The sequence below is a fragment of the Dermacentor andersoni genome, chromosome 8 (assembly GCF_023375885.2).
Source record: "Dermacentor andersoni chromosome 8, qqDerAnde1_hic_scaffold, whole genome shotgun sequence".
Classification (NCBI taxonomy): Eukaryota; Metazoa; Arthropoda; class Arachnida; order Ixodida; family Ixodidae; genus Dermacentor; species Dermacentor andersoni.
The window spans coordinates 139,692,604-139,978,739 of NC_092821.1; the positions used below are offsets into that span (position 1 = coordinate 139,692,604).

At 47.0% G+C, this 286,136-nt stretch overlaps 11 protein-coding genes and 1 long non-coding RNA gene across 16 annotated transcripts in view; 8 read left to right on the top strand and 4 right to left on the bottom strand.

The window, feature by feature from the left end:
* The first annotated feature begins 1,100 nt into the window (after positions 1-1,100).
* Positions 1,101-15,584, top strand: Nubp1 (NUBP iron-sulfur cluster assembly factor 1). The gene is made up of 11 exons (XM_050173964.3): positions 1,101-1,291; positions 1,400-1,504; positions 1,799-1,935; positions 3,735-3,803; positions 4,222-4,254; positions 5,206-5,293; positions 6,759-6,913; positions 8,952-9,062; positions 11,985-12,087; positions 13,286-13,369; positions 14,902-15,584. Exons 1-11 carry the CDS (start codon positions 1,261-1,263, stop codon positions 14,925-14,927), a joined length of 942 nt encoding a protein of 313 aa, XP_050029921.1. The 5' UTR covers positions 1,101-1,260; the 3' UTR covers positions 14,928-15,584.
* A 1,760-nt stretch (positions 15,585-17,344) lies between these two features.
* Positions 17,345-26,010, bottom strand: LOC126525963 (uncharacterized). Of its 2 annotated transcripts, XM_050173966.3 has the most exons (9): positions 25,904-26,010; positions 25,642-25,687; positions 25,371-25,487; positions 24,658-24,795; positions 24,384-24,416; positions 22,774-23,069; positions 21,821-21,974; positions 20,534-20,563; positions 17,345-17,983 (listed from the first exon to the last, which is right to left on the bottom strand). In XM_050173966.3, coding segments are annotated over exons 2-9 (888 nt in total). In that variant the 5' UTR covers positions 25,644-25,687; positions 25,904-26,010; the 3' UTR covers positions 17,345-17,865. The 2 variants fall into 2 exon arrangements, with proteins under 2 accessions (XP_050029923.1, XP_050029925.1); XM_050173968.3 differs by lacking the exon at positions 24,384-24,416.
* Positions 26,011-26,116: 106 nt separating this feature from the next.
* Positions 26,117-39,650, top strand: LOC126525961 (uncharacterized). Of its 2 annotated transcripts, XM_055067847.2 has the most exons (11): positions 26,117-26,206; positions 26,344-26,411; positions 26,477-26,572; positions 26,664-26,728; positions 26,888-26,967; positions 27,337-27,432; positions 27,980-28,161; positions 35,539-35,674; positions 36,896-36,935; positions 38,230-38,392; positions 39,415-39,650. In XM_055067847.2, exons 2-11 carry the CDS (start codon positions 26,365-26,367, stop codon positions 39,500-39,502), a joined length of 993 nt encoding a protein of 330 aa, XP_054923822.2. In that variant the 5' UTR covers positions 26,117-26,206; positions 26,344-26,364; the 3' UTR covers positions 39,503-39,650. The 2 variants fall into 2 exon arrangements, with proteins under 2 accessions (XP_054923822.2, XP_050029920.2); XM_050173963.3 differs by having other exon boundaries at positions 26,144-26,411.
* Positions 39,651-40,822: 1,172 nt separating this feature from the next.
* Smurf (SMAD specific E3 ubiquitin protein ligase) lies at positions 40,823-151,318 on the top strand. Its single transcript, XM_050173916.3, has 19 exons — positions 40,823-42,228; positions 84,105-84,143; positions 125,112-125,220; positions 125,576-125,709; positions 128,338-128,509; positions 129,962-130,045; positions 131,488-131,674; positions 132,502-132,661; positions 133,008-133,254; positions 133,384-133,806; positions 136,385-136,619; positions 137,709-137,812; positions 138,454-138,568; positions 141,034-141,212; positions 141,956-142,093; positions 142,320-142,440; positions 142,913-143,114; positions 144,384-144,468; positions 145,074-151,318. Exons 1-19 carry the CDS (start codon positions 42,177-42,179, stop codon positions 145,171-145,173), a joined length of 2,886 nt encoding a protein of 961 aa, XP_050029873.2. The 5' UTR covers positions 40,823-42,176; the 3' UTR covers positions 145,174-151,318.
* A 5,105-nt stretch (positions 151,319-156,423) lies between these two features.
* RNaseZ (ribonuclease Z) lies at positions 156,424-185,187 on the top strand. The gene is made up of 22 exons (XM_050173923.3): positions 156,424-156,789; positions 157,177-157,227; positions 157,303-157,373; positions 157,552-157,616; positions 158,734-158,788; positions 159,048-159,158; positions 161,656-161,723; positions 162,371-162,429; positions 162,942-163,002; positions 163,550-163,601; positions 164,942-165,107; positions 166,138-166,267; positions 166,380-166,477; positions 168,810-168,931; positions 170,981-171,074; positions 171,941-172,082; positions 174,316-174,464; positions 176,975-177,062; positions 178,767-178,887; positions 180,445-180,523; positions 182,420-182,564; positions 184,814-185,187. The coding sequence occupies exons 1-22, from the start codon at positions 156,503-156,505 to the stop codon at positions 184,985-184,987; spliced, it is 2,388 nt and encodes a 795-aa protein (XP_050029880.2). The 5' UTR covers positions 156,424-156,502; the 3' UTR covers positions 184,988-185,187.
* Positions 185,188-186,214: 1,027 nt separating this feature from the next.
* Positions 186,215-227,787, top strand: unk (RING finger protein unk). 2 transcript variants are annotated; one of them, XR_011896143.1, is made up of 15 exons: positions 186,215-186,367; positions 186,462-186,674; positions 197,923-198,224; positions 198,743-198,878; positions 199,073-199,379; positions 200,008-200,100; positions 203,117-203,287; positions 203,679-203,859; positions 205,171-205,290; positions 205,492-205,640; positions 205,826-206,044; positions 206,817-206,891; positions 214,675-214,839; positions 218,732-222,288; positions 222,343-227,787. XR_011896143.1 is itself a non-coding variant. In XM_050173924.3 (14 exons), exons 1-14 carry the CDS (start codon positions 186,234-186,236, stop codon positions 218,906-218,908), a joined length of 2,442 nt encoding a protein of 813 aa, XP_050029881.3. In that variant the 5' UTR covers positions 186,215-186,233; the 3' UTR covers positions 218,909-227,787. The 2 variants fall into 2 exon arrangements, 1 of the variants encoding a protein (XP_050029881.3); XM_050173924.3 differs by having other exon boundaries at positions 218,732-227,787.
* LOC140219886 (uncharacterized) lies at positions 188,416-192,734 on the top strand. The gene is made up of 2 exons (XR_011896144.1): positions 188,416-189,078; positions 189,140-192,734. It is a non-coding gene; the product is annotated as an uncharacterized lncRNA (long non-coding RNA).
* On the bottom strand, positions 192,459-196,070 carry LOC140219885 (putative nuclease HARBI1). The gene is made up of 3 exons (XM_072289972.1): positions 195,218-196,070; positions 194,233-194,371; positions 192,459-193,241 (listed from the first exon to the last, which is right to left on the bottom strand). Exons 1-3 carry the CDS (start codon positions 195,563-195,565, stop codon positions 192,724-192,726), a joined length of 1,005 nt encoding a protein of 334 aa, XP_072146073.1. The 5' UTR covers positions 195,566-196,070; the 3' UTR covers positions 192,459-192,723.
* Positions 227,788-229,903: 2,116 nt separating the features above from the next.
* Positions 229,904-236,118, bottom strand: LOC126525809 (ribosomal L1 domain-containing protein 1-like). Its single transcript, XM_050173739.3, has 8 exons — positions 236,021-236,118; positions 235,719-235,882; positions 235,409-235,559; positions 233,681-233,829; positions 232,865-232,966; positions 232,585-232,751; positions 231,401-231,620; positions 229,904-230,107 (listed from the first exon to the last, which is right to left on the bottom strand). The coding sequence occupies exons 1-8, from the start codon at positions 236,114-236,116 to the stop codon at positions 229,936-229,938; spliced, it is 1,221 nt and encodes a 406-aa protein (XP_050029696.2). The 5' UTR covers positions 236,117-236,118; the 3' UTR covers positions 229,904-229,935.
* A 233-nt stretch (positions 236,119-236,351) lies between these two features.
* Positions 236,352-253,537, top strand: Dus1 (Dihydrouridine synthase 1). 2 transcript variants are annotated; one of them, XM_050173738.3, is made up of 11 exons: positions 236,352-236,735; positions 238,210-238,369; positions 239,845-239,957; positions 240,434-240,516; positions 241,800-241,903; positions 242,484-242,628; positions 244,231-244,333; positions 246,012-246,097; positions 249,694-249,898; positions 251,670-251,745; positions 253,305-253,537. In XM_050173738.3, the coding sequence occupies exons 1-11, from the start codon at positions 236,502-236,504 to the stop codon at positions 253,451-253,453; spliced, it is 1,458 nt and encodes a 485-aa protein (XP_050029695.2). In that variant the 5' UTR covers positions 236,352-236,501; the 3' UTR covers positions 253,454-253,537. The 2 variants fall into 2 exon arrangements, with proteins under 2 accessions (XP_050029695.2, XP_072146074.1); XM_072289973.1 differs by lacking the exon at positions 236,352-236,735 and adding an exon at positions 236,994-237,059.
* Positions 253,538-255,123: 1,586 nt separating this feature from the next.
* LOC126525811 (tether containing UBX domain for GLUT4) overlaps positions 255,124-286,136 on the top strand; it is a 52,104-nt gene continuing 21,091 nt past the window's right edge. Inside the window, exons 1-6 of the mRNA XM_050173741.3 lie at positions 255,124-255,245; positions 268,135-268,190; positions 276,662-276,886; positions 281,731-281,788; positions 283,425-283,498; positions 284,130-284,343. Coding sequence (XP_050029698.2) covers positions 255,159-255,245; positions 268,135-268,190; positions 276,662-276,886; positions 281,731-281,788; positions 283,425-283,498; positions 284,130-284,343 — 714 coding nt within the window. The 5' untranslated portion in view covers positions 255,124-255,158. The remainder of the gene's footprint in view (positions 255,246-268,134; positions 268,191-276,661; positions 276,887-281,730; positions 281,789-283,424; positions 283,499-284,129; positions 284,344-286,136) is intronic.
* Positions 256,836-260,337, bottom strand: LOC126525810 (lysosomal cholesterol signaling protein-like). The gene has a single exon (XM_050173740.3). It carries the CDS (start codon positions 260,167-260,169, stop codon positions 257,401-257,403), a length of 2,769 nt encoding a protein of 922 aa, XP_050029697.2. The 5' UTR covers positions 260,170-260,337; the 3' UTR covers positions 256,836-257,400.

Genomic DNA, 286,136 nt, shown 5'->3' on the forward strand with positions numbered 1-286,136 from the left:
GCACATCGCGTCCTGCGATGTGCACTCACACGTCCACTATTGTTTTACCCGCATGGCTCTCGCGTCTCTTGCAATTCGGCTTCCTCGCGTAGCTATACGCTCCGCCGATGGTCGGTAGTTGCAGAATCGTACGAGATGGCGGGTGTTACGCTAATCTGCGTATGCTATCAAAGTGGTAGCATGTACAGTAGCTGCTAATATGGGGCTTTTGCTGCTAACGCCACCTAACATCGGGGTTAACAGGGCGCAAAAGGGAGTAGCCTGTTGAGCAGCCTTTGACTTGGGCTTGCCTGGGTGCGCGAACGTTTCACACGTCTTCCTGCCCTCTTCGCGGGACACCGAGTTGGACGAACACGATAGTTCGAACGTGCCACCGTTCGCCGGTGGCATTGATTGCCACCATGAAATCTTGTCGCGGTCAGTCGGACTTCGTCGATTCGTTAGCGTGCATCGATCGGCATGGGCTGGCATTGATGTGTGAAAGGTGCAACAAATGCCCTTGTGATTGTTTGCACTTCTGCGTTGTCGTTCCTTTGTCCCAAGAACACGTTTGAGACCCCGCAGATATTTTTAGGGGCGGACGGGATAAAATATGCGAGGAAAGGTTAGAATCTCCAGCCCCGAGCACAGCATTTTGAGATGCGATGCTGCTCAACCGACAGAGCTCCATTATCTCGGCGCAAAGCGGTAATACGGGCATTCGCATGTCGTCACTTGAATCTGCATACGTTAGCTTGCATAGTGAAGTAATGCGAGAAAAACGAAGACAAGGGAGAAAAACACGAACGCGAGGTTCTGGCAGTAATGGCTCCAACTGCCACGTCGTTACGCGAATTCTCGGCTCTTTTCATCAGGGCTGGCGGGGAACCCTTGCCACGGTGCAGTTTCGTTAACAAACTCAATGAAAAATGGCAGACATGAATTCGCGTAAGCACAGTGATCGCGTATAAATGTTCCTTACTTAATTTTATTATATACCACATAAATATATGTGCTTTATGCGTTGTCTTTTCACGCCGATTATCCAAGAACCACCAGCTCGGCCCAGCCAAGTCATCACTACTAGAGAGAGAAAAAGCCATGAGGTCGCGATGACAAGACCATAGTATAAAGAACCAACAAGACTTCACCAAGATATCGCACAAGGCAAGCGTGTACTACAACTCACGACACTAAATTTGTCGAGAACGCAAAACATGTTACAACGTGAGCAAGACACCCGGCCAGGGATAGCCAATTCGATCCAGCAAATAAACAAGCATGGCCGACGTTCCCGCAGACGCGCCGGCAAGTGAGTATTTTTTACCAAGTTCTTCGTCCTAGTGTTTGCTAACAATAGGAAGTCTCGTCGGCTTTCTGCGCTCGCATGCAACGGAATGCATGCGGATCGTTCTTGTAGGCTGCCCAGGCACGGGAAGTAACTTGGCCGGCAAGGCAGCATCGTGCGCAGGATGCCCCAATCAACGCATCTGCGCGTCAGGCGAAACTAGGGGACCTGACCCAGGCAAGTATTCGTGTCCTGTATTGCCTGTAACAACTGTTTAAAACTGGATGATACAGTGTTCTGTTTAAACTGGCAGGCGGGTGCGCCGCTTGGTACAGTGTTGCGCTTTGTTGACCACTCTCCTTCCGTCGCGGAGTTTACTCCGGCTTCTATCGTGAGAACAGAAATGAAAATCTAGGTTGGAGGAACTTATTTCTTGCACTACATCAAGACTGTGCGAAGAAGCTGGTAGGGTTGTGAACAAGGAATAATAATAATAAAAAAAAACGTTTCGTTCTTTTGGGGGGGTTTCAGACGTTGCCGTGATTGCTCAACGCCTCTCAACGGTAAAGCACATAGTTCTCGTGCTTTCGGGCAAAGGGGGCGTCGGAAAGAGCAGCGTCACTTCCCTTCTGGCCAGTGGACTGGCTCTCTCGGAAAAGGAACCTAATGTAAGTAGTGGCTACAGTTCTCCTTAATGGCATATGGTCTGCATTTATCGTCGAATGTAAACTCGCGGGAAATGCCCGTTGCTTCGTGCCAAAGAAAGTCTCGATAGGACTGAGCACCAATCTCTTGAACGTACAGTGATAATCGCTAAGTGTTGGCATAGAGAATGAGATGCTTGGCTGTAGCTGTCATGGGAGATATACTAACTAGTTCCACTGGCTATCCTTAATGTTAGAATGAAAGTTGTAGGAGATTGTAGGACCTCTCTTGTTTTTTCAGCAACTTGCCGTTCGCTGGAAAGGAAATGGTCGAACAGTGCCAAAGTGTGCCGTTTGGTGAATGCTTGGAATCGGAAAGAACTGAGCAAAATATGGGACAAAATACAGGACGAGAAATTGGTGGTGTCCTAGATTTCGTTCCTTAGTTTGTGCTCGAGACTAGGTAATGGCATAGTATTAAACAAGGCCAGCATTGCATTCTAAAGGAACCAAAGACTCAATGTGAGCTTTTCAAACACCTTTGGACCAAAAGGGCACAAACAAGCGTAAGTACTTGGAAATTTGTGAAGTAGCAACATGCCGGCTCATTGGTTCAGGTCAAAATTTAAGAAAGCAAGAATTTGCCTTTAATTTTCTCAGCTGTAGCCAGTATTTTCCTGCCAAATAAGTGTGAGTGGAGTCATGAAAGAAATACTAAACCCAGCTAAGCTAAGCTAGTATTGCTTCTTAGTTTACTTTGAAGAGAACATAATGCTATGCAAACTTATATATTTGTGTAGCCTATCATGCAAGCTGAATGCACCATTAAGAAGCAAGCTCTTAATTCCTTGCCAAGATTAAACATCTTGCTGAGCAAACTTATACCCCTGTCACATGGGAAGATTTAATGTCATTCGAATTGAATGGCATTCGTTGCATCGAATGCCATTCGGTCTCTTGTGGTGCTACACAGTAAAATATAATGGCATTCACAAATGAGAGGAATGACGATCTAGAACAAAATTTGTGAAATTCAAAGAAATTTTGTGCCTATTAAACGTGTTTTAAGAACTTTTGCGAGTACTTTTAAAATGGACGAAAACATTTTGACGCCAATTATTCACAACTAAAGGCACTTTGATCTACACATCCAGTATGGCTGACCGCCACAACAGACTCCTGATGCAAAGAGTAATAGCACTTGAGCACAGCCCAGGGTGAAAATATCATCGCGGCAAAAATAATTATTCCTTTTTATAAGTCTGAAAAAATATCTTGTGACTTTGCTGATGCACGCATTATTTTCTCGCATTACATGTTGCTGTTCTCTATCTGGGGTCAAGAGTATACATTCGGTTCGAATGCGAATGAGTTACCTTAACTCATTCGATGGCAAATGTCATTCCATTCGAATGACATTAAATTTTCCCGTGTAAATCCCAATTAGTGGGATTATATGCGAATGCCATTCGATTCGAATGACACTAAATCTTCCGGTGTGACAGGGGTATTACATTATGTGAGGCACCTTCAGTAGCTGACAGGAAGACATCTCTTGCTAGGATTGCTCACACTACTTCCAGCTTGGTGCACGAATGTAAAAGCTGTGGTACGTTCATATAGAAACCTGCTTGAGAGATGTTGCCTTTGACAGGACATGGCAGACGTAGGCTGAATGCTAGCGTGGCTCACCAACTTTTGTTGCCATCTGCATCGTTATGTGTACCCTATTGTCGATTAAAACAAGCTGACATTGATTGGCCTTTGAGCTGTTTTGATTTGGTCTGTTGTTTCTGCTATGAAGTTATGTTTCTGCATTTAAGGTCGCAGTCTTGGATGTCGACATCTGCGGCCCATCGCAGCCGAGAATATTGGGCCTTGAAGGCGAACAGGTCAGCGTCTTTGTCTATTCCTTTCATTAGACGTTGCCAATGATATTAAGTTTTATAAATAGCGTCCACAATTGACCTTGCGAACCTAGAAACACAAATTTCTTTGTATGTCAGTTGCACTGTTTCCTTTTTAAATTCTCCCTGCGTTCTTTTGTACACTTGACTGATAGCATCCTTCACCTTTGGGTCCTCTAATTCTAAAGCTTCCTGATATTGTTCATTCACTGTGCTAACAAAATAGCTGCATCGTCCTGCTTCACAGTGTGCATTGTAGTTCTGTCACATTCCTTACACTTTGCGGAGAATGTTAGAGAACATGTTGCCCATGTGGTGAGCATTTTCACATGCCTTTTCAATGCTAGCAAACTTCTGGAGCATGCCTGTGTGTACCTAAGATGTCCTTCCTTGTTCGCTTTAGGTCCACCAGAGTGCTTCTGGCTGGTCTCCAGTGGTAAGTTTCAAAGTGGTATTATGCATGTTTTCGAACCATGTGGATCGGTTTGCCTGGCTCAGCGTACTTGGACTTCAGACACTAGCTTCTGGGGAGATGCATTGGGCTTCGTACCATTGCAGACCGTTATGCTGTTTTCGGCTTGGCAATTCAGCAAACTGCAGTCATGTGGTTACCCTCTCTGAAATGCAAAAGAGCAGCCATGGTTCGAGAAGCCATAGTTCTTTTTTTTTTTCCTACAAACAAGCATCAACTGGAATCACCTTCCCATCTCCATCGCTGCTACCCATTATTCTGCCACCTTCAAAAGGCTTTAAATGGTATTTTGACAAGCGCTTCTCTCTGTCATGCTCTCACGCCCTGAGAGCATGCAAGTATAAATCAATGATAGGCCACTGAACCTCTAAAGTGAGAAAGGGTCAGGTCAGTGGCAGGCTCCTCCCCTTTACCGTCCCCCACCAAAGCATGGCATATCTGGGAAAGTGAGTTCACAGTTACCGATGGCTCCCACTTCCAGAAAGTTCTTATGATCGAACAAATCCCTTTGGTACCATTCACTTTGCTGTTAACAAAGGTTTAACTGCATGTAGTGTATGCTGCAGGAAAGGGATATGCAGTCTGCACTGTACTTTGTAAGGATCCTTTTCCTCGAATGTATTCATTTATTACCTATTGGGAGGAGTGGTAGCCTGTACTGGTGATGGCGGGAACATGACCTACGAGCCTGTGACCGAGGGCATAAAGAATAAAAAATGATGACTATTGTCACAAAATACAGCTCTTAGAGTGACAAGTGATCTTCTTATGTGGACTTCTTTGTTCACAACATTGCTTGTGCCACGCATGTCCTGTTTTGACCCTTTGCCCTACTGTTGTGGTTAGGCAGTGCAATTATTGTTGCAACCAATGTTCTAACTTACAAGTTTTTTTTTTTTATTTCTTCACTTCCAGTACATGGAGGACAACCTATCACTCATATCTGTCGGCTTCCTCACTGCTCCCGAGGATGCAGTCATCTGGAGAGGACCTCGCAAGAATGGTATTGCAGTGGTGTCATTTTGCCATGAGGCTTGGCAGTTCTGTTTTGACGCAGTAGAGAGCCAAACCACCATTGGTATTTTCGGTTCTTTCGTGATCACGTCTTTGTTGTTGCCCATGCGAGGGCTGCTCCATCTATGCTGCTATCTCATCCCTTGGTGTGTGAATGCTAGCTGCGGAGTAATCAGATTCATGTCACATGTCCATGACCGATTCGTTAGCGATCACGTCTGTCATGTGAATCCAGCTTAATGCATATCGGGGGCACCTGAAACGTTTCATTAGGAGATTTCGGTTGACAAATTACTGTTGTGGCTGCAGAGACTTTAGTAAATGGTCCTATACACCACGACGATTTGGCAACTTGGGCTTGCACTTTGGCTCAGCATGAGGCCCTGGGTTCGATTCCTTCCCACAACAGCTGCATATTGGTAAGGCGCTGTGTTTCGGATGCATGTTGCAGGAACCCAGGTGGCCGAAGTTGACCCAGAGGCCCCTGTTAGGGCCTTTCTCATTGTCCATGTGTTGCTTTAGGATGTTCAACCCTGTAATGCAATTCCAAACTGTCCTGCAGATGCTCAGGCAAACACAAAGAGCAGATGAGGGAAGTTGTCGAACACAAGTTGCCAAGCAGTAGTGAGCGCAGTGTAGTATGTTTGGCTCCTTTAGAGGCAAAGTGCAACGAAATTGTGGACCGCATAAAAAGCCTTGCTTTATATAGTGTGAATACTGCACAGCGTTCCTGCAAAATTTTATGGTTGAATTACAAGTGGGCGAATAACTATTAGCTACTGAAACTGAAAGAGATCCGTACCGAAATTGAAAGAAAACATGGTAATAATAAATCTAATAAAAGGGATGTGATGCAGAGCTCACAATGTTGAGAACCAGCATCGGTTCTTTGGCATAACCTCCAAGATTAGGCGGCACTTGCAATGCACTGAAAAACTTGGAGGCCAGGGTCTGGCGTTTGCAAGTTATGGTCTAATTACCAAGAACACACATTGTATGATTAGGTGCCATTTAATTGCTATTAATAAGAAAGTTTTGATGATTATTGCCAAGATTGCTTTGAGATAGTGGCCAGGGGGACTTTTTCTTCATCTGCACCCAATTTTTAAAGTTGCAGAAATATATATCATGGTGACATTACCGTTACGAGTTGTTTCCCCAGATTGTCAAGCCAATCTGCACATTTATGTGCTCAATTAGCAAAGTTGCTTTCATTGATATTTTCATTATTGATCTTGGACGGGTAAAAAAATTGATAGCCTCAGTAAAAAAATAAATCTGCTTTTACAGTCAGAAATTTTTAACCAGCTTTTTCTTTTTTAACTCTAATGAACCTCATCAAATTCAGTGCAATGCATGATGAGCGAAGCAGTTTCTCAGTTTCTACGTATTTAGATGGGGGCACCCAGTCTAAAGCTCTCTCTTAAGCATAGTTGATCTCTACGTGACTTTAGGAATGATAAAGCAGTTCCTTCGAGATGTGGACTGGGGTGACCTTGACTACCTGCTAGTGGACACACCGCCGGGAACCTCCGACGAGCACCTCAGCTTGGCACAGTATCTCAAGGACTGCAACCTTGACGGCGTCGTACTGGTCACAACACCACAGGTTGGAGCTTTGAAACTTTCAAGGGAACTTCCTCAATGAGGCAGAAACTTTGGCCGCCGCGTGTAGCATGGCCGAGAAATTTGTAGGACCGGCGTTTGGGCAGAGCACTAGAAACAAGACTCGCACAACTGCACTGAGTAGCACGTGTACGAGTTTATTGTTTCTTGCCTTGCAACTTGTACAGGCTCAAAAACAACAACAAAAGTTAGATTAATGTTTTTTTATTTGGCATAGCGTTGACATGTTATGAGAGAGCAGATGATCTCATTGAAGGGCTTGCTAGGCAGAAATCTCACCATCCACTGTAGCAAGTGCAAGTGTCAGCCAAGTTTTGGTAGGTGCCAGGTTGTGCAGAACTATTGAGAACAGAGCTCCTTGTAATTTTAGCAGCCTATTTACGAAAAGAGAGAGAGAGAGACATGTCGGTACATGGGCACACCAGCCCTGTTACTGCGTGAAAAAAAGATATTGTATCTGTCGGAATAGTTCTTCCTTGCGTTTTGAAGCCCTATTTCTTTTTCCCGTTTGTGCCTGTATAATATTGCTAGCCAAGGGACAATCCACTAATTAAGATTCCAGCCAGTGCAGTGTCTCTCATTCCGTGTGGTTCATCTAAGCACTTGTTCTAAAAATTATGAGCTATGGCAAAGGAAACTCAGTGCTGCTGCGGCTGCTTAGTATAGAGCAGTACAATGAATAACATACTGTAACATAAGGTTCTTTTTAGCCTAGATTCTTGCTTTGAGGTAAGCATCTGCTTAGGGGGAAAGAAAAAAAAAAGCAGCCTTGTTGAAAGTATGAGAGACAATGTCCAAGATATGCTGCCGATATGCCCTGCGCAAACTATCATTAGTAAACAGTTTTAGTTTCAGCTGCACTATGTGTGCCACACTCCTGGAACAATTACGTTGTGGTGTCATCTTTGTTTCAAAATTTACGTTGTAGTGTCATCTATAAGAAATGCAAAGCTCAAACAAACATTTGTAATGTATGGCTTTTAATATCTGGCAGCAGCTGTGGCTTGCACTACAAGCTGTTCAATCTTGAAGGCCACATACAACTAGTGCAGTCCCTTTTGTTTTGCCTAAACGCCTGAAAAATCGAGAATGTATCTGGAAAATGGCAGCCATTAGTCATGAGTACTCCTCTGTCAAAGCATTGCGACACAAATGTAAAGCAAGTACACATGTTAGTTTAGAACCAAGAGGCCAAAGAGCGCATTTAAACTACTTGATAAATCCCCAGCAGTTGGCACTCACTAAGCTCGCACTGCCATTCTGTCGCAAGAGCTGCATGTGGAACCGTCCATGTTCGTAGCACATGCTACGCAAGCTCATAGATTGAGCTCGCGAATAGTTCTGTACGTTCTGCGTATGCGCTCACACAAAATGCTCCTATGCACGTGAAACTGTCCGGCGAACTAGGTTGGCTATGCAGATCATATTGGAGTTAAATAGCAGCGCATGGGCACTTTCTTGTCAGTTCTTTAAAGTTTTGTTCTGGGAAGAAATAAAAAAGTCAAGGCTCACTCCACCCTGTGAAGGTGGTTGGACAGCGAATCTGGGGGGGTACCACCACCTACGATACGGCGACGATATGGCAGTTTTCAACATGTTGTTCTCTATGACGCATTTTTTGCTTTCTTAGCGGTGTGTGAGCCATTGCTGATGATGATGGTTTTTGCTAGCAGTTTTGTGTCCGCAGAAATGGTGATGACGATGAAGCAACATCTACTGGGCCCGAAATAAATCGGTGGTGCACGCAGGCACCATTGTGTCGTTAAGGGGTAGTGGTGTGAGCCATTGCTGATGATGACAGTTTTTGCTCATACTTTTCTGTCCGTGGACTCAATTGTGCCATTGGGGATACTGTAAAAGAAATGGCCCTTGCCTATAGCTGAGGGATGGTGCGTGAAAGGAAAGTTCGGACACAAAGGCTGTTGGCAGTGTGAGGGTTTGCTGCAATGTGTCAAATAGGCTTGACAGTTTATAATGCCTGAAGTTTCTAGTGGGTGATGAGTGACTTCTCTATCCTTCAGGAGATATCACTACAGGATGTCCGCAAGCAGGCAGGCTTCTGCCGCAAGATGGGCCTGAGAATCTTGGGCGTTCTTGAAAACATGCGCGGCTTTGTCTGCCCCAAATGCCAGGTGAGTTGGTTGAATGACCAGTCACATGGGTGGGTTCAGTCATCATGTGCTTTAAGCTAACCCTGCTTACAAGTAAGTGCACATGACATTGTGGGGTTCTGTTTTTCAGACTTGTAGATGTTCTGTGATATTTATTGGTTGATGTCAGGACAGCAAAATATAAACCAGCGTTGGGTCAGCGGGCAGGAGTGCGTTGGTCGAGGCAGCAACCAAACTCTGCGATCTGGCATGGACAGCAGATACCAGTGCAGGCACATACCAAATACAAGGCCGCAATGCAGCCTAGTACTTTTTCTATCCGTACCTGTTCATAACTTGGTACACCCGAGAGCAAAAGTACCGTTTGTTTAAGCAAACACTGTCAAATTTTACAGCGGAGCTGTACCTATATGTCTACCCTACCATAGATTTTTCAATGTCCGTGCCTCAAAACTCCTGCGCCCTCTATGAGGAGGCAAAGCAAACTAGTAAGACATGTGATGACACCTGGCGTAGCTAGAGGAAAGCTAGGAAACCACCCAGTACCATAGTGTTTCATAGAATAATTACTAGAGGGAACTCTGGTGCTAGTGTCTACAGCAGCTGCAACGGGGCGGTTCAGCCAGCATGGCAGGCATTATGGTAAGTACATGGATTTGCCTGAAAGCTTTGTCCTTTTCGCTTCAACCGGCTTCATGACTTTGTAAACTCGTCACTTTCAAGAAGGTACCCTGTAATGAATATAATTAAAAAACTGGCTCTCCCGTAATCGAGAGCAGATGTAAGCATGAAATGGTAACTGGCAAAGCAGATTGGTTGGAGATGATACTAGCCACAATGTGTAGTGCACGTGCACAACAGCACACACCACCGCACCACGCCACACTGTGCACTGGTTTATTCGTAACCTGAGTTTATTCGTAACTCAGATGCGCAAGCTGAAATTGACGTTTGCACTGCAAAGTTTGAAATGGCAAGTTTGAACCGCGGTCCTCAGTTTCAGGTTCCATACATAGGCGGAGAAGAAAATAGACCTTATTGCGGAATCCCTGGACTGTATAGTCGACTCCCGTTAATTCGATCCCGACGGGACCGACGAAGCTGGTCGAACTAAACAAAAGGCAGAAAAATCGCTGAACCACGCCTTTAATTCACTTGGCAGGGTTTGCCTTTATTGTTGGCTTCGCGTTAGTACATCCGCGTTATGCGGTGAAGCATATTAAGCGAGTGGTGAGGGGAAGAATTCCACTGTTACGGGACATAGCACATGTTGCTTAATTTGCAAACGCGAGCACCGAGACACCTAATAAGTTTACTGGCAGGCATTCAGAGATTTAGGTAGACCCCCCGCTCTTTTGTTGGCTTTAAACGTCCCCTCGACTTTCTGAACTTTTTTTTTCTTTTTCATTTTACCGCCTTCCCTTTCGCTCCCTTTCCCAAAACACAGATAGTTTTTCTGCGCATCTCGGCGCATGGATCGTGCGTATAATTAAAGAACGTGTACTAGGCCCCGTTAACGGACTCATATGCGAGACATGCATGGCGGCGAAACGACTGCTGGGATCGCCACAGCAACATCAGAAACAGCTTATTAACGGGCTGCCAGAATGCTTATTAGGTGTCTAGGGGCTCGTACTGTGACCGCGTGCGCGCCTGCATAATTAGGAAATGCGTACTGTGTACCGCAACAGTGGCCTATTTCCACTCTTGGTACGCTTCATCGCGATAAATTGCATATGCTTCACCGCATAGTACCGCTGTATTGCGGCTAAACTGACTGGTCAAGTTCGAATGATCTGGCGAAGACCAATTTTTAAATTCAAATGACGGAATTTTGGACCCAGCGATATGTATGGGTGCTGGCCGGAACCTTGGGTCGGGGTCGAATTAACGGAATTCTACTGCATGTACTTTCGCTAAGGAGAGTTACTCTTTGTACATAAAGCACGTACCAAAGCAAGCAGGTACTAGAAATCGCCCAACCTTCATTGCTGGTCACAAACGGCTTCATGAAGTTGTCAAATAGTTAGTGTAGGGATAGGGTTGAGAAGGCTTGTGTTAGCTTCAACCATGGCTTCAATCATGGGTTTGGTGGTATGTCCTCACCATAATTATGTGTGTATAACCCGCTTGTGCATATGACCTGCACCCCCAACTACAACCTCAAGTAAAGGAGAAACAAAAAGGTTAAGCCAGTATCCACAATTTTCATGGCTTGCAAACGCAACCCAACGCGTTTGTCTGCACAAAGCAAGCCTCCGGAAACATGTGTGTTCGATCATCACCACTTTCGCAACTGCTCACTGTTCAAACGTGGCACATCAGCACACAGATTCACTTGCACTGCGGTGAAGCAACCCCTCAAAGCAAGGTTCATACTTTCATTATCCTACTCTCTCACCAACACTCTGTTTTTAGATTTCTTGAAATTTTATTTACACAAGGATTATATGCATGGAAGTATAGTGTACATCCCCAGAGTTTATTAGGCTGTCAGTTCAGTGACTCATGCACAATTTTTTAGAAAGTGTCTCAGTAATACCAGCAGTAGATGTATGCTCCATCCCACCTACTCCATCAAGTGCAGTGAAGGCCAGGGCTCGTGTCAGCAGACTTGTAACAACAGGCGGCTGCATGTTTCGGAGAAGGGACAACAGCTTGTGTCGCTGATCCTTTTATTATGCTTCCATTCAGTCGCCATTGCTCAAAAAGAGATCAGAAGCAGACAGTGGAAGAGACCCCTCTCTCGTTCTCTTTCTTCGTTGGTTGATGCAACACACATACTATTTGGCTACGCAGCTCGAAGCTGGCGAGCTACAAGTGCCATGGAGTTTGTTGTGAATGAGCAACTTGACACTGTGGCAGGTGTGAAGGTTGTGTAAGTGGTTTTTGAAGTCTGTGTTAAGGCAATGCAATAACTTTCTGTTGTTGTCATTATTACAGGTGCGCAGCGAAATCTTCCCTCCCAGCACCGGAGGTGCAGCTGCCCTGTGTGAAGAATTAGACTTGCCTTTTCTCGGGTCACTGCCTCTTGACCCACAAATTGGTGAGGAGAAATGATGTTTTGGGATCAGTCATTTTGCACAGTCGGTCATAAAAGTAGACTGAAACAATGAGAATTTCTATTCATTAGCTCAGACTTTGCTTTGGCCTCTTCTAGACAAACTATGCAATAGTGGGCCTCTCTTTAGGTGTCAGTAAAAGAACCGCAGAGGTGTATGTGTGTTTGTGTCTTTTTTTTATATATTTGCCTAATTCTTGGCCACGAAAGCTTTAAAGCAGGCTGCTGTAGGAAATAGAGGGGAGACTTTGATTACTTCTAAACATGGGCATAATTGACGCGTTGAATCAAACTCAAACTGAACACCAGTCCATGTGCATAGAGTGTTCTTGAGCCACAATGCTTTTATGGTGTACGGTTTAACCAGTGTGCTTGGGCTTAAAGCAATGTTGAGCGGAGCTTAAAGGTCAGTTACAATACGATTATCGATAGTAATCTGTTTTTGTAGTATATTTAATAGAACTGTAAGGGAATGCGTCTGAAAATTTAGTTCTCTGTGTTGCAGCGAATGAACCTAAATTTAAAAAAAAAATGAACAGCTTCGAGTGTATCGGTTGACAAATTACTGTGTGCTTATCAAAGCTTATCAATGGTTTTGGGAACATCATCTCACTTCTGCATCTGTGCTCACCACAGAACAGAAGGCAAACAACAAATGCTTGGGTTTGTCGTCTGCTTGGTGTACTTTTGTAGGCGCTTCATTGTTTATTATCCCAATGTGTGCCAACTAACCCATGGAAGACAGAGTTAAAAGGACACAGGATAAGCACTAACAAATGAAATTTATTGAACAAAACGCTTAAAAAAAGAAAAAAAAAACTTACTTGTGAATGCTTGTCCTGTGTCCTCCTAACTCTGTCTCTTCTGTTGTTCTTGCGCTGATTAATGAGTATGCAACCAGCCCAGTTTAGCATTGTTGTAGTCTACTGTTATCTTGCCCCGTACTTTGACCGGAACTGATCTTGAAGCGCTCCTGATCACAAGACCAAGGCTGTACTGGGAGCATTGGTGTTCCAGTCTCATTTCTTTTGCCTATGCTCACCTGACAAAAGACCACTGTTTTCCACACTTTATGTCATTTTTGTTTCTCGTGTGTCGGGGCGTGACAGCTGCCTCTCCTGACTGCTTTGTTGAAATCGAAAGCAAAACACCTGTTGCCAGTTTACTACTATTGTTTCTGCAGCCAAGGCCTGCGATGAAGGAAAATTGTTCCTGCGAGAGCATCCTGATTCTCCAGCTGCAGTTGCATGCACGGAGATAGTTCAGAGTAAGGCAGCCAACATTTTCTTTTCTTAAGTGATTTCATACCTCAGAGAAGTGCATCATCAACAGAACATGCAGTCACTTCCTGGGTATGGTTCTGTTGCGGGCATTGTAGTCCGAGCCTGTCTATTACGGTGTTCTCGGCACATTTTCCTGTTTCATTTGATTGCATTCTCGGGTTATGTAAACGTGATATGTTTGTTATCAAGCACTTCAGGCAAAATTCCTTGCTCACTCGAACTGCAGGTGGTATACCATTTAAGATGTAATTACAGCTTTAATTAGTAGTGTACATAAAAATTCTGTTAGGATAGTTTCATAATTTTACTGGCATCGTTGTACTGTCTGCATAAATCCAAACGCCAACAATTTGGAAACTATACTCCAATGTGAGGTTCTGTTTCCAGGTTCTCCTGCATTCGTAAGAGTAGCTTAATTCAGACTCCAAAACGTACATTCGGGACTGCTCCATGCTTATAAACTACTGGTCACAGAGTGATTACATGTCACACTTCCATGTAATCAAGCCTAACAAGTATTCTGGTTGGTTATTTCCTGTTTGCGTTTCAGATTATGGTAATGATGTCTTATGTTGTGCTACAGCTTGAAATGCCCAGAAATGGAAAGAAGCTAGTGTTAGTAAAACATCACTTTTGGTGCTTGTTGTATCCACTGTATGTTCCGGTGCAGCGACCCCACTCACCTATTCCATAAAGGCATTGTTTGAAGAGCATTCAGATTCACTAAGGTGACGACACAATCTCCGACATGTGGAGCCCCACAATACAAAGCGATATGCTCCGATATTGTGTTTATATCGCTTCCTTGCCTTTTTTGCGGAAGGTCACATGTTATGGATTATGCACGCAAGCTAGCCCTACGAGCACGATACTAGGCTGTTTGAACTTCAGAGGAAGCTTTAGCTCGGGCCAATTCCTATGCCACCTATTCAAATCCACCTATTCATAGAAGTGCTTTTATGAGGCAGCCTCTGGACAGATTTTAATTAAATTTGTTGCATTTGAGAGATAAATTTAATTTCTAGCGACTGTTGCAAACAGAATTTTGATTTAGGGTGTGTAGTTTTTTTACAAAATTTGCATATCAACAGTGTGTCTTAGAGTGATGTGTAATACATAAATTTTGTCAGCATTACATGTTCTATTAGGTGCAATTTATAAATTGTGATATCATATTTCATTGTCAAGTTAGAGAGTTGTAAACATCATAGTTTCATTTCCTTAAAATTTTCAACAATCCCTATAAAAAATCCAAGGCCTAAATAAATACTTCACTTCCTACAGTGACTAGATCTTAATGTTTTCTTTTAAATCCAGCAAGCCTCATCAAATTTGGTGCAGTGGTTGCCCAGAAAAATTATTTCTCTGTTCCAATGTATATAGATAGTAGCTTTTGCAGTAAAGCTTCCTCTTAACACATTTTCTTCCTTTAGGGCTTTGGAAGGTGTCCCATCACAAGTGCTTCACTTGTTTTCCTAAAGTGACGCTGACATGTTGCTTGTATTTTTTTTTACAGAGCTTTCCACTGTCCTGACAAGCTGACTCAGCCAAGCTTCAGTAGCAACTACCTGACCGTGATATCAGAAGCTGTACTGTACGGCAGTTGTGTGCCTACAGCGCAGATATTCTTTTTTCTGATGTTCACAAAGACCTGCAGAATGATAAGATAAGCATTCGGAATTTCGTAGGCAATGGTGACAAACATTTAGGATGAACTTTCTAGACCATTGTAAGTTTTTGACAAATCAAGTTTACCATTTGATGCGTCTTACCATTCTTATGGTACGAATTGATTGTCAATACAGTGCAGCTCAGTTTTGATAGAAAGTAACGGAATTTTATTGTTATAGCTTCACATTGTTATTTTATGTAGGCCAATTTTATTCACCTTCAGTATACTACTTGGAAAACAATCCCCATTGTTATACTCGGTAAATGTCATAGGTGGCATTACTGTAAGTGGACTGCTCTGTATAGTTGCAAAGTGTCAAAGACCGTTTGATATCTTGAATACAGCATGACTTAGCACATGCCTGGAAAGTTGAGCTGCAGCACTTCGTAGTGTACGGCAGGCCAGCCCCCCAAAGGAAACACGTAGGCGCATTTTGTGAAAACATGTAAATTTGTAGAATACGTTTCACAACATATTTTGTTTCAGTACATCGCTGATACACAATTAAAGTGCTGAATTCACACCCACCTACTGCCTGTTTTAATTCTCGCGTCACATAAGTACACGATGGCCCCCCACCCACCCCGGGTTGCATTTGAACGCCTAGCTGAGTGAAAGATGAGCGCCGAAAGATCGAAGATTGCGCGATTTGTGTCTACCAGAGGTCTATCAGATCATTGTTTTCGCAATGTCCTACAAAGTACACAGGGCTGCATCCGCGTTTAGCTGCGTACCGCGAAGCGTATGCGCAGTACGCAATCTTGAGTAAAGCACGTGCTCTTCTAACAGCAGCTTTTCGTTCCGGGTACGAGTCACTTGTTGTGCTTCAACATATGTTCTAGCTCGGTTTTGACGAACTGACGTACGTTCGGGTCGGGTATGTTGGCGACCGCTTCCGCGGCGCGCTCCCCGCCGTCCTTGTAGAATTCCACCAAGTCTTCGGCGTACTCCAACCACACGCAGTTCGAGCAGCCGCTTCCGCAGCACTGGTTCTTTTCCGGAGGTAACGGTGGCTCCGCTGCCGAACCGTTCGCGGACCCTTCGCCACGCGATTTGCGTTCGCTCGCGGCGACGGCAGAGGTCGTACTTCTGTTCGCCGCCGCCGTCGTCGGGTCATCGTCGTCGTTGCGACAGTCGCTGTAGAGGTGCCGAGATCTCGCACGGCTGGCAAGGGGACGCGGTCGCATCCCCGCGGTCGACAGTGTCGTGCGATGCGAGGAACTCGCTACCGTTTCTACGAGTACGCCGGTGGCAAGCTTCAACATCGCCGTCAGCTGGAGCCGAGCGAAGCAGACATCGTCGTCTGCACAAACCGTTGGTTTGCACTTCCGCACGACACCGCAGACCTCCAAGCGTAGAGGAGGATCTGTTTCCACTTGTCTGCTTCTAACGTCACTTCCACATCCTTGCCGACGTGAAAATAAGCGAGTGATAGTTGCGACGGTAGACGTGAAAATAAGTTCACGCCGTGTGCCCAATATTGAGCCCGAATGGAAATTCCCGTAGTCCACTCCTTTGCTTTCATTTAAACGGTGATGTAAACTAACCAGAAACGTCAAGGTACTTTAATTAAATCACGAACTAGAGCTTGTAGAAAGCAAGAACGTCAACCCGAGATGTCGGGCAACTTGCGGGCATGGAGCTTGCGGATGTTTCAGGTGTCGGACCCCAGGCCAGAAACAGAAGGCAGCACAGCCTGAATTGTCCTTAGAATTCCTTCACTCCCAAAAACATTACAAGGAAGGGTGCAGACATGCAGAGGGATTAAGGAGCGTGTCTCGATGAAAAAGCGACTTCGGGGTTAAAAGCATAAAGCGCGATTCGAAAGGTGAAGCAGATTCGATCTCTAGTGTGAAAACGATTTGCATTTGTGTGCTACACCGTTGCACTGGTTCCGACAGTGACCTTGCAGCCATTGTACATTATGAAATGGCAGAACCGGTGACGACACGCAATTAACCACCAGATTATAAAACGGTAACATGCGAGCATGTTCCAAGCATAAAGCCGTAATTCATTTCCAAGGTGTATAATTTACATTTGATGGAAATTCTTATCCCAAAGGTGGCTGAAGGCAAAGTGCTTAACATACCAGTTATAGATTTAATTACAAACACAATTGCGAAAAAGGAAGAAGTTATTTTGAAATTGTTTTGCATTTTACCAACTTACAACCCTGCCCTTGCATTAGTGCTGCAATCCGAGCACAGGCAGATCCTGGGATCCAACGAGAATCCTCTAGCTGGTGTTCTATTCTAATAAACCAGATACGCAAGTCGCAGCAAAATGGGTGGTGAAAGGATGTTTTTAATGACTTTCAAGCATGTTGCAATTGAATTTCACATGTCTTTACATGGCATTTTACTAACACGTTTATCTCAACTCCCCCAGCAGACAATCAATCAATCATTCAGTCTTTGAAGCAACAAACTTCTGAAACTGTGCAGGCATGAATGCTACATGAACACAACATCAAGAACCTTATTTACAGGCATCACTGCAAATCTACCCAATATTTCCAATGCCAACTTGTGTGAGAGGCCGATGAAACAGAAACAGAAAAACCTCTTCAAGGGGCTGCACCCATAAGGTACAAGAACAATTGACAGCTTACAACACATGATCAGGGAACGAAGTACTCAAATGACCTCAACAAGATGCACAGCAGACCAAATTAACAGTGCCATGAAGTAATTCATTATATACTTTACAGGCAAGGAAATGCCCAGCATATAGAGAAATGACAGCAGGTGGTAGTCGTGGTTACAATGAATGCCAAAGCAGCGAGGCCTTCGATGAAAGTGGCGGTCAACGTGAAGAGCTGGAGCTCGAGCGTGCGTGGCGTCGGGGTCCTCCGCCCGTGCCGGCTGGAGACCGCGATCTTCGCGACGGTCTTGGTGAACGATGTCGACCTGATGGAGGACTCCTGAAATGTGGCAACGACAGTCCATTATTTGAGCGGGGTGAATGAAAACTCGAGTCACTGCAAATGGCGTGGACCTAAACTGGCAGCTGCAGGTCATACAGACAGGGCACTTTCACCTTGCTGCTTTCAACGATTATCCTTAATTACTTATCCTCAGCAGGCCCCATCAGAAATTATAAACCCCCGACTGTGGTGAATTTTACCGTAAGAATTCTTCAAATTAGTTCATTATTAGAGAGAGATATAAGAAACGGAAGTGACACATTTCCATGCTGCCAGATTCAAGGTCAACATAGACACCTTTCCCCCTTTGCCTTAACTAGCATCCGTAAGCAACGTGTCTGTCCTGCCGCCTTCTCTCGCACTGGAGCAGAATACATCAGGAGCCCCGCATTCCCCTTTTCTTCACTCTCTCTGCATTTGCTCTGCATGAAGCACTTTCAGTGGTGGTTTTGCGTGACTTTCTGAAGCGGCTGAAATTTCATGTGAAATTTAAGCCATTTTCACACTATGTAATGGTTTGGTACTGTTGCCTTTGCTCGTAGGCACAGGTCCGGTTATATGGTAACTGCACTAGATGGCCACATGGGCATGGCAACTCGCACAGGTGAGCACAAAGCTACCATGAATGTCTGTCAAGCTCTGTACCATATCATTTTCTGGCTAAAACTCTGCACTTTCCGAAGAGTCCTGGGTGCGCAAACAAGCTGCTTATTTGTTCCTTTGACCACAGGGGCACAGTTTCCGCAAGAAAATTTCACCCTCATCGGGTTAACGACACTCGCATGTAACAATGAGCAGATGCTGCACTGTGAACTTTTGCATATGTTCTATAGTGAAATAAAACGCTTATTACTACAGTAAAACCTCGTTAAACCATAGTTAGCCGGAGCTCGGAAAAAGTGTGTACTAAACGGTAGTACTGCTTAACCGAAATAGCGCGAGATCGCCCACTTACCTGTCAAAAACGGAACTACGAGAGCGTCCGATGAAACGGCAGAAAACATGCAGTATTTATTCACTTCGCACAACAGCAGCCATGGGCTCACTTAAGCTACGAGCCAGCTTTTCTGCCAGCCCCCATCTTTACGGCGAACACCCGCATGAGGCTTACATAACGTACAGCATCTACCACTGTCGGGCTTGAATCGCCCATACTTTTGTTTTCCGTGTCGTCCTCATCACTGTCGTTAGGCGATACTACGGCAATAACAGAGGCAACGATGGCAAAAAGCTGAACCTCATAGCCGACACATTTCCGTGGTCGCAGCAGCACTGCTGAGCAACTTCTTCACGTTCCAAATGCCACATACTGTAGTTAACGGCAGATCCCTCTCGCATGCCAGCACAGACTTCTTCGCCTTTTGAAAGGGTGGCTGTTGATTAAATTGGGCCATTTTCACCAAAGTCAGACTGTGGGAACCGATACATTCTTACGTTAATCGATTTTGCAACTCGTTATCCAGATGCTGTGGCACTCCCCGCAATCGACGCAGTTCATGTTGCAAAAGCGCTGATCGAGATCTTTTCTCGCGTCGACTTGCCAAAAGAAATAGTCACTGACCAAGGAGCTAGCTTTACTTCAGTGTAAAGAACTGATGAAAAAGGTTAGTCAACTACTCTCAGTGAAGCTACTCAAGACGACACCCTACCATGCGATGGCGAATGGTCTCGTCGATGTTCGATAGCATGACCGATGTCCAATTTTGCTTCTATGCTGAGCACCCGGTTTCTGTCCTAGCTTGCACGACGCCACAACACGGGCGACAACATTTTAAGACTCTGGCACGGCACCGAAATGATCTTGATGCGGCTTCACCCTTCCAAGCGCCCTCTGCGTTTGCGCTTGGAGTCGGGGATTTGACTTTACTACTTTTAAAGCGAAACTACTGTTTCAGCGGGTACGGTTAAAAGAGGTTTTACTATACACTGTTCCCATCCCCCATAATTGGCTATAACATTTAAACCTGGCTACTCGGAGTCTGCACCACAAAGGAATGTGCGAAATCTAGGAACGTTCAACCACTGTTTGTGAGAGGGTGGAAGAGACAAAAGGGGCACATGAGGCTGGCGATGGGATGCGACGAAGGCGTGCCGGGCCGGGTGAGCAGCACAAAGGCGGGTGTGACAAAACAGCTGCTCCACCCCCACTCCTTCCCTCCCTCTCTCGACCATTCAACATTTTTTCCCCCTTTTGGCACACAACCAGTAGCCAGATTGAATTGTTATAACCGATAATGCGGTATGGGAGCTTGTAGTGAGCAGTTTATTTTACTGTAGAACACATACAAACGTTGACGGTGCATAGGCTGCTCATAAGATCCAATTTATCATTAAAAGCGGTATCGTTACAAGTGGCTTCAACTGCACTAGGATGTGACCATAGCTCTATATTTTGTGAAAATGGCTTTTCATTATTCAACAAATATTCGAGAAATATTCTACGAGTGACTCAATTCTGGCGCCATTCAATACCGTCTCAAAGATTACTGTACTCGCACATGTTCGTCAGCAGGAAGTTAGCACTGCTTTGTGAAAGCATGGACTCACCGGCCTGAACGTCCCCTTGGTGGAGGTGACCTGCGTGCAACAAAATATATTCAATGCGTGGCCCACTTCTGAAAGTTGTAATTCAACAGTTGAGTGCCATTAACCGTAAGGTTTATTTCTCGCAAAGATTCTGCTGAGCCCGTTATACGCAAGGTATCTTTTTCTGTATGGGCTGAAAGTTGACGATGCTTTTATAGTAAATGCACTTACAACATATATTTATTCTGCATTGCTCTTACACTGACACTTTGCAAGCAGGAGCCAATGTTTCGACAACTGGACTTGTCTTTTTCAAAGCGGCATATGCTTTTGTTGGTTCTTCTAAAGGGGAAAGGGGCAAGGCGGGTGGATGAGGCAACGACCGAGAGTGTAGAGTTTAAAAGAAAGGTGTGCTTTTCAATGTCGGTGGAGGAATGTGAGGTAGCGCCGTGTGTCAGCCGGTTTACATGTCACTGTAGACCCCAATCGTCAACTGGTTGACACATGGCGCTACTTCACATTTCTCCACCGATGTTGAATAGCACACTTTCTTTTCAAATCTACACGCTCGCTGCTAACCAGGCGGCTAGCAGATGGTAGGGCGAAGTCGAAATTTGTGAACTCGAAGCAAAGGCAAGAGTCTGACGTAATAGTTTCTGCGGAAACCCACAAGGTGGAGAGAAGTAATTAATAAAGGGAAAATCAGACATCCACCCGTTCGTGGCAACTTCGCCCTACCATCTGTTAGCTGCCTGGTTAGCTCAGATGGCAGATCGGCTGCCCCGGAAAGGCAGTGGTCCCAGGTTCGAGTCCCGGACCAGGACGAATTTTTCTTGAACTGCGAGGCTTTCTTTTTCGAGGAACCCATATGGGTTTCCTTTGTAGCAATAGCTACGAACGGGTGGATGTCTGATTTTCCTTTTATTAATTACTTGTCTCCACCTTGCGGTTTCCGCAGAACTATTACGTCAAGATGGACTCATATTTGAAGGCACACTAAAAGGTACAAGAATTGTGATCCATTTCTGGTGCTTCAATTCTTTTTGAAGCTTGCTGATTTTTGGCATTATTTGAGCCCCCAAACCAAGATTACTTTATAATTAATAATAATTTTTCAATGGTTTTCCCGTAGCATTTAATGCTGCCATGTTTGTGACGTATGATTGTCAGGTTATATTTTTCACGATGCACCAGTTTAATTCAAACACATAAAACAAAAAAATGTCAGAGGTGGTCTAGGGCCTTTTAAAGACTATTTTTCACTTCATCAACACAATCCCATTCGGCCAAGACAAAAACATGACAGACCTTCGTGGACGTGACCTCGGTGGGGATGATCTTCTCCAGTGCGGAGGCGGCGCAGGGGGTCGTCTTGGAGGCATGGGGGGGCTGGGCCGCCTCGGAGGCACGGGTCGTGGCAGCAAGACTGATGCTGCTGTCACCTCCTGACCATCAATCTGACCTATAATGCAGAGAGCGGGAGACAAAAAAGGGCAAATGTCACTGTGAAGAACTCAAAGTGGCATCGCTATGTTTATGCTCGATCTTCATCTCAGCAGCCAAATGCATTGTGCCGTCTCTGGAGAACTTTAAACCCTCTGGGCGCAGCCCACACATACGGGATCAATACTGGGAACAGCACCATGGCGACGCCAACATGCCTCGAGTGTCTGCATAATTGCCATCACAAAAAGAGAGAGAGAGAGGAAGGCAGGCTGAAACCTAAACAATTTTATCATGGCCTCGGAGTGACATCATGGGCTGCTAATATGGGCAAACCAATAGTACAGCACTGCAAATTATCATTTCTGCTTTGAATCCATGAAAATTATTGCACAGATGCATTCGGCGTTCCACCAGGAGCACTATCTTGATGCTGCTGCACACAAAATTGAGAAGAGCGATGGTGGTGCATGTTAACCGAAAATAAAATCTATCCCCAAGGAGGCGATTGCAAATCAAGAAGCCTGCAACGCCCAACGTATCATATATACAAGCGTCAAAATTCTGATGAGAGTGGAAAGCTCAGTGCATGGCCTACGGTAGAGTTTCTAATATTCTGGAGAGAGCCTTTAGTTGTGGACAGTCCAGCAGAACAATTACACTACACTAATTTCATAACTTGAATAGCTTTTCACTGTTCTTTTCTTGCAAGTGCACTCTTGATGGCCAAAAATAAAGCAACAAGTTCTTCCAGTTTTCCTTGATCTGGAACCATGTTTGGCCATCACAGATTAAGACCACAGGAAATGCGCGCTCACCCCCGTCCATGTGGCGCATGGCCCGCTCGGCATCTGCAGGGTTTTCAAACTCTATGTAGGCGAACCCTCGCGACAGGTGGCTGTGGGTCCGATCCGGAGGTAGCTCGACACTCTTCACTGCGCCGTAGCAGCCAAAGATCTCGAGCAGGTGGTCACGGGTCACGTTGCGAGTCAGTCGACCCACGTGAATCTTGCAAGGGCGGGGCGGCGATGGCGTCCGCTTGCGCCTGCTGCTGCTTGAAGTGGTTGCGTTGGTGGTGCCGCCTCCTCCGCCGCCACGAGCTCCACTTGCCGACCTGCACATTCCACGACAAGAGCAGACATGACGAGGCAATAATGCAATAAGAAAAAACATTTGTCGAGCGAGCGATGCGACCAAGCTTGTGCAACAATGTGGCTCGAGTACTGTTGTTTTTATGCGCTATATTTTAGGGCAATGAAGACAGCACGAACAGGACAGAAAGAACAATGACCAGACAACACATGGACATCACAAGAGGTCCCTTGCAATGCAATCTTTGAACAATGGAAGAGTGCTAGCCAGGCATGTTTGTATTTGGATCCATATCAAAAGAAGATGATGCAGCTACGTGCCAAGCAAAATAAGAATGCTATTCGGTTTCAAGACTCCATTAGACATGCAATTTGCACTTACGCAAGATAGGTTTCTTTCTTTATGCAGCAGCATTTCTAGCAATCAATTATTCAGCAGCAATTACTAATCCTGGCAGGGTGCGCAGTAGCACTAGAATGTTTCTATTCTTCCATGCAAGCGCCTTATACTTTGTAACAGACACTAAGCTGGTTCATCTACTACTAACAAAACCACGTACACTTTGCACTCTCTCTACCAAGAGATGAAATTGAAACAAACCACAATTCTTCGGAACATTCCTTGTTGGAGTGTTGAGAAGGTTCACAAGACAGTCAGCATCAATACATTAATACTCATCCGCAGTAGTTGTGATAACCTCCTGGTATTAGTGTGGCTTCGCACAAACAGGCTACACTAGGCCTTTTCAATATTTCGCACCTGACTGCCTGAAGCGCTGCTGTCAGCCAATGGACGTGGGTGTGTGCAGCTTTTCAGACAGTCGCGAACAACAAACATAAGAGATCCACATTTACAGTGTTCTGGCTCTTCTCTTGTACTACGTAGGCGCATGATGACAGCAGATGACATCCGCACAACAGCATTCTCTCAACTTGCAAAATAAATGTTCGGCAACACCAGTGGTACACCACTCTCAGAGAAATTTTTGAGACAGCTCCACCTATGGCTGACCTTTTTATATAAAAATAAATTATATAAGACTTTATGCTTTTAACAAAGTACTTTCCCGTTTGAAGTACAGCATTCAAGCAGACCACTGTGATGTAGGCTGTTTACACCTATTGTAGGAATGCTGCAACAAAGCCACAAATAAGGCATGAATTCCAGATAGCTTCATGTGCTGACTGTCCAACAGTCATTCAAAGAAATTCTTAATGAATCTCGGATAAACTGAAATTGAAACTGATAAACTGAAAATAGCTAAACACGTAAGGGCGCGCACACATCACACAAAAGCATTCGCTCTTTAGCAATGAGGCATGAACGTGTACTTTACGTGGGTGCAGGAGTAGGGGCTGGCTTCGCAGGCCTGCAGCGGTCAAAGAAGCAGCGGCACGACGGTCATTAGGCAGGAAAGCACCAAAGCCCACACAGGCACATGCACGCAATGCAACAGAAACCAACGCCACACACGATGAAACATGACGCCAATGCAAAAGAGACAGTAGGCAGCTTGGCCACCACGCAACACGACAACATGCAGGGCATGTTTGGGCTGGCATCAGGTTACTTAACCTAGCCCAGAGTAAGTTACGTGTACCGTCACTTGCCTGGACACACGGTTCCGGCGCCTTCGTGGCGACACAGAAGTTGAGCGAGACGATGATGAAGATGATGACGACGAAGAGCGGGACGATTCACTGGAGGCACTTCCGCTCGAACTGCTGTCGCTGGAGCTGCTGCCGCTGCTGTGAGTGAAGATAACGTGAAAGAACAGTCAGTACGGAGGAACTACCAGGGGGGGCTGAGAGCACTTGAAGCTGCACCTAATGCAGCTTCTAACTAGACCTTGTCTACTTCTGCCCACTGGTGGCACATAAACGAACAAGCGTTTCTCCATGTTCGACTGCTTGCTTCTTCTGTAGTATCACCACCACGACAACTGATAGGGAAATATCCAGAGTTTCCACGAAATTTTACTGGCGGAAACTCTAGCGCTGCGATCGCTTAGCTACCATGGAAACGATGGTTAGTACATGGCTTTGCCTTATCGTCGTGCTTGCCTTGCCATACATCAACATAGTTCACAACATGCACACGTCGCAAATTTTCAATTTCTCTCTCTCTCTTTTTTTTTCTCTCTCCATCATGATATGACGTGCGCTAAACGAAACACGTTCCAAACTTTAGTGACAAAGCCTAGATTTTTCTAGCACTGTGTGCCACTGTGGGAAGTTTCCTGGCGTAACATTCTGCGACTGTGCGGAGGACAAACCAAAGAGTTAGAAGGTGTGAGAGGAAAAACGCGCGACAGGTTGGTTACCTGGCAGCACTGCTTGAACGCGAGCTGCTAGTGGATGCCGTCCTGCTCTTCTTCGTTCGTTCCCGGCTTCGCTCTTTCTTGGTGTCCGCCGATCGGACGCGCTTCGGGCTAGCGGCCCTGAAAAATACAGCAGTGTGTAGGGGTGAATTCACAAAAGCACCGAACGCGCCATCAAAGAAAGCGCCGATCGAAGTAGTACTTCGGACAGAAATCTGGCACACACTGTCATTTAGCCAAAAATGGACGTGTCACTAACACCGGCAGTACTCACATGATTGCTGCGGACTGGGGTGTCGAAAATCAGTTGCGCGCTCTGTCTGAAAAGATAGAGCATAAAAAAAATTTGCAACCGAGTTGCGACTTCGCAGCACAACTCAAAAAAACCTAGGCTTAGCAGAGCGTGTCGGAAGACGCCGGCTCTCCAGACAACCGTTAACTTCGCTATACGTGACATTTACGTCATGTGTTTGGGCATGCAGTTGAGATATGCAGCGCTATTGTTACTTTGAGGGGACGATTGTAAGTAGACTCACCAGCAATGTAGTTACTACGCATGAAAGAACGATAAAAAGAACACTACTCGACCGGCGCCATGGCGTCAGCTCATGGTTACTTGATCACACTTGATGACGTGTTGATGTCGCTAAAGATATAAATTTGTTATTAAAAGAGAGAAGCTGTACTACACATTTGTAACCATAACGTAATCTACATTGACGCAGTAAGTAACCAGCTTGCGGTGTATAAAAGAGAACAAGTTCTTGCGACGTCTTGTAAAATTTTCCTGCTAAACAGTCAAAACCGAAACCGTTGAATGGCGGCACGTAATATGAGAGGTATGAGAGCCTGTATGAGAGAGATTCTTGCGGCGTCTCTCGTGGCTCAAAGAGATGTTGACGAGCCCCGTTTCCTGTTATAGCAGTTATGGTCTGAATTCACGAGCCTAAAACTTTATGATTTTCGCGTTGTTCAGAGACGGCGCTTCCCGGATGAAATGAACGCTGACCCAGAAACTTCGAAGTGGAAACCGGCGCACTCTCGGTAAGCCAGGCATTCAGTTTCGTCAGGTCGTGCATTATTTGCGAACAGATTCGTTTTTATTTCAGACTGATGGCTATCCTGAACAACATTCAAGCGCAGGTCGATGCAGAGCGGCGGTTGGTGGACACCATGAACGAGTTTTACCGACAGTTCATCTCTGTGTACGATGTCTTACCATCTATTGTTTTTTAACAGATCATTTCTCTCTCTTTCAACTTATTCTATTCATGTCATCCGCCCTTCATGTTTCAGACCTACTGCCGCAGAAGAAACAAAAGAAAACCAAGCCACCACTCCTCAAATGGACATAACGCAAGGTTCGAACTCGTCGATGTCAGCTGCCACGTTTACGAAAGTTCCAATTTTTAACATACTCCGAAATGCGCAGAACTGACCGACATATATTCTGTGTGCTACGTACTGGCCTTATCCTCCCCCTTTTCCATATTCACCGTGTTTTTCTCTTTCTTGCACAGCTAAGCAAAAACTTGGAGACTTCTTGGAGAAAGCTAACACTGTGCTAGCCAAAGCAAAACAGCTGAGGCATGGAGACAGTGTACGTATTGGTCATCGATATTCACACCGGCACAAAAGCGATAAACACCGGTAAAATGGTGGCAGAGCGATTATTACTCCTGATATGATACATATCATACACATATTCAACATTGAATGAGCAAGAGACTGTGCAAGTCGCAGTCAAGTCATCATATATTGCACAAAATTAAAGCTTGGCTTAACTGCATCATCTAAGTTCAATCTTGAAGACATTTGTTTCATGTTGTGTGGCTGCACCCAGATGCATACATCATTGCCCTTTTCTTGTTCTTAGGGAGACTGACTCCCCCGTGCAGGGTAGCCAACCGGGACTACCACTGGTTAACCTCCCTGCCTTTCTGTACAACCTTTTTCTCTCTCTCTCTAGGGAGACTGCACCAGTAAAAATGAAAGACATCCGACGAAAATCAAAAATGCCTCCACCATGGCATCAAAGAAAATTAATGACCGCCAGCATGATAAGGTTTGTCTAGAGTGCCTGATGTTTATTGTCAGTGAACATTTCAAAACAATTGAACCCGCATGTGGCCTTTTGGAGAGCCCACAGGCTTTTCCAAGTTTACTGTGGCATGCAGTGCTTAGCATAGGCGTGTTTTCATGGCCTGACTTGTTTATGTGTTGCTCAGTATGTTAGTAATTTATACATGTATGAACATATGCTATAGTTCACCTTGCATTGGAGACATTCACAGCTTTTCATGTTACGGTCATTTCGCAGAGTTCCCTACCACTTTTTCATACATGAAGTCGAACATGAAATGCGGCAAGGCAGCTGAAGGTCAATTTTTTAAATTTTCTTTGATTTGTGAGTGTGAACGCCCAAGTGGTTAAAATGAATCCACAGTCCTCCGCTGCGGTGTCACTCGTAAATTATTGTGCAGCTTCGGCACATTAAATCCTAAATTTCAAAATTCAGTCTTTTGATTTATCTTTTTTCTCTGTCAAAAGTAGTTACATTAGTACCGCTCAACATGCAGTTAATGAAGCAGGCTTCTGCTTTGTTTCTGCAGCCCCAAGTTGCAGCAAAGACGGCTGCACCAAAGCAGACGCCGCGTTCGCGGAGTCGTTCAGTGGTCACAGTGAGGAAGGTGAGCATCATCAGAGAGCAGCCGCGCTCGACATCCCAGTCACGATGCCAGAGACAGCGACGAGCAGTCAGTCCTTCGAAGAAAAGTGACACGGTCGCATACAGGTATGCTTACTTTCTTTCTGAACGTGTCTCAGTGGCAGTCATTAAGTGGAGCATATTGCCACACACGTCTACATGAGCGTAGCTCTGGGCAGAGTGTAATTTTTTCCCCGTGAAAATTCAAATGATGCACATTATTTTGCCAAAATCTCAATCTCGAAAAGATCAACACAATTGAAATTACCTTAGCTAATGTTGAAGATCAGCAACGACAAAATCACGAAGTTTTGACAAGCATGGTTAAAAAAATGGATGACTTGGAAAATCGTGGGAGGCGCAATAATTTGCTTTTTTATGGCTTGGCGGATTCTAATGCCAATGAGATGGCAGCCCACTCTGAGGAACTCGTCATAAGTCTGTGCACTGCAAAGTTTGAACTGCCTTCGTTATCTGTTGAATGCGCACACAGCCTGGGTAAACTCTGCTAAGGAAAAAAATCAGCCCATCATTATGCGCTTTAATTCATTTAAAGCCCGCCAAGCCGTGCCTGCAAAAGCATTCAAGGTCAAGGGATTGAGCGTTGCTATATCTGAAGACTTTTCCCATACTGTCCGTGATAAGCAAAATAAATTACGGGCTTATGTCAAACAAAACAGCGAAGAAGTCTTGAAACCAGTTCTGTAGTTTGATACACTTCACTTGGTGAGCAGGCTATTTCAATGGGACAGGGAATCCATTGTTGCACGGGAGCAATGACAGATTGCTATCAATGGTGCGCTGTGCCCGGTCAGGGTTTTGTTAATCAATTGCCATACTATAAAAAATAAAGTTGAGCATTTTCGCTTTTTTCTTTGTACCATCCAACCGACCATCGTTTTGGGGAATCGAATCTTGACTTGACCTGACTGTCTCAAGCACTGAGATATTTCCTGGCATGTATGAGTTTTTTCGTCGAGCCCACTGTGCACGGGGTGGAGGGCTGTTTATTCTTGTCCATAATAGTATTCCAAGCATCCAGATAGAATTTACTGATAGTGAAACTGAATCAATTTTTTTGTCAAGTAAGGCTGCCAAATGGGAAATCAATAGTTGGGTCATTTTATAGGCCTCCTGGTGCCTCTGTAGAACCACTAGTTAATTTATCCCATTTGCTTGAAACTATTAACAATGAATGCCTTGTCCTAGGGAGGGACATTAACATTCCCGATATTGACTGGTCAGCTGGGGAAGCAAGGGATACTGCTCGCGGGAGTCTATACTCAACTTTTTTTTTATATTGTAGACCAGAACACCTTCTACCAGCATGTGCGCGAGCCATCGCGCACTGATCTAACAGGTCATATACTCGACGTCTTGCTCTGTAACGTACTTGATGTTGTGTACAATGTACAGGTGTTGCCAGGTTTGAGCGACCACAATGTTGTTCTAGCAGATTTATCAGTTCTTTATGTGAAGTTTGCAAAAACACCTTGCCGAAAGACTTACGTCTACAGCAGGGCCAACTACAAGGTGATTAGTGCTGCTTTCGAGTCATTCTTTCCAACTTTTGATGCACTCGTGGATAACCTAAATATGAAAAAACTGTGGAATACTTTTAAACAGGAAATGTTTGAACTATGTGAAGCTTTTGTGCTATCACGAGTTATATCAAGTAGGAGAGCTCAAGACAAACCCTGGTTTAACACAGAGTTACGTGCCCTAATTAGAAGACAGCGGCAAAATTATCAAAGATACAAGGCGTATAATTCGCCAGAGCGTTTGGCCTTGCTGAAAGCGATAAAAATTTTATTTAGACAGAAGTCCAACATCGCTAAGGGCTTGTATTTCTTGAATCTGGGACAAAGAATTGTCACGGATACCAAAGAATTTTGGAGGTATGTGAAGCGTGATGGCAAGAACAACCAATGGATACCTGCTTTGAAATATGATGTAACAATTTTTGATGCTAATGAGTCTAAAGTTGAAATATTTAGACATTATTTTTCATCTGTGTTTCTGCTGTCTAGCTCACGAACTGTCTGTTTTGCATTACCTGTTGAAATAGACTGCATGCCACAAGTCGCCTGTTGTGTCGATGGTATCCATAAATTATTAAAGGACGTGTACAAGGCTAAGGCACGTGGCCCTGATGAGATTTCTGCCGCTTTCATAAGGAATTGTGAAGACGCATTATGCTTTTATTTCACCCGGTTGTTCCAGAAGTCTCTCAATGAAATTGACATGCCTGATGATTGGAAGTTAGCGCGAATCATTCTCATACATAAGAGTGGTGTGCGAAACTCCATTTAAAACTGCAGATCCGTGTCCTTAACAAGTATAAGCTGTAAAATTATGGAGCATGTAATATATGATTGTGTTATGGCTCATTTAACCAACATAATTTCCTAAGCCCCAGCCAACATGGTTTCAGGTGTGGTTTATCTCGCAATACACAGTTGGTACAGTTTATTCACGATTTAGCTTCAGCAATTGATAAGCAACAAGTTGTGGACTGCGTTTTCTCAGATTTCCGTAAAGCATTTGATGTAGAGCATACAGTCTCCTACTCTCCAAATTAAATGCTTATAACTTGGATGGTAAAATAGATTGGATTGCCGAATATTTGTCAATGCGGAAAGAGGCTGTTATCCTGTACGGTACATCTTCACAATATGCACCAGTTACATCAGGAGTTCCCCAAGGCTCAGTGTTGGGACCACCATTGCTTTTGCTGTATATTAATGATATTTCAATTGGTCTACAGTCTTCATTCAGGATGTTTGCCGACGATTGTGTTGTTTACAGACCTATGGTGGGAGGGGAACCCACAACCTTTAATGTTAATTAGGGTGAATTAGGCCATCAATTTCTTCATAAGAAAGCGTGAAGCCAAGGCAAAGAAGTGTCAGCACGACCTGTGGTGTTAATTAAGGCACTCGAACCCATGACCTTTGGTGGGAGGCGAAACCACTTGGAGATATGGGTCAACCAGCTATATCTGCAGTTAGATTCCAATTATCATGAGGGTCGACAGTTGAACCCACTACATTTGGTGTTAAGGCGAAATTAATTAAGGCACAGTTTATTAAGGTAGAGTTAATTAAGGTACTCGGACCCACAATCTTTGGTGGGAGTCGAACCCACGACCTTTGATGTTAATTAAGGTGAAGTTAATTAAGGCATTCGAACTCACGGCCCAACATGGGGATATGGGTGAACCGGCCATATCTCCAAGTTGGATTCCAATTGACATCGTGAAAGTCGAGAGTTGAACCCTCTACCTTTGGTGTCGATTAAGGCAAACTTAATTAAAGCATAGTTAATTAAGATAGAGTATATTAATGCACATGAACTTGTAACCTATGGTGGGAGAAAACAAGTAATAGGAAGTAACACTGCATTCAAATGAAAATGTAAAGTAATGTAATGACTGTCTCATGAGCACGCAAGCTTTTGCCTTCATCCTTTTTAACGTATACTAAATTGACTGTCAGCTTATTTTATTACGTATCCATGGTAAGTATCATGCTGTTTGCACTAACCGACACGTCGCAATGTGCGGTTTATAAAAAATGTGTCTTCTACTCTTTATGTGCTTTTCCTTTTCTCATGTATTCATAACTTTAGTTGTCATTGGTTTGCAGTTTTGTTTGCACAAGTTACCATGTCGCATACTCCCAGGCCCAGCTGTTGGTTCATCTGGAAGGAATGTTTGCCAGAAGTTAACTTGCAGTCTTCATCATTGTCTGCTTCTCTGATACCGAGCCTTACTATTTGCTAGGAGGAGGCATCAACCTTGCAGCCTTCTTGCTGAGTTTAAGTTTAGTATAAAATGTACGGTCATGGACAAGCTCACCTGAAACTACTGAGCAACAACTGAAAACTACCGGTGGCTCTGTGCGGCCACGAGGACCTGAGCCAGCAATGAGATAAACACCGACCTGAGAGTGTAGACAGGTGCGCCTGCGTCTGCATAATTAGTGAGCGAAGGGCTGTGCCTTTCCTGTGCCTTGTGTCATCCTTATGATTCGTCAGTGAGCATTATTGCAAGACATTATTATGCAAAATATTACCGCCACTGTTGTGGCGGTGTTTATCTTGTTGGTTGATGTTCTCGTGGCAGCATGGTGCTGCTGATAGCGTTCAGTCACAGCTTCATTGTTTCCAGTTAGCACGTCCATGACTTCACGTGCCAGTGACGTTGTACAGTGGGTCGTCTTTAGCTTCGGTGCCTGTGGTTTGTCATCTACAGAAGCCGATGTTTTTTGCCAGTGTGAACATGCAAAAATGTTTTCTTGCAGATGTTATGGTGCGCTTTAAGGGACCGTGGAAACTGAGCGATGGTTATCTCAACTGCCTCCACTATATTGGTATGGGAACAAGAGAAATGGGCACAGCTAGAAGCACCTAATCTGTGATTGGCACTGCACTACAACATTGCGATATATATATAGCTGTATATAGTTTGTTAGCTTCTGCTGCTTGTGCATGTTGGGCTAAACGGTTGCAAACACTTTGTTTAAACCTGCCTCTTCCTAGCCGCCCGTCATCTAATTTTTTTCGCAAGTTGTACCTGCAATTTTCTTTTATAGTGTAATTAGGCAGCACCCGCCGTGGTAGTTCAATGAGTATAGCATCTTGCTGTGGTGCTCAAGACTGTGTATTTGATTCCTCACTATGGCAGCTGCGTTACGATCAGGGCAGATTGAAAGAAAAAAAATGCTCATTTACGGCATCTTGGGTGTGCATAAAGAAACCCCAGGTGGTCAAAATTAATCCGAATCCGAATCCTGTGCCATTTCAGGTTAACCCACTGTGCCAGTTTAGAAACGTCAAACCTGATGATTTAATTTTTATTTTGTGATACGCAGCTTTAGCATAGTGTTTTAATGCAGGTGAAACAACAGTTATTGCAACACCAATAGGTTGCAGCTTGCCACCTGCATCTTCTCAGTGAGGCTTCTAGATCTGCGTCACCATTGAAGCTATGGTGCCGCCGTGTAAAAAGAAATTGAAGCATAAAATCACCAAAGTAGGAAAACTTCTTCAGTATTTATTGAAGACAACTGTCGATGCACACAAATGTTTCTAGTGTAAATGCCAAAAAGTGACATAGTAGGATTACTGGTAATAAGGCAACCGCCAATGACCACAACAATCATCTTTGATACTGCTGTTGGCTTATGTTCTTCAGTATCGTGGTTTTACGCTGTTTCTGTTTTGTTTGTTCTGGTAAGTTCATTATTACTCTCCTGCACACACTTCTGCTGTAGGGCGGCAGTATTTCGACACTAAATAAAATAAATAATAAATAAGTGACATATCACAAACTGAACATTGAATTGTTCTGACACAGTTTCCATAGTACTGGGAACATTCTTTGCTAGGTGCAGCAGAGGACATCGTAGAGCACATATCTAAATAAAAGATAGTGAGAAATTATTGCTGATGCTTTGTCACTGGAGAGAGATGCAAGACAAAGCTAAGGTGCATTGTACCATTTGCTTTAGGTTGTGAATAATGCAAGGGCTACAATGTGTTTAGTGCAAAGCAAGAAACTCTCACTGTGTATGTTTTGTTGCCATGCCATATTCACATAAGCCACACAAAGGCTGAAGCACAATATGCAAGAAACAATGTGTTTGCAAGCCACATAGCTCGCTATTGCATTGAGTGCCTGCATGCTGCAGCCCGATGGTTTGCGGGCACTAATCCGGGGTCGTCGTAAATGTCATACCTGCTTTTGTTGCACCATGGCGAAAGCAAGCTTACTGGGACAGCTACTGTACAGTTGGGGAAAAAGTATTGTGGAACACGGTTGTTTAAAAGAAAAAACAAATTCTTGAAGGGTCAAGCATCAAAAATATAAATTTTATAAGTGCACAACGACGTTTTCATGTGAAATTTTGCGGTGTACTTGCCGAGATGACGGGCAAGATATTTTCACAGGGCTTGTGTTCCACAGACCTTTGCCCTGGAGTGTACATTTGCCTGCGCTGCCTCTGCCCATAACATTGCGCAACCTGCTTCAATGATACCAAGCCAATCACTTCATTTCTTTTTCATAGATCACTCTAAGCCATGATTCTCAGATAGTTGTTCAAGTACACTCATCACTTCATACCAAGACTCCACGTTCATCCTCAGTATCTACAAACTGGGAGGTTTGGTATTCTCGAACCTGCCATTGTGTCCCCAGATGCGCAGACAGTTTAAATACTCATTGAGGTTTGTCTCCCATTACTTTTCAAGCAGAATTAAATAGCAAATCTTGATTATGGCAGTACTATCAAGGTTGAGTGAGCTTACACCAGCTTACAGAATATTTTTGGATGTGGAAACTGTGAAAAAACTCAAATACTTTGAACCTAATAATAGAGCCTTGATTTAAAATACACACTTCATAGACATCACAACAAACTTATTGGTACAGCCTTCAGTCTTAATTAAAGCAAGTATAATACCGTATTTGCACAAATATAACGTAAGAACTAGAAGGTACTCATGGTAATGTAAGATTGAGAGAGTTTTCCACTTCTGTAGGGCCTAGCTGCTTGGTGGCTGAACTCGGCACACAATAAAACTTGGAATTTGAAAAAAAGAAAGAAATTTTGTGGAGGTAGGCGGCGAACAGTTTTTAAGATCAAATCGAATACAAATCGAATTGTGCGAGAATTGAATTGAATGTTTTTCTAATAGCTTGCAAATAATGTACAGCCTTCTCACCAAGAATTTTAACATCAGGGTAATTACAGCAATTGAAGGTTTCTGTCATTACACCGCACATTATAAAGCATGTTTTATCAAAAGCACAAAGAGAGCATTAGGAACAACTAAGCAGATTGTTCACAAGCTCGGTGCTCTTAGGAACATATGCGGTTATGCATTATCATATAATGTTTATGGAGGTAACATCGTGGGCCAATTACTATCAATGTATATCTTTGCGAACATACCAGACATGCCTGTCATCTGTGGTGATGGCATAGTGAAAGAAAGAAAACAGTTTTTCTCTAGTATGTTATGCCTACAGTGGGCGGGGCACATTTTTGCTTCAATATCATGCTTAGTCGTGTGTAGTTGATGATGTAGAGTATTTGAAATATATTCAGATTTTTGAGTACTGGCTATTTGATTCAATGACCTAATCAAATGTGGCTATTTGATTCGAAGACTGAATCGTACAGGGCAATATTTGATTTGTTATTTGAAAGTTTCGAACATTCACACACCCATAGAATTTTGTGCTGTACATTTGTAGCTGATGTGATATGGCACATAATTTATGCTGTTTGGCATTTTCCTCATTTCGAAAGGCTTTCGTGATCAGGTGTACGGCGTCTCCAACCTGTGTAGACTCAAAGCATGCCCCAATGTGCCCCCAGATCAGTTACTTGTTGTACTGCTCACATTTCCAATGTAAATAAATATTTCGTTTTTTTTTTTCCAATTACATCACAGAGAAATGCTGAGCGTTCCTGAGGTTCGAGCACAACTGCGCGAGTTCTCCGCCCTAGTTGATGAAGCACGGAAGTGCGCTGCGAAGGACACCGATTGCCCCGAGCGACAACAGTTCCTGTTGGTGTACGATGCTGAGGTACATTAACGCGCAATGTTTTTTTTTTTTTTTTTTTTTAAAGGATTTAATGCGCTTTCACCCGCCGTAATCTTGCAGTGCTTTATTCGGGCACAAAACTGTTCTAATATGCAAGTCATGACCAACTGACTTGCCACTAGTCTTGAAAAAGTGCACAATCATTGCATTCTACCGGTACTAACATGTGGGGCAGAAACTCGGAAGTTAACAGAGAAGGTTGAGAGGAAGTTAAGGACCTCATGACGAACGATGTAAGGAAAAATGCCAGGTGCAGCGTTAAGCAACAGCGAGATGGCAATGTGGATGGGAGAGCAAACGGGGGTAGCCAATGTGTTCTAGTTTACATTAAGAGGGGAAAATGGAGCTGGGCACACTATGTAATGTGTAGGGGAGATAACTGGTGGGCCATTAGAGTTATGCAATGGGTGTTAAGGGAAACGAAGCACAGTTGAAGACGACAATTACATGGCATGGTGAAGTTAGCAAATTTGCAGGCCTAAGTCCGAATCAGCTAGGGCAAGACAGTGGTAATTGGAGATCGCTGGGGGAGGCCTGGAAGAGTTTAATAATTACTTGCGTATAAATTTATTCTGATAGTGTTTGTTAATCAACAAGGAGAAAAAAAAAAATGAGCGCAATAAAAAGTTTGAAGACAAGGAAAACGAGAGGGCGAGTGCTTTCCTGTCGTCTTGCTTGTAAGCGTATCTTTCTTTTTTGTGCTTGCTTTTTATATTCATGAATATATATTCTTGTTGCATATGAGCTCTTCTACTGAAACAGGGGATATTGATATGGTTACAGCCACTCGGCCATAACATTTTATTTTTTTTCTGCGGGGAAGTCTTTTGCCTTACTGTTCACTGCTTTATACACAGAGTGTATACTACACACAGCTGCAGTTGCAAGGTGTTTCTGCTTATTTTAAAGACAAGAAATACGATTGAAACAGCTCCTAGTGAACTCCGTGCAGTTCTGGGATCGATGTCATTTCCACTTTATCGTGCAGCTGCATGGCACATCAGCAGGCGTGCCTGTGATCTACTACAGGGCAATTCGAACTCTATTTGCAATATAGTAAAATGTGTGGTTGCCAGCCTTAAAGCTTTTCTGCTATTATTTTGGTGATATATGCTAGTAGTATCTAACTAAAAAAAATTTTACTCATGTAAGATTTAGTTGTAGTTAGTGTTTAAACACAAATGTTTTTTCACGACCTTTCAGGAAGCTGCTGCCGAAAATGATGAATCAAGTAAAAGTGAATGTAAGTGACTGTCATTTAGAAGTTTCTGCAGTTTGATAATCACATTAGCATTCCCGTGTAGCATACAATATGGTGAAGCTGTATGAATGTTCGAATAGCTTTTCTGCCTCTTTTGTACTGTTCAAATTGGCTACCTGTGTACTGTGCTCTGTCTTACTGATTGTGCCATGTATTGAGGCTATAGTTGGTGTCGGTCAATAAGTAATAAAACGTGGCTGCATGTTCTAGGGTAGGTGAAACCCAGGCTTGGACCATTTTGTGCTGCTAATTCTTGCGTGACACTTCCATTCAGTCAGTGTCATTGTGCATGGGACCACCAGAGGTGGACAGTGGAATAACCCTTGTTCTGGTTCACTTTTCTCGTTGGCTGGCATGACCCATAGCTTTTGCTACGCGACTAGTAATTTATGAGGTAAAGCACAGTAACAGTTGCGCAGACCTTCTGGATCCGCCTTGCTTTGCTGCCTAGTTGTTTTAAGGCTCTGTACATTTAAAACAAAATTAGTGCTTGTAAAAAAATTTTCCCACTGTGGTTGTGCAATAGAATTAAAAACATAATTTTACTGCAACTTACATCTCAGCTTTTCTTTTTCTTTGGTGCGATAGAATTTTTATGGTTACCTCCCAGGCCTAGTCATTTCTGTCTAATAATTTTGTTCTGTATTATTCATACGAGCTCTGTTCCTGGATAATGTTATGAATGAAGTTTGATTCTAATTTTTGTTCAAATCTAAAATGAACTCAACTCTTGATTCCTGCATAGTCACATCGCCATATGGCATTGTGCCCTTGCTAGAATGCTTCTCTAAAACTTTACAATTCTGTATAGCAAATGCAACTAAAGCATTGAAGAGTAGGATCTGCAGTTATACGGCACGTTTTGACATCACCAAAATTAGCGAGTCAGTTATTCACTGTAAAGCAGTCGCACTGCTATAAGCTCGATGTGAAAAAGTATCCTTTGAAGAAGTCGGGCCAATTTGTCTGAAAAAAATGTACTCACACGCACACACACATTCTGAATTTCGCATGAGAAAAAAGTGCATTGTATATAGTAATAAAAACAGAAAATGCTGAACTGTACCTGTATGCCCAGAGAGCGGAAACACAGCCTAGGGCGGTACAGGATTAGATAGCGTGATGAGATAAGGAAATTGGAAGACATGGCAGCGATAAGTATAGAAAGCATTGGGAGAAGCCTCTGTATTGCATTATACAGAAAGTAGGCTGATCGTGATAGATACTTGGAAGGTTACACTGAATAATGCACAGATGTCATTGTATTTCCGCGCAGTGTTCTCGATGCTGACCTCGCCAACATTTCCATCGCGGGAGGAGTTCCGAAGGGAGTTTCGCACCTACATTGAGAAGAAACGTGCTGCCTTGGACAAATGCATTCTGGACTTCTGTGGCGAGAGTATTTTGCCACTTCTGGAAAGCACGCCTTGCCCAAACCAGTTAGTGTTACCTAGATATCTTTTTCCGAAATTGTGCACAAGTCTTCTGAAAGTGTTGACGACGTGAATATCTTTTGGGCCTCTGGTCAAAAATGCAAGGAAGCACAGCAAAATGTAAAATTTAAGCATAAGTAAAATGCTTTGCATGTTTAAAACAATTTTGGTCAATCCAATTGTGTGTAAGAAGTACTCTGTTGTGTGCTTGTTGGTTCACATTGTACAAGTACTCTGTACTCAAGTACTCATCGCTTTGCAAAATGCGATGATAAGCGACTATGCAGGGATAGAACAGACCGCAGAGTGGTAGCAGTTCATTACTTATAACAGTACAATACACTTGTCACTATACTATGCTGTCAGGTCCGTTGCCATTTTTCTAGTTTCATTTTGCGCAGGACATTACCAGTTCGTCAGTGTATGATTGTAGAAAGGAAAGCAGCCACATCTGTTCTAATCAGTACATTGCATAAAATCAGGGCATTCCGAGTACGGAGTCTTGTGCGCGCACAAGGAATAGATAAACATGACTGTATGCAAAATGCTGACATCAAGTTTTGTACCTTGAATGAGGTGGTCACCGTGCTTTGTTAACACTCTCAATTCCTGTAGTGCTGCTTGAAAAGTGCCCTTCTACACTGAAACGAAACTTTACACCCTTTGGGAAGACACCCTTTTGTGAAATTGTTACCGATGGGTCTCCTTAGGGGTTTTACTAGGGGTTTGACAGCGACTCCTTCATTTGAAAGGTTGCATCGCTTTTTTATCAGTGGAGTTGATGAGAAAGTGATGTGCAAAAATGGCTTTCAGTTTTTTAGATCACATTTTGTGTCAACAATTTGCTTCACATTGTGTACACCTCTGTAAGAGAGGTTGAAAGCATGAAGACAAGAAGGTACGAAGCTTCAAATGAACATGGTGGGAAAGCATTTATAATAAAGCTAAACATTCTCGGCTTTGTTTACATAGTGTGTCCATGTGGCAGCAGTCTGATTTCTGATTATTGCCTTTTTTTTATTTTTCAGGGAATACACTGCTGTTGTGCAGACCTTTTATGGGATCATCTGCAATAAGGGACGTCGTTTTCCTGCGTTTGTCGACTGTGAACCATGACAGTGCTTCCTGTGTTCATCGCCCATACCTGCAAAGTGTTCAACCAGCAGCATCGAACAGCTCTCGTGCATTTTTTAGGACTGCATTTACTGATGATCGAATCTCTTTTGTACTGAAGCTGCAAATAAATTAAGTGCTCAAATCCCAAGTGGTTTCTTGTGTCATATTCAGGTGGTCATTTTAGAGCACTCTGGCAGCACCACAGGAGTCAAGTAAAAGAGTAACTAAGCATTACTGCTAGCATAAGCACGCTCCACTGATGATAAGGAAGCAGGATTATCACTTCAACAGTGAGTTAATTTTTTAAAAGCTGTTTTTCACCATCTTCGTAGCACGATGCAGAGTACCCTCAAATGACCACCTGAATGGGCCATCGAAGATGCATGTTCAGTTAAGGACATGGAAGTGCTATTTGGCTATAACCCCTGGTTTCCATGATGCCAAGGTGTGAGTTGAGAGTCCATAAAAATATGAATCCATGAAAAAGTATGGTTGGAAATAAAAATGATCTGTAGAATTAATCTATCAATGACTGTCAATGTGAGAGCATTTGAGTGAATATTTGCTTAAAAACATTATCACCATCATGAGCATTGTTGCCCATGATGGTGATCGTTGCCCATGATAGTGGAGTCTGTGCAATTTTCGAACAGCTCGCAACTGTTGCTGTGTCATACGCTTAGCCAATCAGTCAAGAATTATTTATTTGCCTTGGGGGTTCAGGTACTGACGTGTCCTGCTACAGAGAACAGGGATGTGTGATTTTATTATCAGCAGCAGTAGCAACTGATGGCATTGCAGCACAGCGTAGATAAGAAAGCTGTGGTGCCAAAGCAAGGTAACTTCAATGTGCTTCGTTGCAAATTTCTATACTGGTAAATTTCGTGGAGCTCTCGTGAAGCCTTGGGACAAAGACAAGAAATTGAATTGAAATTGTTCTCAGAAGGGGGGCGGGGGGAAGTCTCATTTGTAAGACATAGTTCACTCAGGCCACATCACATCATCTTACACCTTACACATCATCTACCCAGACGTCTACCCAGACAATGCGTGCCCCTCGTGCGGGGTCACGGCGACACTCGCACACGTGCTCTGGGAGTGCAGAAACGCTCCGCCCGACTCTACCTCCGACAAGTGGGAGAGGACGATACGAAGTCCGCTCCTAGAAGATCAGCAATGGGCCGTCCAGCAGGCTCGCGCAGCGGCCGCCAGGTACTCCCTGTCGGTCCCTGCGTGGGAGACGCCCACTGCGCGCTGACGTGCGTCCTGCAGGACTTCTATTAAAGTTTTTCCAATCCAATCCAATCAGGCCACATGCCCTAGGTAACGATTATTGCCATCCGCAATCATGCCCACTTATCTGGTACTGAGAAGCACCCATACCATTGTCATCATCTCAACATGAATTTAAAAAAAACTGTAAAAAGACAACTGTGGAATCTAGATATTGCCAAGCCGGTATGGTAGCATTAGCGACCAGTGCAGCGAGACTCATTCAGGCATCGTTTAATGTTTTACGCTTCGTGCGAGTGTAAAATTGGACTTTTAATTCTTCATACCGCTCAAGCTTTTGTCAATCTCGCGTCCTGCGAACCCTAGTCGATACTTCGTATGAACAGACGTACGGCTGACTGAATGACGTTTGCGTTGATCATTTTGTTGTCATGGTGACGACTCTAGTCCCATTATCTCCTCTGATTAAGACGTACGGCTGATTGAATGACGTTTTTGTTGACCATTCGTTGCCATGGCGAGGACTTTCGTCCCGTATCTCCTCCGATTAAAGCTTGTGTTGGGACTAGTTGGAATTATTTACTTTCCCGAGGATCGCTTCTCTGATCCCCCACCCGTCCCGACCCCTTCCGCACACACACCAGTACGATTTCAAGGAAGGTCAGGCGAGGATAGCAGGAAGAAAGAGCATCACTCGGTTCAAGTGGTGCTTTGTCAAGGCGTGTTTACTTGACACCGTGGAGGAGGAAAGTTGACACCCTATTTCGCTTGGTGCCGTGTATGGACGAGTAGACAAGAAACGGCGTGTAGCCACATTGCCACGGAGTTCAAGCGGTGGTTCAAGGCAAGTCGCGTCAGTCAGGTGCCGAACTTCGAAAATCGCGCCGTCGAGTTACGTCATTACTGGCTTCTTCAGCCTCTCATACTGTAACTTTTGCTCGCGCCGTTTCGTAATCGACGAATCGACTACGAAAGTGAGCCTACGCTGCATTACCTAGTTGAAGCGTGTGCCGTAAGATGGCGCCACCAGTCAAACTTGCTCCGCGCCAGCTGCTGCATTAGCCGCATCCCAGCCAGCCGCCGTCCGCAAACAAAACTCGCTGCCGAAGTTTGTTCGGTTGCTGTTACTTTTTTTTTCCCGTTCTTGGCTGCTTGTCGGACTTGGCGTGCGTGTTTGTGTGTGTGCTTCGGGGGTCTCGTCGGAATGTGTGCGGCGGCGCCGATTCAGGGAAACGCTTCGCTATAACGGCCGTCCTGCTTAGGTCATGCTTCTAAGGGACTGCCCATCGTATCTTCAGGATGTGTGATCGTGTGTCCGCTGTGCCGATGTGACGGATCGGCAAGCGCAAAGTGCCCCGTGCGCCGCAGGAGCGTCATCGCCTTGTGTGTGTGTGCCCCTGGAGTTCTGGGGGGGGTTACCCCCGTCCCGTCTGGATCCGTCATGGCTAATCCACCGACGAGACGGCACGGATCTATGAAGATCAGACTGACAGGTGAGTTTCCCGTCCTTGTAGCACCGCACGACGCGGCGGCGCGTTCGCAGCCGAGGTTCCGTGAAAGCGTCCGCGACCCTGGAGCCAAACGGATCAGTCGGTACCTTCGCTAGGCCTAACGTACCCTGTACGGCAGCAACGGATAACTCGGCACCGACAGCGCGAGTACGGAACAACTTTCCGATGTGTTATATGTCTGTGGACAAGCGGATGGCGGGGCGATGGGCAGTTCTTGCGACGGCTTTGTTTCTGTGCCGCCGAATTCGTGCTTTACGATTATCACTCTTAGTTTATGCCAGTTTTGTTTCTGTCGGGTGTCTTCTACACGGCCAGCGGATGCAACGAGAAGAAAAAAAAGCGACCGTGCGCTGTTTCGCGCGTGAACTGTTCCCAGTTGACGGCAAAATCCACCGAGTTTCAGAGATGGGAAGCGTAGGAAGGGCATTCCTTTCGTTCCGAATGTTGGGTGCAAATGCGCGCCTCCTTCGATGCCGCCGGCGCTCGTTTCCAATTCCGTCGATGCCTCACGCGCTGCAAGTTGCAGACGAAATCGTCGTCGGCGACGGCTCTATGGACGGCTCCCGACGAGTCCGCCTCGCGAGGCGTGCAGATGGTGGTAGATCGCATGGCTCGGCGCTGCCGCCGCTACAAGGTCGGAGGTTGTTGCGATTTGCATTCTGCTGGCAGCGCGTGACTGGATTAAAAACGCGTCTCCGGTCCCCCGGCCGCCGCGAAAGAAAAGCTCTTCCGCGATGGCATAGCCGGGCTGGTTTAGTCTTCGTTGGCTCCCTGCCCTCGCCCGAGGCGCCTTCGGGATCGCCGCTTCTCGGCGGAAACGACGAGAATCCAGCAGGAGTGGCAGCTGCCGCAGGAAGGAACAAGTTGCGGCGGTCACGGAAGACGAACAAAAAAAGAGGAAACGAAACTGGCGGAAGCGGGTGGTTGATCCCTCGACGCGGTTGCCCGATTCATTCCAGATGCGGCTACGTGCGGCAGGCATCGACTCGGCGCATCGATTTGAGATGCACACATGGTACACACTAAGAGAAAAGATGTCACACCCGCGGTTCTCTTGGTTTTGTATGCCATGCCGTCGGCTGTTTGTGATTACGCGTCGCGTCGTTCTGGAGTGGTTGTTGGCAAACATCTGTGACTCGCTTGAAGTCTAAATTAACAGCCGCCCGCCTGTTTTGCTCCAGAACGGCAACGACCTATCGGGAACGATTCCGCAGACCTTGCTTATTTTCTCCTGCCTTTGAGCAAAAACAGCGGAAGCGACTCTGTCCGGCGGTAAAACCTCTTGCAGGTTTTCCAGCCACTACTCAACGCTGGTTTGTTTTGTCGACAACAGGCTGTTGTCGTCGACGCTGCGTTTATGTTCAGGAACGAAATGGCCTACACGTTGCTCGTAAAGAACAGTGGCAAACGGACCGTTGCAGCCATAACCTTTGTTCGGCGTCGTCTGCAAAGAAAGGGCCTTGCCCGACGATCGTCTGCCATGTTGACTCCGCATGGGCCCCCGCTCTTGGCCTGTTCACGCTCTGATATTCCCTTTATCGGCAGGGCCGTCGCTTTGAAAAAGCGCCGCCAGAACTGCGTGTATACGACGGGGGTGCGATAGGCTTCGCGAGTGAAAGTGAAGTTATCTTTGGGCCACAGAACCAGACGAAACTCGCCACTTCTGCCGACCAGTCTGGACAGCGAGATATCTGTTACCGTTGTTTAGCGCGTCGAGTTAGCGCAGTGTGTCTGTCAGTTTTTTCTATCTCCATTGTGTTCCTCCTTCAAGACCGTGTTCGGTCAAGCGTTTTGAGGTCTTTCGGCGCTGTCGAGCTGGGCTATTTGAACGCTTGGAAGGAGCTGGCTGCGTGTAAGGCGCATGGTGTGTGGTTGCGCACTCGCCGTTTTTTTTTTTTTTTTTTTTTTTTTTCCCAGCGCGTCTTTGTTCTCCAGGCTGGCGAAACTAGAAGGCCACAGCGCCTTTGCTTCGGCCGCTGGGCCCTTCCGGGTGAACGTAAACGTATACGTTGGACCGCCTGCCACTTCTTGAGGGAGCTTTTTCGCACGTACAAATAGTAACTTAGATGTCACGTTGTAGAGTAAAACCGGAAAAGAGAGAAACGCCTGGCTAAGCTAACCTGACCTGTACAAGGACTCTGCCTGTACCTTCGCAGCAAAGTAGCTTTCGCACTATGCTTTTGCGGAAGCCAGAATACTTTGTTCCTACTTAAGGGAACACTACATAGAAAAATAATTGGAGCTTGTAGTAGTAAATTATACCCTTCTACAATTCCAAACGCAACTGTTACCGTGTGAGGAGGCTCGATAAGCGAGTAAACGCGGAGAAACGTGATCGCTGACGACGCCACCTTGGTAGTTCCTACACGTCATCGCCGTGCGTGACGTCATGATTGCGTGGCGTCGTGAACTTGGACGGCGTGCGCTCAGGCCAAGTAAAGTTTTTTTGTCGGTAAAGATTATCAACACCGTGTTCCAAAAAGAGCCAAATACTGAACGTGACAAGTTTCACTGACATAGAGAGAGCCACGACAGGCAAAAAAAAAAGTTTAAAAGAAATAACTTGAAATCCGCTACGTCACAGTGACGTACCGGCGTCGGCGCGAGATTCGAGAAATCTAACTTTGACCATCTTTTCTGATGCACGAATTAATTGTTACCCCAAATATATTTATAATAGAGTTTTAAAAGAACGCTTTATCACTGTAAACTAGTCTGCTGTTTCTCTTTATTGCCCCTTTAGTGGTTTGGCAAATGCAGCAGTTGCACAGGCTTTATTAGCGCGGTGCGACTTTGTTAATAACATCTAACCTATTCGGCAGCTGGGTTCAGTCAGTTTCCATGCGCTTAAGGGATACGTACTTTTTCCGGGTTTGTAAATTGCACATCTGGAACACCCGAAAATGTCACTTCTATCACGCGCGTGTAGTTGGGTTGGTAAGCCAGGAAAAGGGCGCAAGAAGAAAGAAGGAAAAGAGAGAGAGAGACTGACGACACCATCTTGAAGTTCTCGCAGGACGTCATGCATTTCAATATATCTGCTCGAGCCTAAAGGTTTAACATTTTGTCGATTAATAAAGACTGCGTTGCGTTCCAAGGAAAATCGAGGAGTCAACCTAGCGAGCTTCCAGATATTTCTTTTTTTTTCTCCGCACAGAAATGGTCCGAACACGCGCAGATGCTAGCTCGAAATCTGTGACGTAACACGTCGCCGTTCGCTCGCCGAACTCGAGAAAGGCGACTGTCGTCATAATTCTCCTCGGTTAAAGAACCCCAGGTCTTCGAAATTAATCCAGTCTACCCCCGATACGGCGTGTCTCCTAATCGTTTCCGTGGTTCCTGCACGTAAAACCACAGAATTTATTAATTTCTAGATCATTTCCGCTTGTATAGTGAAATCTCCTTCTGTCAAACGATTATGAAGACAGCATTTTGAAAGAATACCTCGGGAATATAAAGCGGACTGATTTTAAAGCGTCGATTCTTACTTCATGATTGCATTGCGCTAGTGTTACACTCTAGCGAGATTAATGGACGAACGTATAAGGAACAAAACGTGGAGGTACGTCGCGCCGCGTACGTTCACGTTTTGTTCCTTATGTTCGTCCATTAGTTTCGTGATTGTAACGCTAAGCGCAATACAATCATGAACCAGCTCCGTCCATTGCTTTACTGAATCGATTCTTACTGTCCTTTCATAATTGGTATTCCTGCTTCTGGCCGGATGTGCATGGCTGGGTTTTGAGCGCGACTGGTATATAACTCGACGACCTTCGTGCGAATAGGAAGGCGTGGTGGGGGGGAGGTGTTGGACCCACGTATGTACTCTGTCGCAGTCTTCGTGTCTTCCATGGTGGTAGCCAAAAGATTGAGGGACTGCTCCTGCAGCTGTTCCAGTGGATGCTGATTCACCCCACCCCGCCCCTCCTCCTCCTAGAGAATGGTGCTATAATCCACTTTTTTTTTTTGGGGGGGGGGGGGGGTGGCTACAAATAGATCACGAGTCGGAGGGGTTCTGTGCCCTTTGGAACTTGTCCGAAAACGATAATCGTCATCTGCGGGCATCCCGTCGTCTGCGAACGGCATGCGCGTTATCAGAGCGTGACGCAGCATTCCTGGCCGGAATGTAGGGAGCGGCCGACGGGATACTCCCCAACGGGCATCATCATTATCATCAGCAGCAGCCTATTTTATGTCCACTGCAAGGCGAAGGCCTCACCCGGCGACCTCCAATTACCCCTGTCCTGGGCGTAGGCTCTTTTTTGTTTAAACACACACACACACACTCTCTCTCTCTCTCTCTCGTTCAGACTCCCAAAGGGGTAGGGGGGTGGAGGGAGAAGGACTTGGAGGCTGTCGGCCCTGGCGCAGGCGCCTTGCAGAGTATACTATATAAGCGACACCTTCTTGTCCCTTTCTCACGGTACTGGAGTCTTCCGCCGCTATCCGCCCAGGGACGGCCTTCGGACGCAGTCCGTGGCGGCGACGGAGATATAGAACTTGTGACTCGGCGTCCACTCTAGACGCGACGGCCTGCGTTCCGCGCGCACTGCGCGTGACGCCAGTGACCCGCGTGAATCACACCGCGCCTTCGGCGGGGTCGATGGCACACCGTAAACTGGGATACATTGCGCAAGAACGACACAAGGACGAATCAAGAACACGGGACGAGCGCTGGTCCCGTGTTCCTGCTTCGTCCTTGTGTCGTTCTTGCGCAATGTATCCCAGTTCACGATTGAACTACCAACACGCCCAAACTTCTTCCCTGCTCGATGACACACCCCGGCCGGCCGTTCACGTCGGGGTCCGGTTTAAGTAACTCTTACGAAGTGTGACGTACCCTCCCTCCCTATCCCTGTGTTAACGCTTAACGATTAGCGAGCCACCCCCAGGCACTGGGTCTTGAGCTGAGCTCCTGTTGCTCCTATGGTGTACTAATTTTTTTTTTTGTACTTTGTAACTTTGCAACTGGGGTCCGCCTGCTTGGACCCAAGTACCTGTGGTACGTAATAAACATAAATAACGCTTACAAAGTGTAACCCCCTCCCGCTTATTCTCGAATGCCGTGTAAATTTAAGGGCAGTTCCAAGATCCTGTTGGCTAAGCGTATAGTGACGTGACCCAACACCACTACCGCCATGTATTTCTTTTCTTCTTTTTCCAAATAGCGGCTTGTGACCGCTCTCCGCCATTCTACGTGTTTGGGTCCTGAGACTGGACCGGTTACTCCTGAATGCCCAAATGTTTGCTATATATCTCTTATTTCATCTGACTATCAGCCGCGTTGGGTCAGTGGACGAAGCGTTCTGCTTCCGAGCAGCACTGAATCGTGGGTTCAACTCCCCCACCGCAGCGGCAGCATTTCGATGTGGCCCTGCACAGGAACATTTGGGTGCAGGAACCTCAATCGATCGTCACGCAATAGTGGAAATTAAAAAAAAAAATCTTATGCGATTAACAGTCTGAGTTTATATAATGGTTATCTGGACCCTAAGTCGACGAGGCTAGAAAGCGCCAATGAAAAATTATGAAGAAAAATGCGAATATAGCATTTGTTAGCGTTATGTGCTATCGTGTAGGAATATATATATATATATCAGTCTAGTATAATACTGTACAAATGCAATAGATATACAATAAAAATACAAAAATAGTAAGAAGATCCCGTGTAATACAACCAGTTGGTTTGTTGTACGGGTGAACTATACACGTCGCATTTAAACTTTTTTTACCACTGCTTATGGCAGTATACCCTTAATGCTAAGTGGGAAAACATCCCAATATCTTAGCTCCGTCGTAATCAAGCGAAAATGCTGTTTAAGGGGCGCGCCCGACCCTGACGATAGGCTCACCCTTACAGACCCTTTTATCCGCGCTGTGGCAGCGGTGAGGTTCATGACCTCAGGAAACTTCCGGTCGTGCATTTTTGACAGTCGACGTTAACCAAGGGAAAAAGCAGTATTTATCCCAAAGTTGTACTCTAGGCACATGTTCTTGATTTCTTCAGATATAAAAAAAAAAACGTAGCCCATGCGTCGAGCTCACGCATGCATCTTTTTTATTGTTCTTGTCAGTAAAGTTAACTTTCTACACATTTTGTAACTGTACAGCACAACTGGTGTTAGTTGAAGAGCTCTTTATATTTACAGGCTGTTGTAACTTGTGTCCTTCTATGGGACTTAATAGGAATTCTTTCGGAAACAGATTGTAAACAAAACAAAAATTCACCGACGATTACGATACTCCCTAATGCGAAATTTGTGCGCAGCTGTATACGTGTTTTCATTTCGCGATATATTGCATGGCGCGGACAATCTGTCTCGTACAGCACTTTGCCAACGGAGCGACGTGCGGCGCGATTCACGGCAGCCGCGCCGCAGACAGACCTCCGCTCACGCAGCGCTTTGTTTCCGTACAGACGACGCAGGCAACCCTGGCGCCATCTCGTAGCCGTCGCCGCCGCACAGCCCGTCTTGCACGGCACTGCGCTTTTCTTCTCACGCTTTCTCCACACCAGTGCCTCCTCACCAGTATAGAGGAGGCACTGTCCACACCCTCCTCCTCCGCTTTCCGCCTCATGGTTCCGCTGCCACTTGCTCCTCCGGTTTTCCTCCTCGCGCTCTCTTCGCTATCGCAGTCTTTCATCTTCCGCTGCGCTCCGCGTTCGCTGTTTCATCCTTCGCTGTGTTCGTTCGCTCGGTTAGGCGGGACAGCGCTGACGCTCGCCGCGGGGACGGGCGTCTAATAGCTGCCCTCTAAATATAGCCTACAGTCGAACGCCTTTATAGCGAAGTGCTTGGGGCGTCGGAAATCGTTTGTTACACTGGTCGCTTGTTACACTGGTCACTTCGCGCGTCGCGCAGCTCACAATAGAACCGGGACGGAATTATTCTTTCGTTGTACAGGACATTACGTTGGAGACGCGCTCGACTGTACAGGCCGGTGTGTATACTCGGCCTGTGCGTATAGTATACGGAAAGCGCCTGTTTATACTGATCCGCGGTAGTTTCTTTCCGTCGGCTGCGTTGTATTTGCCGTCGGCTCTTTCTACGGGAAAGCCGCCGAGTAAAAGCTAACCGTATAAGCGGCAAACGTGTGCATAATGGGACGTTATCGGTAACTCCTGTGAAGTATGCGGACGTCTGGAAAACCCTAATCTCGCGCCGAGATGCAGACGCGCGTGCGACATCAGCGTCTATCGCCTCGGCGCGGATAACTGGCCGTCTGCTGTTCCCGAGTATAGGTTTGGCAGACGCGCTATGCCTTGACGAAATGCCCGTTTGAGAGTGCACGGTGTATGACGATTTTACACGCGATTCGCGGGCGTCGCCATATTTGGCTGTTAGAGAAGCAGTCTCTGTTTTGTGAGAAGGGAAGTCACGTAACATGGTCACGGAACGCTGAACGCATTCAATACAGCTATTTTAATGCCTGCGAATCGACTGCAGTAACGCGTACGTTTCGTTAAAGATGGAAAACAGCGGCGTTAACGGCCCAAGATGGCGGCGCCTGAACGCTTCCGTAAAACAGTCTGCATGTGTATACTGCTTGCCTCTGTAACATAATTGCATCTCGCAAGTTGTTTGCAGCAATGCCGAATGGTGCGAGACGTACACAGACGCAATATCCTTGCGCATTGAAATGTAGTTCCGGCCGTGACAGTCTGAATATTGTTTTGCTTGGCACGTGATACGTTATAGCGATACGTGATGTGTCATACCCCTGTCACACGGGCACCCGCGAACTCCGTTGAACTCCTTCGTCTTTACGCCAATGGAGTTGCGCTCCGTGTCACACGGTCTCCCTTGCGCCAAGGAAGTTAAATGGAGATTTTGGGCGAAGGGAGTTCGGCAATGACCATTACAGTTGGATGGAGTACTCTCGTTCACAGGCAGCTACAGTTCTGCAGAAAACTACGCTAGTAAAATCGTCGTAACTGGTTCATTTACAAATTTTAGCATTATTATTTTTTTTTTGCTTTGGGATATATGCCACATAATGGAAGTTTTAATTTGTTTTTAAGGGCATCAGCACCTGTACTCTCTACTCCAATACTTCGCCACGCTGCATTGGGAAACGTCGTTCCGCCATTTTGTTTGTTTTTATATGCACGGGAGCCGCACGTATCGTTCAAGCCGTACGGGTAAAATTCTCCGGGTGACACGCACCATGAGCGATCCCGGCGCACCGCGAACACACAGACACGCGCGATTACACAGCGGAATCACAACTCGAAGCGCACCGACCCAACAACGTGACCCGCTCTGCCCACGCACGAAAGCAAGAGCGCAGTGTGGCCAGCATCGCTTGCAACTTCGCTATGCTTGGACAACAAAAGTCTTGCGGTAACGTACCGCAAAGTTTCTCGCTGTGATTTTATATTATTACACACTGCGTTAAAAAAATGCACATAGATTACTTTAACGGCGACCGTATATGTGAACAGTTGCACGCGGAAGTAAGCGCAGCAGCGCCGTTTGTACCCCGTGCGGCGGCCGTCGAAAGCTCGCGCTGTGCCGTGTAGCACGGCCGCAACTCCATTACCGTCAATCTCCATTAGGGAGTTTCATGCTCAACGGAGTTCGCGGGTGCCCGTGTGACAGGGGTATAAGTTGACCTTTGCGCATGCACGTCGCATACCGCGAATTAGATGTGGCGGCGAGCAGACGACGCGGCGCGGATGAATACATCTCGAGGGGAATTCGGCCTTCCTGTTGGTTATAAGGAGTCCTGCAGCTTCCACAGTGCTGCAGACGACTTGCAAGGTGGAGGATAGACGTCCTTGTGACGAAGTCTGATTTAAAGGTACCAGATTTTATCTGTGGATCATGGTCCGTAGACTGCATACACAGAACGCTCGCCTCGATGAATTATTCATTTCACGTTACGGGATTGTAGACATCCTTGTGACATAGGTGATTTAGGAGTGTCCGCTCGCATGCATGTCTATAGACTATTAGTGTATGGACTCGTAGACCAGTTCTCGCTGTAGTGATTTTTCTTATGCAATCGTAGACATCCTTGCGGCATTGACTTTGAGTTTACGCTGAAGTCTATACACTATAGACATATACTACTTGACTTTTTTCTTTGGTCATCGCACAAGTGTATAGACATTATTCCGATATTAGTTGACTTAGTATGTCATCCATACTTGTACTAATAGACAGAACTGCTTGTCTCTACGAAGGTTTTTTTTATTTTCTTTCCCTTTCCCCAATTGTAGACGTCGTTGTCACACAGTTGATGTAAAGGTGTCAGGTCCGTAGACTTTGTGCATATATGTAGGCATTCGATGGACTTGTAGCCGTACTGCAGGCTGTACACCACCTGCAGACTGGCTGTCGACTAGCAACTCTCTTTATAACGCGTCTGCAAACTTCCGGTAGTTTGGCGAAATAACTTTCCTCCAGGTGCTCTTCTCGACCTACGTATAGTGGTAACGCGTAATTAGCCACCCGTGGTTGTGAAATGGGCCTACGCGCTAATTTGTGCCCGTCTCTAATTACGCACGGCGAAGTCTTTTTTTTTATTTCCTCCTTCCTGATGTGTGTCTCACGTAATTCCACCTTAACGCTAACAGAAAAAAAAGAATGACAGGGAAATACACGTGGAACGACGATTGTTCTGCGATAAAACCAGTCTTAAGACGACTGCGTAATTCCGCGGCAGCTGTCACGCACGCGAGGAGGAAAAACCCGCAATCATCTGGTTACGTTGCGTCATTGCATGCCGCTTGGGCTCCGTCGCTTGATCTGAACCGATAAATAAAATTAAGATGAATAGAGAGGGGGGAATAGGGGAGTACGGGTGACTCCTTTACAAGGGGGGGGGGGAGTAAATGCCTGTTTTGCACTAGTATAAATTGTACACCATTTAGTCTTGATTGGAAATGTGCTTCGCGTGCCTTTCCTTAACACAGCGGCGCGTCCACTCCTTTCGAGTCGCAAACGACATGCGGGTATCGACGTGATAACAGTATCTCTGACAGTAACGTACCGAACACAGGGCGCTAAATAAAGGAGTTGTTCGAAATATTGGTGCTTGTTGACGATTTCGTTTAAGGGGTGGGGGGGGGGGTGACAACAGTAGTTAATCTCAAGGGCTGTAGAGTTACTTTAACGTGTATGTGGGAGGGGGTGGGGGAAGCGCACGCTACACTACAAGGAAACTGCGCACTTCTTGGGGATGATCTTGTCCCCTAACAGTAGGGATATTTTAGGGTTTGCGCACTAAATGTTCGGGAAGAAATAAATAAATAAGGAACAGCAAAAGGAGTACAAGAGAACGCAAGCGGACCGTGAGCTTTTGTCCATGCAAATACTCTTAGGTGATAAAACGCCCTATCAATCGTCATCAATCCCACGTAACCCTCTATGCTCGCGACTTCCCTGTCAGGAATGCTTTGTCACGCCGGTAGCACATGCCGTTCGTGAACGGAAAGTACCGGGCGCGCAGGGCATACTAGGAGAAAAACAAGAGGGGGTTGAAAGTACACGCCCCCCCTTTCTATTTCCTTACACTCTTAAGCAAAATTACACCCTTTTGCCACACAACAATAATCGTCATCTATCTTGCCCGCACTTCATTTCTTTAACGCGGCGAGCCCGGTACTTTCCAGTAACGAACGGCATGCGCGTTAAAGGCAGATGACGATTATTGTTGTGTGGCAGAGGTACACCACAAAAGGTCTAACTTTGCCTAAGAGTGCAGATTTGTCATTGCCAGGCCTCTGTTTCTGTTGAGGCTTCTTTCGAGATGTCTCTTAACTTTTCATTTGCTAAATATTTCAATTGACTTTTTAAATTATGGCAAATCAGTTTCATGAAAGGCAGGCTAGGTGAGCGTTTTTCTCCTCGTTTTTAAGGGGATGCCAAAGAAAAAAACATAATCATCATCGGAAAAATGTCACAACCAGTCTGACAGCCGCGGAAAGGCGTTGGTCCGCGGTTCGAATCCCGTACCAGGACGAATTATCTTTCTTCAATGTAGCTTCGTGCTATACAACACGGGTAGATGTAAATTTCTTCCACGGCTTTTAGAGAGAGGGTCTTAGGCGCCCGTTCCTGCGGCGAGCGTCGGCCTCCAACCGTGCGAACGAGCACAGCGAAAGACGACAGCGAACGCGGAGCGCAGCGGGATATGGGGAAAGAAAGGGGGGGGGGGGGGGCGAGAGCGAAGAGAGCGCAAGGAGGGAAGTGGAGGAGGAGGGCATGCCGAGAGCGTGAGGACAAAAGCGCAGTGCCGCGCACGAGGGGCTTTGCGGCGACGATGGCTACGAGATGGCGCCCGAGTAGCGCGCGTCGTCCGTGCGGAAACGAAGCGCTGCATGAGCGGAGGTCTGTCTACGGCGGCTGCCGCGAATCGCGCCCGCGCGTCGCCCACACGCTTCCTTTCGCGATCTCCCGATTAAGCGAGGCAGTCGCGTCGCACTTCGCTCCGTTCGCAACGCACCGCACGAGACAGATTGTCCGCGCCAGCCAGTGTATCGCGAAATGAAAACACGTATACAGCTGCGCTCACATTTCGCGTTCGGGAGTATCGTAATCGTCGGCGAATTTTTTTGTTTAAAGCTCGCTCGTAGCATTTTAACGCTCGCACCCACACACGAACGAGCAAGCGCGCGGACAAGGAAACGTCCGCGAAGGAGAGAGAAAGAGAGATAGACGAGACATGACCGGCTGTGCTGACGCGCGTGCCGGCCCAGACACAGTGGTGTGTCGCGCAGAGTGTGAAAAAAAGGGGTGCGGGCGTCTGTCGTCCGCGATAAGTGGACGTGCGTCGGGGATATCCGCCGGCGGCGGGGGGGGGGGGGGGGGGGGGGAGGGGGCTGTAGGTCGTCCTGCCCTCTCGCTCCTCCTTACCCCTCCCCCGGTGCTACGCATTGCGGCTGTGCACTCCGCAAGCTCGGCCCTCTCGGGTCGGCGGCGGCGTCGACGGCCAGCCCGGCCGCCTTCCTGCGCTTATCTAATCTCCACATCGTGGGCGCCGGAGGCAGCAGCTGCTGCAGCAGCGCTTCTTGGTTCGATTTCCCTGGCCTTCGGTGTGCGCGCACGCGCTGCGATAGCCGAGTGGGCGACGTCGTGTTCGGCTTGTGCTTGCGCGCGCGTCACTGTGGAACCCTTTCTATATATATATATATATATATATATATATATATATATATATATATATATATCCGCGTGTGGCAGCAATGTTTTGTTGTTCGTGGCCCCGGGAAAAAAAAAAAAAACTTCGTGAATTTTTGACAGTCAAGAGTTAGCCAGGGGGTAAAAAATATTTAGTCGCGCAGTATATAATATAGGCGCACGCGTTTTTGATGGGTTGGTGTGCCATCTCCCGTTGCGCCTCCGATCAGCTCGCCGGAGCAGATAGGCACGAGCGTCTCGAACTTCTATTGCTACGAGCCGCCAGGAGTGTTATGTGCTGCCGACGCGCGGTTAGAACGAGGCCTACGAAATTTCTGTTAAGTTTTACTGGAGCAGACGCGCCTCCTGCGCTTTTCCGTGGCACGTTGAAGCAGACGACGGAGACGGGCGCCGTGATTATTTGATTGTCTCTGTTGCTAGGTGACACTCGCGCTCGTGGACCCTAAACACAACTTTCAAACTTAAACACACCGCGCTCCAAAGTCAGCTTGTCTCGCGAACAGAACGTGCTACGAGAAAGACGCGGGTCGAAAAAATCTGATCTCACTTTTCAGAGGCCGAGAGCAGCAGCGAGAGCTTCAGCTACGCGGTTGCTAGGGCAACGTTGACGTTCGGGGCGCCAGTCCCTGTGCTCCTTTGCGAAAAACAGCACGTGACTTCCGCCACACTTTCTCCAACACGTTCGTGCTGGCCGGCCGGCCTCTCGTTACGCTTTCCTTTCTTCCGTGATTGTAGCCGACGGGCGCCCGGTAACATTTAAAGCCACGGACACCTGTAGGTTTTACGGGATGTATTGTTGTACCCACAGGGCTCGACAGGATTTGCACGATGCGGCTTCATTGCCGAGAATAGTTTACCGATAAAGAAAGCCCGGTGTCGGGGCGGGGAACGCTCTGCATCCATTTAGACAACCGGCGGCAGCGTAGATTTGAATCCACGCCCTCACCCAGCCGAGTCTGACGCTCAACCACTATACACAACCACTGTACACTACAGTCTATAATCATAGGTGAGATCTACGCCGTATACCGATGGGGGGCGGAATGTAAAAGGCTCGTGTGCTTAGATTGATCTGCACGTTGTAAAGAGCCCCAGGTGGTGAAAATTAATCGGGAGCCCTCTCTTCTAGGGCGTCCCTCAATAATCTGATCGTGATTCTGGAGATTAAATGAGGAAATTTGCGGCTGCTGGTTGGAATCGGTTGCCGCAGGACACAGGGGTAATTGGAGATCGCAGGGAGAGGCCTTCGTCTTGCAGTGGACATAAAATAGGCTGCTGCTGCTGCTGATGATGATTCTGGCAGGTAAAATGGGTTTCAATAAATTTTGCACGATGACAAAATCGCTATTAGATAAATACCGGTGGAGCGAGAGCCCGCGTATTGGCGTCAGGGATAGTCGTTCCATCACGTTACGCACTCACGGATTTCATCGATCGATTGATTGGCTGGCTGACTGGGGTAGGGGGAAGTCGTTGAGCGTTATGTTAAGTCGGAGTAAGCCTTTTTTTTTTTCAGTCATGAATTCACCTGGATTTTCGAACATTTTTGCATACGTGCAGGACACCCCGAAAACTCGGGGATGTCTCTGCACGTGTGGACGAATCTCGACGGACAGTGCGAGCCACTCGCGCGACGTTGTCGCGGTGCTCCGGCCACCGCGTAGTATAGATAATAGAAAGTTTTAGTTTAGGGGACGCAAGAGACTTGCGTATGCAAGAACTAGGGGCGACAGCACTGCGCATGCGCTGAACCGTCTGCGCATGCGCAGTACCGTCGCCCCTAGTTCTTGCGTACGCAAGCCGCTTGCGTCCCCTAAACTAAAACTCTCTAATGCGGACTTCGTGCGTCGATCCGTCGACCTTGGCTTCTTTTTGTGTCCGTCGGACGTCGCACGCGCCGTCCGTCCCGTGCAGCCAGGGGCGCGCCCGAAAGCAGCGGACCGTGTGTGTACAGACACGCACACACGCGAGCGTCCGTATACGGCGTCGCCTTTGTGTTCGCGCTCCCATCTCGTGCGGGGTGCATATACGTGTAGTAGACGGGGTTGAGTCGCCCTCCAGGTGCGCCTTATCGAATGGCGCCGGGCTTTTGTGTGGCGAGACAGGGCCGATTGTCTTCTGGCGGAATGAATCGCCGAGGGCAAGAGGGGGGAAGGGGGGGGGGGGGTCCTCCTGCGGGTGGGTATATGCGAAGTGTTCTCTGCACCGCCCCACTCCCTCTTCGCGGCTTCCGTGACGTGTTTTATGTCCTGGCACGGGCTGAGGAAAGATGTGCTTGGCAGAGCCGCGGGCTTAGATCAAACAAGCTGGAGATTGTGTGAGCGTCGTCTGCACGAGCCCGATAAAGTCGCGTCGAGTCGGCTTTCCGGGCCAAAGAATGAAGGGCACTTTATATAAGGGGGGTAGGGTGTACAGTAATGGTGCGTTTCACTGCTGGATTCTGAGCGGTCGCCGAAATCCTGGAGCGAGTGCTCGGATTTCACCATTCCTAATCTGCCAGCGGAGAGCAAAGACTGCTCCGCGGTGGATCGTGCCGGAAATATGTGCGTACGCACGTCACGCACACCGACTGTCAGCTCTGTACGTTTCCACGGCAACCAAAGTCGCCGTCCCTGCTGCAAGCGGAAGTGACGTGTGCCTCACTTCCTATTTCCGCCCGAATCCGCGCCTCCGCAGCGGAGCAAATAAGTCCATCCAGATCGACCAGTGGTAAACACCGTAAATTTGCCAAAAACCATTCGACGGGTTCGCGCAAACGCTAGCGGGTCGAGCTGAGGGAAGCGTGTTGAGGAGGGGGCTAGTTCGGTCGACACGCCTGCAAGGGGTGTGTTCACTTGCCCAAAAAGCGCGTGCAAAAACGCTCTCTGGGGTCGGGCTGGGCAATTCGACTTCTGACTCGACCCGCTCGCGTCGAGTTCACGCGTAAACGAGGCTGTATAGTCGATGACAACCCAGGAACGCAGCGGCGCGCGTTATTGAAATACACCGCTGCCCCCAACTCGAGATAGAGAATGTGTGTAGACGCGCCGGCCAATTACGTTCTCTCGCTTCCGTGACGTCACAGTGGGGTTTCAAGGCGGGGGAGGTGGGAGAGGCCAGCTTCTTTCGATGTGGGGCCTCTCTCGGGAGCTACATAGGTGTGCAGTAACTGGGGTATCGCGGACAAACTTTGTGCTGAATTCTTAGGTTGTCAGCGGCTATACCGATGAAGCCTTCCCTTTGAATGTGCACCCAAAGTTCTTCTCTTTTTTTGTTTTCGCCTTCCTCTACCACAGAAATGCGGTCAGGTGATCGAATTCGCATCCTAGCAGGCGAACACCGTAACCACTGCGCTCACGGCTATACGGCGTATGTTTCTCGTACCGTACACTTTAACCCCCCCCCCCCCCCCCCCCATGTCACAAGGGCCGGCCATATTGAGCTGACAAGCGCAGCGAGTACGATGCGCCAACGGTTGTGTCTGTTAAGTACTCCATCCATGCTAGCCGCAGAAGGAGCTTAAATTTCACTGCGTCACTGCAAGCAAAACTGAGAAATCGTTGGTAATATATATATATATATATATATATATATATATATATATATATATATATATATATACACACACACACACACACACACACACACACACACACACACACACACACACACACCGGGATGGCGTCACCCGCGAACCGAAAAAAAAAATGTAAAGCGGCTCGCGCGCGTGCGTTGGCAAGCAAGGTCGTGAGCTCGTGATTCGACTCGCACAGATTGACCCAGGCTCAGCCTGAGCTCCCGAGACACACTGTGGAGGCTGGAGTAGGTCGAAGGCAGTCCGCGTTAAGTGTGAATGGGCGAAGTGAGTTTTGAGAGTCGGGGGGTGTTTTTTTTTTTTTTAAGTGAACAGGAGGAGCTCGTGTATGTCGTGAGTGTTTCAGCCATTCAGAATCGCGAGAGATTCGAATGTTTTTTTGCTTTGTTTTTACCCCGGTCTGCATGCGCTATCTCGTGCAGTGGCCGAGTCCGCGTGATCATTTGAGTGAGTCTGGCGACTACAAGTCGCGGTTTGGGCGCACACAATTTAGTGAACGAGTCCAATTCGTGAATCTCGAGTGGGGGTCTTTCAGCCCCGTGCGAGTCTGAGTGAGCCGGCCCTCTAGTCTGTTCGCGGCGATGTCTTGCTTGAAGGGCATGTTTCGGTCGGTGAGATATACTACTTTATGTGTCGAATTTTTTTGTTTCTGTGGTTTTACATGCCAAATACACGATTTAATTATGAGCCATGCCTTAGTGGGGGATTGCGGATTAATTTTGACCAGCAGGGGATCTTTAACGTGCCCCCAATGCACAAGACACAGGGGACGTTACTTTTTTTTTTTATTTTTTGCATTTCGCCTCCATCAAAGTGCGGCCGGGATTGGATCCCGCGACCTCGTTAGCCGCGCTAAGCCACACGCGGTGGGTGCATCGATCAGTCCGAGTGAAGAACAAGAGCCCCAAGCTAAAAGTACAATTTCTAAAGTGAGCTCTGTTCGGCAGACACCCCTCTCTGTTCGCTCGTCGTCGGGTTTTACGAATGCCGACAGCGTCCCCACCTCCGTCTCTCTCTCCCAGGTGACGGTTTCTCCCACATTCCCGTGGATGGTGGGTCGGGAAGGCGTGCGCGGCGGTGAAAGCACTCGTGCAGCTGCATCGTCGACGGGAGGGGGAGGGGGGGGGGGAGTACAGTCACTCGCATTTGAAGGAGACTGAATGCTACGTGGGGGAGGGGGGCGGGAGCAGTGCGTGGTGTCCTGTCGGTCGGTCAGTCAGTCGTTACATCGGCGCTACTGGCACGCACCCGAGAGGAGGAAAGAGAGGCATCGGCTGCGGAAACCGAAAGCACACCGTGCTTGCAAGCTCGACGGGCCGGCCGGTCAACAAACGAAGCCTGCCGCTGCTGCTGCTGTTGTTGTGCCGACATTTCTGGCATAGTGCACGCACGAGCTCGATGGCGACGCCGGCTGTGTGCGCCTCTCCGGGGCTCCTCGGGTCCGCTCGCTCGCTCTTCTATAGTATGTGCCTGTTGTGTGTCTGTGTGTGTGCGCTTGCGCCGGACAACCGGTTTTTTGTGGATCTCCCCCCCACCAGTCCTCGAGGCTTCACGCTTGCTGCTATTCTCCTCCTGCTTTTTCGTCTTGCTCTGGGCCGCCGTAGGTTGCGCGAGGCGCGTACAGTGTAGAGACGGAAGAAGTAGAAGAAGCAGATGAAAGAAAGCTGTGGAATCCAGACGGCCGGCGGAGCCCCTCCCCCCCCCCCTCCCAACGTCCGCGCTTGCTCTTCTAGGTGGGGCGCCGAGGCTAGCTCGTCCGTCGGCCGCTACGGATGTTTCTCTTTCGGAGGAGGCCCCGTTTCTTTCTTTCTCTCTTTCTTTCTTTCTTTCTTTCTTTCTTTCTTTCTTTCTTTCTTTCTTTCCATTCCTTTTAAAGAGCCGACCCGCTGCTGTTCTTTCTGCATTGGCGTGCACACGTGCTGCGGCTCGGAACTTGCTCGCCGGCGTTCTTCGGTCTCGGCTCGGCATGCCACGTGACACGGACGGGAGGTTTGGGGGGGGGGGGGCGCTTTGTTCTTTGGGGAGAAGTCGAGGTTGCCCCCCCTTGTTTCCTCCCTCCGCCGCCCGCCTTTTATTTCTTTCGTTAAAGGGCGCGTCGTTGGGCACGGTGCAGGAATGCGCGCTACGTGCTCGAAGCGGATCGTCTTTGATAAATGTTGAGAACTTTTTTTTTTGTGTGTGTGTGGCGTCATCGCGTGATTTAAGCAGAGACTATATAAAGAGGAACGCTGACGAAGTATTATTTCGTTAATAATTTCGTGGCGAAACGTTTTGATTGCTGGAAGATGAAATGCCCGCCGCCTGATGACGTTGCCGTAACGTCATGGATATCGCGGTAATCTTTGTTGTTGTTGCCATTAGTGTAACGTGAGTCATTTTTATGCCGCAGCGGCGCAGTCTCGGAACGGAACTTCCCATGCCTTGTGTCCCAGAGCTAACTTTAGCGAAGCTGTTCGCGAAAAAAAAAAAAAAAATGATAATCAGGAGGACGTTAAAGCTCCGCCTTTAAGAGTGGAACGCGATAGCATTTAAAGATCCCCGACTTGCTTTGCAGTACACTTCCCGGGAACTGCAGTTTACGTAACCGCAATGTTTACCGGGAAACGCTGGCGGAGAACGCCTGTGCACGAAGGCGAGCTTCCTGGTAGAAACGCGGCCTCTATTCTTGTGTGGGCCGATGTCCTGTTATTGTTTCGCACTTTTTAATATTTCAGTCTGAGAAGATGTAACATAAAAGGTATGCGCTGTCGGTGTTTTCTTTTCTTAAATGACATTTGTTTGTGGGCTGTCATTCTCGAAATTCGAAGGAATAACTTTGTAAAGAATGAAAGACAAGATACGAGCCACTTTGGTGACAGAAGAGTGGTTGGGATGCGCGGTACGGAACGATATTTCGCGAGAAGATGGTCGACGCCGGACACCGTGCAATAAACAACACCGTCCAAGATACAATTATAAAATGGCGTTCGGTCGTTAGAAGTACGGGGATAGAATACGGTAGGTCCTGAAATCGTATCTTGCACATTGCTTTTCTTATACATATTTCTTTTTATTGAACAGCTTGGCTAAAGTTAGCTGAGACCATATATATATATATATATGGTCTCAGCTATATATACAACTATATATACATATAGTTAGCTGAGACCCAGGCAGGTGCCTGGGCAGTGCCTGCGAAATAAACCGGTCTGCCAGCGCTGCCTGCCCTGGTCGTCTTCCGTCTCGCACTATAAAATATATGTTCCGTTCAGACTATATATATATATATATATATATATATATATATATATATATATATAATATATAATATACAGGGCTGACGATGGCTATGTACAAGTGAGAACGGTGAAGTACGTTAAATGTGCTTACAATAGAAACGAATTTCTTATATACAGTCGGTATAGTAAAGCTCTTTTTTCCGATATATCCTTTAATTGCCCTCCGTTAAACGCACTCTGCCTACATACGCAGCACGGAAGCGGTTACGCTCGAGCGAATGACTCGTTAAGGCCGAATACACCACCATGACGATTTCCACAGAAGTCGTTCGGGTAATAAGTATAGACAGTCAGTACTATATAGTTAATTGAGTGTCGCTATAGGGAAAGAAGAAGAGAGACATAACATCGCAGTTCTGTTTTCCTCGTTCGTATATATAGTGGGTAAAACGTTTCTCATCTAGCATTATACAGTCCGCGTGTTCTGTCGTGTCGCAATCTCGGACGCGTCGAGAACCCGTCCGTCCGTCAAAAGAATTAGCAGCAAGAGATGTGGTTAGGCAGGGTTTGCGTCACTTTCTTTTTATCGACGATAATTAATACCCGCATGTGTCTTGCGTACGTGAGCGCCGTTTGCAGCGGTGAGGTAACTATATATATATATATATATATATATATATATATATATATATATATAGATACATACATACATACAGTCGAGGAACAACCGGTCTTGCAGTCGATACGGACCACGCAGCGTGACGTTTTTTCTTTTTTCTTTTTCGCAATGCTTTCTCGGGCGTCTGCCAGCCGTTTTTTGCGAGCATTGTTGGACTTCTTTGGATTACAGTTAAGCGGCGAATCCGGCGCTTCTCGCGTTTATCGTCGTCGTCGTAGTAGTCATCACTTTTAAACCTCGGCAATGCGTTATGTATAGCGGCGGCATAGTTTTGTTGTCGCGGCACGCCAGAAGAAAGCGCTCGTGTAAAAGTGTCGAGCGTCGCGACGCGGAATTTCGTCCTCAAAGTTCCGAGAGGCGTATTTGGAAACTTGCCGCCACCAGGTTCTCGGCATTCTTTTTTTCTTATTTGTAAAACACACACACACACACACATATCCGAAACCGGCGATCGTGCACCTCCGCTACGCCGACATTTATTCGTCCGACGATTGTAAAGCGCGCGGACCCAGAGCCATGCTTGCTGCAGCACACGCTATGGGCATGCGCCGCGGTAGCGAGCAGTAGGAGTCCCCGACGAACGCGGTATAGACACGGCAGTCCCGAACCGAGGGGTGAGTTGGGAGGCGGCCCTGGTCAGCCACGACCTCGCCGATCAACTCTGGGCCGTCCGGCACGCCGAGGAAGCCGCCCGTGTCCAAGGACTCGAGGCCGTCACCTATAGGCTGGGGGGCTTATGGCCTTCACTCGCTCACTGTAGAACAGAATCTTAGGCGGCTTCGATTCTACGACTGTGCAGTGAGTTCCCCCAGACAAGACGCACAGCACGGACGGGACGGATAGCGGACGTTAGACGATTAGCCGCGGCAGCCGCGTACCGTGCCGTTTCCGCGAAAGACGCCATTAAATGTCTTCCGTAGTTCGCGAGCAGCTGGCGCGGGCTATCGGTTCGGCGTAACCGATCGGTTTATGCAACACCCCGCATAATGCGAACGCGCAACTCTCGCAGCGTATTGTGCTCTACGTGCGACACTATGTTGCTTACAATATTCGGGCGAAGCAGCTGGCGCGGGCTATCAGTTCGACGTAACCGATCGGTTTATGCAACACCCCGCATAATGCGAACGCGCAACTGTCGCAGCGTATTGTGCTCTACGTACACCACTGTGTTGCTTACAATGTTTGGGCGAAGCCGGATCGTGACGGCCACCAGTTGGCGTGCGTCGCGCGAGGCGGTTATTTTTTTATTTTTTTCCGCGATCGCGGTTAGTTCTTCTTCCTTTTTCTTTTCTCGATTATTGCTTTTTTTACCCCGCCATACTGCGCCCGTGTGCGGTGCGGTCGGACTGTCTAGGTTGGATAGTAAATGATGGTGCAGTGCGGATGGCCAGGAAATAACGTGAAACTATGCCGCCCCAACTTAATCACGTGTGTTTTGTTTTTCCATCGGTTTGTGAGGGACAGAGAGAGGGAGAGGTTGTATATTGGGGGGGGGGGGGGGGGAGGCGCCGTTTCTGCCGCCCTGTATCGGAGAAGCACAGCGTAGTGTCAGTAGGCGCGCCGCGTTCTGCTGGTGTTTTTGCTTTCCAGAGCTTCCCCCATTTCGGACATTTAATAAACACCGTTTCACAACGTGCAGTTGTTATGACAGAAACTTCCTGACGTTGTGAATACTAGGACATATGCATCGTTCTTTTTGTATATTTAGTTAATGGTGAAAATGGCAGTTCCCATTTCATTCGAAAACCATTCGATTTAATTCGCTTCGGGCACTCTTCGCTTCGTGTGTTCGATTCCGGCTCAAAAATGACTGTTTGCAAACCGCTACGAAAAAAAAAAAAAAAAAAAAACTGAGAGCGAAAAAAAAAAAAAGAAATAGCTTCTGTAGGGTCCATGCGAGCAGATCGACCGTGCACCTTTGCGGGGTTGGTGTTTCTCCCTATAGCTCCCAGCCTCACCTCTGCAGAAATGTATGGATAAATGGATGGATGGATGGATGGATGGATGGATGGATGGATATAAGCGTTCCCCTTGGAACGGGGTGGTGGGTTGCGCCACCAAGCTCTTGGTAACAACGTTTTTTGTTATTGAGCTGCGCCCCCCCCCCCACCCCCCCGGCGACGTAAGTCCGACGTCTCGCTCGCGGAATACATGCCAGACACCGCATTAGACATGGGTCTCAAGCAATGGCGCGCATTCGCGTGTGCACCGTAACGTGCTGACCCGTAAGTGAGGTCGGGCCACAATGATGTGGCCGGGGAGGCCCGGTCGCATGCCGTTACGTGCCGCCTGTGTCCGTCAAGCGACGATGCGCGCGTCTGGCGCCCCGAAAGGAATAAGGCTAACGTTTATTGCCGCGCCGCGTTCCCGTCTGTTTGACGTCACAGTGGCGCGTCCACGGGCTAAGTTTCTGCGGCGCATGCGCGAGACCCCGAGCGCTTCTCGCGTCCTGAACTTCCTTGGGTCACAGTGTTACGCATTCGTGTGCAGTACGCGACTTGTTTGTTTCGCGGTTACATCCAGTGGCAGGAATGCAAACGAGGTATGCAGATCCAGCGGACATGCTGTTCGATCTATAATACGTGAAGGGAACCTTTTGTGACGCTGTGATTTAAGAGTCAAAGTCACGAAGCTGTTCTATTTATGGACTGCTTTCTTTCTTTTTTTTTTCAGCTTATCGATATTACGCGCCTGCCCGGTAGTACGGCAAGATGTGTTTTAAGGCATGATGTGTACAGTCTATAGACCTTTTCATCGGGCGAGGAGGATAGGGCGCGCGGAGAGCCTTTCCTCCTCTCTGGCTTGGGCGATCCGGCGCGGCGCTGCTTGAAAGTATTGCTGTCGCGTGCTGCGGAACGATTTCGAGATGTTTTAGATGGTGCTTTGTGAAATTTATGTCATGTCCCTTCATATAAGGTCGTCGGGGAAGCCGTTCGGTGCATCGGTAACTACAGTAGGCGGAAATATCTCTTGGGGGCGCAAAAATGTAACGCACATAATCAGCCGTGGTGTACGCGCATCATCAGTCGCGATGTGTGTAGGTGTTGTGAACCATTTTGCTTATATCGGCTTTAATCCAACAACGAAAACCGGCGTCTGTGTATTACCAGCATTAAATGGTAAATCAGCTCAGTCTGATCGCTTGGCGTAGGGAGTAAAAGATAAAACATTCTCGTGCACGGCCAACATAAGGCAACCACGAAACAACTAAGCGGCAGGCGCTATCAAATATTTGTGTTGCACTGGCATCGTTCTAGCGCATTTCAAGTCTAGTAGCCTTCAAATTACCATATGTCTACGCTAGCATTCCTGCATGAGGCCGATGGCGCTGCTCAACACAGCGATCACTGCGGTTGGTGAACCAGCACGATGCATATGCAAGCTGTGCGCTTCGGCATTGCCTTTTTGGCCCGTATACAGCCATAATATGTGAGAGGGATCGCCTAAAAATAATGCGATGCCTATTCTTGAGGACAAAATTTCCACAATACGTGTGAGTGCGTCGTAGAGAACGGAACGAACACAGCCGAAAAAAAAAAAAAAAATCGGTTATCATCCTCTTTCACGAAAAAGCAAGATAAAACGCGCTAACGCCGCAATACGACCTCGCATAGTCACGCCGCACAACGTTTATAAATACATAATCGCTGATGCCGTATGCTTGAACCATGCTGTATATAGAACAAAGATATCTGTAATCCAGGACCTACCACTGCTTAGGATGCTCGCGCAGTTCGTAAACAGTCTCTTTGCTGCACAAGCTTAATTCAGACTGTAAGATATGCTGCTATTACTTGCCAAAACTATTTTATTCAGGGGCGGAAACCGCATCCATCGAACCAAGTAGTCATGCAATGTAACTTGCAGCAAACAGTTTGAACGCTTGTCAAAGTATAACATCACAGCTCCTATCGTAGCAGAACGCTACCCACGCTGTTACGATCGTCGCGTATGTTTTATGGCTCCTAAACCGCAGCTTAGAAATAGAGGATAATACTGCAATAAGGTCACATTAGTGATTGGAACAATCAGAAATACAAAATTGATCACCGAGGCTGATTGTAGGCTCAGATATGCGCGCACACATCGCGCTGCGTGTTCCGTCCACCTCAACGCCAGCAGAAATTTCGGCCATGACGCCTTAAACCACTTCATCACGTCTCACAGAACGTTTCCCACGTAGAAGACGCACGTCATTCTAAAGAGACCGCACGACCGCGAAAACAAACGCCATAACCTACCGCCGGGCCTATACCTGCCAGGCAAAATACCGCTTTCACCCAAGCCAGTATGGCGCTGCTCATAGGCGGCGCCACTGCGTTCACAACATGGCGGCGCCTACGAAAAAACGGTCTATACCACAAAATTTTGCGGAACACCAAATCTGAGAAAGAGTTAAATATCTGCGGAGCCTATAGCATTCGCATTTACGGACTCTACCAGTATATATGTGAACAACCTTGTGATGTTCGGATTTTACGCACTACTGTCACAGGCTGCTGGGGAAGTTGAACGTTTTCTCTTTTTTTTTTTTCTGAGATCCCGTGGTCCGTAAACTTTTGAGGTAGACTGTACAAACGCGTCGTACTTTCTTTCTCTCTCTACCGCAAGCACCCCCTCGTCAACATTTGTTCCTGCGACAACCATCATACATCGTTCTGTTCGACCTCGTGACGACAACGGTTACTCCTTACAAAAATGGGTTTAGACAGTTTATAAGCCGACTAGAAACCGTCCTGTAGAATTTGTCTATAACCGTTCCATAAACAATAGTCACTAAAACGTATGATATGATGTATATAAAGAATGCATAGAGATTCAGCCGGACATTCTATAGACGATAGTCGATAAAGTTGCAAGACGATGTGTCGATGGACTGTCTGTATACGTAGACGTTCTCTAGACAATACTCGTTGAAAAGTGTAAGGCCATAAGTCTGTCCATAGACATAACTTGTATGTACACAGTATATATAATTTGTCTATGCAAGTCTGCTGAACTTGTTTAGAGAGTCAACCAACATTATAGGCATATAACGACGGACTTTCTATAAACTGTCTGAGGAGATTTTTTGTAAGGGATTCGACGAAGCTGTGCTCGTGCCATCCACTGCCGCTGCTACCTCGCTGACTTCAAGCAAGGTTTGCGTGACTTAGATTCCAAAGTTGCGTTGGATCTGCGTGTTTTCTTTCTTTCCTTCTTTCTTTCTTTCTTTCTTTTTCTCGTCGTGTTGAGCGAAATCGTCCCGAATAAACACTTTCTCCTCTGCTCTCGTTGGGCGAAGAAAGGCGCGGTCGCGAAGACGTTGCTCAGCGCGCGCTTTGTGGTCGATCTATTTTCCTTTCTTTCTTTCTTTCTTTCTTTCTTTCTTTCTTTCTTTCTTTCTCGAGACAGGCTTCTTTGTTGCGCGGCGTTCTGCCACGTCTCGGCCGGGGCCACGCGTTGGAGTCGTGACGCCGGACGCAGGCATGCGCTCTTTCGCCGCAGCGGCAGCTGCAAAAAACAAATAAAAATAAAACAAAAACAAAAACGAGATTCTCTTGTACGCTGCTGTTGCGTGCACGCGGCCTCTGAGGCACGAATGGGAAGGAAGGAGCCCCCCTTTGGGGCAAAAAATTACCGTATATACTCCTGTAATAGCCGCCCATTCGAAGGAGTACGCACACGATATATCCGACTCTCAAATATTTTTTGCGGTAAATGGAGGTCCCGGACCTCTTAAAAGCAGTAGAGAGAGAGAGAAAGTAAGTTTCAAAACGTCCTAAGTAACCTGCTTTCATTATCGGGCTTCTCTGGTAGAGGGGAGTCCCGCGTTCGAATCCTGTCGTGGGATAATTTTAACGATGCTTATTTAATTATTTACAACGCAGCGCCTTCTTAAACATGATCAATTTGCGGAGTCGCGAGGCCATATTTCTAAAGCCATAAATAAGCACTCGGTTTCTAGGCAAATGCACGTACTGTGCCCATCATTCCCACGCTGGCTTCTCCGCTTGCACTTCGCCCAGAGGACACCGGCGCCACAGCTCCCTCTGTGCTAACTGTATGGAACTCCGTGGGCGCAAGTGTCTTGCTGTTATAAGCGAGTGTTTACGGTAGGAACGCCGGAAGAGTGGCCGCCCTTGCAGAGAGAGAGAGAAAGGGCCGCGAGGCGGAAGCGGTGGCTTTCGGGTATGACGCCATCTCGGCGCGCGCTAGCGCCGCCGCTGGTGTGTTGTGGCGGTTGCTCCTGTTCTTCGGCCGGGCCGTTTCCGACGACGCCTCGTGCAGCTTGTACCATACGTTTATTCGTGCACGTGTGTGTGTGTGTGTGTGTGTGTGTGTGTGTGTGTGTGTGTGCGCGCGCGCGCGCGCTATGTGCTCCCCGGTGTCATATCGAATGCGGGCGGAACGGAGATCTGACGGGTTTCTTTATTTCTTTCTTTCTTTCTTTCAGTGCTTTTTTTCTTTGCGCTGTCACTTCTAAGGTTCGCGAACACGTGCGCGTGAAATTCAAAATGAAGGGCCACTCGCCTTTTCGCTCGCCGCCCCGTGTGCCCCGAAGCATGAACGGCGCGAACCGAAGCTTCGACTCCATAGGGCCCTTACACTCGCGCTTTCCAATTCGTGTTCCTGTAATTTCGTAGTGTGGTTTTATACCTTCCCCGTAGGGCGTTTTGCTCGCTCGCTCGCTCTCTCGATTGGTTATTGTTTGTTTGTTCCTATCGTTCGGCTTCCTTTCCGTGGCCCCGCCGAGCAGGAAGTTCGATTTTTGGTTGTTTGTTTGGGCGTCCATGTTCGGCCGTCCTGCATGCGTGTGCCGCGTTGTGCGGTGCTGCTTGTTGTTGTTGTTTCGGAAGCGGTTCTGGTCAAACCAGGCCGTCTCTGCCACGTAAGTGCGGTGAGCTTTGTACCTGTGTGCGCGCGTGCGTGCGTACGTACGTGTGATTTCTAGATGTGCGGCTGATTTCCGGCGCGATACGCACAGCCGAGTTTTGTTTTCGTACATTTTCTTTTTTTTTTGGGGGGGGGGGGGGGTTGTTTCGCGTCTGCACTACCGTCTGGGAGATCGCAAACCAGACGCCAGACGAAAAAAATAGAGCAGACGTCGACCGGTGGCCAAGAAATATGAAAAGACTTGACCAGACACCTGTATATATATATATCTATATATATAAAGCGCGAAACAATCGTAGGAAGTGAGGCTTGTACGTGAAACGGCGGAAACGCCGGCTGGGGCCGTATAACAGGAACTGGTTGATACATGAAACTCGGTAGCTCGCCAGCAGTAAATTCCTTCCGCGTTCGCGTCAATTTGCGGCCTGTGCGCTGGTTAAAGGCGAACCCGTGCCCACGCCCAAGTAAGCTCTCCTCGCACGCTGCTCAATTACTGTTGCCAAGGCGACGCACGATTGGCTGTGCGGAAGTGCGTCGGGCGCATGCGCACGCGCCGTCGTGGACAAACTATAACAATGGCGGTTGCACACCTTTCGCGTGCAACAACTCTAGCGCTATAGATCTGGATTCGCTGCTTATCCAGTTGCCATATATATGCTATCGGCTTTGCATTAAAGCGATCACTGAAGATAAACGCTAATTCTGTTCATACAACGGTAAAAGTATTCTTTCAAGTCCCCATTTTCGTTAATTTTCAGGTAAGTGGTTGATTACTGCAATAGAAAAATAGAGGTCGAAGTTTAGATGTTTGTTTTTTTCTCCTGAACTTCGCGCCGTAAGAGGGGCTGCGTCACTGGGACGTCACGGTTTTCAAAACTTTATTTTCTCGTAGTTGGGCCGTTACAGCTCAGCAATAATTCTTGCAACTTGCTAAAATTGGTCTTTGACGTCTTTAGAAAAAAAATTGCAGACGAACTTTAGGGATGAAAAAAAAAATGACTGGGCATTGGTCGTAAAAAAAACTGGTACTGGAACTCCAATTATAGGCGGCGTCGCTCCGTGTGTTTTGTGTTCGCCGAGTTCAGCCAAAATAAAGAACTTTGCATGTTTCGGGAACTTTTTTTACTGCGCCACAAGAAATGAAAAAAATAACGTTAATAATAATTTGAAATCTGTTACGGCATTATGACGTAACGAATTCCAAGTTGTGCCGTTAAACCCATGCTTCACGGTGCCACGCGTTGTGAAGCTTAATTTTGAGTTATCAGAATGAGCGTAGCATAAACGGTACGCTGAGCAAATGGTACGCGGAGCAAAAAAAGTGGACGGGTGGCTTCATTAGTGCAAGGCTGTGTGGCGAAGATGGGGCGCAGCCAGAAGACGGGTGGGCACCGAGGTATAATATTAGGGTAAGCACAGTGTGAAAAAGGAACGTCATTAAGTTTACGCTTGGGTCAGGAGTACGATGATGTTTCGGTGCCGCGGGTTGTTCGCGCGAAAAAGAAAAAAAAAGAGAAAGAAAAAAAAGACGCAGTACGAAGGGTTGCAGCAACGAGTTTGAGGCGCCCGCAGCCACGCTGCCGATGGCTTTTGCTTTCGTCTTTCCTTCAAAGGCGGCTGGCTGCTCGTGAAATGCGTCAGTCCGACGGACCGACTCGAGGTGTGTTTGTGAATCCGTGGGATATACTAAGCGCTATAGTCTGACACGCAAAAAAAGAAGAAAGGGAAAACAACATAAAGACAACTCATAACGTGTGATAGTGGTGCGGTGTTTATTCTCTCTTTCTCTCTCTCTGTCTCCCTCTCGGGGGCCATCATGATCCACCAGTGGGGGAGAGCATGAGTAGGAGGAGTCGCGCCGCCCGCGGGGCTCCACTCGCATCGATCGCCGCTTTGTGTTCCACAATTATATGTAAATCAGCGCCACCGAAGGTCGAGTGTGCGGGCGCTGTGGGGGTGGGGGGGAATGCCCGGACTCTGTGGCTTGTGTGACTGGGTCCAACCAGACTCGTATGCGTCTCTGGACGGGAGATAAATGAGGCGGGCCTGCCCCCCACCGAGGTACACGTATATACCACCACCAGCCTCTCACCCTGGTGGCGGCCGATGGGACAATCGCGTGTCGTGTTGGGCGTTGGCACACCGTCACGCGCGATGCCTGTACCACCACGCAGAGGCGACGTCCCGACGTGCTCGCGAGGGAATTGCGTGTGGTTGTCTTTCTTTCCTTCCTTCTTTCTGTCCTTTCTTCGTTTTCTTTCAATCCTTTCTTCTTTCGATTTCTTTCTTTCGTTGTCTTTTTCTTTCTTTCCTTCTTTCTGTCCTTCCTTCTTTATCTTTCATTCCTTTATTCTTTCGATTTCTTTCTTTCGTTGTCATTTTCTTTCCTTCTTTCTTTCTTTATTTCTTTCCTTCTTTCTCTTTCTTTCTTTCTTTCTTTCTTTCTTTGCTTGCTTGTTATGCCTTTAGAACGTAGAGCTGGCGGCGCCGCGTAAGAGAATTGGCCGAGAAACAGGATCCCGGCGTGAGAGAACAAACGCGCGCGTCTCGCCGTGGGAACTTCCCTGCAGTGCGCGAATGGGAGCGGCCATCCTGTATGCGCGCAAATTACTGCAGTGCGAATTCTGGCCGTTCGGCCGGCAATGGGAGTCGCTACGGGTAGGCATTGCTGCTGTTGTTGTTGATGATGATGTTGATGCTGAGTGGTCGTGGCGCATAATCCACAGTGGGGGCTGGGGGCTGGGGTGGGGGTGGAATTGGCCCGCAAATCTGGTGGTTAAATCAAATGGTTTAAAAAAGAAAAGAAAATTAACAATTTGAATGTTGGAACGTGGAAATCGTTTTTTTTTTTTGTGAAAGTAAGAAGAAAAAAAGCGATCAGAAGATAACCGCGAATTAAAATAATAATAAAAAAGCTTATCAGTAAGTAGATCTTATACGTAGATGTTACACTTGGATTTGCCTGCAAAACTGCGTCCTTCTTGCTTCAAATGGCTTTTTATATACAATTTCGCGAATCGATCGTATTCTCTGAAAAATGTCCCGTTATAAACGCAAGGACTGGGAAAGTGGATACGCACTGACGTCATATGGAGGCCGCCTTGTTGTGGTACATTCTTGAACCGCAAAAGAAAAAAAGAAGAAGAATGCGGCGCTTTATCTCGATCCTCTCGTCTCCAGTACCGCGATGGAAGCTGCGTGTAGGACAACAAAATGGCGTTGCTGACGTTACGTGAATACTGCCACTGACTTTGGGCGTTTAGAAAAAAAGAAAGAAGATTGCTCGGAAGTTTCGAAAGGTTGATAAGTAACGCCATAAACACGAATATTAGGCATATCGGATGTATTGAATTGGATATGAAATTGAATGTATGAATTGTGGATGGAGTCAATTTTGATGTAACTCGAAGCGCCATAGTTGCTTCTAGTAATTCGGTTAGAAACTCTGTGGGACCGACCGACCGACCAGGCCGCACGCAGTATGTGCTTGACGAAAGTGCGAATGACGCGTTTTCGAATGTCTTACTGACACGTATACGTGACGAAGGAAAATAATGGGCGAGGTGAATTTCGCTGTAACGAAGTGGCCGAAAATAGCGAAGGCGCTGTGATTTCCCGCCTTACGGAGGGACTGTCGCGCGACTCCGCACCCCGTGAATAACGGAACAGTGCAACGAAGACGAAGCACACAGCGAAGCACACACGACAAGTGTTGCTTGACATTGTTTGCAGGCGGAAATTCGTTGTAACGAAGTAGCCGATATAACGTACGCGGTGCAATTCACTTGGCCCCGTTCGGGAACTGCGGTGGCTCTCCTTTCGGGTTAATCTTTAACACTGCAATGCCCAGCGTATCATATACGTATATGCCACGCCGAGTTTGATGGTTTAAAATTACGATATAAGCGCGGCAATGTTAACGCAAAGTCTTATCAGGGGTTTTCTTTGATACGCCAGAGCGAGTTGTGAATAGTTCAGCATACCTATTACAGGTGAACTTACTATACTAATTAAGTCAGGGTGGTGATGATTTGGGCGATTCGGTAATTCGCGTTGTGGACTCATTTTGCCGATATGACAGACAGAAGGAAGGGCGCACGAGTCGCACAAAGACGCTTTTGTGTGTCCAGCCCTCCTTGTGTCTGCGTGCATGCCGATTAGATCGCGCAACTCCTAGGCGTCGTCTCCGAAACTATACTCGCCTGTCACAAGTGCTCCTCGATATGTGTTCATCCGCGTCGTCTGCTCGGCGGCTGCTCGAATTCGCTGTGTACGACATTCGTGCGCAAAGGTCAACTAAGACGTCACGTATCGCTGTGACGTATCGTGTGCCAAGCAAAACACAGAAAAAGGTATTCTAATCCTAGTAATTAATCACACAGTCACGCCCTGAACTATGTTCAGTCGCGCAACGATATTGCCTCTGTACGCCTCGTACCTTCTGCAGCGCAGGGCGCTGAAAAAGATCTCGGAGGCAACGTTCTTTGGGGCTTCCGCCGTAGCCGCCAACCGCCAGGCGTGCGCGCCGTCTGCTTAGCCACTATATTTGAGGCTGCCCGTTAGAAAATGAGACATTTACCACCCCCTTTGGCTTTTGCCAAGGTTGCTTCCATATATATATAGTATACACAATCGAACGTTGTATAACGAAGTGCCTGGGGTCTCCCAAATCATTCGTTCTTCAGGTCACTCCGATGTTAAAGGTCGCGCGTCGCACAGCTCACAGTAATAGAACCGGGAGACAGAATCGTGGCTTCGTTAAACAGGGCATTTCGTTGTATAGAGGAGTTCGTCGTAGAGGCCTTGCAGTTGGCCTTTTGAACTGCCGATTTCTGGCAACTGGCATTCCGTTTCACGTGTTATAGCCGGCCACCTTGTGATATATATATATATATATATATATAGTCTTCGTTTAAACGCATTGCGGCGTACGTTCCGGCCATGCTAAGAAAAAAAGGGGGAAAAAAGACGGTAGTGGGGGGACAAAGCAATGTGTGTTCGCGGTTTTTTGTTGTTGTTGTTTTCTGTTACCATGTTAGGCAGCCCCTGTAGTATATATCGAGAATAAAAGAAGCGGTCCACGGCATATACAGCTGAACAAGGCACGCAGTCACGCTATATAGTTGGGCCGTTGCGCGCGTCGTGTATACTCGCCGCGGTGCAAGAAGGTGGCGGTGATCGATTGCCTTCTCGGGACGCCGCCCCTCCTATCTGTACGGGTATCGTCAGTTAATTTCGAGGATTAATGGACGGTCCCCGCGCGTAAAGTACCTTGCGACACCCTCCCGCGTATCGGTCTATCTGCGCGCGCGTGCGCGTTGCCCGAGCCCGAAATAGCGCGCGCAGGTTCACCCCCGCGAAGGAACACGTGGCCGCGGGAACCGCGTCGCTGCTGCCTTCGGCCCGTCTTGGAATCGCTTCCCTGCGTCTACGTATAGTTCGTGGGTGGACACGCATTCCCCGAACTCGGGAAGACGCCTTCTCGATCCGTCGTCACGTCCCCGCTGTTCATCTGGCTTTGCTTGGTTACTCGTGTGCGAGCTCTTCAAACGCGCGTTTCCTGTAGGCTAGCGTAAGGACGCAGTAAAGGGGTTTAGCGCTTGTCCATGTAGCTGTACACTTACCGGAGAACCGGAGACGGGTACGGCAGATGATGATGATGATGATGATGATGATGATGATGATTTAGTGGCACCCCCTTTGGAAAGGGTCGGTGAGGAATAGTCACGTAGTCTGGTTGATTTAATCGGGTATGCTATTCATGTTTTTTTTTTTAATCTAGCACTTTTGTATACATCTCCTTTACCTTTTTTTTTCCACTTCAAGATCTACTTTGTACCGCTTAGTTATGACTGTAAGAGGTCCGGTCGTATCACTCTCTCGACTGCTTTTTTTTTTTGTTTCTTTTCACCATTAATTCTAAATGTATCTTGCTTATCTCGACTCCTGACCGGTTGTTGCTTCCTTCCACTTTAAACCCAAGCGTTTCTGGGAGGGGTGCTTTACCTACGGTTCTCACTGGGCGAATCGCTTCGCGTTACATTACGATGTGCCGAGCGGACTCCGGATTTGTTGCTCCAGCATACACATGCCTCGTCTATAGTTCCGAACATTTGCTGCAGTGGTGCTTTTTATGTCCTTAGGCAAACGGCTCGAGCCTTAAATAACAAGGCACTGCCATTTGCGTTATCGCACAAAGCAGAAACACTGGTAGCGCCATCTTGTGTCGACGGAGGTTAGCCATGGAGGACACGTAGCTATTATTGCAGTGTCTTATAATAATATGCTACTTAACTGCTCGTGTAACGCGTTGGTAGCGACGTAATCGCGAACTGCATAATTTTCCTTATTAGAGACACGCAGAACACACTCAAAAAAAGTTTCAAACTCTTTGTAGTAGGACAAGGTGTCACGGGATGTCGTTGCCAGAGCGCAAGGCTCGATATCCGGTAACTCGGTAATTTGTAAAAGTTTGCGAACGAGCTAAAACAAATCTAATGACAGGGACACAAATACAAGGAAACAAGATCTCTCTACACTTGCATTTTTTTTTTGCCTCTCCATATTTGTTCAGTCTTGCTTCTGCGTGTTTTTTTCTTCGTGTGTCTACTCACGTAGCGAAAGAATCGGGCAACCTCGGCCGTTGTAGACTAGTTTCGAGCATCGTTGACTCTTCAAATGACAAAAGAGTTTTCGGCATCGCGTATTAAGGTGTACACGGAGATCCACTGAGGCGACTCGGGGGCCACGTCGTCACGCTACTGTTACGTCACAGCCGTGACGTCGCACTGCATACATAGTAGTGCCGAGGTTTCGGCGCGTAATTCAAAGAAAAGGAAACTTGGTCGTCGTTTGTTCCACCAAGTAAGCGACGCTTTTCCGCGTAACGAATGAAAATTTTTCTAATTGCATCACTAGTCCAAAATGTCATATAGCGTTGCTTCTAAGTGAAGGGAGAAAAAATTGTGGCTTTACGCGCCAAAACCACGATCTCATTATGAGGCACGCCGTGGTGAGGTACTCCGGAATAATTTGGACCACCAGGGGTTCTTTAACGGGCACCTAAACACAAGGGTGTTTTCGCATTTCGCTCCCATCGAAATTCGGCCGCCGTGGCCGGGATTTGATCCCGCGACCTATTAGCTTAGCAGCCCAAGACAATAGCCACTACGCAACCATGGCGGGTTCCTACGTGAAGAACAGAATGCGGGAGATTACAGGTGCCCACTACAGAGAAGCCTTAAATCAACTTCAGACTGATAAAGCGTTCTTTTAAAATGCTCATTTGCGTTAATCTTGCGATGAAGTTTGAATGTTAGAAGAGAAAATCAAGGCCGAACTTGGGAAGTTTTCGACATGTCGCGCCGAAGCCCTAGCGCCCGTACGTCAGAGTGACGTCATATAGACTTCGAAGCATTTTCACGTATTTAGGTCAATGTGGCCTTCTTGCTACGTTCAGTCTTCGGCTCCTGTATAGGACACAACGCATATAGTCCGTCTTTACCTATAAAAGGTTAACTATGCATAGGCCCGGGCACGCACATCCAAAATCTGTGACGTCACCTTTCAGTTTGCTGTAGCGCAGGCGCTACGACGCGGACATGGAAGGCAGTGCACGAAGACAGCACGGAGCACCAAATTATGAGCTTACGTACCAAACAAGCCCACATATAGGTGTACCCTCGTGACGTCATGGCGATTTGGGACGGGAATTTCAAGGAGCTGTCGCCACCGGCCGTTCGTTCTTGCGTCCTTTCTGACTTTATAGAAACTTTTTCTCTCGGAGCAAGCGTGACATCTTCGGTATTGCAGAAGCTTGTTAATCTACGAATGCAGCTTAATTTGTCTCTTTACGCGTGTCTTTAAACCTGTCATTCTCTCTCTGTACTCATTTCTTGTTGTTGTTGTTCTCCCCTATATAGACCAGGCATGCGTGGTGCCCTTGCCCGTAGCAGTTGCCAGGCAACTGTTTCCCATCTTTGTGATGAACAGTTGCGGGTGTAGGCTATAGTTATAATAGTTGTTGAACGCGGATGCCTTCTGCAGGTTGCGCCGCGTGTAGTCCTCACGAAACACGCAAGAAGCAAACACGCACCATGCGCGCTGCGCGTCACCTTGTACGTGAGTGTGACTGCGTTTTCTTTTCTTGCGCGTTTAGGTAGAACTCTACAGATGCAGTGCAAACCTGGCATCCGTGTCAACTTCGTTTTCTTTTATTTTTTATGTCTGCTATAGCTTAACGCTTTGTTGTGTCCCCAAACTTCTGCACGTTCGTACAACGCCGTGCACCGTATATATATATATATATATATATATATATATATATATATATATATATATATATATATATATATATATGGGCTTGCCAATCTCATTTTTTTCTTCGAGCGGTACAAATGTACAAATGACAGTCTGTCGACTTTGCCAGGCATACTCTCTCTCTCTGTGTATATATATATATATATATATATATATATCCTGTAGCGTCAGCGACGCGACGAATTGATTGACCTTGTCGCGGGAAAATCCATCGTCGCGACGCACCGCCTTGCCGGCCGATCGAGCTGTGTGGTGGATAATAATACACCACCGACCGGGCCGGTGCGGCTCGGTCCAGCAGCGGCTTCCATCGATTTGCGTGGTGTGCATCTGTAACGAGGCGTGCTCGGGCTTCGGTCTCGCGGCCTTTGTGTGTGTTTGCATGCACGCCTCGTGGATCGCGCAGAGCGGTGCATGCAGGTTTCTCCGTGCTTGCAGAGAGTGTCTCGCGCGCGCTCTGGTTTGAAAGGTAGACTCTTCCCGGTATGTATATATATATATATATATGGGCTTCTTTTAAAGTTCTGTAGGGTTTATCTTACGTCCCAAGACCGCGATTTGATTACGAGGCACGTCGTGTAGCGGGGTGGGGAGCTCCGAATTAATTTTGGCCACCTGGGGTTCTTTAACGTGCACCCAATGCACGGTATACGGGGCGGGGTTTCTTATTTTTATTTTTCCCCACTCATTTTGCTCTCGTCGGAATGCGGCCGGCGCGGCCAGAATTTGATCCCGCGACACCGACCTCGGGCATATCAGCTTTATCTAACGAAAGCCACTACGCCACCTCGGCGGGTTGCATGTAAAGGCTGCCGAGAAAATCCCTTTCGTGCAGATGGCAGCACGGGACCAGTCGATCTGCTCATTCAGGATCATCATGATTATCATAATCATCATTGTCGTCGTTATTATTATTATTATTATTATTATTATTATTATTATTGTGTGATGTCTTCACAACGCATTCACCTCCATGCATACCAAACCGGCTCGTCGAAACAAGTATCGTGGTACATTTTTTAGGCCGTTGTGACGCTTGCCACTACGTTCTGCTTTTTTTTAATTATTGTAGAGTTTTCAGGGTTCTGATAAAAAAAAAAAAAGACAATTCGAAACCGTAATGTTACCACTTCTTTAGATCACTTCAGACTCCTAAAGTATTCTCTCAAAAGCCTATTTTGATTCATCCAAGTGCAAAATTATATATATATATTATTTCATCGTCATGCGAGTATACATCTCGAATTTGTGCGTGACCTCCTCAATGACTTCGCGCGTACGCGGGCCCGTATCGTCGACGTTAAGAGCTTCGTCGTATACCCAGACTCTCAATCTTTGGCGAGAGCAGGGTTATCTTAAAGGAGCGGATACGTCCTGTAGATGTGGGGACAGGAAGCTATAGCACTCCAAAGAGCACGCTGCAGCTATAAAAGGAAGAGAAAAAAAAGAAAACAGCATCCCATGCTCCGTTCGATGCGAGCCGGAAAGTTCGGGCAACCAGCTGATCCGATAAGCGTCAGATTATGTAGCTCCGCGCGCGGTCTGGGGAAGCAGCGAAAGTCGCGATCACGGAAGCACAGCAGGGAAGTCTCAAGGTGCGAAACCGGCCTGATTCTATGTTGGTATAACAAGCGCAAGAGTGGACACGGGACACTGTAGTAAGGCGACAAGGACAAGCGCTTGACTTGTAACTGGCGTTTATTACAAAAAAAAAAAAAAAAGGCATGCATATATAGACGGTTTGCAACTGCGTTAGCAAACCGTCCCTATAGCGTTGACTGTTAAAGAATTTGCTTACCCTGGGGTCTGCACGCGGGAGGCCGCCTTAGGCGTTGGCGCGCTCTTTCTTGTTGATTCGCGGCGACCGTGTTGACTTGCGCGATCGTATCCGATTGTGATCAAGTGCGAGAGCTGATGCATGCACGGGGGGCCTTTTTGTGATAAACGCCAGTTGGAAGTCAGCGCTTGTCCTTGTCGCCTTGCTGGTGTCCCGTGTCCACTCTCGCGCTGGTTATACACCAGCAGGGAAGACGCGACGTCTCGCGACGATTTGATCGATCGATCGATCAATTGATCGATTCCGGTGCTTGAACGGGAATCGCGCGCCAGCGCGCCCCCACGCACGGCACTATGGGCACACCGCGTGTACACTGAGTACACGTTTACCTCGAAGTCCACACCTTTCCTAAACAAGGCGGTGTTGTTCGAAGGTTTTGCGTACGTGTCGACACCTTTGCGCCCACGGCTCGCGCATTTTTGTTTGTTTTTCACGACCCGAAGGTTGGGCCAAGAAGTCGTGACCTTCGTTTCTGCATGCCGGCAACTTGCGACGCTCGAAGCTTGGCTGTATGTGGAGGGAAAGTCGGTATAGGAGGAATAGCACTTCGATCTGTGTGTATAATAGAGAGCGTTATATAGCATGTCCCGAATTCGTCACCAAATCCGCGGCCGCGCTAGCTTTTACGCCCTCCGGTATTCCGCAAATGGTAAGAAGATTGCGGAAAATTTAGAAAAAGGAAGAACTCTGATAGAGAGCTTTAGCGTATGTAGGGTTGCCGTCTTATCGGTATACCGGCCTCCACCACTGCGCAGACTTAGGGGGCCCCCGCCGGTTACCGCTTGATTGCGTTTCATCGCATCGCTTTGGCAGCTCAAGGTCACCCCCTCGGTGCATTCGGCTTCGTGACAGCAAAAGGGACAATTTTATCCCGGTGACAGCTAACTGTGCCACAATACGGTCTAAATGTGGGAGAAAAAAAAATACTGAAATCCGAGGTCACACTGACGTACCGACGCCGAATATTCGGTTTTCGTTTCGACCGGCAATAATCGAGTTCTGCCGCCGAGTGAATGGACGGTAGCAGAGTTTTGAAAAAACAAAAACAAATAGCATACCGGTTTAAAGATGATTGTGTCGTTCTTCACACGTGTCCCCTTAAGGGGTGACGTGTCACGGCTTCCTCGCTACACACGCAGCGACCTTGCGTGAGCACAAGCGTGTCCGAGTTCTTGTGTGTGTGTTCCGGAAATGAAGTTACAGCCTGCCGTTGGTTGTACACATCTCGGAGGTGAAAGTATAGGGCAGGTAGGCGAGCGCAGTAATAAGGAGCACGCACGCCATTCGATCCGGCGCGACGTATCGATTCGCACAGACTCCCTCACGCTACGTCACGGACTTGCGCAGCGCTTTCGTCGCCGGCAGAGGGCGTGAGTGACGTGCTGCGAACGCGTGGCTCCCAGCCATGGAGAGGAGGAGGGGAGCGGGATTGCTGTGTGGCGGTGAGGAGGGAGGCGGATAGGAATCGGCGTTCTCGTCGTCGTGGTCGTCACCGTGGTGGTTACGCGCGTGGTCTTTTTAAAGAGTGGCGAGCCCGTGAGGTAGACGGCTTACTGCGTTTTTTTCTTTTACTTTGCCAAGTTTGCTCCTCCTCTTCTTCGATGGGACCGCCGACCACAACCACTAAAACCCGTCTTAGTTAAGTTGCGTGCAGTTCATCGAGTGGGCCCCGGGAGCCGCCCCTTGCGGGAATCAGTTTTTTTTTTTTCAGTGTGTCGATGATGACGGTTTTTCGATGGCGCGACCTTTGAAACGGGGTGGCGGAAAATGGTCGCCTAGCTTGCTTGATATGTAATCAAGTTTCAACCACACCCTATCGCAGTCGCATTTTTTCCCTTTCTCTTCTTGAAGTTTCCTTTCTTCCTTAAAACCCATCCCTTGTATTGTAGAATTACCTATGCCTGTAACGACTCGGGCTCTAATAACCTATTCTCTCCTTTTTCTTCTTTATTCTTTTTTCCCCCGGCAATACTATAAACACTCTTCCATTATCTTGCTTAGTTGTCAAGAAAAATGGCATTCACAATGGGACAAAGCGAGTTCTCTGTTGGTCTATAGTTAGTACTCGGTAATGTTTAGAAGAAGAGGCGGTGTACACTGGACCCGACAAGAAAGGGACATAGAAACAGGACAAAGCTTGGCGCAAGTGAGTGCGAGTGGCTGTTGCTGGGCATTTGAGTGACGCTCTCTTAGAGACAAAGGTAAAAGTTTTTCTTCTGGTAGACGCCGCTCTTTCGTCACTCGACACCTTACACTACTGCGCGGCGGTCTCTCTCTCTCTCTCTCATTTTTTTCTCGTTCGCGCCAAGTTTCCCGCAGACTTTCACCAACGAGGGCTGGCCTGGGCGTCGCCATATTGAGGGCCAGATTTGCTTTTGTGTAATGATGGGAGTTGCATGTGTCGAATGAAAGAATGAAGAGAGAGAGGCAGATCGGTGGATGAACAGATAGATGTATCTATGAGATGTCTCGTTTGGCGTGTTGGGTTCGTCATACGGAATAAATTAGGACGACAAAAAAAAAAAAAGAGAAGAAATAGAAAACGACATGGACAAGACAAGGGCGCTTGTGCTGTTCCCTGTCGCATATGTCTCTTCTTTATCTCTATTTATTCGGATAAGTAGACAGATGTTCCCTTTGTGTTGGTGTATAGCGACGGGCGGGACCTTTCCTTCCGAGGGAATCACTTGGTATCACCGACGGATTACTGGCAGACAACAACAGGCCAGCTGACTTTCTCTCTTTTTTGACTCCCGGACATTCTCGTTGACTAGCAGGACCTGTTTAGCTTTTCGCCGCACTTCACGCAATTGCGCGACCCAGTACGGAGCAGACTATGTGCGTTGCCCCGGAAAGGGGCCATTTGGATGGTATGCAGGTGAGGGGGAGGAGGAGGAGATACCTCTCCCTAGTCACACGGACAGAACACTCATGCGGTCTTATTTTTTTTTTCACTTCCCCGCCACCAGCACCACCTGCCCGAGTAGTTTGCGCTCCCGTCTTTGTTGGCCCTCTCCCCGATTCCTCTCTTGTTTGTCCCCCCCCCTCAGCCTGTTCCCCCAAGAGCAGCATCAGCAGCAGAGCCCAGAGTGGTGGTCTACGAGGCATACCTGCGTGCCGCAAGTCGACTCAACTGCCGCGGGGTCGTTCTTTCTCGCGGGTCCTTCTTCCTGTCGGGCAGGCTGCCTATAATATAAACGCCCCTCCCGTCTTCTTCGCCCCCTCCGTGAAGCCAGACCTCACACGCGCACACACGTCGCCGTAGTCGTACTCGTCGAGTCGCCTTTCCCCCCCCCTTTTTTTTTTTTTATCGGCCGCGAATTTCCGAGTCTCCATCGCGGCTTTCTCTGGTGCCATCTTCCCTCGGCACCACCTTGCCCTTGCCAGGCGCTCGCCTTCTTCCTTTCTGTCCATCTCTCTCTCTCTCTTGCTTCCTGTTCCGACGGCGACGGCGGACTGCGACCCCGCTTTTCTTCACTCGAAGGAATTCGTGTAAGCAGAGGAGGGAACGTAAAAGAGAAGAACGCGGGGAAAGGAAGAAAGGTGCCCTGTTACGTGACTCCTGGCAGCGCCTCCCCCCCCCCCCCCCCACCCTTCTGCGTTCAAGGCGACGGTGGTTCCCATTGAAGTAGGTTGGAGGACGTGAGCGAGCGAGTCTAGCCTAGGGAGGGCGTGGTCCGTCTCGACGACACCTGTCTGCCCGCACTCCGTCTTCTTCTCCCGTGCTCTCGCCGCCGAAGCCACGGCCGCTTTGCGCTCGCTTCTTGTCGAACTCCGCAGGGTACACGAGAGGTAGACGAATGGACATCGAAGTGGGGCCTGCCTGTATTTTCCGTGCTAGGGAATCTGAGAAAATAAAGTGTACTCTTTTTTTTCCCACGGTACGAGCTTGACTCGATGAAGTCGGGTCGAGTCGACTTGGCGGCGCTAGCGGGTCGAGACGAGGTAGCGAGGGCCAGTTAACCCCCCTGCGAGGGGCTGGCTGGTCGGTGCATGAAAACGCGGTCGGGTCCGGCTGGCATCGGCTCTGACCTGCGTTTCCGGACTCGAGCCACTGTGCTGTGGCTCCTCAAGTTCGGACGTACTGCTGCGCCATATTTCCTTGTAAAGTTAGAAAAAAAAGAAGCAAGAAACTGTGGTCTTATTATGATCTCGGAGGCCTTTCCTTGCTGGTCAACGGGTTGAATGGCAGTGACGCAACCGCAGTTTCTATTGGCGCATGTTAATAGTCAAGGAAACGTGTCGTTCACGCGTCTCTCTCGAGGCGCCTCGCAACGCTCGCGTGAAAGGAACGCTGTCTCGCGTCATCTCGCAGCCTCGCGCGCACGTGCGCATCGGAAGATTTCCTCTTTCCTTCCCGCGCCCTCTGTGACGTCATTCCACAGCGCACGGGTCGATTACGCCCACAGCTTTTTTTCTTTTTTTACGTAACAGTTTTGCGCCTTGTCCCGTCTTCCGCCTTCTGTACCTGCATGGTTCAAACCCGGCGATTCGCGGGGAAACCGCGATTTTCTCTCTTTTGCGGGGTGCTTATACGTTTTCTTGCGATGACAATGTTGCTACACGGTAGCGCATGCTTACGTGGGCTACGCACATGCCCTCACACTAATGGAACATTCGTGGTAGAACGCGAAAATGGGCTACAGCCACTAAACGTAGTCCACGGCTTTTTACACAAGCAAAGCCGCTGCTTGTGCGCCTGCTAATGACCATATTCGTGTTTTCTGTACGCGCAAATGTCGGCGAAACAAAGTCGCCCTTGGCCACGCTTAACTATAGCATCGTCATTGTGTGTGTATATCGAGTGGTGCATTAGAGAGTTTAGTCTGTGACGGTAAATTTATTACCACTTGTTTGTTGCTTGCCCAACTACGACACGTTCGAAGCGTTATTGTGTCGCGTGAGTTTTCTCATTGAAGGAAAACCACAAAAGAAGGCGGCATTTTCACGATTCTGTTGCTGCCGACGCTCTACGTCGAATATGGCCGACCACTGGCAATGACAAATTTACGAGCTGTCTGGTTAAACTCCGCGCCACAGTATAGCGCCGCTACAAGCGTTGCTGCGTGTTGCCAGCCGCGTCTCCGGTAACTGTAATACGTTTACCGACAAGCTAAAACTCTGTTGTTTGAGCAAGCGCTTGTTACGTGTCACGTGATCAACCTCGCTAACATGTGTTTTTCTCCCTCTCTTTTCCCATTCGCAGTGCTGTGTGCCAAGAACCTGTGCAAGAAAGACTTCTTCCGTAAGTGTTGCCGCAAGTCTTGTTCCCTTGGTTATTAGGTCTCCACACGCTTTCCCTTTCAGCTTGTCTGCGTCGCAACCGTAATGTTAATCTCACCGAGGAGATTCTAGCAACGTGCGAAAAAGTCTTCGTGATCACTTTCGTATAGGGCTTCCCCTGTGTGTGCGTGTCTGGTGGTGACGCTTCGGGAACCAGCTCTTTTCACCAAACGCCAGACTAAACCAACTCCCGCGTCCCACCTAATTTGACTCGTTGTGTCCCTTTTAACTGCTGACGCACCGTTACTGGTGAACGTCCTTGTCACATTGTGAGTCATCGCCGAACTTGAGGCATCGGCCCCCAGGAGGAAGGTGAGACTAAACTAAACCAGCGGCTAAGCAAACGAACGAGGGTTGTTCCTCACTGCACTTTTTCATAACTGTGGAAGCGCCGTCGCTGGTGATTAGATAATGCGGCGCCGTCGCGCCGCATTAAAAACAAAGTCCTCGCTGAACTTGTAGCAGTATTAACCCTAGGAAGGCGGTATATAATCCTCCACCGGCGTGAAATCCCTCTTCCATCAAGCTGTGCCTATCCGTGAATGTTGTATAGCGAACGGGGACGCTGGAGGTCGGTGCATGTAGCCGGCTTCCGCGTTGCTGCGCCATGCATAGGCGGCTCCGGTATGTCGTCATCCACGTTCTCGGATACGCGGCTATAGTTGACGCCGAGTTGGCCGGCTGCCTATGTACGGCTGGTGTAACGCGGTAACTTGACAAGAGTTTTCCAAGTTTTAGAAACGGCGTCTTCAAGCGAGTTTGCGTATACCCCAACTCCTGTGTACGTCCCTTGTGTTCTTTTGTACGTGCGGCCGACAGCATCCCCTACCTTTGATCCTGTTTTCGCTGTTTCCGTTTTACTCGCTTTGCCCCCTTGGTCATGCATACACTGTGCCAAGGAAATCATATGTCGCCTTGAAAAAGACAAGTCCACTTGTCGAAACGTTGGCTCCCACCTTTACCTTGTTCTCGTTTTGCTCATCGTCTTTAATTTCATTCTGCCGCCTTCCCCGTGCTTTCCCAAAGATGGTTAGGTTAGACGGCCCCAACACACACGAGGTGATGCAAGGGTTGGTGGATTAAACTTGTTTTGAACTGCCTAGCAACATTCTCCACACACAATTAAATTATGGGGTTTTACGTGCCAAAACCACTTTCTGATTATGAGATCCCGTTTTACTGTTCAAGGAGAAGCTTTGCTCCTGTGTAAATGTTTTGGAACGGAGAAATGACTTTGCTCGGCAACCACTGCACCGAATTAGACGAGGCTAATTCTGCCAATTGCGAAGAGCAGACATTTTTTTTTTTTGTTTAGGCCATTCAATCTACTTTTTAGGAAATACTAGTCAAATGGCGGCTGGAATGCTGTATGCTGTATGCATAGAGAACACACAGAGCCGGAAGACAATCCTTTTTTTAGGGCAGTAAATTTAATTTGAAGTTTGATGGTTTGTTAACACCAACTACGGATCTTAAGAGGGCCTATAATAAAACACAATGGAAAAGTATGATCCACTACCCATTTTCTAAAGGGGACATGCTCTTGTTATCCATCCACCTATCCATCCACACGACCCTGCATTTTCGAAAAAAGGAGGAAAATGCGAGAAAACAACCTGAATTGTGTCGCTAACCAAAGGAATATGTTTGCAGAGAACAGCAATCAATGTATCTTTATGTATTTTTCTTGCATGTTTCTCTTACTTTGAATGCAAGAGCACTTACATGTGCGCCAATTGTTCGAGAATTCCTGCAGCCTTTTATGTTTTGTCTTCCTTTCAAGTGCGTTAACACTTTTCTAAGCTCATTTTACGAGAGTATCTATATGGACTTCATCTTGAGAGTCTTTCTCCCTTTGAATGTTATAGCTCTTAATGAGCTCATTCTGTAACACGAGCATTCGTGCCGACTTCGTCTGTGATGTCTGCTCCGTTTTAGATGCGAGAGCGCAAATACTGGCAAATATTTTGCTCCAGAGTACACCAAAACTGCTCGTACCATGTTTAACTCCATTTTGGAAGAGTCGTGGTACTGCCTACTCCCTGACGGAGCAAGTTCACTCCTCTTATTACTCCCCCAAAAAGGAGTCGGCAGCACTAAAAATTACACTGCATCAGGGAGTGCAAAGGGTAACCATAATGGGAGTCAAGTATAGGTGAATTGGTTACTCCCTCGAATAGGAGTCAACTGTACTCCCTTTGTTTAAATTAGAATGCAGAAACATACGACGCTCGTCAATGCGGACAGCGTTAAACGGATTACATTGTTTCGTTTGTGTCGGGGTGCGTATGCCGGGTGTCCAAGCTAACACGGAGAAGGTATAATTAATATAAAAAATGCGAAATCATTTTTCAAGGTATGAAACCAGCTGTATGTTGTTAGCAGCATCCCGGAGAATCCTCCAGTAATTTGTCGTCTTATTGAGTCATTACTTGTTTAATTAACTTTTTTTTTCAATTGTTAGTCGTACCTACAGAGCACATTTGAAAAGACCATTTGGAGCTTGACCGGCTATCCTGCCTGAGTTACGCGCTTATGTGGAACCCCCCCCCCATGAAATACTTGCTAATGTCGACGTTGCCTGACGTCGGTTGTTTCGAATTGTGGACTTTATACTCTTGAACCGAAAACCGATAAAAAAGGATATTTCTGTTTCAGTCGGAAACAAAATATTAAGGAAAGTTTCGGTTACATTTTCGCTTCAGTAAAAAATATTATCTTTATTGTTTTGTTTTTGTTTCGTTCCGACACACTGCATGGTCGCAAGTAACCGAAAGTGGTCATGCAAAAGGCACTAACAACAACACCAATAATAATAATAATAATAATAATAATAATAATAATAATAATAATAATAATAATAATAACTGCACAACAGGTAGCGCGTTGCAAACAACTGAATGTGAGGCTTTCAGTGTTCCTTACAAACCAAGCCTTGTATTGGCATATTGTAGCCGTAAAGTTTGTTGTTTACTAATTACTCTTTTAATAAGAACAACACAGAAATGCCAGATACATCTTCAGGAGCTTGTAGCTAGATCCGCATAAAAGACGTCAGTCTTTTTTTTCTCTTTAATTTTCTTTTCTTTGGTGTTATACGTGCAGCCTTTGGCTAAAGCACATAGGCTCATCCGCGCCTTGAGCATCTATGTCGTTCCTATATATGTGATCAGGTTCCCGTGGAGTATTGTTTTAAAAAAACCCTGTGTAGTCGCGTGGCGGTCGTAGGCAACGCGCGCATAGAGCCCATATACTTTCGACAGAGATTCTATACACTGTCGAGCGCCTCCATACAACGAACACCTCTATACAACGAAATGGCTTCTATAACGAAGGAATAATTCCGTCCGGATTCTATAGCGACAAGCTGTGCGGTGCGTGAGCTTAACAACGAAATGACCTGTATAACGAATGATTTCGGAGGCCCCCGGGGCACTTCGTTGAACTCGCGCCGGTCCCGGACGCAACCCCTCCGCGGTGACTCGGCGACGTCGCGGTGCGTGCAACCGGGTGACACGGATTTCCATTATACCGACGGCGCGCGCCGTCGTATTAATTCGCCGCCCCTCGTCTCTCGTTGCGGAGCGATTCTGCGAAGGCTCAAGAACGGTCGAGGAGTCGGAGAGGCGTAGTGTAGTGGTGGTGGTGGTGGTGCTCTGCGCCGACGCGGTGCCTCGTCGGGCGGGCGGGCGGGCGGGCAGCCGGGCATTTCGAACGACGGAGAGAGAGACTCGGGATTTTTTACTATTACGCCCTCCCGCCGACCTCGGCCAGACGTGCGGGGCGGCCCTTCCGCGGCGAGGGAGGGCCGTCGGTTGCGTTCTGCCCAAAGGGGGGGGGGGGATGCGTGCTTTAAAACGAAACCAACTAAATGTGTGTAGATGTATACTACATACTCGTCTTAACCGGCGCTACCTGTTCCGACCTGCCCGCGGGCCGGTAACTGTCCCTCGTTCACGTGATGCGAGTCGTTAAACATCGGTAAAAGCGATCCCGCTGCCGGTATACCGCTGCGGTTGTGCATTTTTTTGCTTTTTTTTTTGCGGGGTCTCGTCTGTTTCCTCTCGCCTGCTCTCTGGGCCTACGTGCCTCGTTTGCAGGCCTGTCGGGACTCGCCGCTCCCGTCTGGCTGCAAAGTGCAGGTTTAGGCTTTGCGTTCGGTTCGTTTCTATTCCTCGTTCGTTAAAGCACGTCGGCGGGCTGTATATGCAGTCGGTTGGGTTTCGTGACGACGCAGCTAGTGCTGCAGCGTGACTGGACGGGGACGGATAGGAAATCGTCACACTCGCAGTGTACTGTGTGCGTGCGCGTGGGTCAACCGTCCTCGTCCAGTCGCTCGGCATGCGCGGTGTTACTTATTGCGAATGCTTAACTTGTACCGGCTCGGGTGTTGGTAAGGCAGTGTTCCTCTTACTGCGAAAGGCAGTTGGAGAAGTTCGAAACTGGTCAGTCGCACGTCATTTCCGTTACGCTAACGGATGTCCTCGTTAGGCCTCCTCGGGTCCACCGTCGCCGCAGGGCGTGAGGAAAACGAAACTTTGCCGAGCCGGGTTTCTAACTCGGGTCCGCGCGGTAATGTGCAGCTGGGAGCTGTAGATGGCGAGAAACCACTTCATTATCGCGCGCATTTCGGGCCTACTTCCTTTTTTAAGTATTTTATTTGTTATTATTTTTTTGCTCGCACAGGCAGATGAAAGCTGTGGCCAACGTTCAGGCAATGCTGTGTCGGACGACGGAAGGCGTTGCGCGTATCGCAATGAATAAGTTGTTGTGGAAGACATGACCGCGTTGCTGTTGGCGTTAAGTTGACATCAGGAGTAATCGTTGAGGTCCGGCATTCGTTTTATTTTTCATCATTATTGTTATTATTATCTTACCTCTCGTTGCACTCGCTACAATGTCGCCGTGGCTACGGGGTTCTGCCGCCGAGCGCACGACTCCGCCGGTCAGCCATTCAGATAGCGGATCAGGCCGACCTTCCTCAGCCGGCAGGAGAGAATCGGGTGACGTGGCGATTGCGACGGCGGTGAAACAGTTGAAACCCGGAGAACCGGGCTTCCGGTCGTTTGCCTCGAAACGCATGCGAATGTATATTGTGCAAAGATAGGTTCCTTTCTTCCTTGTTCCTTCCGCCCTCTCTCCTTGCAGCCAGATTCCCCTTCCCCCGTTAACTGCACCTTCTCTGCAGACCGTCGTTCAGGTGTCAGTAGACGTGGCTGGACAGCTACAGTGCAGCCAGCGGGAATTTCCTTATTCTCGTTTTGAAATAAAACAACCGGTTACTGCCGTTACGCTTCTGTCGATGCCATATGCTGGGACGTGTGTGGGGTACACGTAAGCAGCCGTACCTCTTAATCCTGGTCTTTTTATGTCTCTTTCTCTCTCATTCGTCTTCTCCCGGTCTTGCGTTTATATGCCTCGCTCGTCTCCGTTTTCCGTTTTCACTCATCTCGTGGAGCCTAGCGAAAACGCGAAAACAAAGATCGCGGCTCTGGGCAGGCCCGGCAGTCGTGCCCTCCCCACCACCCTCCCCTCTGCGGTATCTCTCTTTTCCTCGTTTCTCACGAACTGCCGCGTCCGCGCCTGCTCCGTGCAAGTCGGTGCTTGTTTTCTAGCCGCGGTTGTTGTCGTCTTTGCAGCTTGCGGCGGCGGATGCCCTCCGCCGCCGCCGCTTTCGGGTTTAGTATAGCTTTCGGTTGCTTCGCGCGCCCCGCGAAGGTTGTGTCTATCGTTTGTGTGGCGGCGAAATAGTTGGGCCGGAGAGGGAAGCGCGGATGGCATGCCGCCGGAGGCGGCGGCGAGCGACCGGACATTCCCGCGGTGCTCTGCTGCTGCTGCCCCCGCCGTTCCCCGTCGCAGATTTAATTTCCGTTTTGCGGACTCGCCACCCCTCTTGTGTCCAGTAGGCGCCCCATTCCCCCCTCCCGCCATCTCTTGCGCTCTCTCATTGAGGCCAGCACGAGAGCTGCGCGCGGTGTCTCTATTGCGCCCGGTGATGGCCTGCAAAGCCCCCTGGTGGGTCTCTCGACCGAGCGCGCAGGCCGTTTTGTGATATTAGTTAATCTCGCGGGTTTCCGAACGTTGGGCGGTGTTGACGACAGCACTGAGTCTTTTTGTAAGCTCTGGCGCGGATGCCACGTCAGCGCGCCCGTGGAACACGGTCGTTAAGTCTGGCTTAACAGCGCTCGCATTAGCGCACTCCGTCCCACAGCTCCCGGTTGAGTCACTCGCCCGTGTCGTCTGCTCGCGAACAGCAGAGCAGCCTGCATCGTTGCGTCCGTTCGTCTGCGGAGCCCAGTAGGGCGACTGTCAGGTGAAGACGGGCCACAACAGCAAAGTAGCCGCGCACGCCCGGAATTGAAGCACACCCTGCGCTTCCGCTGCAAGCTCTGGCATTGCGAGAGAGGAGGGTGGCAAGTCTAAATACCGCGGTGGCCGCCGCTCCGTTCGGCCGGCTGCAGAGCCGTCCCCCCTCCCCCTGGCCGCGGTGTGGTGGTGGACAGGCTTGGGGCGTGCGTCCGATGACCTCCCCGCGTTCCGTGCCGGACGGATGACGTCACGCCCGGCCGCGGATTAAAAAGCGGCCCCGGCGGCGCGTCGTACTCGTCGGCCGGCTGCGTCTCCTAATGAGCTAAGCTAGCTGCGACAAGCTCCTTCGGCGCGCCCCGAGAATTTGTACATTTCCTTTTGCGCAGAAGGCGCGGCGGCGTCCGCCCGTCCGCCACATGGCGCCCGACGTCTTCTTTGTCGCTGGGGGGCTTCTTCGGAGTGCTTGTCGTTGTCATCGGAGCGATGACTCCACGAGCTGTTATTGTTTTTGTGCTGCTGCCCACGAAGCGGTGAAATGGGTCGCGATCCAGTTCATTCCCATCGTGTGCAGTGAACTCTCTCCTCCTCTCTCTTTCGCTTACTCAGCAAAGGGTGTCGCACTGCCATATGCATGCATGCATGCCACGTGGCCGGCTTTGTTGACGTTTCGGTGGGTAATGTGGGGGTACAGCTGCACTACGGTGCACATTGGACTTTTGTATCGTCGCCTACCTCTCCCTTTCCCTTACCCCGGTGATAAGTAGCAGGCTATAGAGACACGCTCTTTTGGCTAACCTCTCTACTCCCCTCTCACTTCATTAAAATCTGCATACTCCTTGAGTAAACTAAGCCGTCTACGCCTCTCCCAGATGCCGCAGAGCCTCCGTTGCCTATAGTCTCAGAGGCTACAATGACATTTATTTGGCCTCAGGCGGACGTTCCTCCCCAAACCATGCGTCGATCGGAGGTCATTGCGCTCGTTGGCTGCGGTACCCTAGCTTTGAATACGTGTGAAGGTTGACGGATACATTTTGCAAACTATAGTGGACACTTATTGGAGCTTGATGGACACGTGCTTGAGTTTGTTGAATGGTTAGCAGATTCCTGTTAGAAGCTGTTACATACTTGATTGAGCAGCGTTTCGAGTTGCGCTTGTTGGTATAGTTCATCGTTACACGAGGACAGTGCACGAAACTGACGAAGACTTAGATACGTACAAAAAATGTCTCGCACAGCTAGCGCTGTGCTTTTAACGAAATGTCTATTTTACCAGTCGAGACGTTTTTATACCGATGACCGCAGTAAATTAAAAAAAACCACGCATCGGCACTTAACCATTGGAGGTGCTCTCTAAAAACGACAGCTCTTTTTTTTTTTTACGCAGTGCTATACAGAAGCACTACAGAAGTACAAATTTGAATGCGTTTGTCGGTTGAACCATGCCATGTAGTCGTGCGTCGCAAAGCTGGCAGCAGCTCGGGACTGCTAATTGGAACCTGTCGGTGGTTGCTTTATTTCTGATACAGCTGTGTAGTGGATCGGACCTGTTGGAAGCTTGTCAGATTGTGTCGTCGGTACAACCACTGTAGTATTGATCGGATCGGTCTTTTTCGCACACACTTGTTTCGCGCGACGAGAGCATGCATCCCTGCATGATGCGCCGTGCCCGCGAGCCAAACTAGAGGCCAAACGCGCGCACGGGCCGTATGATGGGGCTCGCTGGAGCGTGTCGTCGCGTTAACCCCCCCCCCCCCCCCCCCGAAAAAAGAGAAAGAAGAAAAAGAAACCAGCTGTCGCTCGCCCATCTCGCAGTTGCCGTTGCTGCTCTTGTGGGTCGTATTAGCGGCGTTCATAATAGGACCGGCTGTGCGGCCGGCAGTCATGCGGCAGGGATGTGTGTGTTCAGCTCGTGACAGCTGCTGCTGCTGCTGCTGCTATGTGGCGCAGTGACCCTCCGGGGCAGGGAGGGGGGCTAACGCCTCCGTGCTACCCAGCTGGTCCTTGATCCCCCTCAATCTCATCTCTGACACCTTTCTTTCCTGCCCCCTGGACGCGGTCCACCACTACGACGACGCAGAAGGAGACGAACCGGAGAGCCAACTGGTCCAGATGCGCAGACAGGTCGTCCCGGCGCCGGCGCCGCTGTGTAGAAAGAAAGGCGGCCGCCAGTGTAAGAGAGAGAGAGAGAGAGAGATGACCCTTCGCCGGGTGAACACAGCTGGCTTGTTATGATGCGGATGTGGCGACGGCGACTCCCGCAGATCGTCTCCTCCTAATTTGCGTGTCCGGGTGCGCGGGTTTCCGCGAGCACCGTCCGCGATGTTCCGCGCGTGCTCCAGTGAGCGGTCCGATGTGCGAGAGTCACCGGCGTGCCGTAACTTCTTGTTCTGCTGCTGCCAGGAGTTCCATTTGAAGTGAGGTCCTGCTGGTGGTCTGCGGACCTCTTTGTGAAGGTCAAAAAGAGCACGTCCGCTCTGGACACTCGCGAAAGAAGTTCACCGCGCATATAGCAACTGTGTAGCCCGCTGACAGCGCGGAGGAGGAAGAGGGAGACGTGCGCACAGCCACCGCCCCTTCGCGATCCAGCTGCTGCGACTGGAGATCGGACCGGGGACGACGGACCGTGTCGGGCCTTAATTCGGTGGTTGTTGGCTGGCTCGTGTAAACGACGGCGGGTTGGGTCAAACAGAGGTTTCGTGCGAGCCATTTGGTTGACGGTTACTGGGCTTTTAAGCGCACGGCCTATGAAGCGTATACAAGCAGGTCGTGAAGGGGGAGGTCGCAACGTGACACATATTATGGCGTCTTCTGGGTTTGGATGAGTTGCATGGTCAGCTCGACCAGCACGCGTCGACCTGCATATAACGAAGCTTTTGACAATCGGTATACATAAGTATGTTCATGGTATACATGGTATGTTCATGGTATGTTCATCGGTATACATGGTATGGTATAAATCAGCCTGAACTCTGTCCCTGGCGTGCATCGTCTGCGGCAATGATATGAGGAATTTTCTTTCGAAGAAAATTTTGTAAATCTTGCCAGCCTTCTTCATTAACTGGATCCCATGCGCACGAATAGTGAAATGCTTCGTGCAATCTTGCTAGGAACGAGGTCGCGGGTGTGATCCCCGGCCGCATAATTCCAATGGGGGCTGAATACAAAAAAGCGAATAAAAAACAAAAAAAACGTTCGTGTACCGTGCGTTTGAGTGCGCGTTATATATGACGACGATGCCTGATCTGTAGCGCAAGGGCCAGATATGGCGTAAGAGCCCCAGGCCAGTGGTGTCATTGCACGTTAAAGAACCCCATGGTATACACTGCAGAATACTTTACGTCCCTAAAAGTCAGTAAGGGTGTAAATCTGCCTACAACTCTCACCCTTACACCCTCATTGTGTGTAATATGGGTGTAAGTCGGTCTGTAACTCACATCCTTGCACTCTTTTTGGGTGTAAGGGAGTGAGTTAGACCCATTCAAACACTTACGCACTCTTAAGGGTGTAAACTATTTCACTGTGTAGTGGGAATTATTCGGACGTCTTCCAGTGCAACCCCCCTCGTAATCCACTGTGCAGTTTCGAGAATTAAGCCACACCGCGCGAAGACATTAACTTGTATGCGAGAGGGCAGAAAGGGACCAACCACGTGTTTTTCGTCCCTTTTGTTCTATTGTGCCCGAAGATCTCATTTCTCTCGCTGTCAGTTTAAGTATGTCCAACCGGCTATAATAGCCCAAACCACCGCCCTGAAATTTCGGGACGTTAACGCGACACTAAAAAGACGCGTAGTTATTTGAAGAGGAGCAGAAATTAACTACACACGGAGGAAGGAGACCGGACGATGCGCCATCCTAGAGCCGCGCTAAATCAGTTTAATTTAGACTGATATGTATTCTGTTCGAAACTCTTCATTCCTTAGTTTCGCAGTGAATAAAGGATCGGTCACTAGGAGAGGAACGGAAGGCCAAACTTCAATGCTCATTGCTCTGAATATCACGACGGAACCCCACGTCGATACCTCAATGTGATGCCACGAATTTCAAAGTATTTTCACGTATTTAGGGCGTTGTGGCGCACGTTGTGCCGATCAGGGCAACACTTCAGTCAACGCATAGGACAAGTTGGCTAGGACTACAGCTTCACTGGCTCCTGGCGATTTTTTTTTGTTTGTTGCGACGCCTGTTTCCCGAACCTCGACCGGTGTTACTATTGGCTAGCGTGGCGTTGTCGGTGGGCTGCAGGCATCCGGTAGACCATAGCGACCAGGCAAGGACGAGACGATTTCTAGTGCGAAACTTGTACTGTTTATTCAATGGTTGGTGAAGGATAAGAAGAAGAGAATGAATGTATTGAAAAAGTACATTGTGGGGCCCCTTAAATAGGCCCACTAAAATCGTAGGCGGGATTTTGCCCACGTCAACGTCACGTGACATGCACTGACTCCCTTCGGTGCTTGGCGGCTGCTCCCACTTTCCTAGGCGACGTTGCACTTGCTTGCCTCGGCTGGCGGCACCCCGCGGGTGGGGGATCGTAGGCGGTTGATCCTTTCTTCTAGGCGACGTTGCCCGGGCTTGCCTCCCCTGGTGGCAACCCGCGAGTCCGGGATGGACGGCTGATCCTTTCTTCTAGGCGACGTTGGTTCGCGGAAAGGGTCTCTCCTAGGGTCGCACATTTTGGGAAAAGGGTTCTCCCCTTGGTCGCACACACACAAAGGGGCCTGTAAACACTGCGGGGCGCCCGCCAGACTGGCAGCCACTCAAGACAACCATAGCAAATTAGGAATCCATCCTCCGTTTCGGTTGAGCAGGGTCTTTCGAGCATCCTTTTTGCTCGGGGTGTTACATGCCAACCGTAACAGGTTTCATGCACCACATCGAACCTGGAAATGTAGTAGCCTGGACGAGGATTCGAACTTGGGACTTTGAGTGTATAGTACCCTGAAATACAGAACGGGTTGCTTAAGGGAGGGAGGAAGTGGTACTCGAGGTATAAATTTAGGAAATTCGCAGGCATTGAAGGCAAGGTCAGCTGACGCGAGACAGGGGTTGATCGGAGATCGCCGGGGGAGGGCCCCTTCGTCCCGCAGCGGACGTCAAAATAGGCTGATGACGGTAAAGGTAGCAACTTTCACATACGGTCCTCGAACCAGTTCCCTGCGACGCCGCCCGCACGCGTCTCGACGAAACCAGCGGCGGCGGCTGCTGCTGCGGGACCGTCTCGCGCAAGCCCAGACGTGTGTGCACTGCAATCGGGCGCGACCTCGGTGGAAATTCCCGCGACTTTGGGGCGCGTGTCCGAACGTGTGTACGAGCAGTGTGCGGGGCCCCCACGAGCGAGGCGACTCGCGTGCCCAGCGACTGCGTGCCATGCATGCCGGTCACGGTGCGCTGTGCACGCTGGCTTTTACCGGATTGTGAAAGGAGGGGGGGGGGGGGGTAGGGAGATTTTTGAACTCGCGCGCAGCTATTATGTGCAAGCACCACGGTGTCACGCTCGTGAGAGTGCACGAGACGACTTTTTGCTAGAAACCTGGACGCTTCGCGATAAATGCCCGCTATGCGGGGAACACGCAGCGCTTTACCACGTTACATGGGCCTGCCAAAAACCAAAGGTAGCGCCAGTACTCAAAACGCCAACACTGGAGCAGTGGGGAGCTGTGCTGTCCTGCTCGAAGTCTGAAGAACATCTCAAGCTGGTTGGCAGAGCTAGCAAGATAGCAAAGGCCACAGGGGACCTGGACTGAGCGCTCCACCTTCGCCGGAATACCTCCTTTGGGAAAGGTTTTCATTCATTCATTCGCACCGAACTTGAGAACACCGGCCCTCACCGGCGGCGCGGGAAAGATAGAGTACATTCTTATTTTGTTTTCGCCTTCCGGCCTTAAGCGCTTATGTATAGACACACACGAACGCGTACGCAAGCCACGAACACAACATGCATCCACGTGTATGCATACACACGAACACTAAACAGCTATATAGTCACGCATGCGCACACTCTGCAGCGGATTCAGCCCTCCATTCACGCCAAGCGGAAACCAAGGTCACCTTAGCGCAGAAAGGCATTATTTAATCAATTAAAAAAAAAAACCTACCAACAAAAACGAGAGCGCCACGCCTCCGTTCACAAATAGCTGACCGCTGCTCCCTTCACCGTCGCCCGCTTCTGTCCAGGAGGGGGGGGGGGGGGATTCTGTAAGATTCTGCCTAGTGGACTGTCCATTTCGGCAGCTGTACGAGAGAGCAGGCGAGCGACCCTAGCCAATCAGCAGTGGCCAAAATGGGCAGTCCACTAGGTGGACTCCTACAGAATACCCCCCCCCCCCCCCCCCTTGGAGACACACACAGGCAGCAAGTGGTCATCGCACGGCGCGGCACGTGATGCAGCACATGCTGCCGCCACAAACACACACACACTTTCTCTCTCCACTTTTGAAGCGCGTGCAGTGGTCAGTGTCCCTCAAATACCGTTGCCAGCACTGAAAAGCCATTCTCTTTAAGATGTTACATCCTTTGAGGTGTAATAACGTTGTCCCGCAGCAACGATCTTAAAAACTGCGCACCGTCCAGGGCGTCATTTGGCCAAGGAGAGTCGTTATCAATGTTGAGTGCGTTTCCTTTATCAACCGCCGCTGCCCGCACTGCGTTCGCTTCCGTGTTCTATAGTGTCGTTGATGGAAAATAGGGAGATGGAGAAAGCCATTTATGATAGTCGGATATCTTGGCCTATAGCCAAATTCTGACATAGTACTACTCCCGGTGGTTAGAATGAAATGTGAAATAAAAACCATCGTTACCCTTTGCATCTCCACTGTACGATGAAGGCCTCCCCACTGAAAATAATGAAGTGGAAAGAAAGTACGACGGACGATTATTGCTGCGACAAAATTACATCCTGCAGTGTGTCCTGTAGGCTGTAAAGTGTACACACGAGTGGGAGAGTTTTTCCTTAAGAGTGTATAATTACATGTGTGGTGTTGACATTTTCCTCGTCCAACGAACACACCGTGCCCAGCGATTCATCCTTTTCGCGATCAGTCTGTTTTATATTGACCGAAGGACGAAGCGATCTCGAGTTATACCTCTCTCGCGCTATGCCAACGTCGTCATTACCCTATTTACGTCCACCGCAGGGGGAAGGCCTCCCCACTGATCTCCGGTTAGTACTCCTGTCTTACACCAGATGGCGACACCATTATATGCCTGCGAGTTTTCCCATTTCATATCACACCAACCTAATTCCCTGCCACCCTCTACTGCACTTCCCTAATCCTGTGGCGACCCATTCTGCAAATCTTAACAGGCCATCGTCCTGTCATTTTTCGTTCCATTGCTCGTTTACGCGGTCCCTTGCTTCTTTGTTTGCCTACAAGTTCTTGCATACATTTTTGCGTTCTTATGTACGCCAGGCGGTTGGCTTCCCTTTACTTTTGGAGCGCAATTCCCAAAACTCCCTGTTGCCTTCATGCGTTTAGAAATACATACATAAATACATACATACATACATACATACATACATACATACATACATACATACATACATACATACATACATACATACATATTGTTGCTTGGAAATTTACAAAAGCGGCATAAATAAGGCCACGAGGACGTTTGAAGCCACAAGCGTGAAGACTGTAGGCAAATCCATACACTACCCATAATTCTAGAACAGTTGAGCGACCGCAGCGCCAAAATTTCTTCTGTTAAGTTTTATAGGAAACTTCTACGACCTGTCCTAACCATTCATTGCACGACCTGCGTAGCCGTCGTGGTACTAGATTACACTCTAAAGGGTGCAACATTTACCTTAAAGGTGCAAAGCGAACGTTTACACTCTAAAAACAGTTGCACCCTTTGGGGTGTATATTTGCCACACAACGATAATCGTCATCTGTCTTGCCCGCATTTCCTTTCTTTACCGCAGCGAGCCCGGTACTTTCCACTAACGAACGGCATGCGCGTTATCAACATCACATAGCATTCCCGACAGGAAAGTAACGAGCGCAGCGTTTTCAAGAAAGGAAATGCGGGCAAGACAGATGACGATTATCGTTGTGTGGCAATATACACTCCAAAGGGTGTACATTTTTCTTAGAGTGTAGATAGTGCTTGACAATGGAGCCAAATGGAAAGGGGGGGGGGCAGGCGCAATTACTCCCCGCACAGAGGAGTTATTCCGGCGCCTGTATTTTGTAGGATGAAGACGACCGTAAAAGCGCAGTGAGTACCGAGCGTCTGTGAGTGGTGAATCGGTCCCACGCCGTGGAAGCGGATGTTGTGCCGGAAGTGGTAGTCCCAGGGAGCGACGGATGTTCCGACATTCGCTAAATGGGCGCCGCGTTTTCCACGCGTGGAAAGCCGGCTCTTCGTTTTGTTGGCTTTCTTTTTTTTTTTGTTTCCTTTACGTACTTTTCGTGGGCACGGAATACCTACAGTGACACGGTATTTTTTATTTCATTTTTTCTCGAAGCACTTCCGTCGCGCGACCTTACAAAGAGAGCCCGCGCGCTCTAAGCGGCGCCGCGTGGTCTGTTTTCAAGAGGGACGCGAGCAGTTGCGCGCGTCCCTCTTGGGCTTTCAAAAAAAAAAAAAAAAACCTGAAAGGCTTGGGCTTTCAGGTTGGAAGTAGGCTTCATGTTTTTTTTGTTTTTTTTCCCTTTTCGTTGTCAATGCACCGCATTTAATTGGAGATGATGGCGACGATGACGATGGTTCTCAACAAGGGCGCGCGCCCATTCACGACAATCCGGCGTATAGTTTTTTTTCTTTCTCTAACTTTCTTTTTTCGGGAGAGTCATACACATAATCATCACCATTATACTAACATGTAGGTAGGAAAGAACTTGGAGGGAGCATTAAGCGGCATAATCAAAGCCAAGTGAGTTGGCCCAACACGTGATCGTACGCGTTAAGTTTTAGTGTCTTCCATCGCCGCTTGCCGCGCTCAGCGTACGCTCTTCTGTTAAAGGTACTGTATAGGCTCCTTAAACAGAGCTATAAAGAGACTTTATAGGCTACCTTTAGGCACTAGCCTCCCTTTAGGCTCCCTTCAGGCTCTGCTTAGGGAGCCTTCACATTAGCTCTTAGGGAGGGGGGCTTTAAGGGTGCCTCGGTGTCAGCGTCGCCTAGCGTAATATGGAGGCACCTTAACTCTTCTCAGAGTTACTATATATAAATATATATATATGGAGCCTACACTCTTAGACAAAGGTAGCACACCTTTCGGGTGTATATCTGCCACACAACAATAATCATCTGCCTTGCTTGCGCTTCCTTTCTTGAAAACGCCGCGCCCGCTACTAAAAAAAAAAGCGAAGGCAATCTGGCTTCACGGAAAGCATAGACTTGCGAAGGCTGGCTTCGTCACGTACGTATAGTGCTTCCTCCGGTAGTATTAATTTACAGTTCGTTTCCTTCCTTACACTGCAAGGACGGAAGACATCTCCCACTGATGTCCTGCCACACCCACAGCTGCGTACACCGAAGCCGGCCTACAGTATGCTCGAGGCAGACTTCCTGTATTTCACCGCCACGTTGGGATCACCTGCCGTTCTCAACTGTTTGTGTATCTAATTCCCCTCGGCAACCGCCCATAATTATGTTGCTCTGTAGACGGCCGGTCGTCGTCTGCCGCATGGGCATAACGCATTATACGTAATGCGTATGATAAGCATTGCGCATTATACATAATGCGTATAATGCGTGTACTCACGTATACGCATTACGCGAGCTGCGCAACTGCACGTCTTACATCTCAAATGACAGAATTCGAGGCATATATACCCGAGCTTCTTTCCTATAATCCTCAGCTCCGGGTCTTTTTTTTTTTTTTTTTTGCAATTCCGGCCGCGGTTGCTCACTGGCTGGTGTTCCGCTGCTGCGCACGAGGTTCCTGGTTCGATTCCCTTGACCGCGGCGGCCGCATTCCTATGAGGGCAGGATGCAAACCTTACATTAAATAAACCCATCTGCTTGAAATGCATATAGGAATTCTGTATAGCAAGTGCCACGTATGGCTGGACAGAACCAAGGTATTATGTTGTGTGCCATCGTTCGGAGCAAGTCAATACTATCTTTTTCTCGTATTTCGCCTAATTACATAATTGGTCCGTGCTTACTGCATTTTTTTTCTTTTAAACAAATGTGTTGATATATATATATATATATATATATATATATATATATATATAATTGGTCGTTATTAATTACTCAGTCTCTCAGATGGTATATTCAGAGCAAAAGTGTCAATGAGAGAATAGTAGACCGTCCTTGAAAAAAAAAAAAAATCCCGAACCAGCAGCTTTCTGTTGCTCAGTACATGTTTTTTTTTTTTTCGAAGCTTACATGAAAGAAAGCTTGCGAAGAGAAAGAAAAGTGACGGCACTTTCTTGTTTTGTTATTTAGTAATAACTAATCATGTAATTAGGCGGAATACAAAAATTATGGTCCAACTCGAAGCGGCGACAAACAACATTACTGTGGTTCGATAGGTCCATGCTATGGTGGCACTTGCGCATTTTTGAAATTTTGGTGCTAGTTACATAGGACACACGGCACGTATATGGTGTATGTATAGGTAGTTAATCAAGTAAAGCACCCCTTCAACGCGCACTGCTTGTACCGTGTATGTATATATATATATATATATATATATATATATATATATATATATATATATATATATATATAGTAGGTATAGAGGAATTCTGCAGGCTACCTTTCAAACATAAAGAACTTGAGCGGTGCTACACGGTAAACAGCACAAGTATTTAATTTCGACAGTTTCGATCGGTGGACCGATCTTCATCAGGGTTTACAAGAAAATGGCAGTTCGGCGCTGATAGTGAAGACACCAGACAGGGTGCCAGGGCCGAACTGCCATTTTCTTGTAAACCCTGATGAAGATCGGTCCACCGATCGAAACTGTCGAAATTAAATACTTGCTCTGTTTACCTTGTAGCACCACTCAAGTTCTTTATATACAGACCACCCGACCATCAGCCCCGGTGATCTATCGTCGCGACGAGTACGGGCGTCTAGGTAGCAGTCGCCGTCGAGGTGCGTGTTCCCGTAACGATCCGGGCGACCTTGCCAGGGTTGCCTCTTTGCTTCGGGTACCTTTTCATTGTCGGAACGCGGCGGCTGGCGCGACAAAGAGGGGGAGGGGCGCGTAGGCTGCGTGCAGCTATAGCGCGACGGCGTCTGCGTTTTATTATTGTTATTATCTCGTTTTATTTCACGGCCACACCCTGTACACATACTGCGTCGTTGCGACTCATGCCCAGTCGTCGCGGTCTTTGTCCCGTCTCTCTAACCGCAGAAGGCGCGCTGCAGTCGCCATTTGAAGGCTGCACTTCTGCCGCTACGAGGAAACTCGATAATTTGTCCGAATTCCAACTGCTGTCTGTCTGTCTGTCTGTCTGTCTGTCTGTCTGTCTGTCTGTCTGTGTCTGTCTGTCTGTGTCTGTCTGTCTGTCTGTCTGTGTCTGTCTGCCTGTCTGTCTGTCTGTCTGTCTGTCTGTCTGTCTGTCTGTCTGTCTGTCTGTCTGTCTGTCTGTCTCTGCGTTGTGTGTGTACGTGTTTGCGTGCACGCCAGGAATTCCGCAATGTGTACGACTATGCAAACTAACCGCAACCTGGGCAAGTTGGTGTACATTATAACCTTGAGAGCCGAGCGCCAACGGACGAGGGACGAAGGAAGGTTGCATACACGCAACTGCGCTACTCGAAACTAGCACACATCTGTTAGAATAAAACTGTACGTACTAAACGGTGTATAGCGAAGTGATCGATGTAACAAAGTAAGTGAGATTCGCCTTGAAATCCCCCTAGGGGTTCATAGTGCACTGTGCGTTGCAATAATGGATATTACGAAGTAATTTTGGCTCCCCCATTTAGCTTCGTTATAACGAGGTTTTGCGGTATAGTCGCACAGGCGCAACCGCGCCTGCGCCAACATTACGTCTTCTCGAAAAGGGCACGAGGAAAGTACTTTCCTCGAAGGAGCCTGATCTGTAAGTTGCTTTTTTGTTTTCCTTTCACGTGGTTTGTTTTATCTTTTTTTGAGGTCGAAATTTTTCTTGCTGGTCGTGCGCGCTAGTCACGTGACCTATCTAGAAAGACGGCATGAAGCGTAGATATTTTTTTTTTATCGTTCTCTACATGAGAAAAAAAAACAACCACCTTGTAGAACAGCATGGAAGGCATGAAGGGTAGCGCAGCAAAAAACAAGGACACAAGAATAAGAAGCGAAACACAGACACAAGCACTGAATTTCAACAACGAAATTTTATTTCGGGATGGCTCGTACATATACGCACTCGAGACTACGTGCTCAGTGATAGGGAATGTGGCATACTGTAAGCAAGCACGAAAAGATTACCCGCCGTGGTTGCTCAGTGGCTGTGGTGCTGGGCTGCTGAGCACGAGGTCGCGGGATCGAATGCCGGTCACGGCGGTCGCATTTCGATGGGGGCGAAATGCGAAAACACCCGTGTACTTAGATTTGGGTGCACGTTAAAGAACCCCAGGTGGTGATCGAAATTTCCGGAGTCCTCCACTACGGCGTGCCTCATAATCGGAAAGCGGTTTTGGCTCGTAAAACCCCATAATGTAATGTGTAACAAAAGATTTTCAGAAACAAACAACAGAAATAACCTGGGTAGTGCATATGCAGATATAATCGTCTACCAAGACACGCGCAAATAATAAAGTTCTTAGCTGGCGCGGCAGTGAAGGTTTGTCTGACGCATTGGTCAACAAACAGCAGGCAGATGATGTGCTCAGTTTCTACAATCTCGTACGGTTTCAACATTTACGTCTGCCTACAAAAAAGCGGTGTCTTGTAGCAGACGGCGACCTGCGCGCGAACGTTTTGCAGTTGGAACGCTAGAAAACCCGTCACGTGATACACGATGGTGATCGTGGTGTTCAGCCAACGAGTTGTAGAATCTACAACGATGGAGGGTGGCGATCCTTCTACAATGTTGGGCCGTTGCTCTCAGTAGGCGTGATACCTTCGTTCTCACCCTGTGTTTTTTTTTTTCTTTCCCTCTACAAATATATATATATATATTGTTACGAAGAGGAAGCCCGATGCAACAATGTATATACTGTACTGAAGGCACTGGGCAGCGGGCATAGTGCTTGTGAAAGTGAAGACAGCGGCAATTGCTGGCTTCCCCGTTTCGCCATAGTACCGGCCTGTTTAAGCCTACCGCTACAACCTAGAACTGGTGCTGCTAGGCAAACACCCCCGTTGTAGTACAACTATTTACACGCAGAAAAGTTCGTGGTAAGAGCGCCCAGGCTGGTACAAAGGTCACAGCTCCGGGAGAAGATAGTCTGTATCACTATACCTCTTCGTCTCCCTCTTGCGCTCACGGTCCTGGCCAAATGCACCGTAACAATGTGTGTTCCTGCCTTTTTCCCACTGCGCCCCCTCTTCCCCCTCTCTCCTCACCCGAGTTGTTCAGCGACGCTCCGGCTGCTGCGAGGTTATTACAGCGCTTCGCGAGGAGAGGACGCTCCCAGTGAACGCGAATGCCATCCCCGGAGTGAGTGAGCAATCAGTCTCAATTAGCGACGGCTGGCGCAATTTCTCGCTCGTTTCGCCGCTTCCGTCCGCCTGCTCCTCAGAGCGGCGGACCCTGCAGGTCGGGCCTGTCGTCCTCGCCGCTCCCTTCCTACGTGCCTCTGAAGAAAAAAAAAAAAAAAAAGAAAAGAAAGAAAGGAGGTTATCTGTGATATTAGGTTACGCTAAGGGTTTCATAGATCGGCCCACTCAGAGGGCGGAAAAAAAGAAAGAAAGGATGAAACTGTGGCAGGAATTGACGTTGACGTTTGTAGATAATCCTTGGCGTGTGGAGCTCGTATGCAGTAATCCTTGCGAACATATGACGGTAGAAAGAGAGAGGAAGGGGGTTAGGGGGAGGGGGAAGCCCTGCTTAAGAACCCGTAAGATGTATACCCGTATGTCACTGATATTGTTAAGTGTAAGAGATTGGCGGGGGATGTTTCATAATCGTCACCTTGTTATACTATATATTCTTCATAATGCAACTCGTGTGCCGACTACTTTAAATCGACGGGTTCGAAAGAATGCCGTCCTCGCACAAAATTCCACCCTTCTCCCGATTGCAGACATTAAAGCGTCGAACATTCGTGTCAACGACCTTCGCATAAAAAAATTCGTCCTTATACTCGCGCTTTTGTAACGGCATTATATATGTACAGCGGGATTTGGAAACGTTGGAAACAAGTCGCGCGATGTATCGTTCACACATCTGCGGCTCTGTCGTTGTAGGCGGGACGAAATGTCATCGACAAGTTGCCGTCTACGCGTCACTGAGGTAGATGACAGCCCCGCTTAATAAATTCAAATAATAAAAAAAAAAAAGAATCCGCTTCCGTTTCAAAACCCTGTGAAAGCGGATGTACAGCGAAGCTATTGCCAACGTTAGACGAGCACAACCGACGTTGGACAAGTACCACCACCCCATCTGACGTTGGGTGACGTTAGACAAGCACCACCACCACAAGCGACATGGGTCACGCGGGCACGAACGCGCGCGGAAGCGCAAGATACGTCCTCACTCGTTCTTCTAGGCCCTCCGCCAATGCGCTATAGTGCCTTATTGACCCAAATTGATGCTTGTAGAAGTAAACTGCGTCACAAAATTAGTAAAGTACGACTTAAGCACGAGCTGTACACACGATAGCTTCGGATTGTAACTCGAATATACGAGAAAACATAATTATTTCATTAAAACTTCTTTCTGGGCGCATACTTGACATCAAAATTGTAACAGCGCAAACACATGCAACCACAATGTTACAGTTACAGCGCTTGTGTCTCGTCCTTGTTACTTTGTGGTTGCATGTGTTTGTGCTGTTACAATTTTTATATCAACATAATTACGTTACGCGGAAACTCGGGAAGCCCTTTTCCACCTGCCGTTTCAGGTCTGTCTGTGAGTGGCCGCGACCTCCAGGTGGCGGTACTGTTTCTGGGTGAGCACGAGCCCACGATAACTCTCGCCCAACTAGAGGCTAACAGCTTCGCTGTAGAAAAAGAGAGAGAGAGAGATCTTGCGTGCCAAAACCACGACCTGATTATGAAGGCATTCCTTAGTGGTGCACTCTGGATTAATTTTGACCACGTGGAGTTTCTTTAACGTGCATCCAATGCGCGGTACGCGGGTGTCTTGTATTTCGCCCCCATCGAATTGCGGCCGCGGCGGAGTCCATGATTTCATTCCGCGCCCTTAATTGCACGCAAAGACGTAGCCACCACTCCGCCACTGTGGCTGAATAAATTCGATAGAAGTCCTTTGAATGGCGCGATGCGAAAAGCTGGTACGTTGTTTGTCCGAGAAATCGATTGTTGTTTTAACTGTGTATTATTGCGGCGGTCTTTCTTTTCGATCCGGCATCGACGAACCAGTTTATTCGTGCCAGCAGGTGTAATGAGGCAATAATTACAAGAGACGCATGTACACACGAGGAGGGTGCCGTGTAGTTAAGGAAACTGAATTGGGACCTCCCGTGCACTGTTCGTGATAAGAATTATTTCAGCAAGAACAGCAGTACGAATGAAACTTGCAACTATAAAATCCCGAAAATTGTCGTGACGTACAAATGATCGAAAGAGAACGTAAAAGGGGGCTTTGAATTAATTAATAAATGTGGAAAAAAAAAGTACATAGGTAAATTTTTTTTCAAGAACAAGACAAACAGATGAACAGAAATGAAATGCAGGAAAAAAATAAAAGAGGAATTTTGTAAGAAATACTTGTTCTCTATACATATAGTACGTGCGTCCTAAAGGACATCCTTAGATTGTTTTTTTATTTGCATTAATTTTTTTAGTAAGCATGTCATTTCTACATGGCAGCTAGAAGAACAAGGTTAACCGAGGGGTTTGATTTATAAAAGAAAATTAAATTACATTCCTGGGTTTGGAATAAGTCACGATATGATTACGAGGCACGCCGCATTGTGGTGGCGTTCTCACCCGTGCTCTTGGGACAAAGGAACGACAACACTGTAGTGCAAACAATCACAAGGGCATTTATTGCACCTTTCATAGACTAATGCATGATGCTAGCCGAGTTGCGATCCACAAAACGTGCCGATGGGCGCGCGACAAATCGCGAAAGTCCGACTCGCCGCGACCGGATAACGAGCGAATATGTTCGCCCCATGCTGGACACCAACACCTGGTCGTTCGCACGTACGGTCACGCGAACGGTGGCGCGTTCGAACGATCGTGTTCGTCCATTCCGGGGTAAGCCTCGCGAGACGGTCTCGCAGAAGCATGGATCGGCGCACGCGCAGAACGCCCGCGCCGCTTGCCGAACCCGAGCCAAAGAGGAAGAGCCTTCTCCTTTCCGCGCCCAAGTAACCTCGCCGTTAGGTGGCGTTAGCAGAGCCACACTCGCGCCATCTCTCGCGATGCGCTTCAACCACACCGACTGCCGCTTGCACCAAGCCACACGGCGAATCCGGATTACAGGAGATGGGAGCTATGCGGGAAAACAGCATATCAGGGGACGCGTGAGAGTCGCGCATCCCCACAGGTTCGACTTAAAATTAATTTCGACTAGCTAAATCTAATGGCGAATTCGCCAAATCGCACCCGGGGCTCCCTGGGGCAATGATGATTGGATGAAACAGAGCATTGGGACGCCCCACAGTGAGCACCGGTGTGATTTGCCGAATTCACGAGCACGACTACACGAGCGTTCTAGCATTTCGCTCTCGTCGGCCGAGGCTCGTTTTTTTTTTTTTTTCTTTTTTTTTTTTAACAACCGTACGGAGCAAGCAGACAATGAAGTCGGGGAAAACGTAAGGGAAATGAACCCCCTTATTTCCTTTCTTCGACTTAACTGCGAAAATAACAGCGAAAAGGGGAAGTGATATGCGGAAGTGATGGCGGACGAAACGACGGCTCGCCCGCTTGTGGTGTGAAAGTCGAACCCGCGTCATTCCGCATTACGCGTGCGGTATGTACGTGCTTTGCGTACCGTTAAGATGTATATATCGCGACGACCGTCCACTCGTCCGCCACCTCGGGACATTTGTATACCTGTACATAGATTATAGTCCCGGGACTGTTAGCCAGCGCCACTCGAAGCCCTGGCGGCCTTTCTTCGCTTTTGTGTTCACTGTCCGGCGTATCTATATGCAAGTTGCACCAAACGCAAACCAACGCGTCGCTTGAGAGGATGCTTATTTTCGGTAGACACCGCCGCCGCCGCCGGTTCATTTCTTTTTTTTCTTTTCTTTTCTTTTTCTTTTTTTTTTTTCTTGCCGGCCATTCGCGATATACGGTCGGTGTGCGTCGGAACCACTCTGAAGTGAGCCGTTTTTTCGGTATGTACTCTCGTTTGAAGTCGATCGATAAACGTGAAGTCGACATCGAATTGGCGATTGGGAACGTGTACTGTATAGCGCTTGTCCTTCAAACGCCCGCCGCCGCGGCCTGCATGCACAGGGTACGTAGCGAGACGTCGGGAGGATTTCGCGTGTCTTAGCCGCGGCATATATGCAAAGCAGAGGAGAAACGGCGGCACATAACGAGATTAGGCCGTTCTGGAAGCGCTTTTTTTTTTTTTTTTCGGGGAGAAAGCGCAAGAAAGACGATCCCCGCGCAGTATATGTAAGTGCACGAGTAAGTGCTGCAGCGGTGCGTGTCGCGGTTACGTAACACGACGCGTGCGCAGCTGCGCGTATGCAAATCTGCGCAAGGAACACGGCGCATGCATGGCGCGGCTTATAGCGCCGGCAAAGATTGTCGCTGTATGCGCGCTCTGTTTCACAATCGCGGGCCGTTTGAGCTGAAAGCTATATACGCAGCCATGCAGTCAGTCTGTGAGTCGAGGCGCGTCTGTGAATACGGGAGGGGGGGAGTGCGTTGTATAACTAGATGCCGTGGTGTATGGGGGCGCCACGAAAATGGCGCGCGAATTTTTTTTTTTTTTTTTTTGAGCGCTAACAGCTGTGCGCCTGTATAAACCAGGGAGGAAGGAATATATATATATATATATATATATATATTGTGACGCGCTTAGGTGCATAGTGGGTTCACGCCTCAACAAACAGTATGTGGGGGCACCGAAGGGTAGTGAACGAGGACGACGACGTGTGGCTGGCTGGCTGGGTCTCGACAGGCGCTCAGTTGACCAAGGCCATCGCTTCTAACTCTACCCGGCTTCAAAGTAACGCCTTTTGTGGGCGTAACAGAGTGGTGGAGGTGCGGGGTACGACAGAACGTACCACGGAGTCGCAACATCTAGAACTTCGCCGGAGCCGTCGTCTTGCCGGTCTCTTGCCAACGACCTTCCCTATGGCTCAGGACGGAGGTGGACAAATGCCAGCTATAGTTTCACCTTCTCAAAGGTCAGCGCCAGTTGGACCTTTGCGGCACTACATGGAACCACGCTCGTTCGCGGGAAAAGTGGGCGAAGACGTCGACGAGTGGCTGATGCACTACGCAAGGGTGAGCCGCTACAACCGTTGGGATTCTGTCACTCAGCTTGAATATGTTGCACTCTTTCTGAGTGAGACAGCGTTGATGTGGTATGAAAACCACGAAGACTCCCTAACAACGTGGGAGCACTTTGTTGAGGAAATTAAGAAGTGTTTTGGCGACACCCACGCCAAACAGAAACGCGCCGAGGGAACACTTGCTCAAAGAGCTCAAGCTCCTGGAGAAACATGCACTATATACATAGAGGAAATCCTCAAGCTGTGCAAAATCGTAAATCCGCAGATGTCCGAGGAAGACCGAGTCGGACATCTCCTCAAAGGAATTGCAGAAGATGTGTACAATTTCCTCATAAGTCGGGAACACGTTGATTCCGTCTCAGATGTCGTGCGTCATTGCCGTACGTTTGAGACGTTGAAAACACGTCGCATTGTGCCAAAGTTTGGACGCCTGGCGAATGTGACAACCATTGCCAGCGTCGATGAGAGCCCGTCTGCCGATCTTTCGTCTACTATACGGCAGATCGTGCGTGAAGAACTGCTGCGGCACCAGGAACTTGCGCGCGACGTCATACGACAACCTGACGCTTATTACCCGCAACACATGGCGCCTGCCGCACCCTGCGCTTCCTGGCAACCGGCGGTATGTGTCACAGACGTCAACCACAGAGGTGCTCCATGGCCACGTGAGGACACATTTACGCCCGAACACCGACCAGCAGAACACCCTCGCCCCAGCAGGTTTGCACGCAGACCGACCGTTCCTCCTGTGCAGCAGGCTCAGCCGCTCCGCTCTGCTACACGACCCCCCACGGCTGAGCGCTTCGAAGGGCAGTTCATCGATCGTCGTTTACCTGTGTGCTATAGCTGTGGCGACTTGGGTCACATTGCCAGGTACTGCAATCGCCGCCAACCACCGAGGTTCGACCGATCGACGATGTCTAGGCGGTACCGCGCTCCTCTGGGCGAAACATATTCGCCCTCGAACACATATTTAGGAAGCTTGCCTCACCAGCACCCGGAGCCGCTACGGAACCGTTCTCCAGCATCCGATCGCAGCTTGACACCACCACCCGCTCCTCGTGTAAGCCGGTCGCCCTCTCCGCGGCGTCGATACCCGTCGCCACCCCCGGAAAACTAGCCAGCGCGGCCGTTGGAGGTGAGGTCGCTGGACAATCTTCGATATCGACAGAGATACCTCCAACCATTTGTATGTTTAAGAATAAGGTGTTTGTATTAATTGACGGGGTTTCATCCATGGCCTTAGTGGACACGGGAGCAACCGTTTCAGTGATGAGTCTTGCGTTTAAAAGCCTCCTAGGACGAAAGGTGATGTTTCGCTGGGACCGTGCCGATACGTTTCGCGGAGTGAGTGGGGAGTTGTTGTATCCTGTGGGCGTGTGTAATGTAGACGTTACCTTGGGTGGTCAAATATTTAACGCGGAGTTCGCTGTTCTACCTCATTCTACGCATGACGTAATCCTGGGTCTTGATTTTTTGAAACTGTGTGGTGCCACCGTCGACTGCAAAACGGGTGAAATCAGTGTAGGTACGAGCTTTGCTGCGGCGTTTATGGAAGCCCCACCGTGTCGTGAAAGTGTGCTTTGTGTATCCCGGGATACAGTTGTGCCTCCGTTATCCGCAACGTGTGTTTCAGTCGCCTGTTTCCCCACCACCGACGGAACGTTTGACGCTACCGTGGAGCCCGTTCACCTGAGTTGCATCAAGAGGAATGTACTGATACCGTATTGCACGCTGTCAGTTGTTCAGGGACGCACCAACTTATGGGCCGTAAACTGTTCGAGTGAACCTGCAATACTACCACAGGGTCTGAAACTTGCCGCCTACCATGAAGATCACGTGCTATCGCTCGCCATTCTTACAGAGGCCCTTGATTCTGCGGATGAGCGCCATTTCGCTAATGTCTGCCCTGCGGCGCACTCCTCATTTCTGACTATGGTAAACAAGTCGCTCAGCACTAAGCAGCGTCACGAAGTGGCGAATATTCTGCTAAAACATGCCCGACTGTTTGACTTCTTCCAGCAAGAGGGACCACCATTGTTTCCTCCTTCTCGTATACACCATCGCATCGATACGGGATCTGCCCAACCGCTGCGACAGAAACCATACAGAGTCTCACCGTCGGAACGCAAGGTGATCAATGACCAAGTCCACGAAATGCTAAATAAGAATGTAATCCAAGAATCCTGTAGTCCGTGGGCAGCGCCAGTGATCCTGGTTAGGAAGAAAGATGGTACATGGCGATTTTGTGTTGACTACCGCCGCCTCAACACCATCACTAAAAAGGACGTATATCCTCTTCCGCGTATTGATGATGCTATCGACTGCCTCTCATCAGCGTCTTACTTTTCGTCTGTTGACTTGAGGTCGGGGTACTGGCAGATTCCTATGCACGAGGCAGACAAGGAGAAAACGGCATTTGTAACACCAGATGGACTTTTTGAATTTAATGTGATGCCGTTCGGGCTCTGTAATGCGCCTGCAACTTTCGAGCGCTTCATGGACAACATCCTGCGTGGTTTGAAGTGGGAAGTATGCATGTGCTATCTAGATGATGTAGTGATTTTCGGGCGCACGTTCAGTGAGCACAACGCACGTCTCGATCTTGTGCTAGACTGCTTGGACAAAGCGGGTTTGGTGCTCAACTCGAAGAAGTGTCATTTTGGAGAGCGCCAAACACTCGTTCTGGGACACCTAGTGGATAAGGACGGTATACGGCCTGATCCAGCGAAGACTGCTACGGTGGAAGCCTTCAAGCAACCTCGCCATGTAAAAGAGCTACGCAGTTTCCTAGGGCTTTGCTCGTACTTCCGCCGGTTTATTCGTGGATTTGCCAACATCGCGTATCCGCTGACATGCCTCCTCCAGAAGGGCGTTCCCTTTGAGTGGACTCCTGAATGTGAAGCTAGTTTTCGTGAGCTGAAGTCTCGTCTGACGTCTCATCCCATTCTCCGACACTTCGACCATGCGGCTCCCACAGAAGTTCATACGGACGCTAGCGGTATTGGCATCGGCGCCGTCCTTATTCAACGCGTCGACACCAAAGAACACGTCGTCGCCTATGCGAGTCGTTCTTTAAGTAAGTCCGAGCGTAACTACACCGTTACAGAGCAAGAATGTCTTGCAGTTATTTTCGCAGTACAGCGCTTCCGGTCGTACCTGTACGGGCGCCCCTTCACTGTGGTGACAGACCATCATTCTCTCTGCTGGCTGGTTAATCTCCGTGATCCGTCGGGCCGGCTTGCGCGTTGGACACTCCGTTTACAGGAATATAACTTTACCGTTTCTTATAAAAGCGGCCGCCGACACGCCGACGCTGACTGCCTCTCGCGCATGCCGCTTCCAACGACGAACTGCGACGCGGACAACTTCGACTGCTATATCGCATCACTGGAGCCGGGATTTCCTGATATAAATACCTTCAAGGTCGAGCAACAAAAAGACAGAACTTTAGAACCACTGCTCATTACTGCAAGGCAATCAGCACCATCCACTCGTTTCTGTGTTCGTGATGGGGTTCTTTACAAAAAGAACTATTCTACTACAGGCCCACGATATCTTCTGGTGGTCCCGGAGAGTCTCCGTGTCTCCGTCTTGCGCGCTATGCATGACGATCCAACATCTGGACATTTGGGTTCTGCGCGAACTCTCTACCGCCTCCAAGAAAGGTTCTACTGGCCTAAAATGCGCCAGACGACCGCCCAGTATGTGTCCAGCTGCAGCGAGTGTCAACGTTATAAGCGTCCGACGAGTGCTCCTCCTGGTCAACTCCATCCAGTGCCACCCCCCAGCTCTCCCTTTGAGCAAGTTGGCATCGACCTCCTCGGTCCTTTCCCGCGTTCATCCGATGGGAATCGCTGGATTATCGTGTGTGCCGATCACTTGACACGCTACTGTGAGACAGCTGCAATACCATCGGCTACTGCAACCGAAGTGTGTATTTTTCTGCTGCGTTTTGTCATTCTCCGACATGGACCTCCCAGAGTCATCATCAGCGATCGTGGGCGGCAGTTCACTGCAGACGTGGTCGAAGAGATGCTTCGTCTATGTGCTTCAAGGTTTCGACATTCCACCCCGTATCATCCCCAAACAAATGGCCTTACGGAACGCACGAACAGAACTCTTACTAACATGCTGTCCATGTATGTCGAGTCAGATCATAAGAACTGGGACAGCGTGCTACCTTTCATTACGTACGCATTTAACACCTCAAAGCATGAAGTTACGGGCTACAGTCCCTTCTTTCTTCTCTACGCTCGTCCGCCTCGTTATACACTAGACACTATCTTCCCGTTTTCCAGCCACGATAATCTTTGTATATCAGAGACAGTCGGTCTTGCTGAAGAAGCCCGACGACTTGCTTCGTTACGCACTCTTGTTTCACAAGACCGCTCGAAGGCACGCTGCGACCGCCGACGCCGACACGTGATATATGACCCTGGTGATTTAGTGTTGCTCTGGAAACCAACCAGGAAACGTGGACTATGTGAAAAACTGCTGGCCCACTATGTTGGACCCTATGTTATTACGGAGCGCATCAGCGAATTAACCTACCGCATAGCACGTCTCACATCAAATGGCCGACGGTCAGCAAAGACTGAACTTTCGCATGTCGCCCGTTTAAAGCCCTTTATTTCTCGACAGCCTGTTTGACTTGCCCGGCGGGCTTCGTCTGCGCGGAGGGAAATGTGACGCGCTTAGGTGCATAGTGGGTTCACGCCTCAACAAACAGTATGTGGGGGCACCGAAGGGTAGTGAACGAGGACGACGACGTGTGGCTGGCTGGCTGAGTCTCGACAGGCGCTCAGTTGACCAAGGCCATCGCTTCTAACTCTACCCGGCTTCAAAGTAACGCCTTTTGTGGGCGTAACAATATATATATATATATATATATATATATATAGGAGGGAGCGTTACGTCACGCAGCTGCAGCCTTGGGGCAAGCGAACGCTCCGTGAAGCCACAGTGGTGGCACAACACGTCACTGACCTCTTGCGTCGAGATCAAGGAGGAAGAATTGAGATTTGCTGAAACGTTCGGTTGTGCTGCGCGAATAGTTTTCATTCGGTCCGCGCATGTTCGGCTGCCCTGTCGTGGCTCAGCCAAGTGCAGAGCGGGAACACTAGAGAACCAACCGCGCGCACTTTGACTTGCGATCACGTGTATAAAACCAACCGCGCGCACTTTGACGTGCGGTCACGTGTCTAAAACCAACCGCGCACCGCGCGCACTTTGACGCGATCACGTGTTTAAAACCAACCGCGCACCACGCGCGCTTTGGCGTGCGATCACGTTTTGGGCCGGCAGGTTTGACTTCAGTCGCGTTGCGGTGTGCTCCCTGCTATCTTTTTTTCTTTTTCCCCTTCCTCCGTGGTATCAACCGCTTGCTTTAAGGAAGTGCCCGTTTCGCTCGAAGGGCCAAGCATAGACAGCGGTATAGCAACATCTAACGTTGCGCCTTGACTTCTCGGTCGGTGTTCTAACCACATGTACGCGGGTGCGACCATGTAACGCCGACGTCGCCACATCGAGTCAAACCTAGAGCTGGTGACTACGATGCACCGATTTGCCCACAAGTCAACCATGCTTACAACGTTAAAGACCTCTGCTGCACACTGATTTGCACTTTGCTATAAGGAACCCTCAGTTATTCACTTCGGCAACGTATAGTATGTGTTGCTTTAAAAAAAAATAATCTATTGAAATTGGCCTGCGCCTCTTTGCGTGCGATGAAATCGTCTGCATCCGTGGTTGGTTTGAATAGTTAAGTTTGCGGCCCAGGTTTGGCGGTCGTATGGTGCACTTACAGCAACGCTCGCTCCCGTTATACCATAGCGCACGCAGTTAGTTCCACTCTAGTTAGACGCCGGAGGGCAGGACTTGGCGCTGCTGTTTGTTGGCGATATCCAAAAATTAAAAAAAATCGCTTCAACAGGTTGTTGCGAGCTACTTGCTTCCAGCGCACGGGCACCACCTGTACTCTCTTGTTCCATCTGGCCTCCTGTTGGTATTCCGGCCGACGGCTAGGGGCGAAGGGGGAGAAGCATTTCTCTCCTGACGTTCATGGACTGGTGTTTTAATAAAGTTGTTCCTCCTCCTCCTGTTGGTATTCATGCCTTATCTCGCACGGTTAGTTACAGTCTACCGACGACAGAGGGCAGGGCTTGGTTTTGAGTTGCCTTCTAAACAGAGTCTCCTTTTCAACACCCCGTTCCGGAAACGGCGCGAGGCTGTCTCTTCTCTCTAGCGGCCTACTTTCAGGGCCTCGGGCGCCACCGACTACACTGACTTGCTCCGTCTGGTCTCGATGCACACCTCATGGAATACGTAATCCGAGAGAAGAGAACGGTTTTAACCAGGGAGGTGTCTTAATTCAGGCGAACTCGTAATCCGGGTATTTTTTTTTTTTTCGGCGCACTAACGAGCTCTTTTGTTTGTCTCTGACGCCCCGCCGCTTTGTGACCTTTCGGTTGCGTCGGGTCACGATAGTTTAGGCTAGCCTCTACTTCGAGGCCACGTATACTCGGAACTCGTGGGAATGCGCGTGGTTGCCTTCGAACGCGAAGCAGAGAGAGAGAGAGAGAGAGAGAGAGAGAGAAGTGGCGTATTAGGCGAGTAAACAGGAACCGAGACGCGACACGTGGTACGGAGATCTCTCTTAATTGGCTTCCAAAGTCGGAGAGAGCCAAGTTGTGTCCGTGGGCGGGGTCCTTCCTCCAGGAGGCGCTGTCACGTCCGTCGCCTGGGGTGTTTTGTTCCCGTAGTTAGCGTCGCCAATTCTTTGCGTTTTCTTATTTCTCGAGTCATTCTGTGTTGCTGTACCTTCTCTATACTCAAGTGTCTGTTCTCTTTCTTTTTTTCGAAACCTGTGATAGCTGTTGACGCCCTCGAGGAATTTGCGCTTTGGTGTGTGCTCACGTGTGTGGTGAGTTTTCGATGTGGTTCGATGCAACAGGCTCGGCAGTTTGATGAAGCAGCGCTGTTTTTAATGCGAAAGTATTATATGTCCTATGAGGCAGAAAAGCCGGCGTTGTAGGCAACGAGTGATACCAAAGATCATCATCAGTGACGTCATCAGCGTCTGTATGACGCCAGCAGTAATAGAAAATTAACGTTAGAACAAGCTAAAGTAAGGTGACTCACTTAAAGAAAGAGAGCGGTTTGGATCAAAGAGCAGCAAACGGGTATAGCCGATATTGTAATGGACATTAAGAGAAAGGAATGGAGCTGGGCAGGTCATGTAATGCGCAGGTTTGATAACCGTTGGACCGTTAGGGTTACAGAATAGGGGCCTAGAGTAGGGAACCTCAGTCGAGGACGGCAGAAGACTAGGTGGGGCGATCAAATTATGAAATTCGCGGGCGCTAGTTGCAATCGGTTGGCGCAGGACAAAGGGTAATTGGAGATCGCAGTAATTGGAGATCGCCTTCATCCTGAAGTGGACATAAAATAGGCTGCTGCTGCTGATGATGAAGGTGGAGTAAATCGAATTAAGGTGAAGTAAAGTGAATTAAAGTGGATTAAGGTTGGTACAAATTAGAGCAAGGTAGATTAAGGTTGGTACAAATTAGAAGAAAATCGGTTAAGGTAGCGTTGGGAAGGACAGGTCAACATGTATGACGTCACGTATAGTGGCATAAGTCATAATGCTTTCGCATTCGAGTCACTTAAACTGACTTAAGTTACTGTCAGTTTTTTGTTTTTCGTTCTTTTTTAGTGCGTATATGTACGTGTGTTTCACGGATATTTATGCTGCGAGCTAATTTTCGAACGGCTAACAATGGCTGCTAGTGCAAGGTGATATCGGAGTCACTGGAAGCGAGATGCGTAGGGTAGCGACACCCAGATCGGTTTGCGAAGCTGTGTATCTGTCTTGTCGCTGGCATACGGGTCCACAGTTCTATCCACAGCGTCAGCGTATATCAATACCATGATGACTCTGTTGTGATAGAACCGCGGTAACGAAGGAACGACAAGGGATGAAGCTTCGAAAGCTGGCGCGCAAGCAAATATGCTAAAGCCACCTCAGAAACAGCGCGTCGGGCGTTCTCTGTTTGTCGGTGTCTGTCTACGAAGATATGTTAGTAAGTGCGACACCTTTGTTTTATGCGCAGGAACGTAAGAAAAACGTGTTGTTGAACATACACGGGCTGCCTTAGTTGGTTTGACCCCAAGATTCGTTGGTTCGATAAGAACAGTCTTGGTGCTTCCTCCGAAGCAACACAGAAGGACGGAAGGACAAAATTGTATTATATATGCATGAATTCCGTGTTTTGTCTTCTGTGTTTGTTGGCTTGTCTGGGGAAAGGATCGCGAGGAAACTTGCCGCCAGAGGCCTTGCCGGCACGCTTTTTTGTCTTTTTTTTTTCTTCGTTTCCAACCTTGCAAGGTACGCCTGCGCTTTCATATTGTTTCTTTTACCGCCCGCCCCTGCAATCTCGAAGTACGCGGTCCGCTTGGGTCGTCGTCTTATGTTTCCCCTACCGGGGGAGATTGCACTTTCTGTCGCTAGGATAACGCAAAGGCGGGGGTCCTTATTTGTTTCACCCCGCTTTTTGCTCTTGTTATCTTTTAGATGGCGGAGAACGCGACAGTCGTCACGTCGGCTGCTATCTCTGTATTGTAGCAGCGGTGTTCTTTTATATGCGCTCGCGCGTACTATACTTTCGGTCGCCCGACTTCCCTCGCGTTGTGTCACGTGTGCGGTTTGTCGTCAATTTCGCCAGCGTTATCTCTTCGAGTCGTCCTTCTGGTAGATCCACGTATTCTGTTCCGTTTATGTACTTTTTTTCCCTCGAATTCGAGATGTGGCCTTGTCTCGTCTGCGATACCTCTTGTCGTCTGCTTCCTGTACCTTAGTGCCGGGCCGTCGTCTGGGTCGTAATCTCGCAGGCTCTTCTCCACGCGCTTTCGTGAATGGCGACGTGCCCTCTGGGGCTGATATTTCAATGTACCGCTTGCTATCACAGGGCGTCTGCGCAGTCGTGCTGACGCAATCTCTTGTTATCTTTTCTCGTAGTACGTCTGTTCCATTTGCACTCTTACCTGCCGAGTTTCATGCGTCATGCGCCTCAGTGAGCGCACAGCTGCGCATTTCTGAAGAACACGCGATAATTCTAGCTTGTGCTCACTGAGTCATCCTTTCTGAAATCAGTCAGAGCGTTCTAGCGTAGAACAAGTGACTAAACTTTAAACTTTACACAGGCAGCGTCTTTCAAAGTGAGAGAGTGAGAAGAAACCGATACGTGGACTTGCCCAGGATGGAGGTCAATGAATTCTTGTGGAAGATTTGGTGGGTAAACGAAAAGCTGTTTACGCCGGCTAGCTCGGCAATCCTAGATGTCTATCTGCTTGTTCCTGATATGGTAGAGATTAGTCTATTTATTAGCTCCGCACCACGCATCGCGTGAGAAAGTAGTAAACCAGTGAAATCCGTCAGCGCTGGCCGTAACAAGAATAACAAGAATGAGACTTCAGTGATCAATGTCGCGAATGATACGTGATTCAACGGCTCGGGGGAAAATTCGACGTTGTTGTGGCGTCGTATGCCCCCCCCCCCCCCCCCCCCCCCCTTACTACCACTACCACCACCACATGGCGTGCCGTCGCCACGGTTGTCTGCGTCTTTCGTGCAGACGACGCCGTCTGCTCCCATGAATGGCGCCTGGCCGTGACGCACTCGCTGTCGTCTGTCGGGCAGGCCTTTAAGTCGATATTCCAAACACGGCACGCAAAGCGCGCGCCTGTCGCCGTGTCCTGTTTCTAGCCGCTACCGGCGGCGCCGCAGACGCCGCTGCCCACGGGAAACTGCGGGCGGTCTACGCCTTCTCTCGGACTTTTTTTTGTTGTCCGTTTTTTTTTTATCCCCAAACCGCCTTATCCGATCACGACGTGCCGTTGCTTGCCGGCCATGCCATGCCGTCGCGGTTCCTCGTATCGAATTTGTGCCGTCGCTCGCCTTCTGCTGCTGCTGTTTCTTCGCACGGCGTGAGAGCGACCTTGGAGAGGGGAGGAGGGAGGCGTACTTTCTCTCCTCCTCTTCCGTCGCTCCGTGCCTGTATGCCCTGCGGGCTTTGCCCGCTACATCGTCCTCAGCCCTCTCTCTCTCGCGCGCGCGTTTCTCCCTCCTCTACTTGCTCGCCATGTCCCCATTAGAACCGTGCAGTGTGCTGTAGAACTTCGCGCGCGGAGATCGACCAATCGCGGGGCGACGTTTGCTGTGTTCGTCCGCGGCCGTCTGCCCCCTGCGGTCGTCTGCTTTCCGCGGTGAGAGAAGCAGACGACACTGAAAGCGTGCCGTCGCACTAGCACCATTTGTTTAGCCGGTAAGTGTTAAACGATTCCGTGTGAGCGGTGGGAAAGTTTTCGGTTTAGATTATTTGAAAGAAGTAACGAACGCTGCTTGTGCAGGTTTCTAAACGCGGTAGTTCTTCAGCTGTTCTATCGCTTGCATATTTGTAAGCTGTATTGTAGTCGCCCAGTGAAAACACTTCGTCCGTAGGACATCCGAATCATGTTCCAATGTCCATCACCGTTCCGGAGTCAGATAGGACATCTGCCGGACGTCCAGCTTTGGATATCCTACCACGGACATCCCAAAGACATCGCACATGGACCTTGTTCGGCGTACACCTGAACATTGGTGCTCCAATCCAGGCTTCTCCAATCCAGTTTTCTCGCCGCAGAATAATGTTTTTTTTTTATCGCATGTTCGAAATACAATCAGAAGCTGTCATGCCCGCAGTTCGCGTGTACGTCGTACTTTACGAATATTCTGACACAATTTACTTTCAGAACATCAGTTCTGTAAGCCGCCTGGGCTTGGCGCAAGGCTTAGAAGAATGAAGAGTATACGGCACTTCCACACACGTGTGTGTGCTGCGACCGCAGTAGACATAGCAAACGCTGTGCAAATGGCACTTCTGCGTATCCGCAAAGCGTACACAACATGCCCCCACGATGTGCCTCGCGGGCATGCAAGTCATGTCCGCAGGACACGGAAAGTGCGACCAAACGGGTCATGTGAGGCACGTCCGCAGGACGTACTGGACACATCCCTACGATGTCCATGTTTTGGCAGTTGATGTCCATACGATATCCATGGGACGTCCCTTGTTTTCATAGTGCGCACGCTCGCCGCCAGTATGAAAGGAAAGACTTCATCTGTGTTCAAACAGCGATTCTTGCAAACGAGCGCGTGAGAACCTCATTCACTATTTGTTTCGTTGTTCTCCTCTGTTGAGGAATTCCAGCTCATGCAGCTTTTCTCCGGTGCAAGCCCACACAAGGAAAAAAAAAAGACGCCTTTGAACACAAATCTGGTTTTCCCGTTGATATTGACGGTGAGTGCTGTCAGGATTGGGGGCCCAATCCCACCGTTCGTAACTCGTTGTCATGATTGGAGTCGGGCATGAATTAGAAGGTAGCTGGCCCATGCCGTCGTCCAACTTATCCACGCTGAGGACGTTGTTGAAGGGAAGGACTGCTTCTCATCGAGAACGAGGAATATGGGTTTAACTACAGTATCTACATGCAGTTCATCAGTCTAGCATGACTGCGAGAGAAAGTACATCAGTCTAACATGACTTCCTGAGAAAAGTGCCTCTCTGAGAAGCCGTACAACAGCGTTTTATAAACACACGGTCCTCCCCCGATACCCAGGTGACGGAAACGGCCGACCAGTCATCGTAAACAAGCCGCCTCTCTGCGGGACGGCTTGCACACACACACTTCCGCACAGGTTCACGGTCCGGAGCCGACGTCAGACGGACTTCGTAGAACTCGGGGCTTGTGTCAGGAAAGGTGCCTTTTATTCCCCGAACTGATCCCCGCAGCGCGGCCGAGTGCCCAATGTCTTGCGTCTTGGACGGCGCGTGGGAAGGAGCCTCGAACTACGTTCCCGCGAGCACTCCCCCGCTCGCGGCAGACCAGGGCTGCGGTGGCGGCTCAAGTTACAATAGTTGGTCCGCCGAACGCATTCAGTCACAACGGCGACGAGGCTAGAGCGTGACGGTGGCGTTTCAAGAAAAGTTACCGCCGCTGTCGCAACTGGCTGGCAAAACTTGCACCTCAGCTGGGCCGTTCTTAACAGTGCACAATGCAGTGGGTGTGGCCTCATTACATTCACTTCACCAGAACAATTATTTACGCATTGCATTCAAAAGCTTGCAGCAGCGTCCGGAACGATATGTTGGCGCCCCAGTCGGATCTTTGTCGAGTAAAAACCGAAACTATACTACCGGCTCTTCTAACGAACTATTTCTTCTGCGATGTCATTACAGGCGGACCTCGCATAATTGGCGGGCATCCGTCTGACGGAAAATGTGGACCGATCCCGAAAAAAGTGCGTGCAGTCTAACGCACCTATAACACAACGTCTCGAAGCGCTAGCTGTCACGAGGGAATGATGCGAGAAGCTGACACGTGACCCGCGCTCCAGACGTTCCAGAGAAGCGACTTATAGGCACGAAAAAAGCATTAGGTACGTGCTCGTGGCTTATAAATTGTTAGAACATCGAGCTGTTGTGCTGGAAGACAAGAGGAGAGACATCGCGATCACGCGCACCTTTGTACTTCTCCCACGTAGAATGTATGTAACAGAAAAAACTCTCGAGGCGTGTCGAGCGTACGCGATCGTCGTCACAGTGTGCACGAAATCGCGAGAGAGATACCGAGGTACAGAAGCGTCACTTTGATAAATGAGAGCGTGCAATGTCGCCCGAGGCGCACGCAGCTGTCGTGACGTCACAATCGTCACATTCAAAGTATGCTGTCGCGTGCTTTCTTTCTTTTTATGCGGGACAGGTACACAAAAACCAAGACATGGATGGACGCATGCCTGGGTTCGCGGGTCGGCATTAAAAAAAGGGGGGGGGGCGCACACGCAAAGATTGCGACGTCGGGGACCCCTTGACATCATTTCACAACGTGCGTGTGTGTGGGAGGGGTACTTCAAAATTTTCTGAATTTTGCTATTTGAGTACATACTAACGGCTCTGTCGTCTGGACGCCCATTGTCACGCTTATTGCTCAGACTTCAATCATCGAAGCAGCCGTACGGACCCACTCCGCGTCGCACTTAACGAGCACGCCAATACCGTATTATCCCGCATTTAGGCATCCCATATCAAAATACTTATCGAACTGGTCAAAAGGGTGCGTTTACAATAAAATCAGGTCGCCATTGTTCTCTTTGTCGACTTAATTTTTTTATAAACACGTCGAAAGAAGGACGGGTGGAAGGATGGAAAAGTAGCCCAACGCTGCGGCTGCAACACCAAATGAATGAATGAATGAATGAATGAATGAATGAATGAATGAATGAATGCAAGAGCGTGCTGCTATTACTGGCATCGCAACCTTTTCCAAGACGACGCAGCCACATTGTGGGGCGACTCGCCAACCGACGCCACTACACAGACCTGCAGTATCTGCATATCGTTGCACTATTTTCTGCCGCGCATCCGTCCACCTCGGTGCGGCTCGCTGCCTTCGCGGGAACGCTGCACGGTTCTAAAGTGGCCGGGCGGAGTATAGCTGTTGCGTAGACGCGGATACGCGCCGCATCCCTCTCCCTATGGCTTCCAGAGGCTATCACGCTCGCTAGTTTTCTTTCTGGTTAATTATTTCTTTTTCTTTTTCTCTCTCTGTGCCTCCACCACCCCTCCGGTGGCCCCCCCTTAAGGTTTCGCCCTCTCCTGGAGGTCGTCGGACGGCCTCCCAAAGCTCTGGTATCGTGGGAGAGGAGGAAACGGGAGACGGGGACGTTGTGGCTCCTCCTTTCCTTCCTGCTCAACTGGCCAAATCTCGCTCGCTGTTCCTTCATTCTTCATCGTGCTTTTTGCCTTCTCCGCCGCGGCTGTATGTGTGTGCCTCCACCTTCGCAGCGGGCAATTGGCTCGAGATTTCTGTCTTTGTTTTTTCTTTGTTTGTTTTTTCTGGCATGGCATGCTTCTTGGTAGCTAGCTAGTAAGTTAGCTGGGATTGGGAACACCTTTATTTATTTTTTTTTAACCTCCTAGCGAATGTTTTGCCCGCGCATTTTTGTTTCTGGGAGATGATGTAGTGCTTTGTTTAACCAGACTTGTAATGAAACTAGTCAGGCTTGATGGAATAGTCTGTGTCTCGTGGGCATCCTGAACCTTTCTGCTTGTACGCAGACATAGCAGAACTGGAAGCAATGCAAATGAGATCTTGCAAAGGAGAATTAAGGCCCTATAATTTGTTAGGCTACCCTTGGAATTATGGCTATTAGTTGAAGTTTTCTGATTTGGGCATGGGTTCGTTAACGAAACACATTGCAACCATTTTATTGTTCTTCGCGCTTCGCGATGGGCTAGCCTCGCCGCATTTATTTTGAGCAGTTGTCTCTCTTGCATTCACGATTAATTTATATAAGGGCATAACTTGCAGCACATTAATAAATGACAACGCATTCGAGTGTAAGTGTTACTACTAGTTAAATCCTGATTGGTGAGGAGATTAAGGGTATCTCGAAGGGCTTGACTTTCTGCTAGTCACAGCTATGAGAGGAAGCAGACAATCTAGGTGATGTGTGCTAAATGGCTCTCATTAGGTGTAAAAATATTGATTATGTCTAAATGGTCATCCTTGTTTCTGACAACCTGTAAGCCAGACCTGTAGCCAGGCCTGTATATAGAGGCTAAATAAGGTTAACCAATATGAAACAAAAGATTTTGCATGAAAAATTTAGCTTCAGTGGCCTTAATATAAAAGGATGCGCAATGTCCTTTGAGTCCATTAGGACAAAGTTTGGACAAATTCATGTAATGACCACCATCTCCATGCTGAATGAATGGCTGTACCTGCAGCCGACACAGGTGCTCGCATCAGATTGCCCTTGAACGTTTTTGGTATGAAACTCTGTGTGTCAGCATACCCAATAATTTGATGTGCCATTTTATTCCATCTTAAAATTTGTTACAGGGCAGGCTAGTGTGTAGTTATAAGGCATGACTGAACTGTGTGATAAATGATTGATTTTGTAAGTCCCTTCCAACAAGCCTTAACGCAGACAACGTGAAACAGTGCCCATTATTTGCTCCACCTATTGGTGTGAGATGGCGGGGCTTTGCTCAATTAGCTGGTAAACTAAGTTCTGTGGGAGAGACATTGCTCTGCATAGCTGTGTACGTACAGAATTTTCATCTCTCTCTAATTATGTCAAATCATAATCACAAGATATGATCAGATAGTGTGCGTCAGTTGTAGCCTGCTTCCTTTCCTTTGATGATATTGCTAAAATTATGTGATCAGTTATCGCACAACTAACACAATCATACATTTGGCTTAGCAGAACTCCATCTTCCTGACCCATCTTTCTCATGTACTGATAAGTATCATTATCATTATTATTTTTTTAATGGTACAATATTTCTACTCTGCCCCATCTAAACACAATTTCGCGCCACTTCTATATGCTCACTGTTCCTGTTAATGAAGACTCTACCATATTTAGAATAAAAAGAACAAATCACATTGATGCAATTGTATATTGGGGCCAGTGATTCATCTGTTGTGCATACAACACTCACTTAAAATCGAAAAAAAAAAAATCAGATAATTTGTCAGCGTATGGCCAGTGTTTGGAGTTGTATGCATCTAAGCATTTCTCACTAGTTATGTACTATGGCCATCAAAATTTTATGGGAAGCGCACTCTAAAGCAAACTGAGCCTCACTAAAGCCTTGGCCATCAAAGCTTTGGCCTTCATGAAAGCTTTGACATTCAGACTTACAATTTGAATCGGTATATGCCACTAATACAGCGCCTCGTTAGTTTAGACTCAGCGTGCCCAAACTGAGCAGTATAACTTTGCCGAAGAACCTGCATCTCTGGAACTTTTGACGCCGACTGTACATAATTGTGCTGCCATGTAACAGCTTTTCACTTGAGTTTGTGCACTTCTTTCAGTGCACACAATTTGTCAAACTGCTTTGAACATGTCCAACTCTCCTCGTGCTTATGATTCATTAACGAATGAATAGGAGAAATGCCCTAGTATGCAGTGTCTAAACATTTGTAAGGGTAAACCAGGTTTTGCCATGCACTATTTTGTGTTGATCGGCATCTCCTTTTCTTCGCAGGTCTTCCCGACCCATTCTGCAAGATCAGCGTAGATGGTTCGGGCCAGTGCCATTCGACGGATGCCTGTAAAAATACTCTCGATCCCAAGTGGAATCAGCATTATGACCTGTAAGTTAATTTCCCTCCGAGGCGCTCTTTTAAACTCTTGTTTAAATTAAGTGCGTTCAAGTGTGTGTGCATGCTTGTATCATAATGCACACTATCGAAGCATTTTTGAAACATTCTAAATGTTACAGAAGAACTTGCCGCAGAACAATGTTTGGCACTTTGGAAACTCATTCAAAGCACGCCCTCTGCATGAATTGTCATTCAGTGGATGCAGAAACAATGGATGTGCCTTGAGTATTCTCATGTGTAAGAGCTCTTGAAACTTGGGAACGGCTGCGCTATTACGTGGAGCTCTTTGTCGAAAGCCTTCACTGGTGTGCCTGTGCGTGGCTCACCTGTCGTTTCCTCTGACCAGGTACCTGAGCCGATCGGACTCCATCACAATCAGCGTGTGGAACCACAAGAAAGTCCAAAAGAAGCAGGGGGCCGGCTTTCTTGGATGTGTGCGCATCATGGCCAATGCCATACAGCAGCTCAAGGACACTGGCTGTGAGTTACCTGTATCTCCGGCTTTTTTTAGGACATTTCAGATGTTGTGTACTTCATTCCTGTTTCCAACGCACTATAAACATCACACTAAGTGAAGATGTGGGACACAGCATAAAGTGTTGCGATGTTGTGTCCCATTTATGTTGTGCTGGTAACACAAATCAAGAACGTAGCAACCAACTTGCCTCACTAACAGCATTACCTTAAGATGGCATTGCAATTGACTTGATTTAATTGATTTTGAATACACTTGGATTTTGAATACCCCGTTCGTCATAATGGGTCTGTAAGTTGTTACAAATTGTTCTTGTACAGATTGTTCCTTTTAAGTTTATTCTTGGGAGAGAGCTTTTCTATCGATATTTGTGCATCTCCATGCCAAATATGATGCATATGCTGGCTGGTGTCCCAATTTTTCACTTTTGTGAGGGAAACGACCTCGAGTGTACTTGTGGAGCCTGTAGAGGTGGGCATAGAAGCAGTTATTTTTCTCGTCATGCAATTTATGTGCACTTGATTTGCCATTGGAGCAACTGAAGTGGCAGATCAGAATTGTCACCCATGGTAAACATGGGATGGGATAGCAGTGATCCATTGCAAATGCATTATAAGAAGTAATTGTAAAGGTGAGGCATGGCAAACACCAGTAATAGCTGTCCATGCGAGCGCTGCTTCAAGGAGCTGCTCATACAGCTCCTTGAAGTGTTTCAACCAACTTTATATGCTAAAGCTGATGGCTACGCACTGTGCAAGCTTTTGGTTGAAACAGCCATTCATTAACACGGCTTGCAGCTTTATGTGGACAAGAAGCTGTGCATACAAATAAACTGTAGCAAACAAACCTCTAAACACAAAAACAGTCTTGATATTCACGTAAATATTGCTGGTGGAACCGCTGTTTTCATGACAACTACGTCCTTATCAACGAACAGCATTTCAGTAAAGGTCTCCTGCTGCCCGCAACTCCTGGTAGTGTTTGTAAACATGACAGAGTCCCAGTAAACTTGGCAGCAACTCCAGCACTGGCAAAGACCAAACAAAATGATAGAAAAATCAAATGAAATAATGTGATGTACTTTAGATAGTAAGCAAATGAGGTGAGCGGGCTGGATAGTGCTGCAGAAAGAATAAAGTTCATTATGGAAAACTGTTGGTGTTTGTAAGGGAAGCCTGAGAAGTAAATAAACTAGGTGAACAAAAGAGGTAAGCCAAACATGGATGCCACAGGTGTCTTGAAGCCATAAAACAGGACTTATTTATCTGGCAGAGTTTAGATAGTTATAGTATAGCGTACACAACTATAGCATACACTATACGCTAGAGTATAGCATACACTAAACTGCGCACATTTGTTACAGTTTTAGTTGCCCTGCGAGATCTTCGGATCTCAGGGGCCATATGCCGTCATCGCTGCTATCTCCCGACTTCACCAATATATAGCGCTCAGATCTCGAATTTTTTGTTAGGTTTCGACTCGTTTGGAACGAGAAGGGATCTTGAAAACTCCACAAGTTTAACCATAATACTCTGTCGTAGAAGTGGCCTGAGACTAAGTGAAAGCCAGTTACACAGTCATTTGCTATGAACGAAGTGAATTTTACAGAAGCAACTTCAATTTGAAGCAGGTAGCTGGGACCACTGCCATGTTCAACGTAAACTATGCGAACCACGCAAAGACACTAACACTAAATCTGCGAAAGAGCATGCTTATGCTATATGCTATGGGTCCTTTAGCATTCTGCGCATATGCAATCACGACCCACTATTTTATAGCATACGCTAAACCAAAACTGTCAACTGTCTTTTGATGCGCATATGCAATCACGACCCGCACTTTTATAGCATACGCTAAACCAAAACTGTCAACAGTCTTTTGATGGAAGGCTCGTAGGTTAACACCCCCTGACTGCACCTGAACCCATGCTGTTTGTCATGAAAGCTGTGTATACGCTAGCTTTGCATAATCATTGTACCTTGTATACACTGCAACTTGTCAGCAACATGGTCTGCAACATGATATCCGTGCTTTGTTGTGCTTATCTTGTGGAGTCTCAAGTGCTCTTGGGAACAAAGGAAATGACAGCACAGTAGTACAAGCACAAAAAGGGCTTTTTTTGCACATTCTGTACAATAAGCCAGCTACTTGAAATACATGCATGGAATAGTTCCTCGATAGAGATAAACTGTAAAATCGAGCAAGTTCGGCTCGAGACGCCAGAATATCGGGTACCCGTCGTGGTTACTCAGTGGCTATGGTGTTAGGCTGCTGAACACAAGGTTGCGGGATCGAATCTCGGCCGTGGCGGCTGCATTTCGATGGGGGCGAAAGGCGAAAACACCCGTGTACTTAGATTTAGGTGCACGTTAAAGAACCCCAGGTGGTCGAAATTTCCAGAGTCCTCCACTGCAGCGTGCCTCATAATCAGAAATTGGTTTTGGCACGTAAAAGCTTATAATTTCATTCAGAATATCGGGTGAATAATGGTTGTCCATGTTCAAAGCCAATGCCTGAGTCGCTCTCAGGCGTATTCTTGTGAACGGAAGTGCGAACATTCTCACAGCCTGCAGCTCATTCCTTTCTTAGTGAGGTGTCTCATGCTCGCCAACCTGTTCTCTTGTTCCCGACAGACCAGCGGCTAGACCTGATGAGGAATACACCAGGGGAGGAGGGCGGGGACCTTGTTCGAGGCCAAATCGTCATCAGCCTACTCTCCCGGGATGGGCACGGCCTCGGAAGCCAGAATGTCGTAGTTGACAACAACCTGAGCGCCCTTGCTTGTCATGAGGACCTGCCCGAAGGGTATGTACCTGCCTCCTTTTTTTTCCCCACTCCTGTCCGTGTGATGCTGTGCTACTTTAGCTGACGTGTTTGTATCGGCACCCCACTCTAGTCCCCTGGAGTACCTATGTTCAAAAAGGCAGTCGCCGGACTTCTTTGCGAAGCTACATGCACTTTCAAAGATGAGTCTGTAGTCAAACTGGATTTGGAATTGAAGACCTGTACACCCTCCAATCATTTCGCGCTCTGTCCCCAAATCTTGAAAGCCTTTTGTGTGACTTTTAAAGTTGGCATTGATAATTAATATCTTAAGGGTGCACTCTGGGATATGAGAGATGCTAGATAGTGGAAGGTTCCAAATTCATTTTGATCACTCGGAGCTTCTCTAACATGTGCCCGAGTGACGTCCCATAAGTATCGTTGTCACCGTCGCCTAGATTCAGTCTTGGTGCTGTTTATCCAGTGAACGCTGCAACACAGAGTGTGCAGTGGGTTCTTGCTTCACACTTTCTGGACTTCCTTTTGTGTGTGCGCGCATATCTGATTAGCTTTGTAACTTGAGCATTAACAAGTTTTAGTAGGTGTCAAACGTAATGGTTTGTGTCGCAATCACTATTGTGCACTATACATGATGGTATGTAATAACTGCACACGTTTTGTGCCAACAGGAAATAGCACTTTAATTAAGAAGCTTCCCAGGTTGCAGGAAATGTAAGTGTGACTATGTTCTAGCTGTACCAGCCTTTTGTACCCAAGAGGTAAAAAAGAGTTTGTCTCTGTACTGTCTTAGTGTGAGCTACCGTCTCGGTTTACTGGTTTTCGAAATATTGCTTTCAGTGCGTGTTGATGGGCTAAAGGTAGTGGAAGTGCGCACCATGGAAGGAATGGCATTTATTTCACAATTGTTCAGCTAATGTTGAACAGTAGTCAAACCTAGGTATAACGAAGTAAATATAAAAGATTTCCAATATCAGTGTAGTGAAAATACACCTATAGCAAATATCAGATATAACGAAGGTATTTTAGTGTCAGATACGACTTCGTTATTACGAGGTTCAAGTGTACTAGGTGCAGCTGTGAATAAAAGTATGTGGAACAGGTTTTCTACAAGAATGCTGAATTTCCTTGATGCCTTGGCATGTATAACGTGGTACCAAAAACTGCAGTTCAAAGTTGCGGTGCAGTTGTTAGTTTCGGGCCGTCAGTCTGAGTTTCCAAGAAGTTAAGTTTCTTTTTTTAGGTTTGCCAAAGCTGTGGTTCACATTCTTTTGATCATGCGCATATATAGACCGAGCACCCGTCGCTTTGTCATTGTGTAGGTAGTGCTGGTTGTCGCATCACGCAAAAGTAAAAGCATCCCCGAAGTGATCAGTTGAGACTATCATCACAGGTGCTTCTCGTTGATCCAGTAGATGCTGTGGCATGTAATGAGTCTTACCGGGTGGTTACGACAAGGTTGTCTTCCCCATTCAGGTGGGAGCAGCGACGAACGGCCACTGGCCGCCTCTACTACGTCAACCACTGGAGCCGCTCCACGCAGTGGGAGAAGCCACTCAGGTTAGTCATCGAGAAACTTTATTTCAAGGCGATCGTGTAATCACTTTGCCTTATAAGCAGGAGAGTGACATTTTAAACGCTTTCTGACATTTAACTAGCTTAACTAGCTGTAGGATGATGTATGGCAGCTCTGCAGTCAGCCGAAAGTCAGTTATACTGACAGGTGGAGGAGGCACCTTGTGTGCTAAAAAGAACATGAAATGAGGAAAAAACGAAAAGACGTCGACGGTATTATACATTTTGCAGTCATCTGGCCGAAACTTGTCAATTGGTAGTCATCGCGAAAGAAACATATTGGTTTTGAAAATAAACAAAAACTCAATCTGGACTTTTTCTGGGCTTTCCCCTCACCAAGAAAGACTCAAAGGCATAAAAACGCTACAGAATTCGCGACATTACCAGCACAGTGCCCTGTGCACCTCGATATGGTTGTGAAAATCATGTACAGGTGTGTCTTATCTCTTTTCTTTTATTCAGGTTATTGCTTTTTCATTTTCTTCAGAGGTATTCTCACAGTGTTTTGAAGCTGTCATCCACCAGCCTATACATGGTGTTTCCTTTTAGTGCCATTTTGTCAGTCTTCTACTGATGTTGGTAAACACACTTGCTTTTGTATTCTCCATGATTTCACTCTAAAGCATTACTGAAACGTTGCTTTCACTACTGTGACTGTATTCTACGACTCTTGCCTGATCATATGTTCGAACACCTTAGCTGCCGGTCTGTAATTGTTCTTGCCTATTGCAGTCTTGCTTCTTGGCTCGTATTTTCTCAGTAGCGTTGCTCGAACGAAGCTGAAATGTTATGCCTTGAGGAATTAGAAACGGTGCGCTGTCTAGAGTTGCTGTGTTAAAAAAGTTTCTGTTGCAAACTACATTGGGTGACAGAATAGAGGCAGCATATTTAATATTAAAGGGTGCAGGACCAGAATAGGACACAGGGCACAACAGTTTGGTTGATGAAGCAAACCTTTTTATCTAGAAAGCAGGAGATGGATGTACGACTAAATTGTTGTTGGCCCTCACCACAAAGGAGAGTGCCTATTTGCCAAGTAGTCTGATTTTTCAGTGTTTGATAGCTTGTCACCTTGTAAGTAAGGAAAACAGAATGGTCCCTTGCATCTTGGTTTTACATGTACCACGCATTGCGTCTGTTTGCTAAAAGAAAGTATAAAAATCAAGACGTCAGGTAACTAACAGCTTGGTGACGACCAGCATCACGTATACCCTCCCAACTAGCCCAATTCGCAAACTACTGTTATTACATAATGACTAGTGTCAGGGCCTGTGTCCCACTCCTTTTAGTGCTAGGGCCTATAGGACTGGTTTGGACAGCTTAAAATGCTAGACCATCTAGTCCAATTTTCTGCTGCGAGTTAGGATGGCGCTGTGCTTGAAGCGCTGGCATTGACATGCCTTTCGTTTTACCTTTCTGTCCTCCAGGCCTGCATACGAAATGGTGAACATGGTTGCTCCCCTGTCTAATCGGAACAGCATGCATGTCGGCAGCATCAGCGCTGGCAGCGCAGCCAACTCTCGGGCTCAGCGCCGGTCTCTGCCTCCACCTGCATCGTCCACGGCCAATGATGAAGTGCAGCCACCTCCTCCTCCTCCGCCTCCCCCTCCGCAGGTTGGGCAGCTTTTGCATACAATTTGTTTTATCTCTTTGGAACCTGCTTTCCTATAACAGCGATGCACTATCATACATCATACATGCCTACCCCCCTCTGCATGACAGCTTTGAGTTTTTATAGGTAAAGTACTTAGTACTTTACCTTTAAGTATTTGCTAAGTACTTACTACTTACTGGTAAGTACTATTGGTACTACTTACTGCTAAGTCCTTACTAAGTACTTTGCTGACAAGGTACTTAGTAACATCAAAGGTTGGGCTTGTTGGTTCCGCATGATTCAAGATGTAGCAACGTGACTCTGAAAAGGACATAAATCAAAGGGTGGAATACATACCGAACAGCAGAGTTTGCGTGAGCACAGTAACAATGCTTGCAATGGTAAAGAAGCGTTTTTTAGCCATTCGCTGTAGCATTTGTGGTTGCACACGCGCATTTTAACAAACCACCATTGTCAGCAGTCATCACGATCACCGCCACATGCACAATTGTCGAAGCAGCACAGGCGGTGCAGGAAGGCACACCATATGTGAGCAAGCCATCCATCAATTTATCGCAGAAAGAACTGTCATTTTGGGGTGAAGTGCGGGCATGTGGTATGTTTGTTATTGCTGTTTTGTATGTGCTGCTCTCTTGTTGCTTATTCCTTTATTCCTTGTTTTCATTCTACAGCACGTGTATATTTGTCGCTTGTTGTAAAAGATTCAGAGTTGAAAGGTTAGCGCTTGTCCTTGACCGCTCTTCCGTTTCTATCTCGGTCCAAAGTTGTGCTGCTGTGTTTTGAACTATGACAAACATGACTTAGAGTCGTGACTTTTCTCGTTCAGGATGAGCGCAACGGAGCGCCACCATCACCGTCTCCGCCACCTGCGAGTTCTCCACAGGCGGACACACCGCAGTCCAACGCTCGGCGGCGGTCGACGCGGCATCGTAACTACCTGGCCCGCAACCAGCTTCACAGGGCAGCTGACCTTCCTGAGGGATATGGTAAAAAGCCTCATTTGCATAGTGAAAGTGTATTGGTGAGTATTACTCAGCCATGAATAGTGCCACTGAAAAATAAAATCATGCTGATCCCATGCCTTGTGGTCCTGCTCTAGCAGTTAACTTATTGTTATTGCTTAACTGTCGTAAATGAGCATTCCAGCTCTCTCGAAGCACTAGCTGCCATGATTGAATAGCGGCAATGGTGAGAATGAATCATGATGGCACTTTTAGACACATTTGCCCATTTCTAAGCATTAATGCATGTTTCAATCGTTGTCATGAGCACTACGAGCGAAGAAGAGTCTGACAAGCAGTTTCTCCCACCTTCCTCCCTTCGATCCCACAGAGGTGCGGACGACACAGCAGGGCCAGGTCTACTTCTACCACGTGGCAACAGGGGTCAGCACGTGGCACGACCCCAGGGTGCCTCGCGACTTCCCCTCTGGCGACCTTGAAGCCCTGGGACCCCTGCCTCGGGGCTGGGAGATTCGTTCGACTCCCACGGGACGGCTGTACTACGTGGACCACAACAATCGCACCACACAGTTTACCGACCCTCGCCTCCCTCTGCTGGGACTCACGCCAGCTGCCAGGTAAGCTTGTGAAGACGCTGCTATTATGCAAAAGCTTTCTTTTTCTCTCTCTCTTTGGCTGTCTGGGCAAGGGAACTGAGCCAATTACAGAGAGATATTCCAAGCCAGGCCAATGTCTTTTCATTCCAGGAGAGCACTGCCCATGTCCCAAATGCCATCGGCACAGGGACATCAGATGTCTCCTGCCCATGCTTCACCAGCGCCTTCTGCTCCGACCTCGAACATGACCTCCGGATCTTCGAGCCTGACATCGTCGAGCACGGCGGCTCAGCCCAGCGCGGCTCCATCTAGCGCTTCCCGAGAGGCACCACCTCCGCCAGCAGGCCCGCCAGGTGGACAGCGTAGCCCACCGGGTCTGCCCAACCCATTAACAACGAACGCCAACCCTCCCGGCGGGAGCGTCCAGCCACACGTCAACAACGCTCCTTCTCAGCCGAGTAACCCGTCGTCGCTGCCGCCCCCTCAGAGCCCCATGTCACCCATCAATGTAAATGGCTTGCCACCTGTTGTGCCTTCCATGACGGCGACCAACAACCACCGGAACAGCTTCTTGTGAGTGTTGCTCCATGTTGGGGCGAAATTTTGAAGCTAGTGTAATCACGGGTGCTTGTCCTGTGGTAAGGTCTGAATCCGAGCTAGTTGGTAAGGAAACATCTTTGAAGGCAGACTGCTGTTTGCCGCCAACTTATCCTGTCTCTTGTGCTGTTCTATGAAAGGATGTTCTGGCACTTCACTGCTTTGAGCACTATCACCCTTGTGAACATTGCCACATTTGCAAATTGTTCCACACTTGAGAAGTGTGGAGCACTGCGATTTTCGTCAACAGTACCGCATTTATGAACTGTGCAAGTTTTACGAGCAGTGCCACACTCATGAGCAGTGCTGTACGATTTTACAAGCAATGCCACCGGCAAGGATAGTGGCAATCGTGTGACCATGCAATGTACTAGTAAAATAATGACCTGTTGTCTCGTTTACTGTCTAGAGCCCCACTGGCCTTAATGAATTTCTATGCAGGATATGGACAGTGGTTAGGAACACGACATGAAATGTTGTAGAACATAAAGTTGGACTCGCCAAAGGAGTCGTAAAAGATCTGCCAGTAACGTAGGGATTTTTGTGAAGAAATCTAAGGGAGTAAAATAAACCAATATTTCTATGGCAGGTCGGATGAAAGAAGCTGACAGCACTAAGCTGCTGTAGAGTGTCTATAAAAATGTCTTTCTTTTTTGTCAGGAGAAGTATACTTATGCTACTATAGTTGTAGCTAAGCTTTCTATGCTAGTCAGTTCATAGATGACACATTCGAGCAAATCTGGTCTCGGCATGTTTTGGTGATACGGATGCGTACTGTTGCAGATGAACTGGATTGCCTACTTATATGTGTAAATTTTTTTCAGTTCCCAGTTTTTACCTCCGCTTTCTGAAGGAACCCAACACTAGTACCCCCATTGTCCCCCTTTCTATCACACGACCAAACTTCCCTTTGGCCCTCCCCCTTTTATCTCCTGTCTTGTTTTTCACTCTTGTGAGTATATTGACATCAGCTTCCCCGCACTTTGTGCCAGCTGATTCTCCTTCCTTTCACCCATTTAGGGTGGGGGAGAGTGAGCTACGCTTACATATAGATGCCGCTAAGGAAAGAAGCTGCTGTCCTGACGAATACAAGTCCCCTTGTCAAAATGTTTGCCCCAGCGACATTCCCTGTTCAACTACTGTTACTCCCTTCAAGCCTCCATCTTCCTGTCAACTTGTGTCTTCTTTGGATTAGCGAAATCCAGCGCTCTGTTTATATCTGCGTTAACGCGTACCGTATTTACTCGCATAATGATAGCACTCGCGTAATGATCGCACCCCTGAATTTTGTCGTCAAAGTTTGATCTTTTTTCTTTCCCGTGTAATGATTGCACCCCGAACTTGTCGCAGCGATGTGTCATGTGCCAAGTCTAGCTAATGATGATCATGCTTACCATCTGTCGAATGCTGTCGAATGCTACATGAACGACTCTTGAAGACATACCAAGCGGTCTGAACGCACCAAACATTCTTAAGCAGATGCCCCATTTCATTCCTTTTATCACTTTCCGCACTTTCACGAAGAAAAAAAGCTACAACCAAACTTGCCTCGGTTTTATTATTTGTAGGCATCATAATGGTTTTGGTCAACAACGAAAAAGGCACCTTTCGTTTCTTCTCGTCTGCATTCGTGGGCACGCAACAAATTGCGAGCGGCAACGATAGTGGCCACGTCTACACTGATACGTTAGAAGTGTACCCTATTCATACGCCGACGCTTGTAACACAGCTAAGATATTCGCCCACCCTTAGCAGAAACGTGCCGTACTAGGATAGTAGTGAAGACAAATGCCGTAGTTTCTGCAGCATGCCTGCCACGTGTTTCTATGTAACTGGCAGCTAAGTGCGCCCATCTCTGTTTTTGTCCCTCAAAGTGGACATGGCTACGTTATTGTCGCAAACTTGCCGATATTAATTATATTATTCATTACTGATACGGAAGAAACTGTTTCAATGCATGTAATGTACTCACGAGAAGAAAAATAATCGCGTTTGGCGCGTTCGGCTTGCTCCGCCGGCTGCCATTCTTGTTTTGGTGTCCCACACTGACAGCGGCAGCCGCCTGCTTGTTGACCCGTTGTCATCCCGCAGCAAACGCGGAATCAAAAAAGAAAATGTTTCTTTTCGCAGGAAATTTAACCCGCGTAATGATCGCACCCCTGAATTTCCGTCAATTTTATTGACAAAAACAGTGCGATCATTATGTGAATAAATACGGTAATACCTCAACCTTTCACAATCCTACTCCCATGTCTTCCTTGTTTCTTTTTATTCAAGTACTCAATCGCATTTTGCTTATTTCGACTGCTGACCTGTTATCCTGTCACTTTACCTCCCCCTCCCCTCTCTCCAGCATAGAGTTGCAGACCGGATCGTCCCCTCTGTTTACCCTCCCTGCCTTTCCCCTTTCTTCTCTCTCTCTCTGACCTGTTAACACTCATGTCAGCTTTGGACCACAACAATTTTGGAAGACAGGGCTTGTCAGCTTACACGGGGGGCTCCACCACTGAAGTGAGCGGCACTCTGGTCTTGACAGTCCCCTCCCTTCCTGCAGCGGTGGCGGCGGGGTGCCTTACCTGGCGAACAACAGTCCCGCACCGACGGTCACGAGTCCCACGTCATCATCGGCGCTCATCATGGAGCGCTCGTCATCGCCCGAGCTGTCATGCCTGCCCAAGTACAAGCGGGACCTGGTGCAGAAGCTGACAGCTCTGCGGCAGGAGCTGCAGACGGTGCAGCCCCAGTCGGGCCACTGCCGTCTGGAGGTCTCTCGGGAGGACATTTTCGAGGTGACCGCTCTCGTCTGAGTGCTCCACCACACGTGGGTGGGCATACTCGCTCGCAAATACGCCCACCGACATTTACTGCGCAGTCATTTTGCAAGCCCGAGATCGAGCGTTAGTGACAGAGGCAGGGAACGGGCTTGAGTGTAAACATAGAGAGTGTGCCGGCTAATGCGAGTATGAACAAAAGTCTGTGATGGTGATCTTTTATGGACATGAGTGTGAACCTAAGTGACTGTCGGTGAGCAGGCGGGCATGAGTATGTATGCGAGTGAGTGAGTGCCGGTGAATGTGAAGGGCGGTGACTGCGAATGTGAGTCAGCGTTGGTGAGTATGAGTGGACACGAGTAGACATGTGAGTGAGCGCCAACGAGTGTGAGTGCACGTGAGTGTCAGTTAGTGCATTGCCTGCGAAAATATTAGTGAATCAGTATGAGTGAGTATTGGCTCGTTCTGCCAACTTTTGATAAAGCCAAGAGTATTTAGTGCTTGTGCTCTCAAGTGCATAACATGAGCATGCCGTGGCTATTGGATTCATGCATGCAGTTATCAGCTTCTTGACAGAAAAAAAACAAAAACAGTAGAAGCTTGCTATTGCCCTGTCATGTTAGATTGCTCATTATTTTAACCGGTAGTGGGACTGTAACATATTCGTACTTGTTTCTCAAAGAGTCCGCCAATCTGCTATTTTTAAGGTTGCACCATGTTCATGAAAACACGATAACTGTGTGACAGTGCGCGATACATTAAAGTGTACAGACATGCAGATACAAAGGGTACGGAAAGTACTGTGTGCTATGGTTACAGTTGACAATTGAATAAAGTTTGACTTCCCAAGGTGAACATGATATTGCGGACTTTAGCTTCCATAGCTGTAGCTTCTGCAGGACTGTAGCTTGCCTTAAAGTGTACAAATGTGCAGATAGACAGGGTATGGAAAGTACTGCATGCTCTTGTTACAGATGACAACCGGTTAGCACTTAACTGCCCAATGTGAACATGATCTTGCAAACAGTAGCTTCTTATACATTTGCTTACTCCTTATAAAATTGCTTATACTTACGTACAACTCGTATGTTTTGGTTTGCGGTGCAGGAGTCGTATCGGCTCATCATGAAGATGCGTCCCAAGGACCTCAAGAAGCGGCTCATGGTCAAGTTCCGTGGCGAGGAAGGACTCGACTATGGGGGCGTGGCCAGGTGGGCAGGGCTTTATTTTTCTAAGAAATAAAGAAAGAACAGCACTGACAAGTCTTGAATAAGCAAGCAAGGACGCTGCACCATAGCTTGCGCGGCATCGTGGGGCGTCCCTCCAGCCTTCATAGACGTCTCATTGTTGCTTTTCTTTAGTATTTCCTGGTGCACTAGCATACCTGAGCTGCTCTTGTCCTCTTCTTTCCCTGGATTTACAGAATCCCATGTTTCTTGGCCACATGAAGCCAGCAGACGGAGCTAAGGAAGGCATAGGGGAAACTAACTGTGTGCTTTTAATTGAAATGTAGAACTAATATTAGAAAAAGAAAATGAATATGGAAGAAATGACAATTTGTTGCTGTTAAAAGATCAACCCTTTTTCGCTTAAATCAATGAGTATAGAGTCTTAGAATAATACTTAACCAGTCTAAACCATATTGACCTGTTGACCTGTAGTGTCCCTTATAGAAACCCTGGTGGTAGAAATTATTCAGGAGCCCTCTGCTTCAGTATCTCTTGCTGCCCGGCTGCTGGATTTATGACATTAAACTTCATCACTTAATAATAAACATACCTATGTTTAGCCAGTGACTTAGCTTTCCTTTGTACTAATCTTTCTATGCGTTGCATCGTCACTTGTCACGCAGGGAGTGGCTGTACCTTCTGTCGCACGAGATGCTGAACCCGTACTATGGCCTGTTCCAGTACACACGTGACGACATCTACACCCTCCAGATCAACCCGGACTCCTCGGTGAATCCGGTGCGTGTCGATAGTTCCGTACCACTTTGGTGCTGACTTGCACACATCTGTATATTTTGGTCATGCCAGGCTGCTGTGTTTCTTTCAGACATCCTGGCCACTTATGAACCGGAGTGTTGTGTCGTAGTGTTTGTTGTTGTTGTTGTTGTTAGTCATCTGTGGCATACAGCAGAGCCTGCAACAGGCAGGAGCTGTCTAGATTTAGCGCAGCCCCCAGATACAGAACATATGCCCTAAGATCTTAGTTGTAAAGCTCACTCCCACCGATGACGTGAGGAGGTTGTGCGACCATTTGCGACTGGCGACCAAAAAGCGATTGCGGGCAACCGATGCTCACACCGGCAAGTGGGGCCGGCCAGTCGCCATCTGCTCACAGTTGCATCACCACATAAAATAGGCAATGGCATATACAGACGTCCTGTTCCTGTGCATCTGGTTGGCTCAAACTCCGTCACGCAACTGAAAAAGTCGAGCAGCAAGTGACTGGCCCAAAATGGTCGCTTTTCAAGAAAGGCGACCATTTGCGACTGGTCTTGCAACTGCTGCCAGTTGGCGGTGTGAATGAGCCTGTAGCCTGTGACGCTAGGAACTGGTTATCAGGAACAGAATACTGTATCCTTAACACTTGCTTATTGCAATTGTCACGATGCAACCCAATCAGAAGCGTATTGATTCATAGTGAAGCCATTAGCTAAAACATAACGGCATTGTTCTCAGAACCTGTTTGTTCTCATTGCTTCAGTTCTGACCAATTAGAATAACGTACCTCCTCTTGTTCTCGTTCCACTCGAGGTGCAAACGTCATAGGTGCGCTTTGAGAGGTTCAGTGACTGCACGCTGCTGTTGCAGTGTTGCGCATATCAGCAACAGACCGCTCAGAGTGTTGCTTAATGTTAACAATTTGTCCCCTTGCAAAGGGCTTAGTAGATTTGGCAAGTATGTCGTCATTCATGCTTCTGATCAGTAATCCATTGTGATCATTTGTAATGGGAAGTGCCTCGGGAAGTAAAATATATTGCACCTCTTGTGAAACTCTGGAATGTTTCAGACATGCTTGATTTGTAATGGCATCATCGACACAATCTCAGAGGTCGTTGGGTGCTCTCACTGATGAATTAGAGGTATGTGATATGATTTGTGATATTGAACTGTGCACTATCTGATTCTGGAAGTACATGAAGGCGAAGGAGCTGACGTGAAATCAAAAGGCAAATAGAAGTCCGGGTGGCCGTCTGTGGTGTTCAGTAGCCAGCAGGAGTGGCCTACTCAAGTATCACTGGGGCAACTGAGAGAATGACTGCTATGTGCTGGAGGCGAACTGGCCATTTATTTTCTAACTAGAGCATGAGGAGTGTTTTTATTTATTTATTTTTATCAAAGTGAGTAAAATTCCGAAACCGAAACTAAGCAAAAATGACATGTATTCGGAACCACACCTTTATGTGCATCGTTTGGACATTCAGGTATTCAAAAGCAGCCCGTTTAAGCCATAAAAACTTGTTACAAAAATGTGTTTGCCATTGACAGTTAACGGCTTCTGTGCCATTTTTTGCATTTTTCTCCACTTCTGATAAATTTGACTCGCCTTGCAAAAACACTCTTCACATAGTACCTGGCACGGGGGTGTCGCTGGCCACCTTGTGGCAACGAGGACAACAAACTCTACGAGTTGTGACATTGCTTAGGTACATTTACTGCGTGCAGTGAATCGATTATTCTAGAAGCATCCCGGTGACATCGAGGCCACAGGCAACCTTGAACTTCTAAACCCCATAGTTCCCTAAAAAAACCACTAGAGGGGGAACACTGACGCTAGTGTCCACGGGAGCTTCGGGCATGGCAGTTTAGCCAGCACAGAAGTGGTGGTTAGTACTTACATGGATTCGAATTCGGCCTTGTGGCTTCGAACGGCTTTGTGGCTTTGCAGAGTGACCATTTCCAACAAAATAGTTTAACCTTGTTACAGCAAAGTCGCATCTGACACGAAGATACCTTCGTTATATCCCCATGTTCGTTATAAGCATACATTTGTTACATGCTGGTGTTGGCAGAAAAGATTTCGCATTTGCGCAGTAACATCCAAGTTTGTCATATTGAGGTTCCACTGCGTTGCATTGTAAATGCAACAATTCGCAATGATAGTGCATGTGTGAAGTTTGTGTTTAAAAAAAAATTGTGATTGCTTTGAAGTTTGGGAAGATAAGCCATAATAAATAATGCCACAAACACGAAAACTAGACATGTCCATGCACTGCCCATTGTGCCCAGGGCAGCTGAAAGATCACAGGGCCAGATTACCCTCGGGTAATTTTTGGAGGAAGTTATGAACCTCAACTCGCTTAAACTGTTGTGACTTGCACATGTGGTGCAGGTGTTGAAGTGGCGCTGGCCTTGTTTCATTGCTTGGTGCAAAGTGTTAAATATCTCGGAATGTGATTTTATTTCCTTGTTTGTGTGTTGCACAGGAACACCTGTCGTACTTCCATTTCGTGGGACGCGTCATCGGGTTGGCAGTGTTCCATGGCCACTACATAGACGGCGGCTTTACGCTGCCTTTCTACAAGATGCTCTTGGGGAAGCCCATCCACCTGGACGACATCGAGGTCGTTGACCCTGACCTGCACCGAAGCCTGACTTGGATGCTGTGAGTCGCCAAGCCAGAACATGTTTGTTTGGCTGTATGTGGGGCAGTTCTGAGAGAGTTAAGTTGAAAATGCATGGAGTGTTGTCTTGAACATGCTTTCAGCATGTCATTGTCCAGCTCCATGGTACGGTAGCGACTCTGTAATTCTGGCTGAAGTACTGTAAGACCCAGCATAATGTACAAATCCCAATATAGCGTGAAAGATATCTCTGCAACAGCAAAATAATACACACGTTGATTTTTGTTTCTAATAAAGCCACCAGAAAACAAAACATTTCAGTCATATGGGAAAAAAGAAAGAAAGACAACTCTTCAGCCCCTACAATGTTTAGTACCCCAAATAATATGAGAAGCAAGTTTGCTGCACCAAAATCTGAAAGAAAACGCTTTCATTATGTAAGGTTATATTTACTGTGGCTTACATTGACAGAAGTGTGGTTGTTTACGTATGGACAAAAATAAACATGTCAATACTGGACCATGGCAAAAATAAATGGCATCGATGCTGAAGAAAATAGAACTGTGGCTAAGGAACAGCATAAGCAACGCGTATGCACAGAAGCGAAGCTGTTTTTGGGTTCTTTAGCACAAAGCGCACCTTTGAAGTGCGCTCCACACTTTTAATTTGTTTTCGATGATTTTGTTTCTGTCATCCCTCTTCTTTCGATCCTATGTTCTGAAATTTTTTGCTGTCAAGGCCACTTCCCGCTGTTTGCTTGACACTTTGCATTGTTCCCTTTCAGGAACAATGACATCGGAGACATCATAGACACAACCTTCTCTGTGGAGCACAACGCCTTTGGACAGCTCCAGGTGCACGAACTGAAGCCCAACGGCAAGGACCTGCCCGTCACAGACGACAACAAGAAGGAATACGTCAGGTATGTGCTCGCCTGTATACGTGTGCCTTTTCTTGCTTTGCCTATTTCCTTCTTTTTGTCCTCCTTTTAATTTTTTGCTTCCTACTTTAGACTTTTCCACTCATTTCCATTGCTGTACACGAGACGGCTGACCCCGTACTCCCAACACTTTTGAAGCAGAGGGTGTGGCAAATACAGTGGAAGCGTCCTTTGTGACGATGTGGCACGAACTTATTTCCGTGTGCAGGTTGTTCGTCAACTACCGGTTCATGCGAGGAATCGAGCAGCAGTTCCTGGCGCTGCAGAAGGGCTTCAGTGAACTCATTCATCCGAACCTGTTGAAGTCCTTTGACGAGAAAGAACTGGAGGTGAGGATTTTCCATTGTCTCCTAAGTGAGATAGATTGGACAGTGATCTTGAGCTCAGCTTTTGACCTAACAAGATTGAGACTTTTGGGATGACTGGTAGATGAGGGAATTTGAATGCATAATGCAGGTTTTTTCAAATTTTTATGACTATAAGGGAGTAACATCATTACACTGCAGAGAACAGCACACTTTTTAGGGTGCAGCTTTGACTCGGAAGTAAAAATTGTTGCCATTTTCGTGGGCATTACTGTTACCCAATGATGCCTGCTGCTGCGACTCGGTCGCTGGGGCGCTCTGCTGCTAAGCGCAAGTTTGTGCGCTTGACTCCCTATCATAGCTGCTACAATTCAGCGGAGTCAGATTGCCAGAAGTCCGTCTATCTCATATCTTCTCCTTGCCCTACTATACTTCACGCATCTGGTGCACGACATGGCTTTCATTGTGGTTGCTGCCACGTCGCTTGTGCACGCAGCTGGTGATTGGCGGGCTGGGCAAGATCGACCTGGAGGACTGGAAGGCCAACACGCGGCTCAAGCATTGCACGGCTGACAGCAACGTGGTCAAGTGGTTCTGGCGAACCGTCGAATCATACAGCGAGGAGCGGCGAGCCCGGCTCCTCCAGTTCGTGACGGGCAGCTCGCGGGTTCCCCTCCAAGGCTTCAAGGCTCTCCAGGGTGAGAATGCTGACGCCAGCAGTAGTTGCTTTGCGCCTTGTCATCTAATCACACGCCGCCATTACAGATAAGATAGGAGGATTTGGTCACTGAAGGAAGCGAACTTCACGCGATGTCTGTCATGCCTGCAGGAGCGAGTCACGTCGCAGTACACGAAGGGATTTAGTGTCACTTTGAGCGAGCGTTGCTTGGTGTTGGTTACATTCTGAGGTTTTCGCGCAAGAAAGTGTAGTGACACTTATTGCAGAGTGTGCTCAACGGCTAGTGCGTTCAACAGCTAGTGAGTTCAACGGCTAGTGCGCTCAACGGCTAGTGCGCTCAACGGCTAGTGCGCTCAACGGCTAGTGTACTCAACGAACTCACTTCACGCAGCCCCTTTGAAGTGTGCAAACGCACGAACACCTGTTGCTGAAGAGAAATGGAAAACAGTGAAACATAGGCTTTGTGCACACACAAAATAACAGAACGGTGTGGACATGAAACGTCCCCTAAACTCAACAATGTAAAACTGCCACCCACAGCTGCAGCTGTGAAATGCATGGCTCGATGTTGTGTGGGCCTATCACAGAGTTGGTGCAATTTGTGTTACGCATAAGCTTGCATTACGATCCTCCCGTGAATGTCACTTCCATTGGCATCGCCATTAAAAATGAAAAAAGAAAGCTGTCTTCGAACTTTCACGTGTGCATCAATCAACACAAGGAGCAATCTAGCATTTTTAATGCTCAATTCCAGTGGCCACCACTATCATCTTGCCTTATGCATTGCTGCGAATGAAAAAAAAAAAAAAATGCCTAGGTTTATAACGGGTGCTGTTGACAGAGCAGTATTTGTGAACACCATATGTGTTTCTCAGAATTAAAAAGGCGGCGCTAGTGATCTCTTTCCAAATATTAATAACCACATTGAAGGGCTTTTTGTAGCACCCAGTCGTCACTGTCGTCCATGCTTAGTGGCGCCGCAATTTACCGCCTAGCACTGAGCCACTTAAGTGGCTTTTGGCTAAATGAAGTGCAGTCAGTCAAGGTGACACAGAGTTTTTGCCAATACAACGGCAATACTGCTCTCTGTTCCAGTGAAGTGTCGCTGACTGGTACATTTTGTCCTCTGCATTTGCGTCCACCAGGTGACATCAGTCGTTTCCCCATTTTCTCCAAGCCAGTTCTGAGCACCAAGTGATGTCTAGTGGTTACATTTGAAAAAAAAACAATTGAAGTTGGTGGCTGAAAAAAAAAAAAACTTAAATTGCGTTCGCACTGTTTGCCGCAGGTTCTACGGGAGCGGCAGGCCCCAGGTTGTTCACGATACACATGATCGATGCCAACACGGACAACTTGCCAAAGGCACATACATGGTGAGTAGTGTCTTCTCTTTTTCACTCTGTCTCCCTCTCTCACTTGCTCACTCACTCTTTCCAGCACCTTATTCTTTGCCTATTTTTGCTGCTGCTGGAATGCACTTGTCTTGCCTGTAATGGATGACTTGCTTTCTTGCCTGTGCAGTTACATTCGGGAATCGTTCACTTTTGCGGTAATGTTGCCAGTTGTTTCGTCTACTGCATCTTATTGTAACGTGCAGGAAATTTTCGGACTCACTTTCTCCGAAAAAAAAAAAAAAAAGGTGCGCTTTAGATTCAGGTGAATACAGTACCTAGACTAACCATTATATACCGGACCTGCCGAAGTCCAATTTTCCCTCCCTATCGCAACCAAAATGTCAGCTGCACTTATTTACTATCTAATATATAGCCCTGTCTTCCTGTCCCTTGATACTAGGCCCACCATTTTTGGTTCTCTTGCTCGTTTCGCAGTCCTTAGCTTCTTCTCCAGCTTCATTGTTATCCAAATTACCATCCCGCAGTGTTAGTACAAGTAAAATGCAACGATTGTACACTTTTCTTCTTCAAGGAGACATAAGCCTCACTGCCTCACTAATCTTTTTACCTTCTTCTCTGTGCAGCTTCAACCGGATCGACCTGCCTCCGTACGAAACACAAGAAAAGCTCAGCGAGAAGCTAACCCAGGCCATTGAGGAGACTTGTGGGTTCGCTGTGGAGTGACTTTCGTTTTATAGTTTTCAAATGCGCTGTGTCATCACCCAAGTCGTCAGTGACAACACAGTGAACGGTGGCACTTCTGACGGTGCGTCACATCACCCCGCAGTTCAGTGCGTCGTGCGTTCTCAAGAGTTGTGTTGCACCGCCTCGCAGTCGGGAGTGGCCCGGCAACACGAAGCAGCTACTGTCTCGGCTGACGCATCCCAGCATGTTCGGATGTGCCGCGAAACCTCTGGCGATTGCTTACTGGTGTGTGTGTGTGTGTGTGGTGTGAAAGTTTAGCTGAGCAACTGTACGGGTCTTCGTTCGTCTTTTTTTTAAATCTTGCATAGCTTTCGGGCTGCTCATGTTGTCGTGGCAATTGAACGAACACATATATACATATACTCACACGAGAGAGAGAGAGAGAGAGAGGATTATCACGTGTGATAAGAAGCTAGATTAGCTGATGCCGAATGACGCAACAAAACGCAGTTGTCTCTTCCCAATGTTTTCTTCCTTTTCTATTTTTTCATACTGCCACTGCCATTACAACGACAGAACAACGAGTACAGTTTTCCTTGTGCTCGTTCTTCTTTTTTTTTTCTTTCAACCGTTGGCCTGCGAGTGTTGCGTTCTTCGTTCAAATTTTGCATTGTACAAAGTCTTCTGTTTGCACTGGTGCCTCGCTTTGCAGCAAAAAGGTGTTCCGCGGAGGATCATCGCAGTTGCTCATTTCTGAGCTTCGTCCCCCGCTCTATGCAAGAACTCGACCCTTGTTGAGGTTTTCGGCATCCTCGTGGTTTTTCGGATTGTTGTTCCAAGTTGACACTGAGCATAAAGCTCCTAGAAGATACTATCTCATTTCTGTACATAGTCACAACTCCTCTCTCGACGAAACACTTTGTCACATATTTTGCTGCGCTTATCTTTTTTTTTTTACCCTGGACGTACCATCTAGTTATGAAGCAACTGGTATTGTTTACTCATCGTCTTACTTCTATTTCTTGCAAGTATTTTGTTGTGCTTTGCTGCTGAAAGCTTCAGTCACTGTTGCCTTTCATTGAAAAAGAAAAATTGTATGTACTATATATATATATATACTGTTCTTTCGTGTTTCTTTTTTTTTTGTTTAAGCAGCATGTGATGAGAAACTAGGCCTCGCCAATCAATTTCTTTAGAGTGCTGTGGGAATGCTTGTCTAGATAATCTCATCGTAAATAGGAACTGCTTTTTGACCCCCCAACAATCTGAATGTTTTACTGGTTGGGACATGGCGGAAAAGTTGAAAGTACTCTGGGAGTGAATTGCATGCAGCCATGAGTAGTCATTGTAGCCTTGATGAACCACATGGGGATTTAATATTTTTTTTTAGTTGCAGTAGTTATCACAGTGCACATTGGTAACCGAAAGAAACAAACATTTGCTGTGATAGCCCTGAAAACGACGAGACTGCTTTTAAGCGTTTACCAACAAATGCCAACCCAAGAAAGCGATTACTATATTTTGTTTAACTTTGTTTGTCGTATGCCGTGAAAAGTGTGCTTGTGTAACTTTTCTTGCTTATAATTATTTTTCTGTGTGTGCTTGCTTGACGAAAGGTGTGTGGTCATGCTTTGTAACTTGGCACCTTATTTAATGGACGGCTTCTATACGGGGTGTTCCACATAACTTTAGCCAAACTTTTAAATTATGCAAATGCCATGTAGCTGGACAGAACCAAGGTAATGTTGCTTGCCGTCTTGGGGAGATGCTGCGATTATTTTTGCATTCCGCCTAGTGACGTAATTATTTTTAATAATTAATCAACTTCTCAAATATTATAATTGGATTAAAAGTGTCAAGGAGAAAATGGTAGAGCAACATGGAAAACTCCTGATACAGCTTTATGTTGAATATGTGCTACATAAAAGTGTTTTTCTAAGCATGAAAGAAGCCAGCGAATACCCACTAAGTGCCTCAAGCGGCCAGTCGCATGGCAATTTTGCGTGTATTTGTGGGCTTCTTTCACGCTCTGAAAAACACTTCTATAGCATGTATACAGAAAGCTGTATTGGGAGTTTCTCATGTTGCTATACAATTTTCTCAATGACACTTTTAATCGAATTATAATATTTGAGAAGTTGATTAATTAATTGATAATAATTATGTAAAGAGGCAGAATGCAAATAATAATTGCAATGTCTCCATGCAACGACAAACAACATTACCTTGATTCTGTCCAGCTACGTGGCATTTGCATATTCTTAAAGTTTGGCTGAAGTTACGCAGGATACTCTGTGTATTTTTTTTTCCTCAACTGCGTGCTTTATTTTACCATTTTTTTACCCACTGTGTGTTTATTTCTTATTTTTTACTATAGCGCATATGATGATGATGATTATTATTATTGCGACTTATTTTTCTGTTGCTTTGGCACCACCCTGTATGGTTGGGCAAAGCAGACGTTGAACTGCACCACTTGTCCGTCTGTTTTTTGGCAACCAGCTGCAGCAACTAGTCCGATGTGCCTCCGCCCCCATTTAACCATGTTTTTTTTGTTATTTCGTTCACGGACAGACGGCATGATCATTTGCTTAGCTAAGCATCCACTGCTTCTTACTCAGCCATTTTACATTCAATTGTGTAGCAAACTGGCACGTTCTCACACGTGACCTCCATGTGACGGTCATATGTTCCCATGCGTGACTGTCACATGTCTGCCCATGTGACAGCCACATTTTCACGCGATTCCCATGTCGCATTTACGTGTTTGCACATATGGCTGCCATGTGACGGTCACTGAGAGTCACATGTCTACACGAGTTCCACGAGACAATCACGTTTGCAGATGACTCCCATGTGACAGTCACGTTTGCATGTGACTCCCACGTGACAGTTACATGTTTGCACATATGAATGTGATGTGATGGTCACTGTAGTTCACGTACTTGCATACGACTCCCGTGTGACCGTCACATGTTGGCACATATTACTCCCATGTGGTGGTCGCACAACTCCGGTGTGGCAGTCACATTTGCACCAGTGACTCCCATGTGACAGTCACAGGCCTTCTCTTGAGCTGTGTGTGCACTCAACCGCAAGTTTGTCTCATAGCAAATGACCACCTATCAAAGATCTCACATGGTGCCCATGAACTTACACTCAGTCTAGCCAGCTCCGTGCGATGAAGCAACAGCTACAGGTTGTGTCAGCCAATCGGAACAGAGAACCAGGAGAAGGGTTCACTCCTTTATCATTCACCTCTAGTTGGCCTCTGTGCGACACCAACTGAATGGACCCGTCACAGAAGGTTTATTAGCACACAGCAGGCGAGCACTCTACAAGCAGCTGGTATTCCATTGCTGAATGGCTAACACAACCCTTAGTCTTCACTGCACTGCACGGAGCTGACAAGACTGAATATAGTACCATTGGATGCACCTGAATGGATTCTTCAAAGGAAGTGTTGCTCCATTCGTGTGTGTGTTCCTTCATCTCTTGTTCATCTTGAGCAGTCATGTGCAGTAGGCTTGCAATGATTCAAACATCAATTATTCTAAATTTTAGTTAACTCATAGGAATATGAGGAATATGGTTGGTAGGCTGCATTATCAATGTGATTCAAAGCCACTTAATTTTTTTAAATTTTGGTTGCATTCTAACATTTTAGGATTAGGCCTGGTTAAGAAAAGAATTGTAACTGACTTTGCACAGTGGAAAATTAAAGATCATGAAAGTTCATGAGCACCCTTGTCTCTAAACTGTGCTGCATGTCCTTAATGACTAAATGAGCTGGAGGGTTACTGTTATTTGATCATTGACATTGCGGAGGCTAAAATTTAAAGGCTTGAAGGCTTGACCTAACAATACTTATTCATTCTGAAGCAAGGGTTTAGACCAGCAAATGTTTGAAGGCTTTGAATGGTTAGACATTCTTGACTCGCATATTTGTTTTCAACATAAGATTGAGCTTTGCTGTCAAAGTTTCACGCCCACAAAGACTTCCCGCACTTAGCACCACATGGTGATGCAAATCTTATAAAAGCTACCATGGCTGCGTGTTTGCTTTCATGCTAGAACCATAACGAGAGTGCTTTGTCTCCCGTCATTGATGCTCCTCCGTTGACAGTTTCGTCGCCAGAGCGCAAAGTCATTTCACATTCCAAGCAAACCAATGGCAGGAAGCTTGCACCCTGCCAAGTTTAAAAAAAAAGAAAGGAATGAATAAAGAAGCGTTGGGCACATTGCGAGCTGTGTGAGACACTCCAATTGTGCTTCAAACCTGTGGCTTGCAATGTTGCACCCACAGCTTGTGGTGGAGTCCATCGCCGAGTTCTTTTCCCGACGTCCGCGCCTTGTGTGCAGAGTCGGTGAACCTATATTCTAGGTTGTCGTGGTGGAACAACCGTGTCTGACAACCGACGCCTCCATTTTTCTTTTTGCGTAGAATCTTTTCCATATCTTCTGACACTGCCATTAGATGGCCCAGGCTGCTCGGTGTACTTATCGAATACCTGACGTAGTAGTTTGCGCAGCCGGCAACCACATAGTATCTCCCGTGCATCTTACACACGCTTGTACAAGTCTTTTTGATGCACTACTGTCTTGCAACCCCGCCATGTTTGAGAGGGGCACAAATGAGTTGTTATAGCTTCCGGCGTTCTTGAAGCTGTGAGAAGCTTCTGATCGAAAGTATGTATAGCCCATTGTTGGAGTGCTTCACGTGACCCTTCCCCCCCCCCCCCCCTCTTGTTCGAAATTTCGAGTTAAAAAGCCTCGACGCTCTGCTGCCTGTCTGCTGACGTTGCACAAAAGCACAGAGCACATGTATGAATGTGTTTATAGAGTTGTCTGTATGGCTTTTAGATTCTGTACAAAGCTAGAGAGGAAACCTTGTTAAAGTACTGTTTTGTGGCACTTCTGGCCTCAAAGTGTCAAAATGCCAATGTAGTTGAAAGTACCGCGCAGCATTGCGCTTGCTTTCTTCATCGTCTCTGTGGTCCATATGCAACCATCCTTCAAGTTTGTGTCAGGAAGCTAGTTGTGTGCTTGATTTCTCTACTCAATTGATAATAGTCACGCGTGGTTTGGGTTTGTGCCTTTGTGTGTGGATACCGTTCTGCTTCCCTGTGTTCTGGTCATACGGAATGTTGCGTCGACAGGGCAGCCCTGTTTAGATGGTGCTCCGCGCTAAACCGGTCTGCACTCGCATTTTGCATGGAGGTGGCATTTTGTGGCGCAAGTTATATTCTATGCCAGTCTCGCATGCAGTCTGCTGAAGGAATGGTGGACAAAAATATTTGGGTTCTCCTTCGTAGAAGAAACAGCACCACTTCCTATTGCCAGGAGGGTTGCCAACTTCATGTTCCATCTCCATGGCGGGTGTTTCGACTTTCCTAGGATAGATGGCGCTACTGTCCCTTTCACCGAGATGACTCAGATGACGCAAACTTCTGGTTTGTTCTGGTTGAACCAGACGAGTATTCCATTCCAAGCATAGTAGTAAACAAAATGTACCGCTGAATGCCAACGCTGTTCAAAATATGATGGCAAATGAACCAGTGGCTGAGACAGCAGAGCCATTTACGCAGGCCTCTCTTTCCGACTCGACACACAGTATGCGCCTCTTATCAGCACAACCCCTAGACATGAACAGTGTCGATACCTTGCAGCTTTTTGTTTTGTGTAGTGGTTACGAAAAAGTAAGAACTTTTCTTTCGTATAAGAGCACTTTCCCGTTCCGTCTGTAAGTAAAGCAAGGAATCCGAAACAGTGTGTGATCTTCCACTGCCACTAAAAACAAAAGTATATGAGTTGCAGCTTTGGAAAGCCCGCGACGTTACACCACTGCAGTTGCACCATGGCTTGTGCCTTGTGACTCTTTTGTGTTTAGGAGCCGAGACGAGTTTTATGTGGCGCGAATGTTAGTGTTGAGTGCTTTAAAGGCACATTTTTGGCACGCTCTTCCACACAGTGTGTCAGCTGTTTGTGTCAGCACATTGCTTTTCATGTATAAAACCTGTCTACCTATATTGACCTGGGTTTGCGCCTCAATGTCCTCTTCGCCCGAGAGTCCCGACAACTTTAGACTATAATTCCTTGAAATACTTCCATTGTTTCCTACGATGTGTACGGCAAGAAGGATGTGCGAACACCATGCAAAATAAAGTTGTACCATAAAGAATAACTTGTGTTGTGCGTGCTATTATAAAGAGGTTTAGCTTGCCCGCACGTATTACCATTTACAAAATGCCGGAGTAGGTGGTGTCCAAATCACACCCCCGGCGACGGATCTCTCGGAGCAATGGAAGCCAATCTCAAAGTCCATGTTCCTGTCTACTGCAAGCGTCGGAAGCGATTGCAGGAACCAGAAACGTGTCACAGTCACCATGTCTGGGACACCACCTATACAAGAGAGGTTGACATGAGTAGTAACGATGCTGACGTCATCTTGTGGTGTCATTGATGTCGCAAGATGGTTAAACCAGTAAAGGTTTAGGCAAAAAAAAACATGATTTTTATTGAGATATCCTACAGGAGTGGGGATAACAATCACAGGCAAGGCAAATATGCACAGTTGAACTGTTACAGGTAAATTATTTAAAAAATGAAAGCGAGGGTACATTGTGATGCATACAAGCAAGCTCAAGAAAAAAAAATAGAAAAACGAAGAGAGAAAAAAGAAAACTAGCAATTATTCATTTTAGTGGTTATATTATTTTCCTTTGACAAGAATAGCATAGAACAAAAAAAGATTTCTGATGCTGTAGTGGAACAAACCACCAGGAGAGGCTATAAGCATTGCTTCTGTCCATGGTTACAGTGTTCAGGTATTCCACAAACTGCGGCATGTATAAGACAGGCTAAAAGTTGCCAATATGATTGTCAATGTTAAAATGCAAATGAACACATTTGCTGCATTTGATTTTGTTGTAGCTATTTCATGCAGTTTGCTCGCAATTTTCAAAGCTTGCAAGAAGGTAAAATTATTGGCGAGTTCTAAGCTTGAGGCAAATTTTTTTAGCAAAGGTGGCATGATGTCTTGTGGCTGCCACTAAAGTCATTAAGTGCAACGTTGCTTTGAAGTCTTGTACAAAATTCTGCTTGCATATTTGTAATGTTTGTTTAGAAGGCAATGAAGTTTGATATTGGGTTAAATTAATGTTTATGAAACAGACATAAGGAAAAAGAATACCCACCCAGGCAGCATCCTTTTGCTGTACAAGTTGTTCAGTTTAAAGTGCTTTTGGATTTCCCTTAATCATTTAATTGATCAATAAATGGTCGCATGTGATGCAAATGTATGGGCTTCAAGCACAAAGCAAGGCTACACACTTTAATTTGGGGTGTTTGAATAGCAAAATTTTCTAATAGAATGAAGTTGAATATTCGAGAGAAACAATCTTCGTATATTGAATCGAACAATGATTTACTCTTTTTTTTCTAAACAAAGTGAAATATAAAGGTTGTGTTAAGTTGAACTTGGTTTAAAAAAAAAGAAGAGAGAACGTATATGAGGATGATGCCCATGATTTGTTCAGGATTACATCCAGTCAATCGAGGAGGTTATAGATGAGAAACAACTGAAATTTGATTATATCTTGAACATAGCATAACAATGAGAGTAACACGAAGGGCAACACACCACCAGAAGCATGCGTAGAATGCTATGTTTATTACACAAGCAAAATGTAATACTGCAATACTGCACATTATTTTTATGGGATGGAAGTATTCTATACTGCGTGTTTGTTAGTGAAAAAAATGCAGGAACAGACGCGAACCCAAAACAGACAAGGGCGAGTGCTGCCGTGTCCTGCTTGTTGGTTTTGTGTTGGTGCAGTGTGCAAAAACCAACAAAAAGAAACAGCAGTTGGCAGCCAAGGCACACGGACCGCGCGGGATTGTTACTCCGCCAGCCGATCACAGAAGCAAACAAAATCATCGTCGTGCGACAATTTCAAAATGGCGTCGTACTTGATACCTCCTGAGCGTCCGCTGTTCTTGAAGTCTTTTCATCGGCGGAAGCGATGAGGTGTGCAAGAGACATGGACAAAGTGTATGAAGTCTGAGCTTTTCACTCTTCAAAAGTCGGCGGCACAGTTAATTTCACCGCTGACCCCGTTTTACTCGTCAAACTTCACTGCCAATTGAAGTGAAACTTGACAATAAATAGTTGAAGCATTTCAGTTCAATAAAGAAATAGACTTTCACCATTCCACTATAACAGACGAGTGAAAAAGTACAAAATTATGCGCTTATCATTTTTTTTTGTTACCGCCTTAGTTAGGTAACAGGGAAAGTTTTAAGTTCGAACTATTTTCAGCCTCGTGGAGGAACAGTGGCTGGCGGTTATGAGGGCGTGGGAGGGGCTTCACTGCAGACTTGAGTTGTATCCAACTATGGCACAACAGTCAGTCCCTTCTGGTGGAGAATAAGGCGATTGTCCAAATAATAAATTGCATTGCCTGAATCGGTAAAACAAATCGGTAAGCTGCCTAAAGGTAAGGCATCCTTACTGATTGACAGGCAATACATGCATTGACCAAAGGTCAGCTACTCCACATGTTTGCTCCGCAACTGTTGCCTTTGTGTAACAACTGTGGCTCGATGCTTTGCAACAGCTATACGTAGCATTCAGAACAATTGTGACAATGTCTTTCTCTCTGTAGACTCTAATAAACAAGTGTTGTTATGCCTTATGTTCAATCAGAAACAAATATTCAACCACTATGAATAGTGAATTACATGCATAGGAGGTTCCAGCAAGTATAGACGCGAGCGCAGCATTGTCCTGTCCGTTCCTTTTACTTGTGCTCGCGTCCGTACTTGCTGGAACCCCCTATACGTTCACCATGCACCAACTGGCCCAGCAAACCACACTACTAAGTGAATTATACATAGCAGCTAAGATCTACTCGACCTGATTTCAAAATTTTGAATATTTGCACACCCCTCATTTTAATTTTATTAAAATATCGACACTGGAGTTCCAGTCCACCAATGTGTAAAAGAAATTTTAAAAACTAGAATTTTCTCGTCATGCTTGTCAAAAGCATGACGGGAAAATTCTCGTGAGATGCTCAGTAAATAAAGGAAATAACTGCGCTTGATATTCTGCTGTGCAACTGCTTACAAGTCGATAACTTGAGCATGGAGGCTGCCCCAAAGCAAGTGCACGTGAACATCAATGTCAACTACTAATGAATTACTAAGCTACTGTGACCACACCAATAGAAGAGTGAGAAAACATTTAACAGTAATCTTCCTTGCTCAAAACTTACAGTTTCCATCTGGCCAGTGGCAAACTGAATGTGAGGTACGTATTGTGGTTCTAGGCAGTTAAGGCAGCACAGCTTTTGAATTCCACCCAAATGTATCATCACGACACGAAGAGTACTGCATGGCCACGGAGCGCTGCAGCGCCGGGGGCACACCTGAATATGACAGTGTAGCAAATTAACATATATAACCACACGTGTAAGACAAGAGCAAAAAAATGAAGAGCACGGTGCTGTGTCATATACATGCTTGACTTAAAGCGAAAAAAAAAATTATGCAGATCCCACGCACTGTGAGAATCGATGTAAGCAAAGCATCCCGTGCTGGATGCTTTGATTGATGATAATTAGCAGTGATGTTGACAGCTGAAGCCTAATTTCTTCAACGTTTAGTCTAGCACAAAAGTAGTGAGTTGATGTTAAGCGTTACCTTGCGGGCACCACTGCTGTTTGTCTGCATAGTACACAGAACACATAGGGAGAGGTGTTTGCTTGAGGCGTTGTGCGCCATATTTCAGAACCTCTGAGAGGGTTGAGCATAGTCATTGCCTCACATGGCACATCGCATTGTGGCAGAAGTATTAAACTTGAATTGGATTATGGGGCTGTACGTGCCAAAACCACAATCGGATTATGACGCATGCCGTAGTGGCGGACTCCGGATTAATTTTGACACCGTGATGTTCTTTAATGCGTCCCAAAATCTAAGTGCACATGCGTTTTCTATTTCGCCCCTGTCGAAATGCGGCTGCTGCGGTTGAGATCAAATCCGCAGCCTCTAGTAACTCCATAGCTGCAAAGCTAATGAGGCGGGCACAGAAGTGTTGATTTGACGGTTGACTGCTTCCGTAGTGTCGCTTGGACCCCGCGTGCTTTAATTAATGCAACTCTGCTTCCGCACGCCCTGCATACTTTGTCTGCTTGACATATTTGCGGCCAGGGAGCTCCAGAGGGCATTGTGCACATTCCACACGGTGGGGTGAAAACGAGTTTCTAGCGTCGCCTTCCCTCTCTGAGGCGCTCCTGTCATGTATGCACACGCTGTGAGCGCCCCCTTCACCCCCCCCCCCCTCGTCCTCGACGCGGTCTGCTTGACAGCAGCAGTGGGAAAGTCGAAAGAAGAGGCAAAGAAAGCTTCGCTTAAAAAAAAAAAAAAGCACGAGGACAGAGGAAAGGAACACCGACAGGACGAGCGCTCGTCCTGTCTGGTGTTCTTTTCCTCCGTACTCTTTTCCGCTTCAACTCAGGTATGCACTCTCACCAACTCGCCCAAATTTCAGCAAATATATGCGATTATATTCTAACAAGAAATATCATTCTGTGTCGTGTCCAGTGAAGCACCTTGCAGTGTGCTTCAAGTTCATTCACTAGTCCTAAGCACGCTCGAAAATGCCAATGCAACAGTTGTGGTGTGACGAATACCCCAGTCACACGGATATACTTTCGCTTACTGATCTCGATCAGGCGATCTGCATTAGAACTTTTTAAAGGCTAACGAAGCACTAAGCTTGAGCGGGCAAGCAAATTTTTATACCCCGGTCACACGCGGCACTTCCGATCGCGACCGAGGAGTCGGGAAACTTCTGCAGCTTGTGCGAATAAAACACGATAGAAATTCCATTACGACCGGGCTAAAACCCCCGTGTCAAATGTTCTTAAGAATGACGTCTAGATGCGCTCTATCTGTGTACTGCGTTCAACCCGTATCGACCCAAACTCGCTCCAATGTGCTTTGTGAGACACAAGAAGTTTCCGAGGTCGCTCGAGTCACTATGCATATGGTCGAGCGCTGCTAGACGTCGTTGACGCCGTTTTTAAGTAGTACGCTCTACTCCGAACACTCCCAACCTGACGTGTCTCGATCGCGCTGGGAAAGCTTGATTCAGTAGACTTACTTCTACGGAGATCACAATAGTTTGGATGACAAAAGCGACTTTAATTCGATAAAGGCGGCATATGTTTCTTTGCGAGAGGGCGCTACAGGTAACACAACATGGCCGCGCCCATGTAGTCCATTGCAGCTCTGTTCAATGTATGGCATGTGAGACCAGCAAAATCTCAAAGGCGCTTGCCGCTAGTGGCCCAAGCCAATGACAGCCACGCTAGCCTTTGTGCAAAGGCTTTTCCACTGTCCTCGAGCAGCAGTTCGCGCTTACAGCAATTCGAACGCGGATGCCACCGAGCGGCTGCTCAAGATCATAGAGAGCATGCCGAAGGTGCCGACCGCTGCCATACAGCTGAGGGCCCAGCGCATTAGTGCGAAAGCCAGGAATGCCAATAAGCCCAAGCCTCGGCCGTCCGAAATATCGCTCTGGGTTCTGGGCAATGGGGGCCCGGCGAACCCCCAGTCTCTCTACGTCAGCACCGATCAAGGACGGTACGTGGTCGACGTCGTTTCTCGTGTAAATCTGAGAACGACATTGTGTCACCTCAGTATACGCAAAATTCATCTTAGCTTTCCTTTACGAGGAGAGAAAGACCACTTAGCTCTGGTTTGCGCTTGGGGTGCTCCACTGACTTTGTAAGCGATGAAGATTCCGAGTGGTTTCGATGTCACAGTGAAAGGGCAGTCCAATGTTTGCTTTCCCTTTTCATTCTAAGTGTAGTCACCCTAGATGTTATGAATAATTATGCATTTCTGTCAATACTCAGTAGCCCAGGGTCGGCGCAAATTCATTAATGTTTGTACAAGCTGCAGTGCTTGCTAACACCAGTAAAGGCCACTTCTGATTAAAGCGAAACTCGCGAACTTTTCTTGCTGCAGATACCTGTTCAACTGTGGAGAAGGTACGCAGAGACTGGCGACCGAACACAAGTAAGGGTGGCAGTGATATGAACATTTGCGTGCCATGTCATAAAAGTTTTCAACAACATACTGTCGTTGATGCAGGATGAAGCTGTCCAAATTGGAGCACCTCTTTTTCACTCACAACAAATGGAAAAACTTGGGCGGGCTCCCTGGTAAGCTTCTTCTTCTTCCCCCCGCCCTAACTTGACATGCTTAAACGCCGATGCAAAAAAATATAACATTTTATTTCTGGTTCATAAAAGAGAAAATAGGGTATATGCAGGTTCGTTATGTTCATCCGAACCACCTACGAGAGATGGCAATGTGGACCATTGTATCTCTCATTTGCAGGGCTGGCTCTGACTGTGCAAGACATTGGAGTACCGGAATTCTTCATCCATGGCCCAGCGAACATGGTAACGGCTATTAGCTTGTGCACTGAATAGCACCGGATGGCTTAAGAATTGCCTTCACAGAACCAACCTGTTCTGTACAGATTTCAATGCAGATTCATATGTGAAAAACATTTTAGAAGCACGCGGTGCACACTTTGGTTGTTTATTATTCAACGTTTCACTACAGTACGAGTTGAGTTGTGTAAGCACCACTTGCTGGCAAGAGCCTTTCTTTCATAGATATGCTATAGGGAAGCAGTTTAGGCAATATTCAGATTACTGTGTAACACACTTACCTTGCTAATTCTTAGCAGATGGATGTAGACAGGCAGTTGGCACCAACATTATTAGCTAATATAGTAACGTTGGTTGGCGCAGCGGGTATATTACCTTTGCTGCGTCACGTTACAAAATGAATTTAGCAAACACACACACGCACACCAAAAGAAGGCAAAAAAAAAAAAGACACACAGGGCAAAGCACCAGCACCAACTAGCGCAGGGAAGCATGATTATTCGGCACCACTGAGCAGACTGGCATTGTGCCTCCAGCTATGTCCCCTTTGGGCTCCACTTAATTCTGTCCACCGAAAATATTGTTTCACCACATTTCTTGCATCTTCAGAATCATGAAAAAGCATTCAACTGCGGAATGGATTAGGAACTCTTCAATTCTTCAGCGAGTTTCGTCAATTCTACAGTGTGGGCTCCATGCAAGAACTCTCGACAGGGACGTCAGTTACGAGAACATCAGATATTTAATCTTTAGCATTCTTGCAAAGCACCCAACCAGCCACTTAAGAGGTATGCCTGATGTAAAACATTTTGAAAAGCAATGAAAGAAGTGAACCTGCTACACGATGACATGCTGACACCGGAAGGTAATGTCCAGTCTGCCTTCCAACTCGTTTTCTTGAACACTTTATCCATCATATTATTCAAATTTAATGCACAGGTCCAGTCAGAAGTGTTTCAAGATGTGTGCTTCACGTTTTAACTACTATAATCATATCTGTCAGTGTTTTCCTCTTTGATGCACTACATTGGCGGCACAATTTTGTACATACACTGCCTGAAGGGTACATGGCAATGTCTTTGTACGTTTCCCTGTGAAACTTAACATTTTTTTGTACTTGCAGGAGCAGCTGTTTGAAATGACCAAGGGATTCATGATGCTGCAGAATATAACGATAAGTATGTTCTGAAAGTTATTTCGTCCTTGTATCAGAGCTTGCGATTTTAGATCTCCTTTGCAACCTCTTTGCATTTCACAAGTTCTTGGTGGCTTTTGATTCGCACATTTCTTAGCTAGACAGAGCTTACTCTCTGGCTTCTTCACCATAGTCATTTTTAACTCGTAAATTCTTGGCAGCTGGGACAAGAAATTTGTGCTGATGAACACCCCCCCCCAAATTTGTGCTGATGAACACCCCCCCCCCCCTCTTTTTTTAAGCCAAGCGAAACCCATCAGACAAGGTGTTTTCGGACAACTGCATGGAAGTTGTTTATGTCCCCTTGTTCCCAGATGAAGCTGTAGATTCTTCTGAAAGTGAGGAAAATGGTGGTGAGTACATTATATTTATTGCCATCAAATGTTATTACACCATTACCATTTCTGGACGTAAGGTTCTTTCGTATGGTATGGGAATTAATCCATTTAACAGTGTACAAAGAAATGAGACACAAAAATTTCAAAGGCTTGAAAGGTCACATCGTGCTATTCAATAATAAGGCTTCTTGTAGCCTGACATGTGTTTACTACCATTATGTCATTCCTGTTGTGCCTTACTCTTGCACTATTTATTATTGTGCCATTGTAGTTGCACCACAGCTTAGTAAAAGAGAAAAGCATAACAATTGTTGGTGAATGCTCTAACAGTATGTTTAGTGCCAACCAAACGACCGCGTGCACGAAGACACACAGGACAAGCGCTGCTTGGAACTTTCTTAAATATGAATCCATACCAACTCGCCCAACTTTTTGGTATTCGTAACCGACAACAGTTTATTCTCACAACACAGATCCTGAATGTATAGTTCCAACTGCACAAGGGTAGAATGCTTCTATTTTGTATTCTTTACATCTTATTATTTCTTTATTTTTATTTTATTTTTGCAAGGGATTCACTATGCCACATAGGGAACTCGAATCAGGAAAACACCAAGCTATTTCAAATGTACTTGCACATTGCACACAAATTTAATAGCAGCGAAGCACCAAGGTATCTTGTTTCTGAATCGTACAGCGTCACGGAGGTGTCACTGACACATACATCGCATTCCTGCTTCATAAACTATGCTTTTAATACTTCGCGTGCTGCAGTATTCTTGCTCTTGCCTAGTATCTTAAACGGGCAACTCGTGCCTTGCATCGGCAGGTTGAAGGCATGCACTTAAATGCGCAGTGTCTTTATTTTTATTTATTTTTTCCAGCTTATTTAGGTTGTGCCACACAGGAGTTTTAAAGAGCAACTCACCATAACTGATGTATTATATTGAATTAACAGCCTACTGGTGTCCTTTCTTAGAAGCAAATGCACAAATAGTTTTTGTTTTCCTAAATGTTTGGCTGCTAAGAACAAAGACAGCGCAAGCATCATGTGCCAACTAGCCCAACAGCAATCTCTTGGCCGTGTTATGAGAGTACTACACAATGTGAGGTCGCATTTGAAATGTAGTGTTCTTTTTTTTTCATACCTCATAAATCTTGCATTTGTTTTGTATCCATGTTCACCTTGTAACAGTAATGCGGCAGCAGTATCTGACAGGTGTATCACACACATTTTTATCCACCATGGTGGCTCGGTTCCTACAACATTCCGCTGCCGAGAAGGAGGTCGTGGGTTCGATCCTTAGCCATGGCAGCCTCATTCCAATGGGGGCAGAGGGAAAGAACACTCCTGTAGTAAGACTTTGTGCTGCAGATAAATACTGTATTTGCGTGGTAATAAGGCGACCACAATGATAATGCGAGGGGGGAATTGCGGGCTCTCAGTAAAAGAAAAAAACGAAAAAAAAACCATTTATTTTACGAATGTAACGCGAACTGATACCACAAAAAATGGGAAACAAAGCATAAACATTGACGCACGCAGGGCGCTTTTTTCATCGTTACTGCGAACTTTCGTTGCAAAATACAGTGAAAGGACGAGAGAATGCACAATTTACTCGTTACTGCTGAAGTTCTTGTAACTGTTGGCGAGAATGGCGTCGTCCTCCATGCGACCACGGTGATTGCACGGGCAGCACTTCAAAAATGCTGGCTGCACCAAAATTGTGTTCGATCGTGTGTTCAAACACGGCTCCGTATGCAGTGGTGATTACGGTGGTTATAATGGTGCAGCTCACTGCAGTTCCAAGTGCCAGAAATATTAAAGGAAAAATAAAGCATTATATTCGTGTCGTGACCCCAAATATAGTGCCAGGTGTGTTTCGAGGCTGGAAATTGCGAAAAAAAAGAACTTGCATTCACAAATGTCCACGCACTGCATTATGCTGAGGTTAGTCCTGTGCGCTGTTTTCTGAACTGACTACCTAGTGCATGTAACCTGCCTTGGGTCGAACAGAAATAGTCTTCATATAATCTGTGCCCATATTTCACAGTATTACGATTGAATTAAGATGTCCGAAGAGTTACATGTTGCTTGCAACACGTTGAGTTTTTGGCATTTCATAAGAAAAAAACCTTTGATTCACTGCCGAGAACTCTAGCAGGAGCTCTTCCTAATTTTTCTCTAAATTTTGTTGTTCAGATGCACGCAATATAAAATTTTCATTCTGTTGATAAAATTTTGGGCCAGGCAGAGGTTAGGTTTCCCGGGTGGTCAAAATAAATCCATAGTCCCCCATACAGTTTCTCACTGATAGCCCCTCTGTATAGGTTCAGTATGTTAAACCCTATAATTTGGCAAGATTTTCTTACACCCATTTTTTATGCTTGGAAAAAACATAACTTCTGAAGCTGCAGTTTTCTCTTCCGTTCTGTTTCTTTCTTTCATTTTTTTCTTTTTTGTCATTTGGCAAAAATTTAAATTGTTTCTATGGCCTTCACTGGATTGCAGCTAAAAGGCAAAGGAGATGTTCGCAAGACGACCCTGACAGTGCTCCAGTGGTAGCCTACATCTGTAAAGTAAGCTTGCCTGCTGCAAATTCAGGGCATTTTGCATCGTACCATTGTGAATGATTAGTGAAGAGTAATAGTAACCATAGCAACTCTGCAGACATATTGTGCTTTGCTTACCGAAAAGAGCACATTCCTTGTTTCTGGACTGCCTTTGCAGTCCGTAACTATTTTGCATTGCATTATCTCAGTTGTACAGTGCTCGAGTTGTTGTACCGTCATTGCTCATTCGATGTCACCTCTGCTGTATAATTTAAGTAAAGCTATTCTGGGCACTGTGAATGAAAGAATGTTTGTGAGGTGATAAGTTGTACCTTATAGCACCATTTGGCAGTTTTGACCGATTGACGCTTGTGCAATGATAGACCAGCCACCAGAAGTTTACCGCAGAAATGAAATGAATCAATATAAGTGCATAGACGGTGGGTTACGTATTTATCATAAGCAGGAAACATCTAAAAATGCCATTCTATGGTTTGCCGCTCGAGTCTGTTGCTCTGGCATTCAGTGACTATCATTGTTGTATCATGTGGAAAGCTTTAGACACCCTCCTTCTTGTTCTGATTCGTTATTTGCTTAGGTTTAGTTAATGGCATCCTTGTTGGCTATCTTGAAAAGAAAGTTAATGCACTTCCTAATCTTACTTCTTGTTTCAGCCGCACAGCCGACCAGGCCAGTTGAACTTGGAGAAGTGTGTGAGCTTTGGTGTTCCACCGTAAGTCACTGATCATAGATGTATCCTGGTAGAACTAAAATTACCTACTACTTCTGCATAGCAGAATATGCATATATAAATAAATGCAAATCAGTAACACAGTTATGTTAATATTATTAATAATAATAATAAAAGAAGAAAGACTAGCGGTGAAACAGGGGCTGGGGATACCGCGACATAAAATAACATTGGGCTGGCGCTACCAGCGGCCGATTGTTAAGGTCAAGTGACAGCTTCTTTATTGGTGACCACTATGAGGCATGTGGTTGCTATGACTTTGCGCAATCTCCAGAATCGGTCCACCAAGTCACCACCTTTGATTACACTCTCTCTGGGATCGGTCCAGTTTATACACGCCCACACAGCTGTGCACGCAAAGTAAGGAGAAGAGTAAAGAAGTTTTGACTAATTTAGAAATAATTGGTAATGCTCATCAATCCGTAAGTAGAAATTAGGAGGAGATTGGTTAGCCATACATTCGCCGTTGTTGTCTTTCGTTTTTCTGTCTGCAGTGGCCCTTTACTAGGAGAACTGAAGTCAGGTCGAGATGTGACGCTTCCCAATGGCACAGTTGTAAGTTGTTTCGTAACAAGATTTGTACAGATGTTACTGTCTCTTGCACTCTGGATTAAGCCAGTTTATCGATTGCACATGCATAAAGAAGAAAATTTTTGATTGCATGTATGTTGCAATGCATTGAGTGAATATTTTGATTAACCGATTTACATTGAGGGCTGCATGGCATTTCGAACATGTTTGTAATACAGGGAAATGTGCATTTACTGGAAAGAGAAAGTGCTTTGAGATGGCATGGTTGCTGCCAAAAAAGAAGAAAAATTAAATGTGCATCTGTAAACTACCACATACGCTCGTGTAAGGGCCGCTCTTGTTCATGATCTTGACAAGGTGTGGCCCACACACGAGGGTGGGCCATTTTGGTAATGGCCCACCGTAAGCTATAGTAGTAATGGTTACAGGAACATCGTCCCTGCATGAATATTTCGTGTCACCACAAGGAGGCTTTCCTGAGAGGCCATTGATATTACTGTTGTGAAAACATGTGGCCTGCTGAATCTAATGCGCTTTCTCAGTTGTAGCTACTTTTCTTTTTCGCATGCAGGTGAAGTCAAGTGATGTAGTGTCTCCAGAAGAAGCCGGCCCGGTATTTATTGGTAAGCTGTTGTGCGAATCTTGAATGTATCGACCATGGAAATTTTTCAGTGCTTTTGATTTTCAGCTGAGGATGCTATGGCTATGGTAATTCTAATCATAAAGGACAGCCTCACCTGTGTTGGCAGGATATCTAATTTTATTTGTTGCTGCTGCTAGTAGACATCAGTGTTAAATTATTGCAGTTTATTTCCATTCTTACATTTTCATTTTTTGATGGATAATGGTACCGTCGACTTCCGTTAATTCGATCTTGATGGGACCGATGAAACTAGTCGAATTATCCGGCGGGTTGAATTAAACGAAAGACAGAAGAAATGCCATAATACGCCGTAATTCACCTGGCAGCAGTAGTGCCTTTAAAGTTAACTTTGCCACATTACAGGTGTGTTATGCGGCGAAGCATGCCATGCGGGGGAAAACGTCATTGTTACAGGACATAGCACATGTTGCTTAATTCACACACGTAAATGCGCTGTCTCCAGTCACAGTGTGAGCACCGAGATGCCTAATAAGTTTACTGCCGGCCTTCAGAGTTTTAGGTAGACCCCTGGCCTTTGTTAGCTGTAAACATCCCCTCGACTTTGAGTTGTTTCATCTTACTGCCTTTCTGTTCGCTAGCTTTCCCAAAACAAAGATGGTTTTTCTCTGCTTTTCGATGCACGGTGCTTGTGTATAATTAAGGAACGCATACTAGGCCCAGTTATCAGTCTCATATACAAGACACGCATGGTGGGCAAAATGAGGGCTCAAATTGCCACAGCATTACTCAAAAACTTACTGCCTAAAATGCATTTTTCATACAGTAACACTAAAGACTTTATTGCCTAAATTACAGTTGCCTGAAGAGCTTGCCCTAGGTAGTTGCAGTGAAATGGCTCACGCCTTGTGTTCACTGCATGCTTGACAGTTGTCAGTTTTGTTAGGCACTTTATGCTTGAATTCGTCACCCAATTGTTGCTATGACAACATGATTGGAGCAGTGATACATTAGCGTAAGTATAAAATATTAACAAGATGAAAGTGCTGTGCAGATTCATGTAACCTCCTCCTCTTCCCCCTCCCCTACTCTTCTGAAGTCATAAGTATAAAACATTAACAAGATGAAAGTGCTGTGCAGATTCAGGTAACCTCCACCTCGTCCCCCTCCCCTACTCTTCTGAAGTCATCATAGGGCCAGTGACTTCTGTTTCGGATCATGCTTTAGCATTTCTTTGAGTGACCCATCATTTTTTGCTTTCTTTGGGGGGGTCAGGAATGCATGGGAGGTTGTCCTCACACACAGTAATAGATGGTATCTATCGACTGACTCATTGATTCACTGATTGATTGCCATTCCTAGTGGTTGAAGTCCCTTCTGAAGACTACCTGCAGTCACTGCTGGAAGCCGAGCAATTCAAGAGCCACCAAGTCACAGCCAGCGATGAGAAGCAAGCAGCCAAAGTTGTTGTTCATTTCACCCCGTCATCTATCATGAGGCACCCTTCATACATGGAATGGATCAAGAGGTGCAGTTCATGTTTCATTTGGACAGAGCATCATTGGTCACTGTTCATTAAGGGACCATCAGAGGGAAATATTAGATAAAGCTTAAGTGATGGGTCAGTGTTTGAAGGTGTTCAAGATGTCATTTTTAAAGAGAAAGAGAGCTTTTGTGAGCAAGAAAATGACATAAACGTCGGAAAGGATTGGTGCTGCCACTAGAAAATTGCAATACCACCTCTCATCGCGTAACTTGTCCCATTTATAATTAATGGTTGTCAGCCACTAATAATAAAAAAAGGTTCATTTCATTGTGTAGTAATGTGAAAGAAAATCTGAGGACCTTCACATAAAACCATGACTGAAAAACTTGCAATAGCAATTTTAGGTCTCTCTTGGACATGATGCCACTGATGTACCTGCTCTTGTTCATCAGTCACCACTTCAGGTGCATGTTGGTGCACTTGGACTGGCAAGGTGCAAATACTACGTGCCTTCATGAAGCCCCTGTGTTTGCTGTTGCGTGGTATTGCGGCGCCATTTAGCATGCATTTGGTGAACGACAGCCGCTGCCTCCTAGATTTTGTTGCACACCTGAGCCTCCTTCGCGGCCTTTTCTTTGCGTGTAATTAGTCATATGACACACGAGAGGCTTCAGACAAATATGACGCAAAGCAGTCTGAACACAAGGTATAACTTGCTGTCACAAGTAAAATGCAGTGCCGCCAATTTTGTAGCATTTCTTGTCACTAGAATTCACTATTCACACTTTGTTGTTGCTGTTTGGGAGACTGTGGCGCCCATTTCACGTAGACATCCGACTCAAAGCAGGCCACAGCAGCTCTCACAGCATGTCCGAGATTATAGGTGAAGATATGCAGCTGCTGCTTTGAAAGTGTTTGGTGAATGTTGTTGATACCTTTGGAAGCAACTAATATGTGTGCCAGGATGGATGTGGTGATGCCACTTGCACTTCACATCTGTCTTGTCCCAGTGACTGTGCATGATGCACAAGCCTGAGGCACCTTGCACTGCGGTCTGCTTTCCTTGCACCAGGTTTCCTGCGAGCACAACTCACCTGGTTTTAAACGAGTGCGCCAGCTCTCTGAGCAGCGTTGCACTCCATCGAGCACAGCATCGCCTCCATCTTCTCAGTTCGTCCATATTCCCATTATTGCATGTAGAGGTGAGACCTTTTTTTTTTTCTTTCTTGGTACCATATGGAATTTGTTGGAATCCAGAGCAGGATAGCTACATACCGTGCTTTTTTTATGTTGTCATCTTTTTATTATTTCTAGGAGTCGTCAGGTCTTCCTAAGGAGCTCACTGAACTAAACTGTGTTGTAGGTGACACGCTGTCAAAATACAGGCTGCGTCCATTTCGAGGACTTCAAAGGTGAGTCACTCTAACGTTATTCTGGGTACAGTAAAACCTAAATAATTTGGATTTCAAGGGATTGGAAATATTGCCTGAATTAACCGAATTTCAAATTACAGGAGGGTGCAAGAAAACAATAAATGATTACATAAACATGCCTTTATTTATTGAGGAAATGTGCAACCCCCATATATATACATTGCGTGAAGTCAGTGTGGAAGCTGAAAGTCTTGTAATCTTGTGACTGAGAAGACGTTGCAGCCAGCGAGGGCTTCGTGCCTTCATCCATGTAGACTTGCTTTCCATTACTGTACACACATCTGTGTTATTTTCTTGCCAGTGAGCTGACCAGCAACTAACTGTCCGTCTCGATGCAGACGGCGGGCTTGACGCCAGAGGGCATGCCACGATTGAACTGCTTTTTACCCTCGGTGGCTTCCTCAGTGTTCATGACACCACATGTGTGGCATGCTTCTAAAATGAGACTACTGCTCGCCACAATTGCTGCAGATGAATTTGTGCTCATGGTGTCATCTGTGGTTGCCATCGCCACGAACACATTATAGCAGTGGCTAAGCAGTCCTGAAGGCACCAAGCCAATGCGGTATCATGCGTGGCACTAAATCCAAGAACGAACGGGCACGAAATGTTCTTGTCTGGTTCCCGCTGACATCTGCGGTGGTGCCGACTCCACCGCTTCATTTTGGGTGGATGCTACCGTCGCTCTCACTCTTTTGCGTCACACATTTGGGGGGCCTTGCACTCTGCACACTTTGGAGTTATTCAAGTTAGGCAGCGTGTTGCCAGATACCTCCGAAATGACATGAGTTATTCCATTAAACAATGCTTGCACTTGTTGACGAAAGGGAAAGTCATATGTTTGATTTTCTGAATTAGCGAGGGTTGAATGAAAATATTTTACGGCATTTGTGAGCTTTTTCTGAATGCGGAGCCCTTGTACATGCTGAGAGCCAGCTACTCCAGCTTCTCGTGAATGGGCACATCATGTCCATGTGGCAAGCGAGTCTTTTACAAGCAGAAAGGTCATATCTGCTGCACATGTTCTTCTTGAATATCTTGGACTAAACATTGTATTTTTGCCTTGTTGCAATGATAACAGTAATTGCATTTGTCAAAGTGTGTGTGACAACAGCAGCCAGGTGGCAACGATGATGTCATGACAACCGATTTGTTGTACGTCAGCAAAAAAGAAAAAAAAAAAGTTCCAGCCTGTTCCAGTAGGATAGGACAGGATAGGAATAAACTTTATTTGTCCAACGGTTATTGATGTTGGTGCCCGGGGCTAGGCTGTGAGGGGTCCATCGCCCGAGGAAAATCTTCCGAGACTAGCCTGCTGGACGGCCCACTCCTGGTCTTCGGGTGCCTCGCTGAGGAGGGCGGCTTGCCATCTCTCAGTGTGGCGCCCCGCTTCAGAGGGTCCTGCTGTTGTCTTCCCCCTTCCTCCTTGTCCTTCTTCCTCATGGCGTTGGCATTCCCAAAGCACATGGGCCATATCGGCCTGTTTGTGCTCGCACCACGGGCAGCCAGGTTCCAGTATGACCTGCACCAATCCTAAAGATAGTGCAATGTTGCAGAGTGTGTCTGCAGTGCTAGCTGCTACAACGAATGGTCTGGGAAATGTGGGCCGATCGTGAAGTCAGTCCAGTCTGACACAGCATTTCAATGTGCCCGCTGCCATGAGGGAATAACAACAAAAGCTTTCGCATTCACGCTTTTATAAGAAACCTGTTGCTACATGACGTGACACACATGAAAGACAGGGGTAACATTGATTATTATTCGTGCATTTCATTCCTGTGTGTGTGACGTAATAAGAAACTGGTGTATGTGCACATGCTCACACATATGCAATGTGATGCATGCACCAGTTGTCTCAAACAAGTCAGTTGGTGTTGGCACAAGAAAAGTGTGCGTGCGATTGTGGCCCAATAATTACACTGCCGGGCTGTTGTGCTAGGAAAGCAAGGTTTGGTCCCACGATTGGACACACATATTTTATTGAAGACGCCCCAAACGATACACGAGACAGGAACCTACCTACCTCACATCAGGCATTCCCTGCCTGATGTGAGGCAGGGAATGCTTGACGTTAAATATTGCTGTTCTAGCCCTTTGAACTTTTGAACTGGGAAGCATGTCTTTTCATTCATGTCTTTTGCTTCCATGAGATTGAGGGACTTAGGTAAAGATGCGCCTTTCCAGATTGATGTCCACTGAACAATGATAGCGTAGAGACAAGAAGGTGTGCCTGCTCTGCGTATTCTGGTTTTGTGCTTACATTCGTTTTGAACTGTTCTTTTGTGGCTCTGTCCTTTGTCTCTAACTTCAGGGACTCGGCGGTTCGCGTCGACCCTGAGGCCTACGTGCAGGAGGCCCACTCTAGTTTAGGCTTCACCGAGAAGCTTGAAGAGCTGAGAGATGCTGCTGCATCAAAGAAAAATGAAGCGTCTGGTGAGCGTTGTCCTGCCGCCTGCAACAGCAGCAATGTTGTGTGTTTTGTTGCCTCTGTACGATGCTCTAGGCAAGTGCATGGTGTGATTACACTCCCTTACAAAGGTTGTTATGGAAATCATGTTGCCTTCAATACATTTTTTTAATGATACTCAGTGAATATCAAGAACCATACTTAAGAAGGTTAATAATAGGCATTCTCTTACAAAAGTTATGGGGAGTGTGTCGTACTTGGTATGCTTTCTGTTAATATTCAGTTGAATACCAAGCACAATTTTTAAAAAGCTTAATGGAGGGCATGTTGTAGAAATTCCGTTGTCTGTTCATTCTGTTGCATTAAATGTGCTTTCTGCTGATATTAAATCAACAATCATTTCTACAACTGTCAGTCCAATGCAGCCACCAGCCTTGAAATTCACTGAATCTGTAATTGTAGGCAGAATTTGTAGCATCCATAAAGAAATTGGGGAATTAAAGTAACACACAAAAAAAGAAAAGAAAGGATAGTTGGGAAGAGGACGAAGTGAAACATAGCTAAAAGAAAAGCTTTTGCAGAGCTATATTTAGCTAAAAGACTCTTTTGAAAAAACTACTTTTCTACCACTAACACAGAGGGCTTGTATGAACATGCTGGCCAGGTTCGCATAGCATCTTTTTATTTTTATTTTTATTTTTTTTAGTTTTTGTTAGCTATAATCTATAAGCTTGGTGCCGTTACAGGTCAGTAAAGTGCCTCCTTAATGTCTTCCACTTGCTGAGTTTTGGAAATCTCACTTCGATAATGGAAAAATGTGAAAATTAGGAAACCCTGATCTAAATTGACATTTGGTTATCCGTTTCCTGTAATCTCCAAGAGTAGCCTTAAATGAATGCACAGGGTCTAAGCCTGAACTGTCATCATACCCTTGCTTTTCACCCATTATTGTTAATGCAGTAGAAAACATTGTCAACATTACTTGGGGTGGCTATGGTGTTGGGCTGCTGAGCATGAGGTCGCGGGATCGAATCCCGGCCACGGCGGCCGCATTTCGATGGGGGCGAAATGCGAAAATACCCGTGTGCTTAGATTTAGGTGCAGGTTAAAGAACCTCAGGTGGTCGAAATTTCCGGAGTCCTCCACTATGGCGTGCTTCATAATCAGAAAATGGTTTTGGCACGTAAAATCCCATAATTTAATTAATTGACATTACTTGGGTGCTCACACCTCTTTCTGTGGAAAATTGATGCCAAGTTGGGTGGTGTGATAATTGCGTGGGCAAATTTTTCGAGAGGATGTGATAGGTGCTAAAATAGAATAATTAAGTGGCTGTAAATTGGGCTTCTCATTTCATCCACTGTAAGCTAAAACAAAAAAAAAATATTACTTCTATACAGCACTTACCTTTCTCCCAAGAGCACAGTTTCTGCCCAAGCAGGAATTGCAAAGGCCTTTTATTTGCGAAAGTAATCACTAATGGTCAAAGACTGCCATGTGCAATCATCCCCTGTACTTGTATGCTATTGCCTATATATGTACATATTGTATAAAGCTTTTTGTCTCCCCTAGGTCTGCTCCAAGAGTCTGTCTGTCGTCTTTGACCCCGAGTCGCAATAAGCATCACGGATTTTGATGGCATCTGCTTGGGCCTAGTTAATTTTTTTTCTCGGTTAAGACGGACTGTTGCATTCTAGAAGAGCCGAAGACTGAACTTAGCAAATGTCAAGAATATTTATTTAGCTACAGTGGGGGGGGAAGGGGAGGAGGAGGAGGGAGGGGAGGGAGGAGGGGACCGGTGCTGGGCGTTTCAAAGCAAAATAAAAGAAACAAACTTCTTGACCTTCATTTTCACTGCTAAAATCAACTTACTACTGTGAAATATAATGAAAATGTCATTTTGAGAAAAATATTTTATCAGTTTAAGGGGACTTAGTGCTTCTCTTTAGTTATGCTTTAAGATGTTCCTTGTAGAAGTCAGCCGCCTCATTCTGTCGAGACGATTAGTGACGAACCATCCTGTATTTGTATTTGCGTCTGGTGATGCAAGTTTAGATGTTGTTTCTCTCCCGCAGGCAAGCCCTCTCATCCCGAAATACTGTTCCTCGGTACTGCGTCTGCGATTCCTGGGAAAGACCGTAACGTCAGCGCCATTCTCGTCAATGTCAGGTGTGGATTTGACATCAAGGAATATTGTCTTATGTTGAGTAAGACAGGGTTCTTAACAGTCTTACGTACTGGTGCTGCTGGAATAGCAATAACATAATTGTAAAAGTTGCCAGTTAAAAAAAACAACAATGCATTTTTAGTACCATTACATAATGTATGTAACATAGCTTTTTGTGTAAGGTTTATGTTGCAACCTCAAGAAGATTAAAAGAAAGCAGCATGCCACGTCGCTTTTCTATTTCTGCAGTCTTACTGAAAAATGACTTAGCAAGTTTGGTTCCCAGCCATGGTGGCTGCGTTCTAATGTGGGTAGAATGCAAAAAAAAAGAAAGAAAGAAAATCATGTACACCATTCTTTGAGTGTGCATTGAACACCAGGTAGCCAGAATTAAACCAGAGCCCTCTGCTATGGTGCCTCTCTAGCCCCTGTGTTTCTTTGGGATATGTAACCCTCTTGATTGATTGATATATTGTTATATAAATAAGATTATTTGCGATGTTTGGTGTGCATGAGCATCATGCCAAGACTAATTCGTAGCATAGGCAGAAGCAGGTGCCTGCATCTCGTAATTGTGCACAGTGTTTAAAACATTTTTGCCTGCAGCTTGATGACGACTGATATTGTTAATGTGTAATGTTATTGTCACTTTCCTACGGCCATTCCCATGACTTGAAGTATGTCATAGTAATTCACTCAAATCAATGTCAAGGAATTCAGTAAACCATTGCTCAAGGAGTGCTGCATAATTAAAGCTGCTAGTGTAATGATATGCCTTGATCTGTCAGGTTTGTTGCACTAAATCTATGTTTAAGTAATTGGATTGAATGATTCGTATTGAATGTTGCTTTACTGTGTGCATTTTCAGTGAGGACATGACAATCCTTCTTGACTGCGGCGAAGGCACGTTTAATCAGCTCGTTCGGTTCTATGGCATCGAACGTGCCAGGCACATATTGAGTCGACTTGATTGCGTCTTTATCTCGCACCTTCATGCTGACCATCACTTGGTGAGTCATTGAAGGAGCCTTGCATTCTGTGCCAGCATTGAACAAAAGACAGTGCCTTCCCTTTCTTGTTGTGTGTTAGCATCGGTAGCTTAGTGCTGGTGGTATCAAGCGGTGGCATGTTGGTGTGGACGCCGATAGCTTCATATCTTTTTGTCCGGCAGACGATTATAGTTGCAGAAGGCTTCTGCGTTAAGTGAAATGCATTGCTGGAATTTCAATATGCTGGTGCGATAAGAGGGAATGTGGCAGTTGAGTTGGTTACATACAGTTTTCAACCAAAGAAATGTAAATGTAATTTCAGGTAGGCAAATTTGCCTGGCCGCAAAAGTTATTGGAACGAAACTAAAATGCAGGAATTGTGAGAAACACTCGGGTGCTTTGCTGCCTGTGTGTACAGCTGGCAACTGTGGGATGCACTCTGTGAATTAGCTTGTGGCTTATGCACTGCGTCTTTTAACTCTAGGCTGCATGCACGTGGTGCGAAAGGTACTCAAGTTTTCCCACAGTTTTCAGAACTCGAGATATCTTAAAGCTACGATGCACCAACGGAAAGATATTTCATGACATTGCTGTGCTATATTGTTGGCACGTGGCCACAGCTTTACGTCAATGTATGTTAGATACACACATTGGACATCTGGCATGGTGTAATCACTGTAGTGAGATGGTCACTTCATGGAACTGATATGTGATACAAGAACAGCGCAAACTAGAGAACATAGAGAAATAGGAACAGACAGGACAGGCACTGTGCCTCTTTCTCTATGTTGTGTAATTTGCGCTGTCTTTGTACTTTGTATGTACACCAACTAGTGCGGTTTTGACTTCGATTGAATGGAACTGACAGGCTGCCCCAGTCGTGTGGGACAGTAAAATGCAGTCATAATTGCAATCGGCCAGCCAAACTTTTTTTTAACATATGGGGGAGGTTAATAGTACACCTTCTCTTAATGCGGACATTTCAAAGTGACAGTATTTTTGTGCACAACACCTTGCACTGAATGTGCATGCGTAAAACCTGATGCAAAATCAGCCTAATTAATATGAGACAACTTCATAGATAAGTTGTGTTAGACTTACAACTTGAAATGCATGCATAATGTCCACAGTCTAGTTCATCTTTTTACAATTTGCCACTCTAGGTCAGCTGTGTGCTGTATTTAGTTACATTTTGTGAAATTTTAGCAGTTAGTGTTAATCTAAGAGACAAGGACCAGTTTCTTCTTAATAGGAATTCACGCTGTATGTGACTTCAGTTTCAGCTGTAAGCTGCGTGTGTCTGTGGAAACCACCTCAATGTTCCTTGCTTTTGGTGTGCAGGTGTTCCGAGGGCTAAACCTGTGTGTAGTGAAAGGTTTGGAAACATACATACATAAGGAGGTGCCATAGTCGAAGACTGTATCGGAACACATAGGCTTCATGTGGGTGCTCTGTTTTGTTAAAAAATTGAATAATCTTAATCTTGTATAACGCCATTCAGGTAATGTTACTTACGACTGAGTTATGGGTTACTGCCGAGCCAACTAGAAATCAATAATCTAAAGTGTGTTCTTTGCTGGGCAACAGTGTGTCAATAATAGTGCTGTTGAGTTGCACGCATTTGGTTTGTTGCCTCTTGACCATAGTTGTTTGCTGTCATTCTTCCTGCTTCTGCGACAGAGGGTTCCGATTTTAATGTGATTAGCATTCTTAGGAAACTGCACCCACTTTGCATTATGTGTCTAATCTCCATGATGTACCCAGTGACCTAAGTCATCTACTAGCTTGGGCCACTGAATATGTGACATTGGTATGTGCCCATTCTTGGCCAGTCGCCCAGAGTGAATGTGTCAAGGTGACGTGAGTGGTATGTTGTCTTAAATGTGTTAGAGCGATAGCGTCCCATCCATTTCAAGTGCAGCCACTTGATGGATAGCCATTTGCAATGACGATCAGCCGGCGTTTCGGTGGAGGCCCACGTCGCTTGCTTGAAGCAAATGCAGGTGACTAACTGCCAGCGCAGCCTTGCCGAAACAGACAAAGAACGATCACTGTAATCGTCATAACATATAAAACATATCATCATCCATTACACACCCATATTAAGAAATATTGCCAATCACAATAACATCGCCGATCATCTCTTTAGAATGGATGTGCCACAATTTTTCTTTTTCCCCACTTTTTCATGGTGCAGTATTTAATGCACATTGAAAGCTAATCATCTGACGGTTGTCCCGCAATCTTTCCATAGGGTTTGGTCAAAGTGTTGAAAGAAAGACAATCTGCCTTTGAGATTCTGGGCATCCCTTACAAGCCTCTTCTCGTGGTGGCCCCGAGGTTTATGGTGCCGTGGATGGCCCGCTGTAGCCGGGCGTTCGACTCGGTGGCGGAACTTTTCAGGTGAGAAGTCTTGCAAATGTTGTGCTCGTGAACAGCTAGAGCTGCAGCCCAACCAACTTGAAAGAATGCCGGTTATAAAATATATATTGCATGTAAGAGCGAAAAGCCGAGGCGCCGTCAAAAGCAGCTGTGGTACATGTTCCGTGGTAAAACAACCCACTTACTAGAATGACTCCACGCCATGTTATTGGTGATAAGAACGTATGTGGCTACTGTGAGCCGGCTTAAGGAATAAAAAGCTACGATTGTGACTCGGACGACAGTGCAGTAGTGCAGCCTGCCGTGGTTGTGTCGTCACCGTACAGATGATTGATAGCTATTAAATCCCTATCGGCATGAAGCTTGTGAGCTGACGCTCCCGCAAATAAAGAATGGCACTCAGTATCAGAAAACGCTGTAACGCGTCTCTGTACGGAACAATGGCTCCCAACGACCGTGCTACCAGGGCAATCTTTCTTCAGCGCGGCGTAGCCTCCGAGGGCGACTTGGCGCAGTACGACCGCACACGTGAAGTGAGCCGCATCTCTTTGGTGTAGCCTCCAGAACAGGAGCAGCGAACAGGTGTGCTACCACTTCAGGTCGAGGACCTTCGGCAAGACTGGCCAACCAAAGGGGTGACTGGACCGTTTGGGGGTGGACAGAAGCAAGTGTTTCAATGGTCCCGCTGCTGTTCGACACCCTCGGAGGAAATAGAGAGAGGGAAAGTGGTGGCCTGTGTGCGCGAAGTTCGAAAGTGACCTTGCCGCGATGCAGCTCCTATGCTGCGCTATGGCGCCGCAACGAAATGGCCACCGCAATATCCACACTCTCCCCTCCTAAACTGCCTTCCCACCGGTCTGACGTGGGCAGATTAATGAAAACTGAACACGGAACTCAGAGAGTGCGATAAAAGGGAAAAAAACATGCAGTATTTATTGATTTTGCGCGACAAAAGTGTTATTTTCGTTTGAAGCCACGGTGGCCTAGCACAACGACAGCGACCTCAAACTTACTGAAGCTGCGTGCCACCTTTTCAGCCAGCCCCCTCTTCTCGGCAAACACTCATATGGCAGATTACTCGTTGGCATTGCGTATTCTTCATGCACGTGCGCAGTAGTGCTGCAGAAGTCCCGGGGCGCCTTTTTCATTGGCGAGTGCTGTTCTCATTGCGACGATTGCATTCATAAGGCTGATGTAATGCGCAGCTTCTGCCACTGTCGGGCCTGAATTGCCTGTGCTGTTGCTTTCCGTGTTGTCCGAATCACTGTTGCTAGTCGACACTTCGGCAACAACAGAGGCAACGATGACGAAAAGTGGGACCTCGTAGCCGACACCTCTTTGCGGTCGCAGCAACGCTGCTGAGCAACTTCTTCACATTCCAAGTGCCACACACTGTAGTCAACAGTAGATCCCTGTCGCGTGCCAGCGCCGACTTCTTCATGTCACGTTCGATAGCGCAGACGATGTCTAATTTTTCTTCCATGCTGAGCACCCGCCGTATTATTTTTTCCGAGCTTCGGCATGGCGAGAGTCCTGTCTTGCACGACACCACAACGCTCTCAGGCACGGCGCTGAAATGATGTTGATATGGCGTCACGCACAAACGCGCTGGACGCTTGGAGGCCGTTGTTTTGATCTCCGAGGCTTGTTGTTCTGCCGGGCCGCCCGATGGAGACAACACACCGCTGTGTTTGTGCGACAAGAAGTGAAAATGCTACGTTTTAACCGATGCGTACGCAATAAGCTAGTACGGTTTATGCGGATACAAAACACATTATGTTCAATGGCCGATGAGTTGGGGAAATGAATTTACTACTTTAAAACGAAACTACTGTTTAAGCGGGTACGGTTTAACGAGGTTTTACTGTAGTGGACTGCCAAGTTCTTTGCAGTAGCCTTTAATGAAAACAAATCAGACTTGAGGAGTTGTGGCTGTTTATACTGCCCTATAGACTGAACTGCAAAACCACTGCACATCTAGAAGGGAGAGGAAAAGGCATCAACTGTGATAGCTTTTGCCATTTCTTAGAGCACTTCGAGGCACTCCACTTTTAACCTGGGAGCTGGATTGAGTTCATTGTGGTGTTTCCGCCAAGCTGCTGCTGCAACTTCTGTTGTCAATTTAGCAGTAGCAATGTGTCCTCTGGCGAATCGCTCAACATTAGGCTTCAGCACGCTTTCTTTCACTTTAGAGCAGGTTTCAAATTGTAGCGATGCAAGTTGGAGCACGTTAAGAACCAACCAATTCTACCGTAAGCATCAGCAAAGGATTCCAGGGAGCAGGACAAAGTAATATTTTATCACACAATGTGTCTGTAGTTCTGGCTGTCAGTGCACTCTATTCTTTTGTTTTATTTTTACTCTTGTAGGAGAATGTTCCTTATTACCTCAGAACTGTCACTTCGTTTGAGAGCAAAATTTCTGATTGAACGTGCTCCTAGGGGTGCTTAATGTTTTGATGAAGGTGAATTTGACACAGTTGATCCTCATATAGCGCAACTTATGTTTTTCACTCCCATGCCCTCTTCCAGGTATGTGGACAATGCTTTGCTGCTTTACGACCAAGTGTCACCATCTCCAGAGAAGTTGGAGTTGCTGCAGAAGTTAAAGCTTAAAGACGTGAGTTGGTTTGTGTTGCTTTTTTCTTGCAGTGTTATAGACAACAATGTTTTCTTCTTAGGCAGTCTGCAGATTTGTTATCTCATTTTATGTGAAATGTTGCTGTGTTTCCTCGCGGGTCCTTACCGTGTCCGATCACTGAAGTGATGCATATATGTTTTTCTTTTTTTTGCCGTTGAGTAAAAAAATAATATTGGTGTTTGATTCAGCATTTGAAGCTGCCTTATGTAAGGTACTTATGCTCAATTTGGTGTACTGCTTGTGGTTTTGTTTTTGACTTCTGAAAATTGAACATGTGTTCTTATAGTATCTCCTCCATTTTTGGGGGAACGCTTGCGGACGTACTACGTAATATATACAGTAGAACCTCGTCCATACGTTTTGGAAAAAATAAACATGAGAAGAAACATACTAACTGGGAAAATGTACAATCTGAAGCAACTAAAAAAAATGTGACAGACCTAATTGTAATAGTTGACACCTACATAATGCGAAGCGTGGTGCGAATTGGTGCAGCATGAGACACCGATACACATCAAGCTGGTGATGCTCTGGTAGCCCGAGATGCGTTTTGTTGTTTTGCCATTGCGGGGCGAAACGTGATGCTCACATTGAGCCGCCTGCAGCAGGGAATGGCCACGTGTTTGGGTTATCGTCTATCACAGGCCTCCAGTACGCCTCCAACGGCACCCCCGCTGTGAAACAGATAGGTGAAGATGCTTATCGCAATAGAGTTGGCGGGGATAGCTGTGAACGTGGCGTGCGACAACTTGGGAGGTGATTTGCTGGTACCGGGATAAGAAGCTGAGTGTGAGGCGTTATTTTTAAGTGAGACAGGCGCGCCAGCATTGCGGTGAGGCAGTCGCGGCTGCTGTTCCAGATTGCGCGTGCTTCACAATTTTTTTTATTCACATACGATCTAGCGACCGGAAAACGTACCATACGATCGCAGTTTTAGCAATGTACTGAATGTTGGTTCCAAAAGATTGTGTTTTTCTTGAACGTGTGAGCCAGTAGCAAGAAAGCACGACTCGGTTAAGCAATTTTTTGTGTTCTCGATTGGGAACATTGGCACCTGGAAATCATACGTAACTGAATCATATCAATGAGGCTCTACTGTATACTGTTTTACTTGTGTCTGTATGTTTCCAACTTCATTTCACTGTTTGCTGCAATTATGTATTTTATTGATTTATTACTGCCTCTCAGCTGCCGTGTGTTATGTACCCACGAGCCCGAGGCACTATCAAGCTTCTTAGGGCACATTCACAACAGCGATTGACGGAGGTCGCATGACTGACTGCGACTGGGTACCAAGGATTGACTCACGGTGACCGATATTCACCTTGGGAATTGCAATCCGCCCCTTGCTGCACCAAAATGTCTCTCAATATGTGCCGCTCACTGAGCTCGCACTGCCATCGTCAAGTAAATTAAGCGTTAGCGTACATCCTGCGCCGCTGATTGGTTCAGTAGGTTTGCGACTGCGGTTGTGCAACTGAAAAATTGAGCAGCAAGAGAGACTGACCCAGAACTGAGCCAACTTGGTTGTGCGAACTTTGTGGGTCTTCTGTGTGAACGATCCCTTACTGTAGCTTTTTGTCAGGTCCCTTCCAAATCTTGGGTGGACAAAGATGGAGCCTGACGTTTTTCACTTTCCGCCCCACTTCTAATTTTTGTCTTTTCCTCTGTGTACACGCCCAGTTCAGCACCGTGCTGGTTCTGCATTGCAAGAATGCCTACGGTGTGACCATCACTGCAGAGACGGGCTGGAAGCTGACCTACTCTGGTGACACCATGCCGTGTGATGCCCTTATCGAAGCCGGTCAGTGCTCTGACCTTTGCTGTTTTCCGGGGCACTTTCGATAGTGATCGAGCCTGATCGGGATCAGGTTTGTAGATTGTGATTGGCTCCATCTGTAGAATGCCCAAAATAGTCAATCACAATTGAAAAAGTTCTGTCCCGATCAGGCTTGATCGCAATCGAAAGTACCACGTGTGAGTGGTGTACTTTCGATTTATGTATACACATTACTTCCTTGTCAAGATTGTCTGCCCTTCCGGCCGACATTGGCTGCCAGAAAATGCGGCAAAAGCTCACTGTGCGCCGCCGAATCACTTTAAAACGTGGTTTACTGCCATGTGTTCCTCAGTTAGATGATTGCTTTGTACAACGCTTGTCACTCTATGCGAAGGGACGATCACTGACTTTCACTGGCAGAGGTAAGGCCGGTCCATCAATCCGTCAAGCAAGCAATCATTCAGTTTTATTGCAAAAACTAACCATTACGAACGACATTCTGATGATCGGACAAAGCACATTGTGCTTATTGACCAATCAGGCAGTGGTTGAAACATATAATTTAGCATTCAAGTATGTCAGAGAATGTAACGCACAATAAGTGTATCAAAATCGCTTGCCACAGAGAATTTTGACAAATGAAAAGCTATCACCTGTGCGCACACACACACACACACAAAAAAAAGCAGAAAAGAACTAACAGTTCAGCTGTCGGTTATAGTATATATATTGCAGAAAATGGTTAGGATTAACGCACTTGGAATTAAATGGCACGTCCCAGTTATAGGGGCAGCTGCAGTTATGGAACCATAAGCAGGTTGTTGTCTGTGGCATGAGTAATTGGTGTATTGGTTTTGGGATGGACACAACCTCCCAGAGCACTGTCTGCAGATGCAGCTTAACCTGTATTGTGAACCTTGGGATATTGCTATCCCTGGAGGAGAAGCGGGAAGAAATTAGACCCACACGGCAGCACTGAAGTGAAATGCAGACATGGCCAGTGAGACACTGGACGACGACGCTGTGCATTATGCCCTTTGCAACATTGATGGAGATCAGTACTTGCTAAATTTGCAAAGGGAACTGTAGTTCACCTGAATGGGTGATGCCTAAACGTCGTCAGAAGAGTTTGATTTGCATGTGACACAGGGTGTGGCTCATGTGTGGAACTGTTGACAACGGCTGTGTGATGTGCTTGCACCTTTTGAAGTGGGCATGGTGTAGCAAACGCATATAGTGATGCGGATATGACAGTGTTTAAACAGATTTGCCCAGGAACCTAACACTGTTGCCAGTGCCCTCCTTTAAGCGAGGCTGTGCAGAAAATCTTGCAGTTGTGATTTTTTCATACAGAACATGCCGCTAGAAAAACAGATGGCATGACATCATGCCCAATTTGACGTTTCTTCTAGGAAAACATTTGGAACTTAGCTGCACGTGGTGTTTATATAAAGACCAGGTAAATCAAATGTAAAAGGGGAACATTCTGTAGTCTTTCCACTGACAATTTTCCTTCTTGTGCCATGAAAGCTGGTTTTACCTGTGCATGTTTTTCGTTTCACGCCCTGGTCCTCCAAACAGGAAAGGGAAGCGACATACTCATCCATGAGGCAACGATGGAGGACGACTTAGCCGAGGAAGCCATTGTCAAGACTCACAGGTGAACGTCACAAAGGTTGAAAAATGAGGTGTCACTTGAGGGAATGAATAATAGGGAGAAAAATGGACGCTGCAGTCCTTCTATGCATTCTTCAGTTATCCAGTGTGACAGATCTGTTATCTGTCTATTGTCAATATCATATTAGTAGTACTTTGCAAAGTGTTGCTTGCACCAGTAATGTATAAAATACACTTCCAGCTAAACCACTGACTTGTGCGTACCCAAATATTGTACAGAGGAATTTCACCCATGTTTCAGTGCATATTGTGTAATGTTATGCTTGGAGGCGCGACATGCCTTTTTCATCCATAATGAATCGAATTAATCTTAATTTTAAAATTGCATAATTTGAGGCCACCTTAGTTATGTCACCGGCAGCAGTTAATGGAAGTTGACTGCAATGGGTACAGGTCGCATACAAAGTATAGACAGTGAGCGCTGTTGTCATCTACCTACAATGTCTGCATCTCTTTCCTTTAAATACAATAGACTCCCATTAGGATAAACTTAAAGGGACCATGAAAATTTGTTTGGCAAACTGAAAGGGACTGTTAAAACAGATTTTGAAGGTGCCTTTTGAGGCTGTCTTAACGGAATTGATCCAGAAAACTAAATATCTATTATTCCTAGTTTACCAAATATTCACAACACAACAATAAATGAAACATCATCAAAACTAAAAGGCACATATTACAAGAGACATTTATTATATTTGTGTGATACAAAGCATTGTGTTATGCACTTTTGTTTAAGCTAGTAAATAATTGTTTCTTGCCGCCACTCTGGAAAATTGCACACTGTCTGAAATGCTGACATTTCACCTAGCTTGCTCAAAATCTTTTCTGTACCCTGATGCTGAAAAAAAAAAAGTGCCAAAGCACTCAGGCCTTATCTGCATCATGTGTAAACACCACTGGTCCTTAGGACTCCTGGGCACCATCATTATCAGCTTGCAGAGGCACGTCGAAGAGTTACTCAATTATTGTTTCTTTATAGCCAGTGCTGCAGGTTTACACAGCATTGTCAATACTGGCTTAGTTGTTTATGTTGACAGACACACCATTTACTTCTTGGGTAGATAGCAGAGTCGCTTCGTCCTAGTCTACTGATACAGGCCTTTCGCTGAGCCAAGTAGCAGGTGTCAGTGGTGGTTGCTGATGTTTCACTTAACCAGTTGCTATTAATTGTAAACGGATGTTCATTTTTTTTATTTTGAATCCGTGGGAAGCCTACCAAATGTTCATACATTGTTCCTGATATTTGAAAATTAGGCTTAACTGGGTTTGTCTTAAGAGGTGTGTGCTGCACTATTCCACATCGCATTTCTAATGCCGTCGCTGTACAGACAGAAAACGCCTCGCGATCTGAAGTCTGTCAGAACATTGCTGAAGTTACAAGTTGCTTTCTGATCTCGGCAATATGCAGCCAAGTGTTGATCGAGCACTCTGGGCACATTTTAATCACGCTGTCGACGTGCTTATGGATGCCATCCGGAGTTAGAAAAAATGTGCTGTCGTGTATGAAAGTGGAGACCACTGCAGATGTGGCATGAGGAGTTGTGTTCAACCACACTGCTGTCAAGTAAACAACTTAGTTATTTTTAGCATTGCATGCAGAAGTGATGGCTGAACAGGCATGATTGGGGCTGATTTCCAGATTCCTCTTCTAATTTCGTTTATCTGGTGTGTCAGGATACACGAGGTCACGATAAGATGTCTGTTAGCATCTGGTGCTTGTTGCATCCTCATATTTTTTTTCCCCTGCAAGGAGTAATTGTGGAACGCCATGAACTGATTCAATCGCAGACGCCGTCGAGTTGCACGAGCTATCTTTGTTTAAACGTTGACTGCCAACAATTACAACCGAGCGTGACCTGACACTGCACTGTTTGCGCAGCACGACGAGCCAGGCGATTGAGGTTGGCGAGCGGATGGAAGCCAAATTCACCCTGCTGACCCACTTCAGCCAGCGTTACGCCAAGCTGCCCCTCATCTCGGACAAGTTCCACGGCAGCGTGGGCTGCGCTTTCGACCACATGCTGGTGTGCACACTGCTTTGTGCATATAGAATTTTGCATTGTCTCATAACAACAAACATCACCTCCATAAGTGGCGGAGTTTCATTGAAAGCATTGACCATTTGTTGTTGTCTGTATTATAGTCTGCACAAATGTGAACGCTGCATCTGAAATCCAGACACCGTTCCGACTACTGTAGCGGAACAGACCGTTTCACGTGTGCATTACACTTGGACAAACCTGACCAGTTCGCAAGTTTACCTGATATAACTCATTAACCAACAAGGAAAAAAAAGAAGACTTGCCACATGGCAACATGCTGGCACCATAGAGTTTCTTGCTAAAATTACCAGAGAGCTCTGGCGCTGCAGTCGCCCAGCAACCATGGGAGTGGAGGTTGGTGCATGGGCTTATCTAACCTTAGTGCTTGTGACTTCAGAACGTCCTTGTGGCTTTATTGGCCCAAATTTTGAAGCAATCCATTTTTCTCTGCGTAGAAGGCGATAAGGGTGCGCACACGTGCATAAGTGTTGCAAATTGTTGCATTTGTAGAGCAATACTTTGTTGAAATGATGTATTTGCAAAGCAACAAAGCCATTTGAAGCCGGAAGGACAATGTTTAGGCAAATTCCCGCAGTACTGACCATCATTCCCATGCTGCCTAAACCACTATACTATGCTTATCATCCTCAATTCACTTTGCCCCCCTTACCCGAGCACAGGGTAGCCAACCAGTTTACACTGGCTAACCTGCCTGTGTCCCATAGGCACTAGTGCCCAGACTTCTCTCTTTCAGCATCATGAGGACTTTTCAAGTGCCACAGAAAGATGGAAGACCAGAGGAATGGCAGGATAAGGCACTCGTTCCTCCGTACCTTCATTGCACTTGAACAGTTCCCATCATGAACGTCAACGAAGTAGCCCGCTTATCCATCTTGCCGTAGTATCTTCCGGCACTTATTTTTTTTTAACACAGTGTGCGTATGCAGTTTTGAAGAACAGGTCTTATAACCAGTATTTTTTAGATGCGTGGAAAAAAGAATGTTTAACTTCTTTGCTGCTGTCATGATTTAACGACGTACCAAATCCGAGGCCCTAAATTCAGATGGGGCACTTCGAGAGAAATGCTGATTTTGATGTTGTAAGTAGCCACCCAACAAAAAACATGGCATTTTGTTGTCCTCTCAGACTCCGGAAAATGATGCTCTGCCCGTGGTGCTTACAACGGTGGCGAGCGCTCCAAAATTCACGCAGCTGCATCCATTCGGGTGCACCAATTGCAGTCGTCGTGTCAGCAACGGGTAACCATTGTTTATCAGGAGGTGCTACAGTAATTTGAGAGTGCAACTAAAGTATGCTGGTACCATCCAGTAGACACGCCATAAAACTGCCAAGATTCTTTGAGCAATGTCAGACGCATACCTGTAGCAATGTCCGCTGCTTTAGTCCTATGCATCCGGCCAAATTCCGTCCGTGTCTGTTGCGCGGAACGCATGTGTTCCCATGTTCTGGCACGCTAATGCCCCAGTCTAGTCAGAAGCTGGAAACATGTGTCTCAAGATAAGCAGTGGACTTGCCGACGTAAAACACTGCATCTGTTACTTCTCACTAGTTGAAATTTACAATTAAATTATGGGGTTTTACATGCCAAAACCGCTACATGATTCTGAGGCACGCCGTAGTGGAAGACTCCGGAAAGTTGGACCACCTGAAGTTCTTTAACGTGCACCTAAATCTAAGTACTACAGGTGTTTTGCATTTCACCCCCATAAATATGTGGCCGCCATAGCCGGAATTTGATCCTGTGACCTCGTGCTTAGCAGCCCGACAGCATAGCCACTAAGCAACTACGGCGGGTTTCTCGCTAGTTAGGCAGTGCTGGTGTTGGCATGTGAAATTTCGTTACTGGCATACTGAGTGTTATACAGGATGCCACGAGATACGAGATTGTTCACCTGCCAAGTCAGTACCTGTGCAGGGTGAAAACATGCAAATGTAAAGGCCTTTGTGCTAGACGCACATTCATTTTTCCTAATGAGCCCACAGAATTTCACTCAGGGCTACTAAGTAATGAGAGACTAATGTTGAATGTTCTGACAGTATAGAAGTATTTCTAACTGCAATTCAGTGTTTTTCTTCAGGCAAAAAAAAGTCAGGGTGTAAGAGGTAAACCAACCACTTTTGATAGTTCTTGCGATTATTGGGTGTTACAGCAGAGCACACTATTGTAGGTGTAGTGCTGCGAAGGGTTTATGATGCACGAACCATTGCAGGTGCGGCCAAGCGATCTGCCCGTGCTACCGCTGCTCTTCCCAGCATTGAAGAGCCTGTTTGCTGAACACTACGAAGAAATGCAAGAAAAGACTGCAAAGAAGCTGCGCCAGAAAGCGCTGCTGAACGCGTCGATGCGCACGCCAGACCTCAAGCATCAAACATCTGCTCAATAGCGATGAATTCGTGTGAATCGTGTAGATAAGTTGTATGTGTAATGTGTATGTGACACGCCGGCTGAACATTTGCTTTAGCGCTACATTGTACATTGTCAATGTTGATTTCATCTTCTGTATGTACAAGACGCAAAAATAACCGTAAATGACTAGGATATGTACGAACAGGTAAATAAATGCTGATACAGCCAACTTGCAAACATGTATTTGTTTTTATTTAACCTGTTCAACACTGGACCCCACCGTCCAAGTCGGGGATGTGGGGGAAGGGGGGGGGGGGGAGCAAAATCAAGGTACGTAAGTAGTACCTTGAACATCTGTTGCATTTTGCGACGGATCGAACATCGCAAGCTGTGTTCTCTTATGATGGCGCGAGAGCGGTTAAGCCGGGTAACTAACGTCCACATTCTGTCCCAGCATCACAGTGATAGCTAGCATCGCACCACCTGACCAATAAAACGGCATCGAAGGAAATGAACGTTTTGTCTTGGGTTAATTATGGGGGCCAAACTAAGAATCGGGGGTACTGTACAACAAAAAAGACGATATTTCGATAAAACAAATATATCGGTTGCAACTACTGAAGAAAAACAAAAGCAAAATAAAGATATAGCGCCCGCATTCCGAAAGAAGCGATATTTTGCGACATACAACGCAACCTGCTAAAAGTAAAAGAACAACGAACGGTAAAAAATACGGAGAAAAGTTACAAAGAAAAGAACGCATATGAAGGGCGTTCCCATAATGTTCACAACTGCATGGCGCCTTGTTTTGGCCACACGAAACACCGGCAAAGCGATTCGTACTATATTTAAGTATCACTGCCATGTTTTCGTAGGTAGCAAAGGTGACGTACATACATTACTCGATCTCGTACATCCTCGCACAGGTCGTTCAATAGAAATCCGAGGAAGGCGTAAAAACGGCCAAACATGCCCGACGGCCTGACACTTGAAATCAGCTGGGCAACTTGACAGGTGACATCGTGCCCCATCGCTGGTGCTTGAGCGTAGGCGCGAACGCGCTTCTCAACTCGCGATACGTCACAGTGACGCGTCTTTGCAAATGTGTCCCCCTCCATAGCGCACGTAAGACGAGCACCGCAGGTACTGCACTTGTTTTGCGTGGGATAACCAGGAACCAGTACAAACTCCGCCGAGTACCGAGGCAAGCGAAGGATGCGTGTAAATGCCATGTGAAACAACCAAAACATAAATAAACCAGCCCACGTGACGCGACGCGACCAATGGTGGTTCGGCTAAGCCTGACGTCACATGCGCAACCCAAGTGCGCGGGCTGGCAAGAGGCATCCAAAATGCCGTCGACTGCTGATCAGAAGGCTGCGCTGCCTACACAAACGGAGAAACCAAACCATTACAAGTAAGTTTCAGGGCTTGTCAGGGCTCCCACGGAGTCCGGGCAACGCGGTGAGCGCCGGGTTGTCACGCAGCGCCGTCTCGCTTGGATGTTTCAGTTACCTGAAGGAGTTCCGTGTCGAGCAGTGTCCGCTGTTCGTGCAGCACAAGTGCACACAGCACAAGCCGTTCACATGCTTTCACTGGCACTTCAAGAATCAACGGCGCAGAAGACCCATACGGCTCGCGCGAGACGGCACCTTCAACTACAGCCCTGATGTGTACTGCACAAACTACGACGAGACGACGGGGATATGCCCCGACGGTGACGGGTGAGTCCGGCTGACGTTCTCGCGTGCGGCCATGTATGCAGCGTTCGTTCAAAGTTTGTTTTGACGGGCGCGCTGCTGCACGGCCGCGGCCTTTCGCGGCATCGAATTTGCTTGCAGCGGCTTCGGCGGTTCTTCTAGAGCACGCGGGCGTCAATATCGCTCGCGCGCGTTGCTCGCGCGTCGCGTTAAAAACGCTCCAAAGTGTGGACATGTGCGTACTAAAAGCACTTGTAAACAATGTCGGCCATATTGTTTGACTACGCCATGTTGGCGCGAATGGTGACGTAACGCGGCAACTGGCCAATCGGGAAGGGCGAAAACTGTGGGGGCCCTTCCCTCCCAGCTACGTGCTCCGGAAACATTTTCTTTTTCTCTCTCTAGAGAAATGCAGCGTCGTTATAAACGCTGGCGTACCCTGAAATTACGTGAAAGAATTACGATACGCGGCCTCGACGTCAAGCCTGCGGGCAGGCGTTAACCACAGACTCCGGGATTTGCTTGAACGCCACTGACGCGCCAGCGTTTTTCAGCGGGCGGTAGACGGCCGAGGCCCGTCGCCGCTGTGGCGTTGCTCGCGTTTTCCCCCCGCCCGCTACCTCCTGTATAACTTTTTTTTTTTCTGCGTGCGTTGCTTTTTTTCGCAGTTATTCCTTCCGCGAGTCGGCGGTGCATTCCTCGCATGGCAACAACAGCTGTTCGTTCCGTTCAGTGGACGTATTGGCGACATCGACGCGAATTGTCGCGAAAATCCAGTTCGCTGCGGCGTGTTGATTAGTTGCGATTCTGTCGGGATTTGTTGCTAAGCGGAACAGTAATTTCAGTCACAAGGGCCGCCCCAACGCCTAATGTGGAAAGTGGAAACAGATTTGCGTCGAGCGTTGCTACTTTGTGCGTGTCCACAGGTTGCCGTTGCATTGCCGAGTGGTAGCATGCCGTTCCTCATGATACTTTCTTGGCACGTCTAGCGTGAGCTGCATGTGACAAAGAAAGAGAAACGAAACAAAATGAAGCCGTCTGCGTGCTCTAGATGGCTTGCCGATGAGTCGCGCACGTCCGGGACGATTGCGTCACGGATAGAGCTTCCGTTCTCGTGACCAAATTCAGTAAGCTTTTGGCGGAGGTGAAACAAAAGGAATCGCATGAGTTGAAAGTAGTTGCTCAAAATATTAGTTTGAAATATTGTGTTCGTGAGGTGCGCTAAGTGCGAGATCGAACAACAGGAAGTAGTCGGGAAGTGGTTCCGGTTTCGTTTTTGCCTAGTTCGTGGCTGTTAATGTTGCGGGCGGTGCTGCATTGAAAACAAGATCGTTAGTTTTAGTTGCTGTTTCTGGGTGGCCATCCACATTTAGAAAAACTTGTTTTTTTTTTTATGTGGGCCACTTTCAGTGTTCTCTCATTATAGTATTCTCTCATTATTTTTTTTATAGGACTTTGTGAGTAGGTACGAAGCTGCCCATTAATTTTTGAAATGGATGTTTAAGCTGTATTTTCAGCTCGTTTATTGACGGGAACATAAAAATGGCAAAAACGACATTGTTGACACGTATTATAATTTAGCTTATGTTAAGTTGAGTGAAAATTGTTTAGAGCTCGCATTTCATTGTGCAAGAGCTGCTCTTAGTAGCCTTAATAAAAGTTCATTTTGTGTATTGTTAATGGATTTAATTGCCACAGAATTAACCAACCTTAAAAGCAGATCGTGACCATGCATTGTTTTTTCCGTTTTGTTCCAAGATAGCAGGGGCCGTATTCTGTAGCGGTTCCTTTGGGAACCGGTTCCCTTTGGCTGTTACGTCTGGATTACGTCACTCGGAGAAAGAGTGGAACGGGGCGGCGTGAGGGGAACCAATCAACGAGCGGCGGTCTGCCGGAAGATCACGTCATCATTTTTGTTTGTACTTAGGGGACGGTATAGCAATTAAAGGATGTTGCTGGTTTGATAAAAAAACATTGCTTTGTATAGAACACTTGCAAATATATTTTCAGTAATAAATGTGAGCTTGCCGCGCAGACCGCTACTGGGAGTTGTAATTTTATTTGTGTTGTTTTCTTATTTAGTCGCTAGGTGGTGTGCCATACGTTATGCAAACAAGTTGCCTCGCTTTGTTTACGTTTTGGACTTGCCAGTTTGCGCGCCGAATCCGAAACTGGGTCCTCGTGTTTGAGCGAGGCAGCGCGATATACTCGTGTCATTTGTTGAAGAGCACCCCTACCTTGCGAAGGCGTCGTGTGTGCTGGGTCAACAGCTGACGGCGGCGCGCAAGGAGGAGCTCTGGCAGCAAGTGACTGCCTTGCTGAACGCTGAGGGCCCGGCAGTGAAAACTGCAGCCCAATGGCGCGGCGTGTGGAAGAAAGATGTGTATAACGCCCGCCGTGATGCAGCCGCCTTGCACGCCGAAAGCAGGTAAGCACACTCGTTGATGGAGCTTTTGCGCACCATATTCTAACAAACGTGTTAATCACAGAGGAACCGGAGGAGGCAGCCTGCCCGGACCGCGAGGGCGCGTCCTCTCCCTAGTTGGAAGGGCGAGCGCCATCGGAGTCTGCCCGCCGTTCTTCGAGCCCGACGAAGAGGTGAACATCAGCGCATGAGTTTCAATAGGTCAACGCCAAGTCGACGCGCTGTCGCGATTTATGGCAACACACACGCTTTTAATTTTTCAACTTTACCCCGTGCGGTCCGTTTATGGAACGCACTACCAGATACCATTGCATGCCAATATAAACACACTGCATTTCGCAATCTGCTAAACGATCAATATGCCGTTTCAACCGTCTAAACACGTTATGTCTTTTGTAATTTTCTTGCATTTTTTCTACAAGTTAAAGAATTTCAGTGGTCCCAATTTCTTTACAATACTTACCACTGTATAACATGCAAAAACGTTTACAATGTTATTATGCTATTATGTTGTTGTTTACCATTTATTGTTATTGCTCTACATATTGTATTTGCTAATGTAATAATTTTCCATGTTCTGTGCGTACTCCTTTCATTATGCTGATGTTTATTTCTTTCCCGATTCCATACTAATATGTTACCGTATTTCCCCATTTACACTATACCTTCTCGAAGGCCTGTAAGGTACATGTAAATAAATAAATAAATATTTACAATGTTTGCAGATGACTGTATAGTATATAGGGTCATCAACAGCGAATCTGACCAACAAGCACTACAACACGATTTGGATTTGATTGCCATATGGTGTGAAAAATGTCACTGAATGAGAAAAAGAGTGTCCACGTCACCTTTACCGGGAAGAGCTCATACGACAGCAATCGTAACACTTAAATAATGCTACTCTTGAACAAGTGTCAGAATATAAATACTTAGATGTATTTTTTTCTGCTGATGTAAGGTGGAACAGACACGTTACTCATGTTAGGAACAAGGCTGTCGGAGCATTAGATTTTTTGAAACGTAACTTTAGTAGCTTGCCACAGAAACTTGGGGAGCAACTGTATTTCACACATGTGCGCAGTACACTGGAGTATGCGTGTGTTTGCTGGGATCCATATGCTACAGAACTTGTAGATAAACTAGAAAAAGTGCAGAACAGGGCAGTTCGGTTTGTCCTTGGCAATTATGACAGGATGCTTAACATGACAGAAAGCAAAAAAGCATTAAATTGGCATCTTCTTGAACACCGTCGCCGAAATCTCAGATTAAAATTTCTTCATAACATATACCACTCTAATACGGGGATAGCCAGGTAATTGTATTTTCAGCCGCCCACATATGTTTCTAAAAGGCGAGATCACAAATTAAAAATATGTGAGATTCCTTTTGACCCTCTATTGCATGAATTATGAAAGTCATTTTTTCAGCTTTCATTATTGATTGAATGAACAAACACGACTGTAATAATAAAGATAAAGCTTTGTGCCAAATATGGCACACCATGAAGATGGCTGAGCGCTCTTGCTGCCATAGGCGGAAAACAAAGCTTCACGGACGGTGGCCTTTTAATGTGATGTGGGGAATGAAATGAAACAGTTGTTTGCTGCGTTCAGACACAGATGAATGTTTCACTTCCTCTATCTTACCAACGACTTGTTTGTGCAAGGTGGCCGCTTACATCTTTGTTTCTTCTCGTCAAATTCTGGCCAGTGGCTGACTTGGTCAGATCGGTCGTCTTTGGGTGGCATTGCGGCTGCTGGTCCCTGTGCTTTTTTGACTTGAACATGGAATTCGATGTCCTGACTAGAAGTCCTTCCTGGTCGCTAGTTGGGTAGGCACTTGTTATGCGAGGTAAGGCATTCTGCAATTTCTGCTTTTAATTGAGCCAGCGGTAGTACTTGTCTCCTCCTAAGCTGCTCCTGCACCCTCCTGTACAATACCCATGCTGTTACTACCGATAAGTCTAGCATAGGCGTAAAAATTCGAAAGTGCCATTTCTTCGACATCTGATATGTATGCAGTAAAGTCCAAACAGAGTCCAGCAGGTCGACACCACCCATGTGCCTGTTATGGACCTTTACTACGCTGGGGCAATCAATTTCGTGAAACACCTTGGCGGAGGTAAACCAGCGCTGAGTCTTTTGGACTGGATCTCTCCCAACAAAGCTCGACAGAAATGTCACGGCGCGGTTATCGTATCAACGCACACACGATAACTCTACGTCATCTATCGCGCTTGTGAGTGCCTCTGAAGCACCACTTCCTTTACATTTCAGTTCCTTTTCACTTTTCAGGCAGCTGTTTGGCAGACAATTCGCCCTCACCGTACCGATCGTCAAAATTACATCTTGTGATAGAGTGACCTGCAGCTTCGGGCTATTGAACAGATGGCAGCACGTTATCATATTTTGTATTTCAAGTTCATACTGTGCACACACCGATTTCGGTTTCTCTGCTGTAGTTGCAGGCAAAATTGAGAAAACTAGTAACTGCCTTGAATTGGCGAGGCCAAAAAATATGCCACAATAATTTTTCTATGTTTCTGCGGTCGAACTTTTCAGAGAAAAAAAAAAAACCAATTGCTCGTGTTTGCCCCCTCCGAGTTTCACGTCACATCCCAAAATCTACTTCACCTCTGTTTTGTGTATCACTCAAGAGATGGCAGCACTTGCCCATAATAAGTGCGCATAACTACGAGATTTACTCTGACGGTATCACATTCTCAACTGGGAATCTCACACACACAAAAAAGAATGGTAACCAGTATGTGCCAAATATGGGACGCCATGCAATAGAGGGTTAAAAGCGACGCTTTCCGCTACTCTTTCTATGTTCGTACTACAAGAGACTGGAATACTCTACCACCTGACACTGTCTGTATTTGTTCAAATGATGATTTCTTCCATGCTTTATGAATGTAATTTTGAGTGTTCATTTATATGAGTTGTACCCTCCCTGCTGTAATGCCTGAATGACGAAGCAGGTACCCAATGAATAAAAAAATAAAGAAATGTTTCACTGTCATGATTTTGTTTATATTCTAGCACCTTGTTAAGCAGCAATTACGAGCATTATGTGAAATCATGCGTGCAAGAAATGCAATGTTGAAGCAACTCTTGAGTTTAAACAAAGCAGTAGTAAGCATGAGTGTCTGCTATTTAAAGAAATCCTGCTCCAATAAGTGCTTGACATGTCTCGTTTGTTGCTATACGTTTCAATATGTGCTATACAGATTGCTGAACGACATTTCAGTTGCTGTGTAACTCATGCTGTTCTTGCGTGTCACACATGAACAGACATCTACAGCTTTGGAACAATGCATACTGCACAGTAAAATAGGCATTGCAAAGCAATATTTAACAATGCAAGATTGGTTGCCATTCACCTTGGAAATAACCTTTATTTAAAGAAAATTCCCTGGCGAGACAATATTCAAAAGCACAGTGAACAAAGCAAAGGAGTAACATAATGGCACATGGTTATTTGTCACTGCATGTGTATCTGTCATGCTCAACATAGACAAATCATGTGCTTTTCACTACTGCAGTATGCAGCATACTATGATTAGCCACATGTGAGCACACGCAATGTGTTATGTTGAAGTGCACGGCCTATTTACTTTCATGAAAAGAAAAATAAAACATATTACACCAGCACATGTCTCCGCTTCATTTGCCAGCGAATGCACCGGCGCACACTTTGCAGGTAGGCAATGCGCAAATTTCTGGGCAGCCGAAACACACCAACTATGGGTTCACGCACCGCACGGCCTCTTTGAAACAAAGCTCGAGAAGGCTGTACAGGGTGCGCCTGCGGTGGCACCTGTACTTGAAGCGGCACTTGTGCCTGGGCTGGCTCCTGTGCGCTGTCGTCATGTGCACCGTCGTCATCTGGGTCGTCTGGCAGAGGCACGCCTGCTGCAAGGCAGAGGTTATGCAGCGCTGCACAAGCTGCAACAATAGTGGCTGCTTTCTGAGGCGAGTAGTGGAGCACCCGATGCCTCTGCAGGCATCGGAAGCGGCTTTTGACGACTCCTATGCACCGCTCAACGGCATTTCGCATTGAGGCGTGTGCCTCATTATAGCGCCCCTCTGCCGTGAGGCGATTTGGGTGACCAGGCACAGGAGTCATGATCCATGGCTCTAGCGGGTACCCAGAGTCCCCTGTAAAGTGTTGCATGTCAGTGAACGAAATGGATACATTAAGGCACAATGCAAGAACACAGTCTACGCCAGGGCCCTTTTACAACAGGAGCGGGTCTTGGATTTATTGTTGCAATATCTATCAAACATTTACCTTCCCGGAAAGCTGTAAAGAAAGTTTGACTCATTTTAAAGAAAAGCCCAATTTCACCTGTTGTCTTGGCTGCAAATCTCATTCTCAGGTTAAGTTGGACATGTAATATTTATTTCATACTCGCGGTTTTCTGCTCCGTTCATCCCATTTGCCCCTCCCTAAATGTACATCCTCCGCTAAAACTTATTAGCTCTTCTCTCTTCAGAAGTGTTATTTTATAAAACACTTCTAAGGTCTACTCTCGAATATGCTGCCAGTATCTGGGATCCTTGCTCTACCTTTCGTACCTCTTCTCATGAAGGTACCCAAAATCGAGCTACCCGTTTGATCCTTTCTAATCACTCCAGCACCACATGTCGCTGCAACAAAAAAAATCGCACACATTGCGACACAAAGAAAAATAGCGCAACTTGCACCATTCTACAATATATACTACACCGATCACTAACGTCGATGCCGAAAGTTTCACGCACACGCTTATTCCTTTGTTCCAAGGACAGGGACCAGGTCCCCGAGTCCATTGTCACCAACCCTTTTCCACCATACTTGAAAACTGACATTTTGACGTGTTCTGTAGAATTCCACTCCTGCCTGTAACGCTCCACGTGGCATTCAGTGTATTGAAATTAATCAATAAACAGCATAACATGTCAGCTGTTGTATACATGCTGGTACAAATATCTGCCTTTTAAGAGAGACTTGTTTCTCTCGATAGTCGCTGCAGGTTCATTAGGTACTGCTGCATTCACAACACATTTCTAGCAAATCACGCTTTCTTAAAGCTTGCTAGGATGCAAAACTATTTGTCTGTGAATGTTTTACATGTGGAAGAAGCACTGCTACTTTAGGTGCACTTACCAAGCAACACTTCTCCATGAAGTAACAGGCCACGAGTGAGGCGGCGGCAAAATGCAGAATAGCTCCAGACGAAAGAATCGTGGCACGATCCCGGAAACCGTGGGTCAATTGCCAGGATATACAGCTTCGCGTCGCACACCTCATAAGGGAAAGCAAAGAGAAGGTGTCAGTGCCACTGCAACAAATATCTGGCACAATCTTTTGCTTACAACACTACTTGCCAATCAGTTACTGTTCAGTCAGCGAACACAATTACAGAAAAAGAGATATCAACATACGCAGTAGGCAGTTGAACTAATGATCAGCATGATAACAATGTCATCTTAACCTGCAAATGCAATGTTGGCATGTGTACACATGCTCATGTATGGCGTGCGGTCACAACACAATGTGCAAAATAATTCCTTTGGTTTCTTCCGTCCATATTGTATAAGATTCTGCTAAAGAGTTCCACCTGTGTTTTTTTTTTTTTTTTTTCAGACAAAGTGCCTATTACAAGCGAAAGAACGCGGAAACAGCATGTGCCGTATTAACAGCTAGAGCAAATGGGTGTCCACACATTCTCATTCTCCCTCACACCATTTTCATTGATGGGATGCTCCTTTTCACGTTTACAGTCTGTTGCCACAATGCTTTAGTTTTACGTCGAGTAAGAATCACAAGGGCTCGTCTTCTGTTAGGATCGCTCGCAGACGAAGACTCTCTTCACTGCTACGGCGTCTATTCCGGTTTAAGTCGCGCGTAATGTGTTTACATTGTAGCATCGAAAAGGCTATTCAACTGTGATTAGAGAGCACTGAAAAAGTGCGGCCGGGTTCTATTGCCAAGATCAAAGTCGTCATTACACATACAACACAAACGCTACTTTCTCGAATAGGAACGCAAGTATTACCGGCAATTGATGAAAAATAACGAAACGAAGTTTTTTACAACGTGCACTCGCGCAATCACATATCGAAAATATTTGTCAATGAACAATACTCACGACCATGCAGTTGAGGGCGTAATACCCTTTACGGCTCCAGTACGATTCCGTTTCGCCGGGGCCGAGCTTCTTAGGGCGAACGATGGCTATCAGACTCCCGTCCACACATGCGAGAAATCCTGGAATTTTTCCACGGCTAAGAAAGCCTTCCTTGACGGCGGCTTTCTGTTGCGCCGTGGATGGGAATCTAACCCATCCTTTTTCTTTGCCCACAACCGTAATGGCCTTGGCGACGGCTGTAATGATCCGGCTGACCGAAGGCTGCGACAGTGCAATCGCTTCTTCATTCCCGACGCACTGTTGAAAGCTCCCGGTGGCAAAAAACCGCAGCGCGCACAGCACTTTCATCGTAGTGTCGACACCACGAAATCTTTGAGGTCCGAGATGTCCTTCCAGCTCATCGCAAAGACGTCACACTATGTCTTTGGAGAGCCTAAAATGCCTTCGAAACTCTTCTTCGGCCATGCCGAACGCGTCGCGTCGTTGCCTCTCGTCGCGTCGTTGTCTTTCGCCACTCCCCAGCAACACAACCAAAGGAGCCGCCATTGCCGTCTCTGTCTCGTCTCGTCTAGGTGCCGGCTCGTCAGCTGGCGCGAGGTTAGCCGGCAGCCACGGTTGCCCTAGCAACCCTCGACATCATGCTCGCCCCCGCGCGCGACCCTCGAGAGAACCACTTCTCCGCGGTTCCTCTCCTAGCAGGGAACCGGTTCCTTTCCAGAAGATTGGCAACCTGTGTGACGTCATCAAAATTTGTCGTCCCGCCCACCAGGGATGACGACAACGAAACGCCGACCAATGGCAACAGCCCAAAGGAACCGGTTCCCAAAGGAACCGCTACAGAATACGGCCCCAGTGTGCAAGATTAAGAATCTTCTGCTGCTTTTGAAGTTAAGGAATACAGGCCTCAGCTGTGCTGCGTTGAAGCGGAGCATTGTCCAGAAGTAATTTCAAATGTGTCGCAATGTCCGAGATAAGAATTGAAGCTGTGATCCGAAACAATCTACGCAATATTTCTCGGTCACTGTCAAACGCCTCTGCGAAAGGCTCGGGCCGTAAGTGTCACTCCAGTCCCTAGTTAAAATGCCACATTAAAAAGAAATGTCATCAACTATTTATGCCTGAGAAAGAAAAGTTCTGAAACTAGCCAAAACATTAAATTGCTGTAATTTCAGCAATATCATTGACTGGTTCAGTCACCAAGAAATATTCAACCCATTTATATGCATGTCTGTTATGCCAAAAAAATAGTTGTCAGTATCGTGATGAGATATTATTGTGCTTGTATGACGAATAATGTGATGAGACTACAGTTGGTGTTGGCCAATGTGCCGCCTGTTGTTTCGATTCCTAAGAAAGGAAGCACGATGCAATGCTTTTAGTACAAGAGAATACCAAGTATGATGCCCGCACTTGTAGCAAACATATTCCTAACGATGACCACTTTTGTGAAGCTGTTGCTTACCTGAGGCTCTTCCCTGACGATTGAGCTACTTTTCTTTTTTCTTTTTCACTCACTTGTCATTGCAGCTATTTGCATACAATTAAAGGTATACTCTGGCGTGGAACTTTGCAGTCATGCATTGTAAATTTCAGCTGTGTGTCTGAAGCGGTGGTGGATACCTTTGTGTTGCAATGTTCATGATTCGCAAGTCACTAATGTAAAAAGACCGTAATAATGTAATGATCCCTTTTGCTGGTGCTTTCTTGTCATCCACCACCTGTAAAGGGCCAATCCTGGCTATAATGTAGGCGGATGGCTGGTCGGACCATTGACACAGTGTTTTGAACAATCAGAGTTGGAATAGAATTGCTACATTACACTGCTTAGCCTTGTGTTGTCCACCTTTCTTGCAAGTTGTCAGTGCTGTGTAAAAAGCTGCCTTTAAGCAGCACTGTCCTGGGTTTTAATCTCTATTCAGGAGTGCAGGTTATGGGGCTAAATAGCTATTAAAATGATTGGCTTAAAAGGTAAAGAAAAATAAATAAATTTGTTTTCTTACTGTGATTCTGCCATTGAAATTCGGCTTCATACATGCCCACTTTACGATTTTATAGTAAACTGCCTTATTTTTAGACCTTGTTTACAATTTTTTATTTTCATCTAGATTAGGGCAAGAGCTTATTTTGAAAGAAAACAAATACAACCACTGACCAATTTTTCATTGCCTGAGTTTACGAATGCATCAACTATATGAACCTACCCACACAGCAGTGGCACAACTTATATACAAACAAGGTATAACGGCTACCGAAATTTTGGCCATAAATTTGCAAATATTTAATGAATGCATTTCATAAAAATTTGTGGTGCATACCTCTCTTGCTGTGACTATGTAGAGCAGTGTGCCTGTCGACAGCATCCCCACAAAGCAGAGACTGCGAATCGTAATAGTCACCAGCTTGAGTAATCGATTTAGTATCTCTTACCAAATTTTAGTAATTGTTAGCTACTCTAAGATTGGCACAACCATGACTTGGAAATGCACTTGCATGGACATTGGAAAAGCTTGGGTTGCCCATTAACAATGCCGTCCATCTTGTCTCCCAAAAGTTGTACCAGACCAAATCCTTCCACCAGCACACCCAACTTGCTGCAAACAGCATGCTGATTGCTAACCGAATGAAAATTTTCCACTGCACCGATATCGGTGTGTTGCACCCGCTGATCCATATCTGGTGCGGGCGGGGGGTGATGTCAACAACAGGTGCCGCTTTCTGCACCGGACGGCGGGGGACACGGAGCGTCGCTACCATCTACGTTACTACAAGACAGGCATCTGTGTGTACGACACGGATGCTCGGGGCAACTGTGTCAAAAACGGACCCCACTGCGCCTTCGCACACGGCCTGCACGACCTGCGCTCGCCCGTCTATGACGCCAAGGAGCAGCAGGCATGCCTGGCCGGCGACGGCAGTTCGGCCAATGGCCCTGACGACGCCACAAATGGCGGACCCAACAGCTTGGACAAGGAGCGGAACGCGCTCAACGAGGACCCGCATTGGCAGGGTGAGCTTTGTGTGTGATGCTTTGAAGCAATGCCGAAGAGAGCAAAATTATGCAGCTGTTAAAAATGTCACTGTAATCGTTCTAGACAACACTGATGCACGCGTGCACATTTGTTGATTCTCCATGCTCTGCTGTAAGAATAAAATCAATTGATGTTCAGAGCTTGACCTATTGTTTCCTACTTTTCTTCTTAAGTCTTTTTTTCCCCTGTTAGTGCAACAGCGTATTCGTTAGTAAAAGAAAGGTAGTTATCCACTTAATACAGAACATATATAATGTCAAGGACCGCAACGCAGAATATAACATTGAATCGGAATGCATAAACATTTTAAAGAAGTACATCCACTCAATATTAAGGTGAATACAAATTGAGAAGTAAAAAAAGGTTTCCATAATATGTTAGGAATGGAAAACATTTTGTTAAATTGAAACTGAAAAAAAAAAAATGTTTTCGTTATATCGAGGTTTGTCTGTGTCTAATGATGTTTCTGACTCATTGCCCTCTCTCTCCTTTGCAGATACAAAATATGTTTTAACTAACTACAAAACTGAGCCATGCAAACGGCCACCCCGGCTCTGCCGGCAGGGTTATGCGTGCCCCCAGTACCACAATAGCCGAGACAAACGACGAAGCCCAAAGAAATATAAATACAGGTACGTTGTCTTCATAACTTGTGCATTTGTGTGAAAAAAATCTATATAACTCGCTCAAACATGTAGATGTCTGAATATAAGTGTCATTTTAAGTGCGATGTGCTGCTGGCATTAGTTCACGGTGCCTGCCATTTTGGTCTTCTGTGGTTTGCCGCACTCTGCCTATACTTGGCGCGACCTTCTTCTGTCGGCAGATCAACACCGTGCCCCAATGTGAAGCAAGGTGACGAGTGGGGGGACCCGGCCAACTGCGACAACGGTGACAGCTGCTCCTACTGCCACACGCGCACCGAGCAGCAGTTCCACCCGGAGATCTACAAGTCAACCAAGTGCAACGACATGCAGCAGGCCAACTACTGCCCCCGGGGACCATTCTGCGCTTTTGCGCACGTCGAGAAGGAGATCTCGGCCGTCCGGGACCTCGGGCCCGACTACTCCACCAACCTGGCCGCCATCTTGTCCAGTGCCCTGCCCTCTTCGTCATCCTCGGCAAATCACCAGGTGAGGGTGCTTGGTTCGCAGCCGTTTTTTTTTCGTGGGTGGGTACTCGTTGCAGCATGTTGTGCAGCTAACCCTGTGTGTTGGTCTGCAAAACCCTTGGGGAGGGGGGGGGGAGGTCTTTTGAGCGAGTTCAGCTGGGTCAACAAGGCCATTTTATGGATGCACCATTGGCAAACATTCATCATCTAATAGGTGGTCTATAGCTGGCATTGGCATCTATGAGCAGCAGCATTTTTGCGACACGTTTAGTTCTAAGCCAAGCATGCCGACTTAGAATGGTGGCAGAAATGCCGTCACCTGTGGACGCCGGTGCACCTGATGCCATTCGTGCATACTCTCACCAAAGTGAAAGTAACCTCAAAAGCAATCGTCCGAAATTATCACCCCCAGGGTCTATGAGTGCAGTGCATCAAGTAGCTTAGGGCAGCAAAAAGTGTGAACTGGTGACTGGTGGAAATAGAGAGAATCGGGAGTCAATTTACCTAGTTTTAGGCTATGATCCTTCTGCAATGGAACAGGTTGTCTGAAACGAATTAAGGCCATGGTTTATTCCCCCCCCCCCTTTTTTTTTACAGTGAAGTTTGTTGTGTACGTATTTCCCAAGTCCTTTGTGCTTGGCTGTTTTCAGGGCAGTTCCGGTTCCCCGGCCTGCAAGAATGACAACCCTTTCTCACACGTTGGGTCACACGATCACATGGCCGAGCAGCAGCAGCAACATGCGGTGAGCGCCTCTGCTCGTTCTCGTAGCTGTCTGTGCCATTACTGTGCATGCATGCCCGCCGAGTAGACCCTAACCCGTACAGTAATCGACTTCTCTCTTGCTTTGCTCTTTTTTTTTTGCTCCTCCTTGTAGCGTACGTTCTCGGTGGCTAACCTCGTGAAAGTGCGTCTTCAAGTCAGTTTCCTAAACGGGAGTAACGTGGATCACTACTTGGTAGGGGAGCTAAGCCTTGCTTGCATGAATGGTAACATAAGGAAATGGTGACGTTTCATTTTATACATTGGGTACGCTTGTGACTTTTGCATTACGTTGTTCTGTGATAACACTGCAGTTGGCCTGCTTTAAAAATTGAAGCAACAGGTAGTGTGCTAAGTTCGTTTGGGAAACCGCATGCAAGTCGTGCCTTAGACAGCTGTCTACAGAAATGCAGGTTATGGTATACATATTTCAATCTAAGCCGACTATTATTATTATTATTTTTTTAAACATAAGCGATGTGAAGCTTATAGCCCATGGACTGCAGTTGCGGACAGGACTACACCTCCCCACTGTCCTCCATCCCCAAAATTTAAACGCATTGAGACAGTGTCTTTCAATAGACGAGCGTAAAATGGGAAGGTGTTCCATTCTATAGTGTCACCGTGTTGTCCCATAACCTTTGGGAAACTACAGCGGCAGCATTTCGATAGGGCTGAAATGCAATAACATCCTCGTACTTAAATTTAGATGCATGTTAAAAGAACTCCAGGTGGTCCAAATTATTCAGGAGTCCCCACTACGGTGTCCCTCATAATCAAATCATAGTTTTTTGCATGTAGAACCCATAACTTAATTAAAAATTTTAAAGTTTGGGAAGTTGTTCTCATTTGAGTTACTGTTGAACTTCGATATAATGAAGTTGGCAAAATAGGTAATTTGCTTGTTACATATTGAAATTTCGTTACAGTGAAATCAGAATTTTTATGCCAAAAAAGTGTAGTCACCAATAAATTTTTCTTACACGGACGGGGCCGCAAAATTTTCTTAGTTATTAGGCCGTTGGAAAAAGCAAATTTGAATGAAGAAGACAATTTTCTTAAATTTGATAGTGGGCAACGAAAAATCTGGTTTTATGCCATGTCGTTGATATCTTTGCATTGGCGGTAACAAGCAAAGCCAGCCACGCTTTCGCATCCACTCCGCGCTCGTGGCCGATAGCGTTGCCCACAGAGGGATGATGCTGTCGTGAAAAGTGCTGGCAGCGGGTAATGAATGCGTCGCCTGCCTTGCTTCATTGCATCTCCTAAACTCGAGATTACGCGGCCTCCAGCACTAATTGCGCCGGAAGACAGTGCGCGATCACATGCCATCCCGGCACACTCACCCTTTACCTGTAAAACAAGGTGCGGTGGCTGTGTATGCACGCAGCCGCTCTGAGATCCATGTCCGCATTAGAGAAGGGAGGCGTGCACCGACCCCCTCCCCACCCCGCTTGCACCTGCTTGATCGCGTTATTGTGAGTACGCTCCCCTACCCCCTTTTCCCATTGCTCAGAAGATGGCGCTTGCTAACCTGCCATCCTTCTTGGATTACCCTCGCACACTTTTTCTCAAACCTAGAGCGCGCAGGGCGTGATAGGATTTCATCTTGCTTGGACTTTATACGGAAGATGCTACTGCTCTGCCAGGGTGCCTGCTGCAGCTCGCGCAGTGCGTGATTTGAGAGGCGCAATCGCAAGCAGCTGCATGTAATTTAGCCATTTGGCCATCTGCATCTGCAGAAGTTTCCATTTATTGTTTCTATATTCCTTTGCGGCGGCAGTGAAATTTTGTTACATTGAAAGTGGGTACAAACACACTTCATTATATTGAGGTTCAGAATACATGGTGTTCTATGAACAAAAAGTTATATAGAAAGTTAAATGCTTTGTTATATGAAGAATTTTGTTGTATTGAAGTTAGTTATATTGAGGTTTAACTGTATTTGCAACCACAGTTGTGTAGCATGTTTGCAGTGTTGTGCATGTCATGTTGTACGCAAATGCGGTGCATTCTCAAGTAGTAGTACTAAATGCATTTTGCATGAATCAAGTAAGCTGTGCAGCTGAGGTGCCAGTTGTTTCTAACGTGTGGGGGTGCAAGCCCTGTAGCATAGGGCGATGCATGCACGCATGTTTCCGGGCCCAGGAGCAACATACTGTTTTGATTTTGGATGTTAGAATAAATCAATCAATACTACCTTATGTACTCAGTTGTAGGCTGATACGTTGAGGGAGGATGTATGAAAGGCGGTGTCGGCTCAGTTTCGAGAATGCGCGCTTCCGCAACTCCCAGACTCTAGTGATTGTAGAAAGCTCGAAGCCACGAGGCGAAAATATATGTTGCTGATTTTATCTGAACACAGTGAGAACAACAAATGTCCGTAACAAGAGAGATCATGCAGGCGAAGGTGATAGAGGTCACATACGTTCTGAATCATTGCTCATGACAAGTTTGGATGCCTGTCTACTCTGGCATGTCTACTTCGCTTAGTCAGGTAGGGAGCTGTGTCGCAGAGGCATGGGATGAAATTCTGGCCGATTCGATAATTTTAGAATTCTGTAAGTGCAACATTTCGACGATGTTTCATGTTATTTTTGTTGTCGAATGCTTTTTTTTTCGTTTGAGGAAAGTATTCTGTTTTTTTTTCCCTCACCTTCCGAATTTTTGGTGTTTGCCTAAAGGGCCAGCCTAGATTTAAATAAATGTGGTAGTTAACTTGGTTAACAGTGCCTTCGAAAAGGGTGTAATACACTCCTGCCGTAAAGCCTAAGTCTACTGTGGTTCCACACAGTGTCGACATATGCATGATGTAGGCATCTTGCAAAAGAAATGCTTCGTAGTCTTGATTTTACGTTCATTTTTATGGTTGATGAAATGTGCGTTGACCACACATGAGCAGAAGAATAATTTGCAAAAAAAGAAAAAAGAAGTGATGGACAGTCTCTGCTGCCGAATGGGTTGAGGCACTCACCTGTGGTCACATTATTCTCTTCCAGGCGTCTTTAGGGGAGAAAGCGTGGTATGCTGCGCAAGCAAATGATTGTAGCAACAACCCATTGCCCAACCCCATTGGACGGCCCCGCTCATATAGTTCTTCCACTAACCACTCCTCCGAGTCGTTACCACTGCACCAGAAGGCCCCAGGCTCTGAACGAGAAGACCGTGAGGTGAGCCCCTCCAACCTTCCCATGTTCGGTCACTGGATAGCTTGCACGAGACACCACAGACGCAGCTTCTTATTGCGTTGGTCCTCCAACATGGTAACTAAGATGACAATGTATAGTATTCAGTGCCACGGGTAACCTCGGTCGATGTCATTGAGGAGTTGTTGGAATGCTGCTGGGCACAACTGCCAGAGACTCCAATACGCGTGGCTTCTCGCTGTGCTGGTTGTCCAGCATGGCAGTTAGGACAATGTCAGTGCAAGCCATCTATACCAACTACTCCAACTTCCTGTTCAGAAAGTCGATCGGAATAGATTAGTAGGCGAGTCCAGAACAGGTCGGTGCACACGTTGTGAATCCGCGATGCTTAGGCAGTGCACGTTTCATCTTGTAGGCAAGCATTCGCAAGCAGCTCAAGGCCATTGACAATGAGCCCATGGCGGACCCCCTGGAGAAGGCGCGCCTCAAGCAGGACGTCTGGCTGGTACACGGTCTCACACCACCCCCGATGACGTCTACAGCCTCCTCCTCCTCGTCCTTTTACCACTCTACAAACACAGTGGAATCGGTTGTTGGTGAGTTCATCTTTTCCATTTTGACGTGTGCGCCCTCTGTCAAAAGCGCATAGGACTTACGGCACATTTGAATGGAGTCGTTTTTTTATGCTCTGAAATGTGGCTCCTGTGGCGTTGCTTGTGCAGTAAAGCTTTGGGAAGCGAGCAGAGATTAGGGTATTGCCCGAGAACAGTCGATGCTGTCCTCTCGTCTCTAGCATCGCATGCGCAAAGAAAGCGTCGTCTGCTCTCGCTCGTGGCAAATAAACACACATACAAAGACTATAAGGCAAATCCTTATGAATGCTCCTATGTGGGAACCAAAGTGTCTTTTTTTTTTTGTGGTCTTTCAAAAGCATTGAGGTCACCTCAAACCGGATTGAGCATCTCGACAAAGCCTTGGCTTTGTGCAACCCATAGTTGGTGTTGGTCACATGCGGTGTTGTTTGTACTTTTGTTGAAGGATCTGTTGCTCCTGAGAGTATTCAGAGTTATGCGTCATTCATGATATGCTTCTTTAATAGGATTCATTGCTAACGCCTATGAACCAAGAAACTTGCAGCACCATGAAGTATGTGGGGGGTCTCATGTGTACACAGTAGTGCTAAAAAACAAAAGGGCATGTATTGTACCTTTTATACAATAATCCAGCTAGCTGATGTACAATAAATGTAGCATGCTGATGAAACACGTTGACAAATCAGGGGGCTCGCCACGCCAAAATACCGAGCAAGCGATACAGAGTTCCCCCTGGCACCTGAGTATACGCTACATCTGGAAGTGCTAGCATAGAAACACTACTGTCATCTCTCGTACCACTCTGCAGCTACACCGACTCTCAGTGCTGCATGTGCTACGTGGGGAAGCTGGATTGCAGGATACATGAGAAGAATGCGGGGAAAGCAACATCAGGGGATGCAGGAGAGTCTGTAATGTTCCCACGAGGATATGTCTCTGCGGTACAATATGTAGTTTGAAAATGTGCTCTGAGGGAGGCATGCGCCCGATTTCACGAAAAAAAGTTGTGTCGGCTTGATCTGTGTGTGGATTGTGAATTGTTTGTGTGTCCATTTTAATCGTCTTCTGTAAGGTTTGACTACATGTTCAAGGAATTGAATTGAAAGAATGGCATTGGACATTAGGCCCAACATTGTTTACTCAATGTTCACCTCTAAATTTCGATGTTTCCTAATGTCAAACAATGTAATCAGTTGAACGAATATTCATGAATGTTCAGCTCAATGTTTTACTTAGTGTACTAGTTTGTGAGAGATTTGAAGCTTTCATTTGTTGGGCCTTGTGAGAATGCAAATCCGCTCTATGCCATTGCAGGTGTAGCACTTGACGACCTTAGCCTGGAAGACATCAATGTTGAGGCTTCTTTAGACAAGGATCTAGAAAATGATTCCAACCCCGTGAGCACATCAATAACGCAAGGGCTAACGAGTTCAGGTAAGCAGCAGGGAGTTTGTGCTGGTGTTTGTGTGTAGAAATTGCATTGAATCAATTTGGCAGTGGTGCGGCTGTTAAGCTCGGTTGGATGTTGTTGAATAAACAACAGCCTCTAAAATAGCTGCTGTTTTTCTTCTATGTTTGCATGCTTTGTGAAGCTATCGTTTCAGCATAAGGATGCGATAAAATTTTCTTGTGCAGGTTTGCTAGGAAGTTCTGCACCTATGAACATTCCGGGGGCAAGCGGCATGCACTGCAATCGGCGGCTCGGCAGCAACATGTCACCCCCCGTGGGCTCTCTGCCCCACAGCCTTGGCCTGCAGTCCAGCCACGACCATGCTATGGACAAGGTGAGGGAAGGTATAGGTTAGGTTGCATAGTAGGTTAACATTCCAGGTTTGAGAGATTCGTGCTAGAAACTAGGAATAATGACACAGAATCTTGAGAAGTAGCCAAGTCTATCAGTTGATCAACCAGACATTCGATTAATCAAATGTTCCTGTTTTTTTTTTTTTTTTTTTTTTTTCATACACAGGCGGCTGCAGCCTTTTACAGCCACTCCGGTGGGGCGGGCTCCTTCTCGGGACCCAAGTACCCGGGCTTCCCGGGCATGTACGACTTCAGCCAGGGGGCACTGTCGTCCCCATCTTCGTCACACTTGCTCTGGGATGACCGAATGGCCCCCAAGGCGCCCCCGGGGCTGCACCAGCCCATGCCGGGCTCGTGGGAGGAAGGCCTGGTGCAGGCGCGAGTCGTGAGTCCACTTATCAATAATAGCTAGGGCTAGTGTACCAGCTCTGCATTGGGTCATTCCTGTGTGAATGTGTGTGGGACTGACATCTTGCAAGACTGCTGGCGGTTGTCAAGGCTAGGGTGTGCCACTGCTGAACTGAATTTTAATGTTGGCAACACACGCGCTCACTTTTTCTTTCCAGGACACGACGGTGGACCTGAGCATGTTTTCATGGCTTCAATTCCTAGCTGCTACAACTGTATTTTGATTGGGCTAAAGTGTGAAAAACGCTCATGTGTGTTTAAATTCCCAGTGCATGCTTAAATAAAGCATCAGGTGGTCGAAATTGACAAATCCACCGCATGGCATCCTCTTGTAGCCCGGCTGTTCCTTTGGTGCATAAAGGTCAATCAGTCAAATGACTAATAGGTTGAGTGGTCAATCACTCTGAAATGTCCCGCAACCAGTATAGAAGGGTTTGGAGAAGCAGGGGATTGAAGCGGGAGAAAGACAAACAAGCTTGATAAATTGAGAAGGTAAAAAAAATAAGATAAAATTTGGCATTGCAGTGTGCAAACGTATGGCAACTACTTACATAAGGCTGTACGTGTATATTTTCTTCAAGTGTGTGTGTGCTTGGATGTGTGGCAGGCGGGGCGAGGGAAGGGCTCAGTACGGTAGTGATTCACTTCCAGATTTTAGCCATTTTTTAGCTTGCACTGATGCATTTGGCAACAGATGTCTCAGCTATGATGTGGTGTAACCCTTTCCCTCTTACTGTCTTTGTTGGCAGGTGTATGAGGCATGGAAGCGGGAAGTAGAAGAGGCCAAGCACAGGGAAAAGATGGCTGAATGCCAACGAGATGAGGTGCGTCCACTTTCCTCAATTTAGCATTTCTTTCTCCCTGCACTCGGAGAACAAGCACTTTTCCTTTTAACCTCATGGTGTGTGCAGGAGGTCATCGCCTTAACATACTGACACGTGTACTTGTATATCTCTATCGGGCGATCACGTTTCACCGCCTAACAAATGTTATCGCACAGCGCAGGACGTGCCTGCATGTATCGGAAGTTCCTCGAAAGTTACCGTATTTACAAGATTGTAAGTTGACCACTTTTTTTTTAATTTGAAAGCCTGAAGTTGGGGGGTCAACTTACAATCGAAACCAAAACATGGCCCCGCCAAAAAAGCGAGACCAACGGGAGCTGCAACGTAGTTACAATTTTATGTTTGCTCTATGGCCCTACCTGTATCTTTTCGCTATCCCGCAAGTTTGTTCGCTTTCGGAAGGGTTTTTCAACATTTTTGAGTTTTACAGTGCATGCAACACTCATGGGGGGGTGTCGATAGTTGATGGAAGCGCCGCTGTTCCCATTTGCGGCGGCACCCTCAGAACGGCGGCGCTTGCGGGGAGTATCAGTAGTTCACGGAAGACAGAGCAGACACCGCTCGCAGGTTTCTCTTTCTCTGTTGAAAGGCATTGGCCTTGGTTTGACACGTTCCACTTGACTGCCGGCTACGTGCTACTTCTATGCTTCCTCAGCTGTCATGAGTGCTCCAGGCCCACTAATCGTTCGGCACTCGTTCACAGCAGCGTTCAAGAGGGCTGCCATCCTTTACGCCGAAGAAACAAATCTCTGCGCAGCGGGCCGCAATTTCGATGTTTCTGAACGGGTTGTGCGAGAGTGGCGACTGCAGTGAAACGAAATTTTCACCTGTGACGGCAAGTGAGAAATTTCCCACGTGCCGAAGTCTGGACGCTTTCCGAAGCTGTAGGCCAAGCTTGCGGCGTATGTCGCTGAAATGCGTGATCGGTCCCTGCCAGTGAAGTGCGACATGGTCATGAAACAAGCCTGGACCTTCGCCTTAATTTTAAAGCCCTGCTCCGCCGTGAGTACGAGTGGCTGGCGGCAGAAGACCACGAAATTGCACCAACCGGACCTGTCAAAAGAGCCTCCCTGACGGCTGCGTGTGGTTGGGTGCATTCGGCGTGGGCTGCTGTTCCACAAGATGTCCTGGTGCGGTCGTTTGCCAAATGTGAAATTTCGCTGGACCACGACGCGCTGTGGGACCGCAGCAACGATGACGATGGCAGCACTAGTGAAGGCGAGTAGTCCAGTGACCATGTCAGCTACTAATAAATTTTCGTTATCGAATGCGCCCTGGGGTATGCTATATATATATTTTTTTCCTGTCATGCGATATGGGGGGGTCGACTTACATTCGAGTCTACTTACAATCGTGTAAATACGGTATCGATAGTTCTATCCGCTGTCTGTTTTTACCGAACCTTGTGTGATCCGATTCCCTCGCCTGATGCGAATGGTATAGAACTTTGTGGAAGACACGCGGGTCCGAGCGAGTAGTCTGGAACATTCGACAACTGATGTATAAAAGCCGACGCGCGTGACCCCCTGATCAGATTTTGACGATCACCGACTGTGTTCACCATTGTCGCTGTTCTTTAAATGTAGCCATTTTCTGTGGGCACAGGTTCGCCCAATAAAAGTTAGTTTCGTCTTTCCCAGTATTGCTGCTGTGTTCTTTATATGTCACTACCACGTGACATCTGGTGGAGGTGCTTTATGTTCATGTACCAGACGCCCCCGACAAGCCTTGATCCAAGCCCGGACCACAAAGACAACACCAACGTCGTCCCGGAACATCAAACAAGCCGCCAGCTAAAGCAGCTGCCCCCAGAACACGGACTTCTACCAGAGACGACCAAGAAGATTGGGGCCAAGACAGTCGCAATGGCAGCCGCACCGTCCCCAATAGTTCTGCATCAGCCCAGAGAGCCACCGACGTTCCATGGTTCCACATTCGAGGACGGTTCCACATTCGAGGACACGGAAAGCTGGCTGGAGACGTATGCGAAGGTCGCTACGTTTAACAGCTGGGACAGCAACGACAAGCTGCAACATGTCTATTTCGCATTGGAAGACGCCGCCAGGACGTGGTTAGAGAATTGAGAAGCCGCCTTAACGACGTGGGAGCTGTTCCGCCGCGGCTTCCTGCAGACATTTACAAGCGTCGTGCGAAAAGAGCGAGCCCAAGCTCTACTAGAAACCAGAGCGCAGCTGCCCAATGAGACGATAGCGATCTTCACGGAGGAGATGGCCTGTCTATTCCGCCACGTCGACCTGGAAATGTCTCAAGAGAAGAAAGTTCACCTACTCATGCGTGGTGTGAAAGAGGAACTTTTTGCCGGAATGGTAAGAAGCCCACCGAAGACCGTTGACGAGTTCCTTGGTGAAGCCACGAGCATCGAGAAGACACTGGAAATGCAGAACCAGCAAATCGACCGCTGCACCAACTTAACAAACTATGCCAGACTTCAATTACTGTCCACCGGATAGCAGGACTATCAGGGCGGTCGTATGAGAGGAGCTTCAGAAGCTCTTTCCTTCATCGCAGCCTCAAGTGTCCTCAATCACCGAAATCTTCAAAGAAGAGGTCCAGCGATCGCTTGGAGTTCCCGAGGTGCAACCACAATCACCGCAGCCCCAGCCGGCAGCGGTGACCTAAGCCGCCGCTGCCCGCTGTCGAGGTCCCACTCCACAGCCGCGCCCAGGCCCTGTAATGCCGCAATTCCGTCATCCGCCGCCAGCACGCCCACCCGTCGCCCAACGCAGCTACCCGAGGAAGACAGACGTCTGGCACGCTCCTGACAACCGCCCGCTCTGCTACCACTGAGAAGCGGGTCATGTCTACTGATGATGCCCATACCGGGAGATAGGACTGCGAGGGTTCCCCGTTAACATGCCACGACCACAGCTTGGTGAACGACCTCACGATATCGCAGGCTACCTCACCGTTACTCACTGGAGCTCTCGACAACCGTCCCGTTCGCCATCACCAGGCCGCTACCTGTTGCCGCAGCGGTGTCCATACACTGACCCAACGCGGGGCCGCTCTGCGAGCCCATATCCGCAAAACTAAAAGCAGCAACCGATGGAGGTGCACTTGCTGTTCGTCGAACTGACGAAGATCCTCCGCCACCGACGAAGACGCCGATGAGACTATCTGGATGGCATAAGAACGACACGCTGCCGTCCCGACGAAGTCTGGAAGCAAAGAATATGCCGACGAAAGACGACCTGACGGCGCCACGTACCAGCCAACAGTCAACACGACGCAGCTGTGATCCGACCCCTAGACCGAACTGTAACGTAAGACAAAGAACCACTGACCTCGACGTGCTTCTCGACGGCCACGCGGTCACTGCCTTAGTCGACACAGGGGCCAATTACTGTGTCATGAGCAGACACATCGCCGCCCAGTTGAAGAAAGTTAAGACTGAATGGCAAGGCCCTCAAATTTGGACCGCTGGAGGACACCTCATTATGCTGACTGGAATCTGCACAGCAAGAATTACATTTCGTGAATGTACTTACCCTGCCACCTTCGTTATCCTCCAACACTGTTCACGAGACGTCATTCTCGGCATAGACTTCCTGAACCAACACGGCGCAATCATCGATCTGAAATCAAAATCAATAACGCTGTCGGAAGATCAAGCGATACCGCCGGAGAGCTCTCCTAGTCACCACGCCTTGAGTGTGGTCGAAGATCAAGCATCCCGCCACGCTCCAGCATTATTATTTCCGTCAGCACCGAAACACCTGCCGATGTAGAAGGCGTCATCGAGGGTGACCAACGTCTACTACTCGACCGTGAAATTTGCGTCGCAAGAGGGATCGCTCGACTGCACAGAGGAAAAACAAAAGTGTTGCTGACAAACTTCAGCCAGGAGCTCAAGCACATCAACAAGGGAACGACAATTGCATACATCGAGGAAAGTCTGGAAACCAGCAATGCGTTTGTCCGCTCGGATTCTGCCGCATCTACCCCGACAACCATAGTTCCCGAACCAGACTTCGACATAAATCCAAGTCTCCCCATGATTAATGAGCAACTGGTCAGAAGTCTGCTTCGATGATACACGGACTGCTTTTCGACGTTATCGAGGATTCAAGAAACACCGGTCGCAAAGCACCGCATAATAACAGATGAGTGCGCTTGACCACTTCGCCAGAGCCCTTACCGAGTTTCGACGCGAGAACGGGAAGCTATTAGGCAACAAGTCGACGAAATGCTGTGCGATGACATCATCCAGCTGTTGAAAAGCCCATGGGCATCTCCTGTAGTCTTGGTGAAGAAAAAGGACGGTACTCTGCGTTTCTGCATCGATTACTGTCGACTTAACAAGATCACGAAGAAGGACGTATACCCCCTCCCACGGATAGACGACGCATTGGAATCGGCTCTGCAATGCTAAATATTTCTCGTCGATGGATCTCAAGTCTGGCTACTGGTAAATAGAAGTTGGCGAGAGAGATCGCGAAAAGACCGCCTTCATCATGCCAGACGGCCTCTACGTTTCAAGGTCATGTCATTCGGACTGTGCTCGGCGCTTGCAACGCTCCAGCGTGTCATGGACACGGTGTTAGCAGGATTGAAGTGGCAGACCTGTCTTGTTTATTTGGATGATGTCGTCGTCTTTGCCAAAAATTTCGACGATCACCTTAGGCGGCTTGCGACAGTACTAGAGGCCATCAAGTCATCAGGGGTCACTCTGAAGCGGAAAAGTGCCACTTTGCCTACGATGAGCTTCTGTTCCTAGGCCACGTCATCAGCAAATCTGGAGTATGCCCCGACCCGCAGAAGACAGCTGCCATCCCAAAGTTCCCACAGTCAGTCGACAAGAAGGCAGTGCGCAGATTCCTTGGCATGTGTGCCTACTATAGGCGCTTTGTCAAGGACTTTTCACGCATCGCGGAGCTGCTAACACATCTAACCAAACATGATGTCGAGTTCAAGTGGGAAACGTCGTAGGCCGACGCATTTCAAGAACTCAAACGACTCATGCTGTCGCCGCCGGTACTAGCGCACTTCGACGAGGACGCCGATACTGAAATCCACACTGACACCAGTAGCCTAGGCCTCGATGCCGTCCTAGTCCAGAGGAAAGACGGACTTGAACAGGTTGTAGCTTACGCTAGCCAGTCGCTGTCAAAAGTGGAAGGCAATTATTCTACGACCTAAAAGGAATGCCTTGCCATCGTTTCGCCTACAGCAGAATTCCGCCCTTACCAATATGGCAGGCCATCCAAAGTTGTCGGCGACCACCACGCGTTGTTTGCTAGCTAACTTAAAGGACCATTCAGGACGGTTAGCGCGGTGGAGCCTCAGACTGCAAGAATATGGCGGCCCCATCGATCCCCCGTCCAAGACGACGAGGACGACGACGCCTTCCTTAGAATAATAAGCGCAGAAGACTTCACTAAGCAGCAACGAGCAGACCCGGAGCTGAAAGGCCTCGTCGAGTATTTGGAAGGGAACACCGACGTTGTCCCTAGGGTATTTAAGCGTGGATTGCCTTCATTCTCGCTTCAAAACAACCTACTAGTAAAGAAGAACTTCTCACCAGTCCGTGCCAACTATGTTCTTGTTGTTCCCTGAACACTGCTTCCAGAAGTACTGCATGACGATCCGACCACTGGGCACTTCGGATTCTCCCGTACGCTATCGAGGATACAGGAAAGGTATTACTGGCCACGCCTGATCACTGATGTTTCCCGATACGTCAAGACATGCCGAGACTGTCAGTGACGCAAGACACCAGCGGCAAGGCCAGCGGGATTACTAAAGCCGATTGAGTCTCCTAGCCGACCATTTCAGCAGACCGGGATGGATTTGTTGGGACCCTTTTGGACATCGGCAACCGGAAATAAATGGATAGTCTTGGCGACGGACCACTTCACAAACGAAAGCTCTGCTGAAAGGTAGCACAGCCGCAGTGGCGAAATTCTTCGTATAGAACATCCTGCGGCGACATGGCACCCCAGAAGTCCTCATTACTGACAGAGGAACGACCTTTACAGTGGATCTCACCCAAGCCATTCTGCAGTACAGTCAGACAAGGCACAGGTGGACAGCTGCCTACCACCCACAGACGAATGGTCTTATGGAGCGCCTGAATAAGACCCTCGCCGACATGCTAGCAATGTACGTCGACGTCGAGCACAAGACATGGGACGTGGTCCTGCCGTACGAAACCTTTGCTCACAACACGGTGGTGCAAGAAACAACACAGATCACGGCGTTCAAGCTGGTTTACGGCAGGAACCCGACGACGACTCTTGACGCCTTGCAGCCGCACGTCACTGATGGAAGAGAATCTTGACGTCGCCACCTATCTCCAGCGCGCCGAAGAAGCCCGAAAGCTCGCCCACCTACGGATCAAGAACCAGCAGCGTACCGACAGCCGACGCTACGTTGAGTACCAGCCCGGCGACAGTGTTTGGGTTCGGACCCCGATACGCTGACGAGGACTCGCTGAGAAACTATTGCGACGCTATTTTGGATCCTACAAGGTCATCTGACGTATTGGCGCACTGGACTATGAGGTTGGGCTGGACGGTATTTTGCATTCACAGCGGCACCGTGCATGATCTGAACTTGTCCATGTGGTGCGTCTTAAGCTGTATTACGCATGCTGACGAACATCCTCATTTTGTTGCGTTCTGCTGGGGGTGTTTTAGTTTATTACTTTCGTTTGTTTGCAGCATCGGGTCGATGCTTTCTACGAAGGGGGCAATGACACATGTACTTGTATATCTCTATCAGGCGACCACATTTCACTGCCTAACAAATGTTATCGCACAGCGCAGGACGCATCTGCATGTATTGGAAGTTTCTCAAAAGTTATCGATGGTTCTATCCGCTGTCTGTTTTTACTGAACCTTGTGTTATCTGATTTCCTCGCATGACGCGAATGGTGTAGAACTTTGTGGAAGACACGCGGGTCCCAGCGATTAGTCTGGAACATTTGGCGACTGGTGTATAAAAGCCGACGTGCTTGACCCGCTGATCAGATTTTGACGATCGGCGACTGTGTTGGCCATCGTCGCTGTTCTTTAAATGTAGCCTGTTTCTGTGGGCACAGGTTCGCCCAATCAACATTAGTTTCGTCTTTCACAGTATTGCTACTGTGTTTTTTATATGCACTACCACGTGACAATACATCTCAACTTCTGCGATCTTATCGTAAAGTTTGCGATTCTTAAGGCTTGCTCACAATTGTCCTAGCGACACTGGTAATTTCAAGTTTTTTCATTAGCGCCTAGTTTCAGGCAAAACTTGTTTTGAAAGGAGGAACATACAGTCACTGATTGCTTTTTCAAGGCCTGATTTTTCAGACCCCTCGGTTACACAGACCTGAAGTGAAGCAGGGATACCAACTTGGTGAATTGATGTATAACAGCCACCAATGATTTAACTGTGAAGCATTGCCTGTGTGGCAAAGTGCATTTTGTCCTGCATTTATGTGCCACGGCTCTGGCATGGTGCGCTAACTTTAAGTATAGTTGTAAAGGAGCATGATCAGTAATTCCGCCACGCCCTGTCAGAACAAACTGTTCAAATATTGTGCACAAAACACCTAGTTTTCTTTCCCCACACAGAAACTACTAAATCTACATAAAAATTGATCACACATTTGAGAAGATCATAAAAACTGTATTACTACTAGTAACATAGTTTTTATTATGTTCGGACACACATTAAAGAAAAGCAATGCCTTCTCGAGTAGCAACTCCCTTTAAACATTGAGTTGGACATGGTCACCCTCCCCACCCATGTGCAGGCCCTGGGTCAGATGGCTCTACTGCAGAAGGAGCTGGAGGCCCTGGCGTCTGGGCGGGCGGCCGGCTTTGGGCCCCTGCGGCTGCAGGAGCTCGAGAAGCTGCCGGCCACCCAGCTGCGCCTGCTCCAGGAACAGCTGCGGGCCGACCTGGATGCCGTGGACAAGGTCTGCTGCTTCTTCGACCAGTCTGCTTGACGCGGCGCTCTGGTCACCGCGGTACATTTGCACAGTGCATCCCGGTGCTTCCTGCTGACTCTGGTTAATAACCTTAGACCCGCTGCGGCGGCGCGCAGTAACAATGGCGCTCTGCTGCCAAGGTCGTGGGTTCGTTTCCTGGTGCAGTGGACACATTTTAATGGGGGCAAAAAATGTAAAGAGTGTCCATGCACTTCATGAATTTGGGTAAGCGTTGAAGAGGGAATGCGCAGGTGTTCGGAATTAATAGGAAGCCCTTAAACACACTCTGCAGTTTCGGGACGTGAAGCCACGCATTGCAGTTCTCTGCCAGTATAGACCTTCCCGCTAGTCACGAGGATTTGGTGCACTTCTTGTGCGGCACAATCTGCACATATTTTTTTTTTTTAAATGTTTGGAGCAGTTGCGACTATTGCTACTACTTTCGTAGGTAGTCATTAGTAAACACAAGCTGGTAAACTTAAACAGCGTTGCAAACACAACACATTCAGCCACTTTTATGGTTCAATGCCTCACCTAGTGCACGTAAGGCACTACTACTGCATGCTCTTGCGTCCGTATAGGACACTGGCATAGGCATGGCTACAGGCAAGACGTGTGTCTAAGGATACATGAAAGGAATATTGTGCAGAGTTTCCAGGCATTGATTTAAAGGCAAAGACACTGCGACGCAGTTGCGTTGAGTCCGACGGGGAGGTACAATGATGTATTTGTGCCAAGCACTGAAGAAACAAGGTTGGGGCACAGTGCGAAGTTTGTTCTGGCGTGTGGGTCTGGTTCTGTGGGCTACCCGCCGTTGTTGCTTAGTGGCTGTGGTGTTGGGCTGCTGAGCACGAGGTCGCGGGATCAAATCTCTGCCACGGCAGCTGCATTTTGACGGGGCTGGAAGGCGAGAATACCAGAGTACTTAGATTTAGGTGCACGTTAAAGAACCCCAGGTGGTCGAAACTATTCCCTAGTCCCGCACTATGGCGTGCCTCATACTCAGATTGTGGTTTTAGCATGTAAAACTCCACAATATAATTAATCGGTTCTGTGGGCTGTTACGACCGGCCAGCAGGGTAGCGACCTTCTAGCGTCTCCTGCCCCACTGCGACGAATCGCTACGTCAAGCTAACAGTGCATCACTCTTGGACAGACATGTAGTGCCTGCAAGGCGAGACACAAGGCAGGCCGAGTATTGTTTGTTGGTTCACTGTCGTCTTCACGGACCAATGGGAGCAAGAAAACTCCTGGAAGAGGGTGTTCTAAGGCATTTCCTCACGGACTCTGGTAGCCGTCACGGTCTTTTGACAAATGTTCCAGCTAACTGCAGTGTCATCCCAGGAACCATGAAGCGCCAGCTTGCTTCAAGCATGGCAATCCCCCTCTACGAAACTCTCCTTCCTGTGTGTTCAGTGAAAAAGGTGTGGGAGTAATTATGTGAACTCTCGCTCAAGGCTCAAGATGACTTTGGACGCTCCGATCGGACAAGGGGAGTTTGCAGGTTGTCCTCGCCTAGGGATCTAGGGAGGACAGAGGGCACTTACGGACGTTTGCGTCTCCTCAGTGCTAGACTGATGAGATGTAACATTCTCCATTCTTCATGTAGATATTGTAAATAAACCCAGTACTCTTCGTTCTTGATGAGAACGTGTTCCTTTCTTCAATGACGTCCTTAGCGTGGATGAGTCGGATGACAGCATGGGCCAGCTGCCCCTTTTGACATGCCCAACCCCAACTCTTACAGGGCTTTCTACATCTCCAAGCAGCAGGGAATCGCTTTGGTGGTAGGGTATAATGTCAGTGGTGTGTCAGGCACGCAGGTTCTTGGTGGGTTGTTGAACCTTTCGGTTGATCCTCTTACAGTTGCTGACTGATAAATCGGACACCGATAATCCAGACATGCTCAGTTCAGTAATTCCGACAGCTTCGCAGTGTTCATACTCGTTCATATGGCGTTCAGACTTAATGTGTAAAGACGACCAATATTTTGGACAGCCGTCAGCTCTACATTCGATTATCTGGACTCCGCCTGTGGCTGTAGCGTACGCCAACTCTGCCATCGTTATCTCCTCTGGCAACCTCAAGATGTCAAGTATGGCCTCAGAGATTACACACTCTACGGTAATCTCTCAGACCTCGCCTTGGTCGCCGCTCTACGCCTGAGATTGGAAAATGGGAAATGCTGATCTTGGAGGCTTTGCCTGAATTGTGAGGTAGCATCAACGTTGCGATTATCACACCCTTTTCTGGGACCCCCATGCATGGCCCATCATCGCCATTCTGTTTGTTGAGTTTGCCTTGCGGACAGCGTTCTGCCATGGTGTGGTTGTTTTATTTTGCGTTCCAGACAGTGCTCTGCTAGCTCCAAGAAGTCTTTTTCGTGAAGTTATAGATAGGCTGCGTCATGTCGAACCAATGACGCCATCGCAGTCTGACTCCAAATGAGTATTGAGTCACAGTCCGAATGAGGCCGACTTTGCAACTGAAGAGGCTGAACTGCCACCTACCACAACTAGCTCAAATGCGAACATCATTGATGCTAGGCTACGGTGTGCCAATTCCTTCTGCTGTTAGATTTGAAGACTTTGCAGACGTTGACAGTACGGTTTTGTTGTGTGCTGAACTGAATGATGACGAAATAATTGAGCAAGTTCTCCCACTATCAAACAGCGACTCAGATGATGGATGATGATGTGCCGTATGCTCCGGAGCCTTCCACATGCGGATCTGACTCGAGCCTTTGCAGTCCTTGCATCAGCGTACATTAAAACTCAAAGCTGGCGGAAATACAGGCGGACGTGGTTGCACGTAAGCGGAAGTGCGTGCAGCAGCACATTGACCACTTGTTCCTTGCACAACGGCCTTAATACGTAAATAAAGTAAATAAACATAGTTCGGACTTATTTACGTTCCCCGTGGAGCCTGAATTATTGGTTGTCGACTGTATCCTGTGTGGGGATGCGCGACTCTCACGCATCCCCTGATATGCTGTTTTCCCGCACGGCTCGCGTGGCCTGGCGCCCGCGGCGGTTGGAGTGGTACAAGCGCAGTGCGAGAGATGGCGTGACTGTCGTGCCGCGGCGGGGTTACGCGGGCGCCGAGAGACAAGGCGCGTGCTCTTTGGTTTGAGGTCGTCGGCGGGCACGGACGTCCGCGCGGGCGCCGTCCGATGCTTCTGCGAGACTGTCTCGCGTGGCCGCCTTCGAACGTGCCACCATTCGCGTGACTGTACACGCGAACGACCAGGCGTTGGGATCCAGCATGGGGTGAACATATTCGCTCGCTATCCGGTCGCTCGGTGAGTCAGACTTCTAGATTTGTCGCGCGCCCATCGGCATGTTTTGTGGATAGCAACTCGGCTAGCAGGCATTGATCTATGAAAGGTGCAATAAATGCCCTTGTGATTGTTTGCACTACTGTGTTGTCGTTCCTTTGTCCCAAGAGTACGGAGGAGAACCCCATATCTTCCACACCTGACAGCCAAGGGTGCCACTGGTAGACCAACCACGGCCGCCTAGTTTCACGGGACGTATAGACTAGCAGTCGCCCAGCAGTGGTTGCTTTGTCAGTCTCTCATTCAAGCACCAGGAGTGAAGACCAGTGTAAACCATTATCGCGGTCGAGCGTAACATAGCAAGCTCGATACGTAGCCACAAAGGCTACATTTCGATCGAGTTGGAATTGCAGGCGGTTTAACAAGCATTGCTCTGCAACGCCATTGACCCCCAGGGATTTGTTTGAGCTGGTGCCTCGGTTCATAGGAACGTAAAAAGGCTTCTATAGTTTGTCACTCCTTCGTTGCCACTGTAAAGAGCAGCAGTGAGGTGTCATTGACTTGCACTCAAAAACGTTCTCTCTCCCCCTTTGTGCTGCGCAGGTTCTTTACCAGCAGCAGTGCAAGAGCAAGTGCCTGGTATGCCAGCAGCATAACCGCAGCGTGGCTGTGCTTCCCTGCAACCACCTGGTGCTGTGCGGCACGTGCGCGGCTGTCACGACCAAGTGCCCCTACTGCAGCTGCGACATCGCGCGCAACAGCCTGCCCATGTCCCTGTAGGGCACGTCCCTTCTGAGCCAGCGTCGTGGGAAGGCATGCAATCCACTTACGCTCCGTTTTTTAGAAAAAATTCTCTCTACCCATCGTGATGCGAGGGCTTTTGCGTAGAGTCGTGGCCCCCGGGCAGCCTGCAGGAGCTGGTAGTGGGCAGAAGGTGCTGAAGATGATGTGTTTTAGCCGCCTCAAGCAGCTCAAACGTGCCGCAGTGTGGGTGGTGGGACTTGACTAACGCACACTTCCAGTTTGAGAGGGTGGCCCCGGCTGTGACGACATGGGCAAGCGTGTTTCGCCTTAGGTGCGGGCTGTAAGGGCTCCCTGGCCCTCTCCTTTTTCCTTACCCGTGCTGGTGGTTCTGTGCCTGCATTTGATCGACCGACGTCCTTTACTTGGGCTGCAGACGACGTATTAGCAAATATGTGTCATAGTTGAACAGTTCAAAAAAAGTGCACGAACCACTGCGTGCAGTTTACAAGCGCGATCGTTTCGCGGGACTTGTCGGTGACTGCTGCTGTGCACCGGGTGGCTGCTTTATGTGCGGCTAAGGCTAAATTGAGTGTGCAGAAGACAAGCTTTTTGGAGCACGAACTGGTCCCAGAATGGAATGGTAGCTAAAGTGCTCTCAGCTGGTGCTTTGTTCTGTCTGTCGCGAACTGGCTATGAAAGTGCACCGGTCATGGGAGATTAGATCCAAAGATGTGCTGGTTAGGGCATAACTAGGGAAGCCACTCTTTAGTTGGCATACACTTGGTTGGTGGTCACCGCCACCGGTTGGTGGTCAACAACCAGTTGGTGGTTGCCGCATCTGAAGACGCACTTTGTTTTTGAGCCCTGCTGATGAACTGGTTGTCATAACAGTGGTACTCAACTGTGCTTGAAAAAAAGTTGGATGTGTGCTGGTTTTAGCCTGCTGGGAAAACTGTGTAACCTTTATAAATTCTTCATTGACTTTCTTTGTACCACGTTCTTTTAAAGCACTGGTATCTTTGTCACTGTTGAATTGTTCGTAACAATTGCTGGTACCAGCTCTATGAATTATGTTTTTGCTTATTTCATTAGATGAAGTAGGCTGAAAATCATATTAGCATTCTGTAATCAGTTACATCCAGCAGCTTCTGATTAGAGTACCTTATTTTATGTTGACTGTGTTTCCAACAGATACCGTTGAGTCGGCAAGCAGCAGATTAAGGGCACGATCGTAGTCTGTTTTCTGTGTTGTGCTGCTAGAGATACCAGTCACGGTTTTCAACGAAGTGGTGATTGTGATGTTTTTATTTTCGACCGCTGCATTGGTAGGTTTTGTGCGTTGAAGAGTGCATTCTCACAGAAGTCCTAAGCTGTGTCTGTCTTCGGGCGTGTCGTGTGGCATTATAACAAGAATGACACTTTTTTCGAATGTGGGTAAAGTTCGAAGAATCCAAGGCACACTAAACGTGGCTCTGTCGTGGCCCGTCTGCAATCTAGAGACAATGAGGCAGAATTTTGTCCTTTATCGACTTGCTTTGCTTAAAGCAAATGGAGCCCAAGCTTTTGGGAGGTCGTTGAGTAACGCACGGCATACTTTATTCCAATGTGTAACATGTGAGTAGTGCCTGTAATGTCTCATTATAGAGGCCCCTGCAGAATCGTGCGAGTTGTATTATGTGTTTCGAAACATGCCAGCCAAGTTGCCAATAACTAGCCACCCAGTATCCAAATCATGGAATGCACTGTTCGGCGTACAAAACTTCGATGGCGCCTTTATTTTGAACATGATTTTACAGGGTTGAAGTAACAATTTCATCAAGTGAGCGATATTTCTTCAAAGTGAGATTTCGTTGAGTAAGTTGTTCCTGGGCACTGACTGAGGGAGGCTTTCGTATACCAACTGAAAAACGCTACCTAATTTATTGACTGGAACCACGACGCTGCTCTGCGTGCAACGTGTATCGCAATTAGAAGGTGAACAGAGCTCTTAATAGGCGAAACTGTCTTGTTGGGTCCTGTTTTCTTCGAAGTTTTTTTTTCTTCTGGCTTAGCCAAATATTGCTTCTTGTAGCATTCGCATGCTTTCTAAAGGAATTTTTCGGTTTCCTAGTTTGCAGCTGCCCGACTCGGTGATACAGGTGCTTTCCTATTCCCCTATCTCACCCCACCTCACAAGAGCGTTTGCTTATCTCTCTCGAGAATGTCTACGCATGAGGGGCATTGAAATGTGAAGGCTAGTGAGGCCACCGGCCTTGTTTCAGCCATCGGCCATCGACTGTGCTTGCTGAGATTGTTGCTTTCGCGGCGCCATTTCCTCGGAGAGAGAGAGTCCGGTGAAAGACAGCGGAACTGCAGATTACTTTGCTGCTTCTGGTGATGCAGGGGAAAAAGCTTTGGTCCAGGGAATCTGCCTTTGGGGATGTATGTGCAGCGAGAAAAGGAATCGGTGAGGAGGTGTTTGCAGTGTCTGCAATGCCAGTATCGGCTCTGGATGTTCGACACAGGTCGTCGTCTGTCGGACATGCTGCGATCTTTGCTCGATCATCGCAGCTTTTCCAGCCATCCCTGTGGATGCAGTATTCAGATGGGCGGCGTGCGTTTTCCGCAAGGCATTTCTTACCTTGTTTTATTTTATTTAACTTTTTTACTTTTACGACGAGATGTAAGTGAGACTCGTGTGGCAAGTGAGGACACTTTTCCTGCACCACGTCGGCAGGAGTGCTGAAAAACACGAGGTTTAGAGGTACAGTTAGGAGGCTATTTCAATTGACTGCTGTCTCATCCTGCCTAGGCAGGTACCATATGGTCTGCAGTGGTGATTGTGTCTTGTGCGTTGTGGTGCGTGTTTGTGGACAGGCAGAATGCCGAGAGCTAGGGCATTTGCTCCAGGTGATGGGCTTTGGTGTTTGTCAGGGTGAGGCGGACACGTGATGGAAGCCAGTGTCGCTAGAACTGCTAGAAATGCACTACTTCTACTAGCGTTGGTCACTGCGGCTTCAGGATGCTTTGGAAATTTACAGATCCCGACTTTCTGTCCTTCCTCGGGCTGCTGTAGCACAGGACAGCTTGCTCTTCCTTCCTTAAAAAGTAGGATTATGTGTGCAATGCCATCTTGCAGTCTTGTTCTGTACTGCTCTCGCCCTTTGCTTGGCTGGTATCTCTCTTCTTTTCCGATACCTCGCCTTGCATATTCAGCAGTGCGTCGTCTGCTAAAGTTGGCGTCTCCTTCTGTTGGCAGCCAGCGGAAGTGAAGGTGTACTCTGTGGCGTTTCGTCTGTAGCTCTGTTCTTGCTACGTAGGATTGTGCTGCCTGGTTCCTGAGAGCTCCTTCCCCACCCACCCCTCACCCACTGACTTTTGAATCCTGTCCTTTTGCGATGTGTCGATAGCTCATCTCGTCGCGGTGTCTTCACTCGGTTCTTACCACTGGGTCGTGCACAGACGCACGTGGATGACGTGATTTGATGTAGGTTCTTACCACTGGGTCGTGCGCAGACGCACGTGGATGGCGTAATTTGATGTAAGGAGGGCAGAAGTGTGTCGGGTGAGGCCTGTTAGTTAGTTCCTTTGATCTTCTCCCTTTTTTTTTCTTCCTGTACACATTTTCTCCCTCACTAACCACATCTTCTTAGCATAAGTGGAATAGTGAAAATTCCTGTTGTGCTAGGGTGGGAGAGGGAGTTTCTTCACAACTTTTTGAAGACTTAGCGCTGTATCCAGTTATTGATAGTTTATATAGTAGTATAATGTATTTATGTATATCTATTGTATGTACTATCTTATGGAAGGAGAGCGGGCTGCCTTGGTGGGCGGGTTACTAAGTGATTGTCGTTTCTCTATTACTGATTTTTTTTTTCTTTTTTCGAGGCCCTCTATATATATCTGTCTCTCACAAACCACGTGGGAGGCTGTGCTGTTGTGGCCACATTGTGGTGACAAGAATAACTTTATTATTGTGGAAAAAAAAAATATTGAATTTATAGGAATTTTCACAAGAATGGATAAAAAGAAAAAAAAAAGTAAACTTAGGTGTAAATTTTAAACTAACAAATTGAATGCACAGTTAGGTCATGTTGTTTTCTCCTTTTTTTTTCCTTTTCATAATCAAAGGTGTGTGTTTCTCTCCTGGAGGAGGGAAAGAGCTTTGATGTGTTGTGTGCGCACGTGTGTGCGTCCTTTGTTCGATGCCGGCGGTCTCCCCTTTCTAAAAGAAACGAGGGATCGTTGGGAGGTGCACGTGTCACTTCGGCATCGTGAAGTCGCACAGGTTCTTGTTTTTTTTCTGTGTCGGAGTCGTCGATGTCGTAGTTTTCCTTGTTCTTCTCTGAGCTATTTTTCTATTCCAGTTTTTGCCCCTTGCGCCTACTAAAACTTCGAAGGCTTCACTTCGAACCAAACGCACAACTAACTACAAGAGGTCGCATTGCGTCTTTTGTACAGCTTTCTCGCATTGATTTTCTTTTTAAAGAAAAGAGACCTTCTCCCCGACTTTGTCCGTTTTGTTCAGAGTTGCCTGCCTTCTATGGATGCATGGCTGGCTTCGACTGACCACTTAGTGATGCGTCACTCAGCTAAGGGTTTCTGCTGTCAAGGGATAAGCGATTGGCTCCCGATTGTCGGGGACAGAAAAGAGAAAAGAAAGGTGCAATTAAGTGCGTCAGTCGCGTTGGCTATTTGAAATGGTTTAGGACAAAGGTTTAGGCAGCAAGGGCGTTGCGACCCACCCAGGCCTAGCAACGCCTTCAGTTTGAGTGGAGGCAAAGATGGACGAGTCTTTTTAGTTCTTTCTTTCTCCTCCTCGTCACTTTTTTCATTATTGCTGTAAATAAGAGAGCGATCGCAACATTATTTCTCACAAGAATACAACACTTCTTTATCTCCTCTCATACCACACAAGCACCAAACTAACCTCTCTGCTGAACTCTGTGCTGAGAAGCACGCAAATGTGTGACACCACGCCACATTTGCACAGGACTCGCAAAAAAAAAAGGAAAGAAGAACTAACAAACAAAGAACAACACTCACACAGGCATTACACACAAGCTAGGTCATTATTGTAAACTTGTAGGAACAAAAGTATGAGTAAAGGTCTAGAAAATAAATCAATAAAATACAAAAAAAGTTTTCAATTTTTTAAAGAAAAGTTCACCATCGCTGCCGTGAAATGCGTGGGCAGGTTGCTTACTTGCGACTGCTCGAAGACGCGTGTGCATTTGTCATGCTCGTCTGGTGGCCATGCAAAAGAAAAAAAGAAAAGGGCCTTCCTGGATGCGTCGATGCTGCCTGGTACTTTTCACAAGCGAGGTCTTGTCTGTGATGCCATCAACATGGTCTCTGTGGATTCTGGCATGCTGTTGGTTAACTGCTGCCATAGCAAAATGCGCCAGAGAAACTTGGCGCATTCTTCGAGAAATGTGGCAGTGCTCTGACATTTACAGTGCTGAGTGTCACATAAATAATGTGGGGTGCACGCATCTCTTCTGACTAAACTGTGGGCTCGTTCACACTCAAGTTTTGCTCCCGGGTGGCGATTTGTGGTGCGTGCGCTCTAATGCCACATTCTTGTGCACTACTAGGCTGTTTCGCCCAGAGTAAGTTGTATGTGTCGGCTGCGATGACAGGAGAGGTAAACTTGGCAGGAATGGAACGGCAGTGTCGTGTCATCTTGTACTGCCACAATGAAATAAGGTGTGTGGTTTGTTTCGCCCTAACAGTCGCAGTCGCAAAATCGGCATTTCTTGCTGTAAGTCATTGTTGCAGACGAGACATACTTTCGATTCAGTTCGGATGAAACTGGCTACGAAAAGTTCTGGGAATCGATATCTACATGCAAAATTTGAGCGCAAGCTAGCCATCGGTTTAGTCGGAAGAGTCTGGTATACCCGAAATGAGGATGCTTAAATGATTGCTCTCATTAATGCAACATTGGGTACGATTGAGCGTCTACATTGGCAAACAATGCTTGTATCGGATGACCTTCTGGTAGCGTAGGCCCCGCTATTGCTTGAATCTCTCGACATTCTTCTTGGCTGTTCGCGTGCGATGTCTGCTCTGTTGGCGGTCATCATGCGTCACCGTCATGGTCTTTGCGGGTGTCATGTGGGTCCCAGTCGTGGAGAAGTTGGGCTGCCACCCGTTTTCCACAACATCACTGCTGAGACGGTGTCGATAGCATTACCGGCAGGCCTGTGTTGTGCCAACCTGAGGTAGATGGCGGCCGCTTTCTGTGCCGTATGTGTGGGCGGTACTTTCACACTCGCCAATCAGGTTGTGCAAAATCATTTGTCTGCAAATGCTGTGTATGTAGTTGTTTTCTAGGCTGTTTTCTCACTCGCCCCTCCCCTTTCTTTTTTTTTTTTTAGACCATTGCCTTTTTTTCTTCTTCGTAAGTCGCGCTCGATCACGTTTAGGTGGCGGTTGCAACGCATATGTGTTTGTTGTGCGAGTTATTGTATCTATGTGCCTGTTTATCAGTGTTGTTTTTTTTTTCCTTATCAAAGTTACTTGTGCATACTTTATAAGCGCACTGAGAGAGGGAACTTGAGGTTGTTAGCTTCACACTTGTCGTCGTTGGGACTTTGAAAAGTGAAAGGGGCACTTTGTGCTGTTAGAGTTGGATTTTGTTGAAATTTGGATCTGAACCTCTTCTATGGGAAAGTGCCATTTATGGTGACTGTTTCGCAAATCCTTTCTGTGCCTTTTTTTTTTCTGCAGTTGCGAAGACAAAATAAATTATAGAAAAATTAACTGCCGCTGAAGTAACAGTGCAGTGTGTAGCGAGTATGGTGTCTATGTGTTCCTCCTGTGGCCTGCTTGGGACAGTTGCAGCACAAATCGCTTGGCAGGTGTGAAGCGAACAACACCGTCAGGTTTTCTCTGGATCGCCACTAGGCTTTTATTTCAAGTAGTAGTTGACTAGGGTTTAAAAAAATAATGCTGCCATATTCAAGCAAATCTAGAACTATACATGGGTCATTGTTGGCAACTTATGAATTCTTTGTGTGTGTGTGTGCGTGCGCATGTGATTTTTTAAAGATTTTTTATTTAGTTCTTTTTGCTCACGTGGGCGTCACTACGCTTGGGAGAGCCTGCCTTCCGCAGTGAGTCCGGTTCTCCGGGCAGAAGAAGGCAGAGTTGGCAATGCGGCTATGTCTGTATAGACTGCTACGTGTAAGATAATGGCTTTTTTGTGACTGTTCACAATGGAAATTAATCGACGTGTAAGAGTGTTTGGAGCTCAAACTTGTAGCCCAGCCCTTTTCTCAAAAGATTAGCTGCCAAAGTCATATGAAGATTTTCTTATGCCTAATGCGTTTTAATCGGCTCCGGCTGTCGTGAATGACCTGAGACGTACCGCCATTCTTATGTGCGTTTATTTACGTGTACCTGGCTGATAGAACCTTATATTGCCTGTTTCGTTGCTTAATAATTTGTATTTATAGCCTGTTTACAACTAGCCATTAGTTTTGTTCGTTGTGTTTGGCACAGCAATTGGTAGGGCAAACACCTTTTGAGTTCAGAGGTTTGGCCATGCATGGGCATAGCGCCTCGGTCGATGGCGAATGTGCAAAAAAATAAAGGGGGTGGGGGGTATGGGAACGATGTCTGGATTGGGCAGTGGAATGCCTACAAGCGTATACAGTGGTCATATGTACGAGACCGTGTCGTCAGCTCAGGCAAAGTTTTGGACTGTCGACAGCTGACATCGTTCTCTCGCAAACATTTTTTGATGAGCTTGATTGCAGAGTCTTCAGCCATAGGTTTAAGGAAAAGCCGTTGAGCAATTCAAGTGTCGGAAGAGATTTCTTCGCTGGGAAGCAAGTTGGTTGTTGGGTCTCCTGTTTTCCATCATTATGCACTGTGATGACGGTTTGGTTTGATGGCTGTCGTGACGTTCCCGGTATAATAACCATTAGTACCACTGCAACTTCCAGTGTTTTATGGACGTTTTTACATGTGTACATAACATAGGCGTCTACCTTGTGCTAGGCTGTTTTGTGTGGCAAGTCAACTTTCTGGTGAGGGCGAAAGGGGGGTCGACGAGTCGACTCGTCATAGGTAGATATTTTTGCTGGGGCAATACTATTTTTCTCATCAAATTGGAGTTTATAGCGTTAGAGGGTCTATGCAAAGGGCTACGACAGCTTTTGAAGGACAGGTCTGTCGGAGAGTGATTGGCTGCTGCCGCCGAGATGACGAGGATGATGCGCAATCATTGCTGTGCAAGGAAAAAAAGGGAAGAGAAAAAAAAAAGGCTTGTGAACCTAGAATTGCTGGACAAAGTACTACTGCTCGTTGTGAGAATTTGTCCTTTACCACATAAAAAAAGTTTTATAAGGTGATGATGACTGTTTCTATGAATCTCGCGTGTCTTGTTTTTATGGAGTCCTTGGTTATGACGTACCAAGCTAAAACTTTTTTTTTTCTTTCAAACAAAGCGATGATCCTGTTTTGTCCAGCGTTTAAGATAGAATGCACCGACCTTGTTTGTTGCTGACCAAGTCGTGTTAAAATTGTCTAGAACTGCCTGGCCTTGATGTGTTATTACTTTCTTGTGTGTGACGCCCATTTCTTCAACTTCTTGCACTTTTGGGGAAAGCTGAATAAGTTTTTCTCTGTCCTCTGTGGTTATATTTTGCTGGTGTCACTTTTGTGTGTGCACGTGGAAAAAATTGTCGAGTCATTATTTTATTTTGTGCGTTCTCTGTGTGACATCAAAGTCAAAACTAAATCGGAGGTGAAAAAGAAAAATGTGCACTGCTCTTGTGTTCATGTAGGATCATAGTCGAGATGTTTATTATGGCTTTCTCTCTGTCCTCTGTTCCTTTATTTCTCTCGTGTTGAGGAATTTGTGTAATTGAAATATTTCTTAAAATTTAGGCATAATTATGTAAATAAAATCAACTATAGGATTTTACATGCCTCTGTGTCAAGTTATTTTTTTTTTCCTCATGTGCGTAACACACATGTCTATATGGACATGTTTTTTTTGGTGGGAGGGGGGGGCTGTTGCAACTTCAGGAAAAGTATTCTGTGAGAGTCCACTAGGGTGGACTCTTACAGAATACCTCCCCCTGGCTTTTGTGTTAATGCGGGGCAACACAGCTGAAGCGACATGCTCAGCAGTGAAATGTTAATAAGTTTTACGAGCAGGAGTCGGTCCCATGTAGGGCGTTTGTTGTGTTGGTGGTAACCGTAACGTTCATGGCTAGTTCAACTGAAACTTGATGGGTGGCGTTGCAGTGCTGTGGGTAGCAGGTATGCAATGGTCGCAATGTTACGTAATCCTGGTATAGTAAACTATGGAGTGGCAGCTAGAGCTGTGAATTGCCCGTTTGTTTTCCACATGTAATTTGCTCGCCTATTTTCTGCACACAGTCATTGAACCCTACAAGCTGCAGCAGCTCTTAAAAAAAATTCCTAAGAAAAATCTTGCACATATTTTGTAAATATACGAATGTGTTAGAACCAGATGTGTCTGTGTGCATATATATATATATATATATATATATATATAGCAGGGCATTGAATCTATGCGACTCAAATTAATTTGATACTATTATTGAGAGCCTTGATATCGCTCTGAAAACATTTGCAACCATTGGAGTGCAGCGAAAGGATACGGTGGCAATGTCGTTATCTCACTGCCTTAGTCCATTAACAGTGCAGACAATCCCTTTCTGAATTGATATGTTTTAATTTGTTTGGTGCGAATTTCAAAGTGCCTCTCTCTTTCTTACTCTTTCACGGCTTTGCCGATTGACATTGGTATCAATAGATGGCGCTGTTGACTAGTCTCCTGTTAGACTAATCCCCTGTAACATCCCCTATGAGGCTGTACAGCTGCACACTGCCAAGAAGTTCGCGCAACAGAATCATGCAAACTTCGCACTGAGGCGACATTTTATGGTGCATTTTGTACGGTCTTTACACGCAAGGCTACTTGCGGAATTAGAAAAAGAACTACCAGTGCCGCTGGATGAAAAAGAAGGTGCGGCCTGTCGCATGCATTGAAAACAAGGTCGTCCACCGCGGCGCTGCCTGCCGGGACTGTTTGTCTGCGATCGGTACAGAAAATGCATCAGGAACCCGCTTGGAACACCGTCCCCCGACTCGTCCGGTCCCCTGCAACTAGCACCGTTCGGCCCAGCCAAGCAGCCGAGAAAGCAATTATGGCCGTCATATTCGCTTCCGTTGCAGCCTGCCCGATGCGGCAGATCATGCCTTCTTTTTTTATCCAGTGGCCGTGGAACTACGCTGTTTTAAAAAATGCATCGTGTTGATGCAGGAGGCCTGGCGCCTGTGATTAACTCTTTCCAAGCACTAGCTGTACCCCCGTTTTCAGTGCGATTACAATGCGCTCCCCCGTTGACAACTGCGGCCTATTTATTCTACAGCCCTCGCCTGTTCTGTCCTAAATGAACCAAGGTATTCATTCGCAGCAATGCCGAATGGAACATTAACATAGCTTTGGGAATAAAATGGCGCCGTTTGGCACCATGGCGACGTAATGTTGGGCATGCAGCGTTTTACTGCGACGGTGGCAGACTACGGCACAATTTATCTTGCGAAGCAGGTTTTATTAAAGCAGTTGCCCCCTTACCCCCCCCCACCACCAGGCCTTTTGCGCGACGAAAGACTGCGTGCGAGAGTGAGCCGCGATCGTCGGCTTCCCTCGTGTGCTCTCACACCTACACCATGCGGCACTCGACGACGACAATGGCTAAAATTCGCCTGGAGCATCCATATACTTGAATTCAGCATCTGACATGGCGTCGGACATAATCACACCCACCGAACGACATATCAGACGCCAAATTGTACAGAGTCTCGTACTTAACGGCAGCAAGTTCAGGGTGCGATCATTATGAGAGAAAAAACAAAAGAAACCACACTTCTTGATTGGAAAAGGGGGGCTGTGTTCATTAGGGGAGTGCGGTCATTATGCGAGTAAGTACGGCACTTTTGCGGCTGTCCTATAGTAGTCTGAAAGTACGAATTTCCAGGCAGCATCATGCATAAGCTGAAAACTTACAACTGTAACAAGATATTTTATTGCTCGATCACTTTTGCTTGGCAGCCTTCTTTCTTGGCCTGCCAACTTGCTTCTTGGTCTTTGTGGCCTTCTTTTGGGGTGCTGGATGTCTGGAGGCCTTGAGTCGGTTGTTGCGCGATTTCTTGTTCCGCAGGGTGCTCTGGATGAGCAGTTTGCGGCATCTAGCTTTTAATTCGAACCTGCGGAAGAGAAGAATATGAGCTTGCATGAAGTGCCACAGAAGAAAGCAAATCTCGCAGAACAAGTACTAGTATACGAGCTTCATTTTCTTTCTCTACAAAACTACAAGACCTTGTATAAAAAAAAAAAAGAAGGTGATTTATTGAGATTAACGACACCCCAACTCTCATTACTAGAACCTGAGGCTGGCAAAAGTTTCACTGGGAGCTATTTTACTCTGGACGCTGCTATGAATGCCATTTGAGCAAATTTTCCCCTAGATCCAGCAGACATTCCACCTGCATAGTGGAAAAAATACCCACCTTTCTCAGCTCATTAATTTAGTGGATTTACGAGGAACTGTAATTTCTTGGTGGATTTCTGAGAATATCTTGTGAGTACTGGCATAATGCTGAGAATTTTATCTTCAAGGAGTTTTGCACCTTTAGCAGAACGGGAAGAGTGGTTTACAGTGCACGTCCTTGACAAAACAGACGTACCATAAGAGTGGTGATTCATACATCTCTGCAGACAAATTTTGTGTTTTAAGCGCTTGAGTGTTTTTTGAGTTGACGAGCACTTCGTTGTCGACAACAGTCTTGAGATCTACCCTTTCCTCATTAGCAGTGCCGCTACTGTAAACACTTCTACTGAACAAGAAGAAATGGAACCAAGGGGCCTGGTTCCTTCGGGTAGCATGCAAGGGTTTATTGGCCAGTTTACCTGCCCTTAAGTTTAAATACTATGCGAAAATTATAGTTAAAGGTGTGTTCTGCATTCACCGCCATGGCCATGACTCGCACTGCCTAACATGCTTGGTGTCCAATGTTGGTAGACATAGACAGATACCCAAGAAAGGGCATGGCGGGGGCTGCCGTAGCTCAATAGGTGGTATCCAAAACACCGTGGCCGTTACGTGTTTCCGACTCCCGTAATCGTTCCTAGCTCATTCAGCTAGCAACAGCCTTTGAACTTCGTTTTTGCTATCCAGAGAGAGCTGTCTCTGAAGCGTGCATTTGAACACCACCTTTTGGTAGAGCGTTGCATGCATAACACTGAAAGATGAGTTTGGTTCCCACCGATGGTATGTTAATTTTTTTGCCTACTTGCATTTCCCTCTAACCTATGGCTTTTAATTTTCAGAAACCGCAAATGACTTCCCCTACATTTTCTTTGGCTTCATGCTCAACATTATCTTCTTCCTCATTTAAATCTTTTACAACAGATTTTAAAGAATATTCAGCAGACTGTAGCACGTTTTAAGTGCTATTTTTGCAGAATCCTCAAGAAAACGAACACCACAAAGCACTTACTGGCGCGTGACCTCCTCGGCACCTTGTTCTTGGATCTCGAGCAAGCGCCTGAGTCTCTTGTCACCAAGTGTCTCATCTGTGAGGTCTTTGGCACCCTTGTGAAGCGTCACTTGACCAGACCGCTTCACCGTGACGCGTGCGCCCGGGATGGTGGTTAGGTCCCCCTCCACATCGTCGTCTGGCTGCCGTGGTTTGGGCAGGCGAATGTCATTGCGCGAACCTGTGCAGCAACGGTAAAGGACAGCAGACGTCGCTAATGTGAAGCACTTTTAGTTAAGTGCAACGTTTATTCTTCAAGTCCAGAGTACATGTACCTGAGGTGGACTTCAAGTCCCACCACCCCAAGTATCGAATCCCGCCTTACAATCTCGAAGGCCGTGCTGCACTGTACTGCAAGTGTCAGAAGTTTGTCATCGTTGGACACCGCCTACAGCCAGTGCCAAAGTTTAATAAAAATTTTATTTTACTAAGTGAGAAAAAATCATTGAGTCTCTTACCACGTAAATTTGTTGAGGGAACAATCGAGGGTATTGCATTTTTGAAGTATGAAAATGTATGTCTGTATTAGAATCGAGTGCGCATTATGATCGAGTAAATACGGTACTAGTATGGTGCTCTCTGCATGGCATGCAACAGTCCTTGATTCTGCACTTACGCATCACATGAGCAAGAGCGATGGTGGTGGAGAAGCAGCTCAACGGCAGTTAGCAGGGGCCCGTGAACACTGCTACCATAAAAATATTCTTGTCTCTTCCATCTTTCCTTCCCTTAACCCTCCCTGATACTGCTGACCAATGTTCAGGTGTCAGTTGCATGCTAGGCAGTTGCGGTGTGGCCAGCAGGCTTTCCTCTTCTCCGTCAACCAATCTATTCCTCTCAATAAATCTTTGGTTTGAGCTAATTGGTTCATTTTTTAAGTCAGGACAGAGAAGCACAAAAAAAAAAAAAAGACAACGAAGGAACAAGCAAACAGGACGGGCGCAGGTCCTGTACTGAGCCCATTCTGTTTACGTGTCCATTTTTCGTCCGTGCTTTTTGCACCGATACTCTTCCTCTAACCTGTCATGTTCATGCGAGCGAGCCCAGATGGGTAGATGAACCCAGAATCATTAAGAACAATGACGCAATTGAGTGAGAGGAAATGGGATTGATCACGCGAAACGTTGTGCAAGTTGGTGACCTACTAAATGACATGTAGAGGGGCAGGCCAGGCGACTTCTGCGTCTTGATGTGCAGCGAGAGCACGTTGGGCCAGCCACCGGGCAGGCGGCAGCCCAGCGTCTCGCAGGCGGCCATCACGTTCTCGGCAGCGTCGGTGTCACTCATGGCCAGGTTGCACACCTTCACCGTGCTGCAAAGATTTTTTTGGCAGGAAGCAATGAGCCAAAGGTGGCGCGATATGATGCCACCCACAGCGAAACACCGAGCAAATTCGTCATCTAGAAATGACGGCAAATGCCTCACCTGGTTGTTCCTTCTCCCCGAAGTGGAAGCTCTGTGGAGGACAACACTCCCTCGATGTCGCGCCTGAGATGCTTTGAAGTCAGGTCAATGCGCCTTGGTAACCTGAAAACAAGAGCGACACCCATACTGTGGTTGCCTCGGAGAAAGAATCTCATCAACACTAACCTAAACAATTGTTTACTTACATAAAGTGCGTATGTAGCCTATCGTATTTTTTTTAACCAACTGGCACTTGCACAGCATGTGCTTGAGTGAAGCCTGTAGTCCACAACCATAAATGGGGCATGACTTTCTTTCACAATTTCGAGACACACAAAAACTTGCACATCTAAGCAAGGCAGAGCGTGCAAGCAACTGTTAACAGTGGCAGCAACAGTGGCAGTGCGATCTGTTGACGTAAAAAGTTTACGGAGTGTGGGTTTCGCATGAGACCTAAATTTTTGTGCAATTCAGATACGCCATCTGTGAAACAGTGGGTCAGTAGATGGGATCGCATGTGACTGCATGCTGCACTTTTTGAATTGAAGGCTTCATGAAAAATGAGCTTTCCTTTTTGAAGATTTTGCACTTTGTACTGATTGTAAATAACATAGAGAAAGTTGAAGCTGTACACATACAACTAAAGTGACTATTGTGTTGTCAAAGCATTCGTAACATGTGTACTACAGTTAAAAATATAATAACATTACTTCAATTTCCTCCAATACAGCTCCCTACATGGCCGAAATATTAAGCAGCCCAGTGTATTCAGAGGTGCACAGTGACCAAGTAAGACGCACAAGGAAATGGCCAAGCCAAGCAAGAAGTCGAACATACTTGTTCTTGGCAAAGAAAGTCTTTCCAAGCAGACGATGTAACAGGGGTAATATCTTGCTGTCACCCAGGAAGACATCGTAGCCTGCGCAGAGGTTGCGCTTGCTCTCGTACGGCGTGTACTCTGTCCTGAGTTGGCGCAGTGGTATGATCTGAAAGCAAAACAGAATCGTACGTTTGCAGGGAACTCCTACACTAGAACATTAAGTGTAAGCAGTGTTTCAATGCTTTTTAATGGACAAGAGAAACTTAGAAAGTAGACACACCATGCCAACAGCGTTACTTATTAAGCCACTTGCAGAGATAATTGAATGAACATTGCCTTCATGAAGATCGTCTTATGGTCTTTCATTTGAAGAACTGTGCTCTACACTGTTATTGCTTCCAGATGCAACTTATGTATTGTTTTAAGCAATAGTTTATGACAACCTGGCTTATAACAGGTACTTGTAAACCTGGCCAGGCTTTATAAGCCAACTTTATAAGTAGCTGCATTCATTTTTAAGGGGTACATTACCGCGATGGCATTAAGGGCCCTGTGACAGAAAACATCTGGTGTCGGCGTCTTGCGTTGGCCGTCGTTTGGCGAACAATCATCCCGAAGCACAACCACACAAGGCCCACCACGTGGCACAGAGGCGTTACTGAACTAATTTAATTCCTCATAGTAGGATGCGTCAGAAAAATCGTAAAGTACAACCTAAATGCAACCTACAGACATGACAGTGTCGGATTGTAATTTGAATATACCGGAAAACAATTTCTGTGTGGAAGCTCGCACATAAACCCCTTTTCCAGCGTTTCTACTATTCATAGAGCGGTGTACTGCGCTCAGTTCCTTGCAACAACATCCTCCAGATGGTGCTCGCATCCGCGGCCCATGCAAGAGGCCGCTTTTCTACCAGAAAGCTCGCCTTCATGCACAGCATTCACCGCCAGCGTTTGTGGTAAACATTACGGTTACATAAGCTGCAGTTTTCGGGAAACGCAAGAAGCACTTGGGGATCTTTGAATGCTATCGCATTCCACTCTTGAAGGCGAAGCTTAAGCATCCTCAGAACTTTTTTCAGTATGCCTTCTCTAAAGCTGCTCGTAACACAAAGCCTAGGTAACAATCATAGATGCTAACTGGATCTCATGTTGAGGGCATTGGCCGTAGTAATAAAGAAAAAAAAAATTGGTGAAAGTGTCAGTGCATGGTGCACCTTAACATGACTTTCTGAAGCACAGTGTTCTACAATGTCTTCGATTCTATGTAGCATTCTTAGCACTGCGCTTTATAATACCATACTAGAAAAGTTCCACGATCTGTGTGATAACATGCGCGCCAGTCAGCCTCTTAGGCAATAGCTCCCCTACCCCCAGTTCTGTTCCACATCGCAGCTGCTTCCTACAGGGCAGTGTGTCCCATATATCGCTGGAGAAGTCTCACGGCTCGTAATCCCACTGAAGTACTTTGGCACAATAATACTTGTTTATTACGACACGCTGTCGCCTACTTTACATTGCCCCGCGGCAGAATCGAAAAATCCATCAACCAATGAACGAGTGAGTCGATTATTTACTTCCTCACAGAAGAACACAAAACTTATTTACTGAGAACAACTCCAGCTGAAAACATTGTAAGGGCACACAGCGGTCACATTCAAAGTGCTGCTGCAAAAGTACAACGGGTTGTGAGTTTGTGAGCGGCTCACCACTGTTACTTAAACGAAAACTCTTGGTACTCACTTCAACGTTCCTCGTGATGCCGGCGTCGGCCAGAAGTTCCTTGTAGTGATCCACCGTGAGCTCGTGGTCGGAGCGCTTGTCCTTTTTGTCGAGATCACCGGTGAAGAGGCAAATTTCCGATTTGTCAGTTTCTAGGCTGTGTGGCAAATTTCTGAAACGTACAAAACGGATCGTACAGGATGTCAACATTGCCGCTGCCCCGAAGACCGATAAAGCTATCTGTACGCAAGCGATTGGCATAAATCGCAGGACTACGCAAAGCAGGCCGTTTCGAGTTTCGCAGAACCGCAAGCGCCGACTGTCTACTTACATCTTAATCCACTGCGTGCTTTTGTTGTAGGGAATCTTCTTCAGGGTGAACTGAAGATAGACGTCATGCTCCAGCGCCGTGTCCTCGTCCAGAATATTCTTTACAGACTTTTTGGTCTGGTGCTTGCGCTCTATGGTCCTGAGCGCCTTTATAGACTCCACAACCTGAAAAACGGCAGAACGCGATCATCAGTGCATGGTCGCTTTGGCCACGGGTACGTCGACACATCCGATTCTGAGTACAAAATAATTAAAGAAGTTTCAGAAGTAGAACAACTTGTTAATTTTGTAAACAGCACGCACCCGCTTGACATCCACGTGGGCTGCCATTATTGTGGATCTAGGAAAGGCTTTAGATTGCCTTGGATACCACTTGTATTCTGAAATCGAAACAAACATCAATCAACGCTGGCCCACCCCGGATGAACTCAACCACTCAACGTACAAGCACCGACCGCGCAAGCTATAGTTGTTGTAATAATGTATTGCTACAGATTATGCTACACGTGGTCATGCAGTACAGTAGGCGATAAAAAGCATAAATATAGCATAAAGTTTCCGCAAGAAAATTTGATGACGTCACGGCCGCCAAGAACAAACGCAGTCGACTACTAGCTATCCAGTAACGATCCAGCACAATCCAGCTGTTAAATCCCAGCAGCCGCAATCCGCAGTAACCACCGCAACTCTTGCGTGACGCGTCGTGCACGCTCGTGCGTTGCACGTGTATTTTTTTGAAGTAAACAGTGCATACAGTTTAGGTTTCCGTTTCGTCACAGCCACCATGCCGGAGAAATTGTCGGGCTACGAGTTCTGGACGAAAGTTTTGAAGAGCCCCAAGTTTGTCGTCGCACCGATGGTCGACCAGAGCGAACTAGCCTGGCGGCTGTTGAGCCGCAGACACGGCGCTCAGCTGTGCTACACGCCCATGCTTCACGCGGCCGTGTTTCTCAAGGACCCCAAGTATCGCAAGGAAACTCTGGCCACCTGTGACGAGGACACGCCGCTCATTGTTCAGGTGGGCAGACGACGCGCTAGGTTGCTTAAACGGGTGTCACGCGACGCACTTTCGATCGCGATCGAGCCCGATAGGGATCGAATTTCTCTATCGCGAGTGGCTTGTTTGCGCAATATGCGGAAGCGAGCCAATCGCGGTCGAGAAATTCGATCTCAAACGAAAGTGACCGTGTGACACCGGTGTGACACAAGTTACGCTGACGTCAAAATTTCGTTTGGCGGCAAAAATGAATGACCTGGAAGCATAGCGCTGTGCTCCCGTGCAGATCGTTTATGAATAAAGGGAAAATCAGACATCCACGAGGACACGCCGCTCATTGTTCAGGTGGGCAGACGACGCGCGAAGTTGCTTAAACGGGTGTCACGCGACGCACTTTCGTTTCACTAGCGCACTACATGTGCACTTATGTAGCACAGCTTTTCGTGCCTAAACCCGTCCCCGTTGTTTTAGATTTTTCGTTTACCACACTTAATTTAGTGTCGCATAGTGCTGTTCGCGACATCGTGAGGTTGAATTTGCGCTACCGTGATTCTGTATGCAATCTGTTTGCGCGCATTGATTTTCAGCTTGACGTAATTTGCGTTATCATTGAGACACCTTTGTTGGGTGCAGCGCACGCATAGAGCGACAAACGTTGATAACGGCTGAATTCGTTGCAAGTATTTTTGCTGCGTCAGTGATTGTGCTCTGTGAACATCGTGAAGACAAATTTTACCGCCCTAAGGACGGAAATCTCCGCCAAGTCGCTGCTTTTTAATGCAATCACTGTTTGGGTAGGGTGCAAAAAGTCGCGCGCGTCGTGACTTGATAAACCAGGTCGTAAATCTGCGATACCAGCGAATTTATTTTACAAGAACAGCACTGAAAGGTATTGCCCAGTCATTAAGTGGAAACATAGTTTCTGTGGTAACAATGGATAGATGGATACAACTTTATTGGACGTCTGGCAAGGTATAACGCGACCCGAGCTTAGGTCTCCCACGGCGGAACGTCAAGGCCCTGCCTCAATGCCGCCTCACGGGTTTGCTGTGGACTGTGGTAACAAGAAAAGAAAACAACATGAGAACATCTACATATTTTGACTAAAAATGAATTAAAGCTTTCACCCGACTTGACAAGTCCTAAACGGCAAACCGGGCAAGTTTTGTTGGTATTGTTCGTAGTTTTCTCAGTAGTGCTTAATGAAACAGCGCTTTCTGTTTACTGCGTACTGCCACTGCCGAAGACAGGCCCTCCCCCTTGTTGAAACGTTGGCTGCAAGCTGCACATTCCTGCTGAATGTGTTTAGCATTCGCAGAGCAGCTTATGCCAGCATCGTGCACTCTTGTCCTTCCTATTTCTGTCATCTTTTCATCACTCATTGTCATTTTCCACACTGCTGGCCTTATTTGCCCACTATTGATGTTTTCGTCTCCATCTTCACCCGGTGCCTGTCTTGGGATGCTAACCACAGCGTGCCACGCCTGTATTGCAGTTCTGTGCCAATGACCCAGACGTGCTGTTCGAGGCATCCCGCATGGTGGTTGGGCAGTGCTGTGCGGTTGATCTCAACTTGGGCTGCCCCCAAGCCATCGCCCGTGCCGGGCATTACGGTGCTTTTCTTCAGGACGAGTGGGACCTCCTCTGCAGAATGGGTGCAGTGAAGTACTTTGGTTACCATTCTAGCGGTCACTGTAAAATTTCGCAACCGTGATAGTACAAATGCCATGGTTCAGCACTGCTGGCAAGAAGCAGTTGCTTTTTCCCCCTACTGACTTCAAGTGGTGCTCGTCTCCACCTTAATGACATTATTGTGGTGGTGTGTGAAGCTTCCATTACACAACCTCCATGGTTGCTCTGGCAGCAAACAGAGGAGTGTATATACATAAAAAACAAGTTAATTCAATATACAGCAGAACCTTATTGATGTGTCCCGGTCTGTTACATTTTCGCGGCTCTTATACTGTGATGCACCGTTCCTGTTTAATTTTCATAAGATCATGTCTATTAGCTTTCTGTTTGTTCAGTTTCTCTTTCTGTTTGTTAAGCTTCTCTTTCTGATTGCTATGTCCAGAAACTGTGGTGGCACACCACGAACATGGCATCGTCCATTGGCACTGGCTGCGTTTACCACCAAATGGTGCTGCTGAAAATAGTCACTTCACAGAACTTGCTGTGTATAGTGCGGAAAGATCACCATCACCGTGTTTACATTGTCGCCGGCTGTCAGTTTCAGCGTGTCTTATGAATTCAAAAGCCAAGTGGTGAAAGAAGGCGCAAGGAGTTGCACACGACACCCACCTTTGCAAATGCTGTCTTGAGACCTTTGACACAAAGAAAAACACAGAAGGACACTATGAACACGAGCGTCATTTCGTGTTTGTGTTGTTCCGTGGCGCTCTTTCAAAGACTCTTTCACACTCTTTCAAAGACAACTTGCCCAACTGTCGGTTTTACTTAATAATATCTTCATTTTATCTTTCTATAACCTGTACATAGTCCCATAATCAGATAGTGTGTGATGATGTTTTGTGCCAAGTACGCCTTACCAAGACCACTAGGTTGTTCCTGGCTCGACAAGCAACATTATCATCATCATCGTAACTTTTTCTCCGACTCAAACAATTAATGGTCATCTCCTGGTACCGCATATACCCATGGCGTGATAAAAAAGAGAACTAATGTTATGAACTTATGTTCGGGAAGCCAGAAAGTAAACTTAATCCATGTGAGAGTTTACTTTAAACGTGTGTTATTTCAGTTAGTCAGCTTGTTGTCACTTTTGTAGTGTTAGAGGTGTGAAATAAACTCAATAAAATGACATTGCTATTTCATTGTGCTAATCAGCGAGCTAATTTTTTTCATCTTCACACTCACTGAACAGCCGGAGTTGTTCCACTTGGCTCATTTCATTTTGCTTTACACTTAACTTACAGTTCTGCACGTGATGGCAAAGCACTCAGTGATTGCAGCCATTTTCTTTATGGTTGCACCAGTCCCACAGATTAGTGAATGTTAATGTTACAGCTTTGTTACTCATACATTTGTCATGGGCGGTTCCTAAAGAGGAGCGATTGATCTGCTCATTTTGCTCACACTGACCCCCTTTTGCCCTCAACTATGCTTGCAGTGAACAAGTTACACACGGAGCTTGAGATTCCGATCACCTGCAAAGTGCGAGTGTTTCCAGAAGTCGAGAAGACTGTTGAGTATGCCAAGATGCTTGAGGCAGCTGGGTGTCAGGTTTGTGTTGCACAAATTTCTTTATTAGAAAACTTAGAGCGCAAGAAAGGCACTGGACGTAGAAAAGGAACACACCACATGTGCTCGCTTACAACTGATCTTTTAAAGCTAGGCTTTAAAAGTTGGGATCATTTAAAGCGTAAAAGCTGGGTTTTAACACAAGAGTGAACGCGTGTATTGTATGTTCCTTTTCTACGTCCAATGTCTTTCTCTCGCTCTAAGTTTTCTAATGATGCATTACCAACGAGCCCACCTATCCATCTTATTACAAGTTCCTTGCTGATTCATGTTGTGTTGCGTCAAACCTGTTTAGCAGTTTTTGAGCTCTTTGAAGTGTCATTATTTTCTCTTTTTCTTTAAGGTGTTATTGCGAGTAAAGTCCTTTAACAGCCCCATGGAGCTGACTTCAGGCTTTGCAAATTTATGCGGCAGTGGAGCTGCAGTGGAGATAATGGTATTGCAATTCCCGATTTCAGGTGCTGACTGTCCACGGCCGGACAAGAGACCAGAAAGGACCATACACCGGTCTCGCAAATTGGGAACACATCAAGGCAGTGAAGTGAGCCTCTTTGTCTCGCATTCCTATGAACACACACCACGGTAGCTCGGTTGCCCATGGCTTTGCACTGTATAGCACTTAGTCACGGGTTCGATCCTGGATGTGGCGGCTGCACTCCGAACGAGACAGAAGGCAAACAAATGCTGGTTCTCGCGCTTTGGGTGCACGTTAAAGAGCTGCAGGTGGTAGAAATTAATCCGGAAGCCCCCGCTATGATACGCCTCATGATCAGATCGTGGTTTTTCACATGTAAAACTGCAGAATTATTTCTCCCCTGTGAATATGTTTGGCGAACTGAAAGGGCAGTGCGAATGCTCTCTTTCAGAAAATTTTTTATTCATTCGTCTTTGTTGACTAGCACGTGTCGAAAGGGAGTGCTGCAAGGGATGTTCTAACAAATGAACTACAGACAAGCTGCAGAGTAGGATGTCGTGAAGACACGCAGTGATACTGTCCTTCACATTCAGCAGGCGGAAATATATTAGGCATATTCTAAGGGCATGATTGTTCTCTGAAGGTGAGATTAACAAGCACGGCAAGTCTTTAATAGTATTTGCTTGACAAAGATTATTGTTCAAAGCGGGCAGCAGCAAATAAGAGGAGTGGCATCAACATAGCTGTCGGCTCTATCTACCCGTAGCTGTGCTTTTTTATTGTTTACAAACATTTAGCTTGCCTAGAGCTATTCTATACAACATTTCTGTAGCAACCACAAGTTATCTGAAGCAAGCAAATGCCACTGTATACTCCATTTAACACAAGCTTGTGACTGGACATGGTGGCTCATATGTATTTGCAGCATTCTGTCGTCAAACATGTCGAGCACAGAGAAACGCTCTTGTACGTGGATTTAAGGCCACGTTAAAAACTGCAGGGGGTCAAAGGTAATCCGTAGCCCTTCCCTCCGATATGACACCTCTCACAGCTTCGTTAAACCCCCATGAATCAATCTGTCAATCAACCAAACTTGTGGCTTGCTCACTCAAGTATCGCTTCCAAGTGTCACTCGTCCATTAAAACTCCATTTGTCTTAACAATAAATTTTGTTTGTTAACATTGCACTCGTAAATTTTTCCACCGCAAGTGACGAAGGTTTCAGACATGTAGGTATGACAACAGTACACAGCAGCTATGGCATGTCTGAACTATCCCCTTCCAGGGACGGAAGCAGGTGCCTGCCACCTAATATTAACAGCTAAATACCAGTGCTTAAACTGACCTCGTTTTAATTACTGATACATGTCCCATTTATTTCCCTTTGCATCGATAATATGCTTTTGCAGGCAGAATGTCACGATCCCTGTGATTGCCAATGGAAACATCCAGTATCTGCAAGATGCCATTCGATGCCTTGAAGAGACCGGAGTTGATGCAGTAATGTCAGCCGGTGAGATTTCGATTCTAATTGCGTTGCTCTGATACCGCTGTGTATTGTATCAAGAGTATCAGCGTCTTCAAGCAAGTTAGATCACATGGGGCTGTTGTCACCGGGTGCAAGTAGCAAATGTTTTGTGCAAAGCAAAATTACTTCAGCTGTTGTCATTTTGGTTGTTTTATTAGCTGCAGATCGATATCACTTCTTGCGGTTAGCCTGCAGTGCTACTTCTGTCTGTTGGAGCATGTCAACAGTTATGACCGTATTTTCTTGTCATTTCTTTCTCATTTCTTTAGCTTTTAAGGTTAAAGTGTATTGCCTTGTGGGTTTATGGAAGCATTGTTGGAGCTTTAAATAGTAAGTGAGAAGTTGCTCTGTCATCCAAATATACGTTTTTGTTTCTAAATGCAATAGCACTTTATTCACATGCTAAGGCAGGTGCACCTGACGTCATGTTGCAAAGCTTTGATTGCAAATGTACGGTGTTGTTAGGCATACCCATTGCTGTTCTGTAGGCAAGCGCATGTTTTTGTACTTGGTATGTCTTCATGGCGTGCATTTTCAAAGCCATATGCATTGATAATGTTTTCAGAGGGCAACCTGCATAATCCGTACTTGTTCACCGGGAATCAACGTCCCGTCTGGGAGGCAGCGCTGGAATACCTGGAACTGGTCCGACAATACCCGTGTCCCACCTCATACATCCGAGGGCACTGCTTCAAGCTCCTCCACCACTGGTAAGCAAAGCTTCTGCATTGAAGACAATTATTTTCTCCATTGCCTCCGACAGAACATATTTTTTGTAAGTTTATTCTATCATGTGCCCTGGAGAGGCACTAATGCAATGTTCCTGGCAGATCTCTACAAGCTCTGGTATAGTGGGTTTGGGGCCTAAAATGAGCACAGAGCCTGTTCACAGTGCTATGAAAAGGTTGCATTGAACAGTTATCAAATAGCTGATTCAGAGCTTGCTATGTTAGTTTCTGGCCATGGCATTATTTGTGGTGTACAGTGGAATCTCGTTGACACGATCTCCAAGGGAACCGGAAAATAAAATCTGTCATCCGAAAATCATATTATCCGTGTGAAAATACATTTGCTCCTATGGGACATTGGCTGGGAAAATATAAGCATATTATCCCAAAAACGTATTATGCAGAATCGTATCAACGAGATTCCACTGTAAGCAGCAAGGCTAAGTGACCAAACATTCCGGGTTAGATGGGGTTTTTCTTGGTGCTTCCATGACCCTGGCCCAATGCAGCTTGGTGCAGGGAAGACCCCGTAGCTGTGCTGTTCTAGAACAATCTCTGATTCAAAGTGTTATAAGACGTTTATTAAAGGTGCCCTGAAACACTTTTTGAACATAGTAACAAAACATTGCCGACCTGTTAACGAGGCCCCTGTGAACATGTCTGCCAAATAGTATTACACTGCATGCTGCATAGGATTTACAATGTCGTCTCAAAAGCAGTGAAAAATCGCTTGCTCTTGCTTCCGCAATGTCGTCATGATTATATTGCGCTTAGTGTTACACCAACGATTTTAAGTGAAGGACAGGACGTGGACGTACGTAGCGCAAACTACCAACTGTTTAATACTGTTAAAGAACACGAAATATAATCATGAACGTCCACCAACTAGCCCCCTTCATTGCTTTACCAAATGTCGTCATGCCGCATCATCGCAAACGGCTATACCCACAGCGGCTGTTGGCTGATTTCGTGAGTCCAAGAGCATTCTCACTAATACAATTATTGCTTACTTGAATTAAGTAAATGAAAAATATATATGTCTGCAATCTCAAAAAAAAAGAGACAGATAAACCATTTAATCTGTGCACTGCTGGTCTACGCACCACAGTTGTGCGTTGCTGCGTATGCTGAGCGTGCCCCCCCCCCCCCCCCCCCCCCCCCCCCCCCCCCCCCCCCCCGAGATGGAAAGCATAGCATAACTGCAGCGGCTGCTGCAGTGTGCTACCACAGGCCATCTTGTGTACAGTCTTTGAGTGGGGCCAGAGGGGCATTGCTCCCTTGAGCCTCCTTGCCATCTCCACTGTGTAGCTTTTAGCGCGCTGGGAGAAACGAAAGGAGAGAGAAAGCTGCTGATCAGTCTGATAACTACATCCTAACTATGCTTGTGCTTGAAGGACTAGAAAAAGTATTTATGGCAGGAGATTCGTGAGGCCGCATAATTTAACAGTGATGTCATTCTGTGATTAGTTAGAAAAGTGTTTTGGGGCCCTTTTAAGTGGTATTGTGCCAACGATCCATGACTGAATACAGCTTTTACCATTACGTGCCCAACTGTGCTTCTGTTTTGTTCTCTCTCCTGTTCAGCATGACCATGCCTGAGAATGTGGACTTGAGGGAGAAGCTTGCCAAGGCGAACACTGTCGAGACATTCGAAGAGGTCGCCACTGCACTAAGGGAACGGTATCAGGTGCGTCTCGAGCATGTCTTGATGCACTAACTGCTGGGGAATGCATCTTATCTCCTTAGACTGACTGTTGCTAAGTAGTGTCACCAGGTATGCGTGACTCTTTTGGCTAGATCACTGGCTTGTATGCAAGGCGTTGCTTCAGGCTAGTTGGTAATCCACAGCTCTTTGATTTTTAGCACGGTATTTTAGGACAAACTTGAAACAAGAAATGACAGGCACAAGTGCTAACTTCCTACTAAAGTTTGATGCCAGACATTTTGAATAAATATATGGAGCAACACTTTGCAGAGCAACATTGTCACCAGCTAAAGGTAGCTGATGACAGTTCACTTATTGTGGACAATATGCAGATGCTGACGCTACCATGTGATTAGCTGGTTTCTTTTCTTCTTCTTTTGACTTGTGTTGCTCTTTATATTTATTAAAACTGTCTGACATTAAATTTTAGCTGGAAGCTAGCACTTGTGCCTGTCATTTCATGTTTCAAGTTCGTCCTAAAGTACCATGCTAATAATCTAAGGGTTTCTTTGAGTTCAAGTTTCACACAGGTATGGCATCTTGCAGTGCACGTAGTTTGATGCGACGTTTGGGTCCATTGCTTGGCTGTTTCGCTGAGAATAATAAATATGAAGTATGCATTGTCTGTGGCAACCCAATGCAAGGAATGTTGGTGTTGCAGGAACCAGTGGTGCCATCTCTCACTGCAGCAGCAAAACAGTGCGCGTGCCATGTTTTACCATAACATGCCTGAAGGGGCTGGAATTTCATTGCACTGACACCAACATTGTTATGTCTGGCACATCCGCAGATGACGCATACTGTGTTTACTCATGTAAGGCCCACCTTCAGGCAAGACCAGCACCCCCCCAATTTGGAGTGCGATAATGTCGGACAAAAACGTTTCACTAAGTATCACATGGGTACCTGCGTGCTGGTTAATTTGCACAAGCTGCTGCTAGATTGCACTAGTTACTGTCTTGCATGCAATAATCCCGAGATTTCGCGGCATAGATCCGTCACGCTTCAACAGTGTCGGCTGTGCTGTGGCTTGTAGTTTGGCCTGTTTTTCTTAATGTTGTTTTCGGGCACATTAAGAAGGAATCACCAGAAAAAGTATGTACATGAATATAGAATGCATGGCATGCAGTTTAATTTGATACCGTCATCAAGAGCTTCAATCTTCAATCTCCCTCAGTATTGATGGCATGTAGGACGAATGAGTAGGCTGCCTATGACGTGAGGTTGTCTAACAACGAAAGCAGCAGAAGCGACGAGGATGACTGAATAAAAGTGTTCATAGCGGGCTGTCAGTAGTTGCACTATTTTGCATGGCAGACTGCGCACAGTTTGAGTCTTTAGTGATGTAGGAAACCTGACAAAGGTTTAGGAGGCGGAAACCTGACAAAGGTGTGCTGGCCTTCTAATTGCTGGTACTTCTTATTGGTTCTGGATGAAAGTCCAGAATCTAAGAAATTAAGACGATGACACGTATGTCATTGTCATGATTTTTTAAAGTTATGATTTATTCTGGGCAAGTGATGCATCTGAACGTAGCATTATGCAGTGTGCACTGTTCAAAATTCGAGCATTCACTCTTCTTGCCTCGATGCTTTGTCACTGTTCACTGATGTTAATATATATATAATTCAACAGTGCAAATGGTGCTGCCGTGTCGCAGGACAAAACCTGGGACCCAGATTTCAACTGTCCGCAGGCTGACCTTCCTTTCCCACCCTGGATCTGCCAGCCGTATGTGAGACCCAGGTGAGGTTTGTTCTGCATAGTGTTGACAGAGTTGTTGCAGAGCACAGGTATGGATGTTCATGTTGGGAACGCACACAGCGCAGTCGGTGAAGGGACACGACTGCATAAAGCAGAAATTGCCTGTGGTTTTTAAATGTAATGTCGAAATATAGGGAAAAAGGGAAATGAAAGTGGATACAAAGATGACTTGCCGCCAATGCGAACCAGACCCACATCTTCTGCATTGCATGTGTGAGGCTCTGCCAATTGAGTTAGACTGGCAGATATCCTCCCCCCACTTTCCTGGGCATTTGTGCATGTGGATGAGATTGGACCCTGGGAGCATCAGCCAGTGCCTCTCAGGGCCATGGCGGCGGATCTAACTGCCGGTGTCACATACAACATGAACTTAGTGGCATGTTAACTGGCCAAGAAAGGGAGGTTATTGCCACTGTGAGGGTCGGCAGCGAGGCAGCTTTGGCCGCCTTTATTTGAAGGTCACCCTGAGGCGAGGGCTTCTGGCTGACGAGTCGGTGGCTGACTGAGACGTCAGCTAAGCCTCGGAACCGGGAACGCTCTAACCACGCACTCTTGTCATCATCATCGTCTTCGGATTGGGGCCTGATTGCGCTACTGCACCACAACCTGTGCTCCTACTCTTTCCAGCCCACCATGCAGATTGCACTTGTGCAAACTGTCTTGGCAGCTTTGGCTGTCTGCTGCAGAGCATGGAGTTGCAGGGGTGATTCCAGGCCCCGTTTGTCGCATTCTGACAAGAGTGGGATGCAAGAATACTTGCATTCATTATGGGGTTGCAGCGCGGGAAAGGCACACGCTGACGCGCTCGACCTGGGCAGCCGCAGTGTCGGCCTCTCCCGATATCCCGCCGCACCATGGCAGTCCGGCATAAATAAACCGTGGCCATGGCGGCTACCGTTTCATGCCACCTCGCACAGATTGGGGACACTGTTCGAACGGGCCCAGTCATTCCAGCATCAATGTGAAGACTCTACCAAGGCTAGAATGCCTCACTTGGTCCAGCAGACATCCCGCAGTTGTAGGGTGTCCGGGAATTCTACATCGACATGCTGGACACCTGGTTCATCCAGCTGGACAGCCACTTCCGTCTCAACAAGGTTCCAGGCTCCAGCTACGTTCCAAGCTCAGGCTGGCACCCCCTGGCCCCAACTTCTACGAGGACTTGCGTGCAGCAGTCCTTGCTCACTACATTACCTGGAGCGTTCAGTCACAAAAGCTCTCGCCATTTGAACTGTCGGCTCTTTCCACGTCTTGTCAACTCACATCGCCTGTGTCCACCCGTGCCAATTGTCCGCACGTGCTGGCCCCACCATCAATCCTCTTCTCGGTCCACGAGCCTCCTCCCCAGCTCAAAGGCAGCTGCGCGACGACTCTGTCCAAGGAATTGACTAGGCCAAACGTAAATGCTTTCGGCTGCTTTACGGCCTGCCACTCTCCTTCCTTGGGTGTTCCCGCAAGCTGTCAGCTTTCCATTCAAGGGCACCTCGCTCATCATTGATTCAGAGGCGCTCCCCCTGGCTCCAATAAGCGCAAATTTCACTCTCGCAGGTACGATCACGCCACAAGCACATTCTTCGCGATGGCTTCAGCGACCACTGCAACGCCATTGCTATTGGCATTAGCGATTTCACCTCAAGCAGCAGCAGGCGAGCCTTCCGATGTTGTGTGCTCATACTTTCCTTGGATGCATGGCCTACCGAAGTTTTGCAGGAGCAGCTCTGCCATCTGGTTTCTTCAGCTCGAGAATCACTTCTACGTCAACAACGTGAGTGACCAACACTTGTGCTATCTCCACGCCAGCGGCGAGCTGCCAGACGGTCTTCTTTCGTAGCTCCAACTTCTACCAGACCCGGGCATCTACGAGAGCCTGTGGCAGGTTGTGATTTCGCACTATGGCATCACTGTGGCTGTGCCTCGCTCACAACCTATGCTGCTGGTGCTGCCTGGTACATCTCTTTCGGATTGCGGAACCCGACACTGCCAACGACTGCCACTGCCACTACCAACACTGCTGCCACTGTTGCACGCTGTTCGATGACACCTTTAGCGTTGTTTCCCTCGATGGCCTGATCTCTCGGCGTGCACCAACAACTAGCCATTACTCCTCAGCTCTGCTTGCCGAGTAGCAACGCACAAGACAATGTGCGCCTTTTGCACATATTTCAGTCGTGCTTCACACTAGGAGTGGGGCCCTGTAGCGGTGCAACTATCGCCTCCAGGGTTGGTGTAGAAGAAGACGACTCACGAGCATGTAGTGTGAGAAATGAACATGCTGGTGCACTCGACCTGGGTGGCCGCGGTATCGGCTGCTCCCGAGATCCTGTGGCACCATGGCTGGCCAGCCTAAATAAACCGTGGCAACAGCGGCTACTTCTTCGCAGGGTCATCACTCAAGTTTGTGTGTGAAATTTGGCCCTTCTCTGGATCGCACCAGGCCAGCAAAGTGGCAGTCACTCACTAGTGCTTTTGCAGCAACCACGGCAGTCTTATGATGGTGGGGACAGGAACGAATTTTTTCTACTGAAGGTCTTTGTGTCCCACGTCACTTACACCCCTGTGACGACAGGTGACAAATTAGCCACAATGGTGGAGCGTTTCACGCAGCTGGGGGCGAAAACTGCAAATAGGGGAAGCACACAGTGAGAGACCGATAAGAGTTCAGCTCGCCTCGCGTGGCTCTGCATTTGCGGCCCTGGGGCAGAAAGTCGCCAACGCTGGTCGCGATGCTGCATGGGAGATGGTGGACAGCAATTCTTCGTGTTGGAATTGAGACACAGTCAGTCACACACTTTTCACCCCCAAAAAACAGCATCCTGGGAGGACGTGTCTCCATGTGCTGCGGAAAGAAGTCTCTCCATTTCCCAGAAACGGTACAGGGGGGGACGCGGTGCATCGGCTGCAGTGTCTCAGCGAGGCATGAGAAGCAGCAGAAACTGCTAAGGTGCCCACTCCGTGCAACCTTCATGTTAGTGTCTGCGTACTCGTCACGCGATAGCAACATGCGGCCGCTCCTGTAATGTTAGAAAGCACATGCATCTCCAGAAATTATGCCTTTCAGCACGCAATAAAGGATGCGAGGTGGTCGAGATTAATCCGACGCCCTTTACTGCGTCACCTCTCATAGCTCGGGGCCATGGAACTGGGACATTAAACTGCATCAGTCATTCAACCAATAAATCGGCCAGTCGGTGCTCGCATTGTTGTATACCCTTCGCATTTGTCTAGATTTTCCAAATATTGAGTCTAAAACCAAACTGCATTAGAGCATGGATGCTTGCAGGATGAAATTTGACTGTGCCTTGTGTATATATATATATAAAAAAAGAAGTACCCATTTTAGCGTGACGTTGGTGTTCTGCTGTTACTGTTCCTTATTGCACACGTGTGGAGTTTATTGTGGAGGTGCAGTTGGGGGAGAACGGTATTAGTTATGGTAACAGGAGAAATAATACTGTGCTAAAATACTCTTTAGAAAAATCTCAAAGACGCACAGCGTAGGGTTGTGCATGTTTTGTTATGCATCTTGCATCCGACGTACAGTTCCCAAGTTTCCGTGCTTCCTTGCTTTGCGTTGCCAGCCCTGAAGTGGTCCAGGAGACGAAGCGAGACCTGAACGCCGAGTACCTGAAGCTCCTGGAGCTGACAGCAGCCATCAAGCGCCCTGTCGACCTGGACCTGCTCAGCCTGTCCAGGAAGCAGCTCAAGCGCTTGCGCAAGAACCCCCGCAAGGCCTTCCCCAACCGTGAGCAGTTTGTGCCCTGCGCCAAGTGCCCCAATCCCAGAGTGAGTGTCGGCAGAGATATTTCTTGTCTCTGGTAATTTGTATTGTACAGTAGAACCATGATGTAACGAAGATGGATATCATCAGTTATCGGATATAACGATGTGAATCAAAATTTGGTTGGCCGCACTTTATTTCAGGAAGTTTCTACTGCTATGTGACGAAACCGAAAATGAAAGATCCGAGGCAATGTTGGTTAAAGCAAAGCAAATATTTGTTTTTCGCAGTTAAGAGTATGTATTGTGGTAGTAAAGATGTCAAATACTCGGCAAGAGTAACTCGAAACAGCATGTTATAGATGCTCATGTTGCTGCCAGCATCTGACGTAAGATGCCAGCGGCTTGGTTAGGCGGGCCTGCAGCCTGCAAGCAAACATGCCGATTCCATGTGATCACAAAGACTGCAGGGTTACGTACTGCGTGTTTCTAATCTAGCATTGCCAACATGCCATGTATCACGAAGGGGAAGAATTGGCATCCACACCAACTGTTACACGAAGCTGCAAAGGAAACACGTACAGATTTTTTGGCAAGCTTCGCAGTGGAAGAAAAATTTGCCCTGGTCTGGGGATCAAAACCAAGAGGAACGTTTTTCTGTGGAAGTGGCTCTACCATCTGAGCTAACCAGGAGGCTAACAGATTGCAGGGCAGGGCCGATTTGATTGACAACTTGCAGCACAGGAAAATCTTTTCTAAGAAACTTGTGTGGGTTTTCTTTGCAGCTTTGTGCTGCAGTCCAAGTGGGTGCCAATTTTTACTTTCCGTGAGCCTTCCTCCCCCTTGCGGGCTTTTGCAATGCTGATTTGTTATGCCGTGTATCAGCGCGGTAAGCAGCCGTCGGGCTGTAAAAATCGACAGGAGGCCCTTTGCTGGCGCTTCAAAAGCATCACTCACACTTGTGCTTCTCTCACATAGACCCATCTGTAAATAGTTTTCTCACAGGCATGAGCATGTATGCTTATAGCTAATATTGCATATAACGAGGGTGCTTTTGCATTGAATGCCACTTTATTATAAGGAGCTTGAACTGTAACAGCAGAACTATTACTGCACATTTTTGAAAAGAATTCCGTGGGATAACTTTTCCAACGGTCCTGTCTCAAAAAACCTGTTAAGCAAAAACAAAATTTTCAAGTACATTCGAACCTCTACGTCACAAACACGGATGTAACAAACTAGTACATCTGAGATATTTCACGCCGATATGAGCATGTATTGAATATATGCTTATAACGAATATAAGATATAGCAAAGCTATTTTTGTGTTGTGTAAGACTTTGTTGAAACGAGATTCGACTGTAAACATGACCTTGGGATGCTGCAGGACGAAGTCCAAGCATAAATGATTATGATTAGGTATTGTGACAACAGTGGCAAAAGGAATACACAGAATCAGTGATACCAAACTTCACGCAATCTTCACTTTGGCATTTGTTGGAAGTATGTCATCAAAAAGACAAGAAAGTGTGAAGGTGGAGGGAGGGAAAGTAATGCGGTGGTTGTAAAACGATGGAAGCAATTACTGTACAGAATATTATAGGCAGGAAGATTGATGGGGGGATGTAGAGAAAGAATACCTGTTAAAAAAGTAGGAACCCAGAAGTAAGAAGGAAACGTATCGTTTAGAAGAGAAATAAGGGGATGCTGTTCATGAGAAATTGGCCTTTTTCTGCATTGTAGCTTTTTTTTCTAAGTTGAGATGAGAATCGGCATGATCGTAATGTAGGGTGCGACAATCGCACAGTCTTCAAAATTCATGTCTGTTCCCTTGCAGTGTACAAAGTGTGTCTACGATCTCTGCAAGCCGTGCTGTCGTAACCGGGTGAAAGAGAACTTTGAGAATTGCGAAGGTATGTCATCCCCATTTCCGGCGTCTCTGGTTCTTCGTGCCTGTTGAATACCTTTGCTGTGCTTTTGCTACCTTGAACATGCATGCTGTTGGTCAGATAGCTCATGTTTCTTAAAGGGATAGTAAAAGAAAAACACCGAATATTCTTTCAGTGCTCTCTTTTTTGCTGCTTTAATGGTATAATAGGTTGATAATTCGAAGAGAACATAAAGGTCAAAGTTCCATTACTTGAATTTCACTCCGAAACCCAAGTGCAAGTACGTCAGTGCGATGTCATGCATTTCTAAGTATTCTTCTTGCATTTAGGCCATTGCGACTCAGTAAATGTTCTTGAAGCTTGCCAAATTCAGTACTATTTGGCTATATTTTAACACACGCAATGTACTGTATTAATTTGGATATAAGTCTACCTTTTTCTTTTCTTTTTTTCTTCGAAAATGTTACCCATAATGAGCTGTATCGACCTATATTTGTGAGTGAGGAATCTCGACCTATATTTGTGAACAAAGCTAGCAAAAGTACTGAACTAATGGAGTTAACCTGTTACGCCCGCCATAAAGTCAGTCCGGAGATTAGTCAGAGTGGCTTTAAGAAGTGCTGCATATCCAGCGCACTTGACAGCACCGAGGACAATGTTCTTTGGGGTGCCTAGGACACCTACAAAGCATCCAATGAGGATGACTTCTCCGGCAGTTCCATCGAGGCTGCAGCTTGTAGCATCTGAGCTTACAGTAAATAAAGGTGTCATGTTAATTCTTTTTTTTCTAGGACAGGCTGAGTCAACCTAATTTTTTTGTTATTACACGGAGAGTTCAATGTATAGGAGTTGACCTACATTCATGCTCAACCTGTTTTTGAGCAAATACGGTAGTCCATCTTTGCCAACGACCAATTAACTAAGCCCGAGCAGGCACTGTCACTAATTATGGTGCCATGGTGAGCTGGCGTCATAGCGTTACGGTGGTGTTGGCACCTGCCCTTTGTTTCTCTGTCCTACCAAGCCTGTATTCATTGTAAGGGGAGCTCTTTTGGTATTTGCAGAAGCTTAATTTACTTATACAGCTTAAATAATTTTTCTCTTTATCATCGTCATCATCATCAGCCTATTTTATGTCCACTGCAGGACGAAGGCACCTTCCTGCGATCTCCAATTACCCCTGTCCTGCGCCAACTGATTCCAACTAGCACCCACAAATTTCCTACTTTCATCGCACCACCTAGTCTTTCTCTTTAACGGTCCTTTGAATTCTGAGCCTGTCATGGCCACCCAGTGGCCATGGTGCTCTGCTACCGAGTATGATGTCGCAGGTTTCATAGCTGGCCGTGCCAGCCGCATCTCAGTGAGATCAGGCTGCGAAAAATGTGCGCAAAAAAAAAAAAAAAAAGCTTTCTAACTTGGGTAGTGCGTTGCATGAAAATCTATGCTCAATTTAGTAAGCAATAAAGTGGCCTTTCAATTATTGAAAAATTCAGGAGGGAAATGGCATTGAGACAGTGTGTGTGCGTGTGAATCGAATTGGCACTGATGCTGATGTTTTTTTGTCTTTGGCCGTCTTGCAGGGCACAGTTTCTTCTTCAAGCCGAGAACAGAAGAAGAAGAATTGAAAATGAGAAAAGCCAGGGATGCAAAGAACATCTCGAACACGCCCACAGACAGTGTGACGGGAAGCTCCTTAATTGAAACTGACTTCTCAGAAATACCAACTTGACTTCAATTCGCAGGAAAGTCAGCCCATTCAACTGTACAGATGTGGAGTAATATATGTACATATCACTGGCAAATACGCCATCTATTCTGTTTTCATTGTCTTTATAGAAGGACTCTTCAACGTCACGTCCGTTGCACAAAATGCTCTATGGAATGCTCTATGTGCAGCTGGGGCTGAAGGCAAGCTCTGCTTCTAGCCACACTTATTTGTCCCATTTCTAAATTTAAAACAGCATCGGGAAATAAATTTTGAAATCGTGTACCAACTAGCCTGACCGCAAACTCTCGTAAAGTTCAGCTGTGCCCCGTATTGCATACCCCCCACCCCTAGTGCTGGTATATATTTCAACTATGGCAGGTTCGGGTAAACAAGGCAAAACGATGGCTCACACTCTAACAGTACTTATTGCTAGGAGGGGTTAGGTAAGAAAAAAGCACTCGAATAGGGACATTAACTTTGTAAAAGTAGAAATGGGTCTCACCAAGTGACAAGATCACTTGCTGGATTACAGAAGATTTTTTTTTCTTCGTTACTGTGGAAGCATGGCAGAAGAGATACATATAGTTCTCCTAACAAGATTAACAGGGGCATGCTGATATGCTATTTCACATGAGGTCTCTTCTAGATATCAGAGATATTTATCAGCTTTTCTACACGAAACAGGACCGTGAAGTTTGCTACACGTCACTTCAACATTATTCAGAAATCTTGGGGGGGGCACATTCATTGCTTAAGTATACATTTCTATCCCCCGTATTCATAAATGCAACTTAAGTTGAAGCCCATGCTTGACTTGATCTAAGTGACGCCTATCGTGAATGCGCCGAAGGAAACGCAGTGAGAGTCTTTGGGCACGTCAACGCCAGGCGTCATCTAAATCAAGTCAAGCATGGGCTTCGACTTAAGTTGCATTTCTGAATACGGGGGTATGACATGTAAAAATGTGGAGCCAAGCAAGCAATACGACATTATTTATTTTGGTGAGTCTTTCGGAAATGGCATCCAATAATGCCACTAAATGTGCATGCAACGGAAAAAACAGCACTACTGGCACATCGCAACTGTGTCAGCAGGCATCCAGGCCCAGTTTAAGCCCTTGAACTTCCACACCAAAGCTGTACCTACTGTTACACAATGATGACCGCTGCTTGCACAAACTACAGTTCACGTTATTTGTTAGTCAGAAACGACCATGTTACAGCTGATTCCAGACCGTACAATTGAGTAAATGTAAAGGATAAATCGCACACATTCCACCGATTTCGGGATAGTAATATTCAATGTGCGACGCAGTGGACATCCCATACGTTATAACAGGTAATCGTACAAAAATGGCACCTTTATAAGTGAATCGCGCGGTTTAATTTACTAATCGGGGTACTGTTCACAGCAGTTTGTCAAAGTGAAAAACTCGGGAATTGTTCTACGTTTAATTACGGGATGCTTCCGGGAAACGTTGGGCTCGCCGTTAGGAGCGGTAGAGCACCAGGAAAGGCAAGTTGGTTTCGTTTTCGCTTAACGAACTCGCGCGTCGCATCCACCCGAAAGTTTTGAAACGTTTCACCGCAAGGTAACGCAAGGGTCAAAAATTTATAATATGGCCGCGTCGAAACGCGAGCCGCGCTCCTTTTCTTTTTCGTCGCTGCAAAGTAGTTGCGTGCTGTTTCATCATCGCGGCTTGCCAGCAGGAGGCGCAGCACAAAACATGGCTGCTTCCTTGTCGCTTGTTGTGCTCTATCCGAACGGCCACCGGCAGGTTTTCCAGGTCAACTCAAACACCAGCATATTCCAGGTCAGTCACATTTCGCACTTTAAACACGTCAGCAGCTGCATCTGTTCGAAGAGCGGCTGTTCCTCAACCGGTCGCTCCAAAATAATACTGCGGTAGCGCGAGGCTTTCGTTTTCGCTGAGTTGTCACAGGGCCGGTTCGCTGTTCGAAATTGGTCATGTAGAGCTTTTCCTCGTAATTAGCGCGTTTGCTAGGTTTCAGGGCGTGGTTGAGGTAAACGTTCTCTTGCCGCTGTCATTACGTGTGTGGGTAACTTCTGAGGTCGTGGAGGCGCTTCATGTCATTGCTCGGGGCCGAACGTCGGACTTCTCCGACATGCCAGCCAGAGCCCGTCCCACTCCCTTATTTGTGGTTTACACGTTAACTAACTGAGCCATCCTTGAAGGAATCTTCGCTCGCAGTCTAGTCCGACATATTTCCTCACATCGTACTACATTTTCTGAAGGACTGCGCCGCGTCTTTCTCCAATCAAGTAGCGTGCCATTGCTGTGAAGCTCACGGCTAGGTTCTCGTATGGTGTCAGTAGTGGCACGTGCAGAATTTCGTACAACATATTAGAAACCTTATTGAGTAGTGCCAACTTCACGCCTTTCAAGTAGCACTCCAGCCGGCTGTATTAGTAGGTGTGCGCAGATGCTCAACGCCTTTGGGTTGCTATCGGCAAGTTTAAGTGCGCGATAGTCCTTGTGCATAGAACATTGCTTTCTGAAGTCTCTGTTGCCATGATTTACGAGTCAAACTCTCCTAGAATGGCTTCTGACAGATGCCACAGCTGTGGTACGAATGGGCGATCACTGGTTGCCTGTATTGTTTGCCAGCCTGTTAATGCGTTCAGAGCCGTTTAACTGTAGCAATGCGTGGTCAGGCACATGAATTGTAGTTGAAGTGTGCAGTGGTAACCGGCTGCTAACGTGCCGAAGTCATGCCGCTTCTGCACATGAGAATAGAAATTAAAATAGTTTGTTTGACGAGTGTTATCAGTGTTGCAAATTTGGAACAGATATTGCTGCATGCTAGACGATTTGTATGAGGGGGACCAATTATACATAATGTAATTGGCTTAAAAGTGCTCTTTGTGCTTCTACCAAGAAAGCGTCTCTGGGAAATCTCGAGATGGGCTTTATTTTAATTCAACTATTGCAAGCAGTCAGAAATTCAACACGTTCATACTTACCGCCACGAGTACTCACCATGAATCAAATAAGAGTTGCTACAGCGTGGTAAACAATGTGAGAAAGCCAAGTTCTTTGACAGATTTCTCGGCATGAGAAATTGAAAAGTTGTGATGGTTTGAAAGTCGCTCACTCTCAATCTTTTGGTTGAGGCTCCGAGTACTCCGTGTTTTTGTATCATGTGAAAATGGAGGTGGCAATTTGAGGGCTCTCAAAAGATTTATCTATAACCATAGTAGCAAACTAGCTAGTTTGTACTCATTCATTATTGGAAAAAGCACGTAGAATGTGGGACAAGGCAATTAAGAATGACAGTGCGTGTGTCTTGTCATCCTTCTTCACTTCATGCCTTAATTCTACGTGCCTTTTCCCAATAATATTTGCTCGAGTACAAAATCTCATCATGAATCAGTAGTCGGCTTACTTCTGGTATATTTTATTTCACATCTGCAGCTGCTGTCTGGTGCTATGGTCCTGAAAAGAAATTAAGGCACTATGCAGCTATTGAATCACACTATGCATTGTCATAATTGTGATGATATCGTAGCTTTAAAATTTTGCTCTTTGGCTTTCTTGCTCACTACAGGTCTCCTTTGAAGCTTCTTAAAAGTTTTACATAACTATATACAAAATGCACAACAGCACTCTTACAATCTTAAATTAAGAGTAAGTCCTGCTCCACAGTCTCCACACTCATCTCTGCCAAGTGAGGCAATTTCGGAGCATCACGAGCTTCGTTATACAAGAACATGAGGGCCTGCTTTTTCTTTTCACCCTCCCTCGTTCGGTGCATTGTTCCATTAGTGCCACACCAAGTTGTGCGCTGTCCACACAGATTTCTAGTCTTTCACAACCACAAGCGACACTGCAAATGTTCAGTCAGGTCCTTAGGCGTGCCCATCGGAACACACTGTGTTGGTATTTCGCTTGTGTTTCGTGCAAACACACATTTTCATCACATGCCTACAATGTCCCGGTCACATGCTCAAGAAGAAACATCCAACTCGTGTGAAGGCAAGAATGTGTACGTGTAGAGCTCATCGCAGAAGTGGTGTCGGCCAGTTACGTGTGCTATGACCCTGCCTTCAAGAAGCCGCTTGCCGTATCGGGTGGCCTGCACTCGATCTTGGCACAGTCCAACAGCTAGAAGCCAGTCGACGAGATCCCTCCCCACGAAGGCAAGATGAAGTTCCGTGCCATCAGGACCATGCCGCGAATGGCAGATGTCTGTAATGCAGGAGTCTCTATGGTACACATGGAACTGTGTGCAGATCTGACGGGCCTCTGGAGACAGGTCTTCAAACTTTGGAAGGATGAGGGTGGTTGTGACCCTCTGTCTTCGCTGTCTGCACGAAACAAAGTACCACGCGCCAGACAGCCATCGCAGGAGCCACTTGCCATCAAGTCCGAACACAAGGAACGTCAACATTCCTTGTCCGTAGTTTAGTATGATGTCCACAAACTCTAGCTCGACCAAGATTCCTGTTGGAGCATCCGTGAGAAGAAGCTGCCAAAGCGAGACAGCGAGTCCAATGACCATCGAGACGCTAAGTAGGAGGACAAGCACGGTATGTCTGAAGACTTGGTGTATGTCATCATTGGCTTCAACCATGCTATCTAGGTCGAGTGCTTCGTCTGTGTTCTGTACCCTAATAGCAGTCTGCTGGTTGTACGTGCTAATGAGACTCATGCATTGTCTCACTTGCTCCTTGTCACAGTTGAACTGTGGCCCACAAAGCTGGTCGAAAGAAGTGCTCGGTGTCTGTTGCGCTGGTGACACGTTGAATTCGAACCTGCTCGAGTTCACTGACTTGGATGACGCCTTGGAAAGAGTAGCCGACTTTGAGAACTTGGTCCTTTGAGCTTTGACATTTGGTTTTGGGCTGCTAATGAGGTCTTCGAGATCTGGAACAACGCTGTGTTCTTCTTCATCCGAGCAATTGGCACAGTCCTCACAGTCTCCTGTACATCCGTCCGACTTGCCCTTTGCCTCCTCTTGTGCACCCGAGGGCCGTGTCTGAGAGCTCGACGATGGCTGAATCAAAGGGCTGTTGACGTCAGAGTGAACCACGTCGCTTTGTTCATCGTCACTGCTGCCCCCGATAGGCACGTAGTCCCTCATCCTCAGGCGGAACCTGTGCTGGAATATGAGGCTGACCACCGTGAAGAGGAGGCTGGTCAGGAGAACGGTGACGGCCACAACTGCCTGGATGTCTCCGAACTGAAAGTTTGGGTCCGTGTTGCCGAGCCGGGATCCCCTCTTTGGAATGCTCAGGCACAGCGAGAGCGCCGCCAAGATAGAAAATCCGAACCCGGCGACTGCGATGAGCCACTTCAGTCTCAGCACGAAGCAAAGCGAACGCCAGTGCAGCAAGGCGAGCAGGCCCGCGAGAATCGCGGTCCACACGCGGGACGCGAAGATGCCCGCTATGGACAGGACAGACTGGGCGTACGCCAACGGCGACAGAGGGTCGTCGATGCTCGTGGCCGCCCAAAGGACGCCCCCCAAGGCTGTCGCCAGCTGGCAGACCACTAAGTAGATCGTGGTCCCGTGTGTCACCCTGTCCCGTCTGCGGAAGAGCACGACCAAAAGCCACAGGCAGCAGACGGCGCTGACAGCACTGGAGCTGACCATGGTCTTCCCCATCGTCGCGGCAAAGTCCTGGAGACAGTGCTCCTTTATTTGACTCATGGTGGCCGTGATGAAGATGAACGGCGCCGAGAGGAAGGTGCCGGCGACCATGGCCGTCGAGACGGCGGCCGTCGGGAGCTCGTACTGGGTCGCGAATATGAACACGCTGGGCGCCATGGGTAGCATCCCGTAGAGGAAGCCGAAGTTGCCGAAGTCCTTCTGGTCGCGCTCGTTGTTGCCCACGCCGAGCAGGTTGACCAGCTCGCGCGTGACCAGCGGGGACGCGACGATCTTGGCGGAGACGAGCAAGACGGGCGTCAGCGCGGCGTACTTTCCCATGCTGCCCACCTTGCCGACCATGCTGAGACCCAGCAGGTAGAGCGCCGTGGCGATGAAGGCGTCCCCGAAGGAGTCGAGGATTCCCTGCACCACCGAGGGCAGCGCGGCGCCAGACGTGCTGACGTTCCAGACGATGGCCAGAGCCGGCGCCACAACCACGGGGTTCTTGACGATGCCCGTCAGCGTCGACAGGAAGCGGCCGCGCCTCGGCGTCCCGGCTCGCGTTCCCGTCGCCGTCACGCCGTCGCTATCTTCGTGCGTGCGGCCGTATTCCATCATGACGAACGCGATGGGGTTGAGGAACGCCAGCTGTATGGGAGCGACCAAGTAGAGGTAGTGGCTGAACGTCGGCTGCATCTTCTCGTAGAGGTGCACGATGAGCGGGTAGCCGAGGCCGAAGTCGTTGCTCTGCGACGCGGCGATCGCGTACAGGCCGGCCTTGCCGAAGCTCGCCGGCCGGCGCACGAGCGCCAGCGTGACCGCGGCGACCACGGCGAAGATGACACACTTGCCGAGCGCCAGGGCGGCCAGGAACCTCCAGTTGACCTCGCCGAGCGCGATCGCGGCGAGCGACTTGAACGCCGTTGCCGGCAGGGCGAAATAGGAGACGAACACGTTGAGGCTGCGCGTCTCGGCGGAGCCGATGAGGCCCACACGGCCGGAGATGTATCCGAGCAGGATGATCGCGAAACATTGTATCAGCACCGGCAGCAGCTCGTCGTACACGACGTTATCGCCTCCGGGTGCGGATGTTGTGGAGATCGACGGCGCCGACGGCTCCATGCTAGCGAGCTCACACCGCTCGAGCGCGGAGGGCTCGCGTCTGCACCCGTCAGGCCGAGTTGATACAAGTCCTGCGCGCCGCAACTGAAATGGGCGCGGCCATGACAGGTCGCGAGCGGATCACGTATGCACGCACCGCACGGTATGAACCGCACCGTCTGGTCTGGCGTCGCAGTGTCCTTGGTTTGGAGAGAGATCGTGGAGAAGAGAGAGAGAGAGAAGCTATGTTTACGAAGTAAAAATGACGCGAGCCGTGACGCCATGCCCTTCCCCTCCCAGGCGCGCATGCTCACCGGCGGTGCCGCTGTCGCATTGGCGGCCTTTTTGAATCGTCTGTCGCCCGCTGCTGCTCTGTTTTGAACGTTGGCGAAAGCTACTGTTGAGGTGGCCTTCCGGTAGTATGTAGTCGCTGTCTCTCAGGGCAATCGATTCTTAAATTAGTGCTTATAAACAAATTTTCTTGCGATAATTTTGGCCTATCACGTAGGTTGAGCAGGTTTACGGGCCCCCGCGCGGTCGATTTATTCTATAAATAGAACTGATACGCATACCGCAGAAACGAATTGAGACCGACAGCGCAGTGTTTTCATTTTTTTTAACGTTTCGCTGTCCTGACGAAGGACAGCCCTTCCCTCGTGGGTAGCTTACTCGGCGCCGACGTGCAAGTTGATCCTCGTCGGTCGGCGCTGTTGGAGAGACCCGCGTACGTGCGCATCTGTCATGCGGGGGTGTTTTTGTCCCGTCATTACTGAGCGTCCTCTGGGTGCTTCGTTTGACATTGGCCAACAGGAAGTCGAGCTTATGCGGAAGGGAAAACGAAACAAAGAGAAAAGTATCAGTGTCTACTATACCCGTCGGCGTTTGTGTGCGCGTGGACCGTAAAGTATAATAGAGACGAGCTCTTCTGAGAGGCAGGGGAGTTATACAAGGCGGGAAGTTGCTTTTGAAACGATATGAATTTGTTTCGTTGAACTTGTTTCGATATTGGAGGAGCGCTGACGCGTGCCGTATTTAGCCGAGCCTAGCGGCAGACGGTGTTTTTTAAAATCTTGGGTTGCGAAGCTCTTAGGTAGGCTTGGATTCGACGAATTCATTAGGAACCGTCGTAATTGGAGTCGAATTAAGAGCCGCTGCTTGACTTAATGGCATTGGTGTCAGTACACTTCTGTCTACAGTGTGCCGGGACAAGTGCATGGCTGGTAAATAACTTTTAATGCGTTACAATTAGGAGTGTCAGTGGGAAAAAGTGCGTGTGTGAAGTGTAATATCTCTCTCTCTCCCTCTCTCTCTCTCTCTCTCTCTATATATATATATATATATATATATATATATATATATATATATATATATATATATATATATAATGACACACACACACTACTAGAATGTGATGCCTACTACACTTCACCCAAAAGCTTTTGCCCACTTTGACACTCCTAGTGCTAACGCATTTCAAGTAAATTACCCGCCATGCGCTTGCCCCGGCTATATATATAAAACTGGATTTTTCAATGGTCCAAACGTGTTTAAAAAGATGAGAAGCACAACCTCGCGGTTATCTTTGGCTTATTTACCCAACAGGTTCGGTCGGGGGACCGACCTTTTTCAGCGGTTACAGTGAATTTTTGCAAGTCTCTATATATTTAGATAGAGAGACAAACACGCAAGAAAGAGCAAAACGACATAAAAAATAGAAAGTAAAAGGTCTGAGGGCCTAGGACCAGAGAGTTTCCTCGTTGATAACGGGGTTATTCACGGCGCCTTCGTCACCACCATCATCACTGGCAGTGTATACAGGTCGTTGACACGGTCTCAAATCGTCACGTGTGCTTTTAGTTGATCGACGAACCTGCCAGCCGTTTTGTTGTGTCCCGATCAAATTGAGTAGAACGCGCTAAAAAAAAAAAAAAAAAAAAGAGCCATGCGATGAGAAGCGTAAGAAAATGAATTCGTGACGCGTGCTTTTGACATGGTTGGCAAACACGCAAGCCATTTTGTGGTGTCCTGATCAAAGGCGTTGCAAGATTTGTAGATAAGTGAAAGGATAATAGGAAATACAATTTTCATTTTTTAGCAGTAGAAATAATAAAATAAAATAATACAGAAACTAAAGAAAGCAGAGGGAGGCGGGGGGAGGGTGCGCAAAGTCAGTGCCGAGGAGTGCTTAGAACGGATCGCGGCAGTAAAGAAAAAGGGAAAAACAGGAAATACGAAAAAAAAATCAATGTCGACAAGAAGTTAAACTGTAACTAATAATAATAATAATAATAATAATAATAATATGGCGAAATAAAAATGAAAAAGAAAACAAGGTACATTAATGTGGACGGGTCGCTCCGCTGTACCTCAATGGGGTAGTGGGCATTCTTTCGCATCACCCACGTATTCGCTTTGTGTATGCGGCTATTGAGTTACGATTTAGTTGCTCTAACTTATGGGCTAAGAAACGCTCGTTTATGGCGTGCGTGATTGTTCTAAACTTGCGGATAAAATATAACTCCCTTTGCTCCCGCTGACGAGAAGAGCGGAAGCGTGTGTCTATATATATATATATATATATATATATATATATATATATATATATATATATATATATATATATATATATATATATATATATATATATATATATATTATTGCTACCGACGGTAGTCTGATTTGGACCATTTGAACTTCAAAGAGACAGGGTGTGTGTGACGAGCGAGCTCCTGAACAACATTATGCAATGTGGTGAAGGTGGTTTCAATCATGGATCCGGGACTTCAAAGAGGTGCGACGTGATTTTCAGGCATTTCCTTCACATTGACCGCTATATCGTCGCCGATTTCTTGTTTGTTTGTTTGTTTCTGCGGTTGTTTACGCGTTGCATGCCTTGGTCGGCTGGCATTCGAGAAAAGGTTCCCTCTTTTTTTTTTTTCTTCTGACTTTTCGGAAGATCGGCTTAGAATCGAGTAAATACGCTGTTATTCGGAGCTGCAGGAATTCTCCAACACGCTCATCACACGCGCGGAGGCGACACATTTTGCGAGTATGAAAGTGTGGAGTATTGGTGGGAAAAATATGACTAATTTGATATACGAAGTGCCGGGCCCGGTGTCGACAACATCGTGACCGTAGAGTTTCATACAAGACGTAACAGAGATCAGTATTTACTGGCTTCATCTAGCAATAGGAGGCTATATATACATATGACGACGTTGCATTGTAAAAAAAAAGAGGAGAGAGAGAGAGAGAGAGAGAGAGGGAGAGAGAGAGAAAGAGAGAGAGAGGAAGAAAGAAAGAAAAAGAACAGTGGCTTAGTTCAATCAGTCCCGAATTACCAACCAGTGCACCTGGAGGTTCTGGGAGGCGCTTGTGGCGTTTCGAGCGCGAGCCGCTTCTACTTGTTTCCTTTTTTTTCGTTTTTTTTTTCGGTCCTCTCGCTAATTCCCCGCCATATAGACCGAATGACGTAAACGACGTTGTTTGTCGCCGCTTGAAACGTATTACGCCCTCTTTCCTCCATACGTCAACGTCGCGGAGTAATAAGCGTTGTCTTCCGTCGAGCATTTGTATGCTTATTTCCTAGAATGGGCTGTCCGCGAGCAGCGATCGTCGATCCAGTTCGCTTTCTTTTTTTTTTTAACCTTTTCACTGGCACAGATTGTGACGAGCTGTCTTGAAAGGTCGTATTGAACGTGAAATCACTGTACGACTCTATATAGGCTCTCTCGCCTTTACTAGGCGCGATTAAATAAATATCGCGCTCTCACTGACGTCGCTGAGTTCACAGAGAAAATGCCGCTATATGAAACACGCCCTACTGCGCATTGGCACGTTATCACCTGCCGCTCAAATTACGGAACACAAATGCTTCAGTTTAGGTTGCCCACACATATAAACGAACTACCCGAAAAAAAAAAAAAGAAAGCAATAGATCCCGAATTCGTTTCCTTCAGTGTTCTGTAAAAGCGCGTCCACCTTTTTTGCTGGCAGTTCTCCCTCGCGGGGAAGCTTATAGATTCATCTTCAGCTCCTTTTCTTTGACTTTTGGTGTGTTGCTTTTTGTTCTTGTTTGTTTGTCGTATTTTCACCGTGCGAGTATTTCAAATTTTAGCAGTCGTACCACCTGTCAGCGCTACGTATATCTGCGTTTTCTCTTTCTTGCTGTGTGCTCATGCGAAGGTATGCTGCTGCTGTTGTTCTTGTTGTTGTTGCAGTAGCTAATATCCGAGTGTACATTCTGAAATATGCGCGGACGTATGTGGCAGCTTTGATGCGGCTGTTCCCTGCTTTTGATAAAGGAAAAAAAAAAATAATGACTTGACAAAAGCGCGCGGCTGACGTCCGCGTTACATGCCTGCGAGAGAAACTCCGCTGCGGCCGAAGCAAATGCAAGCCGCGCGCACAGAATTCAGACAAAGACAGAAGGTCAAAACAAGACGGAAACTTGAAATGCCGAGTTGCAGTCGAGCGAGTAATGTCGATTTGAGCCGACGTTTTCGACAAGGGGGACGTACCGTCTTCTATCAGGGCAGCAACTTGTTCCGCTACTATTATCATCACCTGGAACATTTTTAGCCACAGCGACATCCTTACTAGAACGTTGACACGGCACCACGTCGACAGCCCCTGAGCGTCGCGGTGACAGAATAAGTCCTCTCCGCTTCCTTCCCGTGCACTTGGCTTTAAGGCTACGTTGAATGGAATGCCGAGGAAAATGCCATGGTTCCGGTGAATTTCAAGAGGGAAGCAGATATATAAACGTCGGCGTGCGACCGGTCTATGCCTTGTAGCAGCGGTCAGCCACGATTTATTCATTATGCAGCAGCAGCCACGATTTTATTCCTCTGTCGCGGCACCCTGCGTAAACACATGCTCATCCGTGTATTTAATGACCAACGCTTCATAACGTGCCATGTACCCTGTGTAGGTATGACGACCGAACACCGTGTAGGTCCTTTAATCGTATTTTGGAGGTCGCGCGATCGAATCCCGGCCACGGCGGCCGCATTTCGGTGGGGGCGAAATACGAAAACACCCGTGTGCTTAGATTAAGGTGCACGTTAAAGAAACCCAGGTGGTCCAAATTTCCGGAGTCCCTCACTACGGCGTGCCTCTTAATTAGATCGTAGTTTTGGCGCGTATCACCCCATAATTTTATTTTTTTTAATCATTTTAATTTGAACAACTTCGGTATAACGTTAGCTGGCCAGGACAAGCTATAGCTATTTCACACCTCTAGAAGTAGCCGACAAGCGCATACCTGATGATGATGCATAGTGTTTAATGGCACAAGGGCCAGATATGGCCAGAGGGCGCCTAGAAATGGTTAGCGATCGATGGATTGATGAATGGCAGTAAGTAGACCTAACGAGACGTAATGTATAGAGGCCTAAAATTGATCGCTGTATAAGTGCGTAAAACACATAATTGCAATAAAACTATGGCAATGACTCCAATTAAGTGTGCCGAGTAAATAGATGACGTATAAACTTAAAACATTTAATAATACAGCACTACTGCCTCTTGTGCGCAGGGGCCTGGAGGCGTGTGTTATAGATACTGCTGCCGCAGCATATGCTAGGCCTTGCTACGGATCGCCCGAGTGTGTAACAGCTAGTACATGAACGTCACCTTAAAAAAATCCGAAACTGATTTCACGTCAGAGAGCTGGTCTTTGCCGAGAAACCGTGCCGAGTGTAACGGAATAGTTGTGAGGTACAGAAAATATCACGTGACCCAAGGAAGGCCAGAAGCGAACCAAAGCATGCCCAGCCGTGTACAAGAGATGACGGACGATTAGCAAAGTTAACTAATTAGGTAGATTAGGGTGCAGTAAGGTGGATCAATGAGAGTTCTGGTGGATCCGAGTGGATTAAGGTGGATGAAGGAGGATTAAGGCGGATTAAATATGATTAGAGTGGATTAAGGTGCATTGCGGTGGATTAATTAGGATTAGGGTGATATACAGTAGGCTTTACAAGGCTTTCGCCATCGCGTCTTTTAGTCGATAGCTAAGTAAGGACACCTCGGAATTTTTTTTCTTAGATTCTCCTACTTCGCGACATCGAAGCGGGGGGACGTGGAGGGCAGATATCGTTTCGCCACATTGCCCCACAGACAGGAGGGTGTCACCGTTTGAAACGCGCTTGCTTCTTCATCTGTCCCGTCTAAAGTTCGCGAGTGTACGAACCAACTATAACAGCTCGGCAACAGGTCCCGTCGAGACCGAAAGCTTGGCGTGGTCGCAGGCATATCTCTGCTGCCAAGGCGAGCGTGCAAAAACCGTCTATACCGTAGGAGCGACCGATCCGAAGAGAGAGAGAGAGAGACCCCCATTTATTTTCTGTCCCGATATGTGCCACGGCGATCACGCAACGAGGCGTGCGAGTGTTTTTGCAACGCGCCCGAGAAGAAAGCTGACCGGCGCTGGGCATTTTAGGCCACGCCGTTCGCTCAGTGTTACGCTGGACCAGAGCGGAGCGACACGAAAAAAAAAAAAAAAGAAAATGCGCGATGCGGACGAAAAAGAAGGTCGTGAAGGGCACAGGTGTTTCTTTTGTGCGTCTGTGCTTGTGCTTTCTTTGTTTTTTTTTTTTCGGCTCGAAAGGCGACCGGTTTGCGTCCCGTGCAGTCGCCGACGAAGTCGTTGGGACATGCCAACCGAACGTTCTCGAACACTCCTATACGTAATCTTTAGGCGTATGTGAAGCGGCAAGGAGGTGTGTGTCGCGGCGTAAAACGGGCCGGTACGTGGTCGAGGAGCAGACGACCGGACGCGCAGACAGACAGACGGACGGACAAGAACACTCGCCGCAGCTGCCGCAGCCGCTCGTTGCCCACGGCGGCCGCGTTTTGATGAGGACGAGAGAGAGAGAGAGCGCTGCTCGTGAGTGTGTATACATTTAGGTGCGCGACGGAAAATCCTAGGCGGTCGAAAGAAATCCAGAGCCACCTGCGCCACTGTGCAGTTTCACGACGTATGTGAAACGCACAGTTTAATCAGACATTCACGCAAACATGTAAACGAACATCCAAGCATTCGAACGAACCAACAAACAAGGCCCTTACTCGCAGCATGAGTGGCCCGTTTTGCTATTATATAGAAGCGTAATTTTATTAATACTGCTTAACTTAAAGGAATATCTATATTCATGTGCCGATATTGAAGCATATGTTCAAAACTCAATTTTTTTCGTTAGTTTCGCTGTAATGGACTGATTAATAAAATCGAAAATGGTGGTCACAGTTTTACCCGCCGTGATGGCGTTGTGGCTTTGGGCTTGCGCTGTTGAGCTCGAGGGAGCGGGTTCGAACCCTGGCCGCGGCGGCCGCATTTCGATGGCGACGAAATGCAATTGGGGGCACGTTAAAAAAACCCCCAGGCGGTCAAGATTAATCCGGAGTCCCCACCAACTATACCGCGTGCCTCGTAATCGTATCCAGGTTTCGGCGCATAACCCCCCCCCCCCCCCCTTAAATAATGAAAGAGGCCTCATTTTTAAAAAAATTCCAGCCGTTACCCCAGGTCCGGAACGTCAGCGTGACGTCATGGATTTCAGAGCATCGTTTTTCACATTTGTGCCGTCGGGGATCTGTAGAGCTTCTTGAAACTTTTGAAATTCAATCTTTTTAAAATAAATCTACTTAAAATAAAATCAAGTGCGCCTTTACCGATAAAGATACATCTGGGTTTGAGCGGACGCTGTCGAAATCAGTGACGCCAATGCGAGTACCAGTCTTGTGCACTTGCGTTTTCTTTTTCTTTTCTATTTTTTCGAATTTATCGCGTGTGTATATGCAATAAAAAGTGGCTTTTTTATATTGTTCAAGGGTAATACGCTTACACACCTAAGGGACATTTTCTCTTTAGTGTCTGGTTCATTTAGTGTTGCTTTTTACTGCCCCTTTGACCTTTATACTTATTGCGCGAAGGTGCGTCGTCTGTTTCTGACGTCTGTTGGCACCGTCGTCTACTTTCAGATTCTGGAAGATGCCTGCAAGAAGCAGCGACTGGACCCGGCGGAATACGATCTGTAGTGAGTACACGTATACACACGCGAGCGATTTCGACTCTTCAGTGCGTGTGAGCATACGGTAAAACGCGCTCTCGTTTACAGCAGGCACTTATGCGTGATGTTCGCGTAATGAATGCCAGTAATACATGTCGTACATTTAGTATACATAGTATGCACGTACATCATTCAACGATTCTTCGCGACTTCCGGTTTACGGTAGCGCGCGCGCGCCTGTTGATAAGGTACCCCAAGATGGCGGAAGGTAGCGGAAGCAGACGACAGCAGCAGATGTGACGTCACGTGCATACTATGTATACTGTATGTATAATTGACCTCGCGTGTTATGAGCATGCACTGTCGACATACACGTAACTGCATCTGGTTGAGCAAGATATGTGAGCGGGTTAGTGTTCCACGACTAACTTGAAGCGCAAATGAAGAAGAAAAATTAGCCAAAGGGAGAAAAAACGGTATCACAATTCTGTGAATTGCATCTGAGAGTACATCTAAAGCGGACAAAATGTATATGTTACACATGAATATAAAAAAACAGTAATATGGAAATACAGCTTTTGCAGAACCCTTGTACACAACGTCACAAATTCACGCAAGATATAAATTGACATAGCGAATTAGTCCGCTTTGAACGATCGAATGCATGGCGTTTAGAGAACTGCGATATCTCTTCTTGATGCAGAGCTATTAGTTTATAAATCTCGTGCGTCTATTTTTTTTTTTTTCGTACTTGCGAATTCTTTAATTTTTTTTTGAACGAAATGTAGGCCCTAAATTGAAATTCCGCTTTCAACAGTCTCTAGAGTTTAACTTTCTCTCTCAAATGCAACAAACTTAATTAAAATCATCCCGGGGGTTATCTCAGAAAAGTGTTGTTGCGTTTTACATGTATTTGAATAGGCCGCATCGGGTCCGAGCTAAAGCTTCCTCTTAGGACCCCGAAACGATTTCGGCGATCGTGTACAAACGTGGTGAGTCGATAAGGTAGGTCCGTCTCGATTATACATAGTATGCACGTGACGTCACATCCGCTGCTGTCGTCGGCTTCCGATACCTTCCGCCATCTTGGGGTACCTTAACAGGCGCGCGCATAGGCCTATAGGTTCCTCAACATGGCGCTGCTGTAAACCGGAAGCCGCGGAGTATCGTTGAATGACGTACGTGCATATTATGTATTAGGGTCCCTGAAGCGGTTTCTTTCTCGTATACGCCTAGACGCGGAGGGTATATCTCTCAAGGAAAGCTTTCCCACAAGAATTTTGTGTCGGCACGCTGTCAGTTCCCCCTCAACTGTATACCCCGTGCAACCATCGCTACGTCCTGCCTCCTTTAAAGCGCTGATGCAAGCGTTGTCTATGCTTTCGGTTGATTCGAACCGAGCGTGTTCCCGCGTCTGTTTCCTGCGCAGAGCACATCCGTCGGGAATCGAACCTACACTTCCTGCGTGGGAGGCGGAGACGGTACCACTATACACCAGTCTTAACTATTGTTTTCTTTATTACATCGGAGCAGAACTTTAAGAAAGAAAGAAAACACTACAGAAATTTAAAGTGCACTGAAAGCGCGTTCAAAAAGTCGCGCAAGCATGTGCAAGCGACCAATAAAGACAGCCAGTCAGGCGCTGTTTCTTGTGCAGCAGCGTACAGTATAAAATAATTTACGCCCTTAAAAGTGAAAAGGGTGTAAATGTGTCTATATAACTCACACCTTTAGGGTGTGATTTATATAACTCACACCCTAAGGGTGTGAGTTAGACACATTTACACCCTTTTTCACTTTTTAGGGTGTAAATTATTTTACAGCGTATACACATTGCGAGCGTAAGCGGCAGGTTCGCTGAAAAAGAAACTTCCGAAGTGCTCCGTGGTGGTTCAGCACATACCTGTCGCGTATTATACACTGCACCAAGGGCTATGTAGGCCAAGTAAAACATGAACGTGTCGTGTATAAATGCATGGTGGGTGACAGGGATCTTTAAAAGGTCAGACACCCGGTTGGAGAAAAGAGGCACGTCTCGTGCCAAGGTCGACGACAAATTGCCGCTTCTGTCCACATGCCGAAACCATTGATCACTCTTTTGTAGAATGTTTAGGAATGCCGCTTTCTTCTGGGTCATTTTCTAAGGAACACCTAAAAAAGGAGAAAAAAGAAAGATTGGTATCGCACCATACACTAAGGCATTAACTCGAGATGGCGGTTTTTCCTGACGGACGTTGTATGGCACGTTGCGATTCCATTCGCAACGCTTTTTTCTTCCGGATCTCGGCTTGTCGGGATATTTTTCTGCGGTCATTCTGGGCAAGGTATTATGCGAAACTTCGGCTCTCTGACAAATGTGGGAGTTGCACTTTTCTCTTCAAAACAGCGCATGAACGCTGCTTTGACCAAGGAAGTGTTGACCGCTGCGTTGACCGAGGTGTCGACATCGACGTTCTTCGCTCGCGTCTGCTGCCGCGTGCGCGGTCGCCGCAGTGTCGCACCCTGCGCGTGCCTGCAGTGCAGGGCGAACGCGATATACGGCGCTGGTTCACCATTCGCGTTCCTGCCGCTGCAGAGAAGGCATCCCGTTTTCGCGCGAGAATTATAACCCCTCCGCGTCTCGTCGGCTGCCTCGTGCGTTGCCAGAGCTGTGTAGCATACGATGCGCCTTCGCGATGTCGATGTACTTTTAACGCGATAGCGTCAAGGAGCCCGTATACGTGTCGCGGAAAATACGGCGTCCGGCGTCAGACGTCGCCTCGACAAAAAGATAAACAAATTTCGAAACGCGCATACCCAACCACTCTTCTACCACCAAAGTTGCACACGCCTTCTCTTTCATTCTTTACAAAGTTATTCCTCGGAATTTTGAGAACGGCAGCCCTCAAAGAAATGTAATGAGAAAGGCACATCGACAACGCATGTCCTCTATATATATGTTAGCTCTTCTCGGACCGAAAAATATTAAATGTGCGAAACAATAACAGGGGATTGACCCACGCAACAGGCCGCTTTTCTACCAGAAAGCTCGCCTTCGTGCATAGCGTTCGCACCGAGCGTTTCCCGGTAAACGTTGCGGTTGCATAAGCTGCAGTTGCCGGGAAGCCTGAAAAGCATGTCTTTGAACGCCATCGCCTTCCGCTTGTAAAAGCGGAGCTTAAGCGCCCTCCAATTTTTAAATTTTTTTTATCATTAAACCGAAATAACACCGGAAACCGTTACTCTGTAGTGTGCGCTCGCGGCAAAGCGATGAACGGCCGCCGCGACGCCATGCGCATCTTGTTTGTGCGTAGTGCCTCCGCATCTGTATCCACGGCGCGCAGTTAGTCTTAAAAAATTTCGCCTAATGTGTCGACCAAGTTTAAAGGGGTCCTGCAACTATTTTTTATGGATGTCGTGGAATGTAATTGACCCCGAAAGAACGCAATTTCAGAAATATTTTGTAGCAAAAAAAAAGTATTTCAATCCGTTCATTAGAAGCGGAGTTAGGGGGCATCCAGAGATCGCATTTTATATCCCGGCTTGCACTATGTAACTCTAGGGTAAAGTGAGCTATCTAGGGGTCTGCTGCCGCCTCACTGCCAGTCCCGGTGTGTGGGGGGGGGGGGGGGGGCTCCACCTTCCCTCTGTAATCCTTCCCTCGTTCTTAATTTTGTGCTCTTTTTCCTCCCCACTTCCCTCTACCCACAGGCACTGAGCCGTGTCCCCATTAGTGCTGCAGGCGAATGGAACCTACTTTTTTTTTGGCTGAGGTGTTCGCCGAAGCATTCCCTCGGTTCAAATGAACCGGAAGTAAACACTTGCGTCACCACTCGAAGGAGGCGTCACCACTTGTGGCCACGCTACTGCGCATGCGCAGTAGCCTGGCCGCAAGCGCTAGCGAACCCCAACGCTTGCGTCCCCTTCACCTAAAGCTCTCTAATGTCGTACTGGCCTTACACTCTTAAGGAAAATTACACCCTTTTGCCACACAACGATAATCGTTATCTGTCTTATTGTCCGCATTTCCTTTCTTTAACGCGGCAAGCCCGGTATTTTCCAGTATCGAACGGCATGCGCGTTATCAGCATGACATAGCATTCCCGACAGGAAAGTAGCGGGCACGGCGTTTTCAAGAAAGGAAACGCAAGCAAGGCAGATGACGATTATCGTTGTGTGGCAGAGATACACCCCAAAGGGTGTATCTTGCCTAAGAGTGTGTTACAGTGCGCCGACACGAAATTCTTGTGAGGTAGCGTTTCTTGAAAGATAGCCTCTGTGTCTAGGCGTACGACGAAAAAACGTTTCAGGGACCGTTTTAAGAACCAAGAGATGTGGCAATGACGAAAGCCGAATCCTAAGGCGATGCGCCCCGGAAATGCGGGGGGGGGGGGGGGGGGGTCGAGGCAAGCGTATGGCCCGCATAGTCGGCAGGACTGAGGCCAAGAATGGTTTTGCATTTCGTTTATCGCCGCGTGTTTGTTGGACGCGACGGATTACTGACCCCGCGCGTGCATGTAGAAGTGGTGACGCATGTTATACTGCTGTTTGACCGATACGCCGGAGTTTCCACCCGATACAGAGGTTATCTCCTATTGCACGTGCCGGACCCGTGTCGTGCATGCATCGATTTCTGGTTATCTCGTGAAATTCGTGCAACGAAGGCACAAAGATATTGTGCCTGGTAGCGATGTCTCTTTTTTTGTGATTCTCCTTTCTGGCCAGGCGAGATTTTGTCTCTCTCGACTTCAGTCTTCAGTGTTATAAGACTGCCAGGTAAATTTAATAAACACGAAAAAAAGAGAGAGAAATAGTAGGAGTGCAAGCATTTCTTAAAGCGAGAACAGTCAGGAAAAAAAAGAATACCTGGTATAGTCAGGGAATTTGGAAATTCCTGCCATAGTTGACTCGGTTTCGGAGGTGCAAGACGAGGACGGACATACACAGACAGACAGACAGACAGACAGACAGACAGACAGACAGACAGACAGACAGACAGACAGACAGACAGACAGACAGACAGACAGACAGACAGACAGACAGACAGACAGACAGACAGACAGACAGACAGACAGACAGACACAGACACACCGACAGACAGACACAGGCAGGCAGACAGACAAAGACACACAGACAGACAGAGACACTGACAGACAGGCAGACAGACATACAGACACAGGCAGACAGAGACACTGACAGGCAGACAAAGACACAACACAGACAGACAGAGACACTGACAGACATACAGACGCAGACAGACAGACAGAGACACTGACAGACAGACACACAGACACAGGCAGACAAAGACACACAGACAGACAGAGACACTGACAGACAGACATACAGACAGACAGAGACAGGAAGACAGACAGACACTGACAGACAGACAGAGACACTGACAGACAGAGACACTGACAGAGAAAGACACTGACAGACAGACACAGGCAGGCAGACATACATACACACAGACAGACACAGGAAGACAGACAGACACACAGAAAGAGAGACACTGACAGACAGAAAGACAGACAGACAGAGACACTGACAGACAGACAGAGACACAGACAGACACAGAGACACTGACAGACAGACAGAAAGACAGACAGAGACACTGACAGACAGACAGACACAGACACACAGAAAGACAGAGACACTGACAGACAGACAGGCAGACAGACACAGACATACACTGACAGACAGACAGACACTGACAGACACAGACAGAGACACTGACAGACGGACGCACAGAGAGAGAGAGAGAGAGACAGACAGACAGACAGACACAGGCAGGCAGACAAACAGACATTGGAAAGCTCGTGAAGTATTCTAACAATGCTAACAGCATTAAAATTGAACAATGGTATATGCGCACATACATGAATACACGCGAAAATTCGACACGTAGTGCGTACAGCGTACTGGGTATTTGTGCTAACTTGGGCTCTACGAGAATGTGGTCAACTTAGCATTGCAATATGCATTTTCCCCTCGAGCTACTCAACGTTTCTTTTGCTATGTGATGCGATCGATAACTAACGATAATGAATGATTGCAACTTGTAGTTTAATGCTTTAAACACGAAATCTTCGATGGAGCTGTTGTAGAGGCTATAGAGAAATACCTAAATAATTTCATTCCGGAAAGATAGCTTCTGCTGTATTAATTTTTCCGGGATGCAAACAAGGCTTGCGAGTAGAGGTGCCACGTGATATAGGCGCTTGCGCGCAATGAGTTTAGTGCCCTCAGACGCCGTACTTAGTTGCAAAATTGTGAGTTTTCACAGCCACAAAGTCGTTTAAAGCCAGAAGGACGAAGTTTGTGAAATGCATGCACTGACCATCATTCCCATGCTGGCATGAATCGCCCTGCTTGCAGCTCTCGTGGACACTAGCGACACAGTTTACCTCTGGTTATTGTATGAAACTCTGTGAGTGTTCTGGCACAGCGCGAAGAGAGAGAGAGAGAAATTGTCGCACGAATGTAAAGACTCGGTTGACCCAATCAGGCAACTGGTGTGCTGTGCTTTGTCGTGAGGTGGTTCGGGAGGAGCAACCGAGCTGCTCAAGCCGAGTTCCCGACTAATAATTTCCCGAGTTCCCGAGTCATAATTAATCAACTTCTCAAATGTTATATTTAAATGAGAAGTGTCAAAGGGAAAATGGTAGAACGACATGAAAAACTTCTGATACAGGCTTCTTTTGCTCAATACGTGTTACATGTGCTTTTTCGAGCGTGAAAGAATCCTGCAAGTGCACTCAAAATTGCCATGCGATTGGCCGCTCATGCACTTTGCGTATATATATATATATATATATATATATATATATATATATATATATATATATATATATATATATATATATATATATATATATAGAGAGAGAGAGAGAGAGAGAGAGAGAGAGAGAGAAAGCGGTATTCTCTATGGACGATGAGTTCTACACGCATGTGTGGAACGGCATTGCTGCAATAATAAGCTTCGCCTTTAAGAGTGGCACGCTATAGCAATCAAAGATCCCTGACTTCTTCTCACGCTTCCCTGCAACTGCAGCTTGTCTAACCGTAATGTTTACCGAGAAACGCTGCCCGCGAACGCTATGCAGAAACTCGACCGCGTGAGTGGGTCGCGATGCGGCGGAGGCGTGCGCCATCTGGAGTTATGGATGGATGGATGGATGGATGTTATGAGCGTCCTCTTTGGAACGGGGCGGTGGGTTGCGCCACCAAGCTCTTGCTATTATATTGCCTAATGTCCTACCTACGAAAAAAAAGAACCACTATGAATTACCACAACTAAATTTTCTGACCCCCTATTGCGAACTTTGCTATTGTACATCACCCTTTCTTGTCCTTTCCCTACTTCCACCAATCTTCCTATCGCCTCTTACTTACTAATTCCTACTGCGGACATGTTTACTTTTCCCCTGCTCTCGCTGAACCCAAGGGCTTCAAGGAGGCCAGTGGTGCCTAAATCGACCGCTGGGTAGTCGTCTTCACATTCTAATAGAACATGTTCCATAGTTTATCTAGTTTTACCGCAGCAAGCACACGCTTCTTCCTTATATCTCGCTTTGTAGGTGCATTTTCTAAGGCATCCCGATCTCGCTTCGAGAAGCAATGAGCTTCTCTTTGAGTTATAAATTCCTTCCATTGCCGCCACCCATGACATTATTTCAGCCTCTCTGACTTTCCGCTTGACGTTCTTTGTTGCTGTGTAGCCCACCCTACAGGCCGCGTACTTGCTGGTAAGCTTCCTATAGTTCTTTTCCTCCACTGTGAATCAATGTTTTTCCTGTGCAGATACCTCAACACTCTCCCAGCCCATCTATAGTTTCGTCCATATTCCTCAGTCTTTCTTCATAATCAGTTTTACTGCGAGCTTCCCTCACTTCAAAACTAGTCCAGCCCATGTCCCCCAATGCGAGGCGCTCACGGGAAGCTCACGGCGCTTATTGCAAGGAACTGGGCGCGCCGCTCCGTGGCCCCCGAGATACTCGCGCGCCGGGGCGCGCAAGTGGCGGACGCCGTGGCCGGTCTATGAATGGTAGAACCGCTGGACAACGTGTTTTTTTCTTTAGTTTTCGCGTAGCCCAATTATGTTTTCTCTTATAGCCAAATTACCATCCGACGTATCATGTCTGCAGTTTGTGTGTAAGTCGTACTTTACGATTTTTCTACGTATTTAGCTTGAGAAATTCAATCAGTTCAATAGCTTCAGTGTGCCACATGGAAGGCCTGGGTATGGGTGGCTCTAAAATCCTTTTTTTGCCGAGGCGATGTCCGACACTGGATTTTCTGCGACACGGCGCCTTTAACGCTATCGCCTTAAAACCGCGGTAGTTAACACAGTTTGAGACCGGCCTGGTTGATGTTTGTGCCTGATTCCTGATTCTTTCCTGATTTCCTTTTTTTTCCTCTTACGTAGTTACTCATGGCAGGTTTCTTTTCCATTGCCGCCGCCCACGAGATTATTATTCAAGCCTGCCTGACTTTCCGCTTGACGTTCCTTGGCGGCGCAGCCACCACGAGCGCCCCCTTTCGCACAGCCTGCCGGTGTCGTTCACCAACCTGCCCAACCATGCCGAGCTGGAGCTGCGCGCTGCCGCCCGGGTCCAGCGGCGGACCGCGACCGCCTCCAGCGCGGTGGACATCTGCCTGCAGCTCGAGTCCGGCGAGCGGCTCATGGCCCAGTTCCCGGCCTCGGCGTCGCTGCTCGACGTCGTCTCCCGCTGGCCCGACAAGATGTGAGGCTTTGTGGATCTATGCACACGTGTATACGTTATAGCAGTGAATTTCAATGGGGCCGGTTGGTTCATCTTTGGAATGAAAACAGGAACAGCGCAACGCGGGACGAGCGAGTAAAGAGCGCGGGACAGAGCGCTCCCTAGCAACCTCCTATAGCAACCAACTGCGCTCTGTCCTGTGCTCTTTACTCGCTCGTTCCGCGCCGCGCTGTACCTTTTTTCATTCTAATGTATACGTTATTACTTTTTTTATGCAATAAGTGTTGGTCGTCCGCTGCGTCTTGGCGGTGCAACTATTTATTTATTTATTTTGTTATTTATTTATAAGAAAACGGGAACGGAGTTGGGAAATGAGCGCCGGAGCGGTATGACGTAGGGAAGCAGGTGACGGGGGAGGGGGGTGGAGCTGTGCGAATATGAGGGGTGAAGCTCATTTCACAACAAATGCCTCGAGCACCTCTAATTAAATTCTCTCTAAATCACTCTGACTGAGGTTAGGTTATAGGCTATATGTTGGCTGGATTGTTAACCTAAGCCTACTCTAAAAGAAGTTTACATCATTTGGGTTGTATTTTGTCCCCAAACAATAATCGTAATCGGTCTTGCCCGCATTTCCTTTCTTTAACGCTGCGAGCCCGGCACTTCATAGTCACGAACGGCTTGCGCGTTATCAGCATTCTCGACAGGAAAGTAGCTAGCGCCGAGTTTTCAAAAGAGGAAACGCAAGCAAGGCAGGTGACGATTGTTTGGGAACGAGGTAAGCCCCAAAGGGCGTAAGCTTCTTTAGGGCGTACTTAGAGGGATTTAGAGAGAACTGTTCAGAGTCGTTAGGGGGATTTCGATGTGTAATGACGTTCACCTGACACTCTTAGACAAAGTTACACCCTTTGGGCTGTATATCTGCCACACAACAATAGACGTCATCTGCCTTGCTTGCGTTTCCTTTCTTGAAAACGCCGCGCCGCTACTTTCCTGTTCGCGATGCTCTGTGAAGCTGATAACGCGCATGCCGTTCGTTACTGGGAAGTACCCGGCTTGCAGCATTAAAGAAAGGCAATGTAGACAAGACAGATGACGTTTATCGTTGTGTGGCAAGATACGACACAATGGGTGTAATTTTGTTTTATAGTGTACACTCTAAAAACGTTTACACTCTTTGGGTTGTATTTTGTCCCCAAGCAATAATCGTCATCGGTCTTGCCCGCATTTCTTTAACGCTGCGAGCCCGGCACTTCATAGTCACGAACGGCATGCGCGTTATCAGCTTCACAGAGCATTGCCGACAGGAAAGTAGCGGGCGCGGCGCTTTCAAGAGAGGAAACGCAAGCAAGGCAGATGACGATTGTTTGGGGACAAGATAAGCCCCAAAGGGCGTAAGCTTTTTTTAGGGTGTACTTAGAGGGATTTAGAGAGAACTGTTCAGAGTCAGGGGAATTTTGATGTGTAATAACGTCCACCCGTGTGTACGGCGCTCGCGTTGAATTGTCCGGTACGCCGATTACCACTGCGCCGGGAAGTGCCGCCGTGCTGTTCTTATCTCTTATCACACGCGTTCATTGCGCTGTTGTGTTTCGGTCGAATCGTTTGACAACGGCATTCATTGGCCCGCACGTGACCGCGAGGTGGTAAAAGCAGCGGTGCGGATATCGACAGATAATCGTGGTGGATGATAGGATCTCGTAATGCTATCACATTGCAGTCGCGCTAGTGAATGAGGGTGACCGCCTGCGCATTATCTTTTTTTTTGTGTCTTTTCAGTCGGATTCTACGGTAATCGTCCGATGCAGCTGACAAAAGCTATTTCCGCTCCGCTTCGTCTCGATCGCAGTGAAGAGACAGACGTTTCCTGCACGGCACGAAAAAAAAAAAAAAACGCACCGTGTAAATCGGTTGTAATTAACGACGCGTACACTTGTTGTGATGGGCGCACTCGGACGGATGGATGGATGTTATGAGCGTCCCTTTGCGCCACCAAGCTCTTGCTATTATACTGCCTAATGTCCTACTTAGACTAAACAAGAAAAAAACAAACACTATGAACTCTCACAACCAAATTTTCTGACCACCTATTGCGAACTTTGCTTTAGTACGTGTCCGTTTTCTGTCGTTTCCCTACTTCCACCAATCCTCCAATCGCCTCTTACTGATCCCTATTGCGGACATGTTTACTTCTCCACTGCTCCCACTGAACCCAAGGGCTTCAAGGAGGCTGGTGGTGCCTAAATCAACCGCTGGGCAGTCGTCTTCACATTCTCATAAAACATGCCCCATCGTTTTCCTAGCTTTACCGCAGCAAGCACGTGCTTCTTCCTTCTTATGTCTCGTGTTCTAAGGCATCCCGATCTCGCTTCGAAAACTAATGAGCTTCCGTTTGAGTTATCATAAATTGTTCCTTTCCTGATTTCGTTTTTTTCCTCTTAAGTAGTTACTCATGGCAGGTTTCTTTTCCATTGCCGCCACCCGTGATATTATTTCAGCCTCTCTGACTTTCTGCACTCGGATGGATGGATGTTATGAGCGTCGCCTTTGGAACGGGGCGGTGGGTTGCGCCACCAAGCCCTTGCTATTATAACTCGTCTCATTTTCTCGCCTCATCGACGCGGCGCCGCCTGGCGCCGGAGCGTTTCGAACCGCGGAATTAAGCGCACAGCGTGCGAAATTGAACACGCGCGCGTCGAAAGGTTTGCATAGAACTGCTCGATCTTTTCTTCTTTTTTTTTGTTCAGTAATACGAACGCCAAATAGGTAAGCGCGCGGTGCTCGAATCCGTGCTAATTACGATGCGCAGTTTCTTCTGAAGAGACGCGTACGCCCAACGCAAGAGTGATATCTCCTTTTCTTTCTTCTTTTTTGTTTTTTTTTTCGGCGCGCCGTGGCTGGCATCGTCGGTCACCGGACGCGGCGGCATCGCGTCACACTGGACACCGCGCCGCCTGTTTATCGCATCCGTTTCAGCGGCCGCCTGTTCTCGAAACGGAAAACCGCGCGCGGAGATGAACTGTGCTCTCACGCGCCGCTTCGTACGTCACGTGCTGTCTCGCGGTTTCGTTCGTTGCCATGCATTTTAAAGGCCCCGTCTCGCGGAAAGTCCGTCTGCGTCCGGCGTCGGACGTCGCCTCGGCAAAAAATAATTTCCTACCCAATTTCGAACCGCGCATCATACCCAACCACTCTTCTACCACCAAAGTTGCTCGTACCCTGCCTTTCTTTCACTCTTTACGAAGTCGGTTCCTCGGAATTTCGAGAACGGCGGCCCACAAACAAATGTAACAAAAAGAAAAAAAGGAAGAAACACCGACAGCCCATATCTGTTATGTTAGCTCGTCTCCGACTGATATATTAACAGTGTGAAACAATAACAGGAGATCGACCCACGCGAGAGGCCGTGTTTCTACCAGAAAGCTTTGCCTTCGTGCACAGCATTCGCCGCCGGCGTTTTCCGGCAAACGTTCCCGTTACATAAGCCGCAGTTGTTGGGAAGCCTGAAAGCAGTCAGGGGTCTTTAAATGCCATCGCGTTCCACCCTTAAAAGCCAAAGCTTAAACATCCTCCAATTTATTTTCCTTCTTGATTTCCTCTTTCTTTTGTTCTTTCTTTCTTGCCTCATTTCTTTGTTTCCTTCTCTCACTCTACGTTCTGTTTTTTACTTCTTCCTGCCTGTTTTCATTTCTCGCTCTTCTTTTTCTAAATTTCCTTCCTTCTTATGCGTTCATTTATTTCATTCTATCTGCTGATCTCTTTATGTCTTTCCTCATTTATTCCTTTCTCTTCTTTTCTTTGTTTGCTTTCTTTCCCCTTCGCTTCTCTCTTTCTATTCTTTCTCTTTCTTCTTTCATTTATTTCTTTTAACTCGTGCTACGTTTCTGAAGGTCCTATAATACCTTAAAGCAAAGTTTTGGCAAGTCATTAAGACAGGTTGGTTGTGATGATTTTTTCCTGTAAGGGGGGAAGGGAGCTCTCTGAGTTGCTCCACCTAGTAATTTGCTGGCACATTGGGGTTCCTACTTCGTGAGGATTGTTCATCCGATTCCATTCACCTCTTTTCACTTGTACTGCGGAGAAACTGATCCCGGCGATAACTGAGGTGTGGCTTCATGCGAGCCAAAAACAAAGGCAGGAAAGTAACAACGGAAAATGCAGAAGTATTTGTTTCGGTATGTGGCATGGATGAAACGCTGGAGGGCTGTGCACTTAGAGGAATGTTACAGAATGCTACGTGGGCCAAATTAATCCAGAGTCCTATATTATGGCATTTCTTTTTGTCGTTTTCATAGAGACATCTAATAGAAGTGCAGTTTACAGAATTGTGATATCTCTACTCTGGTGCGGGGTTAAAAGTTGCAAACTTGATTCACAATTTTATTTTGCTTGCTGTTTTTTGGGAGCATTCACAATACTAGGTGCCCAAATTTTGCATTCAGTACAAATTACCTTTCTCCCTCAAATACAGCAAATTTCAATTAAATTGATTTACTTATTGCCCATTCTCAATGGGAAGTGGCTTATCTGCTGTCTATTACAGCACACATCTAAGGACATTTATCGGCTTTTTTCCCACAGTGTTTTAATCTGTTTCTTATTGCATTAGAGAAGTGAATGTAAATGGCTTTACTCGCTGTTTCTATCTGTTCTTTGATGTCTCACATTATCGTATAATTTGTACCAGTGAGGTATGGGCATTTGCAGTCATCGTTCATTGATTACGGTTGCAGCTATGCTCCCTGATCTGATGAGTTCCTTCACAAAAAACAAAAACAAGAAAGGCCCCTTTTCACCATTAAAACACTGTTTCATTTAAGCTTTTCTGCTGGTTGGTACATGACTCGCATTCTTTTTTTGTTCAGTGATGTCCAAGACACAGCCCAGAAAATGGACTTGGTTTGTGTCTACATGAGAAAAGAGGTAAGATAGTTTTCAGACGCCTCTGAATTTCCCCATTCCCTGTTCATTTCGTGCTTGCTGCAGGAAAGGTTTAATGCAAATGTATTACAGACTAAGACGATCACATCGAAACGATAACGCGTGCTCACATCGCGCCACCTGCAGCAGGGAACGGTGGCAGTCGCATTTGGGTTATCGCGTATTAAAAGCGTGCAGTGCTCACGCTTCCATCGGCACTACACCCACACAACACTGTGAAACAGATAGGTGAAGATGCTTATCGCAATAATGTTATTTGACGGCGATAACTGTGAATGCGACGTGGCGACGACCCGCGAGCAGGTTTGCTGGTGCTACTGGATTGAGAAATCAAGTGCATTCCAAGGTTTTCACGTGATGCGGGTGCGCGAGTACTGCAGGGAAACCTGCTGGTGCGGGCGGCTGCCATAATTCTCGAACGCACGCACGTGTGCCTTGCTCCATTTCTTGTTCATACAGGATATAGCCACTAAAAGAAAATAAAAACTAAAACTTATTGTACAATCGCAATTTCGCAATGTAGTTAACACGTTTGGGCCGAAAGATAGTATTTTCTGGGATCAGTATCAGCAGGTAAAAAAAGAAGCATATCTATATTGGGTCATTTGTCGTGTTCTCTTTCTAAAGCATTGGTATGGGGAAATCGTACGAAACGGGATCGTATCAAGGAGGTCTTATTGTAGTTCTGAAGACACGCTTTTGTGATTTTGCATGTCATAAATGAACCCACCATAGTGGCGCGCAGTGGCTCCCGATCACAAGGTCACATGTTTTTTTCTGCCACCGTTACGGCTGGATTCTGATGGAAGCAGTATGCACAAAAGTATCTTGCATTTATATTTAAATGCAAGTACATTAAAGAGAACCCGAAGTGGTCAAAATGAATCCAAAGCCCTGCATTACAGCGTCTGTCATAGCCGAAGTGTTGCTTCAGAATGTTAATCCCTATGAATCGATCAATCAGGTGTTATAAATATCCCGGTGCCATATGCAGTCAAAGCTTCCTCATTCCTCTGCTTGCTTTGGATACGACGCTTTCGTGGGTCAGGACAGGTGATCAGGTTATTGCGAGGTTGCCACGATTTCTTTATTTATTTTGTTGGTCACCTTACAATGTGAAAGGAGGCAAGAGGAAAAGTGATTCTCTGACAGCTTGAAGGGTTTTTCGTCCGCCTGTTCGAACACTGGTAGAAGTGGGAAAAGAATGGAACACAGTTGGTGTACCAACAACAAAAACAAAGCAATCTGTATTAAAGTTTTTCCAATCCAATCCTGTCATAAAATGTGAAATACTACAAGGTGTCAAGCTGTGGCTCTGTTTACTTTATTTGCGCAAACGATTTGTGCTAAATACTGTCCCATTTTGCAAGCATTGCCTACTAAAATACATAAATTCCATGTGACCCTTGCCGTAGCAAAGTGCATTTGCTGAGAGTGTTAATTAAATTTGCTCACATGACTACGGTGTTTGTTTGCACTACATTACCTTTGTTATTTTTACATGTTGACCAATTATCCCAACTAAGAGCCCTTTTATGTGCTGCAGGGCCATGCTTTGAGATCTTCAATACACAGTTGTCTGTTTGGCTTTCATGCTATTTTCTGCTGCTGTTTCCAGATTGTCGGCATCGAGCAGCTGCGTGAGACAACTTTGCAGAACCTTGGCCTTACAAGTGGCAGGGCTGCCATCAGGTATTTGGGCCCTTTGTAACCACATTGTCTTGTCTGGCTACTTCGGACGGCATGTTTGCTCTCATTTCTTTGCGTCCTGTTAGACAAGACATTGCCTTTGTGCCCAATTTAGAAGACATTTATTTTCTTGGGCTCGCAGTATGTTGTTCCTTACTAATTCTCTATTATTTCTTGCTATAACTGTAACAATGAAATACATTAGCAGTGAAAATAAAAATTACACACAGAAATGCCCGGTGACAGATATAGCAGAACAGGCAGCATAAACTGTTATGAGAAATGTGAAGCTTCATTTGAACTGTTTCTGCCATGCCTATCTGCAACCCAAAAACACGAAAAAAAAAATAATTGACAGTCAGAGGCAACAGAAATTAACAAATAGATTGCTGGCATTGCAACAATGAAAGCTGTTCAGAATGAATCAGTCATAGGAAGTTTTAGGAAACCTTTGGTGGGTTTCTGAAAAAAAGAGAAAAATATTGACATTGAAAGGATTAGCTCTACCAGGTTCCTGTACGCCCCAGTGCCCGATAATCCTTCAATAAACATTCATTTATGTATGGTGTAAAAAAAAAAAAAGGAAACGGTGAGGTGAGGGCCGAGTTATTATTTACGTCCCTTCTTGCTGCAGGCTTCTCCACAGGCCCAAAGGCTGCGTCGTGCAGCAGGCCCACGTAAGCCGGCACTTTGTGGTGCCATTCAAAAAGGAGGAGGACCCGCCCGCTGCTCGGAGTGTGAGCCCGACCTGGACGACACGGCCCACATCACCAAAGCAGGCTCGGGCCACAACACCCTGTAGTGACATGGCCACCTCGCCAACGCGGCCGAGTTCAGCGCCACCACAGGTGAGTCGCACGTGCATAGAAAAGCCACCGGAGAACCATGATCCCAGGGCCAGGATGGCCACACGGAGCAGTGGCAGAACATGCAAACACACCCCCTCAAGAGATAAAATTGATCAGATGGTTATCTGAATCAGGTGTGCTGAAATCTGCAGTGTACTGAACGTAGGATCATGAAAGCATTTTGCTGAAGCCACTCGAGGATTATTCTCAAAATCAAGTGTATGAGCATTACGGACGTAATTAGTTGTATAAGTATTGGTCGCGGGATCAAATCCTGTCTGTAGCGGCCACATTTCGATGGGAGTGAAATGTAAAAACACCTGTCAACCGTGAATTGGGTGCTCGTTAAGGAATCCCAGGTGGTCGAAATTAATCCAGAGTCCCCCCGCTATGGCGTGCCTCATTACCCGATCATGGTTTTGGTGGGTTTTGGTGGGTGGTGGGTATACAATTTAATTGTAAATTGTATAATTATTATTAAGGCTTGTGTTTGTCTGTACAAAACTGCCTTGTAGGTGTTTTTGGGCCTAGCCAAGGTTGTTGATTCAGCTTTTAGCCTGCATTTCTTTCCTAGATTTATTCTTGAAAACTAAATGTGAATTGAATGAAATATTGAAAGGTGATAGCTTCCCAACAGGTCTGCTGAGATATGCTGATGGGACGTTTGTTGGCTAGCTGTATTGGTCAGCGCTATGGTGCTTGTAGGTGCCGTGGTGTATGAACATGTGTGGACATGGTTCGGCAGGTAGCCTTCAGCCTCACCGTGTGACGAGATGAGAGACATGCCGATGTGTTAATTTGCCCTAAACCTAAGGTCATACCACCAGGTATGCTGTGGCCAGTGTCCCAGAAGTATTGCCTATGATTGATTGATCGATTGACTTTTATTGTTGTCTTTGCAGTGTGCAAACACTGCATGTGTACCCATAGCCCTGGGTTGATTTGGGTCCAAAGAAATAAATTTGTATAAAAGCAGTTCGGGTGGTACCATAAAAGCAACACAGTGCAAAAAATCAGCAGGGCTGCAACGTGCCTTTTTCTTTTTTTTTTTTTGGAGGTGGGTGGGATCTTGCATTTAGATGGCAGTGTCTCAGCATAGTGTGCTACATTCTATATGTAGGAACCTTATGTGTGGTGTATGCAGAACACCCGTTTCAAAACATACACTTGAAAGGAGCATGAAACTATGAATGAAGGTCACGTGTGATCTTCACCGAAGATTCACAGTTGAAGAAAGAGTCATCTTGGTCTATAGATTGAACATGATGCTTCCTCCATTCTGGGGAATCACTTTCCTGCACTAACCAGCAATCTAGAAGAGGGAAAAGGAAGGGAAGAGGGCAAAGGAACAGCAAATTTACAACTCAGAGCACTGGAACATTAGCACCTTTAAGCTTTCGCATGCCTGTGATACAGCACGCAAGCTGTTCATTTTTCATTTGTTTCTTGTTTCTACACTTCAGGCAACGTGTACACGACTGTGCATGCCAAAATAACATGTTAAAAGAAAGGCACTGATCAAAAATGACAATGTTGATGTCTTGAGACACCTTTGGTTGGACCTTGCTGTAAGTTTGAATATATAGCATGCAGTGTTCTTGTGAAAAAAGTTCGAAGGCAGACATTCTAATATTTGCTCTTAGTGCGAGTATGTTATCATGTAGCATGGTTCACTTCTTTTATTGTCTACACCAGGTTTATTTTACGAGTGCGTGGATGGGTTCTTTCAAAATTTGCTGCACATGTATTAATAGACGTTTTCTTATTTAAGTGATGTTTCTGTTGAGAGTTCA

Bases quoted from the DNA above. Each gene is read 5' to 3' on its own strand.
- Nubp1 (XM_050173964.3), top strand. From the start codon at position 1,261: ATGGCCGACGTTCCCGCAGACGCGCCGGCAA. The intron at 1,936-3,734 runs GTAAGTAGTGGC...TCTGCATTTAAG, and splicing joins TCTCGGAAAAGGAACCTAAT to GTCGCAGTCTTGGATGTCGA. The intron at 5,294-6,758 runs GTATTGCAGTGG...ACGTGACTTTAG, and splicing joins GAGAGGACCTCGCAAGAATG to GAATGATAAAGCAGTTCCTT.
- LOC126525963 (XM_050173966.3), bottom strand. The intron at 24,417-24,657 runs GCAAGTGACGGT...TGACCGCTGCAG, and splicing joins CGCCGGAACCGTGTGTCCAG to GCCTGCGAAGCCAGCCCCTA. The intron at 21,975-22,773 runs GTGAGCGCGCAT...TCTGCATTATAG, and splicing joins CATGCGCCACATGGACGGGG to GTCAGATTGATGGTCAGGAG.
- LOC126525961 (XM_055067847.2), top strand. From the start codon at position 26,365: ATGAACGCTGACCCAGAAACTTCGAAGTGGAAACCGGCGCACTCTCG. The intron at 28,162-35,538 runs GTATGCTTACTT...ATTACATCACAG, and splicing joins AGTGACACGGTCGCATACAG to AGAAATGCTGAGCGTTCCTG. The intron at 38,393-39,414 runs GTTAGTGTTACC...TTTATTTTTCAG, and splicing joins AGCACGCCTTGCCCAAACCA to GGAATACACTGCTGTTGTGC.
- Smurf (XM_050173916.3), top strand. From the start codon at position 42,177: ATGGCTAATCCACCGACGAGACGGCACGGATCTATGAAGATCAGACTG. The intron at 125,710-128,337 runs GTGAGTTACCTG...TGTTCCCGACAG, and splicing joins GCAGCTCAAGGACACTGGCT to ACCAGCGGCTAGACCTGATG. The intron at 137,813-138,453 runs GTGGGCAGGGCT...CTTGTCACGCAG, and splicing joins GACTATGGGGGCGTGGCCAG to GGAGTGGCTGTACCTTCTGT.
- RNaseZ (XM_050173923.3), top strand. From the start codon at position 156,503: ATGACAGCCACGCTAGCCTTTGTGCAAAGGCTTTTCCACTGTCCTCGA. The intron at 158,789-159,047 runs GTATGTTCTGAA...TCTTTTTTTAAG, and splicing joins GCTGCAGAATATAACGATAA to CCAAGCGAAACCCATCAGAC. The intron at 159,159-161,655 runs GTGAGTACATTA...ACTGGATTGCAG, and splicing joins TGAAAGTGAGGAAAATGGTG to CTAAAAGGCAAAGGAGATGT.
- unk (XM_050173924.3), top strand. From the start codon at position 186,234: ATGGTGGTTCGGCTAAGCCTGACGTCACATGCGCAACCCAAGTGCGCG. The intron at 205,291-205,491 runs GTAAGCAGCAGG...TTTCTTGTGCAG, and splicing joins GCAAGGGCTAACGAGTTCAG to GTTTGCTAGGAAGTTCTGCA. The intron at 205,641-205,825 runs GTGAGGGAAGGT...TTTCATACACAG, and splicing joins ACGACCATGCTATGGACAAG to GCGGCTGCAGCCTTTTACAG.
- LOC140219885 (XM_072289972.1), bottom strand. From the start codon at position 195,565: ATGAAAGTGCTGTGCGCGCTGCGGTTTTTTGCCACCGGGAGCTTTCAA. The intron at 194,372-195,217 runs GTGAGTATTGTT...TTCCCTTATGAG, and splicing joins ACGCCCTCAACTGCATGGTC to GTGTGCGACGCGAAGCTGTA. The intron at 193,242-194,232 runs GTAAGTGCACCT...AACACTTTACAG, and splicing joins TCATGGAGAAGTGTTGCTTG to GGGACTCTGGGTACCCGCTA.
- LOC126525809 (XM_050173739.3), bottom strand. From the start codon at position 236,116: ATGTTTGTTTCGATTTCAGAATACAAGTGGTATCCAAGGCAATCTAAA. The intron at 235,560-235,718 runs GTAAGTAGACAG...TGTACGTTTCAG, and splicing joins AGCACGCAGTGGATTAAGAT to AAATTTGCCACACAGCCTAG. The intron at 233,830-235,408 runs GTGAGTACCAAG...TTTTGCTTTCAG, and splicing joins GCATCACGAGGAACGTTGAA to ATCATACCACTGCGCCAACT.
- Dus1 (XM_050173738.3), top strand. From the start codon at position 236,502: ATGCCGGAGAAATTGTCGGGCTACGAGTTCTGGACGAAAGTTTTGAAG. The intron at 240,517-241,799 runs GTGAGCCTCTTT...ATGCTTTTGCAG, and splicing joins GAACACATCAAGGCAGTGAA to GCAGAATGTCACGATCCCTG. The intron at 242,629-244,230 runs GTAAGCAAAGCT...TCTCCTGTTCAG, and splicing joins TTCAAGCTCCTCCACCACTG to CATGACCATGCCTGAGAATG.
- LOC126525810 (XM_050173740.3), bottom strand. From the start codon at position 260,169: ATGGAGCCGTCGGCGCCGTCGATCTCCACAACATCCGCACCCGGAGGC.